General features: G+C 37.8%; 1 protein-coding gene across 2 annotated transcripts; it reads right to left on the bottom strand.

The window, feature by feature from the left end:
• Window positions 1–22,470: 22,470 nt before the first annotated feature.
• Window positions 22,471–151,021, bottom strand: CBLB (Cbl proto-oncogene B). Of its 2 annotated transcripts, XM_071433501.1 has the most exons (19): window positions 150,863–151,021; window positions 149,783–149,941; window positions 139,898–140,148; window positions 82,618–82,764; window positions 71,438–71,594; window positions 67,606–67,727; window positions 65,336–65,473; window positions 63,698–63,785; window positions 61,272–61,403; window positions 57,387–57,590; window positions 49,525–49,710; window positions 45,925–46,290; window positions 44,030–44,124; window positions 40,331–40,471; window positions 36,308–36,387; window positions 36,075–36,206; window positions 34,674–34,811; window positions 32,150–32,269; window positions 22,471–26,262 (listed from the first exon to the last, which is right to left on the bottom strand). In XM_071433501.1, exons 1-19 carry the CDS (start codon window positions 151,019–151,021, stop codon window positions 26,000–26,002), a joined length of 3,078 nt encoding a protein of 1,025 aa, XP_071289602.1. In that variant the 3' UTR covers window positions 22,471–25,999. The 2 variants fall into 2 exon arrangements, with proteins under 2 accessions (XP_071289602.1, XP_071289603.1); XM_071433502.1 differs by lacking the exon at window positions 36,075–36,206 and having other exon boundaries at window positions 150,863–150,996.
• Window positions 151,022–225,634: the final 74,613 nt, after the last annotated feature.

The raw sequence follows: 225,634 nt of genomic DNA, 5'->3' as shown, positions 1-225,634 counted from the left end.
AATGGTTTAAAGCATGACAGGAGGCAATAGAGGAGAGCCCATCCTCTTGCTTTACAGTCAGGAAATAATGTAATTAGTGGTGTCTGTTCATGGCTGTGCAGGAAACTGCCACTGAGCTTGGAACAACCAGGGGGTTTCACTGCATGCTGCAAAGGCACTATCCTGCCAAAATATGGGCTTCCCAAGCAACTCCGGGAGTCCTCTGAAGCAATAATGTCAAAGCTATAGCTGTGCTGCAGTGGATATGAGCTACAGAAACGTGATAATGGTGTGGCCACAAGATGAGATTTTCTGGAAAGAAAGAAAAAAAAATAATTGGGGTCAGCACTATAAAAGGAAAAGCATCAGGGACATTTTGTACTGGTTCTGAGTACTACAGACCACCCTCTGCTGGAGGGCTTTACTGCACCTCCTGCTGCTGTGCTGCTGGGGCTGGCTCAGAGCCCAAGCAAGGGACAGCACTGACCCAGCTGCTGGCCAGGGGAACAAACCATCCACACCTCATTGTCTGGGTGTTTTCCAGGATTTGCCAGCATCAACCCAGACGGTTTAGGCAATATGTTACAACTTTTTCTGGACACAGGGTTTTCATCCTGTCATGCCTTGGAAAAAATACACAAATAAGTAACTCTAAATTCTATATTGTTCATTATTTGAACATTACGAGAGACTAGTGTGAGTTTTATCTATACTGGTACCAGGCCACAAAGACATACAAAGAATCAATAAATCTAAATTTGTTGTCCTTTTTTTAGTGATAAATTTTGCCAGGGAATATCCGATATTCACCTAATAGCCTCAGCTGCTGGCTGTTGCAGTTAAATCTGATTTACTCCTAGTACCACATGTAGCTGGATATCTTCCTGTTGACTTCATATTTAGACAGCCATATGTCTGTAATTATCTCAGCTAAGATTAAGCAGTGACATATGAAATGAGATCATGACCTCCTGTGTCAACCACATCTGTGCAAATGTTTCCTGGGTTTCCTTTTGACAAGAACGCATCTGCGTTCAGGTGTTTGTTTCCAAGAATCATCCAATACAGCATTTTCAGGCAGGTTTCTCCTCCAGGCAGAAGGAGCCAGGGGAGCACAGGAGGTACAGAACTTCCAGTTATGTGCTTCTAACCCCTGAAGGGCTCCCAAGATCTTCTGGAAAAGGATAACATCCTCAAGCTGGCATAACTCAGTGCAGAGCAAGGCTCACTTCAGCCCTTTCTCCCAGTGGTCTGCCAGGGAGGGAGAGCATTGTAGGAAGGGAGGCAGCCAGGCTGCAAACAAACCAAGCAGCCAACCCCCCACATACACCCCTTGCCTTGCATTCATGTGTAATGCAGCTCACACATTCAGCAAAGATTTGCTGCTTTTCAAGTTATTAGAGAATCAAAAACTAAGCCTATTATTATTATCAAATTATATCAAAGCCAATTTCTAAAATAAGACTAACTCCATCCACCCAGCCTCTCACAAGTCTTAAAATGTCCTGTAATTCATACATTTTTCTCATTTACATTCTAAATAGAGACATTTATTCTGTTAGTAGCGAGGCATTCACTTTGATGTAGTAATGAATTTCAGCTTGGAAAGGTAGAGCCTGACAAATTGTTAGGAAATTTTGTTTCTTAGTGAGAAAACAGTGATGTGCCTCTGTCATCACTCACCCACCCCCTGTTTACCCCCAGATGTTTTGCCTCTTCTCATGCTCCACCAGGTGTTACGGCCAAGGCCTCTGTCAGAGTCTGTTCCCTGTGCTCATTGCCACATCTCCAGTACAGATTGATTCTCTGCTGCCCTCACCATCAGTTCTTCATTTGCAGGACACCCAGTAAATATCAGCAATTTAACACAACTAGAGACATGAAATAGACTGTGAAACAGGAAAAAAGGCAGAAACATACCAAGCTTCCTCTGCTTGGGCTTCTATGTGGTTACATCCATAGTTCTGGAGTCCCCTGGAGCTTCCCTGTTTTGGGAAAAATGCACAAAAATCTAACCCACGCTCCAAAGGCTCAACTGTAATTCCATAACATATATCCAGGCACACCACTGTGCCCTTTTTTCTCGTCTAACCCTTTTCCTGTCACTCATAGCATTAAAAATAATGTTAAATAAATATCATTAGGTACTGGAATGCCAGCACAAGTCTTTGGTTTAAGAATGTGATCTTTTTTCCTATATTCAATACATGGAGTTATGATAAAAGCATTTATTTCATGAGACCCAGCCCTTAACTTGAGAGAGTGGAGGGAAGGAAGGAACATCCTATTGCTCTAAAAAGTATCATATTTAAATATAGTGATTTCTACTCATTTAGTTTTTCTAGTAAAAAGGAATCCCTCTTTCAATACAAACCTATGTTCAGTTTCACTCAGATATATTCTACAATATAATAGAATAATTATAGAGTGATATAGAATATAGTAACAGAGCAATAATTATATAATAAGCTATATAATAAAGCTTTTGTTAAAAGAGACCAACTACAAACCTGGAACAATGCTTCCCTCAAATCAAACTCGCTTCATCCTAATCCATTCTCCCCCCTGCCTCTTGAGATTCTCAACAGAGGAGTTAAGTGACTGAATGGGCACATCTCTGATGTCAGTTTGATTTCTCCAGGGCTAGTAAGCAACTACAAATTCAGGTTGTGTTGTAAGTGTTCAATAAGCTCTACACACCAGATCAAGAGTTTTCATTAATATCTGCATCTGTCACAGGAAGAGCTATTCTAGCCTGGACAGGAGAATACATTTAAAAGGAAGAACATATAATTGAATCTAAATTCAGGAAATTAAATGAATTAAAGGCTCAAATAAAGCCCTCATAATAGACAAAATATCTTCACAAATTTGGTTTTATTCATGTTGATATAAAAGCTTTATCTGGTATTATTACTCCAAATAAAGAAAGATAACACTCATTTCCATGAATTTAGGGAAGTAAACACACACAGCAAACACAACCGGCCAAAGTGTTACTAACTAAACAGAAACAACACTTACTAAACAGAAAGAAACAGGATATGGAAATCAGCTCAGACAGACTTTCTGATAAAAACTAAAGCTAGCAAGATTAGCAGTGTGTGGAATACTCAGGCTTTTTTGTCAAGTGTAGTATCTATTCTAAGTGCAATGTCTTTCTTCCTCCACTCACTGTACTTGAAATAATCCACTGTGCAGTGCAGTCCAGGTTTACTGTTTCTCTTCTGCACAGCATTGCATCCCAGATTTTGCCAATCCAAACCACATCAGGAACAACAGTTGAAAAGCAGAGTTTTTCACTGAAATTTTTACATGTATTCAATGCAGGGATAAGAAATACAAGTTTGGCAACAAAAGTCATCAGTAGTCAGAAACTTTTAAGAATGTCATATTTGTGGACCAACTCCTCTCACTCTGCCTCTGACTGAAAAGTCAATTGTTTGGTCCTTCAAAAAGGGGTGTGGGAGAAAAGGGAAGAGTGAAACTGCCAGCAAATAGGAGCATAACTCACTAAAAGTTACCTTAAATGAAAGCTAAATACTTTTCCAAGTGCAAATCTTCAAAAATAAAAAGGGCAAAAAAGAATCTGAGGTAGGAATGTTGCTGTGGTCAGCAGCATCCTCCAAGGATGCAGCCCTTGGACAAGAGCACTGCTCATCCTAATTCTTTCTCAAGTGCTGTCCCTAGAGCACTTATTCAAACATCTGCTCTCTCCTCATCATGTTTATGCTTCTCTGCACTAACATGAGCTAAAAGGTGCTAACAGCTATCAACAAGAAGGGATCTGGGGCTCACAGCAGTCAGAGCAATCCTTTACAAAGCTGCTACCCTTAGTGGTCATCTTTAGCTCTAACAGAGGAAGCCACCAAAACTCTCCATGTAGCTCCAGAGAGGGAACAGCCTACAATAGAGGTAAACTCAACAATTAATAAATCCATCTAATTCCAGTTGCAGCAGGATGGAAATGCCGAAAGGAACTGCAACCATTGCAGAAGGTGTGCAGAGAGTTGGCATTAAGCAGGTTGCATTTGCTCACTGAGTTTTAAGGAAGGTCAAATGGCTGAACAGCAGTAGCTGCTGGAGCAGGACTGGCTGAAGCACTAGTCCAGTTTTAACATAGCAGCAGGTACCAAGAGAACCTTTTAAACATCTGCATTTCTTCAATCAGTACAATTCAGCTCAGAGAGGAACTGAGAGGAAAGAAAAACAAAAACTTCTGTGGAAATAATTAGACTGGACAGATGAGTGTCTTCAACTCTAAGAGATGGGGTAACTAAACCCAAATAGCTCAGCTTCCTCAATATACATAGTACTGCCTTTATTATAATAATTCCACCTTCAGTGGAAAAACATTTGCATAAATTTACACGAGGAAAAACATTCAACTGCATTTCAAGGTATTATTAACCAATAATCCTTTCAAATGGTGTTTCAATGCACTCACTTCTTTCATCCAACTAGATCCTGGCACAAAACACAAATGTAATAAGTAATCCAGCGTAAAATGCATTACTCAGCATTCCTAGTAAACCCACTTGAAATATGAGGCAGGGCCATTTGTTGCTGGCTGGGCACAGGGCAGAGACATGGCCAAAGAAACAGTGATCATGGCTGTGGTTAACAGCAAAGGTGACAGAATTTCTAAGGGGTAAAACAGCTTCTGCTTCCACCATCCTTAAAAGAACTTTGGTGTGAAGGTATCACAAATAGTACCCAATTGTGTATTACTGATGCTCATCTACATGGGGAAAACTTTAAATTCTGGCTAATTCAGAAACTTGCACATCAGGACAGAGGTAGTGAGAGAGGAGCTGTCAGGAACCCAGGAAACAAGATGGAACAAATAATGAAATTATTCATAAGGCATTAAAGCTGACCCAAAATCATTAGAAAACCATCAAATGAATTTAAAACAGGAATGAGAATTTTACCCAAAGGAGACTAAATAATGTTTCACAGGAAGAAGAAATAAAAGGCTACTCAGAAAAAAATGAAACAAACCATCCCATCTGCAATGACAGAGAGATTTGAAAAAATGATTATAGAGTTCCAAACAAAAATTTGCCAACCCCCCTGTTCCAAAAGAGGAGCCATAAGCTGAAAGTAGCGGAACCAAAATATTTACGTGGGCATTTGAGAGATTGGAACGATTTTGACCATGTAGGAACTAATGAGCTAAAAATGGGAATGAAAGAACTTTTACAATAAATACCTCACCTCGAGGATTGTAGATTACTGTGGAAGACAGTCTAAGTGGAAGAGTAACCAGACTGGTGTTTAAATGTTTACAATACTTTCTTATCCCTTTGGGTTCCACAGAGACGCAGCCATCCAAGGTCCAGTTTCAGAAGAATCACATGCTGGATTGTTGCCTCAGGGTCTGGCTTTCCTCCTTTATATTGCAGGCTGGAGATAGAACTGATAGGGACTGTAATTCTTACTGATTAACCAACCTATTACTAATGAATAATAAAACAGTTTAATTAACTAATAAACAGACAACTGTTTCCAATTTACATTATTTTGCTTGCAATTACACACAGCTACAAAGCTATCATTTATCAATGCTAAATCCTATTAATTACACATAACTACTACTGAAATCAACATCACCTTCCCTACGCACAGCATTGAACATTAAGGTGCAATTTAACCCTCTTGGCTCTGACCCCCTACACCAGTCCTTTCCAAAGGAGGCCTGGCTGGCAGGAGAGTGAGTTGTCCCAAGGGTTCCCTCTGGCATCCTGGTGGCCAGTTAGGCCAGTAGGACAGCAACACTAACATCTGTAAAATCTCGTACTATTACTGCTGGAAAATCTGTCCTTCTCTGTTTTTTACTTGATTTTTATCTTACTTTCCATTTCTCCACTTCTGAACCTTTTTTGTTCCCCTTGCACCTCCTTTCCTTTAGCCATTCCCCTCCCAAATTAACGTTTCTGATTACTGCTTCTCCCCTGGTGCCAGTGCTGCTACATTTGTACCCAAATTCAGTGGGTTCAATGATAGTAATGAAGCAATCTCAGCTTTATTAATACAGTTCCCTAACTGAGGGGGACCTGGCAAGACAAACTCCCCTACAGCTGCCGGGTTATTTTTAGCTTATCTGGCCTCTAAGACAAATCACTCCATATGGGAGCCTTGATACCACTACCTGGATCCAGTTAAGTACAAGCACTTCCCTGTCATCTGCATGAGCAGTGTGCATGTGACAGCAACTTGTCACTGTGTTTCTGTTCACATCATCACCATCCTGCTCTCTCTTAGCTGATGGATCACAGTGCATTGCCCTTAGTGTGTCCTTCAGACACTACAGCTTTCCTGCAGACACATCAGAATCCAAGACCTGGCATTCCAGCAGGACATCTGCTCCCCCTCCCCATAGGTTAACTCAAAGTGATCTGAGGAAGGACAAAATCCATAGAGGTTATACTGAAATGAATCATTTCTGTAGTCGACAAATGTAGCCTGGTTATAACATAGAACAGAAGATGTCTTTATTGAAATCCACTGTGCTGAAGTTCAAAGATGTAGAAGAAACATTGCTTTGTTCCCATCCCCTTGCTCCCCAGTTAAAGTTGAAGAGCATCATTAATGCTGGTGGTGATGATGGCAGCATCCAAAAGTGTCCCCAGTGTCTGAAGTAACAAGCAGAAGCAAAGCTTGCTGCTCTGGGCTGAGAGCAATGTGCACCCCCTCACACTGCTGGTGTCTGAGGCAGGGAGAGCAAGCATCCTCCAAGGGAGCAGCTGTCCTGCTCCTACATATCTGGGACAGGGGAGCATTTTAGGCACAACATAAAACACCACACAAAACTTTAATGGGGGTCTGACTGTGGACAGTTAACTTCATTAGCCACAAAGATCAAGCAATCACCACAGATACCCTCAGATACCATTCTGATCTCTAATCATTCTTGACAGCAGGTGGAATTTTGTGTGTGGAATTAGGAGTCTGTCTTCCCTCACATCAGAGATCATTTCCTCCCAGCACAGCCTCAGTGCCTGGAGAACACGGCAGCATTAATAGGTTTCATTTCCCCCTACTGATGCTGAACAGCCCATGATTAATCACACTGTCACTGGATCATATCCTGATGAGGAAAGTAGGCTAAGCATTATTTATATTTCTAAATGTTAGGCATTTACAATATGGTTTTAACAGTCGGTTCCCTGATTTTCTGTGACACCAGTTTGTATGACAAAACAGCAATGCTTTAGTATGTGATGATCTGCTGGCCATTTCTCAGAGCTGCCTGAAAGTAGCCAGGCACAATAAAAAATATACAAGCATTATTTATTTTCTCCTTCTAAAATCTGTTCTCAGTTAGAACCCAAATGCCATTACCATTCCAGGTCACACCATGTTGGCAGTTTCTCCTTGCATGCCATGAGCCCACTCCCAAACTGTGGGTGACCTCAATGATCTCAATGCTTTCCAGTAAAAAGGGTCAATTGTCAGAAGTGTTCAGAACTTTTTGAACAGGGCTATTCTGCAAATAAGGCCTTGTACAACAGTGAGTTCAGGGCCCCTCAGCAGGACATCTGCCTTTCCAACTGGTCACCTCAGGCAAATGACAGCAACCTACTGGTATTTTCCCAACATGCAAGTTTCACCTTATTCATTAAAGTCAGAGATTTCCCTACTCCCTTATCATTGTTTATTGTAACTGCATGATTTGGTAGCCTTCTGTCTGGCTGTTTACAAAGTCCCAGTGCATATCCTGTGATACTTAGCAACTGCCCAAAGCCCTGTATCCTGGTCAGAACCTCATGAGGAAGTCAGACACTAACTATTATTCTATTAACAGTTCCTTATTGAAAGCAGAGCACCAGACTCAAGCTAATCTGTTCTGTTGACACAACAAGCTTCAAACTTCTGGCTTACTCTTTCCTAATCAGAAGCCTAATTAAATTTTACTTGTTAATATGACCTGATTATTAGCTGGCTCAGAAAGGAAACATTTTTCTCCCCTAGTTAGTCAAGCCAGGACCCCCCTGGGCTCCCTGCCTAAATCCAGACCCTGGCAGGTGGTGGTACAGACCTGCTGTCTTGTTTCGCTGGGCTGGGGTTTTGTCACCTCTGAAAGAAAGGGTAAAACCAGCCATGAATGAGGGAAAAGCCCAGCAAACACCATGTTTGTGGAAAGGCAAGAGGACCTCCATAGATGGCACTCTGAGCTACACTGAGCATCTCCCACATCAGTCCCAATGTCTGATGGAGCTGCAGGCTTCCCTCACCGGTGCCCGTCAGAAAGAGGCATGTGCTGGATCACAGCCTGATCCCCCAACCCCCCTCTGCCATGGGACAAGGCTGCTGCTGCTTCCCCTGCGGCTGGCAGCTGCTCCCAGATGTGCTTCCCCTGCTCCCCTGCCTCTCCCTGCACTGAGGGGCACTGCAGGGCAGGCTTTGCACGGCAGCACGGGGGGAGCATCCTCCCTTCGGCACTGCTCTGGCTGCCAGGAGATGGCCGGGGGCAGGGACAAGGAGCAAACCTTGCTCAGAGAGGCTCTGATGGGAAGATGGGAGGGAACGCCTCATCAGACACATCAGCGAGCCAAGGAATGCAGGTGGCAAAGAGCGAAGGAGGGGGAAATGCACTTCGGAAAATAAAGGAATTATCTGAAACCACCAAAGCAGGAAATGAGAGGAGAGAGATCTTCGAAAGCAAAAAACAGACTAAACATGCAAATTCTGACTAGATATAAAGTAGAGGCTGGTGGAAGAGAAAACAGCACAGGACAGCACAAGCAGCTGAGCAAACAGCAGCAAACCATCAGCAACGCTGTGAAACACGACTGAGAAAGGATATGCTGCTCTGCTAAGGTCAGACAAGGAATCATGACTCAGGAAGAGAGAAAAACCTTGCTTGGAGTCTGGGGTAGGTGACAGGAGGTTAACATCCCAACACTTTGTCTTGTTTTGTACAACCACTAAATAAATAAATATTCTGCACTGAAAATATACACTAGATTTGTGTATGCAAGCATTATATATTATATCACAAACATTGTAAGGTGAAACATTACAATAAAAAGAAAATGGAGAGGGAAGCGTGAAACAGAGGAAAACAAAAGCCTGGTGAATTCTACCTTATGCTTGAGTTTCCACTGGCAAGCACTCAGAATGGATGAAGTGACTTTCTGGCTCTCTTGTTGGGACAATGCTACTACTTGGAGACTGGGATGGGAGGGGAAGGACTTCCAACATTTCTGAAAAATGTGCACCTCTTCAGAGCACAATCACTCAAACAGGGAGCAGTGACTAAAAAGAGATAAATGAAAACATGCTCCCTCCACCATGTAGTAGCAAAACTAAGCCCTCAATACAAATTACTTGATTTTTTTCGTTTTTTTTTTCAAGGAGAATGAGTAATGACATGAGAAATCTATGTGACAATAGATGGATGTCACCATGGATAGTTCAGGAAACAAAGTATTTTTAAAAATTCTAACTACTGCAAATCTTAGTGGATTTAAAGCATTTGGGGGTCATCCATCAAAATTAAAGCATACTGTGATTAGAGAACTGTACCAGGATGGGATACATCTTGCATTATGGGGAGCTTTCCAAATTAAAGCCAACATGCAGGGAAAACTGATTCCTTTGAGCTTTTGCTAAAATTTTGACAAGCTGTAATTAATATGCATACTCGTAACTTGGTGGGTCATGTGTCTTTTTAAAACTTGATAATTTTAATGCCATTTTTATTAAAATGATTAATGCAAGCCAGTTTGTCTGATGAGAAGGAACAGAAGCAAATCAAAGTTAGCTGTCTGCTTCATTTAAACTCAGATTAATAGGAATATACACTGTTCCCTGGCCTGAGATATCAAATAGAGGACGAGAAAAAAAACCTTACAGAAATGGAACCATTATTTACTGAAGAGGATTGGAAGCTGTCATCCATTGAACAAGGCTTGGTCAACCAAACTTTGGAACATAATTGTACCTTCTACAAGATGCCAAGATAATGGATAAGGATTTCAAAGGACTTTTAATAAAAGACAGTATTTTCCAGGCTGTGAAAGGGCTTTAGATTGACAAACATCCTCTGAAAGTGAGCTAGGAAATCAGAGGGACAGTTTAATCCACACTGCCTTGATTTAGGCTCACTACACTCAGAAAATATCTGCTGAGACACAGGGCTGCCATTTATGATGAATCAAACTTTCTCCTGTAATGTGACACCCGTTTATAAATGAGCCTGTGATGCAGCAACTCAGGCTCAGGAGGAGACAGGAGAGGTTGGCAACTCTGGAAGCCAAGCCTGCAGTGTCTCAGACTAAAACCTTGTCTAGCATTGTTTGGCATTGTTTCCACCCCTCCAGGGTCCTGTTGAACATCACTAGAGCACGGGTGATGTGAGTATGAGCCACAAGCCCACAGATAACATCCACCCTGCAGCACTGCTCCCCCTCCTGTGCCTGTGCTGTCCCTGTTCCCACAGCTCCCCTCCCTGCCCTCTGCTGCAGCCATGGCAGAGGCATGGAGGGGCTGCCTTGGGCATGCAAGCAACCCTGCAGAAAGTCCATTTCTCCTGTGTTTGCTGCACAAGATTGCATGCACAGCAGCTGTACTACTTCAGGCTTTACCACCCTGACATCACATCTTCCTCACATCAGGAGGATGTGTCTGTCCTTTGTGTTCTCCTGGTCCCAGGCACAGAGGGATGGACTGAATGTGCAGGGAAGTGGGAGTTTCAGAAAAACCCTGGGCAGGGCTGAGTACACACAGAGCTGTGCAGGTCTGATGAACTCAGCCTAGGCAGCAAGCTCCTACAGCAGACAACACAGCTAGGCCCCTTGTTTTATAGGGCACAGGCTTTCAACTAAGACTTTGGTCAAACAGCTCTGAAGTGGAGAAATCACTATCCATATACTGAACTAATTTTAAACTCTAATGAGAAAGTCTTCACAGAGAGAAAGCTGAAAAAATGGAATGAAGGCAGTGCTGAAGCAAGAGCCCACATGTTTGCAGACAAGCATTGTAGATGCTTCATCAGTATTGAGTCAGCAACTAAGGCAGGCAGTAAAAGTTTGGAAGGAGCATGCCTCTGCATAGGTTAAGTTCACTAGACAGTCCATACTCCATCACCAAAACTGTTTTCAGAAGAGCTGTGCTACCCTGTCAAGTAGTTCCTGGACTCCTCTTGTTTCTTCTTTTACTACCAAACCCAACCACAGGCAGGAAGATTCTTTCTACTCCCCCCCTTCCTCTGCCTTCCACCTGTTTATCTTTTGTCTCATCTCTATCCTGGAAAGCTCCCTGCAGCTCATTTTTCACCTGATAGAAAGTGAAGCAAAAATCCCAAAATCAGTCTTCCTGCAAAAGTCTTTTTTTCCTGTCATTAAATTCCTTCAAACATCTAAATTGCTATCAATCTATCCCAATGCCTTCATATATGTACCATCATTTTATCCTCTGTCTTCACTGTACTGCAATTCTACCTCCTTTCCACCTTACTTGGTCACTGGTCTCCAATTTGGTTTTGATCTCATGGTCATGGATTGATAGACATGTAACTTCCAGTCTTCCTTCAGCATGTGATTGGCACAGGTAATTAGACAAAAGGAGGAGGAAAGTATCCAAGTTTTTTTTTGCTTGGCCCACAGACTCTCTAAGAAGATGGCAGCAAATGAATGTGCAGATACATGAGCAGTGTGTTGTCAGGTCTGACAGCCCCCGGGGTGCACACAGCACTTTCTGCACCAGAGAAACCACAGCAGCTGCAGAACTTCAATCAAAGCACATTTACAGTAAATTCTTAGTTTCCAGGGCAGAGTCAAGACACCCCCTACAGCCAAATAATAAATAAAAATCTTAAAAAACCCCTAAAATACTGCAGATATCCCATGAAAGAGGTGGCACATCATTAAACAATGTTTTCAAACAGCCTTGAGCAGCTTAAATATTCCCCTGTGGAGTTACAAACCAGCAGAAGGCAGAAACTGGATCATTTCAAAGCCCACAAAAATGCCCCATTTCATTATAAAACTTAAGATTTGCTAAAAAGTGGATAAAAAATTGTAGGGGGAAAAAAAAGTCAGAAAACCTATTATTTTCCCAGTCTATAAAATTAATCCAGTTCCCTTTAACATCATTTCTCTGCACTGCTGCAATCTGCAAGCTCTTACACATTTGAAATGGATATTATATGCCCAATTCAGTGGGCTCCTGTTTGAAAGTGAAGGTATATGTTGTTAACAGAGATTGCAGAGAAATGTAGATGAGTTTCTTTCATTAGCATCTTCTGACTCACCTCAGGAAGACAGCTACCACCACAGCTTCCCTGGCTAGCACACTTCATACAACCCACAGGACATGCTAATATCAGCATTTTCACAAAAAAAAAAAAAAAAAAGAAAAAAAAAAAAAAAAAGAAAAAAAAGTTTTACAGGGAACCAGGGCACGTTGGGCTGACAGCAGCAATCACGTCAGCACTGTTTCAAACAGCAGCCATCATCTGGAGGCAGCACAGAGCAGCAATGGCCTGATACACTGATTGTAGAGCCCAAGCCCTCAGCAGCTGTACCACTGCCCCCACTGTGTGCCTTCCTCCCCCACAAGAGTTTGCCTTAAGAGAGCCCACATGTTCACAGCCCCAGAGCATCCACAGACTCACAGAATGACAAGGTTGGAAGAGACCTTCAAGATCAAGTCCAACCCATGCCCCAACACCTCAACTAAACCATGGCACTGAGTGCCACATCCAGTCTTTTTTAAACACATCCAGGGATGGTGACTCCACCACCTCCCTGGGCAGGCCATTCCAGTACTTTATCACTCTTTCTGTAAAAAACTTTCTCCTACTATCCAACCTGGATTTCCCTTGACGTAGCTTGAGACTGGCTCCTCTGGTTCTGTCCATTGCTGACAGGAGAGAGAGAGCAATCCCCACCTGGCTACAGCCACCTTTCAGGAAGTTGTTGAGAGTGATAAGGTCACCTCTGAGTCTCCTTTTCTCCACGCTAAACAACCCCAGCTCCCTCAGTCATTTCTCACAGGGCTTTGTTCCAAGCCCCTTTTTCCTATGGATTAGGATTAGGAGTTACCATTCAGGATCACGCTGCAAAGGCAACAGAACTATGGAAACACAGACAAGTATGATTCCAGCCAAGAAAAAAGACAAACCACTGACACAGTTAAAAGCTTAATGGTCTCAACTCAGCATCCATGCTTTGTGCAGACAAGGGCTGACTGCATTTAAAGCCACTTAGAGAGCTGGCCAGGTACTTCAGGCTGGCACAAACAGCCAGGGAACAGCTAATGAACAGCTGCTAATGAGACATTTGCTCACTGTGGAAGACAGAAGGGACAAGAAAGAAGCAGAGTGTTTCTGTCACTGAATGTCCCTGGGCAACAAAAATTGTAAAGGAGGAGAGAGTTCACAGTGTGACATGTCAGCATCTTGAAGAGATGGGCACAGGCTCTTGGCAGATGTGGTACTAAGGCTGCAATAGCCAGCAAGGGTGGGAAGACAGGATTTCAAAATTTCTGAGGAAAATCTTAATAATAGAGGAATTGTATCATAATAAGCAAATAGAATGAATGAGGGAAGTTTATGAGATGAATCAAGAGAAAATATAATGCCTGAGACTGAATAAGTTGAGGTGAGAGTACCAGCCAAACACTATAAGAGAGTTGTAAGAGCAAAATTCAAAAATGGGCATGTGCTTTTATTGAATGGGATGGGAAGAGAAAATGATTTCAGGTGTTTGCAAATTAAATCTAATTGCATTTTACAAATATCTACAAGGATATCTCAACACTATACATAATTTTGCTTGGTAAAGTTCCTATGCTACCTTTCATAATTGCCAGTATAAAAGAAATGGTACCTGTCAAAATAGTTGTTTGCTTGTACTCCCCTATATGGCTATTTCCTCAATTTTCCCTTGTCTTATTCCTATTTACATTTCAATAGGAAATTAGGAAATTTATATATATATATATGTATATTATGTTTTTGCTTCACATTAGGGGCAAAATTATTGGTAGAAGACTGCTTTTCTATTCTGTGTTTTCCACTTTTCCAGCATCTAATTCACTCTAACAACATTTTTGTCCAGGATCAGATAAATAGCAAGAATGACAGCAATATGTCTTTAATGTCCATGTTTTTTCTTATCTCCCAAATATGAAAAAAAAGTCATGCCAAAATCACTGCATTTAATGTCAACATCCTGATAGTTTCTTCTTCATGGAGCTCCATGTGTTCTGAGGTGGACAGGAAGAAAAAACCACTCAGCAGTTAGACTCCTGACTTTGAGGCAGTGGAAATTTGGTTGAGGAAAGGTCAGAGCGGAATAACAAAGTTGGTTTTATTATATCAGGAAGAAGCTTAATAGAAACAAGATATGTAGATTAATTAGAACATAAATCTCTTCTAATGACTTCAGCCCAGATCATCATCTTTTAATTGCCTTTCATTTCAAATCATGAAGGGTTTTGGCATATGTACTACATTTCTATTGATTTAATTTTTAAATCAATAGAAGTGAGTCACATAGAATTCAACCTTTACTGACTTCAGTATTTTGATAGAAGCCTAAGAAACAGAAATGCACACCAAGAGCTGGAGTCCAAACTGCTTGAACAGGGCTCCTTAACCCTAATACAGACTTCTTTGGATCTGCTTCTACATGAAACTTTCCTCCCTTATATGGCCTTAATCACAGAATCATAGAATGGGTTGGAAGGGGCCTTTAAATGCCACCTAGTCCAATCCCTCCTGCAATAAGCAGGGGCACCTTCCACCAGAGCAGGATGTTCAGAGCCCCATCCAAACTGGCCCTCAATGTTTCCAGGGTTGGGGCATTCACCACCTCTCACAGCAACCTGTTCCAGTGTCTCACCACCCTCACTGTAAATAACCTCTTCCTTCAATCTAATCTAAATCAATCCTTCAGTTTCAAACATTACCTTGCCCAATCTCAACAGACCTACTTGCATCACACACAGAAATTCTGGATAAACAGAAGAGAGCTTATTCAAGAAAAAGAGAAAGAATAGTTAAGGGAGAAAGGAAACAAATTGCAGACACTCACATGATGAGAAGTTCTGTCCCTTGTCAGAGGGACACAATGGCAAAAAAATAATTGTAAATTGCAAATGCCATTATTTTCACCTACTCCCTGAACTTTTCATGACATCTGCTGAACCAATAATGGTTTGACTCTCCCTTTAAACTGAACCGATCAAGTTCTTGTATTTGCAAAATGACAAAAAATCACCACATAATAGATCTTGGGAACACAACAAAACTGAGCCTGCACTGCTTTGTTCCATCAGACTGGCCTATCTGCCAATGCTCACAATCCAGCTGTAGAAAGGGGAAATTTCTTACTCTCTAGAGATGAGAAGGAGTAGGTGTTTTGCAGCTTCCAGTTTGCCATCTCCAGCATTGTACCAACTATCAAGAGCACAAATAAATGAGCTACACTTATGATGTGTATTTAAATTCCAATTATCATACAATTAAGCTACAACTATGCTTCTCGAGAAACAATACGCTCTTACAGCATAAACAAAACATCAGCAAAATTACTGAGATTGTTTCTTAGAGACATAAACCATTTTCATTTCTTACTGCTTGCCACAGGATATTGCTTTACATCCAAAGGATGCCTCTCTCTATGTATGTGAGTTCTGGCATCACCATTCCTAAAATAGCTTTCAAAGCATTTTTAAAACTATTCTTGTGGCACCTCTTGCCCCCTTCTTCCCCCTGAATTAATCTGATAGGGCTTTCATAAATAAACACAGTCTCCCCTTCACAATGGGGAAGGGAAGAGAAACCATGGATTTTAGTCAACAGAATTTAAAGGAATTAAATCTTATCTTAAAATATTTGAAAATAATTGTCAGACCCCTCCCCCTCAAACCCAGACAACCAAATATCCTGTCATTGTCTTTATCTGGTATTTTTAGGTTCAGTCTCAAAGTCCAGCTCCTCTCTAAACTCAAAGGCCAGTCCTAGCAACATTTCCTCTTGTCAGGATATGGCTTTGTAAAACTGATCCCCTGGTTTGAATAAGGCTCAATTCATTGATGTAAATGTAGAATGCAAAAAAGTGCCAAAGTCTTAAGAACTTTCCCCTTCTTATTCTCCAGCCCAAGAAAGCCCACTGCCACTGCAGCTTCAAAGTAGCTGACATGCAGCCCAGAGATCAGGCAAGCATTTCCTAGCTTATTATAGGCTGGTTCTCTGGGAGTGTCTCTCCCACTACATGTTATTCAGTAGACATGCAAATGAAGTATTGTCCAATTTGTTCCCAAGTTTCTTACAGAAATGCAGAAGCAGTGCTCTCCTTTGTACTCCCCTAAACTGCCCTACTGGCCTGGCTCACAAATGTCTGCAGTCTCTAGATGTGTTTCTGTATTTAAACAGAGTAATATACACACAAACTGTATTTCTTGAGTGACAGAACTCACACAAGTTTTACTAGTATTAAATAAAATAAAAACCTTGCAAAGAGTTCTCACTAAACCTCTGCAGTTTAGAGAGATAAATTATAGAAACATAGAAGTAGAAAGAGGGCACCTCCCTCCATTCCTATTTCCTTCTGCCTTCTACATATTAGAACACTTACCAAGGCCAGAATTTCTCTGGATAAATAGGTTTAAAAAGCAGCAATGGATCTTGGGTGCACAGGTAGTTTTAAGTGCACTGAGAAATCTTAAAATATGTTGGATGACAAGGAAGTCACTTTTGAAACTGGACCACCTGAAACTGAGGTATCACAATTGCCCCCCAGATAATTTCATTATATCTGGGCAATAACAATTTTCAGCATGCTTGATGGCTGTATGATTTATTGCCAGTCATGAGCATAAAGCATAGTCACAGCATGACTGCTCTGTAGCTGGAAAATTATTTCCACAAACTGCACTGAAAAGTGAAACACAGATTTCAATTCTGAGGAAAAAACCCCACAATCTCTCATTTCAAAGTAACCTGTAAGGTCTCAACACTTTCCAGATTTAACAGATTAACAAATTGGGCTCGGATACAAAACTGCCAAATGACAAAGTTTTCTTTGCTTAATCATTCATTTGTAAGACTTGGCGACTTTCTCACTATCAATTTCAAACCGCCTAATTCTGTGAATCTTTTCTAAACTTAGACATCAACTAAACATATTTTCATTAGAATATAAAGACAAAAGAAAGGTCCATTCTTTCTGAGACTTGTTAATTTAAAGCAGCATTAAATGGAATTATTAAGATGTATTACCTGCCACCATTTGTATTTTAGCTGATGATGGTATTTACACTTCCTATTTAGTTATGGAGAAAGTTGAACCCTCTTCTGTCTTCCTTCTGTTTATTTTATCCTGCAATTTTTTCCCCATAAGGGGATTTTCTTCTTTTTTTTTTCTTATTTTCTTCCTTTGCAGATACCTTTGTCACATCATTCCTTCCCATTTCCTCTGAGAAACCTTTTTATCCTATTGTCACTGACGTGACAATTAAAGATTAACAACAAGCTCTTGTTCAAACGGTGCTGAATAAGCACCAGTAAGTTGGCATAATTTCAGAAAGTATAGGGAGCAGAAGTTTTCCTACTTGTTTATTAACCAAGAAACAAATAAACAAAAGAAAATCGTTGGAGGATATGCAGCTCCCTCAAAGACACTGCTGAGTCCTAGCACCTTTCTGTTTATAAAGGCAAATGCAATAGCTTCCAGAAACTGAAAATAAAAACTTCTCCACCATAAAACCTATTCTCTAAATAAATAAATAGATTAAAAAATGCTTCTCCTGAAATTCCTTTTCTCCCACAAACATGCTACTAACAAGTCAGGCAACTAGACTCACTCCATACATCTCACACAGCTCTCCTGACAGACTTTGCTACTGTCTTGAAAGGGAGACCAGGAAGCCCCAAGAGGCATAATACTGCTGTAACAGAGAAAACTCAAATACAACAATGATAAAGTATCAATAATACAAGGTCCCATAGGGCAGATCACCGAAAAATAAATTTCAGCTCAACCAACCAAGGGAAATCAATCCACACTGCTAAGGTAGTTGGTACATCAACAGGAGTCTGCATATGAGCTGTTATTCCACACTGCTGTGCTCATCACCAGCAAGGAATGAGCCTTTGTCTTGTGCACCCCATCAGAGAAATGAGTGCACTTCATGAGGCAGAGTACAGCAAGCACTGAACAGGCATAGGAATGGCAAGGGGTTCAGGATAGGTGGAGTTTTACAGCATTATGCTTGTGACACCACACAGGAATACAGCAAGTTACACAGCTACAAAAAGTGTAAAGCATATCTACAATATCATGGCATGAAGCCACAGTCAGTTTTAATTTTGTCCCGGACCTTTACAAATTGTTATGGAATGTGGATAAAAAGGTAAAAAGGCAACCAAGAGCCAGTGTGATGGCAGGTTCACAGCCTGCAGCAATGCCCTGGTCAGCCAGTATCCTAAAAACAGAGCACAGATACAATCAAGGCTCTGTAATCTTGGAGTGATCTTGGAGACTGTTTACTCAGCAACACTAACACATCAAAGGAAAGGATGCCAATGCATGAAGACAAGTCTGTGTAACTCCAAACAAGGTTTGTTGATTGCTAATAGTTTTCTTGCTTAAGCTAAATCTCAAAACACAAAGCCTTGAAGGGCCTGGAAACCTCACTTCAAATCACAGGTAAAAAATGTCTCTATGAGAACTGACTGAGCAGATTGCCACAAAGAATTTCAGAGCTGTGCCACAGACCACTGCAAGGGTGGGGGTGATGTGGTGTGTGAGGAGTAGTGGTGTGAGGGCAAACACTAAAATAAGGGCAATAACTATGGCACAGATCACTCTGGAATGATACATGCAGGAGCATAAAGCCCTTTTCATGTAACTGTGTTCTGCCCCAAGAGTGGCAAGTAAGATTTCCCCCACTAAAGCACACCCTTGTACACTACAACTCAAAATTCCCCCCTCCACTCTGAAACACTTAATTGCACCAAATGTCAGATCTTTTCTCATCTGATTCCCTTGACTCCTGCTTCCACTACACAATATTCCTGCTCCCCCAGGATAATCACAGTTCTAGCACCTCCTTGCTCAGCCAGGCTGAACATTCTCAACACTTCCCTCACCATCCAGCTGTCCTGTCTCTGGAGGATCTCAACCAGGCAGGCAATCTACACTTCTTTGAGACCCAGTTGTTAGAATTTGGGAAAACTATAATGTGTATTCTTCCCAGGCAGCAGCATGCAAACCCACAAACCTTCTACCTCTGGTTCACCTAAAAAGCTACAAAATTGTCATCAACACAGGCAACTTATGGGCAAGGTTACCTGACAAATGAGGAAGTCTTTTGGAGGCCATTGGTGGAATAATTCAGATATAGTGCTTTTACTTTCTCTGTGTGAGAACTTTCAAGCTGTATAATATTCTTTGATTTCAAAGATCAATCTTTTATCCCAATCATTAATGGCAATCAATTACCTTTATCTGCAAGTAAGTTTCCAATTTCACTGACACATCTTATAAAATTATAAAATTCATCCCTTCTACCTGCTCCTCAATAAGTACTAAAAGTAAGTAAATGTCTTTGTGAGTTTTCAAGATACAAACCAAATTCATTGGACAAACTACTTAACTCCTTATATATTTAGACACAATTAATCTCAAATAGAAGGACTGCTACTAGCAGATGTCATCTGCTAATTTCTTTTCACATATCAGAAGCAAAATTGGGATCTGCTGAAGTAAGAAGTAGATTTCATCTTCATCCCTGAAAGTAAATCATAAAACACAAGAGTGGTCTTCCAGGTCAAGAAAGGAACAGGAAAAAAAAAAACCCAGTGATAATAAAGAAAATAGGCTGTCTCACAGAATTCTCAATCCATTTTGGATGACCATGCTCATGGGCCATTCAGATACAGAGCAGGGGATCTGTATAATCACTGAGACAGACAAGGCCAGCAAAACACTTTATGAGGGACCTCAGAAAAAAATACTGATGTGGTTGCAAGCTGAGATAGGAAACTGTAGTGTCTGTCATTATGGAGAGGAAGGATGTGCTGGTGATTGATGTCACTGAAGAGATTTGGGGTGGGAGAAGAAGATAAGAACAGTCTTAGGGGGAGCAGATGAGGATGCACAGTAACGCATCTGTTGTAGGACAAAGGTCAGGCTGAACATGGCTCAAGCTGGGATGTAGGAGAGCAGGATAATTTAAATTTTAGTGCATGAGCCTAGGTAATAAAGGTACTACTGACAACAGCCATAGTGAAAAGAGAATAAAAGCTTTTAAATTAAAGCTCAAGAATTTCATATGGATCACAATAAATTGGTAACAAAAATTTAAACAAGAGGAAACACTTGAATCACATGTTCAAGCAAATTAATAGCTTCAAAAAAACTACCAGCCACTACCTTCACGTATTTCTGAAAGGCTAGTAATGTAAATTTACTAATGTTTGTAAAGAATTTGAAATTCAATGACACTCCATTAGCAAATTAAAGTGTTCTCCAAGGGCACTTTCTGCATTGTGGTCTAATGAGAACTAGGGAGCAGATATTACTTTCAGTGCCCTGATCACTACACAGATGCACAGAAGCCAAGCTCTCTGTTTTGGAGTAAATGTATGCACCCCCCAGCTACACAGGGACAAAAAAACTTGCCTTGTAGGACATGGCTGACTGTAGTAGCTTGACTACTGTGCAGATTCAGCTACCCAAAAGAGCAGGTATTTTGTAACATGATTACCACATGGTCGGAACTCCCCAGGCTGGCATCACCTGGTGTTCTTCTCTCCTCCACGCTCCACCAGACCAGCACGCACATCTCAGCGTACAAACACACATCCTTCAAAAGCCAAGATAATGAGCTTGAAAACAGAGGTGTCTCCACTGGAATCCTTATAAAGCTTTTGGTTGTTTTGCTAGCATGCAAACACTGTGTGAGCAGAATGCTATTTCACACTTCCCTCTGCTGCTAAAACCCTGGCATCCTGCTCCTAAACACTGTGCCTTCTAAATAAGACACACTGTCCTCAAAGGACACTCCCCTGGAGAAGAACACAGTAACCGAGAACTGGAAAAATCATAAACAAACACTCCTTTCTGTGCCCTAGATCTCCAGGCAATTCACACTAACTAAATTTACATGGCAACAGCAGAGAGGGGCTTGGATCATTATTACAAAATTATCTCCTTCTGCCTAGTTACCTGCTCATCTCCCATCCTGCTGGCTACTGTGGCACTTACTGCAATAAAAGATGCTGTTTTCCAAGAAGTACTGTTGTAGTTGGACTGGCTGATTCCTGCACAGATCCAGACAGATGCAAGTAGCTTCACAGTGAGAAGATCACTACTCAATGGGTTTATGGTTTTACTTCTGGCAGGTCTATGAAGCAAGAATCTCGTCACAGTTCACGTCATTCTGAATCATCTAAGTTCCTTACAATGTTGAGGATGTTTATGCAATTAAGTTTCACAAATTTAAGATTTATTTTTTGATTTAAGAGTAAGAATTGGGAATTAGCATTCATTCTGAATAAGAATTTCCACTGCTAGACATGAGATCATCTAAGGCCAAATGGAATGTTTATATGCCACAGTAACACAGAGTGTTTTAAAATCTAAATTTCCTGATGGAAACTTACTGAAACTGGTAAATGGAGGCAGGTATCTCACACAGAATAATGGCGGGGTGTATCAAACAAAAATTCCTGAAACATTCCTAGAGCACCCAGCTGCTAAAATTTGATTGTAACACAATAAAATAACACCTAACTTTCACATAAGAGTAAAAATGACAGAAATGGGCACCTGTAGTACTAAAGACAAGCATTCCAAACAGGTAAATTCCCTAATTAGCAATGTGATTAGTGACATACACAGTGGACAAGGATTTAACACACTGAAGGAAGTACCATGAAAATCTCAGCACTGAAGGTCTAATCCAAGTGCTGGGAACAGTGCTGAGGTTTAAACAGCAACACTTGCGTTGTCATGCATAGTAGAGGGGTTCGATTTTCTAAACTTTTTCCAGAATGCTGGGATACAGTAATAGAGAAAAAAATGTTTTACACAGCTAAAATATTTTTGACATTAAGAGTACAATGCTTGAGAATGTAAATGCACAGGATATTAAAAAAGTATCAGTGTCAGTTACAGTAATTTTCTTCAGGAAAAAAAATCCTGCAAATTAATATACAGTCGGACTATGTGTTCACCACTTTGGATTCTAAATATTTAATGGTTACCATCTTTCTGCTATACAACTATTACATGCACATTCCAAAATTACTGCCAATTTATTAACTTTTACTACTGAAATTTAGAAATGAGGTAATGTATGGGGATGAAAAGTACATGGCTCAAAGCAATGATTCACCTTATTTTAGAGCAAGGCCTCATTTTTGTGGCTTACAAAACAATGTTTTTTAAGGCCCCGACACAGGACAGGTTATGTTGCTAAAGCATCATATGAAAAGTGGTAATATTCAGTAACAGAGACAGAGTCTTGAAAAATCATGGACCAACCCAACATTCTCTTAACATTAATTTTATAAAATACCTTACATGAACAGATAAAGAACTTGAGCATACATAATAACCAAAATTTAAAAAGAATGTTGAATAAAATATAAATTAATTGAACACATCACTAAATGTGCCACATTAGACAAGTTTATAAAAGGCATTTTCAGATAAAATAGTTATTTGAAAGAAAATCCTTCAAAATGGAAACTGCTGAAGTCCTTTTTCAAGAAGTCACTCCTAAAAGCGCTATATTCCAGGTCATCAGGTAGCACCTGAATGTGCTTTGAATATGGTGTTCATTTGCTTCAAAATTTGTCAATATTTAAGACACAAATTTCAGGTCAGAGTTGTCAGTGCAAAGTAAAGCTTCAAGCTGAAAATGAGAGAAGTACAACAGAAGAAATGATCCTGGTACAAAATTTCCTAAATTCACATTGTAAAAAAACTGTGCCAGATGCACTCTTGAGATACTGGACATTAACAAATTTTACCAGTGGCCATTTTAGGGTTCCAGACAAGCCATTAACATGGCTAATTATATTAGTTTCCTTTATCACAATTTAAATTTTTCCTACGCATAGCCTTTGGCAAAGATCTGTGCTGCTGATGTCCACTTGCTCTGCCCAACTTCTGATTCAGCCAATTTGCTTAAAATGCAGTAACTTACCTAAAAGGAGAGAAAAGGTGAGGCCAACAGACAACACAAGGATGGTCTAAAGACTTCAAATGTTTCTGAGTTTAACCAACTTTGTTCACCCAAGCACTCTCATTCAAATCAGTCTTCCTTGAAGTTATGTAAGTGCATAACACACTGCCAGGCTCAAACCCTTAAGTCTTTCAAAGGTTAAAAATATGTTTAGAGAACTATGTCTTCAGAGAACTAGACTGCAGCCAGATTAATTTATTTTAAGCCTATTAATTCCTGCAGAGTAAACATCAACACTCTAGCAAAGCAATTTTGCTGTTTGACTTTAACCAGAACAGGTTTGAAACAGTCTGCACTTTCCACTATTTAGAAGTGCTATTAGCACACTCATTTAAAGATTAATGGAAATCTTTTCAAGTTACCACTCAAAATACTGCTAATCAAGTTTGGTTTTTTAACACATAATAAAGAAAAAGTGTCACTGGTGGTCACAACCAGAAAGAAGGAAAACTTTAAAAACCTTAATCTATCAGGCAGCAGTTCCAGCCTCTAACTGAAATATAAGGATGTAATTTATACTAAGCTGCTGCATAAAAAGGAGAAAATAAGTTCTTCATTACAATTCAAAATTTCAAAACTCAATCTGCAGATTGTTTGTTCGTCCTTGTAAAGTGCTCTTTTTTTCATCATTGCAATGCTGGCAGTTATGCTAGAACCTCATTTCAGTAATTCCAGTACAACCAGAGTGTATAATTTAATAGCCTGAATCATTTTCAATTTACAGCTAGCTAAAATGCTACAGTGATGTTGCAAACAAACCAAATGAGCAAGAGGGTTGCATACTTTACAAAACTTTCTCCCAAAACAGAGGAAAGAGATTAACTTGAGCCAAAAGCCCAGAATATAACTTACACCAAAACTTTTCCTAAGCTGTACTTGAGGAATGAACAATTACAGGAAGATGTACAAACTCAGTAGCATTTGCTCATATCCAAATGCTGCAGCAGCTCTTCCCTGTATTCTCCTGATCATCCTTTTATCACTGACACAGATTGACAATATCCATATTATACTTTGTGATGCTACAAAATAATAAGTTTTAAGAACAAATTTTTTCATGAAACAAAGGGACTTTAAAATAGCAGAGTAATTTCCAACGGGTGTTCTCAGTTACTTCAAATCCTGCAGTTCAGCCATGTGCTGTCTTCGAAACATCTTTACAACAAACACAGTGGCTGATGAGATCTGATCCTGTAAGTGATATAAATTCTAGCACTTGTTCAGAGTGAAAGAGAACACTAACAGCTGAAAGGGATTAATTAATATATACCTCACACCCAGCCTGGCACACTGAAAATTTTCATATACTCATCACATATCAAAATGAGAAAAATATTCTAAATACCACGTGTTTTTTTTTTTTTTTTTTTTTTTGTTCAATACTATTAGAAGAAAAATTTCAAAGTTTCCTAAAAAAAACCAAGAAAGCAGCAGTCTTAAGAATTTTTCTGGAAATATTTGGACTCAACTTGAACATACTCAGAATAGAATTGTCTTCTCTCTCTTTTTTTAAAATCAGGAAGATTTAAAAATTGGCTTACATCAATTTGGGGTCAAAAATAAAATGTCAAAGTTTGGAGTATCACTAATCAAGTAAAGCAAAAATATATTTCCAACTAAGCAGCTGGAAAGTGACTGAATGAATTTGGGTGTTCAACACATCCTTGAGGATTATGAAGTGTACAGGGGAGGGAGGAGGTTATTAAAAAACTTTGCAAAAAATATTGCTACAGTAGCATTAGGAATTAACAGTGCAGCAAAGATTTAAAGTTTCCAAGTTAATACAAACTGATCCAAGCCACAATGAACCACAGGATAATCATTCAAACAAAACATTAAATGCATTCTACTTTACTGAATCTAGAACTGGAATTCATCTGAATACCTTTAATATAATTGAAAAAGATTCCTTTTAGTCTTGCCATGAAGAATTGGTGCCATTAGTGTGTAATCAAAACACAGTATTATCATGTGCATTTGGATTTTTTTAAACATCTGCAATCAAATACTCAATTTTGAAAGAGATTTTACACGTGAGAACTCAGTATCACTGCTGCATGAAGTGTTTTATTTGTTGGTTGGGATTTTTTTGTGGAAACTGTATATAAAGACCTTGAGACTTCAGGTCATGGAATTCTTGTTAAACAGAAAGCTGCCCAACATTACTGTCAAAATACCTTTAAAAAGGCAGTTCACAGAATAATGTATTTTACATTCAGATATCTCCTCTCTCAAAAGCAAAGGAATCTCAGAAGAAAAAAAAAAATCAGTAGTGAAGGCCACATACTTTTTTGCATTTGATGAGCTGAAATGCAAAAAACAATTAAAGCATCTTGTTAAAGAAAAAAAAAGACCAAAAGAAAAACAGAACTCCTGGAAAGTGATGATTTAGTTGATGGAGTGGTCAGCATGGAAACTGTTGGGAATGCTACAGCAGAACTGACCACAAGTACAAGGGAATATGAACAGGACATAGTACAGGCACAAACTAGAAAACTGTAACTTGCCAACTTGTAAACAAGAAAAAGCATTTCACAGATTAAAAGTTCTAGGGAAGTAAACTTTTTTTAAATTATTTTGTAAGTTCAACCCTGATTTAAAAAAGTATGGCTAGCAAAAATACATAAGCCTCAGCATATTTATAAGTCTTGATCAGAGCAGCCAGGAGCCTTTGATAAACGGCTGGAAACAAACACCCTTCTGCTAAGGATGAATAAAAATATTTCATTCTGTTCTTCCTCTCATTCCCCAATCCACATGTGTATCTGCAGAATTCATATGCTCCAAGAAAATCTTGATGCTGCTATAGATTGAGACGCGGGGAGACTGGTGGAGGAAAACAGACAAACTCTCTTAAAATACTGCGGGCCACATCAACATTATTCTGGGCAATTTCAAGTGCCCTCTTGACTTCTTCAAAGGAATAGCCCTCTCCCATAAGTTTTGCAATTTTTGCATCCACATTTTCCATGGAACTGTCAGAGCTGTATGCTTTCCTGTGATGCATTTCTGGTGCAGTTCTCCGAGGAAGTGGTTTAGGGGGCCTGGCTGGTGCTTGTGAACCATCTGTTTCAAATAAAAGAGATAAAAATCATTATAAATTGGCCTAAGACTGTGTTATAATTGGGGCTGGTGAAACCCCATGAAGCTGTTTTAAGAGTAAAATTCGAAAGGAAATTGAAGAAATATTTTAGTTTACCAATATAGCTCATTTTAAAATTTTGACAGAAGCTGATGTTCTCAAGAATGTCCAAAATGGAAATAACGTAGCAATATACTATTTTAATAATAATAATATAGGAACATGCAATTTACAATTTGGATTATTGAAAGTTGGAACAAAAAGAAAGTATGATGGAACAGGAGAAAGAGTGAATACAGCCACTCAAACTCTTAAAGGCTTTCCACTCTCAACCCACAATTTGAGAATATCTGAGTTAAAAAACAAAGCAACAAAACAAACTAATAAAAAACCCACAAACAAATAAAAAGCCCAAGGCAAAAAACCCTACAAAAACAAACAAATGAGCAAAACCCAAACACAAACTGGATTACAATTTTATTGAAGACCCTAAGTTGTGTCGAAGAGGAATTCAGACAAATACACCTAAAGGAGAAAAATCCTTATTGGTCCACTTTCTAAATTCTGTTCATTCAATTGCTACTCATGTCATGCACAGCAGCTAAACATAAGTACATAAGTACGTGGTTTCTCCAAAAGACCTCCAGCCCTATTAGTCCCCATGATGAGAACAGAACACGTTCCTTTCTCTCCAGTGCCCCTATGGGAGTATCTCCTGGTTTCTTATCTTCTATGGAAAGGTTACCTTCACAGTTAATGCTGGTGACTAAGAATCATGATGTGCTGGTGAAAAAAAAGCTAATATTCAAACTTGCTAATCTTCTCAGAGTCAAGAGTTCTGTGCTCAAGTAAACTTGGTACTTTACTGAAACGCCTTTATCCTCACTGATTCCACAATAAGAAGCTTAAATACAAGCAGGCACAGTACAGAAAACACTTTCAAGAGCAAAGCATCTAAAAAAATTAGAACGTCTTTAATCCTTCAAAAATGGTTTTAACAAGTCCTATCAACAGTGACTTTGATAGATAAATTAGAGGAATTTCTGGGTGTGATACTTCCTGTTTACTTACACTGAGAGCAGTGGCATTTTCCAGTGTTAAGTACTTCAGAGACTGTTCTTTAGGCATGGAAGAAATGTTATATATCCAGTATTCTTGTTGTAACCTTATCATAACACTGGACAGAGAGAACTATAATTCAACCAAGTGCATTAAACACTTCAGATAAATAAAAGCAGTTCACACAAGAGCATGTTTAATGCAGGTGTATTTTCCTTTCAAGTTAGTTTTTCCATCAATTTGGATGCATGTTGCTATAAAATTTAATTTCACTTCTTAACTCAGAGAGTTAATATTTTAGAAAGATGGTGATATTCCACAGACAAACGGATGAAAGAAATTTGATTAAACATTTACAGTAAGGGGCTGAGACCTACAGCTACTAAGGGCTACTTTATATGTGTTTTGATTTTTTTCTCTCTGAAGATAAAAAGAATTATGTAAATTATAAACATTCTGAAGCAGATCCAAACCTGCTATGAAGGTGTGGAAGATCCATGAAACACTTGTCTGAGAAATTAACTATAGCTTAGGAAATGTGGTTAATCACTATAAAACTGAATCAGAAACAAGTACAAATTTCTCACTTCACTTATTTTAGTAAACTCAAGACTGCAAAAGAATAATATTCTTTATCTTTAGAATAATGGCACATTATTTAAAACCAGTAATTTTTCTTTCACAAACCTTCAAGCTGTTTTAATATGTATATTCCATTATGAACTTCATTTCTATACAGTATGAAACAAAATTAAATTTACAAACTTTGCATTTTCCCCTGGGCTTGAAGTACAGAAGAAATTCCTTATGCATAAATCAGATCCTTCCCTGTGCTTGTGTTACATGAGAATATTTTTGCTTGACTCAGCCTAATAAAGGCTTAAAACTGAAGTTATTTCGTGTTTAAAATCTTCACTTCACTAAGGCTTTCTAACAAACCTTATTAAGCAGTCACATCATTTAGAAAGGTCATTTTTAATTCTGTCAGCAGATTTGAAGCACAGGCATTTTATTCTCACTACAGCAACATCTCTCTATAGCACAGATACTCTGAGATCTTCAGCGCTCTCAATTCCCATTATTATTTTTTTAAATGCTGACATCTCTTTCAATATCTTCACATCCATATAAAATTTCAGCTAAAGCTGGGTATCATATTGGATCCTGAGCTTAAAGATCCTAAGCCTAAGCTGCATGTCCATCTGGACACTGAGATAGAGGTATTAAGCAGAACTTTGCTTCCCTACCTCCCATCCTCCGATGTTTCAGCCACCACAGATGTCTAAGAATCCCAATAGATTTTCTAACTGTGCAATTCAATTAGCAGTTTCTACCACGAGCAGCTTCTTCCACCGCTCCCAGTTCTGTAATTCAGCACTAGATTGAACCCTTAGGTAAGGGGTTAGTACAAAAGCAGACACAGGCTCATTTAGTAGGTATTTAAAAAGCACAGGGAAGTGGTGAGAGCTCTATGGCACAGTGGGAGAAGGCTGTTTGTAACAATGCCAACTGTCTGTTCCTCTCTGCTGGGAAATGCCCTTCTTTTCTTCCCTCACTGCTTCTCCTGGATTGCTCAGTCTTTCACCAACAGCCTGAGGAGCATCAGAGGAGCAGGTGACCAAGGCTTGCTGTGAAGGCCCTCTGTGGAACAGTAGCAAGCAGCTACACCTCACCTAAGTGGGGTACAGGAACAAAGCACACCCAGGGGACATGTACTCTAAGGAACTCAGAGAACAGGGAGAAGGTGAGGGAAGGACCCACTGCACATGCTGCTCCATCAAGCTGTTAGGCATGATCTTTGTACTTTGCAATACTGTGGATTACATTATTTCCTCTAGTGTTAACTGAAATAAACCCTGGAACAATATTCTTCTAAGAGGAATCCAAATTTGCAAGCATCTTCATAAGGCCAACTGAGAGAATGAATAGGCAGCAGGCAAATATATTAACCAATCATTTGAATCTGTATCTTACAGAATAGCTAAGTTAGCAAAATAGAGCAGACATCAATTAGAGGCTTAATTTTCTTCTTCCTTTCCCTCTTATTATTGGCTGTGTTTAGGTAAAATACTCTAATTATTAGCAATATCATAGAATAATAGAATGGGTTGGGTTGGAAAGGACCTTAAAGATATTTTAATCCTGCACCCCCTGCCATGGGCAGGGACACCTTCCACTAGACCAGACTGCTCAGAGCTACATCCAATCTGGCCTGAACACTTCCAGGGATGAGGCTTCTCTGGACAACCTGAGCCAGGGCCTCAGCATCCTCACAGTAAAGGACTTCTTCCTGATACCTCATCCAATCTCCTTCAGTTCTCCCTTGTCCTCTCACTGCCTGATCTTGTAAAAAGTCTCCTGCTTGTTCTACACTCCCCCTCATGTACTGGAATGCCACAATTAGGTCACCCCAAAGCCTTCCCTTCTCCAGACTGACCAATTCAAATTGTCGCAGGCTTTCCTCACAGGAGAGGTGCTCCATCCCTCTTATCACCTTGGTGCTCTTCTCTGGACTCACTCCAGCAGGTCCATGTCTTTCTTATGCTGGATGCATTTCTCCAGGTAGGTCTCACGACAGCAGAGGTGCCAAATTCCCTCCTTTGCCTTGCTAGCCATACTGCTTTGGATGCAGGACAGCAGGATGCAATCCTTTTGGCTTTCTGGGCTCTGAGCACACGTTGCCAGCTCATGTCCAGCCTCTCATCCACAGCACCCCCAAGTCCTATTTCCTTTTCTCGCTCTTTTTGTACTAATTTTAAACAGTTGTATATAAGAAGTTGGAGAAACCATGCCTTTGGGGGAGTGGGTTGTATGGCTGGGTACTATTTCTGAAGTGTTCAATACTGGGTATCTGAATTAGAATAAATTACTCGGTAGACTTTAAGGATTCAGTTAAACATCACTACAGCAATCTTAAAAACAGTGAAAGTGAAGCAGGGAAGTTAAAGCACTGCCCATGCTACTCTAGGAACCCAGTAGCTAAATAATAATTAGATTTTAGAGTGAACTCCATTTCTTTTTCAGCTAGTTCAGAGAATTACCTTACAAAAGCACTGAAATGAATAATTTCTTAAGTGAGCTGATTAGTTCAGAATAAATGCAAAAGCAAAGTTCTGAATACAGTTACACTCTCTACATTGTCTTTTTAAATCATAGATGAAGGTGAACCTGCTCATCCTGCAGCTCATCAGTTCTGTCCTTTGGAATTACTGACACTGTAAAAACAACTTTCCAATTAAGAGAATGACATGATCTATCACATAGTTTTCATCTAATTGAAATTAAATGGAATATCTTGCTGCATATCATGCTGATTTAGAATGATATTTATAGCAAAAGCTGATACGTGAGCGTTTTAGAAGATAGCCGTGGGAAACAGATCGAAAAGTATTAAGTAGCACCAGAAAGCTCCAAGTTCTTAACTAGCAAGTATCTCGCAGTAATTCAGGAAAATTAAAAATGGTTCTACCACAGAAGTGCAAGAATTGCAGGAAAACTCCATAGCTTTAAAAGTAGTTACATCATTGTCATAATTTGCATTATAAGAGAACTCAAAACACCCTGAATAGATTGACTGAGCGTTTAAAGACAAATCCCTCACAATGCCACTTATAAAGCATTATAACTCTTTTCTTCCAACAACTGGAAACAAAAAGAGAAACAGCTATACTTGTAAAGATACCCTCCCAAAAGAGATAGTATTTATCAAAGGCATCACACTAATTCACAATTATGCTATTCATTAAAAAAATAATAGCCTGAAGAGAGCTACAGAAATTTCCCACCATTTCAGCTGGAAAAATGTACTCTTTTTCCCCGCTATACCTCAGCAGTATGAAAATCTGTATTTCTGAGAAGGAGACTGCAACTACTATTAAAAAATATATCTTTTTTTTTTCCACTTGGGAATGCTTTATTTGAACAATGGTGATTATTTCAACTGAAAGATTAGAGAAAAGTCCTTTTCTTTATGCATAAAAAGTCTCTACACAAAATTTTATCTATCTGGAGAATGATTAATGGTACAAAACATGCCTTGGTTTTTTCTTTGTGTGGTTTCTTCATACAGGAAAAGATTGCAGTTGGGCCAATCCTCCCCCTTCCCCAAGTACCATACACATCCTAAAGAAAAAAAAAATTGTCTAAAAATTGGTGAAGGTACTTTGAAGTACAGGTAATACTGTTGTTGTTTTTATCCACTTAGTAGATTTCCTTTAAATTTACTGTTTTTGTTAACTGTAAACCATAACCAAAATTTCTTTGGCAGAGGAATTGTTTCTACTGTACCTGTTCCATTGAAAAGGAAGACTGAATTTTAAGTGGTTTTGATTCTTGCTCTTTTATTAAGAAACATCTTAAAAGCTTCTTAGAAATTCAGACAAACATATTAACAAAAAAGACAGAAAATGATAATACTTTAGAAAGTTAAGCTACTAGTTTTTTGTTTAGGAGAAATAAAACAGATGGAAATCAGATGCTTGTGCTCCTTTCAGTACTTCTGATCCCTTATGAGATTGAAAGGTGTCAGGAAAATCTCTGCCTTTCTCAAAAAATAAGGAACACTATAACTGACATAAGCATTCAGTTTGGCAGCTAGTAAAATGGATGCTATAGTACACACAACAAGTAGCCACTTCTACCTCTATTGCAGAACTTAAGTCTGTTACCCTTTGATGATTTCATTCTTTTGTAAAGCAACATTACCATTGCAATTTGTTGAGCAGAACGACAAAAAACTCATTGGACTTTATCGATGAAAGTTATATTCTTCACAGAATTGCATTTTTCTACAAGAACAGTTTTCTGCCTTACCTGAAGATGGAGGAAGTTGATCATAGTCTTGAGATGTCCTATTTGTTTTGACATTTTCTCCAGGTGCTCTCCGAGCAGGTGGCAAAGGAACATGACCAGTTATTGAGTCAAAATGGGGATCTGTGATAAAAGAATTTAAAAAGTGTCTTAGAATAATCAGAATTACTATTTGAGGGAAGGCTCAAGCATAGATGGAAGGATTAGAGTAGCCTCCCATCATGCAGAGAAACCATGAATCCAGAGATGTCCTCTGACAGCACATGCACATAAAACTCCAAATTCAGCATTCACAGTACACGTGTAAATATGATCTGAAGTGACAAACACAGGAGCACAGCTCAAAGGTGGTCTGTCCTGCACTGACTGTGGTCTCTTCTCCTCACATCCATGAAGCACACCACCCAACCCTGACGCTGCTGGGATTGTGCCTGGCAAAGCATCGAAGAGGTTGCAGTGCCTGAAGCAGCACAATTAGAAACATCCCAGCTATTCAGTTTGCTTAGAGCTTCATTACACTTCTATGCTTTGCAGTTCACAAAGACTGCAGGGCTGATTTCCTATTCATACAGTCCCAGCTGTGGGTAAATATTACAGGGACAGAATTTGAAAAATTAGGTAAGTAAGAATTTTGATATATTGTCCAGTTCTTTTCTTTCTTCTTTGGCTACCAAAGATGCTGCTGAGCAACTGGAGATCCATCCTAGATCTGGCTTCTGCTCTGGACTCAGTGCTTGCAGAGTATTTGTTTTGTATGTGAGAACAACTTTTCACTGGTGTTGATGATGAGATTATTATTCTAATCTGACAGGCTCTGATGGATAGCTGAGAAATCACCCTCAAGACTTGTATGGAAACCAATCATCAAAAACTCATCATAAATCTTCTAGAACAGATTATGTGACAAGATGCAAAGTGAGTAATATGGCTTTAGAAGTACCATATGAATAAAAAAAGACCAATTCACACAACTATGCATGCCTAACTAGATGCAATACATTGCTAAGATTAATGAGAACTGCTGCTACACGATTGTATTCCTTATGCAAATGTGAAGAACAATATATGGCTTTAGATACATATTCCAGGTATTTATTTTAAAGCTATTAAATGTTTTTTAACACTATCAGTGACGTTCTTAGATTATTTGGAAGTTACACTTAAACATGTAAAACTCTGCATGTTTCTGGACACTGGGCACAGGCAGATGGAGCTTGTGTGCATCTGTGTGTGAGGGGTCCTATTTTTCCTCTCCATTCCCATCAGAACTGAATGGTGCAGTGTGTATTTCTGCATCAGATGATACAATTGAGGCACCCATTCTGACTAGACTGCTGAAGTTGTTTTTCTTTTGAAGTATACAAGATAAAACAATGCTGTACTTATGAACATCAACCTTTAATTCTGTAGCATGCTAAGTCTTTTCACCTGGATGCATTCAGCAACTTAGATGAGAAAGTAACACACTGAGTTGAATTTGCATTACAAAATACACAAAGCTTTGGCAAATTACTCAGTGTCAGGCCTTGACTGACAGGAAAACATACATAATAAAAACATTCCATAAAAGGTCACTGCACTTCAACCTAAAGTAGCTCGCTTTCCCTCCACAGGGAGTTCCACTCACACAGGTCAGCCAAACACCAGAGAACCTGTCAGGCCATCATGCAGCTGCACATGACTGCTTGTCATTCACATTCTGTGAAACCATCACCTATGAAACCATCACCAAAACATTTCATTTTATCCCTCTCCACAGAGCTTCTAAGAAAAACAGAGAGGGGGAATACAACATCTAACCCCAGCACAAAGCAGATCATCCCTGAAAATATTCACAGAAAAGGTAAACTTAAAGACACCAACATCCTTTGAAAGCTTCCACAGAGGAAAAAAAAAATTAAAAATCACTTCACAGACATGTGCTATAACCCACAAAAATCCTACTGTAATCTGTATCATAATCAGCAAATCTATTCAACTTCATTAACCTAAAAATAAGACTCTTTTCAACTCAAACACAAAAATCATGAATTGTAAACACAGTTTTCATACCTTTTATAAGCAAAATACCAGACTGATTGTATCACAGTCATTTACAGGGAAAGATAGGTGAAAACCTAACTTAGCAAAAAGGTTATGAACCCTAGGACTTAGCAACTGTATTCACAATATAGTTAAGTAGCAAACTTTTACAACAGTTCTAACAAAGCAGAATATTCTTTTCTCTTATTTTATAACTTCTTTCAAAGTTTCAACTTGAAAATATCCCTCATGAATTATGTTTTACTATTTAAAACAAACTACAATTTACAAAATTTCTACCCTGATATAGACATATTGACCTCATTTTATGATTTTGTGATAATGAAAAGTGAAGTCTTTATATTTTCTGAGTAGCTTCACCTCCCCCATTTAAAATTTTGATTTTTTTAATATTTTGTATAATGACTTCTGAGGCCTGGTGACAACTTTAACACTGAACAGATAAACTTCTGAAGTAAATACACTGTTTCCCCTGTATTCCTACCAGAATGAAGGAACAGTTCATGTCCTGATGAGGGTCGGCTCCCTGAGCCAGCAGGTTTTGTGTGCTCAATCATGCTGTGCCGAGCAGGTGGTGGTGGTGGTGGGAGTGAGGGGGGTGAGTTATCAAATGCATCTTCACCTGCAGAATAGAAATGAATTATTAGATAAGCAAAACTTCATTAAGAACTGCAGAATAAAGAATAAAGCTTAAACTTTATTTTTCTCTGGCTGCTGAGGCCTTTACCCCTACAATTCATCTAAGCAGTTCAGTGACTCCAGTAATGAAATTGTAAACCTGACTGTTAATACTCACAGTCTTCTTCTAAAACATGCTCTGAATGACCTTTTGCAGTGCTCAGTTTCTTTGCTGGGATGGAAGGAGAGATTGCTTTTAGTAGCTCAATTGCCAAGAGTGTACTACAATGAAGGCTTCACAGAGTATCAGGGTAGAATAACAGCTGTATTTCAGTGGCTAAGCAAGTGTATTTATATACAAACACCAAAGCTGACTGCACTCAACCTGCTACATTTATACTGCGTATTATCTCTATCTACTGTTCAGAAGCTCTGACTCCAGATATAAACGGAATTTTCCAGAGCTTGGCAAAAGAATGCACCTCTTATAAAGGTGCTGCAAGCAGGAGTTATCAAGCACCGTGATTTTTATGTGTTATTTTGCCTTCATTTCTCCTGCATCTCAGGAACACTTCAGGGACCAGAGAGAGCATAAAATGTTCAAAAGGTTTTTATGGAACCAGAAATTTGGATGCTGACACATAGAGACACAACCATACAGCCGAGTTTGTCAATGATAGCGTGGGTGGTCCCCAAGCATAGCACCAATATATATGCAGAGATCGCTGAATTTTGTGTAGGAGAAGAGAAATCGGGGTTGGAAAAAAGAGCTTTTGGTGCCTGTAGACTGCAGTGAGTTTTGAACTGTCCCCTGATGGGGGAAAAAAATCCCAGAAATTAACTTATTGATTTAATTTAGTGGTTACGGTTTTTTACTCAAATACCATCTTTTTGGCATTCTTCTTTGTATTTGATAAAATAAATGGAATTATTTGAGCTACAGTAGGAAAAATGCTCCACTACTGCATTAAATTGCAATGCTCAAACTTCTTAGTAAGAGACAATTAAAATTTATTTTAGGGAAAATGGTTTTTACTTTTCTGTATAGCTGGAATACAAACGTAGTATATCTTTTTGTCTGTCTCAAGTGAGGCCTTACAAACAGACTCCAAATGACACAAAATATTGACTGACAGCTGTAATATTTAGCTCATAGCCTGTTTGGTACTCCTAACCTACTCAACAATGGCTGTTTTTCAGTAAACATGGCATTTAGTTCATCTGGGCAGTGTTAACCATTACATGTAATCAGCAAAAAGTCTGCAACCTAAAGGGGGCACCAGAAGATCATAATCGGAGGGTGTCCTGTTGAGCAAAGAGCTGTGTTTGGGGTTGTCTCTGGCAGGAGGCCGTGCAGGAGGCAAAGGTACCGGAACAGTAGGTGCATCATAGACATCTCCTGAATGACACAACCACAAGAAGTGAATGTTTTCCTGCTGCACCCCTAGGGCAGCACAGAGTAAATCTTGTCAGCAAGCAACAAAAAAACAAGAACTGTACCTGACTCTGGATGTTTTGATTTCTTTATCTCGGAAGTAGCACCGTGGGTTCCATTCGCACATTGGCCATTCTCACACACCCTGAAGACAGACATTAAGCAGGAAGCAATCAACCATTTAGCCAAACATTAATTAATTCCCTGAATGAGCAGTACCTGGCAGTTCACCATATGGAAACAAATCAGCAACAATAAGCTGCATCAATTTTAAAATTTACATTTTTAGATGTTAAGAGCAGATACTGGTTAACCCTCTTTAATACTTCTCTGAAGGATTATACTGTTTTCTTGGTGATGTACTGACATGGCTTAAAGTAACACAGGCTGCAATACAAGCTAGGGGAAGAACTAACATTAAACACAGTCCTCACTTCAGAGCTCAGTTCATTACTTTATTCACACAGTTACATCACAGGCTCAATATTAGTTCACCTTCACAGATGCTGAATTTTCCCTAGCAGAATTATGAGAAAAGGGAAATGTGGATTTTATAATGTAATTATCCACACCAAAGCACACTAGAAAAACCATTAAACAAAACGCAAGAAACACAAAAAATCCAAATAGAACACTACAATACACATTAATAATAAATTTTGACTCAACTTTGCCAAACATTAAAAAACCCCAGTAAAAACCCCCAAAACTGAACTAGCCAAAGCAGTTTTACAGGAACCTATTCATTTCTCTATCAAAAATTGAGCCTTGTTGATACTTCTACCACAGTTTACTTATTTTTTTTAATGGATGCATATTTTGCCCTCAAAACTTAGCAACAGTATCAAATTAAAATGAAAATTATCCAACCAAACATTAAAGAGTGCCTACAATCTTGTTGAAAATATTGGAGATTATTTTTGTAAAAGGATTTTGTTCAAATATGGCAGGGAAAAACATTGAACAAACCTTATCATAATCTTAAATATTGTTTAAAAATACAAAAGAGCCAGGAAATTGCTCCTGTCACTGTAACTCTGGGCCCTGCATATTCAGAAAGAACCAGAGATTTTCCTTGGAAAAAGGCCACCATGCTAAGTAACTCCAGCTTAAAGATAAAAATCCCATCCCACCATGCACTATTATTATTAAACACTGGGAAATCTACTAGAGTGATATACAGCAAAAATTTCAGATTTGGGGTTTCTACTAACAGTACTAATAAACCTATCAGCTTTGGCCAAATGGAAAGGAAGAATTATTAAGGGTTTGGAATCTTTTAAAAGATTCCTTATAAACAGGAAAGAGGAAGTGAATTGCATTTGTGGTCCCAAGAGTTACAACTAGGACTAATGAAATAAATATAAAAAATAATTGCAAGATTTAAAAACAAACAAAAGCCCCTAATGGTAAGAGATCTTTTGCTACAAATTAATTCCCCCAGAGAAGTGGCAGAGGAAGTGTTGTTTCTTTCTTTGAAATTAGATTGGTTCAATCTTTCAAATGCAGTAGGTGCAACACTTCCTTTGACTCCTCACAATATACACTAAGTAATTAAGAATATCTTCTACTCTAGTTTTAATGAATTATGCATTTTCAATAATGTAACTAGCCACAGGCAGCAAGGTAACTTAACATGGCACCACTTCAGAAGTAATCAGTCCACGATGAGCCCAACCAAGTGATCAGTTTACAAACAATGCTGAAATGCGTGTTTACATTAACAGAAAACACCAGAAAAAAGGACATCAAATGAGTACTAATAAGCAAGCATTCTGTCCTTTCCCTTTTTGGAAAAAAGACTTTATTAAGAAAAGACAGCAAATGTAATAATGTAACATTCTTCTAATAATAGCCTAATTAGTAATGCTGAAATTCTTTGTTTTTATTTCTTATTCCTGAACTGACGTTCAGCAGTAACAAACCAGACAATTCAATGATCTGCCAGAGAGTAAGACTGTGAATCATTTTTTGTATTATTCTTGAGATATTTTTAGCACTGTCATATCTACAGGTAAAAGAGAGAAAAGGTAACACCAGTTTGGGAGTAGGATGGAACAGTTACATAATTCTAATCTACGAAACATTCTGACAAAATTTTTAAGCTCTTTAGCTTACTGAAAACTCCGAGTACTATCCAAGAAGTTAAGTTGGAAAGAGATAAGAGAAAGTGACACTAGGGGAAAAAATGAAATGTACTAAAAATTTATAACATTAAAAAAGTTGATAACAGTTTTGATGAACAATAAAGAGAAGCTAAGTTTCATTGAAACAAAACATCCCTCCCATGTTACTTAATGAAACGCATTAAAAGAACACAACATCAACCAGGAAACAGATTTCTTCTTGAAAACTTTATCTCAGCTCTCACATCTAAGCAGTGACATTAGCTAAAAGAAGCTATTTTAAGCATGTGGAACACCAGACTATTTCTTTAATGCCTAAGAGAATGGTTTAAGTTAAATTTTTTATCAGAATGTATAATAAGAGGAGTTGGTGGTTTTAATCATGGAGCAACTTGAATAGCAAACCAAGGCATTTTATCTGTGGCAAGTCCTTAATTCATGTAAAAAACCCCACCACACACATAGTAAAATTGGAGAAAACCTGGAAATGATCTTTCTATCTATATCCTCAATTAATAATTCCAAGGGTCTGGTAAAATTCTGTACCAGCCAACAGAAGTCACTCAATTATTTTTTTCTGTAAAATAAAAATTGTAAGATTCCATTCCTCCAGCTGCTTATTTTCTCAAGAACCTTTCAGTTTGAATCTATTTGCATCATTCTCACACAAAAGCACAACATGATCCCATTAAAATGGCATAGGAAAAAATGGAATTTTTTTCTTCTTGCTTGGAATTTTTCTTCTTGTTTCCCATTTTTTTGCTCAGCCAACATAGTTTTATTTATAATTGGTTTTTTTGTGTGTTTGTTTTAAGTCTCATACAGAGACTTTAAGTCCTGAAGTTCATTAGGCTTTGGCAACTGCATAATATTCATGTCTATGCAGTGAAGCCTGGATCAGGATTTCTAATAGAGAATATTTAACCTGCATGCAAAGAATGATCATATTATAAGCTTTTCTCCAGCTGCTTTAAGTTATGACTTAAAAGGTCTAAAATTCATTATTGGCTAATTTTGAGGTGAGGGACATGTTGAGCTTTATTCATAGTGGGTCCTCAACATATTCTGACAGTGAGCGGGGAAAAAAATGGCAATATGTCACAGAATTTTTTAATCACAGGAAGGTCTAAATTTTTTAGACCAATACTTGATTTTAATACCATACTTGTGACCTACAAGACCAGTAAAACATTCACCCTTTTCCCCCCCAGTGACTCCAGACTTATTGTTTTAATTCCAGCCATTCATATCTTTTTAAGGAGCAAAGTTCAGCAGGAACGTCACAGTCTTCAGCTGCCACGTCCCTTGCTCCAAGTTTCCATGTCATAATCCATTAGTAATTCTGAACGGTGAAAGTTTGGAGGGATTGTTTCAGAATATATTTAAAGCTAAGGAGACATACTCCACCTGTATTTAAAAAGGTTCTATTTCTGAGAAGCATAAAAAAATATACTGCCAAATGGGCTCAAAAAGCTAAAAAGACACATTATACATTGGGAAAAAAAAAGAATCAAAGTATGTACATACAGCTGCCAGTTCACATACTTTTCAGTACTGCATTACTTTTAAATTGAATTCTATAAAATGTGAAAGGCTAAGAATTTCAAAGCTGACTGGAAATTTCAGTCACACAATTCTCCTTAAAATTAAATTGGAAAGAGATTTTTTAGGGCTTGTATCTCCTGGTCAGTTTTGAAAACCTCAATGTAAGGGGAAAAAAAAGGACCCCAACTGCAGAAATGGTATCCAAAGGCAAAAAATACCCAGTTCTGACACAAGAGAGATTCAATGATGTGAATTTCATAGGTTTGTATCTGTGGCAGTGGCCAAATGAAACAGAAGCATGGGTAATCCCAGCTTAGGAGGAAAGCAGTCTTAACCATCATTACAGAATCCACTTAATTTTGGAAAAAGCAGAGTTTTTGTAAATAAATTTTTTTCAAGGCTGCTAAATCACCTTACCGAGCAAGAGGTTTTATATTATGACCATGAGGTGGTTGTGAGCTCAGCATTACAGGATGTGAAGAAGGAATTTTGTATTCATCATCATCTGGGTGTTCCCTTGATTTATCAGACAGAGAATTTGCTGAAGGACCAGGGCACCTAAGGAGATTAGAAAAATAATGGTTTATCTTCAGCTGTTAGGTACTTGACCTCAGATAATACTGAAAATACTTTTCTTTAGCCCAAACATCCTTATATGTCTACTACATATAAGGCAACAAGAGCACCATGACAAACATACTTGCAAGGGTACTGACTTTTTGCCACTGAGAATACATAGAGCAAAGGACAGCTGCCCTTCTAAGAGTTAAACAACTACTTGAAGCAAGCACAACATAGCAGAGTATTGTAAAGAATTAGAGTACCAAATAGGCAGTCGCAAGACTCAGCCTGTTTGCACTTATCAAAAGCACTGAATAAAAGTTAATTCACGACAAAAGGTGTTTAGCAGGGCTTAGTGATGCAGAGGACAATCATGCTTTCACTGGCCTGTCAAGCTGTGAGTAAGGACACGTCGTGTCCTCTCACATGTCTGGAACGTGCCCCTAAGCCCTGCTCCTTCTGTCACTGGGAAGCGCCATGCCAAAGGCTGATCTCAAGGGAGACATGAATTCCAAGCCACACTCAGCCTTAATGGGACTATGACTTCACCTTCAGAATTTTGTTAGCAAGATGGGACAGACAGCAAGAGGAGAAACACCGTTCGGTGCTACTTTTCCCTCAACTACCTCAAGGCAACTAAATATTCCTAATATATTCACAGACTACAAAAGGGGCTTGGAATTGGATGCATCATTACATACTCAAAAAATGGATGCTTCCTCACGCAAAATATCACTGTGGTTTATGGTACTTTGGAGACAAAGAGTCTGCTACTGATGTAGCAAAATGGGAGCTACTCACTGGAATGAAACAAACACTACTTGAAAATTTTGAAGTTTTGGGGAAGAATCACTCTGTATCTTTGACACAAGAGTTATAGATGTCGTTTCAGGAATAAAATAGCATCTTGATCAAAACTGCTAAAAAAGTCTGACATAATTACAGAAGTCCAATTAAAAATAACTATTTTCACATGTTTAGTCAAAAACATAGGGGCTGAGTGGAAAATTAAAATCAGATGTTCAGTTAGCAAGAGTCCAATATTTCATTACTGAGGCACAGTTTATAATAACTACTTTAGTAAAACAAAAAAAATTAGCACTGTTTCCAGGAAAAATAAAAAACCCCAACAAAAACCTCCAGTGCTTTTCTATAAAGGTAGCTTTTTAAGAAAAAAAAGGTCATATTTGTAACATTATATTCAGTAAAAGCTGATTAAACAATTAAAGTAGGGACATTATAGAATTGTGAAATTTCAAATAAGAGTAATTTTGCCTCCTTGTTATTTAGAATAAGACATTTCATACATTATCAATGTATCCTTCAGTCAAATGTTTGGAATTACAGATGGATAATAACAAGTAGAAAGAACAGAATGCCTTGGAGCTACATGAAGCAAACCAGCTCTCAATCCACCACACTGCACAGATTGGAGAGCATGAAAAAAATGAGCAACTTGCTCAGATTAATTGGAGTAGCACAGTTGTGAAAAGCAGAGAATTTTGAATCAAGTACAGTTCAACATTTATGAGTGCTGAGTGCAGTCACTTCAACAGGAGGAGAAATAGACTGTAAAAATATTCTCTCTGACGTTTCCAAATAAATCATGCTAGATATTATTTCAGTTACATTTTTTGAAAGCAATTGTGGTTGGTGGAAATTGCTGTTTTTAAAGATTTTTTTCCCCCCTCCTCCCCAGTTTTTCCATCTACATACTGTCACACAATATTATAGATTACCGGCATATTTCCGAGTGGTGACAAAAACTTAATTTTAAATAAATTGAAAATAGATATATTAGTGTTTAAAGAAAGAACGTTATGACCAATTTTTAACAGCCATTCCATGTGGTATTTTAGTAGTTAGATAATTTGAACTTCTTACTCCTAATGTTGTGTCTCGATAATTTTATGCTTAAAAAAAAAATCAAAATCTAAAACTGCCCATGCAATTTTTAAAATGTGTAAGGACAAAACAGAAACAAAAGTTAATTTTTTCCTCAAAAATCAATGGAGTTTGGTTTTCACAAATGAAGATTTTTTTTCTTCTTCCTGGAATTCATCAGTTTTGTACTCAGAAATCTTTGGTTAATAAAAGAATTGCTTTTGACCAAGCAGAAGTCACACATTCTAGCTTTGGATTGGCCTGACATGGATTTTGTGGCTGTACATATTGTGACAATATTGTGTGGACTTTCCAATGCTCTGTGTGTACACTGTACTTTGGTTCTCAGCTACATCTGCAAGTATCTGAGTGAAAAAATGGGATTCTCATGAAGTAGGATGCTTTTCCATGCCATGACACACAGAAATATTTCCCTCTTCAGATTTTCATTGTGTTACGAAATAAGCAGACTAGAAGGCAACTGATTACATGAGGCATCATGGTGGTACATACCTCATGGGTGGTACTCCTCTGAGACCCTACCTCAATCAGGTTACATCCCAACTTTTAATTACAGGTATGTCTGGATAACAGGCTAAAATTTTCTTCTGAACTGAAAACAGGCACGGAGAACCTCAGCAATTGCTCCACCTGAAAATAGGCTTCTAAATAAAAAAGTCAATGCTCCACTGCACCTTTATTGTAGTGCTTGGTGAGAAAAAACCCAGCATATTAATAAAATGCTGAAATGTATTTGTCTTCTGTATTAAAGCTAACTGAACACAAAAATGGAATAAGAAAGTTCTCAGGACTAATATGAACTGACTGTTCAATTATATTATTTAACAGCAAGAATCACAAGCAGAACATTGGAAAGAAGTAGAATAGCATTATTGTGATATGATCCAATTTCCTTACGAAAACACAAAATAAGGACAGACCACATTACAAGACTTCCAAGCTTTCAACTTTAAATATATCTTGTTCTGTACAAAATCCTGTGTCATTCAGAGTCTGAAGATACTTGTTATGACGGCAACATCTTTATCTAAAAAATGAACAGTCATTTTACTGGAAGACTAATAGTAGTCTGCAGTTGGAATGACAAATCTTCCCATGTTCTGGAACTCAGAAACGTTGATCATATTTAAAATTATATAAAATGGTTCGGTTTTGGTTGCTTGTTTTTTAGCCACAACAAATAGGAGATGATAGTGTGAACCTTGGATAAAGCTCCATGTACTGAAAGCCCAGAAAGCCTGACTAGATTAGGAGCAGAACAGTGACAGAACACATTTTTTAGCCCTAGCACTTTCCCTAGAATCTGTCATCTCCTGTGATAAATAGCTCTGACCACACTTCTCCTGTAGTAATAGAAGCCAAACTAGACAGTATCTGCTCTCAGTGCCAAATTCCTGAGAGCAAGATCTGCCACAATTTACCCTCTCTCCCTATACAAACATGCTGTGCCCAATTAACATTAGGACTGTTCCCACTTAATCAATACCATTTATGCTTCCTTTGTCAAAGCACATTAAAATTCATGGAACGCATATAAAGTTGTATTAGTTAGTTTCTTTCTTTTCCCCATTTTTTCTTTTAGCACCAGAGAGTCAGTGCTATTACCTAACATTAGCTAGCACTTTTCTTTTATAGATGAAGTTAACTTACTTTATACTAGGGATGACAGAGCCAGCTGGAAGAGGGGGTGAAAGCCGTGGAGGGACATCATATTCTTCATTTATCAGATGACCATTTGAAAAAACCTAAAAGTCACACAAATATTACAATGAGTATCTCCTATCACCATGGATATTCATCAACTAGGTATTATACAATAGACCTTGAGAAGCCTGTGGGTAAAGGCTTTCCCAGGAGTTCACACCACAGAGCTGTCTCTGAAGTGACTCTGAGGCCTGTTTCACCCCATTTTGGAGCTATAGAACATATTAGTTTAAAACCTCACCAAAAGAAGTTTCATGCGACAGTTACTAGACAGACACTCAGTTACAGCTGAACTGCTTGGGGGAAAATTAAGATTTCAAGATTGCAAAGTGAGAGAGATGAAGTGTAATGGCAAAGCAACGGGCACATTATGCTGAACATATTAATTATTAAAATGGTGATACAGCGCCTGCCAGAATCCATCCTCTACCCACAGGATTGTCTTTCCAATTCTTGGCTTCTACCAATAGCAAAACGTTTATATTACAATTGATATATGAATCAGGGAAGAAAATTCATTCCATGTTTGCCTCATGAATGTAAATATAGCCTGAGATGGTAATTCAGGGTCGCTTCCTCTAATTGAACGGTTCAGATCTACAACCTGAAGATGACAGTTCAAGCAGTACTTGGTTAAAGATCTACATATGTATCTCCTCCAGACTACACTTCCACACTGACTTGGTATTCTAATTTGAGTATTCATTCCATCAGCTTCAGTATTGTGCTAGACCACAACAAGAATGCTACATGAAGGTACAGTTGAAGATACAAATCCAGTATCCTTTTAAAATCAACAGAAAACCTGCAGCATTTAAACAACAGCCTAGTTCTAAGTAAAATTTTGGTGCTTTGTCTCAATGCTGAGAAAAGCACTATATAATAATAATTTAATTATATATAACATCATACATGACTTGAGTACCTTTCATCACATATGTCAACCCCTCTTATCTATAGTAATTCAATTTCAGAAATGTACTTTCAAAATAACCAAAACCTCCATCTATATATATATATACATGGGAAGATACTTGCCATATACATGCACATACCAGAAAAAAAAAATTTAACTGGAGATAGAAAGGTTAAATAGCTTGTGGTCTTGGAAAAAGAAAATAGATGCAAAAATAAAGATTTCTAACTACCATGGCTTAACCACAAATCCATCAGTCTAAGCAAGAGCTATGTAGTCTTGCACAAGCTGTGTAGTCTTCAAAAAAACAAAAAGAGGAGCTTTGAGTTAATAATCTCTATGAATAAATTACTGAGCTGCTTTGATAAAAATGATTAGAGCTGAACTAGGAATTTTTTCTTAGGACATCACCATTTGATCTCTTTTCAAAGCTAAGTCTGACCAGCTGTAAATGGCTTTGCAAGTAAATGGCTTTGCATTTAGCAGCTTCATGGCCTGAAGCTGCTAAATGCCAGAATTCACCTCATCTACAACAGAGATAAGTGGATCATCTACTATTCCATCAGAAAATGCACACACAGTTTTGGCATATGACAGGTCCAAAGTGGACTTGAGATGCTGTATTATTACAGCATACAGGGATACATTGTTATAACGATAATTTGCTAGAAGAATATAGCAAATCTAGAATATTCTCTCAAAGATATTTTTTGACGGTGTTATGTGAAAATTGTAACTCAGACCCTCATGTACTGTTGCTTTATAAATTACAGCACTTAACAAATAATTTATGAGCAGCTTATTCTTAAGCATCAACAGAAAAGATTCAGAAACCACAAACCAGCACTGGCCAATATAAACGGTGTGTTTGCCAGTGCAAGACAATGCTGCGGCAGGGTGTGAATTTAGGATTCACTGGAAATACCTTGGCGCTTTCTGCGGGCAGCTCGTGACGCCTGTGCTTCCTGATGAATCCCTGCTCCGAGCTGACGCGGCCATGCCTCCCGTTCACGTTTGCGATGGCGGTCAGGCCTGCCTTGGGGGAGGCGTCGCCCCCGCCTCGGCAGCCCGCCAGCTGGCTGGTGCCAAACACATCCCTGGGGCACCAGCCCTCGAGGGGCACGGGCTGCTCCCTGGCGGGCAGGCCCTCGGCCTGGTGCAGGTGCCGGGCGGCCCGGCTCTCCGGCAGCAGCGGCGGAGGCCGCTCCGGCGGCGGCGGAGGAGGGTCTCGCAGGGGAGGTGGCGGCGCTGGCAAAGGCTTGTCCTGCTTCCTCACCATGCAGGGAGAAGACTGAAAGACACAGGAAGTTACAAAAAAAGGAAAGTTACGTGGAGGCATGAATGTTGCTCGTGACTGTTATGAGTAGAACAGCTGCCCATTTTTTTAAAAGGTTGCAGAGTTCACAGGTTGGGCCAGTTGCTGCCAGTGTGGAGTTCTAACTGCTTGTTATTGTAATCACCTGTGGTTTTTGTTAACCACCTGTCCTTCATGGTTAAGAATTCCCCCTTAGCCCGGACGTCGCCCTGCTGCTTCCTGGAGAATGGCACCCAGACGGTGAAGAGGAGGAGACCTTGGAGTTAGCATGCAAATGACCTCGGAACCAGCATGCAATGGGAGAAACCCTGCACCAAACCTAACCAAAACCCCCTAAAAACAATGAACCAACACAAAATTGACAAATCAAAGTGATGTCTAGATGTGAGGAACAGAATCTAGTATCCGCTAAGACCCTTTTTACCACTCACCCTAACCTAAGTATGTCGGCTAGACAGAGGCGCTCGAATGTTGACCCAAAAAGTAGGTAATGTCTCGATTCATTTTGAGGACGGAACCCCCAGCTCTGCCCACAGACCAGTGAACAAAGCTGCACTCTTTCTCCTCCTCTGAGTCACTCCTGGGAGCAGTGGTGGTGTCACTGCAGACCCATCGGTTCTCCCCACCTGAACTGATGACTTTTAAAAAAGGCTTTAAAAAGGAGAAAGGTCTCCTGCCCGTGTTTGATTCAGTGACCAAGTGTAGATTCATAATTTCTGAGATAATTTCTTGGCCTCACAGCAGTACTTGGCAGGAGGTTAAATGCAGGCCTTGCCGGCATTCTGCAGCCAACCTGGTCCTTCAGAGAGCATGCCCCCATTTCTGATGTTGCATGAGTAACTCAAGCAAGGAGTGGAAAGCAGAAATGACAGCTAACTCAGGCAGATTTATTTGACCCATAGTTTTTTCCAGTATCCTTTGCTTTGATCATGTGAATCATTTACTCATCTGCTGAAATGAATTCTGTGGAGTGTTTGGAAAAAACAGGCTTCCTGATGTGGAAGAGAAACCCAAAACCCCATCAAAATAAAATCCCAGAGGAATAACTCGCTGACAGCAAATGAGCACAAAAAGCAATGATTAGAGAGCAAGGGGAAGAAGAATTATTTCATTTTTATTTATATACCTAGGGATGACTCCAATCTTTACATGATATGCACTGTGTCTGAGTGCTGAATCTGTTTGAATTGCAGTTCAGTTTTTCAGGTAGCAGCTTAATTAGTTAGTAGTTTTACTTGCAATTAGCTTATCTGCAAGCAACATTTGTCAGAATACTTGGTTTCTAAGAATTGAATTATATCATAAATGGTTAAATGTGGTCTAAAATTATGTATGCTAATACTAAAAAGCTGAAACTCAGGTTATCAGGAATAAAACCTCATAGCTGCACAAATCCGAGCACAAATATGACAAAACCAAAACATTGTCATTATGACTGAATTACAAATGGCAATTTACAAAGTAATAGTTGGGCCAGGTCTTTACAAATGTTTTATCTATAGCTACCATAAGAAATACAGGGAAGATTATTTTCCTGGGAATGTATAATTTTCTTGGACTTTGGTAAGCCTGCATATTATTACCACTTAAAGAAATGGAGGTCACTGAACTTTTTAGTAAGAACAGCATTTGCTATCACTTCATTGGCTAGCCCAGCACTATTCTTCAAGCCGTTCCTCAACACGTGACTTGAATTGAAAATAAAGTTATTCTACCTACAGGCTTATGTATATTAAAAGGACGTAAACTAAATAAAGAACTGTTTAACTCACTTGCTAGTCAAGTAAAATAGTTATTTTCACTGTTAACACAGGAAAAAATTGCCCTGATCTAGATTTTTTGTTATACCTTATAGTTATAAATGATAGTTTTTAACTTGAACAAAATAGAAAAGTTGTGGGTGTTTTTTTCCTGAAGGTGTAGTTTTGGCAGGACTAAATGATCTTTTTTCTCTTAAATATAAAATCTTTTAATGTATGAGATTATTCTTTGTTGCCCCCATCCTGTTTCCCTTGCACCCCACAATTTTTTTTCCAGGAAAAGTTTCACGTTGAAATTTGAAAAAGCATTGAAAATGCTTTTTCAAATTTCAAAGCATTTTCAAATTTCAAAGCAGCATGAATGCTATTCCTGGTTTAATTTCTTTTTTAAGCCAAGAACCCTGCAAAAAACCCCTATTATAGAACTAGTTTTTAATGGATGTAGGATATGTTTGGTGTATGTCCTCAATGTGTTATAATTCCTTTGCATAATATAAGTTAAGAGAGAAGATTAAAGAAACTATTCAAACTTCTATTTTTTCTTCTAAATTGTAAGCCACTAAAATACTAAAAATATATTGATTTTCAACCTTAAAGTAAAAACCTGACAAAAAAAGCAAGCTACTTCAAACTGGATTATTATGAGTACATATGTTTCAAGTCATGTCCTGAACTTGAATTTGAATTAATCATATAAAAATGAAAAATTTTAATCTAATTCACTCTCTCTATACAGCAGTTATTATAAGACAATCAACTTGTTACAGAGAGTAGCAAACAGTATTTGTTCTTGTTCATGCTTATCTATTCAAAAAATTATTGAATCTTTAGTATCGCTAGTTTTACAAAACACGGCATACAAGCTTATTGGCTATAGAGCCATTATTATTTCCCTTGAAATTTGAGTCCTATTATATGCCATTTAAGGATTTGAAAGCAGTGTATCTGCACATATTTTTCTTGTAAGGACACTGTGGAAATTGAACATAAATCATCATGAAAGGAAAACGTATAATTTTAATGAGATAATGACCTTTAAATCTATTTTCAGGAAACTTTAGCTTCTATTTATTTTCATTAATCAGAGTTTGTTACAGAACTGATCCATTACTGCAACATCTTTCAAATTCTGACCATAACCAAGTAAAATATAATCATCAGACAAATTGAAGTCATTTTTGACTAATACATGCAGCCAGAAATATTTAACTATATAAGGTACTATGGAAAAAGAAGAGACTTCATTAATATGGGTCTAATCTAAAATTTGTTTAAACTAGAAGGAATTAAAGTTCTTTTGGGCAGAGAAAAATCCTGAAAAAGCAATATCCATGGAAAGGTTTGAAACAGTCCACTTTACAAAAAAACCAAGAAGCTCACCTTGGAAAAAAAAGCAAATGCAATTTTTCGGAATTCTTATATCCAGAAATAATGGCTCAGTAACACTTACTTTTGGTGACCCAGTTGGGCTGGCACACGGTGACCGTGCTACTCCCTTCTGAATCAGATCCAGACGGGGAGGGACAGGAGGAAGACTAAGATGAGGGATTTGCAGGGGGTCTGGAAGTGGTTTTCTTCTTTGTGCAAGAGGGGAAGATCCTGGGGAAGTCACTGGTGAATTCTGCCTGTCATTGCACTTCCGGAGAGAAAAAATAAAATTATCTTTTACCTGATGATCAAGTATACAACTTCCATTCCCCAACTAAAACACTTGATACTTATCAGATACTTACTAAGAGTCAATTATAATAGTCATTTTTCATAATGGACATCTGGACAGTAGAGCTCATCTTATAGTTACTGAAAAAGAAGTCTACAAGTCATTCTGTCTCAAAATTAAGACTCGTGTTAACTTGTGAGGAAAATAAAAGAATATATATTCCAGTAATTTATATAAAAACCTAACGATCACTGCCAAACACAAGGGAAAAAAAATCATAAATTCTATCATAGCACTGCTACCCTTGTTGACTTTTTTATCAATAGAGAGTACTCAATCTAAAGTTCTACAAATTACTTTGAAACGCTGAACATCCATGATATTGCCTGTTACTGCCTACTGCCCATTTTCAAATCATACTTCCATACAAAACAGAATGTATGTCTTCTGAAAATTTACCAATCAAAGTCACCAGCAAGATATTAAGGAAAGAAGCAAAATCAAGAAAAAAATGAAGGGATTATAAAATTAATTTTAGAACAATTTAATCATTTAAGCAAATACTGAACTAACAACACAAACATTTAACTTCCCTCTCCAGGGACAAATTATGATTTCTTTTTTCCTTGACCTGTCCTTTCAAATTCTCAGAACTTGATTTCAACTCTCAATATAGGACTCCACCCAATTTTGCAACTCGTCCCTATCCCTCATCTGGCTCAGTTCTAACAAACACAGCTCAGGTGTTTGTTCAAGTTATTTCTATGAACTCACTGTATGAGTATCAGTGCACTGTAATAAACCTGAATGTCTGTGCTGTTCTGTGCTTTCCCCAAGAGTAGACACAAGTAGCTGGAGGACATTCCCACCAATGATCAGCTTTGGGCCACTAGTACACTGAGGCATCCCACTGTTCTCATATCACAGCTTGCCTACAAAGGCAAAAAAAACACCCATCTTTGGCCTAAACCCCTTGGATAAACTTCCCCCTCTCTTCACGAGCTTTTTCTCATGAATGCTAAACATCCCACAGTGATAACTGGGAGGAGAGTAGAAAGTTCTTTAACAGAAAACAAATAAGCAACACTACCTTTCTTTGCACACAATCATTATGTTAAGAAACTGGAAACTTCATAAATTCAAAAGCAGAGTGAGGAAAAGGATCTAGAGCATGGATCCTTATCAATGCTCTGTACTACAGCTTAGTTTAATATCCCATTCTATACAACAGGGATTGCTACCACATTTCCTTCAAAAATAGAAGCCACCACAGTATTACTGTCAACAGTGCACAAAAAAGCAGGAGGGGAGTGAGAAGATGTTGAAAGCTAGAAGGGTGATGTGCAACTCCATCATCAGGATGATTTTTTTTGTTGCTATTTAGAGTCTTCCCCACTTCATTGACACGTGCAAGCTCAATGTCACAACTAAACATTCAAATTCAAGAGACAGAGCAGTTTAAGATTTGTGGTCTTCATGGCTACCAGAAGTTTCTCAGTTTCTCCCTTCAATGAAGAGGTTGTCTCAATATTCATATTAAATGCTTTGAATAGTCTTTAAATTTTCTTTGTTTCCTTTAACTGGTGAATGACCCTGTCCTTGACTGGAAGACCATAAAGATAAGCACATAAATTACCAAAGCATTTAGCCTCTCAACATTAGGGAATGTTGAATAACTAAGCAAGATATGTATCTTGTAAGCATGCCTGAGCAACTGTAATTATAGAATTACTATAAACTGAATGTCAATTCATTTTCCTTATCAGAAGGCATCTATCAGTTAAACAGCATAATAAACATTGTATCATTTTATAGCATTAGTTTTCAAAGTTTAGTTACAACTCCATAAAGCATTCCTGAAAGCCAAGAACTATGCAATACAATATACTCAAAGGATTGACTTCAGCAGACACAAAATGAATTTGCTTCCCAAATTATCTGAAATAGAACCAAATAAGCAGGTCACGCCTCCAAAAAGATTCAATTATTTAAAATAAATGAAAGTGATATAGTTAAGTCTCAGCATTTTATGGTATTGCACAACATAATGCATTTCAGCCAGCAGGGAATTGTTCCAGAACAGCAATCATATATGTGATAGGAGTAGGAAACGAAGAGCAAGAAATATAGGAAATACTAAAAACCAATTATTGGACAGGAAACATTTGTTCAGAATTTAGGATGTTCTAATTGTCGCATCATCAAACTAATTAACACAATTTCCTGAGAGAGCAACCTGAGAGTCTCAAATGGGAGACTGCCTGGAATTGTACAAATCCCAGCTAAGTGAACAGCACTGTTGTGATATCATTTTAAGAACATCCCTGTTTCTATCTGGCAAACTTCTCTTACACAGTTCTGCTCTAAAAAAATCACTCGGCTAAATGATGCCCTCTTCCCTCAGTGTGCTCACTGGTTCCATCCATGTCAGACTTCTTTTCTCCTGCTGCAACAACAGTCTAGCTTTTGCAGAGACAAAAATCATAGAATATTCACATTTAAAACTCATTAATTTAAAAGTTCAAGATACTTAAACCCTGACATGCTTTTAAACCCAATGAAGCAAGCAATTTAATTCATGTGATAAACTTCTAGTTCCATATATTAGCTTGGTATTTGGCTATCTATCTATGACATTCCACAGACAGTAAACCACAACTAACAAAACTACATGGAAAATTTTCGAAGTAGTAAGTGTGTGAGAGGACTTGAATTTAGGCTTATATCCATGCCTTATGTCTTATTTCAAAATAGCTAAGTTATTTTTTGGTCCCCTGGACTACTACGCTATAGTACAGCCACAATGCCAACAGAACATGCTGTGACCCCCACAGATTTCAAAAAGGGAATTGATTACGGCCAACAAGTTAAAGAGTAACTTATCAGGCACAATTAAAAAAAAAGTTAAATAGCTGCAAGCAAAAGTAGCTTTTTTTCCCCCTACAATGAAGCTTAATCTGTATCACCACTTGTTGCTGAAGTAAGAGCAAAAGCTTTGCTGGGACAAATAATTCTTTGTTGGATCCACCGATACTAAAAATAAAACAAAACCAAATATTCCACATCAGCAAACAGGTTTTCCTTGGCATTCAGTATCAGATTTCCATCATATTCCCAATATTAAAATCCCGTATTTTTCAGTCAACCCCCATCCAACCTGTCCAGCTGCATCATTTGATGAGTGACAGCTAGGCCAACAAGATGGCTGCATCTCACGTGGATACCAAAGCATTAACAGACATACTAATATCTACTCTTTTTGGCACTCTACTCTCCTAAAATTCCTGTTTGTCACCTACTGGAGGTTTTTGTATGTTATCTATATGCTGGGAAAAAATCTGCAATGAGAGAGAGCAGTGACAAAAAGCTAAAACAAGCAAGTGATTAAGACACAAACTAGCTCAAATGAACTGGCAGTGACAGAAGACAGACCTTCAGTGTACAGAGGGGCTCTGCTGCACCACACAGAGACCTGTGCAATAAAGATGTAATTAAGGAGAAGAACACAGACTCCTTTGTAACAACATGGACTTCATCTGGTTGGCGTGACTGCTGCCAAGGGAAAAGCAGCTGTGACTTACTTTGCAGTTGTACTGCAGAAGGGACCACACTTGTGTTTTTCCATCAGACGTATTTGGTACTGGGATACACTGGTATCAGTTTGCCCCTAGCAGTTGTGAATTCAAGAAAAAGCCTGCTTCCAACACTGATTACAATTTCCAGTCAATTTTTTTTTCTGATGGAGATATTAACAGACAAGCTATTCGATCAAGAGTTTTCAAATACCTTTATGCCAGATAGGTGAATATGAAAAGCATTCTCAACATAAATCCTAACGATTGATTCATTGAGGAATACTACCCTGCCTGTTAATGTCTTTGGAGCAAACTCAAACTGCATGAGACATCTAAGAGGATCCCAGCAGACCTACACCAGAGAAGTAGTTCTCTGAAGTTTCTTTATTTATAATCAGGTGAGAGTAACTCACATATTTGTTATTTCTTGTTAAGATAAGCTGTGACCTAGGAAGAGCTGTATTATCTTAGCTTAAAACCTTAAATGAGGATATAAATTTACATCACTTAACACTGATGACGGTAAACATGTTTTTAAATCAACAGATTTGTTCCCTTCATCTTTGTTGGCCCAAGAAAATGCATGTGAAGGAGGGAGAGGCAGCGAGGTCTCTGAGAGTCAGCAGCACACTGCCAAGGGAATCCGTAATTAGGGGAGGCACACTGCCTCCCAGAATTTATACCCTGCAAATACTAGTAAGTAATCAGTTAAGTAAGTCACTCCTGTTGAGTGACATGATCTTAATAAATTCAACCAAACAGGTGGACCATTATGTAGGAAGTGATATGTATATATCAGTCCAGGTACTGCTGAAGGAATATATGGATAAGTATTTCAAGACTTATTTTACATATTTTTATATTTTATACAATGAAATTAAAAACGTTATTACTATGTAATACACGCCTTCTTCCATTACCAGAAAAAAGTCGACTTAATAATATGGAAATGAGTGGAAACAGTCTCTTCCCATATATTGAGAGCCTAGGTCTTTTGTCACAATTTACCAAATTTGACCTAACTCACCTGCTGGAAAAAGCCTAGTCATGGCAAACTGTCTTTCAGCCTTGACAATTTCCTATCATTATTTTAAAGTACTGTGTGAATCAGTCAAACAATCAGGGTTTTGCACATTCAGATATCTAGGAAATTCTTTTCAGAGAAGACAGTAACACCCCAGATGGGGTAACTTCATCTACTTTTAGACTGAAGTGTTTATAAACAATGTTAATTCACTTTAAGGTACTGAAAACCTCATAGTCTCCTATACTGGTAGAGCCCTCCTCTGTGTTTTCATGGGATATTATTTGGATCAAAAAATTACCTTAAACACTTATGAATTCAAAATTATTTGCTCTTAGCAAGAACTCCTGCACTATCCATTTTCCTTATTTTCTTTCTTTGTTTTTAAAAGAAATCAAATTATGCCTTGTACTAATAAAAGTGACAGAACTCTTCATTTATTAGGACAATTAAACATTAAACATTATAGAATAACTAACATGCCCTACTAGACACTCAAATGCCCTCTTTAAAAATTAAAAATAAAAAAAAAGCTATTTTCAATATTTACCTGAGCCTGTAATCTCCATTTTTATTAATGTGCATTTCATAATGTTGTGCTTTACTAGAACAAAAGCTGAGAAGAGGAACATTTTGGGCAATAACTGCATTAGCTAATCTGATACTACAGGGCTGAAATTTCTGAAGTTTCGCTGAGGAAACAATTAACAGAGGCTTTTGGCACCACTCCTCCTCTTTCTTTCATTAAGAAATATCTGAAGACAATTTGGAAATAAAAAAAAACAAGCTGATTGATGAGGCAGATAAACAGCCTAACTGCAGTAGATTTCTCCAAAGCCTCTGTTGATCTGCTGCTACTGCTGACTCATACACAACACCTAGCAAGAACTATTCATTTTTCTTAATGTGTATCCACTTACTAATTCCTTTAAGGAATTCCTTTAAGGAGCTTCATGATTATTTTTTTTCTTAAAGCAGTTTCAAGTCTGAGATCTTTCAGAGACTTCAGACACCTCTTAGAAGTTTTAGAGTACAGTTCAGGGATAGGAGTGATAAACTGCAGAAATGGTATTTTTCTGGTATCTGATTGAGTATTTCCACAATGCTTTGTGAAGCCCAACAGTCACTTTCATCAGAGCTTCATGTCCCTGAAACTCTTCTCTTCTAATCAGTTTCACAGCCCAGCTCACTACTAGTCAGATTTTTCTTAGAATGGTCAGCCAGGTGATTTGACACAAATATAGCCCATTTGATTTTCAAGGATTAACAGATTTATGTTGAGAAATCTTACCACAGTCCATGCAATAAAGTAAGAATTGAAAAATTTGTTCACTGAGACTACAAAGCTACAACAGTGCCAGCAGGTTGGCTGCAAGAGCTAAAGTATTATCTTTGCCACCTAATTTCCAAAATTTAAAAAACTTCGTTACTACAATACCATCATTATGCAGCATCCTGTTCATATGAACAGCGTTGATGACAAACAAAAGAAAATTTCACAAAGAGTAAAGTTCTACATAATGTCACTGAGAAAAATATAATTTCTTTAAGCAGGTTCCAAAGATACACTGATTAGCAGGAAAAATAAAGAATGGTTAAAGAAATAGGCAAGTCTAATGAAGACATTGCTAACAAAAAGTATATATAAACAATGCCATATTACACACAGGTGGTATGGTTAAGACCATCACTGCAAAATCAATGGTAACAATTTTAAGAAAACAGCAGCTAAAAATCACCAAATGACACAATAATTCAACAATTTCAAATAGACTTCAAGAGGGTGGCACAGTGAAGATTTCTTTCATTGAACAATGAAATCAATGAAGAAAAATAGCAAGGCCCAAAAGCACTCAAGCACTTGGTGGATACCTAAAAGAAGATGTCTTATAGTAAACCTATTGTTCCTTCTTTTGATAAAGGCATAATGCGTTTTTGCCTTATCATGGAAGTGATAGCGTTATAAAAGCCCATCAATTCAAGGCTATCTCACAGAGGTCATGCTGCAGACTGCAATTTAAATCCAGGCAGGAAGGATAAACTGTTCCCAAGGGTAGAGCATGTTGTATTACATACACAACACAAGAATGATTCATAAGCCTTAAGAGGTTAGGAAGGATATCAGAAGCATGTATATTAACTGACAGATATTCTCAGACATGAGGGTAAAGAACACTTTTTTTTTTTAAACAAACACAATGATAAGGAAATGGAAAAGTAAAATGTTACAAAATTAATTCCAAGACAACAATTCAATCTAGATGACCTTAGTATAAGGAAAAATCTAGTAAATGCTCTATCAAAATCAGTGTTGCATAGCCTCTGACAATATCTATTCCAGGCTAAAATAGAGTAGTAAAAACTATCACCATAAAATAAACTTCTGTCAATGATAGTGCTTATTTATCTGTAATAAAATCTCTTGCAACAAAGATCTCAGAATTTAACACAGAGCCCTTTCAGGACAAAAAACATTCCAAAACACACAGTCACTACGGATAATCTCAAAAATACTTTTCCCAGTAAGAGTACCTAATACTAAAAATTACAGAAAAAAAAAATCATAGACAACTCACATGAAACTTAACTAAAAGCTACTTGTGTGCAGTATGAATTAGATGTCGAGTTCACTTTTATAAAGTAATAATATTGAAAATTGTTTAGAAACTCAACTTTAATCCTAAAACATGTGTACACACATGTGCAGAAAACAAATGCATATAGGAAATTTTTTGTTCTTTACAAATAAAAGCTCAGGGAATTGTCCATACAGCATAGTTTGGATGAGAGTTTCAGCTGGTGCAAACTCACGCTTTGCCCATTATAAATGATCTTAGTTCACATCAGCCGAGAATCTGGAATATTTTCTCTCTCCAATTCAACTTCAGTTTTAATGCATTTGTATTGACACATTTTGTTTTTTCAACTCAACAACTGTTCAATGAGATGCTGTGAGCTAAAGCATGAAGTGCAACCTCTCCCTGTTTAAAGTTACAGGCAGCTTTGTTTACAAACGTCTGGGTTTAGCTGTTGTGCAGAGTTTGAGAAGTTACCTTTCGGACTGAAGCCAAACGATTCATCATTAGAGACTCCTCTCTATCATCATCATCATCCAAGTCCAACATAGGCATACTAAAGCTATCCATAATACTGCAGCACCTGGAATTCTCATCCCTGGGATCAAAAGGATCCACAATGATTGGCTCAGTCCCTTTGATTTCACAGCGGCAGAAAGGGCAGCCTTGGCCATCTGATTCCTACAATAAGACAAAAACGTAGATAAATTAAAAAAAAAAAATAAACAAAACCAGCAATAATTTTAAAAGTAGGACTTATACCTTGTACACAGTAACATCCTCAACCAGTCTTTAAAAGCTTGTAAAGAAGGACTGGAGTAAACAGGAAACAGATTAACAAATATTTAACAATAGTAAATCTTAAAATGACTGCACATTTAAAGCTTTCTCTCTTCAATAGACTAAGCTTCACTTAAAAATGACTAATCAAAATGTAGCTATTATCTCTACAAAGCACTAAATCAGTCTTAATATTACAGGTCAGGAAGTAACATGTTTCCTTTCAGGCATACATTTTGCTATTTCTTCAAGAGAAAGAAGGTGAGGTGTGTAGACAGAGATAATGCATTTTATTATATACCTTTTATATTAACCATAAAGTATGTCTTTTTCATTTGATATTAGAAAATGCAGGCAAGCTTTATGGCATGCAGCTCTTCTTGGAAAAAACATATTCAGTCCATCACAGCTGCAGCATTGCCAGTATTCAGAGCACCTAAAGCTACAAACAGTTTTCTTCACATTTACATAAAAAATCAGGACTTAACTACATTTTCAATAAATTATATAAAATATGAAATTATATTCACATATTGCCAGAAAAAAAGAACTACTTGAATTTTAATTTTAAAGTGGTATGTGTTCAATAATTTTCAAGCAGCCATATTCAATCCCTTTAACTTATTTCAGAACTGTATTTTTTCTCATAAGAAATAAAAAAAAAGGCTTGAGATTCAGACTACTAATGAACAAAAACTAGAGAGGTCTTTCAAGGACTTATAGAAATATTTCCATCAAGAAGCACAACACAGATTTGAATTATAAAAAAAAAATAAAAACCCACCACCAAACAAATAAAACCAAAACCAAACCCACACCAGAAGAACCATGAAGCTTTGAAAGCTCAAGATAATTCAAAGTGAAATCAGAAATCACATGGTGTAGTATTTGCAGTCAGGTACACAGACAGCTAAAGAAATATGAACACCAAAATTAATTCTAAAAAACCTACTTACTACTTATACTGAAATATAACCAAGCAAGCACTGGTTTTTGATTTCTCAGATGCAAAAACAACATTAACTTTTTTCTAGAATTATTTTTATCTTGACAGTTGCCAGTCTTACTAAACTGACAGATGATTTTACAGTTTTTGGATGAGCTGTATCACAAGGTCACATAAGCATAAATTATTGTCTCCTGACGTCACTTGCAGGATTAGTACTGGATTTTCATTTTGTATGGAAAGACACATCTACTCTACTTTCAGCACCATAAGTACACTAACTAGTCAACTTCAGTACCTCAAAAAACATCTTCATATAGTCCTACTCAAGTAGCCACAGTCAAGTGAACAAAAGTCCTCCCTCACTCTATACAACTCCTTTGAGCTTCATTTTCTTAAAAAAACCCCTTATCAATGAGGCACAGAGCTTTTAGTTTTCAAGGCTTCCTTGTACCTGTGTTCTGCACTAGCAGTTTCCATCCTTTCTTCGGAAAAGCCTTAGTAACCAAACACATCATCAGACTCATATTCAGCAGTATGATTATATACATGAGATGTCTATATTAATACACACACCTGTCCATGGCCTCAGAAAGGTTATTTAGAACATTATTAACCTTACAATACAGCCTATATGCCCATATGCTTTTAGAAAACATATACTTTTCAGACAATAGATTTCTGTAGTATAAAATGACATTTTATTCCTGTTGTGTAATACAAAAAAGGAAACAAGTAAACCAAGTCTTATTTGAGAGACTGAGCCCCATAAAGGTGAACAGCTCAATCATCCTTAGTATTCTATGCAGATCAGATGCTGCTTACTCAGTTTTTTTCTGCTCAGTGAAAACATCTGTATTGCATCTCCTGAGGCATGCTTAACGAGCCATTATGCTGCCAATTAAACAACCCACCAGAAGCTCACAACAGCTGATGCTGTTACAGTGTAATACCTCTTCATTGCCTCACTAATTATACAAAAGTTAAATTTGTAATGAAGTCTGAAATGTACCTGACCAATTACAGCTGGTAGCTATGTTCTGATGAAACCTGGTGCATTCAAACATGTCAGTCTTCTGAGCCTAAAATGCTTTGTGATTTTCTTCCTGAATTCCTGTTCCACAGCCAAGTACTGGGGACCTCAGCTTCTCAAGCCTCCAGAATCAGAGCACATCACTGGCCTAAGACTGCTCCTATCACACCACCCAACAATCAGAAGCACAAAGATTTCAGTCCTTCTGCTTAGCCCTGTCAGCTCAGCCAAAAAACAAATGAACAAGCAAACAAAACTACACACCTCGGAATTTTTCAGAGTTTTTTAAGTCAATGATTTATGTGGTCAGACCTCTAAGTCTGTCATTCAGAATGAAACTTGAAAGAATAGAGAAAGGATACTCCTGAAATGAGAAACATTGTTCCAGCTCAGCAGCTGCTTAGTAGTGAAATAAATATCCTTTTGTGGTTATGCCTCAAATGGAATTTCCTACGAATTTCTGACCTATGGCCAATTTGAAAGATTTGTGTTTGGAACATCAAACTCAAATTTCACAAAGAACACAAAATTGGAAACTGAGAGTACTTCATTTTCAAGAAACCTTTATTGCTAATGGAAGAAAAACTCAAATTATACTTCTGATATATTGTGTTGGTTCACCACTGAGGTTTTCTTAATTAGGTAGAAAATGTCCTAATTAGAAAAGGAAAATTATAGTACTTGAAAACATGCCACAAATGTAAGAGTGAAAACACATTGATGGAGGATGAACTAATTTAAAAACCGGTCCAAAATGGACTAGACTCAAGGATTCTTTTTACTCTTCTCGCTACATTTGTAAGCAAAGACTGATTATTAAGAGTGGAACAAAGTCCTCTCTGAGAAGTGGATGAACCTTACTTCTCCCCATAAAATATAGATACGAAAGAAGGGGCAGGGATGATGCACATTGTAAAGAGGAATGACCTCAGCTTTAGACATCGCTTTTTAGGTCAACTACCCTGAACTAAGGGTGCCCATTCTCCCTTTTCCCAAAAACTGGTGAATCCATGAACAAGATGGACAAAACACACCAATCTGGGTCACCAGGAAATCTCAGAGTTTTTTTTGGATGTTCTATAAATGACTTTGAGAGAAGGGAGTTTCCCCTCCATTCAATCTCTTAGTCCAACAACCATCTAAAGTTATCTAGGTGTTCCAGTGCTTTGCATGCTATTAATATGAAACACAGGCATCCTAAAAGCTTAATTTTCCACAGGTCAATTCATGACCTCCACTACTGAGTGGATCCTTCTCTCATCAAAGACATCCCTTCTCCTTATAAAATGCTGTCTAGTCAGTTATCCATTCCCAGACTGAATTGGCACCAAATACCCAGCTTCTACTGTCTGAGTAGGTGCTGGACTCAGGAAATAGTTTCCACTCAGCAGCAGTCAGCAAATGGCCTTGGCAAGACTATGAGTCCAGACTGCAAAGACTCCTGGAGCTTTATTTTTCACAGAGTTCTGGTTTGAAAAATGAGGACATTTATAATTTTAAATATATACATCCTTGCACCTGGAAAAGTAAACATATACCCACATTGTAAACACAAAGGTAACAGAAATCCATCCCCTCCCCACCAACTAAACTATGACAGTACCTGCCAGGCTGTAAGACAAGAAGTGCACATAAGGTGTCCACAAGGCTCTATCTTCACGTCCTTGTCATTCTCTGCACAGATTTTACACAGTTGAAAAGTGGAACCCATTTCACAGTACAATTCATACTGCTCCTGTAACAAAAGAAAGTCAAACAATTATTTCTTTCCAATGATTTGTTCACAAAGAATGCCCTGTTTTCAAGTCTGCTTTACTTATTAATCAAGGAAGCTCTTGCTACTGATCTGTCTAAAAGCCACACTAAGGTTACTGAAACAGCTTACATTTTTGCTTCTTCCAAACTGTGATATACTACAATACATACCAAAATGTGTTAAAAATATCTGTGCCTATTAGATTTCGTACAGACTTGTTATATGTAACTGCTATGCAAGGCACAAATCCTCCTTTTCTTTGGTTGCAAATGGAACCAAAGGAAGGAAATGAACATATTAAGTGAAACATTAAGTGAAGAAAGGGAACAAAACTGGGATTTTAATTTCTAGATATGAATTTAGGAGTATGAAGATCATTGGATTGGAAATGGACAAGCAAGAGGGCTTTTTTTACCTACAGAAAGGATGTTGTATAGCAGTATATTAAAGTACACAATCCCTGTAAAGGAAGTATGGCAAGAACACCCTGCAGGATAACTTGGCAACAGTCATGCACAGATTATTCAGTACTTTGCATACTTACAAGACTGACAGGTAGGTAGAACACCACCATTAGAAGAAATAAATAATAGACAAAGCTCAAGTCCAGAACAGTTTTCTAGAAATAGTTATTGTTGGGTAACTGACAGTTAAATGCATTTGGATTGAAATAAGCTTTTTTAACCTTGAAAAACCAAATTTTGAAAGCCTAAAGTAAGTACCATCCAGATCATGGGAAAATAAGCAGCTACTGCTAAGTGAAGTGAGGGGACATGAGGCTAAGAAAAAGAGAAAACAAAAGAGAGAGCTTGTATCTGCAGCTGTAGTCAGTATACTAAAGATGCTTATGGTGGAGCTCTAGCAAGGAATCCATCTGCAGCAATCTAGCCCTGCAGCCACTTTCATACCATCTCTTCATCATTCAGGGAGGTATACTGACAACTTTAAACCTCTTCAGTTATATATTATTTAAGGCAGACTCACATAATTCAGACTCTTTGGAATTATCATCAGAATTAGCTAATAATGTCCTCATAAATACATGTGCAGAAATAACTTGATTCATTCAGTAGATTCAAAATAAAACATGATTGGCTTGTGAAGAACAAGGTATTAATTGACTATGTGCTGCTTCTTATTTCTTTGAGAAAAAGTGAAGATATGGGCTGAAGCATTACTCTGCACTACACAAATACCTGATAAATCTCCATTACTCTTTCATTATTATCTTAAGACTGGAGGGAAAAGATGGATGTCAGAGAAGTGGAAGTATTCAGGTTGTCTTCAGGTAACTGTTTTTAGGAATTCTCTTACTTACAAAACAGATGTATTTGTACTGGTATTTCTGATAATATCATAGATAGTAAAGAATACTTATTTTCTAAAATACTTCTGGAGTGGAATGCACATAGAGCACCCAGAAATACAGAAGATTCAGCAGGTCATCCAGTTTGATTTGAAGAAACAGAAGACCATCTGGAACAGCAGTACTTGTATCAAGTCTTTCTTTGAACATATCCTCAAGTCTTCCAGATGTTTTCATCAGGAAAAATGTTCTACACAGTATTCTTTAACCTTCTAGTGTTAATTTCAGCACCATTTTTAATCAAGTATTTGTCTTGGGGTGGTTATTTCCTACTACTTGACTATCAAATATTTGCAGAATTAATCACATCATCACTTAACAAGACTACAAACACAACTATATATTCTAATTTTCTCTGCAATTCTCTGCAAAGTGACTCTGTTTAGGCATTTACTTACTTCTGCTGTTTTCCCTGATCTCTTTCAATTTGCACCATAGACAAAGAAGAAAGGAGAATACTGGATACCCTGGAACAGGTATTTTTGTGATGTATGAACTTTTCCTCCTGGACTTGCCAACCAACTATACCATTCCTATTCAGGCTTCAAAACTACCATTTGATCCTGATTTTGTTTCTGTATTCCCCTTTGTTATTAGCGCATAAAAAACGAGCTACATAAATCTGTTACATAAATATCAGAAAAATCTTAAGTAGCTGTTTGAAACACTTCTCACTTGGAAAAGGCTCACAATAAAGAAAACATTTCAAGACATGCCATCTGCATCACCATCCACTCTACAGTTTAAAGGATTATTATCCTTTTCCTCCCCAAAGCCCTTCTATCAACAGCATATTTTCTCTCTTATGAACTTATTACTCACATTTTAATAAAAGCTTATTATTACTGTAGATGAGATACTAAGGGAAGTGACGATTACAAAGTAACTCAAAACTCTGTCAACATACCTGTGTGACTTTTATGTGATCATGTGGTGTGGGCTCACATAATCCTGTCAAATCAGGATTATAACTTCGTCCATCAGGGAACAGATAGCTGCATCACAAGAAGACTGTTATAAATATGCACATTTCTTTAGCTTTATTGGCTAAATCATACTTAAAAAATTTCAAGGGGGCAGAATAAGTTACAGTAGACATTAACTAAAATAAATCATCTTTCCTCAGCCATCTATTTTATCTTTTGAGTGCAACTGAACTGCTACATATTCATTTTGACACATGCTCGAGTGTATTTATAAAAGCAGAGGAAAGATTTTGACATCACTTGGATAGCTACCACTAGCATGCATCTGAGCTTTGATTAGCAGATAACCTTCTAGGGGTAGCCCAAAAGAGTATTATTTCAGATCCTTGTTTCACAGTGAACTCATACTTCCTAATGGTTTCCCACTGGGAGCATCATGCTCAGGACTCTTTAGACTATTTCAAGTAAAGCTGCAGAAAAGAAGGTAACACACTGTGTGTATCTGTATTATGTTTTATATATATATATAATATTATATATGTCACAATAATATATATGTGCATATCTCTGTATATTATGACAAGAATGTACACTGAGAACTTCTGATGCACACTGGACATTAGGCAAGAACCAATGGGAGCATTTCAATTGTGTGGGAAATTAACAATAGGTTAAATGATATTACAGCAACCCTAAGATTTCTGTATTCAGGTTTATGTTACCTGTAACTCAGAAACAGTTCTTTGAAGGTCATATATTTTTAAGTCACATTCTGAAAAAGTTATAAGGTACAAAAATATCACTCAGCATAAAATATTCTCAGCTCCAGCTTTTGTTTGCTTAGTTTTTGTCAGAGAGAAACACTACCAATATAAGTGTGTTTTTATTACAGGTATGAAATCATCACACCTGAAAAAAAAAATACTAGACTGTGTAGGACTGAGAAAAATTACAAGACTGCAAAAGATTTATCAATCTTTTTTTTTCTTTTGGGGATTGATCAATTGCCTTTCCTTTTTCTTTCACATTATATATATTTACATTGGCTATACCAAAACGTATTCCAGTGAAAAGATTCTGACACCAAATATTTTTCTGTTACTTCAGCCAACCTAGCAAAAATGTACTACGTCTCCCTATAAACTTACATTCTCTAATAGTTATAAATCTTTTCAGTAAACTATTAAAATGTGGAAAATGTTCTGGCTGCACAATATATAAAAAAGCAATTACATAGCTTTCAAATCATTGTCCACATTTGGACACATGAGTAACTGGAAGTAGTAACTGTTCAATAAGCTTAAGTGCATTTGGGACTCTTGGGGGGCTGTGGGGGGAAGGAGGGATCAATGCAACAGCTGTCACATTTTAATTTCTCAAGGAATTTATTTGCTACGAGATATGACTTTGGTTAACTTTCAGTAACCCTGGTTAATGGAATTAACTAGAAACAAGTGTTTTTTAAATGAATTAAATAAATGGTCCTTAAACTCTGAAAGAATGCTAACCACCATATGCAGTTTCTCGGTTTTAAACATCTTTAACTACCCATATAAGCATATAGGGAACAAGCAGATGAGGATTTCATAGCCATGGTAGCTGTAAGAATTGGTACTTACAATCCTTCCCGGCTGCCATCAATCAAAGCTTGAAACAGAGGCTTATTGTGAGGTATGGTCTGCAGTATGTTCCCATCTCCAGTCACATAGCCAATGGCCCACTGGCCTAGGCGAGTGCAACTCAGTCTGAAAATGTAGCTTGATAAAAACAGGATGAATGAAAAGTCAGTGTAATTCAGAGTTCAGCAAAAGAAGTGAAGATAGCAATTATGGCCTCTGGTTCAGACACTGAATTAGGTCCCTGAACATTTAGGTAAGATTCCCAATTCTACCATGTTCTTTCTAGAATTTTAAATCTCTTCTACAAATTTAAGTCTCTTCTACACTGTCAGTTTCTCATGGGCAGAAATAAAATAAGAGTAGCTGCCTACCCTCTGCTTTTCATCTGCTTCTCTTTTAGCTCTCAGAGTGAAAGCTGCACATTCACCCTGAGCAGTTTCACTCAGACATGTCCATAAACCTCTTCCATAGGACTATATGATATGATCCAGTCTCCATAACTACAACAGACACCTATTGTGCATGTGCAGGCCAATCACCTGAACAAGTGGATGGAAAAATATAAAGCCTCTTTAAGTGCAACAGAAACAGGAAAGATGAATGATAAAACCTGCTCTACTAGAAAATGGTAATTTCTTGTGAGCCTGTGGAGGTGAACAAAAGAAATACCACTTCTGTTTCAGAAAAATCAAATATTAACTACACAATTGGACTTAGATTTAAATACTTCTCTGTGTTACAGGTGATAGGTGAGAGTATACATAATGTAGACAGAGAGCACAATCAGAAAACAAGGAAGATTACAAGCAACAGGATTGGGCATGTATAGAGCTTCATACTAAAAATTCTCCTCCCTTTCATGTCAGACACCATTTCACATGCAAAACCTCACTGAGAAAAGCATCTCACAGTGAAAGACCACAAATTCAATTCTGTATTTTAGAGCAGCTTTTCTTAATTACACATCAATATTTTATTTCATTCCAAACTAATATGAGACATCTAAGCCTCTCTGAAGATTGACAGAGCTCTTACAACCTTCAGTAGGGCCCACATTACACTGAAGTACTAACTATTCATCTGAACAGAATCTTGCAATTTGCAGGACGTTTTAGTCAGATTAAAGAAGAAATTTCACTTCATAGCCCCTGTTTCCCATTCCAGCATTTCACCTAAGCAACTCAGAAAGTAATTTGCTGATATGCAATAGAAAGCAACCTTAAAACTGGCTATTTACAAGGAACATAAAAGCTACATGGGGTAATTTTTCTATCACAGCATCAAGATCAATAACAGAGAAAATACTAAATGTATCAAATGCTCTCAAAATCAACCTATTTATTTGACTTATGTAGTAGTGTCCATGAGTATCAAGCTAAAAATCAGCAGTTTTCTGTTGGAACCACAAGATTTTTGTATGTATGAACTTGACTACTAGGGTAACTTAAGATACAGTATACTATTTGCTGAAAATTGAAAGGAACAAAGTACAGAATGTGGGTATAACTGTTGGTAGACTTCATTAACAAGTTTAAAAGCAATGCACTTTAACTATGTGCTTCTGCAGAAGCTTCAACAAGGAGAATTAGGGAAAAAGCTTCATAATTGTAAGATAAAACTAGCAAAATAAATGGTAAGTAATATAGGATTAAATCCATTATTGATTTTCTTTTTCTCCCAAGTGAAGAAAAAACCCAGGACAACAGTGACATAGTGGTAAAAGCTCAGTTTAACTAATTTACTATGCACAGCACCACATCAAAAGTATTTAAAAACTCTACATGTCATGATCTTTAATCTGACTGATTGCTTTTCTAGGTGAAGAGTTTATGACATAGAATGATACAGGCAAAGGAAAAAGAAAGATATGAAACACAAAAGGAACACAAAAGCACAGATTAAATTTATAGCTTGAATGTTACCATGAAAGATGTTAAGATGATTCTTGCTTTACTATTAAGCAAAAATTCAATGTCAATTTTGAACACCAAATTATATTTTGAAATATGCTTTTCAAGAATGTATTGCTGGTTTTACCTGATTCAGAAGAAGAAAGAAAAAGCAATTTATTTTCAATTTCTTTCTGTTTATTTTTACATATTTAGACTTTGGTGTGCTAATATGATATTTTTTTGCTTCCCTTCTTCAGTGCATCAGTGGGTTAAATAAAATGCAAAAATATGCAAAATACAAGTATGAAGCCAGCATAATTATGTAGGTTCTGAGACAGCAAGTTTATTTGGAAAGCAATACGCAGTGAAACCTCTCACCTCCCAGGTTTAGTGCTGTATTTCTGCAGCCTTGCTTTCACTTCATCATACGTCAGGAATGCCATATATCCAGGATGTGTCACAGCTAAGAAGTTCCAATTCCTTAAGATTGAGCCCCATGGCTACAAAGAGAAGACAAACAAGTAAAGGGACTAAGCCAGGTAATTCTGTATTTCTAATAAAACTCAAGTTTGTGAGTCAGAAACACCTGAAGTGTTTTAGCTTCAGCTGAAAAACACATACTTTTGCTTTATGTTTGAATGGTACAAAGGACTGTCCTATATATCCAAAGAACACCAAGCACAACTTTTTGGATAGAGATTTTGAAGACCCTGGATTTAGGAGACTTTCTATTCATAGCTACATAAAATATTAAACATCATATTTAGTTAGAACCTGAAAAGTATGACTCCATGATGGTTTAATAAAAAACACAATTAAGCCTGAGACGACTTGATAGTTAATGATAAGTAACATTAACAAATGAATCATAATAAAGCTGCTAATTTGAGCTGTCATTCCTTTTTTTATCCTCTACTTCTTGATTTCTTCAGTCACCATAATGGCATTAAAGCCAGAAAACAAAACAAATACTGATACTTCACCTGAATATTTGCTATCCTGAATGCAAAAGCTTCAGAAAACTCAGTGAAACATGCCTGATATGCTATCACTTAAAAGAATATGGAATAGTCCATTACTGTAAGTGAAGAATGATTTTTTAAAGTAGTGGATTAATACAGATATATAAATGTCCATTGCCAGCATTTGGGAAGTCAATAAACTGACTCTGATTGGTTTGCAGATTTTTAATCTATTTCTCAGAAGATCAAGGCAGGTGAAGTTAAGTGACACAAGACAAGAGTCTTGTGTTATTATGTGTGCTGCAAATTCCCTTTAAAAGAACTTCTAAGGGCTAATCAGGCAGAGATGAAATGCTAGTGTGACATGCTTGAGCAGATTATCCTAACAGTTCTGCTTAAGAGTATTACATTTCCCAGGCAAACCCTAGCCACTACCTAAACACAGATGAATGCCTGTTCATTTTAAAATTAATACCTCATCAAGTTGTACTTGTGGAATAGAAGACAGGTTTCAGCACAAAGGCCATAAGAAACCTTAAATTCTCCAAAAGCAAGGAGGAAAAAAAAAATAATTCCAGTCCTAGATTCAACACTGCATCCTGTCAGCTCCTTCAACAAATTCAACAAGGCCAAGTGCAAGGTCCTGCATAGGGATTGAGCAATCCCAAGCACAAGTACAGGCTGAGTGGAGAATGGATTGAGAGCAGCCCTGATGAGCAGGACTTGGGCGTGCTACTGGAGACAACCCAGCAAGGTGCACTCTCAGCTCAGAAAACCAGATGTGTCCTGGGCTGCACCCAGAGCAGTATGGCCAGCAGGGCAAGGGAGAGGATTCTCCATCTTACCAACTCTCATGAGACCCCCCCCCAAACAGCTTCATCCAGCTCTTCAGCCCTCAGCACAGGAAGGACATGGACCTGCTGGAGCAAGTCCAGAGGAGGGACAGCAGGATGATCAGGTGGATGGAGCACCTCTCCTATAAAGACAGGCTGTGAGAGTTGGGATTATTCAGACTGGAGAAGAGAAGGCTCTGGGGAACCCTGGAGCAGCATCCCAGTACCTAAAGGGGTCTACAGGAGAGCTGGAGAGGGACCTTACAAGGCTTGGAGTGATAAGACGAGAAGGAATGGTTTTGAACTGAAAGCCTACAGGTTTAGACTGGATATTTGGAAGAAATTCTTCAGTCGAAGTGTAATGAAGGCACTGCAACAGGTTGCCCAGGGAAGCTGATCCACAACATTGCAGCTAGAGGAGCTCTGAGCAACGTGGTCTAGAGGAAGTGTGTCCTTACCATGGCAGGGGGGTTGGAACAAGATAATCTTTAGGGTCTCTTCCAACCCAAATCATTCAAAGGCAAGAATCCATAGCTTGCCTTGTGAGCAGAGTCGTACCAGAGCAGAAGTGCTAAATGGGACAAGATTTGTTCCCTTTCTCTTCAGTGGAAGTATTTTCACACCAAAGGACATGTTAAAGTAACAGATTGAAGTTCCTGCAGAGCATCCAGATATTCTGCTGTGCTAAGCTTCTCTCTGGTCAGGGAACACAGCATTTAAAGCTGTGCATACATACAATGGGGAGGCAGGGGGAGCAACTTCACTTTCACAGGATCTCCATAAAGCTGAGTCGTGCTTTCTTTTGTGAATAAACACCATTACAAATGCAGCTTTTCTGTAACATAACCCACAGTTGGCAAAACAGTATTTTGATTACTTAATTGGGATTTTCTCTCAGTGGGTGTATGCACACATAGTTACAGAAGCTGTTTAAAAACTAGAGAAGTAAAATGTAACCTCCTGGGAGAAGTTCTCAGACCAAGTTCAGTGCAAGTTCAGTTCAACAGTTAGGAAGCTTTTGCACCTAATCTGTTTGGCAAGACATATCTCTCTGCTTCTTTGCTGAATTAAAAGTTAACCCTTACAAGTCATCTCTCTTCACATGTATCAATACTGCTGATCCCCTTCTTCTAGCATAAGGCACAGAAATGAATCAAACCAGCAGTGGCCTCACAAAGAAAATAAGTGACCAATATTTGTGGTTCAGTTAAAAAGAGATTACTGACACCATTAACATTTGCAACTGTGACAATGTTTTGACTCAGAATGGAGAAGAGATAATCAAAATCAAAACTCTATATACTAAAATCATCAATCCCCTCCTGCCAGATTTTACTATTAACTTCATAATGGCACCCTTTCCCGTAACAGCAAAATGAGGACATCTAAGCAACAATTAGCACAGGGCAATGTGGAAAACAGAACAAACATCAACCCAGGGTTTGAAGTAAAGTTGATAATTTGAACATATCTCCATCTGCCTAAAGAATAATGATAATATAGGTTGGAAAAAGACCTTAAAAATCATTGAGTCCAACTGTTAACCCAGCACTGCCAAGTCCCCCCCTAAATCATGTCCCCAAATGCTTGATTATCCTTTCAGTGAAGACACTTTTCCTAATGTCCAGCCTAAACCTTTGCTAGTGCAACATGTTAATATAGAAGACTGAACTGGTTTACCACTGTACATGGTAAAGAAAATAAATTATCAAATAAATCTTTGTGTATCTCAATGGTTTCTATATACAAAAGAAATATTCAAAGTGATAAATTTCAGAAACAGTACATCTAATATGTACGCAAACCAGTACAGTCTTCTATATTAACTAAAATACCTGAAGTATGTTCTGTAGAAGAGACATGAGGTTAAAATAGACACATAACATACATTAAAAGCTTATTTCAGATAAATAGTAATACAATTAATGCTATTCCCAAATATAGTTCCTTGTTGCAAATAAGCATTAATAGTAAAAATATGTTAATAAAGAAAAGAGTTAGGCCTATATTTAGCCTAAAAGAAAGTAGTGTGTAACTGTCCTCATGAGTTTGCAGAAACACCTCATATATATAGAAACAAATGCACAAAAAAAAACACAACTAAAACTCTGATTATCAGGAGGTCTACATTTCTAGGAATGTATTTAAAAATAGTGAAAAATAAGTAAGTAGTAAACAGCTATTGTAATAACACTAGATGCATGCAGAAATGAAGCAGGTGTTGCTGGATGCTTTCAGTTTTTCAGATGTGTGTGTTGCTGCCTCTAACACCACTGAAGGACTAGAAGAAATGCACAATTTATTTCTAAACCGCAATGTTTTAGTTCTTTCAGTTTTTTTAAAAAATCTGCTTCCTTGCCTCAGGACACTAAGCATCTCAAATTCACACAATTATCTATAATTTTCAAATCTTACCTGAAATAATCTAGTGAAGATATCAAATTCAAAAATTGAAATGTAGTCATTGCAGGTCAAGTCAATAGTAGATTTAAGAGCCATTGCTTCCAAACCAGAGCTAATCTGATGAACTTCATGAAGGCACTGCCTGAACACCTTCCATGGCACTATAGTTCTGTTAAATAGGTAGAAAGAATAAATTCAATGAAATAACATATTTAAGACTTGATACCTCATTTAGACATCAAAACTGAACTTTTAAAGGAGTGAACTGTAACATTAATTTGGTTTCTGTATGGAGGAAAAATACCCCTTCAAATTAAGTTTTCTGAAAGCAGCCTAAGCAAATACAAGAATGGCTTACCTTCCTTTAAACACAGCTGAATGTCATTTATTTCAAATGATAAATATTCAAGTTTCTTTAGGAGTACCACAAAAAGAAGGGTGCAGAAACCAAAATACCCTACTAAGCAAGTGTTGCAAACAATCTCACATCCTTTCAGAGATAATGTAAAGGACCTATTCTATGCTTGTAAAAGAAATCCTTCCTTCACAGCCTCCCTTCCCAGAATGATAAGCATCAATTTAATATCTACAATTATGTGATTTTTGCTATAGCTAAAGCTCTTGAACAGTGGTCAAGTAACATGACAGCAATCAACCAGATACCACTAGGAGTGGTCCAAGCCCTGTCATAAGCCACGACAGTTACATTAACTTTAATAGACAGGAAATTAGAATTATCCTTCCTAACACAGAAAGCCATGTTCTGTCAGATTCAGTTTTTATTTGCACAGTTGAAGATAATGCATGTTAGTTATTTTGCCAGCCAAGTACGTGTATTTGGAAACTGGCATGAGGTTGATCACTTTAATGTGCTCTATCTTAGCACTCTCAATAACAGCAATTCTTCTTGTGTCATTAGGGTAAAATCAAAATTTTGCCAAGCCTTAACAACTCTTAAAAATGTTCTGCCACACATTGAGATCATATTATATGATATTTTAAAAACATTTTAATTAACCAAAATATAATCAATGCATAATTATTCAGGATAAGATCTCACACGTTCACAGTAATATTTTGTTAAGAACTGCTAAGTCAACAAAAGACACAGGCCTCACAAATTCAGTAATATTTCCTGTAAATTTTATTTGTTCAAACTGCCTTAGTTTTTCTAAGTATTTTCTCATGCAGAAATATAAATTACTTAGTATGATGGGGGGAAACCAACTGCATTACGTTTGTCGTGTGTAACAAATACTATGCAGTTATCCTAAATTAAAAGAAGCAGTAATTTTAAGTTTAACTAAAGATACAGTCCTGTATTTCTATTGCATAAGATATTCACTGCATTTTTAAGTGCAAAGAAATGCATTTGTTACATGCAGGCTTGTATTGAGAAAGTCATAAATGACAAAATGAGAAGTTTAATAGATCTCAGCAGATACTTTCATCTGTATATGAAAAACAGGAAACCACAAAGAGCTGAAGAGAGATACCACATCAGATGCCATTTATGAAAGAATGCTGATCAAATTTTCATTAGGGTAAAGAGAGAATAAAACATTGCATTAAATTCAGACCAAAAAAATAGAAAAGTTGGTGCTTTTGTGGCGTTAAAGTTGTCTTAGATCAAGCACCTACTGCTTATTTAGCTCCTGTAACCATGGCTCCAAAATGTTTTCTGATTCTCTTTATAAGCCACCCTAAATGGTTACAGCACTGGGATCATGCTGAAATGGGGTTAGAAAATTTCAGGGTTGGCTGTGGGTTTTGTGAGCTTTTTGTTTGATTGTAATTTGTTAGGGTTTTCTTTGCAGGAAGGTATTAATTTTATTGCTTTGAGTTTTTTTTTTAAAGGTTAAGACAATAACCCTAAAACAAAAAAACAATAGAGCATTTATCAGATATGATCACAGCCATACTACACCTTAACAACTGGTTATTCATGCCTTGCACAAGACAGTTTCCTAGATGCAATTAATAAGTAGGATCTTTGGCTATCTATTCACTAACACCTTGCACCCCCAAAACTCCACCAGCAACACAGAAAACAAAGGGCTTCAGAAGAGTATCTTTTTAGGGCTCTGTTGGCTAGTACTTTGACTAAGACAGAAACCAGATGCTGGAAAATGAGTGATTAGCTAATGAAATAACATGTGAAGTTTTTTTTTGGGATTTCTCCAAGAACAAGTGCTTGGAATAGTGGTGGCCCAAATTTAAAATACACTAAATTCAGCAAGCCTTTTTTCTCTGCAGTTTTGTGGGATAGGTCTTTTATCTTCTGCTTTCTTTAAATAAAGGTGTGAATTGGTTGTTGAAACCTGTTAACTCCTTTTTCTCAGCAGCTATTTTATAGAGTTATCATTCCTAAATACTTTGAAACAGCACCAGGGATTAATTATTTCACCCCCAGTGTCTCTCTCCAGTTTGCCCACACATATGCTGAGCTCTTTGAGACCTTGCAGACAGCACGCACCCACTAAATGCAGGTGTTACTGAGTCTTCTCAAGGGGAAGGTTTGTGCAGTGTCCTCCCCACCTGCTCCTACACCACTGAAACCCAGTGACCTTTCAGGCACCCTGAGAAACACATCCTCTGGTACAAATCTGGGAGGGGTCACAAGCATGAAAGAAGCTTTCAGAGATGGCTGGCAAGTTGAGTTTCTGTCTGAATTAACATTTCACTGCTCCTGCTTTCTTGTGTTTTAGGGGATATACAGCCTTTGAAGGCACCTGTTCATGACTGAGTCTAAAGAGTTATTTTAATTTGGGGTTTGGTTGGTGGCAGAGGCAGTGGAAGGGGAAAGAGAACAGGATCAAGGTTGAGATTGGGACTGTCCTAGTTAATAGCATGTTTAGATTGTTATTTAAATATATGCATATGTTTACATGTATAAAACACCTGTCCTTATAGAAAGAAAAAAATAAAATCCTGTTTGCAATGAAACCACTGCCTGCCACATTCAGCTCCTGAACCACAGAAGGAATCTCCTATAAATATTTTCAGGGATCTTTGTAATATTTGTTGCATCATGTCCTAATGATACCTTGTGCTAGAGGCTGGCAGATATTCTCCACATGCCTCATGCTATTAGGCTGAACCTGTGGACACTTGTCTAGGAGATGAGTCAGTCAGCTCTGCCTCAGCCCATCAGAAAGATGTGATTTGACATCCTGGTAACATTACTTGTCTACAGAATTAGGCTGAGGAAGTGCAGGTCTCAGAATTTCAGGTATTTAATTGTAGTTACATAAGCTATCCCTTGTAGAAGAAGTGCCCATGACTGACTCCAGCTGAGACAATGTTCTGGGGAGTCTCTCACAGGAGAGGATGGCACTAAACAGTGACTGCACTTCCCTCAAATGTTTGATGCCCAAATTTTACAGTACTACTGCATATGCACACATTACAAACAGATATACCCAGAACTTTGGTAACAATTTCTCTTTTTATAATACAATTTGAGGAAAAGAAAAATCAGACTAAATTACACGTACATACTGTTACTGTGTTCCATGTTAATTTATTGCAACCCTCTATCAGCTCAAAAATCTTCAGAGAGATAATTTTAGACGGAAACAAAAATATGAAGAAAGCCACAGTGTACATGATGTACAGCAGTAAAAGAATAGAAGGACCTTTTCCAAGGAAATCCAAATCTCTACCTGCCAATCTTTTAGGAAAGGATTTATACACAACATGTCCTTGTACCACCTTTCCTCATCATTAGAGTAGAAGCAAGCCCATGACAATTCAAGGAAAGAAAACAAAATAAAACAAATTATCCTGAAAAATATTTCCTTAAGAGGCTTTCTGTGCATCTCTTAAACCAACTAAACTATCTGGATCTTGGTATTTACCCTGGGATTGTTTTTTAAAGAGTCCTGTCAAAAACCATAAAATAAGCCATTTCTCCTTTCAAAAATACTAAAAAAAGCCATTTCTCCACAGGCCTCTCTAAATGACACTATTTCTCTCCCTTTCTTCTGCAATAGTACATCATATTTGAAAAAACAATGAATTTTAAAGTGTTCTAACTGAAACATAAGATTTTAAAAACACTGCTATATAGGATGGTATCTATTTACTATTGTTGGCACACATCAAAGCAAAGTATGACTCTATAATCTCAAATACAGTGTTTTAAACACCACCCACACAACTTCCATATGCTTAAAGGAAAAGGATTAGTGTCTATCATGTGATTTGCAAGCAATTTAGCAGAGGAATTTAGGTCCTCTCTTCACTCCTGTCCTGATCATGTGTACATGGGATTTTCTTAAACTCCCCAAATGTTACATTATTAAAAAGAAAGTACATTAAAATAAACCTGGAGATGAAGCATATATTTCCCGAGCATGAAGAGTACAGTGCTTGTGTAAAACTGCAGAGATCCAGCTATCCTGGAATGTCAAGTGACACTGCTTCCATTTGAACCAGAGCAGACCACAAGAATGTCTAGGGAGGTAAACACGTACCTGTATAACTTACACTTACAGTGAACATTTTTGTCTGCAAGCAACTCTCTCAAATGCTGCCAAAAAATGCACCATGAAAAGGCCATTACTGTTTCCAGAGCAATCTCAAAAATATTCAAGCAAATACCGACCCAGATAAAAACAACATTCTTTGTAAATCTGCAGTGAGCAATGTGGATTTTGACTTATCACCACTGAAAACAGCATTTTCTTAAGACTGCTGCTTCAGTTTTAAGCGAAAGGCCACGTTTCCACTGCTTCTGAACTGCAAAGCAAATAATTGACACACAGAAGGCTTGAGAAGTTGAGTCCTAAGGGTAAAAAGGAATTCTGCCATATTGTGCCAGTACAATTGCTAAATAGTGACATCATTCCAACAAATACAGATGAATCTAATGAGAACAGAGAAGGTAAAAGAGAGAAAATCAGCCTTATGAAATTGAGAAAATATACCACCTAAAAATGGCCACTTCCAAAGCTGTGCAACTGGACATTGCTAGAGAGACAGCAAGTTCCTTAAGACATACAGGAACTCTGTATTCCCCAAGTGTCCCCAAAGGGATACACTTCTCTGTATTTTCAATTCTGATTTCTAACCACAAACCCAAAGCACACTCATGCTTTTGCACATCCTTTTATAATTAAAACGTTGCCTCTTCTGCCTATCCAAGGAGAATGTGTTCTGTCTCACAATCTCGTGTGCCAAGGATCAGAACTTTCTTTTATCTTTTCTACATGTCATTTTACCTTATTCTTAGTTACCCAGGACAGCTGTGAAGACTGCTCTTTTCCATTTTCTAATCCTGTCTTGCAACTTTCTACTGACTTGCTCTTCTTTATAACATTACCTGTTGCCTTATTCAAACTTTTTCATCTTGGCATTTGTAAGAAAGAGGTCTAGAAAGATTCCTGTCTCCAGAGCACCCAGAGAAGAGTGCCTTTTGTTTCTAGCTCAAGTTTAAACAAGTTTATCAATAAGGTTGTGCTACTGCTCAGCTGAAGAAGGAAGCACACTCCAAAAGCCCCATTTCTGTTCCTCTCCTCCTCTTTAAAAGTTGCTAGAACACCTGTCTTGACAGTGATGAAGGTGATGGCATTTGTATCACTGCCCCTTCTGCTTTCATCTCTGTCTTTGGCTTCCCTTTACACTTCAGTTCATACTCAGATTTGAAGCTCTTTGGGCCAGGACCAACTCTTCAGTCTGTTTAGGCAGTAATGGGGCTCTTGGGCACTATCAGCAGCAAGATCAAAAAATCAAGTGATAAATTGAGGGGGTTAACAAGGTGTGAAAACTTAGCTTATCTGAGGTCTCTTGAACTTGAAAACTGAACTAAAAAAATTTAACTGTCAGATAAGTTGTGCATTGTGGTCTGCCTGTTTTACTGCTTCTTCTGTGAACCCAAACCACTGAGGCTGTGTCTGCTCGATCCTGAGCCAAAAAGCACTGACCACAGCAGAACCACAGCTACTCAAAGTTTAGAATATCAATTTGAAATGCACTATTTAACTGCTGTAGAGAAATCAATAGCCACATTTTTCATAAATTCAAAAAAAAAAAATACATGTCAGGCCTCATCTGGAAATAAGTACAGGAATATTAAAATAGTAATGTCTTTGATACCAACAGTGAAAGAATTTCTATTTCCTCAGCAACTAAAAGGTGGGAAATCAATTTACCTGAAAATGATAATAAAAATGCTTTAACATTTTAAAAGTTCCACAATAAAGAACAAAAAGCTTAAAAGTTAAATGAATGGCAGAACTATGGAAAAAATTAAAATCTAAGAATATTGACATTTTGCTGCTGATTCATTCTGCAACATGAAGACAGCCACAAATCACAAATTTGCGTAACAAATTTTAATAGTTACCAAGCCCTGCATGACTTCTGTAGTTTTCAAATTCAGAAGCTGAAAGATCTGTTAGGTCATCTTGCCTACTCTCCTTCTCAGCTCAGGCTTGCTCCCTGTAGCATTTTGTACATTTCTACTCAGAAAAAAAAACCAAACAACTGTAGAAGATGTAAGGTGCTATTAAAACGAGTGAGAAATCAAGAGAAATTCTCATCAAGCATTATGTAGTAATAAAATGTTGGTAATGAAGATGCTATCAGATTTTGTTTTATATGCATATTTACAACCCATTGGGGGGGTTACTAAAGTATCTGTAAACAAATATAACTGCTGATTACATGCCTTACAATTTCACAGTTGCACTGAACATTACTGCTTAGCCATACATGTAACTAGCACTTGCTTCAGCACAACTATAATGGTGAACCAGGGGTGAAGATTCACTCCACTGAAACCACTTGCTCCAATCATTGTACTCCAGCAATCACTACACATTCAAAAAAATCACATCTGCTCAACTTCACCACTTTCCTGCTTTGACACTTCAAGTTCTTTCTGCTATGGATAAAGCTTGTGCCAATTTATTTCTTAGTTCTCTTTCAGTCAGCTCCTTCTTATTCTTTAAGAGGCTCTCTTTTTCCACATAGCCTGTGAAAATGCCAGAGACAACCTATTCCAGGTATTCAGCCTTTGGAATGTTCTCACTCATTCCTGATTTTTGTTTTCAGAAAGCAAATCCAAACAGTCTATTCCCCATCTCCCTGATATCTTTTCTCTGTCAGCTTCCTTGACAAAATCCAAGCACCAAAATAATCTGGGGCCTTCTATTGAATACTGCTGACCCCCACACCTACCCCCTAATTTGGATACATGTTTTACTTCGTCCTTGCAGAGAAATCAATACTTTCACTTTATCCTTCTTCATTAGCTTCTCCTTCCACCTAGACAATCAAAATCTCATTATCTCCCACCTTGATTTATCAATCCTCCCTATACGCTCCTAAACCCCACATTGTGTCGCCAGATCCCTTCCAAACATCCTATAACTTCCAAGGTCTCCCATTCTCCTCTGAAATGTACAATAGTGGAAAAACCCCACAATTTTAAAGGCCCTGACTGTGTGCTCCTTTTACACTTTCTGCCTGTGTGAGGGCTGATGATTTACATTATTGATATATCTGCTGCTCTCACAAAGCATTCTCTCCCAGATGAGCTTCTCCAACTGCTGGCACTGTCTAGAAGTTTTTTAGGGGTGTACCATAAAAGTGAAAGCTGAGAACGTATTTGAAGGCCAAGAATATGTGGTTATCTCAGCACTTTGCTCTGAGGGAGCCATTCAAATTGCTTGCTGAGTTCTACACTCAGTGTACACACAGTGTACACACTGTACACTCAGTTCTACACACAGTGTTTTCAACAGAAATCCAAAGAGCAGCTAGATGTATGATCCAAAGAGCCCAACCATTTATTCTGCTCATGAGTTTGAAGCCACACGAATTTACACTTGACCAGCTCTAAACGCAAAAAGAAAGATTGCAGACTGTGACACTTACTAGTAACAGGATAAATAAATTTAGTTGCAGCTGCACAATTTTGCAGCAAGTGCTCAGATAGACAAACATAACCAACAAAATTAAAAGTTCCCCATTCGCTGGAAAAGAGCAGTAAAAAAAGCAATTGTTTTTTTTTTTTTTTTAAAGTACAAACTGGACTCATGAAAACTGTATGTATTGGATTTCACTCTTCAGCAAACTAGCGAAATGCAACATGTTTCTTTCTGTAAAAGGAAGTGTAGGTCACATTTACAAAACCTGAAAGCCAAACAGTCAGCTTAAAAATATAAATTACTATTGGTGACCTTCTTGCTATTTAAAATATTTCAAATTAAAAATTAAAAAATTTCAGAAAGAAATGAGTGCAAAAAGCTGACTTGATAAAAAAGCATTCAATTCATTATGTTTAGAAACAGGAAAGTTTTTATGATAATACTATGTTGAAAAAAATCATGACTGAATCTAATACTTCCAACTCCCTCCTTCCAATCAGATCAAACTGCAATAGAAATATTTTTTGTTTACAGTTTACCATCAGAAGCCAAGATCCAGCACAATTTTTAATTTGTGCTCTAATCTTGAGCAGCGTTAGTCAGTAACCCAAAGTAAGGGCTGCTGTTCAGCAACAAGTGAGGGGTCCAGGCTTGCCCTGTAAACAGAGCTACAGCCAGGGAACACACAATCAAGTTCCTCCCTGCACTGCCTAAGTAGACTTGGGGGTCAGAAAGACCCAGGGGCCTACCTTTAGGTTAGAGAAAAGTATTATGAGTCATTTGCAAAACCTTTATGCAGGCTTTGCGTTTAGGGAAGTGATACCAGCATATTTGCAAACTAAATTGTCACAACAGGTCCTTTGTAAAGGATGTGGCTTGCAGATATAGCTGCCATATATTTCTAAAAGGATTAGAAAATAATTAATGTTTAAAAAGCTTCAGGCATTCTGTTTAACAGAGATTAAGCATAATGCCAAATAAACTTTTTTCTCGTCTGTTTGTTTGACATATATGCTGTTACATGTTTTATAGTTACTTAAGCCCAGTTAACTAAACCTGAGGTAATGGCAAGGCTGCCAAGCACAGATCTACTGCTCCTTGCTTAGAACACGAGCATCAAAACCAGCTTCCCTTTATTGGTGAGGAGCTGGGAACACCAGTAAATGTGCTTATTTACTTGGTCTGAAAGTAAAGCATCTGACCAGAAATAACTCAAAAAAAACTTCAGGCTATACTACAAAACCAAAGATACATATGTGTTTAACTGCAGGTCACCAAACTGCCTTGATTCTTAGACATTTTGGATGAATTGATGTGTGACGTAAAAAGCCAACAAAACCCATACATTCAGTCACTCTACCTAAAAAAAACCAACCAAACAAAAAAAAACCAAAACAAAAAAACCCCTATCAAAGTACACAGGGGAGAGCAGAGATGGTCAGAGGGTTTGTAATATGAACCTTGTACTGCAGGTTCATATTTAAAGTTGCATTCTATACAGAAATTTAAATAAGCAGGAAAAAAACCAAAACCTAGAAAAGGCATGGCAAGAGCTCTGGGCCATGTAAGGTTTTAGAAATAAGAGGTCCAGGAGATGAGTGAGAAGAGATTAAGTATGTGCAAGAAAAAGACAAGGGCAGAGCTGAGTTGTTCAGATGAAGCCATGCAGTTGAAAGATTCTCCTTACCAGCCTTGTTCTGATAAAAACTTACTAATGTGCTATAGTATCCCACTGTCTGACACCTCAAACACCTACCTATTGTGTCATTTCCCAATGGAAATTGGCAGGACTGGACCATTGGAAGGAAACTTGAAGGAAATCTCTTGAAGCTCCCACAGACAGCAGAAGTCAGTGGAGAATCCCAAAGAGACAGCACAGAGAATAGGGGAGCTGAGGAAACTGGCTCAGATGAAATGATAAAAAGAAACAGCAGCTTGCAGAGGAGGAGAGCTGTAAATCCCAATGACAGAAATGCAATTTGCAATCAAGACATCTGCTAAAGGTCATTCAAGGACAGAGCCCAACAGGAAAAGAGAAGTACCACAAGGAAATTTAAATTCTGAGAGTTCCTAAGCAAAGGGGGAAAAAGAGGAAGAAAAAATAGCTGTACTGAACATGATCATTAGTCATTTTATCAAAGAATCCTGTTTTTCTTTTCTTGACTGACATGTTTTTGAAAAGCCTTGTCTGATAGAGAGCCCTTCATGTCACTTAAGTTAAACCTTCAGAAAAATTTAGCTGAACTTTTGAAGTTATTTTGAAAATTATATTCACACTAAAATGGGTAACACGGAACATGGTTAAATTCCTTTTCTATAACAAAACAGAGGACTGATACAGCAACTTCATCACACTCTGACATTACTTACATGGGAAAGAAATCACCAGAAAACACCACCATGAACCCAGAAAGAGGAAAGCTGACAGTGAGTGTGTTTAGACTAACAAAAAAAACCCCATGGAAGTGAAACTTGCAAATTCACACTGAACAGAATTGATTTGTGGAAGTGCCAACTTACTATGCTGGTATTCTAAATAAAAAATTACTTACTTTATAGAGCTGTTTATGCTCAGAAGATGCAACAGATTGTTGCAGAAATTATTCTGCCTACATTGTGCAAGATACCAGAGCTGATACCATAATGACTGCTCTGTTATAATGAAAAATACACCAACCTATGCCTCTTATGTCACTGTTACATTTAAAAACATTACACATGAGAAAGTGAACAAGCTGCACATCTTCTACTAGCTTACATGTTTATTCTAAATGAATTTTTTTTTTCCCAGAAACAAACCAAAAATCCCACATATGCCTACTTTTACATTTTCACTGCTGCATTTCCTGTATGGATTAAATCACATATCTACATTTCACACACTTCATTCCACCACATACTGTTCTAGTTACAAAGGTAAAGAAACATACTGTCCATGAAACTAAGATCAAGTTTCTAATTCAGACTTTAGAGTTTTCATTTGTAGAATATATATATATATATTTAATATGAAAGGACATTATTTGCCATATACTTCATGAAAGCAATATACTATCTTCACCCTATAATGGAACAAATAAACTTCTTGCAGTAAGACTGAACTTAAGCACCCTTGACAAAACTACCTTTGAGCAAATTACAGCATTGGAAAAAGAAAAACCCACTAACGATGAACTCAGCAATTTCAGCCAATTTAAAGACCTAGATAAAAATTATCTTCAAAACACCCACCAATCCTTATTTGGATTTGTGAAAAGTTCATTCATTTAATGCTTATGTTTAGAAATAATTGAGGAGTTTACAAAAGTCACTTACTTATCTCCAAAGAATTTTCTCCAGAAATCTGCAGCATCGGCTTTGGTGATGCGGAAGTTATCACCCTGGAATTGTCCATTTGGAAAAATAGCCTTGATTTCTGCTAACATGTGGCTGAAGATGAGAGACAGCTTTGTAAGGTTTCTCCTGCAGATATAATAGGGAAAAAATCACATGAAATCCTTTGAATTTAATAAATTTAATCAATCTTTCAGTATTTCAAAAATCCCATGTATTTGTATAACAATCACTGTGTGACACAAGAAAAAACACTGAGCTTTCAACTGAAAACACAAAGAAAGACAAATCAGTGGTTTGTGTTTCCATGGACTTCTGAGGACATATTTATCACAAGTCTCCATGAATATAAAACCATAATATAAAAAAAAACTGTTTCTTTTTGGAAACAGAACAAATTTGAGTTCTCAACTGCATATTCAGATACACTTCTTGTGCATTATGTTTGTGTGTTTCATTAACCCATTGCAGAACCAAGAATTGATACTAATTAGACAGCTTATACATTTTAAAAAAAACCCAACCAACAAAGAAAACAAAAAACTACCCCACACTCAAAAGTATAAAATTAGAGTTTTGTATGTGACAACAAACCTGTTTCATTCCAGGTTTCTAGAAATATAAACATGGCATAGAAATAGATTTACTCCTTTTTCCTATGATAGTTATATTATTTTTATTTTTTTCAGTTTTCTCTTAGTGTATCTACTTCTTGCTCTCCTTTCAAATGCTTTCTAGTTAAAAACTTGCTTTCACTAGCATATTATAAATGATAAAAAATATATATTATAAACCATATATATGATAAACTATATAAAATTATATATCACTTGTTGTAAACAAAACAAAAAAAAAATCAAGCTTTTTTGCTATTGTCTCATTTCCATACATTTTCCAGGCTTGTATCAGTTAATCAAAAATTACTTGGCTTTTGACACAGAAATCCCATCTAGTATAGTGCAAAGAACAAAAAATCCTTAGATGCAAATAATCCTTTTGTACAGAAAAATCTGTGGGAAATGGTCAGAAAAGGAGAAAAGAAAGAAGAAGGAAACTTTATGAGAGTTTCTGCCTGGAGATTCCTTGATGCTCCTTGCAGGAAAAAAAGGGCCATTTCCCAAGCCAATATACAAAATAGAGGAGACCGAGCAGTTTGTGATGAAGGATTTGTATTCTTGTGGATTCTACTGGACTATTTTAGTGTGTTAGAAGAGTCCTATGTATGTCAAGCCAGTTCAGCTTTAACCATCTCAGGTATGATTTAAAAATAAGTCAAGCAATTTAATGAAAACCACACATGCTTAAAATGCTTATCAATCATGTAATTTACAGTCTGTTTAAAGACAGTATTTTAAATAAATTCAAACTTATTCTTAAGTTCCTTGACACATGGAAATATTAAGATTTGACACTCATTGTAGTTGAACATATTTCCTGCGGTCTTCCTAAAAGAATGCTCAATTTAGCAGTGAGGTGGTAATTATTTCAACTACATTTGTGAACTTTATAATAGAGATTTCTGTGGAAGCTGTGTTGCAGATTTTCTATAGGTTTTACTACCAAGAAAATGATGATAAAGTTGTTGTGAAAACATAAGTAATTTAAAACAAACAAAGCAATCCCCATGAATACACTCTCCCTTCCCTCAAGATTGAGAATGACTATAGGGCTAAGTCATTCAGAGTCCTCTAATTCCTTCAGTAAAATCAGATGTCTATAATTATGATGCTCAATAGTTCCTTGCTATCCCCCCTTCCTATTTCCTTTGTATTTTAATTACACCCATGTATTCTTTATTATTTTACTCCTCAGAACTCAAGCCTGATGCAGAGGAGCAAGCAACAGCTTTTTTCATGTGGCTTCCTCGGTCTGCCCTAGACCAAAATTTAACAAGAAGCTTTCTGTACTTGGGACAGATAGGAACACGACTCAGTGCAAGTTTGAGCAGAGCTCTGCCTTGCCTGGCACAATCAGCGTCCCACATTAATGTGCTGTGCTGCAGGGGCTCTTTTCAGGTACAAATTCACCTAGTGAGCTTGCTGGATCCCTGAGGCTTGAGCCCTGCGGTGAGTTAAGGGATGAAATCACACAGAGGTGCCATCTGGGGCACTCCCTTGCCCGGAGGGCAGCGTGTGTCTGTCCCTGCAGAGGCACTGCCTGCTGGGCACAGCTGCACAGGACATGGCCAGAACATGGCCAGCAGCTGCTAGGATGTGGGCAGCAAATGCACAGGAGAGTCGCGCTCCCAAATGGCTCCATCTAAATCACAAAGCCTCTTCCTTCCCTCTTAGAACAGCATCAGTCACTACGTGCATCAGGACACTTCTGTTCCAGTATACAAAATCATAAGGAAAGTAAAAAAGTAAAACTATTTTTTGTTTGCATTTGTATAAACAAGAAAAAAAATATTTTAACATCTGAGACAGCTTCTTTTTATCTGATGGCAAAGGTGAAATTTGAAACCAACTAGAAGCTTGTCTGTGCTTGAACATATATCACAGGATGTACAAACAGCAAGAGATGACAAACTCCTGGTAATTTATATGCAGGACATCTGGTTTTCTCTCTTTAATTTTGATTCTTGCTCTATGAGATCATTATCTCAAGTCCTTCTTCCGTATCAAAAAGTCATAATAAATCATGCCTCATTTTTTCACTTACATATTTTTTTCTTTAGAACCACAAAGCACATATTGCACCATTTTTGCTCAGATATGCTTATGTGATACCAGATCTCAATCCCTTCTTGAGGCAAAGTTACAAAGCTCACTGATTTCAGAAACGGTTTTCAACAATTATGGTGCAGAGATGATGGCACTGGGGTGGGCCAGTGACTCCCCCTCTCTGGGCATTTCACTTGCCTGAAGATGTCTATCCATTTCAGCAATGTACTTTTCCTGTCTTGGGGAGGGCTTTCCCAGGACACCTCAGGAAGCATGTACTCCACTTTATCAGACCTGGCAGTCTGTGTAGATGCATTTTTCAACTTAGGATGGCTCCCTTCCTTCTCCCATATGAAGGATGAACCAGTGTCAAAAATTTTCCATCTTACTCTCCATTTATAATTTTTTCCATCTTGCTTTCCATTCATAAGTTTAAGACAAGGTATTAATTTGAAAAAACAACAACTAAAACCATCAAGGTTTGGCAATTTAGTGAATAATTCTAATGGAAGCCAAAGAACCATTCGATCTGAGCACCTATTTTAGGTCTCATTGCCACCATGAGATTGTAAAGAATCCAGTCTGCATCTCTTGCAGTAAAAAAGGCTTTCTTCTCCAGGTCACAGCAAAGACTGATGCAGTGGCGAGGGGACAATTGCACTGGCAGCCTGGTGGAGCAGAAGAGCTGAGCAGATAGAGATATGCTCCAGAGACTCTTTGACTCACTGGATTCCAGCAGGAGAGATATCCTAAGGGATCACATTGGAGCTACAGCTCAAAATAACACCATCCAAATTATACACAAATAGTGGTTTTAATGCCTCAGCAGCCAGCCTTGAGGGTTTAAAATTATAATATACTTTTGCTGGCAACCTTGGGCTGGTTAGAGGTGGAACTTCTTTCCTCAGCTGTGGAACAGAGCACAGACATTTTATCTCTGCAGAGAAGGGATTTCATGCTGATGAGAAAAACCTTAATTTTGTGAAATTAAAAATCAAACAACACTGCTTTATACTAAAGTGAACCAAGATGATAATTTGCCAGTATATAATAGCTACTGTGGTAAAATATAACAATATTTTAACACTAAATGATGTTATGTCAACAGCATTTTATGTAACACACAGTGTAGGTCTCATCCATATTACTTGCGACATACTCAACACCTCCTAGCTGATGATTTCCTATAATTCAAGCTTAGATTTTTGCTACCTTCCTTTCACTGAGTCAAACTAATGCCATACAGGTCAAATCCCTTGTAGAACTTGATTTCTGAAGTACTATTTTGTCAGTCATAGTCTATGGTTTGTTGCCAGCCATCTTTGCCCATGACAGATTTACTGAAGAACCAACACGGTCAGACCCCAGAACACCTAAGATACAAAGATTAAATACTGAATTTTTATTTCACATAAACTTGTAAAGATCTACTGAATCAGTAAGCATCTTTTGGTTAATGAGAAAGATGCATTTTTTAAATTTCAAAATGAATGTCTTTTGAAGTTATACCTCATCAGCAAGATTTCTAAATAGAGATCAAAGCCTCAAGACAAGAATTTTGGATTTCTTCACTTCTCAGCAAATTACTATATTCTGAATCAATTTTCTCTTCAACTGTCAGGAGTGAGGTCAGGCTAGAGAATACTGCAAAGATTTGATTTGAAAATTGAAGGACTTTTTAAATATCAGTCATATGCAATGTTAAAACAGGGCTTGATAATGGAGATACTACTACATCCCAGCCAAACCAAAACAGCAGCAGCTGAGTAGTAGGAAGTCTGAAAGCAGTCCTGCCCTTCTGGATCTACTGAAAAATTAAGTAAAGCCTGATCAACATGCAATAGCATAGACAGGTTTTGGCTGTGTCAACTTTGTAATCACTGCATGAAGTTCATTTTACTTGCTGGAAGGCAGTATAGTCCAGCAAACAGGACTTCCTTTCTGCCACTGGCTTTAATTTTGAGATGGAAGGAACACCTGAGCCCTGCATTTACTGCAGGACATGGATGAACAGAACAAAATGCTCAGAGAGCTCCAAACTTGGAGAGCTCTGAACAAAACACACAGCAGATACAGCCTGTGCATAAATACACAAAGCAAAGCATCCATCTGTGCCCTGGTCCTTCAGAATTATTGGGTGTTACAGACAATAACCAAGACAAAGTCATTTTATCAATAAATAGTTGTTACTCCTGCAAAAGCTTGAAAATGTTTATATCTACCTACATACTACATGTCCATATAATGTCTGCTTTCATGCCCATGTATTACTATGCCCATGAAAAAAAAAAAAACAAACTACCTTTTACAACTACAAATATTTCTGAAAAAAACCCTCCAGTCTGGAAAAGAAGTATGAATGAATATCTCTGCAGTTATTTATGTCATTCCAAAAATTAGGTTATTGCTGGATTTCCTTCTTCATTGCAGCTAGTAAGTGCTTCATCTTTCTGCATCCACATTGATACACTTTCCTAAACCATCACCTGCTGTAATAAGCAATACACCAACTTTCCAACTCATAATATATAACTCAATACCTGACAAGGAAAAACAGTCTTTAGAGTTAGAATAAAATCTATTTGGCAGCTAAGAATATTTTCCAGATAGAACTTTCACAAAAGTTCACCAAACTACTCCTAAATAACAGATAATTCCTCTATAATCATTTTATAGAATAATCATACAAAGACAGCTCTCTTAGCTGGCAAAACTGCAAATCATAACTGCATAGGAACTAAGATGAAAGTAAGTTTGAAATATGAATTTCATAAGGTGAATTGTTTATTTTGACTTCTAAAAATCCATCCCCCCCAAATATTAAAGGCTCAAAATCCAAAGCATATGTACAGAGCTCATTTCACTTAATTAGTTCTATTCAAAACAGATCTCTGATCCATATGCTTGATTGTGGTAAAACACAAGGATTCTACAAAATACATGTTACTAATCCAAAGGAACAGAATACAGTCTTGTGATTCAGGTACAAAAGAGGGAAATGAAGACCTATGTTCTGAGCTCTGTTACTCCACTCTCACAGAGTTCAGAATTTATGTTTTGTGACTCAGATTTCCATTGTGTAAAAAAAGCTCTTTGCAAATTATTCCCATTTTTATTTTGCCACCATGAGAACAATCATAGCTGCTCATAAAACCCCTTGACAGATGATACTTCTGCCATTAGCTACTGGTAAGTGATTCAAATAGGAATGCACTAAGTCCAGGACAAAATACAGAAGAGAAAAAAATCTGAAGAAATATGTGAATTTTTTAGGATCTCCAGAAGACATAAGGAAAAGACTAAAAATTATACATGCTGACAGTGGTTCACTCTTGATAATCCAGTACAACCCTGACTCATTCATCCCCCTTCCTCTTATAGAACTTCCCTTCTCAGAGACAGGAAACATAGGAAAAAGAATTAGTAAAACAACCTGCTTTAAAAAAAAAACAAAAAACAAAAAACAAAAACAATCCCACAACAAAAAAAAATTCCCCCCCCCCAAAAAATACAATAACATTTCCACAAGAAAAAAAGGCAACAAAACAAAAACCCCAACACTTCTTTTTTAGAAATCTACAGGTGCAGAATGCAGTCAAAAAATCTGAACAATGGAGTATTCCTTAACACTTTAGAGGAAGCAAAGGAAACACAAAAGTTCCTGTCAACAAGCTTGAAGAGATAAAAAATGCCTACCATTATATTTGGAAATCAGATCAACTCTGCTTCTGTGCAATGATTATTTTTAAAAGCTATATAAGGACAGGATATTGTTCAGGGACCAAAGTATATGAGCCTATTCTTGGGATGAAATGTCCCTGGGACTAAGAATAATCATGAGCTCTATTTCCTACTTGTGCCACTGACTCATGGAAGGAACACATATAACTAAACTTTGATCTGTAAGCTGCTCCACAAACAAAACCTAAAAATCTGCCTTAAACATGGCAAGATTCAGCCAATAACTGAATTTATAATATATTAAGCAAAAAAAACCAAACAAAAAAAAAACCAAAAACTAGTAAAAATTGTAAGAAACTAACTGGAGGCAACTATTATATTTCTTTGAGTCCTGGAGGAGCTGGTTTTATTATGGGAAGGAAAGCAGCATCCTTCCTTGAATGGCTCTTCATCAGCTTCTTTGTGACAGATACAAGGAATATGGTACAAGTCTGTACTATTCACAATGGATACCAAAAAGGAATAAATGGCAGACTTTGGGTAAAGACTGGGCAAGGATGATCTGGAAAACAAAAAGTTGATTCCAATGTCACTTTGAATTTTTCTCCATCTTTTCCTTTGCTTAGAAATCATTTTACATTGATACACTAACTTTCACCAGCAGCCTGGTTCCTTTTGCTCTCATATTTTAAAAAAGATATTAAAATGGAAGAAGGCCATTTCATCTTGTGAAACTGCTTATCAGCTGTCATTGCTTTTTTAGCAAGTATTTATTGCCCAATTTATACAAAAACCAAGAATTAACTTATATACAACATCTTAGTAAAGAAAGTGAAATATAAACACAGAGGAAGGAAGAAGGCCAGGGTTTTTGCCAATCTGTAACACTCCACAAACTGATGAGTCTGTCTACTCACCGCTCTTTCATTTGAGAACTGGCATGCCACTGTGCCACCAACATCTCTTCAGCAAAGTTCTATCCAAGGATTATGTTTGCTTTTTGTTAAACAGATGCTCCATACAGCAGCAACCATGAACAGCTCTTGTAAGCTGGGCTTTAGGCTTTACAATCCAAGTTTTGAAATTTTCATTACTTCCAGTTCTGTCCAAGGAGCATTTAGCCACACAGATAAATGTCTCAAGGTACTCCTAAACCATTTTAATTTCTTTCCTCACTAGCCCTCTGGAATATGAGGTAACAAATAAAACCATGAAATGAAAACCTAAGGAGTGCTGGCAGGAGTAACAAGTAACAAAGGAAACACAGTCTGGGTAAAGCAAATTGTGAGTCATCAAAAATAAAGAGGTATGTTGACAAGCTAAAGATTTAATAATTTTGCTCATAATTATTATCTCTAATTAGTTATGCAGAAGGATAGAGGTTACAAAAAAAATCCCTCTAGAGAATGCTACTCTGAAAGCAATTTGCATAATACTGATCTGAATATTTACAAGTACAAATACTTTGTGAAGGATAGTCAATCCTATGACATTTTAAGTAGCAACATAAACTTAGAGCTAACAGACTTATTGATTTTACTACCAAGACTTTCAATGGACCTACTAGATCATCCATACAAAATACATGATTTAACGTCCCTAATCGAACACGTACACAGATTTAAAAACCCAGCTGGGCACTGGCTGTTTAGTTTTATTCTCTACTTTTTAACAGTCCATTGCTTTTGCACTATGGCTCCACTCCTCAGTAACAACATGTTGTTCAAGCACTGTTTCCTTTCACCAACCTCCTCCCATAGACATCTTTGTGTATAATGGTCCAATATTATTTAACTGAACACTGACTTAAGTCTAAAGTCTCATATCTGTATGTATAAATGAAACTGAAGTTATCACAGAATTCTCCAGGAACAACAGTAAACTAAGTCTTTGAAAAGCTGAAATAATTCACTGAATGCAGAAATACAGAAAACTTGTTAAAAACATGAATGAATTAATGTGAAACATAGAAGACTGAATTAGCATCCTTTCACCATCTTCCAAAGCCTTTAAGTGGAAGGGACATTCACAACAACACTTGTCTAAAATAAGCAGCCTTAAAGACAGAGGTGTGGTTGGTATAATTTTTTGGTACCCGATTAGGCCAGTAAACACCTTGAATTGCAAGGCAAAGTGAGGTCACTACTATTATTCATACTACCCATGTACTTACTGGAAGTATAACTGATACTATGAAAAGGTGTTAATACTTTCCCATATAACCATCTTCCTCATAATTCTTGTAAGGACCACTTGGTTTGAAGATTATTTGTGCCATGGATAGAGCACATCTGTGCCAGCCAAGCAAAGCTGTGTGCAAAAAGGGACCCTGCTGCATGGACCAACTCAAGTGCCTCCAGAAGGGGTAAGAGGCTGAATTTCTACAAATCCTGCCATAGCCAACACAGCAGCCAAAGGCCAGGGCTGGCCCAAGGAGGTACTGATGTGGCTAAATGCTTATCCCCCGACAGTAATCGAGCATGAGCAAAGGAAAGTGGTTTAGTTCTGTGTCATGCTTCATCTAGTTTGCTATCATGCAAAAGCTCGGGAAACTCGGTGGGTTCTTGGTTCTGAGGTGCTAATACCAACAAAGCACGTGTGCCATGCAGCACCTGGAGCAATCCTCTTCCTCTGCAGGTCTGCCTCCCATCTGAGCAGCAAACAACGGATGATGCTTCACTTCACTGGTCTGCAGTGTGCTCATTTCCTACACAGAAATAGTCCAGAACATGGACTCAGGCTTCTCCTTCCAAGGCTTTTTATTCAGACTATGATCTCACCTTAAAACATGCTGTTATGATGTTTTCTAAGTAAAATAAACTAAAAAGAGATTCATGAACATTTTTAGCAACAGGCAAAAAGTACTTTACATTCAAAACCTACTAAATTTTGCAACAGTATATCTTTTTGAGAAGACAAATATTTATGACTGTTAGAGAGTGAATCTGAAATTTTTCAGGCCTACTGCTCATGACACTAAATGAGTGTGGAAATCTGCAACACAATTTAGCCATATTTCAAAGCAGGACTAGTAAATATTTCTTTCTGACTTTAAGGACTTTTGGCAAACTAATATCCATATGCATTTTTTCCCACTTATATAATTCTCAAGTACCTAAATCCATTTTTGATATTTAAGAGGAAATGGCCCTTGGATCCTATGTGCCTCCCAGTATTCTTGGTGAGACTGACACAAGTTTGGCTAAATGGTGGAACTGAGGGAAATCTTATTTATCCAAGAGGGCCCAAAATTCAAAATTCTGAGCTCTGAATTTTGAGCCCATGTTACTCGACTAAACATATGAAACACTTGCAGGACAAAACCTAAGTTTGAGCTAGCCTGCAGCTGTGAGACACAGATCTAATTCTTACATAGGGGGCTTTTAACACAAAAGAAGATAGATAGAATAAAAATATTATTCTCCATTTCTCTTAGCAAAGCATATAATGAACTCAGTAAGAAAGATATGATGTTTGATTCAAGAGCAAAGACAAAAGATAGACAAAGGAGATGGAAAGAAATAGATGGCAACATTGTACTCAGAGAAATTTTATTTTACAAGGTATGATAATGCAGAGCAGCATAGGAAAGCCCACAAGAAAAAGCCAACACTTTTACAGAAAAGTTTGAACATCATGAAGAAATTAAACTATAAGGAGATGTATTAAACACCAGGAACAAATGCACTTGGTGTTTAATAAATCTCCTTAAACAAATAATTTTGCCGTTGGTATCTAAGTGAACATCTCCTCTATGCATTCAGGTCTAGCCAGGCAACAGAGCCATGGAATAAAAAAATCTCACACTGATTTAGAGACAGTCAAAATGTACAAACCCAAAGGGGATCAAGCATGGTCACACACAGAATCTTATTCCTGGCAATTCTTTTGAGACCTTACCTTTTAGTTATGATTTTGTTTTTGTTTATATGAGTGGTAAGAAGTACAGCAGTATTTTTACTGATCAGATCTTCTAATGCAGATAAGGGATCTAAAGAGAAGTTTTAAAATAACATCCACTTTATTGCATTAGGAGCATATAGAAGCATCAAAACTGCTGTATTTTTAAAAGTGCTGTAACCTGCAGAGGAGTACCTGCTGTGTCACACATGGTTTCCACTGAGTGCAGGACAACAAGCTGTCCCAGCATTCCAAAGAGCCTGGCCAAAAAGGAATTTTCCTAGCTGAGCTGCTTCTGAGACTTGATCAAGAGAAAATACTGAGCTGCACATTTTGCCCTAGAATTCAACTTCAGAAAAAGTCCTTGGATTTTACTTTTTGAGCCTCTTGTGCATCATCACTTCTATTTATTTGCTCTGTGACAGTGATAGAAGCCTCTCATCAAAAGCAGAATTGTTTTACAAAAACTAACCCTCTTTATCCCATGTAGCTTTAAGTCAAAAGTGTCGTCATTAAATGAGTAGAGAAACTCTCCAATTCTACACTTTAAAAAAAATACATTTTTTATAAACCTACAAATATATAGGAATTTTGACCCTAAGCCCTGAAATCACATTCCACATAGGCAGACACTCTCATTAGAGCATTCTAAGTGTTGTCATCAAAGCATTCTAAGAGTATTTTAGACCACATTATATTTATTCAAAATGGAAATTCAAGTGAAAGCTACATAACACATCAAAATATAATAATCAGCCTTCAAACCACGTCTCAAATTATTGAATTCCTATCAAACATATAATAAAAATTTCCATTAGATGCACTCTAATCAAATCCACCTGAAATCATTCACTGAAAATAATTTAAACATTACTTAGAACTGAGATGCTGCTAGTTTGCAACATTCAGGTAACAGAAATCTGTGTCCCATAGCTAAACAGTGTCACACAAATGCATATGGCACAAAAATACACAAAATAAGATATATGAAGTCCTGAAACTGTATGTGGGTCTCAGAATAATCACTGGGGTTTTATTGACTGACTGAGAAATTGTAAAGTGACTTGCATTGAGAGAAGAAAACTACCATCTCTGGCCAAAACAGTAAACAACCTATTCCCCTTCACATACACCCTGAGGCACTCAATCACCTGTCCTCCTGCATAGGAGGAGCACATCTAAACCATTTAAATCCAGATACATTGCTGCCACATTGTGTTAGGAACTTTATCTGTACAGAATAGCAGAGAGAGAAATATCAAATCCTTGGTTCCAAAATGCCACTTGAAATGATGCTATACACACTTATTGGCCCTTGAGGATCAGGTCAGTGTGTATCCAACAGGACAGTTAGGAATAATCTGGCATCAACGGAATACAGCACAGACCTTGGTCAAAGTCTAACAGATTTTATAAGATGGGTGATTTCACACTAACTAGAAAAAAAGTAAAGCTGGCTGAAATATTTTCATCAGTAATCTGGACAGTAAAAGCAAGCACTAAAACCCACAAGGATATAGCTAGACAGACAGGTGTGTTTTTCAAGTAAACAGAGACAGAATCCTTGCCTTCAGGAAGTACTGATGTCAAATCTCCAAACAGAAGCTGTCCATACAAATCAAAATAAACCATTTTGCCTCTTCACTCCTTATCTCCCATGAAAAGCAAAGGAAGAGAACAGAATGAAAAAGATTGAGATGTTATTTGCGAAAAATTACTTTCCTTTTTTTGGTCTAAAGTACAATAACCATGAAGAAATTTATACCCTGATCTGCTTATTATTTTTTTTTTACATGAAGCTATTCAAAGGCTATAAGGCTGACAGATAACTGCAAATAGCTGCAAAGTGACTGCACAACAAAAACAGCAGATGTAGTTCAATATATGTGAAGGCATAATGTATTTGAACAAAAAATCTTGACCTGATGTAGAAAATGGCAGGCTCTGAGCTGTCCATTGTCAATCAGAAGCAAAATTTTCAATTATGATAGGTAATTCCATAAAAAGATCTGCTCAGTGCTCATCAGCAATAAAAACCCACATCAAATATCATGAACTATTAGCAAAATAAGAGAGGAAAAAAACCCAGAAAACATAATTATGCCACCATGCAGTTGCCTGCTATCAAACCAGACATATAAGAAACAGAGATAAAAGAGATACACTGAAAGCCAAGTGAGGTTACCAAAGGTAAGAAGTGGATACAAACTGAGGAGGAATGAAGTGTGGTGGGACTCTTCACACTGGATGAGTAACCACAAAGGAACTCAGATAAGAGATCTACAAATTGAAAATGACATAAGGAAGATGGATGAGGACTGACAGTAACTAGAACATTTAGTGAAGGTGACAGGAAGCAAGATCAAAAAATCCCTAATGCACAGAAGCTGCTGCCTAAGGATACTGAGGAGCCAAGTTTAAATAGGTTTGAGGGGAAGCTGGGAAAACACCAGGAAGAGCTGCTTCACTGAAGGTTACTAGAGTAACAATGCACAACAGGCTCAGGAAATCCCTTGGCTAAAAACGGCCAAAGGCTGAGGGAGTACTAGGGAAACATACTAAATTATACTTGTTTGGCCCATTTATTCTTTCTTAGCTATCTCCTTATGCTCACCACTGAAAGTAAGAATGACTATAATGATTCATATTATCCTCTGTCTTAAAAGCAAGACACAGAACTTAAGAACTAAAGCACATGGTTCATAGGTTACCCCCAAAGATCTTAAGTTCACTCATTTCACTCATACAATTTGATTGCACAGAACTTCTAATACCTGATCATTCATAAATTAATTTTGGATGCCATGGTGAATGAAAGCATTCTACTGTTGACAATCATCCTTTTTCACCCCCATAACTGAGATTAGAAAGTTGAAGTTGCACAAATCACAGCCTCTAGCATGAGCATGGCTACATGCTTCACCAGGAGGGTGGCCTGGCATCATCTGGCAGCAGAAAGGGCAGGTGGTGGAGCAGCACTGCTTGAGGCAAAGATTGAGAGAAGTACCAGGCTTGGTCAGGAGCAGAGCCCTGTTCTGTGCTTTACAATGATAGCTGCAACAAGAACCTACAAGGGTACTTGCCAACACTGGAGACGTGAGTAGTGTTAAGAGGGCTGGTGGTGAAATTGAAACACAGATGTCTTCCAAGATAATCAGTTTCAACAGTGAAAGCCAAGTAAGACAGCATTCCTAAAATTAGATGAAGAGGCTCATAGAGGGCAAGTGTCCAAAGAGAAAAGGTTACTACACCACAGCTGCAGTGGAAACTTCCAAATTCTGAGCACCAATGTGAAAATCTGTTATGTTTTACTTACTGCTACATTCTATTAAAACAATACACATAAATAGAATCACAACTAAACACAAAATACACTAAAATTCCTTCTGGTAAAAATAGTTTTTAAGGCATGAAGGTTCCAGGAGTCACACCTTAAGAGTTTACTCCCCTGAGACAACACTTGTGCAGTTTTGCCTAGCAAGACAGCTCACTTTGCTACTTGCAAAAGTAAACACTTTATGCAATTATGGATTCCTGGAACAATCCATCAGTCTTTGAAAACAAATTGCTTTGAAACAGGAATGTAAACCTAAAGACAATACTGGTCTTCCCTCAAAGACTGGAATGTAAACCTAAAGACAATACTGGTCCTTCCCTCAAACACTGAAGCATTCCAGTTCTTGCTACCAAAGCAAGTAAGAACAGGAGATGGAAATTGAAACATACAAAAATCTCTGGATATTAAGACATTCAGCTACAAATTTCTAATCACCCTTTTTTTTCATGAGTCGTCCTTAAAATCACTGCACTAAATATCATCACCACCTGAAAATACTTATATTAAGATTGTATGAAATTATACTATCTTTAGTGTTGTTTACGTTACCAACACTTCAATTTCTCTAATTACTTGAATGCTGCAGCTAAATTAAATATATAAATATACTCTTAAGAGCCATTGGACTAAAATATTCACAGTCAAAAACATATTCTCACTTCTGTTTTTTCAGATCAGCCATCCTGGGATAGGAAAGGAGCATTAACTACCAAAGTACACCATGTATTTAATCACCCTTTGATACTATGAATAATGAGAGACAACTGTTTAGATCTGAAGGGAAACAGAACTGGAAAAATAAAACTGCATTCCTTTCACCTCTGGGAAGCTCAGAGCACCAGGTACCACAGCAGGTAGCCTGCTGATGTTTGGCACAATTTGAAATATCCTTGACAAAGAGCTTCACTCAGTGTGGCGTACTTGGTGTTGGAGGACCTTTCACCCATATTAGCAGTTTTCATCCCACATAAAAGACATCTGATATGAAGTGGATGACAAATACTATTGCTGTAATAAGCCATATCTGAGTTACTATAAGAAATACTTGTGATCAATAGCTATTGTTGGCTCTTACAGTCAAACAAACTACAACGCCTCTATCCTCTAGTGACTGAAAAAGGATCATTACCAAAAAAAGAACAATTACACCTAACTACAAGAGATATAATGCTGGAAAAGCTTGTGCAGCCAACTTGAAAAACATCTCAATCTGTATCAGCAAAAAGACAGAGTCCTTGGAAGTTTTTGTGCCCTAAATCCCCACACAGCCTGCCCTGTCCCTGGACAGCTTCCCAGAAAAAGCAACGTCCTGTACACCAGTTTCCACCAGAAGTCCCACAGTACTCCTTCACTCCTCCTATTCCCTAATGGCTAAAAGCAAATTTTTCATCTGGCTCCCAGAGAAGAGAAAGGGAAGACTGTGAGAGACAGACAGGAAAGGGGAAACAGAGAAGGCAAAGGCCGAATAGCTATCCTGGAGCTTCTTGTTTCCCACCCACCAAGCCACATTCCACAACCCCACAGGGAGAGACCCCCCTTTAGTACAGAAGATAAAGTAGTATCTGCCATGGAGCATTCTCTTACAGAATGTGCATCCATGGAAAAGACTGACGCAAAATATGAAATATCCAGTTTGTTGCATTCATGCGCTCATACCAGTCTAAGCCCACTGGTAAGCATTTAGAAAGAGAAAGAACCTTACCCTATGTTAATATTCTGACACAAAAATTCCCAAAGACTTCTCTTGAGAGCTTGAGGATTAAAAGGCCTGGCTAGTATGTCATAGTGACTCATTGCTTAAATCCAGAATATTAAAAGATAAGCTAGCCAGAAGAAACTTTACTTTTGCCATAAGTGATGTTAATTAAAAGGTCAAGAGATCTAGAGGAGGTATTGAGAGAAAAACCTCAAAAGGAGAAAATGAGAAGGACATTAGAAAAATATATATTTTTAAAAAGTGGGGATTAAAGGAGGATAAAATAAAACCCTTTGAAAGCTGAAAATGAGAAAAGGATGAAAAGGTAGAAATGAAAAGCACAAAATTTATGTCTCTAATTCTTCCTTCAGAACTTTATAGTTCACATTTTCCTCCAGGTTTAGTCACCTTAATTGCACATATGATTCACAGCAGGCTCCCTTGCTAGTAACAGAAGATTCATGATTAAGAAGGCATAGCAAGTTTCAATTTCAATAGCTAAGACCTCAGTATATCTGAAAAAATTATTTCAGTCAAAATGCACAAATATGTGAAGAATAACTCTCAATTTGATTTCTCCACTTCTTGCTTTTTCTACAGTCCGGCTGCAGAGTCTAGTAATAACAGCAACAATGTACTAACACTGAGCAGTTCATCAACATCTCACACTAGTTGTACATAACTCTCTTAGGAGAATATGAAAGCTATTTCTTTCCAAAAGCAAGCCCTTAGTATGTGTTAGGAATAATTTGGATAATTTTGGATTCAGACTGTGCTAGGCAGCAGTTTCAATTTGTAACATTACCCAAAGAATCACAACTGTGGAAATAAGAAAATGTTTTTAAATTATTTAATTCTGAAGAGCCTACTTTAGTTTCCCTTAAATGTTTTTAACAGTATGTTTAAGGAAAATGCCTTAAAGGGACAACAAGCTTCTTTTGGAAGAATGGGCAATACTAAATAAATAATTTCTTACCTAAACTGTCAGCTCACTTAATGGTAAATTTGAATGACAATTAAGTGATAGGAATGTGTTCAAGAGGGGGGACTGTTTTTCCTGCAGACCAAAGCTGAGCCCTCAACTACAAAGTTTAATCAGTCAAAATGGAGAACATTAACACTGCAGAGAATCTCTGAAACAGGCATGACCCTCTGGGCAGGTGCTGGGAGGTCACAGACGTTTTGCTGCAGGCTGGGGATTTGAGCCTGTCATGTGCTGTTTTAGCTTTCCACACTTGTGTCTGTGCAAATTAACCACCAACAAGTGTAAAACATCAACTCCAACTCTGTACAGCTGCAAGTAAGTACATAGGTTCTGCTTACCTGTGGCTCAGGGCCAACACATTCAATGCCATGATCCTATTCCACCATTTCATCCTCATACAACTCACAGTCAAGCCCTCAACAATGGGTATTTAAACACAGCATTATTTTTATCATCAAAGCTGTGGGTGGAGAGAGGGAGCCAGAGCAGGAGATCCTGGAAGCATTCAATAAAAACATCCACCCCACTGGTACAAGGGAAACCTGAGCTTTCAAGCTGTACTGAAGTAATTTCACAGTCAATCCACAGAACTCAGTGGATCCTGCTGTAAACAAGCCTTGGCTGAAAACAATGTTCATCCCACTATAACTCTGGTGCTATATTCAGAATAGATGGCCTAAATTCTACCTAGCTTTCTGAGTGCTTATTTTTGAAAATTCCTGAAAGGAAAGCTCACTGAGAAGCTACAACAACATTTGGGGGGAAAAGGAAAAAAAAAGAAAGAAGAAAAGAAAAAAAAAAAAAAAAAAAAAGAGGAAGAAACAGCACTAAATGCCTTTGATCTAAAATTATGCTTTTTCCCCAGACTGTCATAGAAAAAGACTGCCCTTGCTTTAAAAAATAATACAACCATATGCATTTATGCTTAGATGTACACTATCTCACAAACCTACAGAACTGCAAATATGTCCACTTATGATAAACCAGAAATTTCCCTCTGCTTGATCAACAACTTTCTCTGTCAAAACAAACCCAGACATATTTTTTTTTTGTCTAAAAATTAAAGATTTGAAAAGGCTTTGGATCAGATATTTGTCAGGTAAACACTAGAAAGAAGCTTTTATAAAACTTGACTTACAGCTGACAGCATTCTGTGACACCATAAAGTTGAGACCCTTTCAACCTGCAAATTTAGGAGATAATGGGAAGACACCAAAGATAAATCACCATATGAGTTGCTGTTATAGGACTTACAAACACCAATATGTGTCACTGAAGCATTAGTCCAAAGGCAATCACTCAGCATTTCTCAGACTACAAGGACTTACTCCCAGCTCCAGAACATAAAGTTGTGAAAAATGCATGTATTTTATGATTGGCTTTTCGCAAATATTAAAATGAATATTATATGTGTTGTGTTAAAAAGTAATGCTGTATTAATTCTCTTAAGTACTGTGTTAAATGTAGTTTTAGGTTATAAAAATTCTTAAAATAGAAACGATGCTATGTAGGATACTTTTTTTAAAAGAAAGGACTCGCACTGAGATAGCAGCCACAAGACACCTAAATCTTTCAGAGAAGAAGAATTTATGGCCCTCTTATCAGAAGAAAGGAACTTCTTCCCGCCTCGAAGGCGCGCTGTTAGGATTGGAGGAAGAAGTTGACAATGACCCGACAGAATCCTGTGTTTGAATGGAATTTATGCATCATCTATGAAGTGTATGAATATGCAACAGGCTATTGCTTTTAAGGGTTAGTCCTTTGTTAATGTGTGTCCTTTTTCGGGCTCTGATGCCCTGAAAGAGGTACCCGGACATCCCTAACTCTTTGTATTTATTGTCTCATATTGTCCTAATTCAATTTGTCCAAATTATTATTACTCTAATTGTATTACTATTTTTATAACCATTTTATTATTATTAAACTTTTAAAAATTTTAAAAACAAGTGATTGGCGTTTTTAACAAAGTGACGCTATTTTAATAGCAGCCACAAGAGCTCTAAGTCAATCAGGTTAAGTGATAAAGGACAAACACTTCATCTCTAGTATTAAGAATGTGTCTTGTATCTATGAGTTAATCTGCATTAGTTACTGTATTATAAATTCCTAATCCAAACAGAGATCTCTAATTTTAATGAGCTGAACTATGAGGCAACCTCAGGCAAGGGTTATACTGTTTTTGTTTGACAAAGAACTTTGTTGCAGATACCCTGCCTCTGCCAGAGTTTTATGTGAAGCAAATATCTCACAGCTTTCCATCAGCTCATTAGCTCATCCCCCACCACTCTCTCAACAGCAAAGCCATCTATGTAGATTCAAACAAAAGCCAGAAACCCTCTTTTCATAGACGACTACAGCCTGCAGCAGCCAGCACTATCAACTGAAATCTTGCCCAGTGTATAACAAGGATTAAAAAGAGAGGTTACAAGAAGAATTACTCCACAATTTATTATCTGTCTTCTGACAACAAGTAATAAATCCTTTTCCTAATTATTAATTCTTAACTACTGACTTTTATAATGATTAGCTTCTATTATAATATACTGAAAGAGTAACAAGGTCCCTCTAAAGATAATGACAAGAAAGCTGAAAACCAAGACAAAAAATCTTTCCTCAATTTAAGAATTCCTCATCCAAACTTCACTATTCATACAGGTTTCCTGGGATTCTTTTTCTCCATATCCGAAAAAGTTTCAGCTTGTGGAGAGGGGAGGGATTTTGCTTCCTGAAAGCCCTTCAGAATAAGTGTGTTTGTTCTGGAATACCCTTGGGGCACTCACTGCCCCTTGCACACCATAATTTGCCCTCTGGATACAGTGCAGCTTGGCAAAACATCTCTTCAGCAGAGAACAAAAGACATAATATTAGTTCAGAACAAAAATGATATTAGTTCTCCTTCATTACACTGGATAAGGTGATCCTTTTATTACAAAATTCATACAAATCATAATACCAAGAATATATGCAATATATGGTGGGATTTACCTGAAACCCATGTCATAAAAACAGTGTGCTGTTTCTGTGTGGTAAATGTCACATTAGCACATTACATAATAAAAATAACATTCTCTTCTATTCCTAACTTTATATTATCTGCCTAGTCTACCACATTCACCTTTGCCCTTTGGTATTTTCTTTAGATTACTTGCATTATTTTTAACATTTATTCAGCTGACTTGAAAGGTATTTTTCAGCTACAAGTAGGAGTGAGGCAAGTATCAGCTATCTATATAACTAATAAACTAGTTCTGTCCTATATGCCTTTTGGTACCACAGGGCATTGAGATACACACACGTGTGAAAAAAAAAAAAAAAATATATATATATATAAGTACTTGGCAATTGGCAGTTAGCTTAAAAGGTGGTGCTGGGTTAAACGTTGAACTGGATGACCTTAGAGGTGTTTTGCAACCTAAAGCATTCTGTGTATCTATGATATAACAACAGCAGGCCACTTCCTCTACAACACTGCAAACAAACTGAAGTGGACATTTGTTCGTTAAGATGCTCAGACTCCAGACACATTTTGAGTGTTGCCCCCAGGCCCATACTTCCTTTCATGATCTCAGTTGCAATTAAGACTTCTTAGGTGCATGACATATTACAATCAGACACCAATAGTACATTTACATGCCTTGATTGAAATTACATATTTTGTCACCTCAGGAATGAAAAGCTTTCCCTTGCAGTAACCATAAATTATTCTCATGCTCTGTGCAGCCAAAGCAACTCAAAGAAAAGGCAGGATCAGGCAGCAGATCCATTGTTGCTACTGCTTGCCTCAAGAAGGGACCCAGCTTGGGCAGTGCTCCTCACACAGGGAGGACAACCGGTTCCAGGTGAGCCCTCAACTCCACACAGTCTTTGCTGCTTCTTTCACAAAAGACCATTATTATGTAAATAACTTAACTACTGGGCTCATGAACCTCTGCTCGATTACATGCTGCAAGACAGTAAGAATTTGTTTTAACTAGGGTGTTAAAATGAGCAGTTCGAACAGTCTTTGCTATATTCTACAGCAGATGCATGGCCAATGTTTGCTTCCCCTATTGTAGGAGGAAAGTAAAGGCAAAGATACATTTTTAACAAGAGTTCAACCCCCCCCCCCCCCCCCTCCCCGACTACACTGGCTAGTGTGTATTTCCTTGTAATAGGAAATAAAGCAGGGTCAGGGCAGGAGCACTCCTAGCTGCAGGCAGGTCCCAGCCTTGTGCCACGCAGCTCAGATACCATTCGGGCAACAGCTGCCGTGGGAGACCATTCCCAGCAGGCCCAGTGGATCAGCTCTCCCTGTCTCTAGAGAAAGGCATGTCTTTCTAGACACCCATGTCATACCATACCATGAGTCCTGGGGATCACACAATGAGCAGGGGCCCATTTTATTAATGAACACAAAAATGGCCATCAGTGTTAGAGTGGAAATCTAGGGTAAAGTAGTCACCAGGGATCCAGCTCTTAAGGAACATTCTTAAGGCTCACAGACAACAGTGAAACTCAGCAACTGTAAAAGTGCCTGATCAATTAAAAAGGAAGCCGAAAAATACCAGAGTTAACCTGCAGGAAAAGGTTAATAGTAATTCAACTCAAACTTCTGTAATGTTCATTTCTGTTGAAGAAAATATGTCAGTTGTGAATACCAGCATATGTACTCAAGAGAAAAAGAGCAAAGGAAGAACAGACCGAGTTTTTAAATAGAAGGCAAGAAACAATACAGCATACATGTTTGCTAATGAAAATGTACCAGAAATTTTACAGTGCAAAAACCTGAATATTCACTCTCAAAAGCAAAAGCCATTTCAGCAGCTGTTGAAAACACTTTTTTATCCCAGAACATAACTATGACACAAATATACAGAACTATAAATACAATTACATCTATAGATTTTATCTAAAGCAAAGTATCTAAAGATGTTATGCATGAGAATATCAAATCCAGAAAGCAAACATCAGATTTTGATAAAGGTTGAGATATTCTAGAGTTTATATGGCATTAAATTTTGCTTTAAAAAGAGACAGGCCCTTAAAACGGAGAAACATAAAACGTCATGAAGTCCACCAGAACTTTCAGCACTCCCCTTCTTTTTACATAAAAGTAGTCAAATATAAAATCATGAGAGTTTGTATGAAAGAATTTCCCCTTTCCATATAGATAAGAAGTTGCATATTTTGTTTAAAGTTGACCATAGTATGTTTAAAACAAAACACAGCCCAAATGCTAAAGAATTAAAGAACAATGCTACATACTCTAAGATTACCTGTAAGATGAAAGTAACCTTATGAAGAACTGATACTTGTTGAGACCACTTGAAGCTTCTTTTCCTATTTTCAAGTATGGAATTTTTGTATCTACTTTGTTCAGCTGAACTCTCCCATTAAAAATATTACACTTTCGCTCAAATGAAACTTATAGGGGAAAATCTGTCCTCTAGCAGGGGCAAAACCATAGAACTTCCTAAATGTAAGACTGGTGTCGAATCTCTTGTGAGAAATCTGTTCCAATTTCTACCCAATTAGATAGAGTCAGAATTCAAGCAGGTAGGATGCAATACATCCTCTACACAGCTACCAGACTCTTTTCTGCATGGAGAAACTTCACAAAGCCACCAGAAAAAAATGCATCAAAACTCTATGTGATGATTCTTCCACACATGATTTTTCAGGCGGTATTAAAGTTTCAAAACAATATTTGGGTCTGGCTGCAATTTTTTTTTTTTTGCTCATGCCACACAGGAAATCATTTAATGCCGTTATACTTCAGGGTGCAGTTTTGCAATTGAGCTTCTCGGCTGATGTAAAAGGGGTTTTGTCCCTGTGTAACAGCCCAATTACAGATCTTACTGGGAATAAAGGTCTGGATTTTAAGTTGTTTGGTTTGAGGTTTTTTTACTGTTGAGGAGCAGGGGTTGGTTTGAGTGCCTGGTATTGGGTCTTGTATTTTCCAGCATAATACTAAGAACACCAAATTAGTTTTTCATTTTTACATGTTTTTTCAGCAAAAAATATGAGCTAATTATTTTCCCCTATAATTTAAGTAGCAAGTGGCAAAATCCCTCAAAACAGAGGTATCTAATGGAAATTTTGACACATGCTTAGAGCCATTCTGGTCTATATCGGTTTGTGCATTCAGTTTAAAAGCATTTTACTTATTCATATATGATTTTCCTGTAAAATTCTATATTTGGGATGGCTTTTGGTCTCTATTTAAAATCTTTGAGTTGCTCTTGCCTTACAGAGGTTGTTGTCTTTTTTCTCTCTTTTGGAGGGAGAAAAATTAATACATTCTCCAATGGCTAAGAGAAGTCATATGTCTAGCACTTCTTACTTTGCATCCAGCAGATGTGAAACATTGCCAAGTCAAGGTGGGAAGTGAAAATAGAAAGCAGGAGCAACTTTGTATACATGAGTTGAAGTAATGGAGAAAAAAGGCTTGCTGGGTTAATTGACCAGCCTAAAGCCATATGATATATAGACCTATGTAGATACTTTGGTGCCAAAAGTAGTATTTTAAATGTTTTTGGAGAGTTAGCAAGTCTTTTCACTTATATTCCAATGGAAAAAAAAGAGGTTACTTTCCTGACTTCCCACTGACTCTTGCACTAACACTATAATATTTGACTATAATTTACTTTTGTAATCATCAAATATAGATAAAAACTGTAATTTTACCTTTTTATCCCTTCTCTGGATGATTAACATTGAAGCAAAGAATGCCTAGCTACCTTTTCAAATTTCACAAATCAAGACTGTTGTTCCTCTAGTGCTACACACATATTCTTGTGCATCTTAAGGTGGATCACTTACAATCTGGGTAAGGAAAGGGTTAGCATGTGTCTTACACAAATGACCAGAGTAAACAGAGTAAATGCAGTAAACAGAAAAGCTCCAGAGTTCACCTTTACCAAGCAGCAAAATAAGATAAGAATCATGAGGGGTTTTATTATTGTTTTTACTTTTTATAAAGAGCAGAAAGTGGAGACAAAGTGAGTAAGAACATCAATCAAAATGCAATTCTGATAATACAAACACACAGCAAATGGAAGACTGCTTGGAAGCTTTATCTCACCACTGGAACAAGAGGTACTGAAAAGACACATTCCCCACCCAAATATAATTTCCCATTCTCTTCCCTTCCTGTCTGGAAAAAAACCCCCAAAAACAACAGTACAGCAAAACCAAAATGTCCAACACTCCCTTCACTTATCTTGTGCACTAGTTTACAAATCTCTTTCTGATTTCCTCATCCATGAACAGGAATGAAATTATCATCATCAGGAGCAGAATCATTTTGCAAAAGCAGGAAAAGGGTATCCCACACCACATGCTACAGAAAGCAGCTTATTCATGTTTATTTTACTAAGCAGACATTTCACCTCTAGAGCTGATAAATAATTCTGAATACATTTTCAGTTTCCAACAGGAGATGAAACACTTAGAGAAATATATATTTTGTAGGTCCTCATTCATTAATAAAAACACAGTAGCAAACTATTACTGAATATGATCTGTACAAGCAAGCCCGTGAAGGCCTTTTAAGTTCCATCCAGCCCTAAAAAGATGCATCGCATTTAAGTGCTTTAAAAATAAGTCACTATTGTGAATTACATACAGCAAATTAAGCCAATGGAAACCACATTCTCTAGATAAAAATCAATTAGCATGATGCATGCTCTGTTATACTGTTATCTATAACATATTAATACTCAACAAATGAAAATTCTTAGGATGCAAAACCAGTTCTTTCTATCAGTACCCTCTATAGAATTAAGAAGTGTTGCCCTGCCCTGCCCTGCCAAGGATCCTAGTTTGAGCCAGACCACACCGCTGGTATTTGAAACAGCAGTTTAAGAACTAAAGTTCTGATACTCTGAAAAAGCTTTTTTGCCACCTCCTAATCCGTAACTTCATCTGAACTATTTTTGCCATGGGAAAAATAAACCCTCACCTATTTGCCAAAGACCCTGCAGTAAATGAAGCAACTACTCTTGATCTGACACTAGCACAGTATATTATTCACATAACTTAGATCCTTCCCCACCTATTTGCTTAAACAGCTTAAAGTTCTTAATAACAGCTGAGCCCAGTCTTGATATCTTCACCTGTCATTTTAGATAAAGTTTTAATTTCTGATTTCAAGTATTTCAAACATGTTTCATATATTTTCATTTTCCCATTCTACTTATAAAGAGCAATCTGTTTGGCATCTACAAAATTTTCTTTAAATTTAACATTATTAAGGTAAAGCCTGGAATGGGCAGAGAGCCCAAGCATGGTTTTGTGGCTTGGCTTGAGTTCAGACAGAAAGCAGTAAGAAAATTTGAAGGCAAGGAAACCTACCTTTTCAATTCAGGACCATTACAAAAACATCTCTCAAGCTGCTCTATGCACCCAGTTTCTCTATAGATACCCCAAAAATAAGGCCCAGTGTCCTCCCCAGTGTGTACCACCATAAAATTGAAAGATAGGTATGACAGACCATAAGATCCTCATGCTGCTCTTTTCTGTCTCCTACAGTGGCCTTAGTAAAAAAATAACCACTACAACAGGTGTGGTGTATCCGTGCCCAGACTCTCCTAAGCAAGGCAGGTTAGTCACTGCATCTGCAAATACACTGCCAGATTTTTTCTCATTTGATGATAATGACCACAGGTCTTATGTAAAAAAAGTTCAATCAAAACACCATAGAGGTCCCCTTCAAAAGCATAATTATCCTTCCACTTGGCTGAAGTGCAAACTAGCAGATTAAGAGGCAATTAATTAAAAAGCCACATAAATTTCATGGGGTTTTTTTGCTACCCTGCTTGCAGCTTGACAGTCACTGAGTAAGGGGAAAGAGAAAATCAGGGAAAATATTTGTAAGTGATAAATTAAGGACTGTATTCTGCAACCAAGAAGGAGTTAATGATGGAATTATTTTATAGATGTCTCAGGAATGAGGGTTTGTAAACTGGCATGTGGAAGGATTACACAATCTGGCAGAGTAGGCTGGGCAAACAGATGAGGAGATAACACACACCAGGAAGGGCACTGAGAGAAGTTACACACTCATGAAACAAAAAAAAACAGCAGATCAGTTTAAATAAAACTTTTTTCTTCAAACACTTTTGTAAGGAGACATTCTCTATATGTGCCAATGCTTTGACACTTTTCTTAAGTAACATTTTCCAATTATTTTATTATTTATTCTTTTCCAGCATCTCTGCCATCAAAAGGATAAAATTTAAAATTTCTCTCAGTCTATCTTCTTTCTCTCTGTACCTCTATTGTTAACTAGTTATAATTTTTTCTCAAATTGTTTTGCCCTAAGTTTATTTTTTCATTCCAGTGCAATGACCAAGAAGTCAGACTACACTGTCAGAAATGTCAACAAGTTCAACCACACAACAGCTAAGTCTCTCTTAACACATGAATGAGCACCACTTAGTTTTGCTTTCAAAACACTGATCATTTAGCTTTATTGTGAAACAGTAGACAGCACGTAATCAGAAAGAGTGCACTATTCACCGAGTGAGCAAATATAATCATGGACAAAATATACACATTTTTCAAAAGAGCCCTTCAGATCCCTGAAGATGACCATTCATTCAAACCAAAAAAAGGAAAAAAGAAAAGTGGAGGGAATATTTAGCCATATTCGAAGTATTAGAATGCCTATGAAAAGTCTTCCACAGAATTTGCACTATATTAGACATGCTTACAACTGTACATTACAGCATTTCCTTTGAGCAGAATACATATTAACAAAGTATCAAAGATGACCTTCTGAATTAGTCCACAGCTGATTCACATCCAGAGCTCACAGCTCTTACCCAGAACATCTAAAGGAGCCCCAGCGATTTTTGCCTAAACAATTTTCAAGCATGTTTTTCTTTGTTTTCTATTCATAAAGTACATATTTAAAAACAATACTACAAAGCAGTACTACTTTTCTTAATGAAAATTTATCAATGTTACGACCTTAAATTCTAGCTATGTCTATCTCTATAAATACAGTTTTCTTCCAAGGAAAGATTAAATGGTTAATAATACTTTAAAATTTCTACATATTTTTTTCTATGCAAAATATTTCACATTGAAGATATTTGCTTTCATTTTAGCCAAATTAAATTGAAAATTTATAAATAAAGACTGTACAGAGCATATAACAACACAGCATACTCATCTCATTAAATTTGTTAAACAATTAATCCAAGTTAGATTACTCACTTTTAAAACTCAAGCAAAGCTACCAAAGGGCTACTGCAACTGCTTAAAAACAGTTTAAAACTACTATAGCAAAAACCTGCCAAATAATATCAAACACTGGAACTTGACTCTTTTTGCTGAGACATAACATCAGCTCACGGTTCAGGTATTTTTATGACTTCAGGAGGAAAGGGAAGGCAGAAGAAAAGTCAACACAGTCATGGCTGGTTTAAACACACTCCTGAAAATGCTTAATTGATTTCTACTATCACTGCTTTTCAGAAATGGTATCTTGGCACAACTTGTTCCTTGCAAACATCTGTTTTGGCACATTTTGGTGTTGGCAAATAAACTATTTCATAAAACACACTCCAAACAGAGAATTAATTTTTACCTAGAGCACTAAACTTTCTATTAGCATTAGAAAGCTTCCTGTATGTGTGAGACCTTAGAGGTTTGGGTTTTTTGTTCATTTTTTTTAACTAGGTAGCCAAAATTTGGTTAAAATGAATGAATTATTGTTTCAGTTAATAAGGAAGCTTTTCAGGACAAGGGGATTCCTAAAAATACTTTGTAAAGTTTCTGTTTGTTTTTTTTTTTCTTCCAAATGATAAATAGAAGCATGAGACTATAGGAAGACAAGACTGAATTCAAAATTGGATTTTCAACTGTACTATCACATTTCCTGAAGCAATATTCTGAGGGTCAGAAAACTCACCATTTGTTTGACACAATTTTTAAGAACTAATATTTGCCACCTTTTAAGCATGGAAGATAAGAAAAGAAATACAATTGTACCATCACTCCTAAAATGTTTTATTATGCATTTACTGTAACACTTTCTTTCAGTAAGTTTCTTCACATCATAGTACTTTTACAAATAAGATGAGACAGTAAAAACATCAGGCTACCGGCGACAGTTCCAAGAATAACAATCTACGAACCGAGAAATAATGAAAACCCCTTACTTCAGTGCTTAGCAGTAAGTATGTGAAAACTACCAACATCAAAAGTATAAAATAATCATGTATTTGTTTGCATTGAAAACTACTACAGGTTGATTACATTTGATTAATATGCAAACATTCAAGAAAGTCCTGACAAACATTTATCAGAGTAATAAGGTAACATCAAGTAAAGGAACAATTTTCAGCACTTTCACACTTTTCTGTTAGTAGTTTCTATCAGTAATCCTTTTATTTCTTTTGCTACTGAACATCTCCACTGCCACTAGGTTTTGGAACTTTTCACTACATAGGACATAGCATGGATGCTCCTTGGATCTGAACTGAGTCTCTCAAATGATAACAAGTACTGCAAGCTGGCCGCAGGAATGTCACAGCAGCAGCTTTTGCCATGATGTGGAAACACTGAAAAATCCAAAACCATTTTTGTAACTGTTAAGATATTTCACAATATGTTAAGATCATTATGACATTTTTTGGGTTCTTCACGTGGTTACTTTAATAGATAAAATTTTCTTTCCCACAAATACCCTGCCACTCCTCTCCTGCCTTTTTTTTTCTACCTGATTAAACATCTCAGAAGTTCACAGTGCTGCTCTACCCATCTTTTACTGGGAGTCCCTCAGAAACATCACTCACCAGTTCATTCATTCATTAATTAATTTGCTGCATGCAAAGAAAAAGAAATAGTTTTTTTCTGAATACTTACTTTCCCTAAAATTATCAAGTCCATTATTTATGGCACTAGTAGCAAGCATTTTCTCTAAGGAACAAATACAAGGTGTGGAATTTTATTTTGCCTGCTTCTAATACAGTGTTTGACATTTTCATACCTTGAGATGGGGCTTAGTTTTCATTCCAAATTACATCTCTAGACACAGAAAGTTGTCAGCTTCGTCTCAATTTTGGCTGCAATTCATTTTTAAGAAATGATTAAATATCATGGGATTTTAACTGTGATTAAAAAAACACCTATCAGTAATCCAAAATTTCATTCATTTTTATAATAAAGTAGTTCAGAATTCTTGCAAGACAGAAAACAGAGAAGGCAAAGGCTGTCTAACAAATAGGTTAATATTTTGTTTATGATGGTGATGATTAATATAATTAATGCAGCCTATTTCAGAATTAATCTGGTAGAAAGATGGAAGGTAGTTTTTTTTATTTTTTATTCATGACAATCTGTCTTTTTTACGCTATTCTGTCTAGCAGTTAGATTAATTTTTATATTAACCCAAATGAGACATCTTTTCCTCCTCATTCTAATATTTTTCACAAATTATTAGGCTTTTACCTGCTCCTCCAAAAGCTTAAAATCCTTTGCATTGTGACCAGCGAGCACATAGAGAAGATGTAACTGATGATAGCATTACCTAGAAAATTAAAAACCCAGAGCATACAAAAATAGCTCCTCCTACACAAACATACTATAAATGCATTTCTTTAGAAGATAGTAAGTAATATTTTAGTGAATGGTCATTGTATATGTGAGAAGATGCACTTCTATGAAACACTGAAAGCTTTTGCTCTCTCTGCATGTACCACATTTGTCGGTAATATCAGAAAAGGGTTTTTTGCCCATATTTAGGCACACTATTTTAGACTGATTTTGCGGATTTATCTTGCCCTTTTGTGTTAAAAAGATTAAATACTTCATGATAAAGCTCCCAGTAGTATGAGTAGAAATGATATGTACCAGTTGTCCATGACTGTATAAACACAGAGAGTAGTTACCACGAAGTTCAACTGCTCAGGCAGCTTGAGCTTTCCCTTCCTGAAGCAAAAAATCACTGCTGGAAAAAAAATCAGTTGGAAAACTGAATTTAAAGGCACTGCCTGAAAGGGGAGAGAAATTAAAGAGGACACTCCTCAACAGCCAGCAGCAGCAAAGTTGTCTGTGAGCTGCGATATGGAAACTGGACTCCAGCAGAGACAGCTTTTATAAAACCAGCATTGCATCTCCCCACAGTCAATCAGCAAAGGTAAAGATACAGTCCTGCACTCAGGCATCATAACAATTGCATTTCAGAACATATTGTACAAATTCACATGAATGTAGTAAAAAAATGCACCTCCTAGCAGTTGGAGCACCTTCTGTTTCTCCTACTTCCTTACTTGGAACTCCTGAGGGATCTCCATATTAAAGACATACACGTTTTTCTGCCATTTGGCTAAGCAATTAATGAGACAAAAATGTTCTTTGCACTATAACTCAGAGGTCTATAAACAATTTCACTATTTCAAATGCAAGATGAACATTAAAGATGCTCCCAGAAGCACCTCCCGAGCTCTATTTAGGTTACAACAGTGCTCTACTTAAACAAGAGTTAAACAAGACTTTTGTAGAAGCTTTGTCTAAGTTCAGGCCATTTTTCCCTTTCTCACATGCTTACATCAGAAAACAAAAAGTCACCCTAAATTAAAGCAGGGCTAAACAAAGGACACAATTTTTGAGCCACTTCTGAAGTTACTAATCTAAAATTAAGAAAAAGGAAAGTTGTTTCAATTGTGCAACAGCATAGCAGGGCAGAACTGACCAGATTCCTGCTCTTTCAGGACACAAAACCTGAAACTTTGAAACTCACCCAGTATTCATGAAGCACTCTGTGATTATCAAACTCCTGACTGACCTGACATAGATGTGGAAACCTTGAGAGATATTTCAATCAGACTAACAAAATTAATGGCTGCTTAACTTCACCATTACTCTTTCAATTTTCCCACTAAGAGCTATCCACCAGCAAATACCTTGAATAAAATTATTACTGCAAAGCACTTGGACACTACTGTGATCGGTTTTACCAGTGCCATAGTAGAAATTAAGAATTTAATATTCAGTCATGAATAAGGCAAGTAGGCAGAAAGAAGTTTCAGATTACACAACGTATAAGTAAAATTAAAAACACCAAAATAATTCTGAATTTATTGAAACATTGAGGTTATGGAAATAGTGTGCATTGACATATAATCCTGAATACGATATAAATGAAAACCATATCCATATGCATGTATACAAAAGTGGTCCTGAGGAATTTTATCATGCAGATCATCAGAATAAAAATCTCGTCTCCTGAAAGAAGTGGGACATATTTCCAATCTTTTGTACCAAATTCATAAGGACAACTAAAGTAGTTATGCTTGCTTTTCTTAAAGTTTAAATACTTGGTATCATACCTTCAGTGGTTTTATACTTTTCAAAGTTCTCATTGTTTTAGCACAGAGTCTATAAAAGCAACGAGCAATAACAGACTTTACTGGACTGTATTTGTGGAATCAGAACATAAATAGATAGAGAAGTATTGCAAATACATTACTGGTTATACAATAATAATCAAAACCATAAAATATTGCACTAAAAAATGAAAAAAAATACTGCCATTGCTTCAAATGTCACTTCAGTATGTTGAGCTCAGGTCTACCTCTTTACTTAAAACTCAGTCATCAGGTTATATAAATACTGATCCTGAAATTGTGTCCTTCCTATAGAGACCAAAATAATGTAATTTTTCTCCTTTTTCCACAATACTAGTAATTTGAAATATTAGTATAATATTGAAGAAAGCCTAATGAGGCAGACCACTGTACTTAAGAGATCCAACTTGGCTCTCCCATTTAGTGCATGTGCTTCAAGTCATGGATGTAACTCATATTCCTCACATAACAGTACAATTTTGGTTTATCACACAGAACCATAGAATCATAGGAAATACTGAGTTGGGAGGGACCCATCAGAGTCATCGAGGCCAACTCCTGGTCCTGTGCAGGACACTCCAAGAGTCACACCCTCTGCCTGAGAGCATTATCCAAATGCTTCCTGAACTCTGTCAGGCTGGTGCTGTGAAATTCCCCAGGGAGCCTGTTCCCCAGCCACCCTCTGGGTGAAAAATTCCTTCCTGATTATTTAAAAACAATTCTCAGTTTAACTGACTGATGTTTTTGTTTGACTAGCCAGAAATATTTACAGAAACTGCAAGTAGCTGTAATTTTCTATTACAAACACAAATGTTTCTTAAAAGATTTATTAGACAACAATATAATTCAGAAAGCTAAATCAAAATCAAATGCTTTAAAAAAATTTCACCCACCATAAAATAACTCAGCAGGGACAGAGTTGCAAAAAGAGTGCTCCCAAAGAACCCCAACACAAAAAAATACTTTATCTAGTGGCCAAAAGTTTCCCTGAATAAACTGGAAATACTTTGGTAAATATCTCAGACTATCTTGCAAATCAACTTCTGCTTCTATATCAGCACAAGTTTTACTTCATTCTCCTGTTTCAGCAAAAAGAGTTTCTTCTGCTGTCCAGTTCCTGTCACTAGCGCAATCACTAGAGGAAGATTGCACTGAACATCAATTTGTGTGCTTATCATCGCTTCTGTTTTATGAAGACATTATTATTTCTGTTAATTTAGCACAGAGAGGCCCCAGTCAAAACTGAGGTCTTTGTTTGTCAGGCTCTGTACAAACCAGAACAGGAAGATCTAAAGGCTTTCAAATAAGGACACAAGACTGCAGACAAGACAAAAACTGGCACAAGTGGCTGATACACCAGAGGGTTGTGCTTCCATGAAGAGGACCTGGGCTCCATGGGCTTCCATGGGCTTTCAGGAACCTCAGGCAGTTTAGCAGGAGAAATGCCAAGCTCTGCACCTGAGGAGACACTACCCCATGCAGCAGTCAGTACATGCTGGGGGCCGTGCAGCTGGAAGGCAGCTTTCAGAAAAGGATGTGATGTCCTGCTGGACACCAGGCTGAACACAAGCCAGGAACAGGCCCTTGCAGCCAAGAAGGCCAATGCCACGCTGTCTTGCATTAGGAGGAGTGCTACCATCCAGTGATCCTCTCTGCTCAGCATCCAGCCCTGGGCTCCCCACTACAAGAGAGACAGAACAACTGCAAGAAGTTCAGCAAGGGGCCATGAAGATTGAGGGACTGGAGCATTTCACATGAGACAGCCAAGATTATTTAGAGTGGAGAAGACAAGGCTCAGGTGAAATCCCATCAATGTGTAAAAATCCCTAAATGAAGGATGCAAGGAGGAGAGATATGAGCTCAAAGCAATCGATACAGACTGAAACACAGGAGGTTCTCTCGCAACATCAGGAAACACTTTTTTCCTGTGAGGGTAAGCAATGAGGCACTGCCACAGGTTGCTAGGGAGGTGGTAGGGTCTCCATCCCTGGAGACAGACAAAAGCCACCTGGACATAGTTGTGGGCAACTGGCTCTAAGTGGCCCTTCCTGAGCAGGGTGTTGAACAGATGAGCTCCAGAGGTCCCTTACAACATCAACCATTCTGCAATCCTTTTTTTATTTTATAGATTCAATTCAACATAAATAATTATGTAAGGAATCACATGACTCATTAATCCCAGGACTAAATGCATGATCACTAGTATTACACTGTGACAGTGATCTAAGAACAAAGCTGATGCAATACCAAGAAGATTATGCCTCATTTAATTTAATAAGGTGCAAATATCTATTGGTATTTTAGTTTATCCTGATCCCAGGTCAGTCTGTGAAAGACCTGGAAGTTTCAAAATATACATTTTCATTTACATTAAAAATCTGAGAACAGGGTAACAGTATAGAAGAATACCAGAGCAAAGTAAGACCATGTAGGAAACTTTAAACAATGTTTATATATGGAAAATTAATTATATCAAATAGCCTCATTTCACTTTGATTGTCATTCACTATTACAAACAAACTCATGCCTGAGTACTCTCAAATTAATTGCTCAATCTTCATCAGTACATGTCATATGATTGGTATCTCAATTTTCAGAAAATGTTCCTTGCTTTAAACACCAGATTTAGCAAAGCACATCCTTAACTTTGAAGCAAAATAGAAGCATCCCTTTTGGAAGCAACTAACTGTGTTTATAAAGACTCAGCTGGTTATTTGCATGCCTGATGCTCAAAACAATATGCTAGTCAAGCAAGGACACAGCAAACATCCTGACAGAATTGTACTCAGGATACAGTCACAGAGTTCCAGTAACATTTCCTTATAAACACAAAGAAAAACTAATCAGCTTAACAGACATAAGAAAGCTCGTCTAGAAGTGAAACAGGGATCAAAAGGTTAAATTTCTACAGCTTACAAAGTTTCATCCTACATTTGGTATGGGTAAAAGAAACCAAAAGCCTTAGAAAGTTTCACTAATTTAAGCTTAAATATCTCTCTTAAGCAGTTAGAAACCTACAAAATTCCTCCGTATGTAAGACTTCTATAACGCAATAGCCCCTGAATACCTTCCTGTACACTGCAGTCCATTGACTTTTGTCTTGCAGGGGACAGGAAGTTTGGAACTATGGAGAGGCTCCTGCTCAGCACACAGTCAGTAACAGCTCAATAAGGGGCTGCCCCTGTCAAGGCAAGATTTAATCAACAGTATTTGAAATGTAGTTCAGACTGCTGTGCTAGCAGAATTCATCCAAACATCTCACAGGGAGGAAGCAGACCATGACAAATATTTCTTTTTACTGGCACTATACATAGAGATGAACAGCTGTTACAGTGAGGTATAAACCTGCCTACTATTTTCAGCAGAAGCAGGAGGACAGTCATTCTTTGAGCTCTCTGGCAGTAGATGTTGTTGAACTGACGTGCTCTGTGCTGCTGCTTGGCACAACTTTGGCGTCCACAGAGCAGACTTCCCAGTTTCATGAAAGCTGGCCTTCACTCTGCACTGAAGGGCATAACTGTTAGGGATTCTATACACTGACTATGTGCCTTTCACAGCCCAAAACATGAATGGCAGACTGCAAAAGCCAAAGTGTAATAAACAGTGAAAATGCAAAAAATGTGAATTAAGGTAAGCAGTTATGGAAAAGATGCTGTAGACAGTGTTAGGATGACACAGAAAACCACCTGGAGGAGGCACAGCTTTCCTGCAGCTGGGGGTGCTGGAGCAGGGGCTGCACCCCAGCTTCCACAGCCTCTTACCCCACAGTGGGGATGGCACTGACACACACAGATCAATCCTCACTGGTTTAATTTACCTTATGTTTTAAGGCATGGATTCCCTCACAGCCTGCTTACAAGACTGCTCTGCTTACTGTAGCCCACAGGAAAAGCACTTTCAGAAGCCTGCTGTACCAGCAAACATGGTGGCTAGGGGTATGGCTCCAACAGCAAGCAAATTCAGTGAAGGACCCACTGAATTCTTAAAGAAGTGTTCCTGGGAGCTGCAGTGTCAATAAAATCCTATATTGAGTGAACCATAAGAAACTTCAAAAAAAATACCTGTATTAAAGGAGTCATGAAAAGTTTCAATATATTAAAGTTTCATATGTTGAAGTCGCCAAGTTTAAGAAGCATAAAACTAGAACTGCACACTATTGCTAGAAGAGTTATGTTTCATCATAGGGCATTTAAAATTATTTCACCCTACAGAACAGCTTACTTTGAATGCCATAGACATAACATTTACAGTAAAAACACAAAATATAACACTATGACAAGAAGGAACATAGATATAAATATTTTTAAACATTAGACTATAAAATTTAATTCAACAGCAGCATCAGATTGAGAGTAATGATTATTCAAAACAATAGAGCTTTTCATTGGCAAAAGTTATACAATGTGACTGAAATATTTTATGGAAAAAAATAAACAGAACATTTACATTTGAAATTTTAACTATCTTCAAAAGCTAATGTTTTGCACACTTTTTTTTAACAGAAGGCAATCTCATATTTTATTCTTATATGGTTCTAGAAAAACTTCACACATGGTATCTACAAGTAATTTTTAAGGTGATCTGGAAGCATTATATTCATTTTTACAAGACCCAAACCCAAAATATATAAAGAGGAACCTTATGTAACATTATACATTCTTCTTCATAAAAAACTTAGTTCCCTCTACACACATATTACTTATCCAAAGACTAGTTTATGTCTTTGCTTTCAAATTCTAAATGTGGTAAATTAGAAAGACAACTAAACACACAAGGCAGGGCATGATAATAATGTTCATGTAGAGAACTGAACCATACACACATCTGGCAATTGTGTGGCCTAAGCACAAATAGCAGTATTTCCAAATGTTGGCCAGAAATTATGACACCTTTTATCAAATACAAAGAAGTTACTCAGCAGAGGACTAAAACCCCAAGGAGTTACAATACTTGCTGTATTAAAAAGAGACACAATATGCAGAGTGGAAGAGAAGCATCTCAAATTTAAATCTCTTTGTGCCTGTCAAAATTTAAAGCCAGCTTTCTGTGTTTTACTGAGGAATACACATTTTGCTAACAAACTTGTGCATGTAAATTGTGTTACTGAGGCTACAATTTCACTGTTTGTAATCTAGCGGACTCTCCTTATGTCAGCAGGCATAAAGGAGCAGCTCAGGTAGCTAGTCTTTAGTTACCTTTCCTTGATGACTTGTTTGTATTATAAACTTCCCTTCAGAACACAGTATGATAAACTAAACCTTTGGGAGCCAAAATAAGGGACTGATGAAGAATATCTTTGGAGTTATTTCCAATCAGTAGAAGTACATGTGAATTGGAGACCTGAGTTCATTAGCAGCTCTTCAAAGAAATAAGCATGTCTTACACATCAGAATACATCCTGAGCCTTAAAATGTCAGTCCCTCACTGTGTTATATTTATAGCCTAGCAAATTAATATTCTGATTTTCTAAGCATAACTAAATGCTGCAGCTTAAGAATCTGCATGGTTGATGAGTTTTGAGGTACAACTTTAGAAGGGCCACATTCACCTTCAACATGAACAGGCCACTTACAATGAAAAACTTCCAGGCACTAGTCTCCCATCCTCAGACGTACCTTTCCATGAAATGCCATAGGATTTCCCCAGACTTTCTGTAACTCTACCTTTTCTTACTTATACCTAAACATTACTAACAGTGGTCTCTCTTGAAACATACCTAGACCACAGGTTGCTTCCATGGTTCTTCCCTATTCAGCTTAGGGGTGGGAAAGCCATGTGGCTCTGTCTCAAAGACCTTGCTCTGTGTTCTTTTATTTTGAAAGTCACATGCTGTTTTTAGCATTAACAGGTGTAATAGTCTATGCTTACTGCATGGCTGAAAAAGAAAAATAAGAGAATTCTATTGAGTTTTTACCTATTTACATAATTTTGGTAAGGCTTTGGTCCTCCATCTACAATCTGCTTCTTTGCAGCTCAACTGTACATGTCCTTCTGTATAAAACATACACATAAATTAGCAGACAAAATCAATTACCCTTGCATCATGTTAGCTGCTTTCTTCCCTCCAAAATGGAATTGTGTTAGCTCAACAATTTTTGTAGCTTAAAGACTGAATAGAACTCAAGATGCCTTAGCCACTTCCTCATCACCAGGGAACACCTTTTTCAGTGAACCTTCTCTCACACTACATTCCTCCTCTGTGCCAACATTACCCCATTCTCATAGGTCACCTTACCCAAACTCAAGTGTGCAGGGAGGTCTCCTCCAGTCATTTACAACCAAATTTGTCTGTGTGGCTCTGTGTGCTTTACCCAGTCTGTTTGCAGTTCTACTGTCATCCAGCTGGTATCTATTAAACACATGCAGTGGATCATAGTTCAGCAAAGGCAGCATCAGATGTATCCATATCCCAAAGCTCCCCACAGCTTTCCTCCTCCAAAGAAGGAAAGAAAAAAAAGGTGGCGGGGGAGAAAGGGACTGGAAATCTCTGTTGTCAATAGACTACATCCTGTTAACTTCACTCACATGAGTCTATGTGATACATACTCAGTAAGTATTAAACTGAAACCAGAGTCTATTACAGAAAAAAAAAAAAAAAGAAAAAAAAAAGAAAAAAATCTATCTGATGTCAGCTGCTACAACATTAAAACAGATTATATTTTAGGACAATTATTTATACATAGCTATGACTGCTCTCTGCAAGAACCAAAATAAAGGACACAGACCTTCCCACGAACTTGTGAAAAAATTAATTATTTCTCTCCCCTTGTCTCTGAACAACTGGCTTCAGGTGGCCTTGCTTGAGCAGAGCAAGTCCATCTCTTGAACCATATGATCTCCAGAGGTCCCTTCCAACTTCAGTTATGCAAATCCTAAGATCAGCATGCCCACTTGGAAATCCAAGTCTAACAAGAAATAAAACTGAGGAGGTGACTGTTCAATGCCAACATCATTTTTCAGAAAAAGACTGAATTTCCATTATAGAAAACTAACTAAACAAATATCAACTCAAAAAGGAGTAAGAGATAAGATTCCCACAAAGCCCAACTCCCAAGCTGTGTGAACTGAAGTTTAAAACTAGTTTCTGTGTGTTGTCAACTGCGTCCTAGAAGACTACCTCTGCTCAAGAGTTCCAGCTTGAGAACATTTCTGTACTGAAAATGGAGACACTGGACATGAGACGCTGCAGCATTCCCTGCACTCAGGCAGGCACAGCAACAACAGCCAGCTCCAGGAGAACCACTTCTGTTCTAAGGGCAAGATCTCTTTGAGAACAGCATTTCTTCATTCAGTATAGCTGAAGACAAAATTCAGTGACCTTTGGAAATAAAAACCATTCGATTTAGCTTTAAAACCTCCACTTTCTCATCACAGACTTCTGAATACTTAGATACAAGAGTGGTAATATTAATGTAGGTCTAAAAATGAGTGAGTCATTGATGCCTACTGCACAACTTGGCATCTTTTTCACATGCTGTTGCAAATCATTGCATTGCATCTTACCTGTACTACATTTAACTAACTCAAAAATGCTCTATTTCCTGTTACTGTAGCAGAAACTAAGTCCACTCTCCCATTTTCAAGCAGTTAAAAAGAAACAGTTACAACTGATTAAGTTAACTTACTCCAGCTTTGCTCAATAAACATAATCAGAAAAATCTAACATTTCATGGAAATTTAGTTATGTAATGTGGTTCTGCTATTATTCATTATATCCACTGTGTATATGCTTGATGCCAGGCAATGTCTAAAGAGTTTTTAATCCAGCTTGGTAGCTATCTGCATAAAAAGCAAATTTGTCCTAGTAACTCTACATCGAATGTGCTAGTTTTTCCAGGAAAGATCGTCCTGGTCTTACAGCAAATCCCTAGATCAGAAAGGAGTTTAACAAAAGCAAATATCTTCTTAAGTATCCTCCCCTTTTTAATAAAAATATGGAACAGAAAAATCTTTAGCATGATATAATAAAGAAATCAAAGGAAGAGCCTGAAGAGCTGGAGACACTCTTCCTGGCACTGCTCTGAACAAGCTACATAATCCTAGGAAAATTGGTTTCACACCTCTCTGTATCTCAATTTCCACAATTTCTAGTAGAAGAAAAATCTAAAAGCACTTTTGTATTAAGAACTAAATACCATATAAAATTCAGGAATATGGCCAAAATCCCACTTGTACCTATTTCCCACATAACACTAACAGGTTGGTCTTTGTGTAAAATATATAAACTACTGGCATGTGAGGGTGGGAATCAAATGCTTCCAAGTCTTTATCTACACATTAGAACATTACTAGATATTATTCTGTATCAACTTTCAGAAACACAATACAACAATCATTTTAAAATAATGCTTTAAAAAATGTCTTAAAGTGCATTCATCTTTTGTCAAGTTTTAGACAGAATGAAAACATATATTAACTTTGATATCAACTGTCTTATCATAGAAATTTATTAAAATAATGATGCAGAAATTAAACAGGAGGGGTTTCTTTGACAAAAAAACCTTAGTATTATAAAACTATTTTGATAAGTCAGATATTAAAATTTAGAGCAGTTGCAACTCCAACAGTGAGAAAAGTAATATAATAAAAACCATAGAATGCAACTCTCTGTTTTGATATATTTTGAGTCAGCTGGAGTTACTTCTCCATGCACTCCAATTCGAAACACTTCCATATGACAGAAGCAAAAGCTTGACTTCTTTCATCCTTAATTTGATCCCTACATCAGTATTACACAAAGAGGATAACTTCACTAACTCAAATACATTTGGATTATACCACCTTTCACAGAAACAAAACTGAGTGTTGACAAATTGTGATGCATTGTATTCTTCAGATATATTACTGAGGCAGCCTTTGCCCTGAAAATGAGCACATTTTATCCTGTAAATCAGAAGATGTACTGACATCCAAAAGCACACAACACTAACAACAAACTGGTTTTGGAAGAAGTGGTGGCAGGAGCAGAAGAATCAGCAGTTTTGGGTCTCACAATTCAGATTTCTGGACAGCAGCCATTGTTCAGCATTTCCTTTAAAACTTACAGAAAGGGACAGAAAAAATGAAACCAAAGCACTTTAATTAAATCACTTTAAGTTGAAATGAACACACAACAAATTAGAACTCACTGGTGGGTAAATCAGATTTGAATAGACATTCAGCTGTCTAATAAATCTTGCTTCATTCTTCACTGCAAAGAACACTTCAACCCTCCAACTAGCTTTGATTTAAAAGAGGTACATAAACTAAGTTCAGTCTTCAATTTGGCCACAAATTCCAGATTAAGTAGGTACCATAAACCAAATGGAATCAAATTAAATTACACACTTGAAGCACTCCTTGGAGAGAGATATTGACTAAATGTTGATTTTTCAGGAACAAAACTCTGAGGTCACATATAGCCAGGGGAAATTAAGGCATGTGCATTTTGTGTGTTTTTCTCATGAACTCCTAATAAATTTGACTAACTACTCTAGTTAGCCTACACCTCTATCCATAAAAAGAGATTCAAAGAGAGAGAAATCTGAGGGGTCATTTGCTTTTACACAAACTAAACCAACCATGTGCTACTAAATGTTATAACAAAAAACAGAAGAGTGTTATTCATGTCATGCTTACTGATTTGCCAAAAAGTCACAGGACACAAAGATACCAGGTTCAAGTGTGGGTCAGTCAGGATTTCATGTATCTTGCCTCTCCTTAACTCTTCCTCTGCAAGCTTTTATCCTCTCTGGCCATACCTAACACTTTTTAAGACTGTTACAAGAGCAACACAAAGCCCAGTGTAATATATCCTAACTGTGACTGCACCAAATTCAGTCCACTTACTTAATGAGAAGAAGTAAATTGGTCTTCTTTTAACACTCATCTCTGTTCCATTGCTTTGCCCCACAATTTGCAAACCAAATTTCAAATTAATTTGCAGCTAAAATCTTATTAATAGTTTGTTGTGAACAGAATGGGAACAGAACAGTGAGGAAAGGTTTCCACTATTTAACTTGGAAAGCACAAGTTCAGGCAGTACTTATCCTCTAATGGTTCATGGGCAGATTTCTTCAAACAAATTATACTAGACAGGGTACACTGAATTGTGAAGCAAAGCAAAGCTCTCAGTGTAATCAAGTATCTAAGCTAAAAAGCTAAAGTATGGTTGTTTGAAAATAAATCTCTCTGAACATAAAAATCTAACTAGCCTTTGTAAGACCACTTTGAAGAGTTAAAATACTGTACAAATAAAACTGCCATTCAAACATTAACAACATCAAAAAGAATAAAGTAAGCTTTTTGTGAAGGTCTGGTGAACATTTGCTGGACTGGCAAAATAGAAATGTTCTCTAATTATTCAAAGATGAAAGAGTATCTATTTAAGTGCATGTGATTGTTTGAATGGTCCTTGATGGGACAGCATTATTACTGCTTAGTTCTTGACATTATAAGGTAAAGAGTATATAAAAACTCAGCTGTCAGTGTAAAACTATGTTATAACACTGCAGTCATGGACAGCTCTATCTGCTGACTATATTATTTTTTTCTCCCCAGAGGGCCATACATTCATCCTAAATTCACTGGGGAATCAAGCCTTGTGGAAGAAGGAACCCTAGGGACATTTTAGCAACACTGCAGTGGGAAGGGAATGCTAATTATGAAAATGAGGCAGAACCATTACAGTGGGAGCTCCAGGGTATGTAGGACTTACACAGAAATGAAAGTAGTTGCAAAATAAGAAATATGACTAATCCAAGGCAATTCAAACACCTTTTTCTGTTATCATGATTGGTGTGCATTTTATCGTCCATCTATTTACTCTTGAAAGGAGCATGCTGTTGCAAATGAAAATTAATTTTGTAATATTAAACCCAGAAAGTGTACGGTCTTTATGAAAAACTCCAAAAGGATACATAAAACTAGAATGTTATCAAGTACACTTTATTAAGCAGAATCAAATCTATATGAAACTTAAATTACTCTCAAACTTCCAGAATATCATCAAACACTCAGACTTGCATATGCTCCCATCACTGTTTCAAGTATTATTAGATGGTATCTTAAAAAGTAAATGCCTAAAGAAATTTTGATTTTGTCTGACGCTTGTGTAAGTTCCCTCTATCTCTGATGTGGATCATTCAGAGGAAACATGCAAATATGAGCTTAGGCATCAGCCATAGGAATTTAATCCGACATCAGTGCAGCCAGATGCTAAAAAGACAGAAGCACTTACAAGCATGAATAAATTAAGTAAACAATCACATTTTGCAGATGGAGAAAATAGGACACAGACCTTCTAATCACAAATTACGGCCATCATCCTGCAAAGCTATTTACTGCAGGACACAGTAGTGGCTGGCCATCTATGCACATCTATTGCACTCTAAATTAGATCTTTACACAAGATTTAATGCCTTAGTGACCTGTAGACTTCATTCTAGTCATGCAATTCTCTTGGACTAACGTTAAAAGGAACTCAGACTACAGTGATTCATCTAACAGAAGGGCAGTTGGATTGCATACCCAACACATAAATGTGTTATGAACCCTGCTGGTTACCTGATTACATCAAAGACCAGGTCATCACCTGGGTCATTATTTCCCCTGCAAACTCCACCCACTCCCAGAAAGGTTCAAAAGGTTACACTAGTGCTTGCTTCAGGGTTTAACCTCTCCAGCTTACAGAGGATCAGTTCTTGCAACATCTGGGCTCATTGTCCTTTGCAGTCAAAGTTTCAGGTTCCAGAAGATACTTCGAAGTTTGGGGAGGGGTTATGGTTAGTTGGTGGGAGTATACAGACAGGGTTTCAGAACAGAAAGTCTCAGGTTTCTGTCAATACAATATTCCTTTATCAATATTAACAGGTGTTTCCTAAGGGAGGCACAAAAAATTAAGGTCAGCAATTTGCATACTTGCTGTCACTATGCATATTACCTGATGTATTGCACATCTATCTCCTCTCAAGAGGTTCAAGTAAGTCACAAACAGGATTCATTCCATATGAAACAATAATTAGAATAATCTACCACTGCAGAAATGTGGGACCACTGGATGTGCAGAGCTGCACAAGAGCAGTGTTTTTACAGATATGTCCCACCCACCAATCTTTCCTATCAGGGATGCAGAGAGCAGCTCTTTCCAAGGGTGTTGGTTCTCAACTCGGATTTCAAAATGTGGAAGAACATTGCTTTGCTTATCTTCAAACTGCAGGCTTGTCTTGTTGAACCCTTGTCTTGTTGCTCAGATGAAACCATTTGACATTTATATGGAGGGTTGTAGATGGCATTCAGCTAAAGAGGGCTGAAAACACATTCATTTAAAATATAACTTCGGTCCAGCAAATACAATCACACATAAGTAAATCCCAAGCTATAACATAACAATTTTCTACAGCATGTAGCTTTTGAAACTATAGGAGAAAGTTATTGTTCCTGCACACAAACTGAAATGTTTGAAGTCTGCCTGTTTCAACATCCAATGTGAACTCTGCTCCTACACAGCCACCCACATGCTATAGAATCAGCATGTCCTGTCCCATGGCTTGCCCTGCTGAGTGTATGAAACAAGATGGTTTCTTAATTAGGCAAAGGCTTCCAGCAAGAAAAGATTGTAACTTGGGGGAACACAGTTTAAATACTGTCACAGTTTAAACATGCTACAGACTTACCCCATTTCTCAGTATATTAAAAAAAGTCTCATTTGACAAATAAGGGAGGCACCAATTAATTATAGACTATTACAGTGATAGAACCTCAATCAGCTGAAAGAAATTCAGTGAAACTGGAGGTTGCCCATACTCAAACACGATTACTAGAAAAACATAACTGCTGTACAGCTTAGACAACAGTCACAAGCCCAAACCCAAGGCCATCTTTTTTTACCACAAATCCCTTACGATTCCTCAAAAATAGTGGCATCCACTATAGCTTCAGGACACTTAATGATAAGGTACTGCTTCAGAGTTAAGAGTCTATCATGACAATAGACCTCTAGATGTATTCCATTCAATTTGCATACAGTAATTTAATTCAGCTTATATTCACCTGGCAAAAAGTCATACTTGAAAACTACAATGGCTGACACTTTGTGTAAAGTTCCATCACAGACAACTTTCACATGCAGGCTAAAACAAGGCTCTCAAAATAGAGAACTATTCTGGAAATGCTGACACATCTTTAACACTGTGAGTGGGCGCCAATATAATACACACATTGTGTACACATATGTTGCTGACTTCCTGGGAAGCTTAGCTGAAAGCCCACATGGTTGATGTGGGACAGCAGGAATGCCTCTTTGAAAGCACTCACACTGCTTATTCATAGTATCTCAAACAAAACCCAAGGCATATGGTAAAATTATGCCATTTCATAAAACAGCACTCACAGCAGTGAACAATCCTTTTGAATCAAAATTGCCCTAGACACTTCAACAAAGAAAACACCACCTTGATGACAGAATTTACACACAATAGCAAGCATTCAAATAAAAATAAATCTTAAGAGCTAGTATTGCAAAGGTCATCAACAGTTTAATAGTGAGTTATATCCATCACAAAAAACCCTACTTCACTTGTTCTTTTTCCACTAAAGCACACACCCACTATGGAGGGTCAGACTCCCCAAAGAACAATGAAACAATAGATGGACCATCTGCTGTTACACAAAGCAAATTGAAAATCCAGGAATAGAATATATGGGAGCTATACTAAAATGAGCACTACCTTTCCATTTACCTTCACTTCAAATTCTTAGCTAAGCTTTCAGAAACAAAAACAAGAAAGGCTACCACACAGCAAAGCTATAAGAGAGAGACACAAGTATAAATAAAGGTAAAAAAGAACATGAAACATCGTTGAGACTTTTTTTTTCCTTTTCTTGGCAATTCTAACCCATACACCAATTTTCCAGTGACAAATACTCTTCCTGCTGTTAATACAGCAAATGGCTGGCATGCACGGAACTGATGTTCCACAAGGATATAGAAGGATGTGACAGGTATCTTAAATTGCATATCCATGAATATCTACAACTTAAACATCTTCACAGCCGTCAACTGATTTTACTCTAAGGTTTACTTGTCATTGCCCCCTCCTAGCTTATTTAGATACATCAAGTACATGGCAAACAGAACTCTTTAACAGGCTTAAAACAAGTGTGAACAAATAATTGCACAAGGAAAAGACTGCCCTGGAAAGACTTTCTGCACACTACAACATCACTTGAAAACAAAGCACAAATAAACAAAGCAACAGCACATTTACATGGCTCTTTTTCCCAACAGGTGCCTCAAACTGGTGTAACAGATATGACTCTTCTGTTCCATTATGTTTGAAGTATTTAGCCCCTAGACACTTTTACCATGTTAAAACAGAATCTAAGAGATGGGTTTTCCTCTTTTTTGTTGCTTTGTTTACTCTGAGTAAACATAAGCTAGTTTATTTCACTAATATTACCCTTTCCAGTAGACTGGGTGCACTGGGCTTATAAGTTTTGAGAAGATATGTCAAAAGTCCTTTCAGTAATTCACTCCAATAGTAAACTGCATTCTCAGAAATCATTAAACAAAGAACTGATTTTTAGAACAACATCCAAAAATCTGTCCTCCAAATTCATTTAAAGATATATTGGAGGATTATAAAACTACATTTATCTTTTAGGTTGTTCATGACAGTTTAGCATCAATAACACTAAATTCATGCAGCACAAACAAATGAAAACCCTGAAAAAACCTTTTGCACTTTCAGAAAAGCATTTTGTATTCATATTCCTCTTGAGCCACTAAAAAACTGGTATGTGGTATTCAAACACTTCTCTTCCTGGCATTGAGGTTCATTAAAGATTATTCCAAAGTGACTGCGAAGATCCATGATCCTCACAGAACAGCTTCGCACCCCCATTCTTCTTTCTTCCTCCCAATGGAAGTGGAAAAATGAGAGAAAGCAAGTCTTCCTCAGTGGCACTTCATAAGGCAGGATTCCTTTCAGACAATCATTCCAAGCCTGTCAGTCATTCATGGGTGTAGTTAATGCACCCACATAAGCACAGACTGGAGGACAGCTGGGCACTGACTGGGTCACCCTGCTCCATCCTGCTGAACACCCCCCAGAGGAGCACTGCCTTCTTGCATGGCTGTGCTCTGTAAGTGATTAGAGCCCCATTCCTCATAGGGCATTAATTATAGGGATTAACAGTAAAAGGAAACACATGAACAGGATGCTACATACTTTTGGGTTTGTGTGGCTCTTTTTTCTTTTTTTCCTTTTAATCTTTGTATATTTGTTACAGCTATGAATTAAAGAGTAAAAAGGATGTGCAGAGATCTGAACAAAATAGTACAATACAATCTTCCAGTCTGCCATATTAAAGAAGCACATTTAAAAAAAATACTGGAGGAGAGGATTTCAGCCTGCTGACATATGAGTTTCTAAGCAAGACAAAAAAAAATTGGCTATATGTGCCACATCTTCTGTATCTTCCCAATTTCAGCACAGAATATGTATCATTAAGCTGTAAAACCACTGGAGCATTGGCCACTGGGAATGAGCTGTCAGTAAGATGCACTTATGAAGTGGATTAAAAATTCTTATGAAGCTAGAACACACACAAGCCTTTATCAGCACTCCTATCTCCCACCATTAATCTGCTGCTATAACCAAAAAGCATGCAACTGTAAATGCTACTCTTAATTCTAGAAAAACCTGGAACTGCTGTACTGTAAATTAAATGGCATAATACTTACATCTAAGTGACCTACTATGACTCAGGCAACCAGTAAAAAATAACCTAACTAGACATAAAGCATAGCTGTTCAAACTCAGAACAAAAAATACAGAGACAGCCTATTCATTATGACCAACTCAGCATTATTGAGTTGATCTAGCAACTGAATATGTGCTTTTCCTATTATAGGGTTTCAGAGCTGAGGGCTAGAACAATATTTCATTTCAAAAAGATTAGGTTTTTTTTCCAGTATTTTAAAAGCAAATACTTAGAAATGAAGAGACAAGAACAAGCTAAGTTAACATAACATAGACATCTCCTTTATTGCTGGCACATTAGGCAAGCAGATGTTCTTAACAGAGACTGTCATCATTTTTAATGACAAACAACAGTTGGAACACAGGTTCTCCACTTCAGGATTTTCACAACAGGCTGTATATTTGAACAAACAGAAATATTTTCAGGCTCTATTTGTGGCATTATATCTTCTTTTAACATGCCTGACATTTATAGAGTATTAAATACAACTTACATGGCTCTACCCTAAGTGTGCTGATGGAAGGCTTACACACCATATTTGCTGAAACTTTTAACTTTGACTTTAAAGAAATCATTTTTCTTCTCTCAAAACTAAGTGTTCTCCAAAAATAAGAATGGTGCTCAGGGATTTTAGTACTAAACCTTCAACTAATCTGGTAACATGATAATTTAATTTTTTACAAGTTACACAATGACTTATTCTCTATAGCCCCATAAACTTTTCAAAATGCTGACATGAAAAACATCTGAAGGTGTTTGTCTTTTCACATTCTCCCACTGGAGAGCAGTTAGAACTAAAGGCCTACTCTAGGATATGCACCTGTCAGGTCTCACCAATTAATGACTGCTTTAAAAAAAAATTGAGCATTGTTCTAATAAATCTTCTTGGGTACAAAACGTTTTATTACTGATCCTGCATTTCACACTTCCCATGACAGACATTCATGACTCAGAATCAACTCCAAAATGAGTTCACAAAATATTCTGTTGGCTAAGGACCATTTTCCATTGGAACAATTTGAAAACAGACGCTAATACATTTGTCTGTCTTACATTAATGCCCTTAAACTTGTAACAGGAGGCAAATTTTTTCTCATGCAGTCATTTCTTAAACAGTACTCTATTACCCAAAATGTACTATTTTAAGCAGGATAACTAACAAATGAACTTATCACCTCTTTAAAAGTAGCAAGATTTCTGATATAGAGGCAATTAAGGTGTTTGAGTTTTTTTCAGGAAAAAGACTTTAGTAAAAGCCTTCAGAACATTACTGAGGCCTAGCACACACACACACACACACACGAACACACACGCAGACACGAAACAACTAAGATGATTAAAATGTTTCTTTGTTTTTACTGTAACCAAGACTAGAATTTGTCACAGAATAATCCTCTACACAAGCTAGGGAATGATCACAGATTCTCCACTAAGTATGTAGGTTTCACTTCTTTGAATGTGTGTCCTGGTTGTGGACAGGGTTCATTCTTACAGTAGCTGGGATGGGGGGCATGGCCAGCTGGGATGGATGAGCTCCACACTCTTCCTTTTGTAAGCTTTTGTTATTAACATGATTACTGCTCCTGCTCATTTTCTTATCTCATTGCAGCTTCCAGTAAATTGTTCTATCTGTGCCTTTTGTGCCTCCAGTTCTCCTCTCCAACCTGCTGCAGCAGGGAGGGACAGGGGAAAATGACGGGAGCAAGTGGTAGCATGTGGTTTGTGGAAACACTTAACTAAGGAATATCTTTCTTAAACCAAGAACATAAGTTAGTCAACAGACATTAAGAAAAAAGGTGAACACTGTGCCCCAGATATAATTATTCAGCATTTTCAAGAGACCCTTATTTTACTTGCTCATAAACAAGCCTATGGATCCTTCTCTTTCTGCCATCAGTACCCCTTGTCTGATCCAATCCTGCAATATGTCAAGTACTTTCTCAAGAGTCTTGATATTCTCCGCTGTTGGTCATATCAAGATAAACAGACACAGTGCAATATAGTGTATTGGAGCTCAGGAGACTGAGAGAGCAGCTAATCAGGAGCTGATAAGACTTCCACACCTTATTATTCAGTATTCCTGCCCACCAGGAGATATTTGCATTGGGCAAGGTAGATGCAAAACTGGGGCTAATATTTAAAATGAGGTATGGTTGTGGATTTTATTTCTAAAAACACATTTATTCAGTACCACAGACAAAACAAAGTAAGGCTCAAATTACTATTAGTGATAACTTTGAGTAAAATAAAGTAATCTTGGAATTAATAAGGTAATCTTGACACATTTTTGCTACAGATTGTAAGAAAATTTCCTTTTTTATTGTTGCTTCAAATTTCAACTGTTTCACTGTTTTATCTTACAGGAAAGCAAGGATATGTTTTGTGAACTCTCCCACAAGTGGTATCAAATAGAAGAAAAAAATTAAATTTCATTATTTTTCCCCAAATTTTTTCTCCCAGTGTAGAGTCAGAGCTTGCCAAAAATCAGCTGAAGACTAGCTCATCAGGAGGGCTGTCCAGGTCCCCAGTGGAGTCCTGATCTATACAATGCATCAGATACCATATTGAAATTTCATCTCCACTGTTTGACCATTTAAGAATCATAAAGTCCTCTTACAGAAACATCACAACAACCTCATTCATACAGAAATTAAATTTAGCTCAATCCATATGCTAGCATGTACTATAATCTTTCATTGTATACCCCAGAAATGTGTTTCTTAGGCATCTGCTACTTCTATGTTTCCCCTTTAGTTTATTGTCTTATATAGTAGGAAGAAATACAGTTAAATCTACCTCTACATTGGATACACCAGAAGAAGTAAAGTAATAATTATTGTGACCAAATATACTAAAATAAAGAACCAATTACTTCCTCACCAATTTTCTGATCTGCCAAGATATTTGCAAGATATAAATACAATAAAGTTAATGCAATGTTCAATATGTATTTCACTTCACACAATGTTAAACATTACATAATGAAAGAGAATATGGGGAAAATTTTCCATTATGAGACAAGATTGCTCCTTAATTCCCATATGAAATCTGAGCAAATGATGCTGAAAGTATTCACTGTTTCATCATATCCTAGAGACAAATATAAAAACATTTCAATAATGAATACCTTGGTTGCACTCAAGCAGAAAGATTAAAAATGTTTTTAGTCATCTACATTATTAACTAGAAACTGATGACAGTCACCTGGTTGCTTGCTCAGAAAGTTTTATCCCTCACGTAAATTCACTTACTGACTTCTTTTTCCATCTGCACTATGGGTTAAGATGTACTTCTTTTCAGAGTTTACTCTTCGTCCTTTGTATGGATTACTCATCCTGCTTATTTGGTTTTTTTTTACAGTTTTGTTCATCGCAGTCTTTTTTTTTGTGTAAATATCACATTTTCTTTCAAATCAAGCAAATTATATTCCTAAACTCAAGAGAATATGCTTTAAAATTATTTGGAATTGCTCAGTATAAAAGAATGAAACATGCCAACATATTCATCATGCAAGCAACAAAACTGTTTTGTGCATACAACAGCAAACCTACATTTTTAACAACAAATCCTTGTTCCTCCAATACAAATTAAGCATATTAAAGCTTTGTCTCATTCTAGAGCATGCACAGTATTATTGCACAATCTGTAAAGACAAAGTTAGCTTGCAAATGTGCAGCCACTGATAAAAAGACTTGCTAAATAGTTATATTAACTCTGTTATTTTTAGTATGATTCAAGTAAATTAACTTTATTAATATTGAAGCAAAGAACAGAATAGGAAGAAAAAAATTTAAGTCAAATGATCACAAAGTATTTTTTAAATTCCATGACATTATCAAAATGTCAAAATATCACCTAGCATGCCAGATTTCAATGAATGGAATACAGTAGTTCCATCCATCAGCTTTTCCATCAATATCCTACTCTGTCATTTTTGTTTTGAACTAAAACTTCAACTGTGTTAATCAAAACATATACTGCTACTTTTTCAGATGAAGGTTATTTCTTAATCTTTACAGGTTAATGAAAATGTCTTTACTATAGGTTTGATACATAGCAAGTATGTCTTCTAGGCTGGTTTTTTGATCAAGCATTCCTTGGACAAAGGATTACCACTACAGCACGTTGGATTTTACAAACTGGCTTTACTTAACTTTCAAAGAGCTTTTGTTTTTCTAAACAGCAAGTGTAGCACTTGAAAGTGATTATTCCCAATCTTTTCTTCATCTTTTATAGAATAAAAGCAGACTTTTATTCTTTCATGTTTCTAATTTTTGATGGAAAACAATGCCACAGAAAATTAAGAAAAGGAAACCATTTCTTTTTATAGCCTAAAAATAAAATTATGTGCTTACAAGTTTAGGCATACAATTCATAAAAATGGATCCTTTCTCCTATAATCTTCCTTGTGTTCCTGCTTGCATGGCAAGTAGCTTCCATCATGCAGGCTAGTGTTGAAGGCATCCTAAAACAAATACCTTATCACTAAATATAGAATACTTCTGGAGATAGAGAAGCAGAGACCACATTTTCTAAAAATCAAATGCACATAGAAAAGTGATTGATGAAAGATGCATTCAGGTCCATTACAGGAGACTTTGTCACTACATGCTAAATTCAGGAGTCAGCGCTGCCTGCTCCTCAGAAAGTTCCCAAAGTTGCTAACTTGGGCTGTATCGTACCTAAGAACACAGCTCTATTTATAGTTGGTGACCATGGTCTGCCTCCACAAGCACAGCTGCTCCCTATACAGACCCTGCAGGCAAGTATGGAGAAGAGATGTGAGACACAGAACTGTTGCAGACCAGAAATGGGTTCTGGTATCCTCACTGCAATGAAGTATTTTCAGACATCTCTGACCAAAAGAACTGTATGTTCAGAAAACCACCTACTTCCCCCAGTTCATTGTGCCATCCCATATTATGCTCTAAAGAGAAATTGAAATCATACAGAAAATTATGTCAGTCATTTTGCAACAGTCATTTTGTATAATCTTAGCAGCAGAACTATCATTAGCTTTATCATAAAGGAAACTAATATATGGAAAGCCGACAGGACTGATTCCCCTAACTGTGCTTTTTGAGAGCTTTCACACCTGCCCAAAATGGGTATAAATGGTATGGCACCTTAAAATTTGGCAAGAGCATCATGCACGTTTTCATAAGGCATAAATAATAATAAAAAATGCTGTTTGATTTTATAAGAGTAAAAAGTAAAAAAAATGTGCACATATCTCTCCTCTACACAACTAGATATGAATCAAGGATCTAAATCAATTATAAGAATTTACAAGCCATTATTTTTTCATTAGGATCTTTTGTGGTTTTAGAAATCCTTGTCTTGCTCTGCAATCTGAATAAATAGTTGCCTCTAAGTAACTCTGGTACTAATACTTCCTTTGTTCTCATTTGACAATACCCACCCCCAAGCACTAAAGATGATAAAAAAAAAATCTAAAATTCAAATACGGCCTTACAACAACTGCAGTCACACAGCCTGTTTGCATTTATGCTGAGAACAAGTTGTCATAATACTGCTCTACCATTTGTAACCTCCACGCGTTCTCACCTGCCCTCTGCAACAAGAGCCTCTTTGTCTGAAAAGTGTGTTTGTGTAACATTCCTTTTTTAATTTAAACTATAACCAAAAATAGCAAACAGCTTGTGCTCCACCAAAACTGCACTGAAGCTCAACTACTCATGTGAGTCAGGTACACCAAAGAGTTTATTAAAGCTGTTTGGTTTTACATCACATCTAAGGAACAGGAGGGGAGAAGAAGGTGGAAATTATCACCATAACATAAAAGCTTAAAAATAAAAAATTCATTGCATTTCCTCCTCCTATGCAGCCCCATCTAATCAGTCATGCACTCACTTTTCCTCAGAAGAAGCCTCTTTGTTAGAGGCTATTTATTGTAGCCAAGTTCCATTCCCAATTACCTTATTATACATTATACATTTAAAGAAAAGGTGCCCTCCTTTTTCTAGGGACACACAGGAGCAATGGGCCAACACTCCAGAAGACTTTCAAGCAGAGTAAGGCAACTTCTTCTACTAAAAATCTAGTGAAGGAATGATCTAAAAATACAGGTAAATAAATACAAGAGGGAAAAAAACCAAATACTAGATTTCTTTCTCTCAGCTTCAGCAAGACTAGAGTAGAATGGTCAATATATTACATCTCTAAAATGTATTGACAGTTTAAGTTTAGGGATTTTTATATCATATTAAGCAACAGACTGATGGTATACTTGGCTTAGAGGAATTTACTGGAGACCAAAAACTACATAATATGCTTGGAAAACAGAACAAATCACAGGATACCAAAGAGCCCATAACTTTTATTCAACAATTACCAAGTTATCTATATGATGTCCACCAAAAGCCAAAACTGGCTCTATGAAAAGAACCACTAACAACATCCTTTTCTGAATCTGTACATTCTATTTGTCAAACAAAAAAACATCAGCCAAAACAATCTTAACTTCTCCAAACAAAATCATCCTGAATTAAAACATTACTCTTCCTGATCCTTCCCACAATCAACAAAACCTGCTCTGCCTGGAGACACAAACAAGTTATGAAGCTAGCTAAGTTATAAACTTCCTAAATTCCTATAAATAAAACAGCAAGGTTGTGATATAAGCGGAGGTAATTCAAGGAAGCAGAGTAAGTTACCTCACACCACAGGACAGAAGTACACAAAGGGCTACTGCATTACAGCTGGCACATCTGACACCCATCCTGATACTATTTTAACCTCTTATCAAGTCTGTACTATCAAATTAAGGAGAAATAGGTGAGAAATTTCTGCAGCAGAAAGAACATTGTGTACTTTAATGCACCAGTTCAAGGACTTGATCCAAGAACCATAACTGATCACAGCAGTCAACACAGACTTAAGGATGAGGAATGGAATACTCCATAAACTCAGTAACACCCATGAACAGTAACAAAGGAGAACTTGATCTATCATTTGAATTGCAGGTACAAGACCTCCTTAGGAGACTTGAGAGACTATAAGAATTCTGCACCAACATTTAAACAAGCTGTACAATATAGAAACACATAATTTGAATCAAGACACCAAATGCCCAGATGCACAAGAGAATTTAATAAGACTTTCTAGACAGAAACAGAAGTGGTATTATGATCATCTTGAAGGACTTCTTTGACTCTGACATTTCCTTCACACACATCTTCCTACACTGACCACAAAATCACCACAGGTCTTCTCCTCTTGACATCTTCATCTGTACCATCCACTACTTTAGAAATATCTAATCTTCCTCTTCTGGAATACCACTTTAAAACAAACAGCCAACCAACTCTGGCTGAACCAAGGAGCATTTTAAGAGATTATTAAAAACAAGTATACACGCTGGTTTTATACTTTTCTGCCTCTCCTCATATAAAGGGCCTATAGCAGAAGGTGAGCAATATTAAAAGTCAGAAAATAAGTTCCATTTAAAGACATTCTTCTAAGGAAATGATTTACAGGAAATCCCACTTGTCTCCATTAGTAAGAAGTGAGGACTATGTCCAGCACCTTGAATGAATCCAAATGTAATCTCCCCAGTGCCACCTTATTCCTCCTATACTCTTATTATTATAACTTCTGTGCTTGATTTCTACACCTGGATAACACATTTGTCTCAAAAACTGCCATTCAACAGAGTTTTTATTTTTTCTGAATGCCTAATTCTGGAATACAGCAAAAGGGAAGGAAGTTTGGATTTCACTGAAATGATGCTTTCCAGCTTTAGTTTACTTCCCAATAAACAAAGGGCAAAAAGAAAAGCAATGCAAAGAAGAAAAGACAACCCCAAAACCTTCAAAGACACAGAAAGCCTTTTAAGAGTAGATGAGTCTGAACCAGTAATTCTAATAAGCTTGTGTTAATAACCTTTCAAAAAGTAAAATCTGTGACAAAAAGGAAAATTACTTCATTCACAGAAAGACTTCTGTGCGATCTAGATCTAGTACAGTTTACAGAACTTACTGGACATTATATCTTATTTCATTAAGAAGAAGACTAAAAGGACATAATTTTGTAGAAGACACCATACTCAGAAAATGAAGCAGTTAAACACAAGAAACAAACTTGCAAACCCTATTTTCCCTTAGCAAGACTCATCCAACAGAGTACAGAATGGCAGTACCAACTACTCTTAAATGGCTATCATATGTGTTTGATATGGAAACAAGATACTGTGGCAGTCAGATTATGTACAAATGGCTGACACAAAAGCTTACACTGCATTAGTGCTGCTTCTCTAACTTGTTTCATCCAAAGGATCTTGAAAACTAAAATTTATGATAAATTATTCACAATAGAGTAATTTTTGTGTCATCACACAAATAAAATCACATGCATATTGGCACTGGTTCCGAAATGTACCATCACTATCGAAAGGAAGATTAGTCAATAATGCTAATAGGCTAAAATGATACCAATCAGATTTATGAAGAATGAAGCTTTTCTCTTTTCCATGATGCCCTTTTATCCAGAAACCAAAACAGAGTAAGAATGAAAACCACAGGAACTGTCCAGGTGCCAACATTTGCCTTACCCTTTTTTTAAAACTGACTATTTCCCAATAATTCTACTACAACTTGACTACAATTTGACAGTCATTTTGGAAGCATCTTCAAAAACACAATCTTAAAATGATCACTGCTACAATTACACTATAATGCTAACAAATAAGGTCAATGCAAGCATATTTGGAAGCAAAGAAAACACAATAAAAACTTCTTTTGCTAAGTTACGAAGAATTAGCAGGATCAAGTATATTGAAGCACTGCTTAGCAGGGCTCAGATACTGCATCATATGGCTCAGCAAGCAAGGACACCTTAATTCAACTTAAAACTAGGACATACATACAGATAAAGCATCACCAGTAGATGAAAGAAGATGCACTGAAATCATAAAGAAATAGACTTACTTGGAATGACATGGGTCATGATCTAATGAAGTGATGCTTACAATTTTTTTGTTTTAAGTCAGATTGCAATCTGTACAGGAAACACTGCTAACAATTTGAACATAAGAAAAACATTTCTATTATGCTCCAGAACTCCATCAGTTAGGCAAAATAAGATAGCTGTCACCTTCTGAAATACTGATTTTAAAAGCCTGAAATAATAATTATGATTCAGTGCACTTCGTTAGTATGATTTGTTTTAAAATCCTTCCTCTCCAACCATCTCACAAGAATGACCCAAATAGACAACTACACCTTCTTCAAAGAAAGCACACCTGTGCTTCACAAAAAATGTCCTTCTATCATCACTGTTACCCTAACACAGGAAAAGAAATGGGTAACTGGAAAAAAGCAACTCTAGCAACTAGAGTTACTAACATACTGCCTGAATGACTGTACAGAGCTCACAGCAAGTAGTTTTAAAAAGCGACACTCAAATTTGCTTTAATTTTTGCTAACTTTAAGCAAACCTGTAACTAGATTAAGGTTTCATACAACACAGGTAAGTCAATAAAACCCGCTTATATAATCAAACTACTTCTGTCAAATTTCCCTTGTCATAACAAGTTCATATTTCCTTTGAAGCACAATGACTTCTGTCATTCTTCATACACCAAATGGGATACCTAAAATAGGCAGCAATAGGCTCAGTGATAAACAAATCTTTCAAGAGTTCTGGTAAGAATGCATCTACAGTGAAAACATGGCTTTACACACCTACAAATTCAAACACAAAAAACATTCAATCATCAAAATCTTTACTGATCACTAAAATACCTTAAATAGTGTATTTTGCTCCTCTTAGAGCATTTTTGCTAAGTATATTCACACCTGGACAGTTCTGATGTTACAAAAAAAGTCCTTAGGTGTCAAGCAAATTTCAGACACCCTACCAAGCCCAAAAGACTACCACAGTAGACTGAGTAGCTATAATCATTGCCAAAGATCTGGAAGGAACATATGGACAATTCAAACATAACAGCAGTGACATTTACAAGAATGTAGACATTTCACTACTTCTACCAACAATTTCACCAGCTGTAAAACTACACTGTCACCATGCCTGCCTCAGAGCTCAAGTGCAGACAGACAGAAGAGCAGGAATTCAATCCTCCATTCACTTGTAATCTCATTCCCCACGATCTCCTTTAAAAAGAGGAGACTTCAGAAAGAGCAATGTCTCCTTCATTTGCATAGATTTACAGTAATACCACACAAGGTAAAGACTAATGGCCACAACAGCTTTGTATCCCTCTCTTGCCAAAACAAGATTGCAGATCTTGCACGGAATTTCCTGAGATACTATTTTTTAAAATATTAGGCAATCAAATCAAATATTAAAAACTTCTTCAGTTACCACCACGAGTGCAGATAAAGTGGACATAAATTCCTTTTATTAAAACTGAACCATTGCAAATCAAGAATCCATTAGATTTCTGAAAAGGTTTCACAGCATGAAACTAACATTATCATTACCTCACCATAAAATCACATAATATCTGAAAAAAGTGAATATTGTTTTGCTTCATTCCATCACTTGTGAAAACTCTAAGTCAATATTCATCATGGCTCCCAAAGTTTAAGGATCTAGGGTAGGGAGGGACGTCATGCTCAATCCAAGTGAACAGTCACTCTCTCTACCACAGGAAAAACTACATACTGTAAGCCCTGTGAATAAGTAATTACAATGAAATGAATGTTTTATGAAGGAAATGCACTTGGTTTTAAAGGTCACAAAGCAACAGATTAGAGCATACAGTGAAACAAATCCAGCAAATTACTGATTGAACTGCAGGGTCAATGAATCCAAGCAATAAATATTTCTGCTCTTTGAATAATTAAAAATGTCAAAACACAATGACTGCAGACAACAGTGTTAAGAATGCACACAGACCAAATGATCTACTTCACATTTAAGTATTTAACTTACCTGTCCTGTGACTGCTCTTCATACATTCTTTCCTTTCCTTCTTTAAAGAGTCTTATGGCCCGTTTGGATTTTTTCATAAGGCTGTCAATGTAGATTTTAAAATACTCATTCTCGCTGAGTTGTGCAAGTTTCTGGTTGTCATCATATTTGCTCAGTATAAGTCGCAAATGTTGGTAAGTATCAGGTAGAATGTCAAGTATGTAAGGTGGGCTGTTTTTGAGTTGAAGCTTTGGGTTTTGGCACAATCTTACCTATAAGCAAAAAAAAAGAGGATGTAAAAGACAAGAAAACCATTGAGACAAAAACTGATCTGATATTTTCCAATTTATCAGGTATAACATACTTCTCTAGCCTCCAGTCCCAAAGAATTAAATCCTACTTCATTTATATTCTGTGAAATTCCAACATAGTCTCTGTCATGGTTTGAAATTTTGCCTCTCTAATGTCAAAAGAGGCAAAATTTTACTTAATCTTGTCACATCTATAAAAAGCAAACAAGCTTACCTACATGTTTTGTGAGTTTGCCCTGAAAGTATGTCTTTTCCTGTCTAATATATGCTAAGGAGCATATCAAAACACAGCATGCAAAAATGCCAAGAGCAGTACTTTCAAACAGATCTGTTTTCTGCAGGTTAACTTAGCTACAGGTGTTTAAGTATCTACTAAGAACTGACATAAATTACTTTGTCATCTACTGGCTCTCTTTATCCAACAATATAGCCTCTGAGACCCTAGGGAAATTTAATTTTGAAAGCTCTGCACATAAGAAAATGGTCTGAACTGTGATAGTGCTTCAAAAGTTATTACCTACAACAGACAGACTTTGGGTCACTCAAAAACAGATATTGTAAACCAGGAAACAAAAATATTATAAAGTCATTGTTTTCCAGCTCCTGGCTGGAACAGAAGTTCAGCGCTTGGCTTTTGGCTGGGTGAGGAGGCGCCCACCACAGCTTCTTTCTCATTCCCCTACCCACAACGAAAGACTCGTATGTCAAGACAAGCAGAGGGAGAGATCATTCATCAAACACTGTCACAGGTACTTAATATTAAGATACTTAGCCTTGACTAAGGGAACTTAATTCATTTGATTAATAAAACCAAACCTTAAAAACACATTCCACCCACCACTCCCTCCTTCTGGGACCTAATTTTATGTTCCACTCTACCTCCTCCCCCACAGTAGCAGAGTGAACAGGGGCTGTGGTCAGTTCATCACTCCTTCTCTCTGCCACTCCTCCCTCCTCAGTGGGGGAACTCCTCACACTCTTCCCTTGCTCCAGACAGGGGTCCCTCCCACAGGAGACAGTCATCTTTGAACTTCACCAGCATGAGTCCTCCTCACAGACCAGTTCTTCACAAACTCCTCTAGAACATATCCAGTTCTTCACAAACTCCTCTAGAACATATCCCCTCCATAGGGTGTAGTCCTTCAGGAACAGACTGCTCCAGCATGGGTCCTCTGCAGGGACACAAATTCTGCCAGGAAACCTGCTCCAATGTGGGCTCTCCTCTCCATGGGACCACAGGTCCTGCCAGGAGCCTGTTCTAGCACAGGTTCCTTAGGGTATCACAGCCCACATCAGCCTGCTGTGTCATGGGGTCCTCCATGGCTTACAGTGAATGTTGGCTCCACTGTGGACCTGCACAGCCACCACCATGGGCTGAGGGGGAATCTCTGCTCCAGCACCCAAAACACCTCCCCCCCTCCTTCACTGAGCTGCATGGCTGCAGAGGTGTTTCTCGCACATATTCTCACTCCCCTCTTCCCCGGTTGCAATTTCCTTCTGCACAGAAGCTTTTCTCCCCCTTCTTTAAGACATTACCCCAGAAGCACCACTGTTGCCAATGGCCATCAGCAGATCCATCTTGGAGCTGGCTGCTCTACTGGACAGCAGGGAATCTTCTGGCAGTGCCTCAGCAAAACTATCCCTGTAGTGCCTTCACTACTAAAACTTTGCCACTTAAACCAAATAGAAGAAAACATCTCAATGGACTTGGAATCATTGTGATCCCAAATGGCACAAATAGTAATAAAATATATATTACTCAAAGAATAAGTTTAGGCTAATAGAATACCTTTATTTGAATCTAGTTCCACTGGAAATGTTACTGGAAGAGAAAGGTACTCTTTGTTTCCTACACATCCTTAACATAACAAGATTAGAATTGTTTCTGAGCTATCTACATTTTCTGATAGTTTGTTCTGTAATGCTCTGTTCTAGAAGAAAAAGAGACTAAAACTAACAGGTAGTTTTTGACTGCTGATGCACTGAGCTACTCAAGCTCAGCTAAAGCATTGCATAGGGACACAATCTAGATGTGTGTGCAGCTGTACATATGCAAATACTTATGAAGAAATTAAGACCATGTGGTATAAAAGTTTTATAGGGATCATTTGGAGATTGCCACATTATATATTACTGACTTTGACATTCTTTTGAGGTAACTAATGAGGCAATAAAAACATCTTAATACTGCTGAAAGGAGATTCCTATTCCTACTAATCTATCAACTTGGAAAAAATGCATCCTTGAGCTTTTCTGGGAGACAGGGGAACAAACCTGTATCCTGTAACACTCAACCTCTCTACTCAGAGCCCTATCACTATTGCTGACCTCTCCTGTAATTTCTACATCTACACCATTAAGAAATTCACTGCATTAAGACTGCTGCCACTAACAGACCTTCATGCACCCCAAACAGCAAAGCAAACAGGTAATAGTTAGAGTCTGAAACATACAGTGCAAGAACACAACCAGGCAATTAGACTGAGGTAACAGGCAGTCAGTTAGAAAAGTAGAGATAGAGTGGACAAAAGACAAGCACTTAGAAGTTTTTAAAAAGTTTAGTACCCTTTGAAACAGTATTTAAAACATAACATTTGCAATAGCTCTCCTAATTTCACTGATTGTTATTTTAGTAATTTCTATTATTCTTTCAACTTTTAGACCAAGAAATACATGAGAAAGCCTTCTGACATGTTGTAGAACATCCTCATCCCAGAGAAATTTACATCTCAGTAGGGGAAGAAAAAAAGGAAGCAGGCAAATATGAATACATGAGCTGTTCAACATGCTGAAGAATGGTTCAGAGACTGAACACCAGCAGTTTGGTATTTCTAGACATAAACTGCAAAGTTCCACAGCAAGCTCTCAAATAATTTAATGGCTTACAAAGGAACTCCTTAAAGTTGAGAATGCACTGGAAGGAAACAGAAAAAAACCTAAAGCATATTTGATCATCTCTTGACCAGTAATGAAGTCTGAAACTGCAATCCACAACTGCAAGAGCTTTGAAACTGAAAATAACTTGTTTCTATTTTATGTGATATAGATAAGGTCATCAGGATTTAAAAAAGGGACAACAGGGCCCCAGTTGTGGGTTAGAAGATGTCTAAAGCAGTATTTTCAAAGAATAAAGATTGGCTATGATAGCATTCTTGCAAGATCAGAAAAGGACTGAAGTTAGGCTGACAGGTAGAATTCTCTACGGAGATGTCAGAAACATGGGCAAAGAATCTTACATGTGTAGCTAGACCTGAAAATCATCCATGCAGAGACATCCAGGAATTTCTTTTAGCAGAAGCGTAAGAAGAACTGGAATCCCAAATGCAGAAGTGAAAATCTTTATGAAAACCAGATTCTTTTTTCCTCTGAACTTTGAGTTCATTGTGATTTCTGGTTTAGTGAAAACTTGAAACTAGACTGACATTCTTCACAAGACCAACTACAGGTGACACAAATCTGTCACTGATCAAGCCTTACAACTCTCTGAAGTAACAAGCACAAGGGAAAAAAACATCTGAAAGATCAAAATGTTTATTCAGAGAAAAAAGTCAGCAATGAGAGCAGACCACAAGCAGAGAAGGCTGCAATCATTCTGAATTACGTATTTACCCTAACTTAAATCTCATGAACAAAGAATTAATTACCTTTCTGAAGCCTATCTTTTTGATCAGATGTGCCAACAAGCAGAATATAAGTGATTTCATATATATTAGAAACACCATTAAAATATTAAAACAAGAAAAAGCAATTTGCTTATGCTGGTTGCTGTATTTTCAACAGTCAGCCCATTCAGCTATACAAAAAGAATATCCAGTTATAAGGAAGAACTATATTATCTTCCAGAACTTCTTGAAAGTTTTCTTCAGTCTCACATCATTACATACAAGATAGTTTACAAGGCTACACTTTCTGCTGAATTTGGAGAGATAAATACAGCACAGTACCAGAACCTTCCATTTTAGAACAAGCTTTTAAGTAAAGCACACAAAAATTCTTCAACACCATTAGCTTTATGCATTATAATTGAAAAAAAATACTAATAGTAATGTTCAAATTAGAGATCCACTGAAGTGGTATAAGGTTTCCTTCACTTTACAGAGCATACAAGGCTTCAAAGGAAGTAAGTCTGTAAGGAGATGGTTGGTAAACCATATGGTTTCCAGTCAGGATGTCCTGACACATACCACAGCAGTTCACAATTAAAAGTAAGCAGTAAGAAAAGACACCTGCTGACGCAAAGGATTTGCCAAGAGCTTTCTTCAAAAGAAAACAGAACTCAAAACAAACAAACACAAAAAAAACCCAACACCGCTAAAATAAAGAAATCTACATTGCACTCTACAAGGCAACTCTCACCAACACATTAGGAGCGGACATGAATCATATCACTGTGTGATTTTTGTATTGTTATGACTGGAAGTAAGCATGTATATATTTAGCAAGCACTCAGTGGTAAAAAATGAAAGGCAGTAAGCAAGTTAGTAAAAAATATCTCTCATTGAAGCAAACTGAGACAAAATTAAGCTCCTTTCAGTAGCTCACACTCAGGGAAAATCCAAGTACTTAATCCAGAACCACAGAAACAATAAGATTGCAACTCTGTGAAAACTGAGGCATTACCTTAATCTACCAGAAACTGATTTTGAAACAGTTAACTCTGGAACTTCCAGACAATTTACCTCTAGTTCCCTTACAGAAAAATATTAACCCCCTCTCCCCTTCTCGCCCACCCCTAACCAAAATAAACGCCACTACTCAAAACTTGAAGATATTTGTCTTACATTATAAGGCATTTTTTCATAGCATCATCGGAGATGAGAGTAATGGAGGCCCATTGTACACAGACAATAATTTCTTGCTAAAAACTATGTTCTATTTGATCAGAATTTATTTAAAGCAAAGTTGAAAGCCCCTGACTCGTTTGACAAAAGGACCCTTGTTCAAGCAAAGGACAGCAGCCTTAACACAATCTGTTTAAACACCTAAGGCTAGTCAAAGACAATACAAGGAAAGTAACTCAGCTAAAACAGAGTAAGTATCTAATGACTAGGACATCCGCTAAACACTGTTTTCAGCTGCAATGAATGGGTCAGAACAATTGGAGCATCAATGCTCACACACTTCCAAAACTACACTTCCAAACTGGCCAACTGAACAAGCTCTTCTGCCATGCTGCACAAAACAGTCAAAGAATTAGAAAACGCCTTGACACACCACAGACAGCATAAAGGTAGCTCTGCAGTTAAGATACCATAACAATTCTCCAGCAATCCACAACATCCAATGCAACAACAATGAATTCTGAAAAACTTAATCAGGAGGGGCTAATAATGAAAATGGCCCAAGTTTGAACATTATGCTTCTTTGACACAGATTTCTTCCTGCCTGAAGTTACCATAACCGCAATGCATTTCATTTTCCATAGGAAAAAAAACTCTCGTCAGAATATATGTAGAGGTGACCCAAACACCAATCCTTTTTCCTGAGAATACAGTAAGTGCTTGTTTAACAGCTACCACACTGCAACTGACCCATATGTTTCCATAGTGGAAGAATAAACAATAAGAATGCTGATGCCACAGGCACACAAGGAGAGTTGACTTTGGAGGGTAATTTTACTTCTTTCCAATTAGAAAGAGAGAAGCTTCTATTTCTGTTTCTCTGTTTAATTTTGTATTCCTTTTCCATAAGCAGCATACACAGGACATAAGATTTCCTACCAACTTTGACCATAGAATCAATTACATGAAGTTTTGCAAAGGATAACCAATACACTCAGTTTCAACTACCGTGCTCTGTATACTCAGATGCTGACAGATGTTAATTTAAAGAAAACCACAATACTAAGCTGCAGAGGTAACACAGCTTTTACTCACTAAGTCAATAGTATAAGCTTTGGAGAAGCACTCTAGTTTGCTCTTAAATAATTACTAAATAGCAAATCAATGCCATCTGCATTTATACAGTCAGAGTCAAGCAACTGGTGGGCCGTGACAGTGCACCCAAATAGTTTAGTCAATATTGTTAATCTTCATAGTAGAAAATTTAATTATTTTCAGGCCCAATGCATAGGAGGAATGAAAAGTGATTAAAAGTTGATGAAATACACCTGTTTTTTAAAAAAAATCCTGTTCAGAATTTATCATGATTTTACCAGCTTTAATCCCACAGGAATGAAGTGTGAAAAAAAATAGTACTGACTACTCTAAATAGACCAAGCAGTAAACAGACCTAACTACTCCAATGCTTACATAGTAGTAATTCTCTCCCAAAGCTGGTCTCAACATACCATTATTCTCTAATAGTAATACATGGCTAGGGTCTAGGTTTTAAAAGCCATCAGGTTTACAAACTCAGAAAAACAAAAGCTCATGTAATTTATGCACAGTTTAAAGGAAAACCTGAGTTATTTGTTAACAATATTCATTTTTTATTTATTTACAGGATAAAACATACATGGTGTTTTAAAAACAGTAATTTGCTTCCTGCAAGTCCAGAGATATATGGTCAACTTTCTTATTGAAAGCAAGGCTAGCCTTCTAAACCCTAAAAGAAATATTATCTTTAGCACTGCACAGAAATTGAAGTATTCTTGGTTCTTAATGATAAAGCTATTGTTTACCTATGAAAAAAGCAGTAGAGAAACTTGACATTGATGCTTAATATTGTTTTCCTTTCAATAATGCAGGTAATACTGTAAATTTACATAAGACATACCAATAAACCACAAAAAGTATAGATCCCGGTGTATGAAGTATAAAAAGGAAAGATATATGGACAGATAGCAATTTACATTCATTGATTATCAACATGCAGATTATGTTTTTCATTCCCTGCAAGAATGTTGCTTATAGTAACTTTTACAAACAAGGCTCTAAGCAGGAGCATTATTCAAACATTCTGTCCTGCTAAAGAACTCTTTTTCAAAATCCATTATTATCTTCACACTGATAATAAAAGTTTAAAGAGAAAGCACACAAACAGAACTGCAATATTCTGCCTATTCCAACCTAAAGTATCAGCCCATGGAAAGTTGACATTATCATGAAATCTGAACAATTTGAAAGCAGGACACATAACCAATTCTACACAAAGAAGTTTGCATGGTGTCTAGGTAGCCAGAATTTTTGCATATACCACAAAACTACTCTCACTGTACAGTTCTCATAGGGTAGGAATGTTTTGTTAATCCCTTATTGTTGAAAACAAGTAATTAATACAGAAAACCTCATCTGCCAGACATCAAAATTACAGAAAGAAATGAAGAAAAGGTAGAATATAGCAATTTTAAAAAAGAAAAAAATGCAAACCAGAAATTATTGACCTCTACCACTAGTTTTTAAGGCTGCTCTTTTTTCAGTGTTTGGTCAAGATAAAAGCTTTGCTTTGTTTCCATTATTCATTTTCTTAACATCATTAGGTTGGGGGAAAACTTCAGCTACCTTACTACAGCCATAAGATGATTATCATAGCTACTATAGTTAAAGAATAAACAAGCACAATAACTGTTATTACAACAAGTAAAATAGGCCTCCAAGCCACAACCTTACTATGGATAGCACCCTACTGACTTGGCAGAACTTCTGCCTTTGCTAGGTATTAATTTGATCAGTCACCCACCACAGAAATCAGTCATAGGACACACACTCCAGAAATTGGATTTAAAACAACAGTTGACTGAGCAGGTTTCTATTTCTGATTTTAATCCCTTGGTTTGATCTAGATGGAGGAAAAAATGATCTTCCTGTGCCTGCTGCCACACAAGGCTATGAGATTTAAATCTGTTTGCCAGCATATTAAATTTGCTCAAACACATCCTTTCAGTACAAGTACCAAATGCTAAAATCACAACCAACAAGCTTGAGCATTCTCACACTATGACATCATCCTGTCTGGTATACTTTAATACAATTTGGAAATAAAATTTGATTAACTGAGAGCAGCTTAAAGAGGATACATTAAAGATCCAAATTGAGGACACTTATACAGTAAAATGAAAAAGGAAGCACAGTGCCCAGCCCTTCCAGTGTCTTCTACCAAACAGGCCTTCCTGGCTATTCTGATGGGCTGTGACAAATACAGTTATCATGTATTGGATGAGTGAAAGCAATCCAGAAGTCCAAGCAATGGAATAAAGACTTTCTGGTAACTGTGATTTTACAAATAAATTAGGGTATAACCTTACTATATCTGTAAAGATCTGTAAATGGTCTGACACAGAGAAATCAGAGCTCTGCATTCCCCACGTGGTTTGAACAACAAACCAGATTCCTAGTTCCCAAGCTGAAAACTTCCTCCTACTGAAAAGAGTACCTACTTTCGAGTATTTATACTTGCAGTCCTTAACACAAGAGAACTCACTGTTAACAGCATCCTGACCATTGACAGGAAAATTACAACAAAGTCTTTGTGATAATAACCATTTTTATTAAACCTGGGGTTTCAGTTTATAATCGCTGCCCACAAACACCGTGGAAATACAGATACTATTCTTGTAGCATCAATAAAGAGCCTACAAGAACTTTAAAAAATACTTAAACACTTGTAAAGGCATACTACATTAGTCTCCACCCTGCCAGTATAACTAATTATAAATGTCAAGAAATGTTGAACATCTTATTTCACAAGAGCCACAGGGAAAGCAAAGAGTTGCACAAATCACAGAGAATCAGAGTTAAAAAGTGGTAACTGTATCACCATACAGACCCAAGGCCAACAGGTAGCAATCCTCACTGCTCAGCAGTTCCAAGAGGAAGCTTTCAAGTATCACCCAGCGTGCAAAGCAGAGTGCCTGCGTCTCCTGAACAGCCAGCCATGTTACAATCAAACTCTTCCTACCACTGGTAAAGCACTCTCGTAGATAATCTATTATGATATAAGCTGTCATTTCAAAGAATACTAAACAAAATGTATCAGGTTAGTGAGGAGAAACATAAGAGCTAAAGTCTATCCCCCCACTTCCTGAAAAATGAGTTTCAGAACAGTATATTTCTAGTTTCAAAATTAATAGTAGATGTACTTATAAGTCATTAAAATGCACAACACATACTTAAAAAGTTAGGCATGCCATACTAATCTGTTTACTAAACTGACAAGAGTGACATCCCCCAGTCCCCACGCACATTCCTAAAAGCACAAACACATCTATGTTGCCATCACCAACATATCTCACAGGACAATTAGCTTAACTGAAGTTTAATATTTCAGAGGTCTTGTTTGCAGACTAACAGTGTGACACAACATGAAACGCACAGAATATGTGATTACAAGTCTAAGTTAAGCAGCTTTTGGTTAGGACAGCTCTTCAACTTTGAGTCATTTTAAAGGATCTGAAAATAACAATAGCCTAAGGCAAACACACACATTTGTTTTCCTTCCACAAACCAAGATTTAAAAAAACATAGCCAGAGGCCACTGGAAAAAAACAAAAAAAAAAAAAAAGACAAATGATACTTAAATAACCTAAAACATAAGTCCCCTTACTCCCCGAGGCACAGCACTCAAAGCTGCAGGAAGAAGCTGTTTGCCCCTGTGTACCTATTTAAATAGCCCCACTCTTCATTCTGTGTATACACGGACGCACAGAGACACCCACCACTTTGTCCATAAGTTTCCAGGTCTTCTCCACAGTCCTGCGGTCAGCAGCTGCCTGTTTGGGGGGGCCCACAGCATCCTGAATGGCATCGATGAAGCCCAGGATCCGTCCCTTGCGCGGGTTCCGGCCGTTGAGGGAATTGGCCATCTGGGAGCCAAGCTGGCCGCAACGACAGAGAAACACAGGCTCACAAGGTGCTCCGAAAACATCTTGTCATAGAGCCCGCCGCAGCCTGCGAGGCAACGCTTCCTTCTTCACGGGCAGGAAAGGGCAAGATCAGGGCATGTTTAGGAACAAGCTTAACTTTTCATGACAAACAGCGTAAACCCACCTGGCCCGGGTTTACGTTGGCAGAAGCGATCCCGGATTTATTGTCAACACCGACAGTCGGGAGGGGGGGAACACACCCGCGCCCGGCTCCGCGCCGCGCCCCTGCCCGTCCCTGCGCCCCGGCCGCGGGCACATGCCCGGCACGGCACAACAAAAGAGGCCGCGGCGGAGCGGGGGCAGGAGCGGGAGGAGGGAGCAGAGGAAGGCAGCGCGGGCAGCAGGCAGGCACCGCAGGGCAGGCGGGGGCAGCGGCGCGCACACGGACCCGGCTCCCGGCACACGCAGGGACCGGCACCGCACGGCCGGGGGCCAAGGGCGAGAGCGGCCGCCGGCAGAGCTGGGAGCGGGCGGCGGCAGGGAGGTGGTTCCTCGACCCCCGCGGCGGAGCGGAGCGCAGGAGAAGCGTCTCTCCGGACGAGACTCTCCTCCCTCCGGCCGCGGCAGCTTCAGTGCCGCGGGAGGCAGGCGGAGCGCATCCCGCCCCGCCGCCCGCGCCCGTCCCGCTCCGCTCCGCGCCGGCCGCCCCGCAGGACTCTGCCCCGTGCGGCTGCTGCTGGCGGCGGGCGACTGAGCGCTACCTCAGGGGGAAGCGTGGAGAACTCCTGCCCTGCCGCCCGCATCGCCCTCCCGTACCCCAGCCCAGCCCGCCCGGCGGGTGGGTGGGAATGTGCGCGCGTGTGTGGAGAGTCCTACAGGCACATGCAAAAGAGACAGAGAGAGAGAGAGAAAGAGAGAGAGATGCACACGCACAGGTCTGTCTGCGGCACCGCTCGCAGCCCCCGGCAGGCTGTGGTCTCCCCGCACTCCTAGGAAGTGAGGCTGGCTCCCCGGCGGCGGCGGCCCCGCTCCTTCAGCCGCGCCCGCCCCCTCCCCGCGGCGCGCTGGCGGCCGCTCCTCTCCTCGGAACATGCCCACCCCCGGGACAACACTGCGTGCGCGCCTGCGCGCCGCGCCGCCAGCGCGGCCCTCTGCCCGGGGGTGGGACCGCTGCTACACGACAGCCAATCGCAAGGGCAGATCTTCTTGATTGACTCTGCATCTAGCAAATGGGCGTGGGTGCAGGCACGGGGCGGGGCAGCGGCCGGGAGCGGGCTCGGGATGGGGAGGGGGCGGGAAGCAGCGACCGGCAGGGGAGGGAGCGGTAGCGGAGCTGGCCGGGATCGGGCTGAGCGAGGGGGCCTCTGGTGCCACCTGGTCCCGCCGGCTGACGGGCAGCCTGAGGCCTCTGGGGTGGTGGCGGCCGGGTGGGGATTGCCTTCGTGGGGACGCAGACATTGTCCCTGGCTGTGCGGTCTCCATGGGCAGCGTGTCCCTCCCTCCCTCCCCGGTGAGGCCGTGGGACCCCGACGTGCTGAGCGTGCTGACAACTGCTAGATCTCCGCTTTTTGGAGCGCGCTGCCTTGGCGTTTCCCCTTCGCGCTTTTGGGAGTTCGCTGGGGTTTTTTTTGTGGCCACAGAGAACAAGAAATTTTTTTCCTTCTGTCTGGTTTCTTTTCTTGTTTTGTTGCTTTTTTTTTTTTTTTTTTTTTTTTTTTGAGAGTGAGGGAGTTTTGCTGTTAAGCAAGTGCTGAGATTTCCATATTTCCATGCCTGGGAATGGGCTGGAGAGTTCCAACCAAAAGGTGGTGAGGGAAAAATGTAAGCACTTTCTGGTTTAAAAAGCCCTTTTAGATGCCATTATTTTGATAAGAGCACTTCAGCACTTCCCCTGAGGATATGGTAAATAAAAGTCAACTGATAGAATGCTGCAAAGAGTGAGGCTTACCTGCATAGGATGCAAGACACTTGACTCACTTGACTTCAGATCCTTTTGAAGGTAGTACAGAGAACAATTATACTTTGCAAGGGTTAATCTTCTAATGAGCTGAAGTAAAAGGAAACAAAAATGTAACACTTAGCAAATTGTATTAGAGGGGTTAAGTTTTGGTTTTCAAAGTATCTTCAAATTGAGTAGTTTTCTTTCCAAAGATTTTCTTTTTAATGGTTTGCTCTTTTTTTGGTTCTTTCCCTACTTTTTCTTGGATTTGACTTTTTTATTAAAGTAGGAGTCAGGAAAAACAGAAAAACTCGTAGAGTATTTCAGTGTCGCTTTTATTCATATTTTAATTTATAGGTATTTTTAGCGCAGGTATCTTCCTGTTGATTTAAAATGTGTCATGTTATTCTTTTGAACACATAAAACAATAAAATCCTATCAATAATATCTTCCTCAAAGGTTGTTCCTCTATAGCTTTTAAATATGAATTGGCAGTTACTTGCCTTAAGTGGGTTGGAAGCTTCTCATTTTATTGTAGTCTCTGTAAATTACCCTCTTCCCTGTGTTGGTTTAAAACCTCTCTGGCTGATGTCCCTATCCCTTTTTTCTTTGGAGCTCAGCTTTCATAAGATTAAGTTGACAGTGACTGCTTACTCTGTTGCTATCTCTCATTTGGTTGTGAAAAGAGCAGAGGAGCTGACGCTTTTTCAGAACCTGTAAAGTCCCTGGTTCCTGTTCTCGATTGCTTTGTTGTCATTGTTGTTATGTCATTCCCTTCATATCCCACACTCTGCCAAGAGCTGTGATCTGTGAGCTCTTGGTAGCTGTCTGGGGCTGAGTCATGGTATCTTGCAGTTCATCCGAGTGCAGGGCCAGCAGGAGCGAGCAGCTTGGTTCCCTGCAGCCCTCTGCAGCCCTGCTGCATTGCTAAGGGAGTAGCCAGCTCCATGGGGAAAGTGAGTGGCTTTCAAGCAGTGTTGTCTCATTGCCTGTGCTGTACAGTAAGTACAGATGTTCTGGGAATTGCAGTCCTCGGAGGGTCATGTGAGTACATTGGAAGCAAGCCAGCTGGGAGAGCAGGTGGAAGGGATACCTATGGCTGCAGCTTCAAGGCTGTTAAAGATGGATCAGGATTCTGTGGGCTGTGCTGTGGAGGGACGAGAGGACACAGCACTGCTGATGTGGCTTCAAGCATACAGAGTGACAAGGCTGTTTGACAGAATACAGCTGAGAGGTGAGGCTGGGAGGAGTGAAGCAAACAGCTGCTGTGTTTGAAGTTCAGGGCATGTCTTGTTAGCAGTTAGCACATAAAGACTGAGCTTGCCCACGGGGTCTTTGGGGTCTGTAAGGATTAAGGGTGGTGGCTGAAGGCACTGGCCACCTGGAATATTTTAATACAGGCCAGCAGCACTGTGTTAATGTCCAGGTATTCCTACTCCCCAGCTTCAGGCTCTCTGATAGGCTAAAATAGGAAGCTAACCTGCTATGTATAGATCCACTGAGAGACCACAGGGTGTTTCAATGCAGAAACCTTGGTCAGGTACTTTAAATCTCCAGGAAAGAGCATCTTTCTGTTTGGGCTACATGTAAGGTACGTGTGTAAGTTTGGTGTCTAAGGTCCAAAACTTTTGTATATACAGTTAAAATGACTCCACAGATCTCTTTTATTTACAAGTTCTCCAACTGAATGTTGATTCTACTTGTTATTATACTGAAGAATGTTACAGTTTGGATCTGTGATTTAATCTCTCTATGAAAACACTACAGAATAAAGCACAGTAAGTCTGAGGTGTCAGATTTTGAGATTCATATATTACATGAGACTGATCCTCAGCCTAATCAAGGTACTAATGAGTCATGTAATGATGACAACATTAGAATGTCATCCAGGATTTGGTAAAATTTTGTAGTGAAAATTGTGGAGTAAAGGTGATTGGGAGTCAGGATATGATGAAGGAATCGAGACAATGTAAAAGAAGCCTTGAATTGAACTTTCTTAAGTCCTTCTTTGTAAAGTGGGGATTTTAGGTCCAAGCATTTTACTGAAAAGCAAAATCATGTGACTTCTTGAAAAACCCAGCTGCTTGGTAGAGAGAAAAAAAGATATAAAAGATTAAGCTAACATTTGCATTTGTTCATTGTAGTATTTTCCTATCTGTTAACTGTTTTGGGTTTTGTTGGGTTTTTGTTTTTGTGGAAGTTTTTTTGGTTGTTTTTTTACTTTCTTGGTGTCTCTCATTTTTCTGGAGTTAGTAGACTGTCTTATGAATGAAACTTTATCTTGGTGCTCTTGAATGAACTCCATTCCATCAAAGAGCAATTGACAGACATTGGAAGCAAGAGAGATGTTTTGGTTTGGTTTTCTTTGTTCACCAGCTATTAAAATATTACTGATTTTCTGCAGTCAGTCAATGCATGTGGTTTGGGACCTTTTGTCATTTGTGTGTTTGTTGCTGTGGTACAAGTGGTTTTGTACCCAAATATACTGAAACATAAAAGCAATGAGGAGACAGATGGAGGTTCTATTTATAGCAACATCAATAAGGTTCATACAGTACATGATATGCTGAGTTAAGGGATAGGGTAGCAATGCTTGTAAAGCTTAAGCCCTCCATTAAAAAAAACTGAATGTGAAGTGACTTCTTGCTAATTGTAACACAATATCCTGGCTATCCCAGCATTCTTAAACTTCCAAATTTATCTCTTGGTGTTTACACTGAATATGTACGATGTGATGAAAAGGCAGCTGTTCATGGGGGTGTAGTGTCCTGTGGTGCAGGGTCAGGCAGTGGTTTAATGGCTAGGCTCTGACAAGGTCATCCTCTTCCCAGGATGTGCAGTGCCCCAGCAAAATGCACCTGGTCCCTATGCAGCTTTCCCTATGCAAGGAAACTGAAGCTTCAAGGGCCACTGGAACATACTGGTATTTTGGTGCCTTACCTTTATCTGTTCTTAAAAACATCAAACAAACAAAACCAGCAAACAAGAAACCCTTGCACCACAACCCAAACAAACAAAACAACCAAAAAAGAGAAAATACAATTATTGTAACAACAGATAAGTTCCAGGACTATTTGCTTAAACACATTTTGGCTAGCCCATTCTAGATACATACAATATCTTATGCTACCCTTCTCTCCTGTATTCTGCATAATCACCTGTAACAGTTATTAAGAATATTAAAGTGGAGTAAATGCAAAATCGTTCCATGTTATTATTTTGCAGTGCCTTCAAGAATGCTAGGATATTTAGATCTAAAACAAATCCAAAAAAGGGTTTATAAGCTGTAAACCAGCATCATGGATAATTTTTAAAATAGAATGCAATGTACTTACCTGGGATTTATTGTAACAAACGGAGAGACAGAAAGCAAAATGAATCACCTGTGACCCTCAGTATTCTCTTACTGATAATATAAGTTGGTATAATAATAATAGATGTTTTTCCTGCCTTAGCAGGTAAATACTTGGAGAAAGTTAGTGACGAGAGTGGCAGTTTGTTGACAGATTATAATTAGTTAATTTGGCTACTATTATTTTTTGGCTATTTACTTATGTTTTTCATAGTCATCAAGTACTCAAGCTTGCTTTTTAAAAATATTTGTTACTAGTTTCTAGAAGTGAAAATATGTTCTTTTCACACATGAAATGTGAATAGTGTAATAGTTTAACCCACTTTGTTGTTGAACTACTGCAAGAAAGAAAAAAAAAAGGCTGCCTTTCCAAGTTCTGTACGCTGTAAAGTTCCATCATTACTCTGGCAGGCCATTGCAGTACAACTGATGATAATACAGTGTTGCTGTATTAGTTCCCCCTGCTGAGTAATTAAATCTTCTTTTTTTTATCCTTGATGTGGCAAGACCAGCTAAATTTAGCTCTGCCTATACCTGTATATAAAAAGGGCCAGGCATTATTCTTGGGCCCTGAGGCCAGGTAGGCTGGCACAGGGGTGGTCGCCACCATCCTTCCTGAAATTACACCAGCCTCACCACCCCCTCACACCCCCACATCCAAGGAGTGATCCTTCACCTGTGCTAACCCTGAACCTCCCTGCGATTTGTTTGGGAAAACAAATGCTGACATGGGCCAGAACTACCCAGCAGTATCTTAATAACTACTGCCACACTTCATGGTGTGCCTAGATCATTGTGGCTGCAGTAACTAGACAGATATTGTTGGAGTTTGTATGCATATAAATATACACACATGCATATGCACAGTGTAACAGGAGATGTTTCATCTTTGTTCATTTTGGTTGGGCTGCAAATAATGAACTTGTTTTCAACTGTCTTCTCGAGGAGTGAAGTCTTTAAAGGGGAAGAATTTAACTGACTGAGGCTCTTGTGCTCATGTTTTCAAATCTTTCCTTTACCCTAGGAGCAAATCTACTTAAGTACAATATTGTTTCCCTTGCAAAATACAGCCCATCTATTTGCCTGACTACGAGTAATTAAAAATGTGTTCTCTGTTTGCAGAATGAGTATGAAAACTAATTGTGGGGCCAGGCCTGTGTTTGTTTGCACACCTCACTAATGAGTTCGTTTGCTGTAAACTAGACAGCCCACTTCAAAACACATCTCCGCCTTAATATATTGTATTAAAAAAGTGTGTCAGCTTAATTTTAAAACAACCTACCCCTCAGGGAGTGTTCTTCTGTTTCTTTTCTGTTATTAATTGCATCCATCTGCCAGAGCAGGTGCGAAGGCTTTAACTAAGTCCTGTCATTTTAGTACTACTTCTTGAATTTGCTCCATCTGTGCAATAGCATAAAAAACAATGGCTATATCTATTTTTTCTTTTTTTTTTTCTTTTTTTTTTTTAATTATCCCCCTGTTCCTTCTGAGTGCCATGATCTTAGTTCTTCCCAATCTTGGTCTGATAAAACAATCTTTAACTCCAACATCCTTTTTGATGCCTTGCCAAAGTACAACTGGGTTTTCTTGCTTGACTTGATAATTAGGAGGTTTTCCATTCAAATAGCTCTTTTTTTGCCAAAATTTTTAAGATTTTCAGCTTGTGGTAAGAGGTTGTAAAATACTCCCACGAACTTTTCATTGCCATCTTTCTCTGGAGTAGGAGTTGCGCTTTGACAGGAAACAAGCCTGTGTCTATTCTGTGCTTCTGCAAGTCAGAATAAGCTCAGTTAGTGGAGATTTGAACTACATTGCTAGTGGCTTTAATTGAAATAGTCAGGTGAGACACTGTCATAGAGGTTTTTCCTTCAGAAAACCATGTTTTCAGTTGAGTAAGATAGCATCTTAAATATGGGAGTTATTCAGTGCTAGCAAATCATAGCTTAAGTGCGATGATTTATTTGCTTAAATTTCTTTTTCTACATTGTCACTTCCAGTATTTTTGTTCATCCTTCTAAAACAAGACAACTTTTTGTACTATAATCTGTTTGACTCCTTGCCTGTGAATTTGTGGTGTATCTTGTGTTTCCTGTGTGCCTCAAGTTCTGCTGATATTTTGTTTGTGAGCAATGGCAGGAAACTTTTGTCTTTAGTAGAATAAACAAGTTGGGGTTTTTTTCCCTCTTCTTACTTACCTTAATTTAAAATAATTTTTTCCACACTGAAAAGTAAATCATGTATTTTGTAAGGCAAGTCACTGTTTTAATAGAACTGAGTAATTTTTGACCTTTTGTATGGGCTGTTTTGTAACACAAACTGCATTTGGTACTTCTGATAATTTGCTGCATACTTCAGAGCATTTGGTTATTCTCAGAGTGAGCTGATAAGATTTTTGCATCAATTGCTCACTCTTCAGAGTGCAAGTGGTGACTATTTTTCTACTTCGTCACAAGACTTTTTCAAGACTTTTTTTTTTCCCTAAGAGGAAAAGGAAAACCAGTGAATCAGACTTCTGGGGAGAGCAATAAGTGATTTTTTTTCCTTTTGAAAATATTTTATTGCATCAAGAAGTCATATTGTGAACAACAGTGAAAACTACATTGAAATGTGCTTTTGCATTATTCTATTAATTCTGTTATGTGGGAGAGTATAACATTTGTTTCCATTAAGATTCAGATTAAGTCATGTTGTGTCCATGGAAATATAAAAAGGTCAAAGTAAAACTAATAATGAAGTGAAGCTTGAATTAACCTATTTGGTTGAATTTCTTTAATTTTCCTGTCAAGTTTCCAATGTATCCACTTCTACATGGATGCCCACATTGTTTAGATAGTCAGGAGTTGTCCAGCAGAACATTGTGACCCTTGTACCAAGCTGCACAAAAGTAGTTTTAATTACTAGGAATGTGATTTTATTTCAGTCTGGGTTTTGGTTTTTTTGCTCTGCAGATTTATTTCCCTGTGTTTTTATTTTGTTCAGTTACCACTCACTTTCTGGTAAATGCAAAACCAGCTATACTGGCTTACAAGCCTGTTGTGCCAGTATTTTCCTCTTTCCTTTCTATTATTCTTGGCTTTTAAAAAGGGTCTGATATTTTACAGCTTTTCTTGAAATAGTGTAGTACTACAGGGGATAACAAAAAATGTCTTCTTATGTAGTTCAGTTCTTCTCAAACTCTTACTTCATCAGAACTGGTGATGAACACTCCAATACAATTTTTCTACATACCCACCAGTAATCCATGCTGCCATAGGTTTTATCATGCTTTTCTGTGAATTAGCCAGACCATGTCACAGTGCTCACTTTTTAAGGAATGAAATATTTATGATTAAAGCCTTGTATCTCTCAACAGCTGTATAATTTTGGCACAGGTACAGTACATGGTTGGTACTCAGTCTGCAATATTAAGTGAAAATTTCTCTTCAGTTTTTCTATGTAGATATGACTAAAAGGCAATAATATTACCTATATTGTCCCTAGTTTTCAAGTTTGCCTTTTTTGGTGCCTTTCTCTTTATGAAAAGAGAATATGAATGCTATTTTTCACAATAAATATTGTTAATATTCTTATATGCCAGCAGTGTGGACAGTGTGTAATGTTTTATTCAGTCCTGGTTTGAAGGAATATCAGAAACTGAATTTTTAATATTTGGTGGTTTTGTCCAAAACTTGAAAAGAAAGTTTGGAGGAGGTAGGAAAGCCCTGTGTCTTGGAAATATTTTGCATGGGTTTTCTTTTTCCCTATAGGCAATGCACCCAGAATTTTTAGAGGAAAGTAGTGATCTGATTAAGTGTCTATTCAGGAATCCTTGAAAAGGCAGGCTGATCTCATAAAAGTAGATATTTGATAATGGAAAATTTACTGAATGTGAAGGTTTCTCTTTTTGAAGGTGCATTGAGGTGCAGAGTTGCCTGCTAATTCTAAAACCCTTGAATACTTTCCTCTGCTTGTGCCTGTTTTTCTGAAGTTGGTTTTAACCAAATACTTCACTTTTTCCATAGGTATATGCCTTGGGCTGTTTATTTTTCATGTGTAGCATATTTAAATATTGTCAAATTGAAGGAGAATAATATGGATTCATTAACTCCTCAGTTCTTTGATGCTATATAAATTGGACTTCTTCTGTCAGAGCCTCAGCAAGACTGTGCCCACAGTTTGTGAGGATATGACATAATTGCCACTTTGCTGTCTGGCTTCACTGTCTAACACGACTGAAGAGAGTGTACAACTTCCAGGGAAAAAGGTCCATATGCTAGAAAGATTGGTTGAAGCTTAGCTCAGCACATCCAAAGACTCATCTTTTCATTCATCTTAAAAGTCGTCTTCTGAAGGAGATGAGTGCTGTAAAGCAGACAACCTAATGTATTCAGAGAGCTTTTTCCTTTTGGTGACAAACAGAAGTAATTTTGTGCCCTTTTTTGTACAATCTCAAAGCAACTTCTAGGGATGCGTGGGAATTCTTACTGCCTTTCTTCTTCATAACTCTGTGTCAACTAGAGCAGTGTAATGGCAGGAGTAATTCACTTTGCAGACCCCGAATAAAGGTACATTCTGCCACTCATAAGCTCAAAGAGATCTCACTTGCAAGGCTTTTCAACCCAATTTCATAATCTTGCACAGCCCCATGACATAATAAAGTCTACAGTTCTGTGGAGTGTCTGTTCCTGTACTAGTGCAGTATCTCCTACCCATGTGGAATATCTACTTTACCTTACAGGCAATGAAATGATAGGTGGTTGTGACTTTTATAGAAACAGGCAGATGTGCACTTTTAAAAAGCAGAACATGGTAGGTACTGTGGTGTGTGTGACAGAGTGCATGCCAGTTCAAATATTTTAAAAATGTGGAACACTTTGTAAAAGGAAAAAATCATAATGTGCATCTCTCTCCTTTTTTTTTCCTTTGGTCAAAGCTGAAAATATTTTCTCATGGACTTACTTCCTTTTACTCATTGGGCTTCTGTATTTTTTTTTTCTTTCCATTTGGCTAAATCATGCCAATTGCATTTTTTAACTCTATTTAACCTGATTACTGAGCCACAAAGCCTGTGAATAGTATAGTTGGCGGAGCCAAAAAGCAGAGATACAGCAGGTAACCTACTCAGAAATAAAATAATTTTGGCAGTAAATAAAACCTTTTAAATATCTTCAAAGAATGTAATGATTATATAAATGGAAAATGTGTTCAGTTGCAGGTCCTCTTGTGTTACTGTGTAAGGGCAGAACTAGCAGAAGGCTGTTATCTTCATGTGCAGTTCTATCAATGACCTCTGAAGGAGGAGGAAAGGAAACAAAGATGAGGTAAAATAATCAGAAAGCAATCAGAGAAAATATGCTGTAAGCAATAAGTTGAGATTGAAATCTGTTTAAAAATACAGGCTTGTGGCTGTAGTTAAATGCCTTGGTTTCACTGACATTATGCAAACATCACCCTGGGATTTTATATAAAGGCCTCTCGTGTGTTCATGATTTTGGAAGAGTTGAGAGTTCAGACTTGATGTTTAAATGAAATGCATTTGTTTATCATGCTTTCCAGAGTTTCTGAAACTTTCCTGGTAGGTACCACAGCTAAAACCAAGTGGTATTTACTAAGTGTTACTTTACAAAGATATTTATTTTTGTAAGAAAGAAACGTGTTCTTCACTGCCTGTGCAAGTAGCACTTGATCTATTCTCAATTACTTGCATAGCTTATCTGTCAGTCAGTTCAGCTTCTCTTACAAGATACTATACGTTGATGCCTATTCAAGCTTTCTGCATTTTTAATTTGAGTGGCTGCTCTGCTTGGCATTGCAGAAGTTGCAGCTTCCTTTGAAAGAATGCTCCTTTGCTGAAATAGTGAAACTTGACTGAATACTGGAAGGAGTGCCTGGGAAGAGAGTTTTGAGCTCAAAAACTTTGATATTCTTTGTGAATAATTGACTGTAATTCCTTCTTTCGCTGAGTGGAACACAAAAATGTCATGAGACTTGGTTTTGTTTTTTTTTTAATTGGGCCTGCCAGCCAAAATTTAAAATATTAAAATACTCTCTATAAGCTGCTTATGAATAAAAAGTAGGATAAGAATTAGTCATAATTTTGGCATTGATGTAGAATCTAATCAATTAGCTGCAGCTACAGCTCTTCTATGAAGTGGTGTATCCACAAACAGTTATATGAAACCTTGTTTGGATCTCGCTTGTGCAATTTTATTGTATTTTAGTGGGATTTTAATATAATCTTGGAAATAATAATGTCTGATTAGCCCAAAAAACAGTAGGAAAATGCAGTAGTGTTCTTTTAGGAGATGTTAGTACAGGCTTGTAGAAGGACATTAGGTAGATTTGGTTTTCACTCAGCTGATGATATTTTTCAGAATAACAAGCTTGTAGAGTCAACAGGAAAACCATTGGCACTAATTTTGACTAATGTGCCACTGTTTTGCATGAAGCATATAAACACCACGAGTCTGAGATATTTAATTTTACGTGTTCTCAATGCCTTTTTTTTAAATAGTAGTCTTATTTTTAAAGTATATTGAGCCTTTTTCAGGAGAAGTTTAGAGTAAAGTGACATCAGTGGGACTGTCTTGGTTTAAACCAAAATGTAAAATTTGGCTCTCCAGATTGTCTTCTAAATTGTCAAGTTTCCTTGGTTTTTTGGATTTATATCTTCAGTTGTACTTAATCACTTTCTCTGTTTAGTGCCATATTCATTCTCTCATATTTAATGTACTTATGTAGGCTTAAGCTTCATCTTTGTCCAAGTGCTAAAATAAGGGTCATTTTTCAAGAGTGGTTAGCAGCATAAATGTAAGAATGGATACTTGCAAAATGTACATGACTTTGCGGGAAATTGTTTGGGGCTCTCTGTCTGCGTGTGTATATATGTCTGTGTGTGAAAACCAGAAAAGTAAACTTGGGCAACTTCTCACATCTTAATCATACAGGCAGAACTTTGTCCTGTTAAAGAAGATATGTTTGGTTTCACAGTTTTTTCCATAGATGAGCTTGCTTAAATGCAACTTGGTTATAGTTCTCAATGGATTTTGTTTTTAAAGTGGACAGTGGGGACTGCCTAAAAATACAACTGGTCAAATTTCTCTGAGTTTTTTCTCTTTTTGGCATGAAGTTTACCCATCCAAAAAATGAGTCAGTTTCATTTTTTCCATGTACCTCTGATGTAACAGAAAAAAAATTGTCTTTTTAAATAGTCATGGCAGTCATAGCTATTACAAAAGGGTGAGTGGGGGAGGAAAATAAAACGAAGTGGGAACAAGTCTAGACCAACAGTGACTATTAGTGTCATAAACCCTTAAATGAAATTGATAGTGTGTCCTTGCTCTACATTACACTGGCATGAGAACTCGACTATATTCATCATTAAAATGAAATTCTGAAAAACTCTCTTACAGACTTCAAACCATTGATGTAAATCAATGTTTGAAATCAGGACCTTTACTCATCAAAAGGTGAGTAAACCTTTTTTCACAAATATACAAATCATGTAAGGATGGAAATCATCATTACGCAGAGTTTTACTTTGTTAAAGTTAGGAGGCTTCTATCCTGAGGGTGGTGTATTCCTGTATTTGCCCAGTCTTCTCTACAATGACTTCAGATAGTCACGTGATCATGCCTAATTTTTACACTGATCAGAAAATATCATGTTTAAAGTGCATCTCATTTTCTTATATGCGAAGAAACTTTTTTTTTCTTGTAAACTCCACAGTTAACTAAGATCTTGAGTCTTAAGTTTCTCTTAAGACTTCTCTTTCTTAAGTTTCTCTTATTCATTATTTTAGTAAAACCTATTTTACATGACTATGCAAGGGACAAGAGGGAAATAATTGCCCATCAAAGAAAACTTTTTCAAAGAAATGGATGATGGACAAAGCAATAAGAATTAAACAATTTGGAGGAAAACTTAAAAGAAAATCTAAATCTACTTTGAAATATTGAAAAAGGCATAGAAATAAGGTCTGCCCTTTGTTTCTGCCACTGTTGTTTTTTTCTTCTATGCCCTTTTCTTCTCGGCTCCCCAGAGGCCTCCGCTTACAGTGCGATAGTGACATTGGGTGTATCACAGAAAAGCAAATACAGTGGTTCACTTGTAATCTTAGCTCCTACTGCCCACACAGATTCATGAGCTCTCTTCCTTTAACCTTGCATATCGGTAACTGGAAAGCTTGGAAGGACAAATAAGATAGAAAAGGGAATTAGTTATGCACTGTATTTGGCTTCTGTTTATCCATCTTCTTCAAAGGTGACAAAAAATAATTACCCCACAAAAAACAGAGTTTGAATGGTCCCTACCTGGTTCCAGCTGTGGTTTTCTGAAGAAGTGTTCTGGGGAGGATATTACTTCTACTTTGTCTGTTGTCTTCCTGTCTAGCCTCCCATGTCATAGCACAGAAGTGCTGAGCTCTCTGTTCCCTGAACTAGATTATATATACAGGCAGATGGTGGGGAATCAGAGAGGTGCTCGGTTTTGTAGTTTAGCAGCATAGTGTCTGCTAGTTGGTGCAGGAATAGAACAAAAGATGGTCCTGAGAGTGCTGCTTTTTCTTGCTGTTTACATACCAAACTAAACTGCTATCTCTGATTTCAATTATCTTTTTTGTTTTAAATGACACCTACAGATAAAGGATAAAGCACATTTCCATATTAGAGGAAATTCTGCAGTATATGTTTCAGAGCTGTAAACTTCCTTAAAAGCTTTGGGACACCTGCTTTATGAAATCTGAACTTCAGTAAAAGTTGAATGCAGGAACTAGCCAGCATTCACTTTTTCAGTTGTTTTTGCTCTGTTTATTTTTTCAAATGTTGCATTTTGGATGTTGTTTAACTTTTAACCTCCATGGGGTATGCTGGTGTTTAAATTGTCTAGCTTGCTTAATAGGAGGGCAAAAGAAGAAAGAGGAGAATGAGCTTGAGCAGCAGAGCAGGCATGAAGACAATAAATTTAGCTGACTTCTGGAATTGCAGCTGTAATGTTGTGGAATTTGATACAGATGGAAAACAGGAGTTGAAAAGCGCAAAATTTCCAGTGTGGGTGCCATGTTGAGTAGGCTGTGTGGGTGGAGAATGGTGCTAAATGCCAAGCAGGGAAGTAGAAGGGAGAGTCTCTTTCCAACTAGTAACAGACAGCTAGAAGTGGAGGGGAGGGGGTTGGGGAAGTGGTTTAAATGTCCCAATGCAGCTATTTTGTAATAAGTCACTAGTACTTGTGGGTAAAGCTCAGCTCATCAGTGTTTGCTACTTCTTTGTCCAGAGAATTCTTTTCCACAGTAGTTTCAGTATTATTTTTATGGTGTCTCTGTTTAATGTCCTACTGTATGTAATCAGATTGTTCATGAGACTCTGAAATCTTTTTTTGGTTGGACTTCATGACATATAGCAGGGCAAAATTTTGATTAACTGTCATTCTTCAGTATGCAAGTAGCGTTACTTTTAAGAGTGAAGTGCTGTTCCTTACAGGACATGCAATACCAGTGTTAGTGGGCATCTCTGCTTCTGCTTCAGTTTCAGATTCTCAGTCCAAGTTCTGATGCTTTGTTTTGGCATCACGCCCAGGTCCAGGAGCGGATATTTTCATTTGGTGCAGATGTATTTCCTGTGTGTTCGTATGACTCTCCTAAAAAAAAAAAATATGCAGCAAACAATTCCTAATTTGAAAAAAAGGCTTTTCCTCCAGTAACATTTAAGAGGCAGTTCCCTGCCTTGAGAGAGAGCATGACAATACTTATGCTGTCTGGTACATTAACATACAGAGGAAAAGGGGAAGGACAAATTTATTATGCTTGATTGTCACTAAGTATTTGAGAGTGTTCTTGTCTACCTGTCAGTTAAAGGTGGATTTGTTGTTCAAGATGGACTCCTGCCCCTTTGATGACAGAAGTCCTTTGTAATGAATGGCCCAACATTTTTCTTCTCTCATGTTAGGTTTTAGATGAAGCCATAAAGGGTTTCGAATATTTATATGTGTAATAGTTCTGGTTCAGTTTTGAACTAAATGGAGGTCCATGGAAAAAAAGAAAAAGTATCCCTTAATGTTTCAGAAGGATCCTAAAGGTTGAAATGCAGAGCCTTTCTTTTGTAATGTGAACAATTTAACTCTGTCTTATGTGTAGGAAATGGAGTATAATGGTTGTAATCATTTGGCTTTTATTGTTCTAGGAGAACCCTTTTGTTAGTTTGCAGCTTCTAAGAGGAAGGTTGTAGTTCTCGAAATCCTGCCCTTTAGGAAAGATTACAAGAATCCCACACAGTAATATTTAAAAATCTGCTTTCAGCTACAGCCAGAAAATAAGGCTGTGCTATATGTAGTGCACAGCAAAAGTGGAAATGACTCAGTTCAACAAGTTCCCAAGTGTATTGATGGTTCACTTCAGAGGGAATGACACTGCAATGCATGTGGTAATTATCTCCATGAAAGAAGCACATGGTCTTGTGAATGAAATTTAGTATTGAAGAGCAATGTTAGGTGTGAAGTAATAGTTGGGAAGTCATTTGGAATGCAAAATCAGTGAAAATAGGATGGGTCTTTATACAACTGGAAAGTATAACCATGGGTTGTTCACAAATGCTATTAACATCAAGTATTTCTTTCACTGAATTTTAAATTATAACGCTCAGGCTTGGAGGAGAGACGGGTTTTTTTCCCTGTTATCCAATACACTTTTTAAGGGTTTAAAATGCAGTTCTGGTGCTTGCAAATTGTCCTGCTGCAGCTGGAAGAGAGACGTCATAATGATGCTGATGTCCACAACTGGTTGTGTTCTGAAATCATAGCCCAAACAAAGGGAAATGCATAGTTTAACCACCTCTCCCAGCTGCTGTCACAAGAAACACTGAGTCAGACACACCTATGAGTCAGAATTCCTGTAGCTTCCTTCCTGCAGCCTGGTGACTTGCCTCTTACTTCACCTGTAACCTTTACTGCTGTTCTCAACCTCTGCATTGTCTCTCTTAATGTCAGCAGAAAGCAGAAGTGAAACTAAGCTGTCTCTTACTGTCTTCTTCCAACCCATCTATTCTGAAAAAAGGGCAACCAGTCAGAAAAATACTCTGTTCCTCTGTGCTTGAGGACAACACTTGGTTAGACAAATTATAAAAGGACCCTCTTTTTCTCCGAACTGATAAGTAACCAGGTCATAAGCTACATAAACAGGAACTGGACTGAAGAAAATCAAAGGTCATGATGTTTATTAAATGCAATGGAGATTCTTACACAAGCTGCTTTGCTAAAGGATAGTAATGTGGTTTATTTAAATTAGGTTTCTTTCCTCTGGTTTCACAGACAGTTGTGTTCTTCATGGAGCCTCTGTTGTTACATTACAGTTTTATTTTTCAGAACGTAATTCGGTCTTGATTTTTAATGTCCTCTTAAAAGAACTGACTCTCAGCTTATTATTTTCAAATGAGCCAATGATTTTGATTCTTTTCTTTTTGGTTGTCTTTTTTAGATCCTCTGAAGGGTCCAAAACAAGTGCTGAATTACCTATTTTGCAGAGATATTTCAGGTTGCATAACTGACATAAGAGATAATTGCAGAAGAAAAATTACATCTTTGCATTGATTATCTTAGTGGTAGAATACCTAATTAGACATGCAGACAATAATCTCTAATAAGCGAAAAAAAAAGTCCACCCTACAATATATTTAGACATCAGTAAGAAATGCAATGAGTTGACAGCAAGAGAAACAAATGGTCTGTGGTTAATTTGATCACTTCCTTTGCTGCAAAAAGGCAAACATCAAGTTTTAGAGGGCTTATTCAGATGTGACGGGGACAACCCCTAAGCAACAGCAGCAGGAACATCCACCACTAATCATTCTCCTTTGCCAGTTTTTATTCCAGTCCTGCAATTGCTCTGCTCACAAAAAGAAAATATGAAGGACTGTTCTGCTTGAGCAAGGACAGTCAGACTAAATGTTCAAAAGTACAGCCCCCGAAACTTCTTACAGATTTAAATTTTCATTTAAAATATTCTGTAATAAAATACAGCATATGTAACATAACTAGCAAACCTTGTGCAGAAGTTGTCTTTTGCTTTCTTATTATTAAGCACAACCTGCATCAGTCTGGGGAATACTGGAACAAGAAATAACTGTTAAAATGCTAAGCACCTTTTGCTTTATGAGAATAGTGGGACAGAATCAGAGAATTTTAGGCAAGTTTTGGTTCCCTAGAATTCAACATGGTTTGGAGTCCAAGCTATACACAGACAGTTAAATTTGAGGCGAAACCAGAGTAGAAGAGGAATATCTTATTGATCTGATTTTGAGTCAGATGAAGAGAGCAGAAAGCTTATAAAAACAAAAAATCATTAATTTTATCATTTGACCCAAAATCTAAAAATGACAGTCTAAGAGCTTGGCCCCAGCAGATCTGAAACACCTCTGATCCTGTTTCAGGTCTGAGTTTGGCTGCTGTTGAAAATACAGATTAAGAGAGTGCATATGTGGCGTATTTTTCTTATTAGGTGGTTTATTCATAATTTGATAAGCAGAATCATTATTTCCTCTTTACCCCACGTGCCAGGGCTTTAACACCATGTGGGCATTTCATTGCACATTAACTTTTGCACACAAAAATGTCCTGTTTAAATTTGGGAATTCACTACATAGAATTTTGAATTCACTATATAGAACCCCTCTTTATCTTTCTAAGCAGTTGGAGCGTCTCTGCAAGCATGTAGCAAAAGAACCTGCAATTTTGGTTTTTTAACTCCAAGTAGTGTGTTGAAATCTTTGCATTGCTCAGCAAACAGTCCTTTGGGGTGTTCTGTTTAGGTGGAGAGACAGTCTGCCTGGATTAGGTCCCTATTCAAGACTCCTCACCTCCAAAAACCTGCCTTCCTGAGCAGTTGATGGAGTCTTTGCTTGCTTGGCATCATCATCAGCATGCAAGAAATTTTGCAGCAGTTAATTGCAGCGCATTCACCAATGACCCATTCTGGAGATCTCAAGAGAAACAGAGCAAAGCTACCAAGTTTTCAAGGCAGAAGGACCAAAAGATTTAGGAATTCTGGAGCAAAAGTAGCTTCTGTAATACAACACAAGATCTACTTGTGAAGTGCTCTATCAGTGAATACAAGTCACAGCTGTATGACATTTAATGAAAGCTTTCAAAAAAGCCTCTTAATCTGATTACTAACAAAAGATCAGCATTTTTCCTAATGTTAAGAGGCTTTCAGTGTAGTATTTAGGCACTACAGTAAGAAAAATGCATTAGTCAGTAGCCTCTGTTATGTGTAGTTTGCTGTATTTCCATCTTGGGGCAGAATTTTAATCTTTACTCTGTTTAAGTCCTCTACCAGATATTTGTCTACTTTCCTCTTTTAGGATGTGAGACTCACTTTTGTATTTATTTTGTGCATGTGTGTGCATTTTTTGTGAATTTACTTTGGATGATGCTGGCTGTCTCCAGTTACATCAAAATGGGCATTTCTGAGAGACTACTGGCATTTGCAGAAAAACTTTTCTTAAGCACCTAGTCTTACCTACAGTTAAAAGTGCTTTGGTTTGTTTTGTTTTTTCTTGGTTTTTTTTTTGTTTTTGTTTTTTTTGTTTGTTTTTGTTTTTTTGTTGTTTGTTTGTTTTTTGTTTGTTTTCCATAAGGCATAAAAATCTGCCAGGACAACAACTGAAAAAATGTAAAATAGAACCAGACTTGGAGGAAGAAACAGAATGGTCATTATATTAGTTTTATCTTGGGGTTTTTTGGGTTTTGTTTTGGAGGTATTTTTTCACCTTGCATTTAATTTGAAAGCTAACATACAGACTCTCCAAGTGTAGGTGGAAATACTGAGGGCAATTGACATGAAGTTCGTTTGCACTCTTTTGGGTTTGCATGGCTTGGTTTTTGGTTCTAGGGATGGCCACAGAGGTGGCTTCTGTGAGAAGTTTCTGGAAGCTTCCACCATGTCTGGTAGAGCCAATCCTTGATGGCTCTGAAGATGGACATGCTGCTGAGCAAGGCTGGGCCAATTAGAGATTATGGTAATGCCTCTGTGAGAACAGATTTAAGAAGAAATCAAAATAAAGTTTGGGATGCAGTTTTAATTCCAGTCAGAGAAGAGCAGTTGAGAATATGCGAGACAAAGAACTGTGCAGACACCAAGGTCAGTGAAGGAGGAGGGGCAGGAGATGCTCCAGGTGCTGGAGCCGAGATTCCCCTGCAGGCCACGGTGAAGCAGCTGTGCCCCTCCAGGCTGTGGGGATCCACAGGGCATGCAGAGATCCACCCACAGCCTGTGGAGGAGCCTCATGCCAGACCATCACAGGAGGAGACCCCTGGAGAGAGAAGCCCTGGCTCCCAGGCTGGAGCAGCCTGTCCTTGAGGGACTGCACCCCATGGAAGAGTGACCCACACCACAGCAGTTCTGGGAGGGCTGTTGCTTGTGAGATTGAGCCAGGTCAGAGAAGTTCATGGAGAACCGTCTCCCATGGGAGGGATCCCATGAACCAGCAGAGGAACAACTCCTCTCCCTGAGAAGCAGGAGAAGCTTCAGGTGATGAACTGACCATAACCCCCATTCCCTGTCTTCTGCTAGGGCAGGAGGTAGAGCTGGGAAGGAGGGAGGGGTGGAGGGAAGGCATTTTTAAGAGATTGTTTTACTTCTTATTATCCTGCTTTGATTTTGTGAGTAATAAATTCACTTTACATATCTAAGCTGAGCCTGTTTTGTATTTTATGAGTGATGTAGGATGGTATTTAATGAGTGATGCCTCTTGGTCCTTATCTCAACCTGTGGACCTTTTGTTAAATTTTCCCTCCTCTGCCCAGCTGCAGAGGAGATGAGTGAGCAGCTTTCATGGATACCTGGCATCTAGCCTAGGTCAACCCCAGCAAGTATCAAATCATTCTCATCTATACACTCTCCCAAAAAACCTTTTCTGTCAAGTGAGTAATGGTTTGCAAGAGATGTGCTAAGTGCAGCATAACCCATGAACATGGTTCAGTTAAAAGGAGGTATATTGTATTAAAGCATACATTTTACTTGGGTATTCATAAATATATTAATTTAGGACATTATTTTCCTTTAGTGACCTATTTGTAAAAGTTTGTCTTCTATGCTATTGCTGTTTGTATTGTTAATAGACTGTCTCTACACCTGAGTTCTTAGCCCCTGTTGCACTGAGTGAGAGTCTGCATCAACCAGCAGCAGGAATGGGATTAATAACCCCTTCTCTCTTTTCTCCTTTTTGGACAATTAGCACTATAAATTTTAAGTTTGGTAAGCATCTCAGATAAAAGTTTTGGACTGCCTTCTGGCCAGTCTACTTTCAAATAAGCCTCCCAGGATCTGTAATCCACATTACAAAGACCATTAATGAATAGAGGATTTCTTTTCAGAAGCAGGAAATGGTAGCAGCTGCATAGGAACATATTTTTACTCTACTAGAGATTCAAAGCATGCTTTCAATGCCCAAGTATGTCCTCCTGTTTGTATTTTGATTTCTGTAATTTATTTATGTGCTTTTGAAATGTGCCTGGTTTTCTCCATGAATTGAGCCACCAAGTACTTGGGTCAAACTGCTACCTGCTGGAAGCTATTTCATCATGGATTCATAATTTTCAGGATAGGTATTTACAGTTTTGCAAGCAAATATTTAAAATATTTAAAAACTCTTAATTGCTTTTGGAAATCTAATCTCTGCAAATGTGAGTTATGATCTTGAATGATAGAAATTGGTAACAGTAATCTACTGAAAATAAGTGTAACTCATATTATAAAACATTTACAAATAATATACATGTGGTTATTTGGAAACTGAAAACCTTAAAATATCTGACAGCTGTGGAAATCTTACGGTTTCTTTGACCACATATGTTGGTCAGTATTGCTTGTAAAGATTATAGTCATTGTATACTCATGTTCTAAAAAAATTCATCCGTCTGGCAATGTGGCTTCATGAGAGTCTTGACTTATTTTGAAATATGCCTTTGGTAAGCTTTAAGAGGGCCTCAGGATCCCTGGACAAGTAGGAGTTAGAAGCCCCTATTGCATCCTTTCTGTTAGGTTGTTTATAGAAAGTCATGGATGTGTTATGGGTGGAAAGTCATGGGTGTTACAAGCTAAAAACTTATATAACAATTTTATGTTATATACTCCAACCATGTACATAAGCTTAGACTGGGCAACTTTGACACAGGAAATCACTGATGTGTTTGCAGGATTGACATCCAGAGGAAACAAGAAAATTAGGAACATGTGGTGAACATAGCTCTAGCATTTTGCTAGATTGTTCATGTTGAAGATTAATATGTCAATGTGATTTACAGTGAATTGAGTGTTGCCAATCTCTCCTGGTCATCCAGTAAAAGAAGTGTGTGTCTGTATGACAGGAGTGAGTGAAAGAACTTGGCATCCCATACCACCAAACCCAAAACTACAACATGGAAAATAATTTCCAATGCTAAAGTCTTTGCTTCTTTCAAGGACATGCTGCCCCAGTGTCATCTTAAGCATAATAGGGCCTAGAAACTATAATGGATCCTTTTCCATTATAAAAATGTCTCTTTGTCTCTTTTTTGGGAATGTTGTAAGGAAGTATGCTGTGTATAAAAGGACTTCCATATTTAAGCAGGAAGAGAAGTACAAGTTTGTATATAAGGATGGAATTAACTGCAAACCTTCCTTTCCCCTCTTCCCTCCCTTAGTTTTTTTAACTCTGTAGCTGGCATTAAAATGACAGCAGGAACAAACTCATATTTCTATGTACTCACAAAAAGAGAATGGGAATTTAAGGCATTGGTGCATGTCCTTTGTATGTTAACAAGAAAAATATCAGGACGATTTAGAATCTTTGTGCAGTCTTTAGTACTCTTTGTGAAGCTGCTAACAAAGGGCTTCTTTTTGTTTTGCTGCAGTTTAATTTTAATGCTGCTGACAGACCTAGTTGCTGAAATTCAACCTCTGGTTATTCACAGAGCAGATATAACAGCTGCAGTTGCATTTTCTTGAGAGTGTTCCAGAAGCTATACTTCTCCCTTTGGGGACAACTTACTGAGGAATGTGGAGAACTTGGTGTCAGTATTGACACAATCCTTGGACTATTTTCTAAGGTTATGCAAAATATTCTGGCTGCATTGTCATAGCAGCCGCCACTCACTTGAAACTGAACACTGACCACCAATTTTATATACAGCAGCTTTTTCTTTCAGATTGGAACTAGTGACCCGTGTGTAGGAATGCTTAGTATGCAAGTGTTGATGTGCTTATCTAAAAGCTAATTTTATTAGAATATAATTGTTGGTGGCAGTCCTGGGAAGTAATGTCATACTTAATTTTGACAGTGAAGTTAGGTGCCTATTTATCCCAAGTAATGGTGGGAGTTGGGCTCATTAATTTAGTTTTTTGAATTGTAACAAACAAGTCAAAAATATATTAATCCTCTTAAATATGTCATGACACTGTACAAGTCTCTAGTGCTTGTGAATGAAGCTACAGCATAAACAAGTCACCAAGTACCTGTCTATACCTACATACCTGTCAGCACTTCAACTCCTTTGCAATAAGTAAATGTGCAGTCACTTTGACTGTAAGCTGCTGAGGACTGGGAGACATTTAAATATTGGTATAGATATTAGCATATTTTTATACACGTTAGACCTAATTATTTCACTTTTATTTAAGTGCAGGTTCTTCAATTTTGGACTTAGATAGTGAACAGATAGTACCATATTTATGCTTATGGTGCTATGCAAATATTTCATTTATTTAATAAAAAATGCAGTTGAACCCATTTTACCAATATTTATGAGTTTAAGAGCTCCTGGGGAATGATAGGTAAAGAAAGGAGAAATTGAGGTTTTACAGTAATCCTGTTCCTTCTTGAGGTCTTTCATTATTATCTATATTAGTCTATCGGAAGTATCCTTGTATGTATTCCAGCTCTTAATGACTCATTCTGAGCATAAAAAAATAAAACTTCCATTTGTGTAGAAAACTGAGTAATTTCTGAAACTCTTAAGGGTTTGGAATTGTCCAGTAGTGTGGTTAATTTCCATGTGGTGTATATTTCTATTCCCTTTTTTTGGTCAATGAGTATGCTTTGGTTCCTCTGTGACATTTACAGGAACAGGAAGCAATAATGCTATTAGTACTCTGAGCCTGGACTTTTTTTTTGTTCCAGACAGAGCTCCTAGCCTTGAGAGCAAGTATGTCATTTGCCAGTTTGAAAAGCTTTACCTCCTTGAAAAAGTAGTTACTTGCAGAACCCTATAAGGAAATTAGTTCTTTCTTGTTGAGCAACAAGTTTTTGCTAGTAGGGACTGTTACTCCTATTTCCTGGAACATTCAAGTTTAAGAGCTTTATATGTTTTTCATGGCACTTCTGTGTATCTAGAGATGTTAGGCTGCTCCTAATCTGAAAATTTATGGATCAAGCTGCATCAGTAACAGAATAGAAAGCAAATCAAACAGAAGGAATATTTTATCATTGTCTCTATAAAACAAAACATTCAAGCCAAGATGGAGTTTCAAAGGCTCATTTCTAAGCTATGTTAGGTTTTAATTAGTGAAAGAACGTAGTGACTTATATTGCCACTTATTTATCAGTAGTTATTTACAAAACCTGCATAGATACATTTTTTATTAGACTGCCACTTCAATTCTAATTCAGTGTTTACTGTTTTTCAAGTTTGACTTTGTTTTTAAAATGTATATCAAGCAGTATTGATTAAAAAAAGCCTTGAAAATTAAAGTTTTCTGTCGGAATCCATTCCATCAATGTAATTAAAAGAATATATTGAAGATTTAATTTACTGAAATGCCATGCCGTTCTTTAGTACAGCAGGTTTTGAGCAACATCCCTGCAACTATATTTCATTCTGGGTAGGTTCTGAAATCCTTTTTCTCTCTCAACCCTTTTAATATCTCTTCTTTGCCCTAAACTCAAAGGATTTTTAAAAATAGATTTAAAATATTTAAAAAAATCCCCCTGAATCATCTTTTGTCAGACAGTGACTCCATGGTTTTGGTATTCCCCGTTTAAAAATTACTAAGGACCATATCATTCTGTCCACTACAAAGGACACTACTGCACTTTCAGTAGTAAGTGGCTAATTTGTGGGGCAAGAGGAAGGAAATAGCAACCTATGAACCATTCTCTCTTACTTAGGAGTCATACGACATCTCCTCAGAGTACAGAACCTTGTGCGACTTGGGAAAAAAAAAAAGTAGATTCTTGCCTATTTGTACAAGGAGCAGCATTTTCTCTCCTGATTTTATTACATGTTTTTTTACTGCCTGATGTAGTCATCTGTGCTCTGAGAAGCCAGTTCATTCTTGAAACTGATTATTTAAAATGGCAGCTTCAACCAAAACTCTGTGGTAGCTGAGTTGCCTAGTGCTGCCTAGGAATGTCTGTTCTGAAACAAAGAAATTTGACCCAGCAGAGAGGTTGAGAGTCAGGTGGGTAAATAGCCCATATTTCCTAAGCCATGTACCTTACAGGGCAGAAATTTTGTGATGCTCATCATATCTTAAGTCTCAAACTCTGCTCTCAGCATGGCTGGCTCACTCCACTAGAAGCCTGCAGAAGCATGCTAAATGTCAACTCTGCACGTCTAGTTTGTGGTGGCTCCAAACAGTTTGCTGTGACAAGAATACCCTATATAAAGTAGTTCTGTAGCAATTCAATCAATTTTTGGAAGTTATCTTGCCCTTGTATCTGCAGCCTCATGCACTCTCTCACTCCCTTTCTCCATTAAAAGGAGATATTATGAAGTTTATAGGTTTTTATTTACTCATTTTTTACATCCTTTTAATTTTGATATGAACAATGTTTTTTCCTCATGGAATGTGATTCAGCAGAACAGCCAAAGATTTCTTTAGCTTTAAAGTTGTTTAAATGGACTCTGGGTTAAAAAGAACTCGTTCCCAGCCTGTCTCTATAAACAATTGCTTCAGGCCAAAACCTGACTTTCCTTTCTTGAAAGAGCCCAGGGGAGGGATCCTTGTTTAGCCAGATGTGATACACAATTATCCAAGGATGCTCATTCTTCTCCCTCCTCAGCTGAATTCAGTGCTACCTGATCAGAAGAATTTCAGTATTCAGTACTGTACCACAGGCTATTGTGTTTTGAGTGTGGCTGTGTTCCCCATAAATAGTATGGGAATCCCATTTTATTGCCACAAAATGAGGTGAGTAGTGCCAAGCATTTAAATTGTTGCAGAATGTGGGTCCTCAATCGTCCCCTTGATAATATAAATAAGATGAAAGCCATGCTAATGTCATGAGCCATTTTGTCTTGCCTTTCTTTTGCAGTCTGGTTGCTACTAAATCTTACTTATTTGATGAAATGTCCAAATAGAACACACTGCTTTTTAATTTAAACTTATTTTTTGTAAATCCACCAGCAGTCCTTTTTATGTTGATATGCACATTGGATCAAGCAAATGGATGCTTAAAATGGTTGTTAAAGTCTCTATGATATCAGCAAATGACCTAAGTGTAACTTTGGGAAGTTTTTTGCATGACTTACAGGAGCTGGAGGGCAACTGAAGTAATAAGTGATTATGACTCATAAAGAATAAAAGGAGCTGTAGTGGGAAATTACGGGAAAGAACTTAAGCTCTGGCTTTTCCCTGCTGTGATTTAGGGCTATTTTTGTTAGAGACAAGGGAACTTTTCCGTGCCTACAGAGGAGGCAAAATAAACAGGGACATAGATGTCCTTAGAGAAAGAAGTAGGTGAATGAATTAAGGCAGTAAGGCACTAATAATCTCCAAATTCTGGTGCAGGAAGAACCAGGAACTTGCTTTTATTTTTTTTTTCCCCCTTCTCTTTTCCATTGACCCCCCCTCCATCCCCTTAGTAAACAAATGCACTAAGGTTAGGGTGCATCCATACAGTTTTCAGGGTCTCAAAAGTTGAAATGACTGTTAGTTTGCAACCAAACTCTTCAAACTAGAACTAGTGAAAGAGTTCAAGCTGTCCTCAGTAGGACTGGACTGTGAAAACTCCTATTTTACTGTAACTGGGATGAAAGATGCAAAATGTTATGAGCGATGTCTTCCTGAGCCCTGTGTTACTTATAGAGAAATGCCTGCATATGCAAAAGCTGTCCTTGAAATTAGGATAAAAAAAGACACTACTATTCTCAACAAAACAAGCGTGGTAATAACAAAAGCAAGCTAGATGTAATTTCTCATTAATATGACGTGCCTTTTCTTCCAGTGTCTGCCAGATTTTCAGAAAGCTCTTTTTTGAGATGGGCAGAACTTGTAGCTGCTGAATTCAAGGTGGATGTTTGTGCTTGTGTATCTGTGGAGGCCTAACAGACAAGAAAGGTTTGATCATTTGAAAGGCCAAAACATAAAAATATTTTTTAAGGAAACTCATAAGATAAATTATTGTGTTACAAAAGCTCTCTTCCTACCCCTTGCTGTGAATGCAGCAAAAAAGCCTATACCTAGGGCTGCCCTGTATAGTGTTAGCATAGTTGTGTTAGCATAACTCCTCCACACCCACAAAGGCACACAAAGCTATTTTGCCTTGTGCTGGAATAGTGCCATCCAGGAGTAACAGCCAAAAGGAAAAAATTCCTTTCAGCAACATTCATTGCCCTAAGCCAAAAACAAAGCAGAAGGATGTGCTTCTCTCTTTCACGCTTGTGGAGCTGGAGACAGTGCCAACAAAAACCGTGACTGATGCCCTGAAATGGCGCCAGTCCATGTCACTGTCACTGATTCAGTGATGCAACCTGAGTTTACACAAACTAACTTTCTTGTAAGTTAAAGCTTTTTAAAGTAGTTTAAAGTTTTTGGGCAATGGAGCTGGTGAAGGGTCAGGAGCACAAATCCTGAGGGAGCTGGGGGTGTTTAGCCTGGAGAAAAGCAGGCTCACAGGGGACCTTAACACTCTCTACAACTTCCTGGAATGTTGTTGCCAGGTGAGGGTTGGCCTCTTCTCCCAGGCAACTAGTAACAGGACAACTGGAAATGTACTTAAACTGCACCAAGGGAGGTTCAGTTTAGACATCAGGGAGAATTTCTTCCCTGAAAGGCATTGGAAAGAGTTGCCCAGGACAGGGGGGAATCACCATTCCTGGAAGTGTTTGAGAAACAACCAGACATGACACTTAGTGCCATGGTTTTGTTGACAAGGTGGTGTTCAGTCAAAGATTGGACTTGATGATCTTGAAGATCTTTTCCAACCTTACTGATTCTGATTTCCCATTATGTTATTATATTTGTACTAAATCATAACTTCGTAACTATGGTATGCTCCAGGCTCAAAGCAGCTGATACCTCAGGTACCTTTTTTGATTACTTCCTTGTAGAGCTTTAAAAGGGAAATGAGATTGTACTGTACAAAGGAAAACTGCTTACCTCAAGTTATTAGGGTCTGTACTTTTCACTCAAATCAAAGGTAGGATACTCACAGATTTGAGGAAAGGGGCTTTAATTTATCCTCATGGTTTATGAATGAAGAAACATGATAGAGATGTATCTGAAGAGATGGCAAAAGAGCAGCTAATTTCAGGAAAATGTAAATGAGTAGGGACAGAAAATTTTAAACTATATCTGTACTTGGATACTGACCACCTCAGGTTCTAAACCCAGATGAACCACAAGGATTTCAGCTGCAGTCTAAGAGTGAGGTGCTCCCAAGCCAGCCAAACTTCACATGGCCTGACAAAAATACAAGCACATAAGCAAATAAAAGCCATAACTTTGATCCAGGTTGTTGGCCTGAATAATGGGTGGTTCAGCACCTGGGAGTTTACAAGTTTATAAATGTATAATTGATATGCAACCTAAATAAATACCGTGGCTGGAGGTCATGGAGTCAGCTTTTAAAAGGTCTCTGTTACCATGTCAGCTCTGTTTAATCATCTAATTTGGAAAGTAATGCACAGATACCACTGAGATTCTGAACATCACCTTTAAACACCAGTGAACAAAGATTTAGGGTAGCATAAAGTAGGGAAGTTTGATTTGGATTGCTGATGTAGGGCCAACAGCTGTGTATTGGGAAATGTAGCATTGGTGGTCAATAGATAAAATAGCAACAAAATATGTAAGCTGATTTCAGAAAAGAATTAGAAAATATTTGGATTGATGCATTTAGAAATGTAAAGTAGAATACTTCATGATGAGAACTGTTAAATGTACCAAACCAGAGCTAGTATGTCTGTGATTTATGTAAGGCTCACAAAAAAAAAATTCTCTCCCTTGACAAAATCAAAGCTACCTGCTTTTTGTTTGCAGAGCTGTTAATTTTTAGGCTAGCTGCATTAAAGACAAAAGCCAAGAAAGTTAAAACTTATATTTTTTCTCAAAGTAGTTGCTATGTCACTGAGAAGAATGAAACTGCAGATGCCTTTGTTCATTATTATGCAAAAGATTTCCAAATTTGGTTCAGCTTTAGACCTTTGTGCCATTTCTAACTTCCTTGATATTCTTCTCTGAAACAAAATAAGATTACATATATAGAGTTTTTGTATTACAGAAATCATCCCTCTTGGTTTGATTTATTGGATAATACTGATACTGCATTTTCCCATGTCCTACATCTTGTTTAAAAATTTGTAAAACCATCCAAAATCCAACACCAATGAATGCAGCCTGTACAATCAATGTGTAAGCTGAGGACCTGACCTCTCCTTTTCAAACCAGACACTATGTCCTATATTACAGCCCATTTTTGTACATACTCTGCCAGCTTGTTACAGGCACCAGAGCTTTTCTAGCACTGAGAGTTGCCCAGAGGCCATAAAACAACAGAGGCCACAAAACAACAGAGGCCACCACTGTAGCTTAAATGATGACTTCCATCTGGGGCCACTGCAGAAAGCAGGGAGTCTGACTGCAGTCTTATTCCTTTTTTGCTCTGCTGTGGAAGGTACATTCTAGGTGAGATTCACAGGCAAACTAATCACTCTCTGAGCTGTTTTAGATACTGTAATAGACCAACAAAGAAGTTATTGTGTAGGTTCTAGCAGGAAGGTAGAGAGGAAGACTTTCAGAGAGAGCAGACCAAAAGAATTTCTTCAAGTCCCTCCTCCTAGCTATACATTCTTATTGTTTCTTATATTGAAATAGTCCAGAAGTAGTATGAGTGCTTGTCAAACTCATGCAAATATTAATCATTCTCTTGGGAGAAAATCCAAACAAAAGTTTGATTGGAGAGCAGGCAAGCACGTTTTGTTTTAGAGGTGCTTTAGATCACCCTGCAGTTCCACCTCTTGCTGATGTTATTCTAACGAAGGCATATTCAAACTACTGTCTTTTATGCACTTCAGCAGCTAAGTGAATTTTAGTATGTTTTGTGATATACTCCCCGCATCAGAAGAACTGTAAAACACTTAAACGGGGCACTATATTTAGGTGAGAGTCAGTTTTTAAATTTTTTTTTTCACAATTGGCCTAGAATGTACCATGTTTGCAGTAATCTGCCACCTGCTCCTGTTTTCCTCAGCTGAATCTACCCCAAGATCAGCTTTAGAAATTTATATAAATAGATCGGTATCCTATTTCTACAGACTGGCTATTTGATTTTGCAAATTTTTTTTCTTGTTTCTAACTTTAGTGAAATATTTTTCCTACTAACTTCATGTTTTTCCTTGCTGTTTCTTTTATTTTTCTCTAAGTAGATCTCTAGTTCTGCAGTATATGAATGCCAAGAGTATTCCCAGTCCCAGAGCATTGATCTCAGAAAAGCAAATCTAAATGAGAGAAATGTCAGAAAAAATAATTCTTATTGGTGTTTTCTTTTTCTGTTATTACTAGACAAAGAAAAATCCATGACTATAATTTTGCTTTTAAGGGCTCTTATTTACCAGAGACTGAGTTTAGGATCAAGGCAAATTTTCATTATGAAATTGACTAGCAGAGATATGACTTCTGGCTTCCTTTTTGTGCTAGTTATTCATGTCAGCTTTAACCACTAAGACCCTTTTCAGGGTTACTTATTTTGGTGGCAAGAGTTGATTGGTCAAGCTTGATTGCACTGAAGCCAAGTAGAAGAGCCTATTCCACAAGGCGTCCTGGCCCCACCCTTGTTCAGTGGAGTCCACTGGGGCTGAGCTGTCTGAGCTTTGACACCTAGGAAGGGTCTTAGGAAATGTGAAAGTGGGGATTGTTAACTCCACTGGAATTTGAGGCTTAAGGTGGTTGTATTGTGGGTTTCCTTCCATGGTGAAATGGACTCAGGGTGGTTTATTCTTTCCCCATACTAAAGTGAGTGGGGGAAAATGTAGAGCAAATTCAAGTTTACAAAATGCTGAATTTTTGTCATGTTCTTTGCAATTTCTTTTCTGAACTAAGTGGTTAAGGTACTTTATTATGTCATTGAACTACTCTCCCTGTAGTGTGAAAATTCTTGCGTATAATTTTGGTTTGCCTTTCTCTTATTATATATCTAATATTTCAGACCTATGAAGCACTGATTTTTTTTTTTAACAATGCCAAGGAGGATTATCACATTTTCTTTTTGGTTTTATCAATTATAAATGATTCTTCTTTGACATGGTAAAGGAAGTTTAGAACATATAGTCAAAACCAAAAGTGACTAGTTGAAGTTGCACCTTGAAAAATATGTGAGACCTTGAAAAATACATGAGATGTGTAATTTATAAGAATTTTATTTTGAAACACCTTCATTCCTAAGGTATCTAGGATTAAAGTATTGTTCTATCAGATTCCTTGTATCTTGCTAATTTTGGAATATGCCGATTGGAAGTGATAAATCTTGATATTTTCAAAAGCTTTTTTAAAATTTGAACAAGAATTATTTTGTTTTGGAAAGAAAAAAGTCATGATCACTGTTGTTGATGCTTTTAACATTTAAAAAAAATTTTAATAGAATATGGAAAAGCGAGCATGCTAGAATTTACCTTTTCAAAGTATCAGATAATTGTATCTTTATACATAAACGTGAACAGCAGTTATTTCATTAGTAGACAAACTGGTTTCATTGTCTTTATATAAGCTGTTTTCAAAGATTTGGGGTTATGGGGGATACAACATGCTTAAATAACTTAAATGCAAGCAAAAACCTCACCAACTGAGTTGTGAGCTGTGAGTGGCAATGCTTCTGGAGCAATCGGTGACTTTCACATAGCTGCTTAGTTCTTATAGAGGATCCAGCTTTTATTTACTTTGCTTTCAGTTTGTATAACATTTAAAAAAAAAAGTTGCCATTTAAAAAAAAAAAGCTGCCATTAAAAAATTAAGGGAAGGATAGTAACTTCAGTAGCCTAAAAATGACTGATTTCCAAGGGTTCCAGTGACAAATCCTTTCTTCCATTTGTATGAATGAGTAGAGACTTGAGAAAAAGGATTGTGGTTTTATCAGACTGTAACAATGAGCATTGGTTAGAGGGAGTATTGTTTGATTAACATAATTTAAAGGGTAATAATATATGTCTTTTATGTTTAGCTTGATCTATTGTGTCAGTGTGTATTCAAGACATTGAAGTGCTTCTTTTTTAAATCCCTTCATTTTGTAGAGTACTCAATCTCAGGGAGTGCTGATGCATAAAGAATTTGTGGTTAATTTCTAAAGTAGTCCTTAGGAATCAATGTGTACATGCAAATCTTTGCAAGTAAAAATGAATTTTTTCTTGTAGTTTGTTTAATTTTCCTTTCTCTGGGATAAACTTCAGTAACAAGTTTCTGTGCAGCTGTGTGTGTGTGCCCTTAACAAAGATTTTCAGTTCTTGCCTTGCCCTAAGAGTCATGTCAGACAGAAGGAGAGGCAGGAGTCTTGGAAGAAAGGTGCCATTTTGCAGAAAAATAAAATGACCTGGTTGTATCAGTACAAATAAATGCTTTATAAATTACTTGCTAGCAACGTGTGCACAAAGGAAACTCTACTCAGGAGCTTGTCTTGGTTGCCCAAGGCTAATGCTGCTATAGCAATACAAGTTCATGCACTGGGATAACAAGGGAAGATTCTGGAACTGTGTGGATGTTGCCATCTACATAAAGTGGTGAGCGTGGAGTCTCGTTTCCATATCTATAATATGGGAATAATCATCCTCCCCACTGGTAATGCATATCTTATGATAAGTAGCTGCTTGATATGCTGAACATCAGCTGCAACCTATTTTGATTTGTTGGTTTTGCTGTGATTGATCACAGCAGAAGCAGATGTTAGGTCCTAAGGAGAGGGAATAATTTAGGATGTGCACCCTTTAAAACACTTTTTGTTAAGCCTGGGAGAACTGACAATTGTAAATTCAAGCAGGGTTGCAGACCAGTAGCACATACTGGGATACACTATTCTGTACTTAGAGCAAATAGGTGCATTAGTCCCAGGATACCATGTTTCAAACCATTAAATAGACATAATGAGGTGATGCATTGGTATGATTACAGCTAGTGGCAGGAAGAGAATTTGGAATCTGTGCCTGGACACTTACAAGGGCTGTGTCTGAGGCAGCTGAATAGAACCAGCTTCTTAAGACTGCAATAGGTACATCGACTATCCCTTATAAACACCTTCAGTAGCTTCTGCTTCCTACCATTGCTGTTCTGTCAAGAAATGCTACTCTGGTTGAGTAGTAGTTCCATATTATCTTGTTCCAACCTGTTAAAATTCAGGTTTAGCAGTCTTTGCTTTTGCCACTGATAGTGATTGTAGTCTGTAGAGTTAAATTTTTGATCAAAAAACATGTTTTCAGTGTTTTAAATACCAGTCAATGAGATGTCTCTCTAGTAAGCCTTTTTTTTTTTTAATTAAGAAAAGGAAATAAATCCCAAAAAAAAAAACAAAAAACCACACCTGAATACAGAACTTAGCAGCACAGCTTTCCCATTAAATTATAATAATGGATGTCAAAAATGCAGTTGCATACTTGCTCCTGACATGGTACTTTCCCACTCCCAGGCCTGTTCACTGCATTTTGTCTTTGGTGCTGAGCACGTACTTTCAGGCTCAGTCATGAACTATATATTGACAAGAGGGCTTGGAGTGTGCAGATCTGATGGTAAAATACCAGGTGGAACCATAATTTCTAGACTAATTAGATGTCATTTCCAATCATTGTCTTTTGGTTTCTCATTCCCATATCAATTTTAAACCTGGAAGGTGAACTTTCTTTAGTGCTAATGACTGATTTTGTGAATGACTATCTGGAGATTATTCTCCCATAGGAAATTCCCTCATCCTCTTTAAAACTGAACTGTTACCTAGCACTAGATACATGTCTGTGGGTTTGGCATAAAACTCAAGGGGACATTATTTTTGGATGTTCACATATATATGTGTGTGTATTCATGTTGCAGAAGGACTGGGAGGGCTGTTATTCACACTACCATTGTTTCTGCTGGCTTTGACAAAAGAGCAGCTGGTTCTACTAATGAATGTTTAAGGTGCCCATTTTTTCTCTCCAGTCTCATCTGTGCTGCAGGGTAATATATTCTGATGGGAATATTTCATGGCACAATTATTCATTAAATGACAATGTAGTTCCCAAGGTATAGTAACTGTTTTATTTCCTTTAGAGAGGTCTTCCCACTGTTTCCCTGTGTAGTCAGCCTCATGAATTGTAGGGATGAACAATGATAGGAATCAAAACACCTCGAACTTTGGACAGATTAATGTCTGAGTAGGAATAGTGTAGTGTTCTGAATGCAGAGGTGGGGTTGCAAAGATCACTTGGAATTCCTCTTAACTTGCCACTAGGAAAGTCAGTGGTAAAACTCCTAGGCTTCCTAGACATTAAGGAAAACCTGGCTATGCCAATTTTAACCTTAGTCATCCAGGTTTGAAATGACTTGTACAAGCAAATACATCTCCATCCATATTAGCCACTTTTCTTGCTCAGTGTATGCTGTTGAAATGAAACTGTTTCTAAATGCTGCTGACTGGCTGATGCATTAAAAACTGAAACTATTTCTTTAAAGTCATCTTCTTGAAACTGTAACTTCTAGTAATTTAGAGGATTTTGATTTATATCCTATGAAAGGAACAGTTACTTAAAAATGGCACATCACAAATGGTACACTTACACAAAATTTAACTTATTTTAATAAACAACAACAAAAGCTCCACTGCAATAACTATAAAGGATAGATCACAGCTTTAAACTCTGCTGTAATTAAAACTTCACAAGTTCACGAAATCTAGATTAAGAAATAAAGAGTCCAATCTATGTCCAGATTGGAAAAACTATCTGTTTTTACTATGTTTTTTCTTTATTGCATTCATACTTTCAAGCTTTTCTCCAGAGACCCTCTAATTTCTTCTACTTTATAGGTATACAAAAATATTTAGTTAGGTGAATTTTTGCTGAATACTGTGTTACTTCCAATAAAGGTTAGAAAATCCAGTGTGTCCTGATACTTATTCCTTCAATTAAAAATAGTATCTTTTGAACTTTTATCCTGCTTGCTCTTATGAGTCATGTTGTGGTAGCACCTGTAGGAAGTCAAGTGCAGTATTAGGACTTTGCACTCTAGGAGAACACCCGCTCTAAAGCTGCCTGCCAATTGCAGTGTAGATTTACCTGCTGCAGGGAAGGTTAGCCATTACTTTCTTCTCCTCTCTCTCCCAGCTGCCACCAAAAGAAAATGATTTAGTTATTGTTTGCTTATCTCTGGTGTTAAAAGACACCCCCCAAAACAAACTACTCCCCCCCCCCCCCCCAAAAAAAAAAAATTATCATGAGGGATAGTATGGGCAGTGTACAGGGTCAGTGAATCAGACACAGATGTACCTGTAAGGAGGTACTGGCATTTTGTGCTGTGGCATGAATCCCACAACAAATCATTGGTGAGAGCAATGGCACCCTAGCCATCCCTTTCTTGGGTATGTCTGATGCTGATGTAAAGTTTGAAACAGCCATTACTGAGCTGATAAACTCCTGAGAAATGCCCCTGAACAACTGGAGATGGCACAAATAATTCTTTTTGTTTGAATGAATGCCCATGTGCTTTTCAGGTATTTTTGGATCATCTTTAATTCTTTAATTTCCTGCAGCCCTTTTCCATTTTTCCCAGCCTTTTCCCAGCCTTTTTTGACAGCCTTGGTGAAACCAAGAGAGCTAGAGGATCTAGTTTCAAGGTCTGGAGTCTCTGTGCACCAACAAGAGACACTAGGTGTTGAAGCTACTTAGCACTGTCCATGTCTTTACATTTGGAAACAACTTTCATCTTTTTAAAGAATAAATTTTCAAAACAGACACCCTTTTAAGATAATAAAACTGATGGGATAGAACAATACACATATTTTTCATGACCCCTTCTTTCTGCCTGAGATATGTAAGAGGAGACCACGGGCTTCTATTACCTGTAATAAATCTACAGGATCCGTAGGTATCTGTACTGCTTTTATGAACACATGTGCAATCACAAACTGAAATTAGAGAGAGTTAGTAACACTGTGCTGTACAAACACCACTCTCCTTTATCATTTTCAGAGCACTGTAAAAAACTCCATGTAGCTGTAATGATCAGTGGTAATTTTACCTAGGCCTTTATTTTGCAGTTCGAACATGCATGAAATCAGTAAATACCTATTTTATTGATCCATAAACTGAAGCTAAAAGAGGGAAAAAGCCCAAACTAGCTCTACTAAAGCAAATGGGAAGGTTCTGTACTGCTTTTAGAACAAATTGGATATTGTGAGCATCTAGCCTGAGGCCATGTAATAAATAGCTTATACAGGTAGGAGTGGAACAAAGGCACCATACTATTCTATAATAATGTTCTAACTGCTGAAAATCAAAAGCATAGCATTAAATGTATCATTTGTTAAGGTCATTTTAGCAACACTACCAACTGTGCATTTTTTCATGAAGCAAACTGTATTTTAATTTTTTTTATTTTAGCTTTCTAATATCTCAGAGATTCTTAAAGATTTATGGTCAAATTTCATCCTTTGTACAACTGGAAATTAGGTGTATCTATGGATGGAGTAATGTATAACACATTTTCACTGGTGCGTATCAGAGAGCAGAATTTGGCCCTATTGATTTCAAAACCCTCTTAACTTCTCTTAACTGGATAAAATTTAATGACCATCTCTTTATTAGTGGTATTAATGCTGAGCTATAGCTATGGATAAAAGAGTAAATTACTCCTGATTTCCATAGTGCCATAAAGTAGATATTTAATTTTAAAAATAAACAAAAACCAAAAACCAACATACCCCAATTTTTTTGTTGTTTTAATTTGTATCTTTTCTCAGCTGTCTGCCATTTTTAAAGGAAAGGACTTTAGGTGGTGAGGAGGATTATTGTGTATGTTTTTGACAGCCAAAGTGGGTCGAGCTTTCTGTTCCATCTTTAGACTCCAGTGAGGTGCCTGAGGCAGCATGAGTAGAAGATGGAAAAAGAATCTTTTCAAAAAGATTCAGAAATCATTTTGATAAGTCTGTATTTCCTCGCTTGACTTGACAGTTTTATTTCTTTGTAGAGCCACTGGCTATTGCTGTCTTTGATTCTTCTAACTCAACATACTGCAGTCAAGCATTTAATACCTTACAGAATCTGAAATTGTTTTTACTAAGGCAAAGCAGGGGGGTGGGGGAGTGGGCAGCAAGGAGCAGCAAATATGGTGGATTTAGTAACAGCTGCAAGTAGCTCATTATAGGGCTTTGAGTTTGGTTCCTGTTGAATCTCTGTGGTAATTCAGCTTTAGGCAACACAAGTCTAGAGAGGCAGTGACATGAAAGCCTCAAGGAGGAACAGGGGAACAAACTGAAGCAGGTTGAGCAGGAAGGTATACATGAAGCAAAAAAAATGGAGTGTGATAAGCCTTGTCTACATCAATATAGTGGCAAAGTGTTTTGGTTTTTAAATTTTTTTTCCAAAGACATGTATAATTATTTCAGATACATTTTCTGGCTTTTGACACCATGTGTCCTATTGGAGCTGCTCTTTTTCTGGTTGTACATTAGTGTGGGAAGTGTTTCAGAGCTGCCAGACTATCTCCCTTTCTTTAAAAGTGGGTGGAAGTACGTGGATAGTCCTGGTTTGTGCAGAGGAGACAGAATGAAAGAAAAAAACAAAACCAACAAACACTTGCATCATTAGCTTCAGGATCCCTACCTTCTGAAATGCTTCTTGTATGACAAACTAACAGTCATACCCCCCTCCAAAAAGAAAAAGCCCAAACTAAGAAACAGCCACATATTAAAAAAAAGCAAGCAAAAAAACCAAAGGCTATAATCCCCCCAAAAGAAACACTTGGAAGTCTTAGGCCACATGGAGGTATAGTAGCCATGAATTTAATCATAAGCAAAAATAGTGCTGGTTCTCTCACATAGTAACTGTTTGTGCCTGCCATTGCTGTTCTCCATATTAATAGAGGGTTGGCCTCATAAGTGGAGGTAATGAAAGTAAATTTTTTGTTGTTTTCTGGACTCTCATTGGAATTTATGTACAGGAAAATTGGATGGAAGAGAAATGTGCCCACTAGACTTTGGGATCTTGAATAATCAAGAGAGAAATTTTATTTTATTCTTCCATCAGCACTGTATTCTTCAAGAGATCAGGAAAATGAGGAGGTGCACCAAGCTGGCTCTGGGCAGAACAGTGGCACTACTGGCTCTATGGGTATTGCTCATGTGCAGCTTAAATTTGGACATCAGTTGTTTTGACAATGAAAACTGGAATGGGGAAGGCCCTTGTGCAGCACTGTGTTGGTGGAATGGGGTCACTGACACAGCTGACAAAGGGTTGCAATACCAAACCATTCTTATTTTCTTATTCTGTATGTTGAGGAGAGAAATAATGGATATGTCCAAAGCTTTCTGAGGACTTGCTCCTGTTTCTGACCCTGCTGTCTTATTTGCATAGTGCTTTAAGAGCCCTGGAAGAGCTCTTAACAAGGCTTATGACAGGATGGGAGAGGAAAGGAGATGAAATTCTTGCAACAGCAGAAGAAGCAGAGGGAGAAAGTTTGGGGGGAAGAAGGAGGACAAATATGCCAGTCGAAGATTTTGGAGAAAAATTGCCCTCCAAGGGAGGTGGTACTCAACACATGCTTTGCTCAGCTACACAAAAGTGAGAGCTATTTTGGAACTGCAAGCCTAAGTCATGTGCCTGTGCATATACCATGCCTGCCCTGCTGCACTTGCATCTACTTAGGAGATCACTGCCACTACATCATCTAATCAAAACATAAAAATAATGCAATGAGTCACCACTGCCAAATAACTGTAAGTTTTGAAATCAGCTCATATCTGCTCAATAGGTCATTCTGTTTTGACCTAATGCACCACACTAAGACATGGCAACACTTTTCTTGGCTTAAAGGCAGTTGTCCATTTGGTAGATCGAGCTATGGATTTAAATCCAACCCAACCATACTGGGACAATAAATAGCTCTGGATTTCTCTATGTCTTGGTAAATCTTTAATTTGTTTGTTTGTTTGTTTGTTTTTCCCCTCTGTAATATAAGAGTTTGAACTTGTAAGTATGCTAGAAATCAAGATGACACAAATTTGTGTTTGATTCCTGATATGTGGCCTCTCACCAGTTCTCTTGGTACTATCCATAAACTCTTCTGTCAAGATTCTGACAATTACAAGCTGCTGAGACTATAGGAAAAAGAATCCCCAAAGTTAGTCCCCAAGTCAGGCACCCTAAATGCATGCAATAGCCAAACTTTAGGCATCAGGGCATTAAAATTCTTGCTATTATTTATTGCTGTCTCTGTGTACATATGTGACACAGGGTATGACAGAAGAGCTAGCACAAGATAATGAATTCTGACAAGTGCTAGAATAAAACTATGGGTGCCTCCCTGGTATCTTAGAGCAAACATAACTTTGGAGAAGGAAGTACATTTTTATTTTAAAATAGACCTTTGCTCTCAGCAGTAAGAGAGAATATATAAACCATATAACAGCCCAGGGGCTTAATAATCAGTTTTGGTACATCAGATTTTAAGTGGTGGGGAGTGGTTGGGGGGAACATTCTGCTCCCTTTGTTTCTTTCCTTTTTTAGAGTTATAACCTTGGAAAATGAAAAAATTTTTCTCTTTGCTGTAACACTTTTGATATTGGTACTGTTTGGCAAGAGTAATCTTCACTTGCCTGCTTCATGCACCAGTGAAGTTCTTCATGGTACTGCATGTGTGCAATAAGATAATACTTCTGAAATCTTCACTGTCCATTACTGGGACACAGAGGAGAACTTGTGAGCTTAAGAAGTGCAACAAAGGGTGCAACCCTACTACATTATTCAGATCAAAGATAGAAAGCAGGCAGCAGAAGTGTGAAAAGCTTTTTCTCTGAGACAACAAAGTGAATGAAACTTAATTTTAATCTCTTGATTGAAGTAATGATTTTCAGATTATATTCAGACTTCTGTGCTGTGCAAGGCTTGATATCCCATCTTACCATGTTTGGTTCTGAAGAGGCCTTAAATGAAGGGTCCTGCCCACAGAAAACTGTCTGAACAAGAAGGCTTCAACGTACTCAAAGGTGATGATTGTCCTGCAGTCTGCCCTGGCAAAAAAGGACCAAAGTAGAGACAGAAAGTGAATGCTTTGTAGCTTAGAGCAGGGTGAAGTAGAAAGACAAGTGATAGAAAGAAATTAATACAGAAGTTTGGGGAGGTGTTGATGCAACCTCTGTTACAGGTACTTGTTTCTAATACTAAAGCCTTGGAAGGCTAGGGGGAACTAAGAAAGGGTGGGTGGAGGAAGGAGGACTTGCTGGATTTTTTGGACAATGGGTCAGTCTTATACCTCATGACCTTCACACTTCCTCGTCCTGTCATATCTTTTTAGACAAAATTATTAAATGACAGTTACCCAACTGCTTTGGGAGTGAAATACTGCTAAGGCAGGGGAAGCCTTAGCACTAGTGATACACTCACATCTATTCATCTGGCAGGAGAGTGTGACAGCCAGTCTTCCATCTGCTCCAAAGCAATGGGTGTCTTTGGGTGCTCATGAAGGCTGACTAGAAAAACTTTCCAAACAACCTATGAGTATGTCTGTGCCCATAACTCAAGTTAAAGATTCATTATGAGAGATCTGGTATATTCTTTATTCAGTTATTTTCCCCACCCACACTGCTACAGCCTCTACTGCTTAGAAAATGAAAGTGAGAGTGGCAAGTGAAATGGAAGAGGCATTTGATATGCCTGACACCTAGTTCATTTTTCACATCTGAAAGTCACATACATTTTTTGAGTAGTGTGCTCTTTGAAAGGTAATTCCTCAGCTAGGCTATTTTAATAATTGCTTCCCACTAAGTACCCACCACGCTCACCTCCATGTTTTGTGCAATACTTGGAGGTAACACGTTACACTCTGTGCTCCGTCTGAAGTGTGAGTAGAAATACTTGGAAATGTCTGTTTCCATAGACATGCCTTAAGGCATGGAGAGTGTTGTGTGAACCACAGATAAAAGGTGCTGAAGATGTAAAGCAAAAAACCTTTTCAATACTGAATAAATACCCTGTTTGCCTGTCAATGAAAATGTTTGCATTTTTTATCTGGACAAGCAGTCTAAAAGTAGGAAGTAACCACTGAAATAAGCCTCATGTTCCAGGCCTTGATCTTCATGGGAACTTTAACCAGCCTGGAATCTGCTGAGAGGTGAATGAAGAAGGGCACAAGCAGAGAAGGTTTCTGGAGTGCGTTCATGGTAACTTCCTGCTGCAGCTGCTGAGACAAAGGGTCGCTCTTTTCTTGGCCTGACACAAGTGAGAAAGAACTTGCAAAAACTATGAAGGTAGGGGCAACCTTGGGCACACTGAGCACAGGATGCTGGAATTCAAGCTCCTGAGAAAATAGAACAAGGCATATAGTAGGATTACAATCCCTGGACTTTAGAAGAACAGATTTTGTCCCCTTTAGGAGTCTCCTGGAAGAATACTGTGGGGTACAAGTCCAAGACCACTGCTTGGGTGGTTTGTTTTTGTTTTCCTCTTAAGGGTTGCGTCCTCCAAGTTCAAGAGTAGTTCAACCCAACATGCAGGAAATTGAAGCAAAGGTGGTAGGAGACTTGTGTGGATGAACAATGATATTCTGATGAAATTAGATACAAAAAAGAAGCATACACAGGATTCAAAAGGTCAAGTGACCCAGGAGGAGTATAACCAAATATACAGGGACAGGGTTAGGAATGCCAGAACCAATGTAGCATTCTATCTAGTAAGGGACTTAAAAGTAAAAAGAGCTTCCTACAGGTCTATCAGCAGCACAGGAAAGACCAAGAAAAACATGGGCTCAGCACTGAATGGGGAAGGAGACTTGATGACAAATGGCATGGAAAAGACTGACATGCTCAATGCCTTATTTGCTTTGATCTCTACTAGTAAGACCTGTCTTCACAAAGGCTCTTGAGATGGGTTGGAAAGTCTAGAAGAAGGAAGACTTAGCTTAGGGGATGAGAATCAGGTTAGGGAATTTTAAAGTACCCTTGTCAGGCACAAATCCAGGTGTCTGGATGGGATACACCCCTGTATGCTGAGGAAATTGGCTGATATCATTGTACAGCCACTTTGCATCTTGGAAGGCTGTGCTGGTAGGGGAAGGTTCCTGAGGACTGGAAACGAGTACAAGATGCACCTGTCTTTAAGAAGAGAATGAAGGAAAAGCTGGGAAGCTAAAGGCTGGTCAAGTTTACCTTGATCCCTGGGAAGGTATGGAGCAAATAATTCTGGAAACCATTTCCAAACACAGCAAGAATAAGTAGAGGATTGGATTAGTCAACATGGATTTATGAAGGGAAGATTTTTCCTGAATTGTATTACAGCCTTCTGCATGAAATGAGTGGTTGTGGTTGGTGAGGGTGTGATGCAAGCAGATGATCAGTGGATGCTTATCTTCACTTTAGTAATGCTTTCAACACTGTCTTACAAAACATCTTCATACACAAACTGATGAAGTATGAACCAGATAAGAAAGTGAATTGGGAGATAAATTGAAATCTGCTTGAATCGTAAGGCTCAAAGACTTGTGGTCAAAGGCATAAGGTTGCAGCTGGAGATCAGTCACTAGTGGTGTACCCTAAAGGTCAATACTGTTTAATATCTTGATGGAGCAGAGTGTACACTCAGGAAGTCACAGATCATACAAAACTGGGAGGAATTGTTGATAGACAAAATAATTGTGTTTCTTTTCAGAGAAATATTGACAGGCTGAGCAAGGCAAACAGCATTGTGGGTTGCATTAGGAGGAGTGTCACAAGCAGGTTAAAGGAGGTGATGCTTTCCCTCTACCCAGCCCTTGTGAGACCACCTGGAGTGCTGTGTCTGTTTCTGTGCTCCCCAGTAAAAGAGAGACAAGGACATACAGCAGTGAGTCTCCTAAAGGTCCCCAATGCTGATTAAGGGACAAGGGCATCAGTCATTTAAGGAGAAGATGCAAAATTTGGGATTATTTAACCTTGTTTGTATCTTATCATTGTGCATTAATAATAGCTCTTGGAGGGAGAAAGAAGATGGAGGCAGATTCTTCACAGTGGTGTCCTGTGAAAGGCCAAGAGGGTGTGAACTGTAATACAGGCAATTCCATTTGAGCCCAGTAGAAATAACCCAGCTTGTTTTCTGACAGAGTGGCTTTCCACTGGTTTAGTTCCCAGCAGTGTGTTGAATCTGCATCCTTGGAGATGTCCCATGTCCAGTTAGACTTCATCTTATCAAACTTAACTGAGTTTACTCTGCTTTGGTCAAGGAGGTTGGACTAAAAAATTTCTTGATGAACTTCTACAATTTTTAAAAATTTAAAAAAATGTTAAATTTATTTTTTCTTCTTTTTTTTTTTTTTGTGGAAGTCTATGAAATTGAAATATGACCACTGTAGGAACCAGAATCCCATTGAAAGTCTCATGGAAATTATGCTAAATTATAGCATTTGAGGATAAAATTATAAATACAACAAAGAAATGTGTTTTCCTTACTTTTAATAATGAACAGGTGTCCTCATTTTTCTTTCAATTGCTGAGTCCCAGTGTGTGCCTGTGAGTGGACTGAATAGTTTACAGAGTTGGCAGCACTGCAAATTCTTAGAGGCCAAGAGATAAGAAATCCCACCCCATCAGAGTCATCCTACCTACATCAGGGATTTTTCTTCTGATCTAGCTTGTAGCTACTAGATAGAAATTCTTATTATGGGCTCATTCGAGATAGTAAGAGAGGTTTTAAAAAAAGGTTAAAACAATGTATAGCATAGCAGGCTAACTTATAAAATGTTGATTTTTTTTTTTTAATGTGCATGTCATAAATGTAGAACAGTTTGAAATGGACATGACATTCTGATATCAACTGACATGCTAACATTTCAGTTTACATGGTCAAACTGGTGATGCCTGTTTGGGGTCTAGTCTTTGGGACTCTTTATTGTGTGTAGAGTTTCCCATATAGGAGATAGGAAATGGTTACTTGGGCAGCTAGCCCATACTGCTGGGTTTTAGATGCACAGCCACATGTAGAAAGAGATATTTCTGCATCTATGGGGGCTGAGATGGGGAAAAGAAGTGGTGTTGTAGCCAAACCTCTTCTGTATGATTCCATGAAAACATTGACTGCAAAGAGAAGAATCAAAATGTGACTCTTTTATTGTCTGGTTCCTTTTAATGTAAGATACTTCTGTGTATCCAGGCAGGGCTCACTGGGCTTTTCTTTTATTTTTAAACATCTGGAAATAGTAATGGTAATATCTGTGTTTTGGAATAGGCTTTAGATAGGTGAGAGTATGCACTAATAAATTTAGGGCACTCATATTTGGATTCTTCTTCTGCTGCAGACTTTCAGCTTTGCCTTTTCCACCTCTCACAAATAGGATCTCTTCTTACATTCCCTTCCTGTACATTGTCCTAATTTGAAACCTTCTATAGGTGTAAGGTAAAAAGGGGAAATAAATAGTGGACACCTTATGTCATGGGAAAAGTTCTTGTCTCCACCACTGTCCCCAGTGCTTTGGCTCTAAGAAATTTCATCAAACTTAAATATTAATGCAAAGTTAGTTTTGCTTGTTACCAGCTCATCTGGCTATTTGATTCTTGCTATTTTTTTGTTCTGGCAAGTCTGATTGGCTGGAACAATAAAACACCTCTTCAAGTCTGGAGGGAGCACCTATTCTTTCGACATCCAGTTTTAGAGAACTGCTGCACAAGAGTGAATGTAGATATTTAGTAACACTGAGTGACTAATGCATGGTTACATATAGGAAATTCCCAGTTATCCAAAACTCCATTTATAAACAATGTCTGTAATTCCATCTTCCCTTGACTGCTGATCATTTGACCTCAGTTTTATCCAAATACCCTGGATAAACCAAATGTGGTTTGGCAGCCAGGCTTCTGTTATATTTAAGCTTGATTCATAACGTGGCAATAGTCTGGTAATGACACATATCCACTTTTCCATAACGTTCTCAAAAACCCATGGACAGAACATGAGTGCATAAATGCTAGGACTGTTTTCTTCAAATTATAGTGGTAGGAGAAAAGAAAGTATTTTTAAGACCACACAAAAACACATTTGCAAATTACTCCGTTAGAAAGGGCTGCAAGGAAGGGAGATATCTCCTTCCCTAGAGTTCAGTAAGACTCCTTGGCACAGAAATGCCCCTTTCAGGCATGAGAAGAAAACCAAGGAAGGAAAGATGTTCCTGTGTCATGCAAAGACGTCGTACCCAGATCAGAGCAGGTGTCAGGAGCAGGGAGGCTGGTGGAAGAAAAGCAAGGGGGGCAAAAACCAAGCCTCGGAGATGAGAAAAAAATCTATTTCAGAGTCCCCAAGAGAACTTTACAGTACAAAACTCCCAATGAACTGATGGCTTGAAAGGGAATACTCCTGAAAACAAGGGATCCTTCCTACTAGAAGACAGGCATATCTGGTTAGATTATGTCTATATTGAGATTTTTTTACATATATCTATTTCATGTTTTGAGTGTATTGTTCTATTAAAGCCCAATCTCCATGTTTCAAAACACTTGTGGTCTATTTTGATAAGTTGAACTTGAAGGAGAGATTCAGCAAGATTCACTAGAGTTCTCAGTAATGATAGCAATTTTGAAGTAAATTTGCAAAAATTCCTTTCCAAGGAAAATTTTGAAATAGGTTTTCCAGAATACCTTTCCAAAGAATATATAATTTTTAAAGTTTGTGGGGATTTTTGTTTGATTTAGAAATTATTTTTCTCTTATCTGAAGCAGAGATACAAAATTCTGGGAGTATTTGAAATTTGAATACTTTCAGACTAAAACCCTTGTGGAAACTCTTCTGTAGCCTAGATTAAATTTCCACTAACAAGTAAATGACTGAGAACTTACGGGAAGTGCCATTTTTCCATGGAATGTCACCATTGTGTCAGTTAATTAGAAAATCCTGCCTTTCTAAAAGTTTTATTGGCTTTTTGGATTTTTTCTTCCTGACTGTTAAAGAAATTCCTGGTGATGACAAATTGTCTTTGTATGAAGTGTGAACCAGAATCCCTCTGACCAGTTGTGGTTAGCAAAATTCCCACACTATTTTTGCAATAACAATGTTTGCCAGAAAATTCAGTCCAAAATTCTATTAACATTAGTATGCTTTGCCTAATGAACTTACTCTCCTAGTTCCCCCATATTCTCAGTTCAATTTTTAATAGAATATAATAGAATTCCTCTTATATTGTCTAAAAACTTTGAGCTTTTTGATTTTATTTTTTTAAAGTAAAACACAGATTAAGAAAGCTCAGATTCAGACTGCCTCTTCATGACTTCACAGCTGTGACAGTTCACATCATTTAATGCTGTAGGGCCTCAAGTGTTTCTTTATTTGGTGACATCAATTGTATCGTTTGGGTAGTTGGAATAGGTAGACCCAAGCCTTTTTCGCGCCCTGCAGTTGAGAATGAGCACTTTGGAGGGGTTTAATGTCAATATTTCTGATGAATTACAGAGCAAATGGATTAATACCTAAAATTGGCTGTTGGATCTTTGGTCTGTTGAAGCTGTGGTTGGAGAAGTCTCTCATTGTCTTGCTCAGTTAGTGTGTGACCTTCAATAAGTCCTTCCACTTTTCTCCACTTACAGTCTGTAAAGGATGATAATGGATCTCTTACGTTTATTGTGAAAATTAATGGGCTAATAATTTTAAAGCCCTCTGGCTCATCAAAAGATACTTCAGATTATTTTTTCCCCCTTTTATTAACGATCTAAGAGAAGTTTGAACTAATGAATAAGAAGTGAAAATACATCTCCCATTATTAGTTCCAAGAAACATCTACCACTTCTAAATCATAAAAAAGAAGCACAGATTGTTTGACAAGGTTTCCAACACTGGCTGTGAATGATTCTTACTGAAATTGCTGAATCATTCTGCACAATGTTCTATGTTCTTTAAAAACCCACATGTTCAGTAAATCACCCTGAAACTCCAATCTTTCTTGCATTAACAAATGAGGTTTATCAGACCATTAATTTAGGCTTTTAAAAATTTTATACAGCCTCTTAAGACTTGTGTGAAGAATTCAATATGCTTGGTCATCTGGCATTGATTTTAAAATTCAAAATATCAGCCTGAGCTTTAACTGCTCCTCATTGGTTTGAACCTTCTTTAGCTTAAAGGCCTTAATTTGCTTTAACTGATACATGTTTAGTAAGGAAAATTTACAGTCTCTAGGAAAAGTGAAATTGTACAATCGCTTTAGGAAACAAAGGATGTGGATAAAGGAAGATAAAGTGGATTTTGACACAGTTCAGTTAGAAGAGAAACAGATCAAAAGAAACAAGTATATATGATGCTCCCAATAGCCAAACAAGTATATATGAGGCTCCCAAAAGCCACAGGTGGTATGATTATCTTTCTGTCATTTGTCTAAAGCTTTGGTTCTTCTCTTGAATTCAACAGCAAATCTCTTGATTAATTTGTTGGAAAAAAATCAAGCTTTAATCATTCCAGGTCCTATGGTATCTTGGTCAGAAAAACCATCCTTCACAGTGGTGGGCTGATGCATTACAGATTTATATTTTTAATGTTCTTAGAGTTGATTGCTTGTGTCTTTTTAGGGGTAGATATCTGTAGTGTTTTCTCTTAGGGAACTGCTGGTTTTGGAGATTAAGTGGTCTTTTTTTCTGGCCCAAAAAACAAGACTTGTTTCAGACTAAGTTTCAGACCAGTACAAGTTAAAACTTGCAGCTTCTTTCAGATATTTCACAATCTTTTTAAAGTATACCTCCTTAGCAAATTTGTATAATTTTCTCTTTAAATCCCTCTGGAATTTACATGTTCCAGGACTAACCTGTGCTTTCCACTATCTAATTTTACCTTTGTGGAAGCATTAACATAGGGTATATTTACAGGAACCTGGTTTGTCACTCTACTGCTGGAGAATAGCATAGCTACACTAATGGTACAGTATGATTGAATCCTGAAACAAGGCCTCTCATTGAATTTTGTTGTTCATATAAAATCACTATTATCTTTTGTTGGTTGAAAACAGAGTGATCTCTTCCTAGCTGGAAACTCTGTTACATACAATGAAATGCTGTACAAAGAGCTCTGGAGGAATTAACTCTCATTGCTGTCTTATTTTCTGTGCATACAATGCTGAATTGCTGCACAAACATTTGCCTAGAATCTATTTCTTACTTTGTTAGCGTCTTGCTCTGACCAAGGAAATTCGATGTTTGTGAAACCTGATGCATTTCATACTCCTCTGGTCCTAAATCATCATCGACATAATGGTGGGTCTTTAGAAGCTGCATTCTAAGAGCAGGTGGCCTAATTGGCTCTTTCACAGTGCTGATACACAGCACTTTCACAGTGCTGATACAGTGGTTGCTGCCATTGTCATCTTTCACTTTTAAGGAAAATTCTGGGATCATACTAATATTGCTAATGTCTCACCCTTATTCTCTGGGAAATCAGATGCAATTTCTAATTCTTTTTTCTGCTTTATGGTGTCATTTTAGTGAACAATTTGATAAATACACTTAATTATGTTTTGGGATTTTTAATACAAAATGTGTTCAGGCCAGCACTTGAAACATCTGAAACCCCTCTTCTTACTTAGTCTGCAACTGGACATCATGGAATCATAGAATCAACTAGGATGGAAAAGACCTTTGAGAGCATCAAGTCCAGCCCATGACCAAACACCACCTTGTTAACTACATCATGGCACTGAGTGCCACATCCAGATTTTTCTTAAACAACTCCAGGGATGGTGACTCCACCCCATCCCTGGGTAGCCCAGATTAAAATGTCTTCTTATAGACAATCCAGACTGAAATGTCCCGGTCTGAATTTTCACATTATATATTCCCTCTGTTTTATTTTTTTACTTCACACTTCCCCAAGCAAATTTCCAACCTTTCAAGACCTTCACACTTTTGACATTTGTTCTCCTTACTTTGAGAGAGACTATCATTTAGGGTGGTTCTGGCTACAATAACTGGCATGTATAATCAAATTTCAGACTAATAATAGTAAAATATCACTTTGTTTCAGACTTTTCATCTGTCAATATTTGTAGACTTTTTCATAAATGTGAAAATCATTCCTGTGCAGGTAAACTATGCAGTCCTCTGGTGAACCATTGTGTTTCATTAATTTGGGGGGGCAGGGGGAGTTTACGAAAGGCAGTAGCTGTATGATGGCTCTAAGGGGAAAAGAATTTTTTTTTTTTTAAGTGAATGTTCCTCTTGAGCTTTCTACACTTACCACTCTAAAAAACACTCTGATTGGTGGTAGGTGCTGAGTAAATTTTGGCTTACAGATATACCATGGACCAGTTTTGAATGGCACTTGCAGGAAACACCATGGCAATGGACATAGAAGTCGTGCTTTTCACTTCTGAGATCTGTTGACCTGTGGCCTTTAGGTCAAGGTCTCCTGCAAACAGACTACACTACAAATGTTGAATTTGTGGGCAGCTTCTCAGGCAACCTGTGCTAGGCTGCTGTTTCCTGCATGTTGGACAGCAACAGTGAGAGCTACTTTGTGTGGAGGTCTGCGATGCTGGAAATTCAGTAAATTCAACTTGCTTCCCAAGAGGGCTTTGGGAGGGTCATAGACCATCTTCAGTACTTTGTCCTATTCAAATGTCTCTGTACAGAAAATCATTATAGATCAATCTTCCTAAGGTCTCAGAATCCTGACTCCTCTTATCAGCAGAGTGTGAACAAAAACTTCAAAGTGTTGAAGATAGAAGGAAATTGGATTTGTGCCTGGATAGGACTAGACTAGCTTACAAGATGCAATGGAAATATACCTGCCAGGAGGAAAAAGGTCATTTGTTCAGACTTAGAATTCCTGTGATGTACTTAACTGGGTGAAAGTTTTTTTCTTTGAATTGTCTTTTGTATTCAAGGTAATGCAGACTGCTGTGAATTAATGAATTAGAACTGCAGCACCTATGTAAGCAAATGTAGCTCCAGTTATACATTTGGCAAAAACTTGCATCCTACAGCAAGTACAACTTGTCTACAGCAAGTTGAAACTGTTATGAAACACAGAGATGTTTGATTTTGGACTAGAATGTATTGCCCTCCAAAACTGTCATGTAGACTTCAATATCTATCAAGAACCAGTGGCAAGCATCACATTCTCCTAATGTTTCCTGAATATACACCTTTATTAGATAAAAGTTTATTATATAATGCCAAATATATTGTAATAAAATATTCTAGCTAAATCTGAACCCACAGCAGCCCACCATTTTACATTTCTTATGTATTTTCCAAAACTATTAATAATTGAATATGTACTCTTATGTAAGCTTTACAAACTTATCCAAAATTACCAAGAGAATATTGCTTACATTGGATTATAAGTAAATAGGTGTTGTAGGAAAAAGCAAAAGTTTAGTCAATTAACTATTCACATACTAATGAGGATTTCCCTCAAATTTGTCAGCCAGAGTTTTTTTAAAATAAAAATCTTCCAACCCATTGCTTGTAGGGTAACCAGGCCTATTATTTTTCACACCAGCATAGACAGATACTAGATATTTCCTGTGGCTCTGTCCTTCCTGTGTCTCCACACTGTACCCTCTTAATGACTCCACTGAAATGAGTTAATGATGTTGGTCAGGAAAGAAATCTGAGGGAAAGTATGACTGCTTTTTATCCACTGGTTATGACCCCCCTCACTTCCAGCTGGCAGAGCCAAATGCAGAGTGGGGCCATGGTTTTGCTTATCTCTGAGAAGTAAAATACAGTTTTGTCTATAATGTGGTCAAAAGCTTGCACTAGTCCTTACCTTAACTATTAGCCTGGAAAAGGCTTCTTCCCAAGCCATTGTAATAACAGCAGAAACTGCATGCAGAACCTCAACTCTTACTCTTGAGCACTTCAGAGAAATGCATTAGTTGATTACTAACTATTACTGCCAGCTGGTACATGGTTAAGTTTATTTTACTACAGCCTGCTGTGGAATAATTCTGTTCCATGGTATGCAGATGTTTTCCTTAAATCTGAGAAACTCTGTATAGAGGCAAACACACTGGCTGTTTTTAAAGGGAGGTTCTTTTGTGAATCCTTATTTCTCAGCTATATTTCTCATCTTTCCTGTTACCTACCCATTCTCCCACTGTCTGTGAACTTAGTGCTCCATTCTGTGTCTGCCTTCCAGTACCTACAGACTGCATAACACAGGCAACAGGAGTTGCTTCATGCTCTTGCAGAGGTGGCCCTTATAGGAACATCTCCATTTTACGGTCTCCAACACACTCATTGCAGCACTAAATGCTGAAAAGGCAAAACCTGGTTCTTAGCTTTACCTCTATCACATAGGAGACCTGATTTACCTATTTCAATAACCATAACAGCATCTGTGCCTTTCATCTGAATGATATCAGTGTGATAAAAAGCTGGTATGAGTAATAAGTTATCCAGTTTAATGGTCAAGTCGGGTTGGAAAAAAATAATTTCAAAGGATGCCAAAGCATACCATTTACCTCAAGCTAAAATGTTTTATTGTTTCTTCTAGATTCATAAGATCAGTTTCTTTTTAATTACAAATTTTATTTGTGTTTTTTAAACACAATGTTTTGATTTATATAAATATTTTTTCTGATGGAATTCTCTGTGGGAATTACTATGATAAACTTCAAGTAGACATCTTCAAATGACACGTTTACTTATTTCCATAATATACAATAAAAGCATTTGCTTGGTTTTATTATCCTGTCTTATTGTAAATATTTCTACAATCATCATCCCAGTATTTATGAACTAGCCAGTATTTATGAACTAGTTAGAAATTACTTGGACTCAATAGCAGCTGCATTCTACTAAATGGATGCAATTTAAGTGAGACCCCTTAAATTTAAGAACTGCTTTTCACCTTTCTGCTGAGAATCTCACAGAAGTAAAGTTTGTCATACCGCATCCTCTTTTAACCTGAGAGAAATTTATGCCCCTTATATTTAATTTGTATGAAATGAAATATTTTGGAATGCAGTAGTTGCTAAATAAATTCTTTTAATGATGTAACACATTCATAATGATAAATTTAAAAAATGTAAATATATTTCATACAAAAGTTCAGAGAAAGGTGTGGGACAATGGTAAAGAAAATCCACAAGTGTGTTTAGAATGAGGTAGCAGAGATTTTTACTTCCAGTTTTGTGTGATTGTATAAAAAAGCAGAAAAAACAACTTTTCTCAGTATTTCCCTCCTTTCTCTGCCTCGCCCTACTTTACAAACCTCAAAACCTTAAATTGATTTCTAGTTGTAAATAAACGAAATCCTGATGGATTACACAGTGGCAATTAGAACAGGGAATGCAGTGAAGTTTTAGCTTTAAAAAACTACCCAACCAAGTAAATTTTGTCTCTATGGCTTTAAAGTTTTGAGAGTGCGTGTGTGTGCCTATGTGTGTGTTAAGGAATTCTGTATTGGTATTGGGTTGCTAAATTGTTCATAATTGAGCATTTATGAACACTTGGTATATATGGAGTTTTTGACTTATGAAATGGGCCCAGTGGTCAAAAGATATATGATTCGTTTCAGTAATATATTTGTCTGGTGGCACCTGATCTATGAATCAAGAGAGTGATTTTCCAGTCAGGCAAGTGCTTTGAGAGTAAGACTGATTTATAAGTGTAGAAAATAATGGATTGTTCATGTGCCTGATTTATAAGTAGCATTACTGTCATACAGATGGTTTGAAACTCAATACTTTATGTGTTGGATGTAAATATCTATTTTATTAATAAAAGCGGACTGATTTATGTGACTGATTTGTAAATCTTTATTCCAGATTTTAGCAGAAGTCATGCTCTGATATACATTATTTCTCAAACAGGCTATTTTCCAAGGTCCAAATTTTATAATCACAGTTTAGCTTATTGATATTTACTTTGCATTCTTCTCGCTTCATGTTCTTACCAAGATGAATTACTTTCTTTGTACTTTTTAGGGTACTGCTTTGATGAATGTTGTAAATGGGTGGTTTTCTATCACTTCACACCTTCTCTCCTAGTGATGCTTTCTGCACAGCCTTCATATTTACCAATTATTTCTGACCTCTGTTTATGTCTGAATGCCACTTCAAGAGCATCTAGTGCTTTTTCTTAGTAGCTGCATACAAATTACCACAGCAAACTAATGAATGGATAGAAACTGTAGCCAAGGCTTGATAATACTTCACAAATCTGTTAATGGCTTGGGAATTTGGGCTATAAACCAAGTACTTTGAGATAGTATGCTTTTGGTTGCATAATTAAATGGAATAAATTTGTTCCATCTGAGATCAAAATGAAAAGGTGCCCATAAGGTAGATCTTTCTGCAGTTTTTAATCAGTGTTGGATTATATCTAAAATGTATTTGTAGTATTTAATCTTTTTTTCCCTCTTCATACTATTCCTCCATTGAGGACCTTCACAAATTTTTTACTGAAGTCTGTAATTCACAACATATCCTTTTCATCAATGGAATTCTTGAATAAAGAGCAAAAATTTTTTTTATATTAAAAAAAGGAGAAGCTTTTAACTGAAAATGATACAGCAGATTTGAGTCCATTTTTGGGATAGCTTCAAAAATATTAGTAATTTGGAAGCCTACAAGCAGTACTTTACACAAACAGTGCCTGATTGAGCTATTCATAGTGGGAATTCAGATCCTTATTGAAATGCTTACTATTGGTCATCTGGCTTTGTTTGCTGTTTAATTGTTTAATCTTCACAGAGTCTCAACAAACAGCTTACTTTAATGAGTTGTGATTACAGTCTTGACAAACATGTGCAGGAATCAAAACTCAAGCTTACTAATTTGTGGGGGAATACTGTCAGAAAGAGGGGGGGAGAGTTTGAATCAGCATTGGATCGCTGGATATGGAGCATTGCAGCAGTGCATTGAGGCCCTGACTTAGCCTGTCCATTACTTTGCAAGGCAACTGTCAATGAGAAAAAGGAACAGTTCAAGGACATGAATAACCCAGATCACTTTCACTTTAAAGTTAGGGACAGATCTCAATGTACTCTACATGGGATGCAGCAGGCCATGAGAGAGAAAATTGGAGCTCTGCCCCTTCAGTCACTGGTTAAATTCTTGACTGTTTGAAGAGATACCCCAGTTAGTACACAGCTTATTCGGAATTTAAAGCACAATGAAGGTGGGAAAAGAGCAAGCAAGATTGTCATGGAGTAAAGCCAAATGGAAAGACTCAGGAATGCACAACCTTGCAGGGGCTGTCATACAATCATATCATGACTATTGGTCATATCCTTGACCTGTAGAATTTCAATGGATAAGATAAATGCATGTAGATAGAGAAGAATTCCGGAAGTCCACAGCAATGCAGTGTCTAGGCCAAGGCACACAAATATCTCAGTTCTGTGATAAAAGGATGTTCAAAGATTTGTGATTAAAACTTTATTCATGTTCTCCTTTTCTAGTCTTCAGTCACTGCATTTCAAACAACATGAACCACAATAAACTGTAAAGGGTTTTGTGTGGCAGAAGCTTTAAGCAGATCTTATGTTAATTAGAATAAGCTAGAGTAGCTTCAGATCTTGTAAAGACCATCATTTTTATGATCAAATTCATGTTGAAGAGATTCACTAACAGCACATTAACTCATTGTAAAAGATCTGATAAAGTTTAGATGAGCTACACAATTGACTATATTTCTTGGAACATTAATTATAATTTAAACTTTAATATGCTTACAACTGTTACTTTGAGAATAAAAGGACAATTTAAAATGACAAAACATTAGGTTTTTATGGATTGTGCTTCATTTACACTACCATATTTTTAAGTTATAGTGGGATTAGATACTGTAACTTCAATTTATAGCTGGCTGGAAAATTTCTGAGGGTTTTTGCATACTGAAAATTTGAAGCTGGAGAAAATATTTAGCAATAATTTTCTCAAATCCTGCATTTAAGAAACTCACTCTGTGCTGTGAAAGCTGGAGGGAAATATTTTGGTCTGACTGAAATCTGAACATGTGGTTTCACAAATCACAGAAAACTGGAGTTTGGTACCAAACTGGTCTCCAGCATTAGCACATAGAAAGAGTTCTGTTATCTTGAAAGTCCTGGTAAGCTTGGTTTGGGCTTTCTCTCTGAACTGCAGTAGGCATGACACTTTGTTTCTACCTCAGCCTTGCCCTCATCTGTCCTTCCATGTATATGCAGAAGCCCTATCCAATGACTCAGGCAGAAGAAATGGGCAAATATCATCAAACTATAATTTCAGACCTAGTGCAGTAGATTTGGTGAAGGGGATTTGTGTTCAGTTATCTGAGATCATATATTTTCTGTTTGATTTAAAAAAACTGGTTTAGTCAATTTTGAAATGCTAGAATATTTTTATTTGTGTGTTTCCAGACATATTCTGTATTTTCACCTTTTCTCTTTCAAGTTTCTGCTCTAATCCATCAAAAAACCCCTCAGAATTTCTTATAGGACAAGAGCAATGACTGACTACAAGTTTTACCTCCAGCTGTTTCACAAGTGTTTGAGTAGGCAAAAGGCTTTGAATTCACACATTGAGTTACAGCTCTGGTGTCTATACAGTTACCCTTAAGTACCTGTAGTAGATTTTGTTGGATTCTGAATCTTAAAGGACATTTTGGATTCTCAGCTAGCATAAACCATTGATGACTAGAGCCTCCCAGCATTTACACCAGTTCTTTGTTAATTTCACTGATGTTGCCTTCTCATTTCACCCTTTACACACACAACCACTTTAATGGTATTATGTAATTGCCTGAGCACTTCTGTCAATTTCTCACTTTTTATTTTTAACATTTCAAGAAATAAATATGCACACAGTATGTGACTGTTTTGTCTTCCTTCCCTTTCCTTAAAAACTTTTGTTTACTGCCCATTGTCTTGTTGTGAATATAGTGTATGAATTTATCAGAATTACCAGAATGTTCCTCACAGCTGTAACTCTTACATTCTGCTCCAGTACCATTTGTCATGAGCCTTTTTAAAGATGAAATTAATGAAAAACATCACTGGACGAATTACTCAGTTCTGAGTGTGTGTGTCTGTGTGCATCTAGGACTTGGGAGGAGAGACCTTTTGGAAATATCTACTGTTGGCAAGCCACAAAATTTCCTACTAACACAAGGAATCTTACAAATGTGACTAACAAGTGAGCATAATGTTGTTTGTACAGTGTGTCACATTCATTTTATGGGAGCTTGCTTCCTCTGTCGTAGAAACATAGTCCCTACACTATTAACTCTTTTTCTGATGACTAGATCTTTGTGTTTAGGCCCTCTCTTTAAACTAAAGTATGGCAGTAAAAGTCTTAGTTGTGATCTCTTGGAATATTAAGATAGATATTGCAGCTCTGTGGTAACAAACATCCTGGCTTTGGTAAAGAGCATGGAACCACTGTAAAGAAACAAAGCTGGCAGAGTGGTAACCATGATATAATTCTGTCTGTGTCCTCTCATTTGAAGGCCTCATTTCCTTTCTGCAATTGAATCAGCAGGGATAGAGATCCATGAAAGTAAACCATGAATACTGGGACAGAAATGAGCAACAAAATTGCAGTTGAAGCTCTAAGGTTTGGCTCCTATCTAAGGCCAAACACAGAACCCTGCCTTGTTTCTCTATTTTACCTAAGTGGTTTTTGCCCATTTTTCCTTTACACATTTGCTTGTATTTTGAACATCAAGCTGAGCGCATTAGCAACAGGATACTTTGCATTGTTAAACTGCATCACAGTTACTGGGATCCAAGCCCCAGGCTCTGCAGTGGCCACCTAGGAATTGCATATTGCTAAAAGAGCATAATGACCAATGGAGTTTAAATAACACGGCTATTGGACTACAGCATATGCAATTCCAAATTAATTTCTGACAAAACTGAACCCCAAACAGTGTTGAAATACTGAATTCTTATACTCCACTGTGTTGAGCTGCAACGGAAGTCACAAATTTAAATATTCAGAGAAATATTAAGAGCTTTCTTGGAAAGTTCATTGACTACAGTAGTTAAACCCTGCTGTGAAACACAAAATATGTAACATGTTAAAGCAATGCTTGCCCTTTGAAGGGTTGTGATGTACAAAATTGTGAACTGTTACTCTAAAGCAGCTGAAGTTGCTTTAGAGCTTTAATGCAGGTTTTGGTGTAGGGCTCTGGAAGAGGTTACTGGGAGGTTTTAGCTTCAGGTGCTTACACTAGCCCTCTGTGGGAGACTGCCAACCCCACAGTGTGGTCAGCACAATGTTGTCATGCATAACTCAGACAACTTAAAAATGAGGTGCTCAACCTTGGATCCCAAAGCATGAGATGACACCATTGAGATATATTCATGTATTTTTTCCTGCTGTTCTCCAAGGATGACTGCTCAGTAAAATAATGTTATAAATTGCAACAGCATTATTTCCTACAGCTCAGCTCCTAAATCCATCCTTAGTTTCATTTTAGTTACAACTCCCTGGCTTTCTTTATAACACAGTCTGAAGAACTGAGATGCTGAGCCTGTGAGATGACAAACTGGGGAAGTGCTTGAATAAGACGGTTTCTTTAAGTATGCTAGGTTATATTTGTAGATGCACTCTTGTTTCTATAAAAAAGGCTGAGGTTTTGTTTTGGTTGCTTGTTATAAAATATAAAAAGGATGGTTGACTTGTCAGCCTAACATTGGGAAAGTGTTTAGGTCTTTTATGATCTCAGTTCCACGTTTGCATGACTAAGTGCCACATTGCTATGAATTTACTGTAGATGCACATTTCTTGACTGGAGTAAACTACCAGAATATATCAGATTAGAGGCAAATGTTAACATTTTTGGAGAGCTGAAAGTTTTATTTGCATGTGCCAGTCAGCGGAATAAGGAGAGTGTCCATTTCCCCAAAGATCTACTTGGGTCCAAATGTTGTGCCTGCTGCATCCTTTGTTAAAATTGTGCTGGGGAATTGAAAGGGAGGACAGGCCTAGGACCATTACTTAAAGAATTTCTAGTGATGCCTGTTATGTCATTAAGAACCAGTGTTTTGGAGAAATCAGGTTTTCCCCCTTCACTTTGTAAGATTAGAATTGGTAGAAGTCAAATAGCTGGCTTGCATCATACCTTTTACTATTTGACTAGACTCCTGTCTGTAATAAAATTCAGCTTCAAGCATTACTCATGGTTTGTAGAAGAATGATGAACTTTAGTAACCACTGTAATAAGCCTCGCACTTTTTGTGCCCCCAGGTGAACATATATAGGTTAGACTTCCTGCCCCTTAGCCAGGAACCTGAGCTTGGATCAATATTGTATGGATGATGTGGCCCTGAAAAGATTTATGTCTTTGCTCACTTTTACTTTTATGATTTTGCTGAATATATTTAGAAAGATGTGCTCTTCATTTAAGGAAATGAAGAAGCAGCTGTTGCTTGGAATGAAAATTTTGTTCAACTGAGGCCAAAGCAACGTCCTAAAATAGTGTAACTCCTTCAACTGTTAATACAATAGTAACCTTTCAAAGCTGACAACACAGTTTTGTGATTTCCGGCGAATTTTAGTGTTACACATATTTTTGCTTTGCCAAAACCTGAGAGCAGACACTCTGGATCAGTGAAGCTGGCAGAAAATGGTGAGTGGTTGACTGGTGCCAAGATAAAACAACTGTAGGATAAAAACCCACCACTGAAATCTGTGCTTTTGGGGAGTAATTTGCTTAAACAGCTCATATTTCTGTCAGCAAAACCCTCAAGAGTGTTTATCCTTAATTGCATCAACATAAATGTTGATAATCAAGGACTTCAGGAAAAATTTACAGAAATGACAGTGTTCTCTAACTAAATTTTTTAAACATCATATTACTTTCACGTATGAATCCCAACAAGCTTCTGTCCTTATGTGCCCAGGAATTACTTGGCATTGATTTCAGGAAAAAGAATTCTTTGTGAGAAGATGACAAGTGTGATTTTCCAGACTTCTGAAAAATTAGTGACTTTATTTCCTGTCATTTGATTAAGGGGAAAAATAGTGTTACTGAGGATATTTTACATTAGAATGAACTGAAAGTAAAGAGAGCAGGATAGCACTACAGCACTAATGGGGGAGGAGGGCGGGTCTGGGCCTGAGGTGGGGGCATCTTATCCATACTTCATTACATGAGCCAGATAGTGCTCTGCTGGAGGGGTGTGCCATAGAGTCTCCTTATAAATCCCTGGCAGCTGTAAATAAAAGGAGAGAGAGAATTAAAATGTCTAATGGTTAATGCTTAATATTTTCCCAGCTCATTTTTCCAAGAACAAGATTTAGGACATGCATGTGGAATGAGCTACTTTTCTGGGAGCAAGGGGGGAGAGGATTAAGTTACTCCTTTGTGTGTTATGTGGTGCTGAGGTATGGGAGTAGGGAAGAGAAATGACATCTGGTGCTGATCTCAAACACCCACGCAATGAGAGGAATAGATCATCACTCTATCCTTAATTCCTGTTTACTAGGAATCCCAGTTCTTTTCTGGAATTGTGTCACCATGCAGAATAAATCAGTATGCAAGCCAGGTTGCTTTACTTATGGTACTCTTTTTTAATACAAGAAGGGAAAAAGCTAAAATCATAGTGGTTTTAATATAATTTAAACATAATTGGAAGAAAATAAAAATTGAAACCCCTGTCCTTGAGTGACACCTCATCTTTTTATCACATGCTTAGCTCTCTTCGTATACTAAGATCCAGAAGAGAATTTGTCTATGCTGGCCATTGTTTCTTTATTCCTGCTACATAACTTAGAATTTTCTCTGTGGGAGATCTGTGGGGATTAGCTATTAAGTGCTCTTTGAAGTCTTGGTCTCTGGGTGAATGTTTTTGAAAATGGCAGGCTTTCCAATATACTTCTAAGGAAAATGAGAACAACTGTATTTTAACCTCTGAATCTTTCACAACCAAAGACTGTAACTTGAGGCGTTTCCCTTGCCTGATCTTGTTGACAACCTAGTGTTTTCAAGTGTAATTGAGCAGGTAAGAATGACTGCTGATCTACCTTGCATTACTTGAGGTTTAGTTTGCTTCTGCCTTTTTAGGGCAATGAGGGAGGGTGTTAGGTGTTCTGAGCCATCTGGAGTGGGAGATCCTTTTGCTCAGAAACTTAGACCAGTGCCCTTTTACCCCATTTCTTCTCACTGGGCATTTGTCTAGTTGTTTTTCTTTGCCTCAGCATGCTAACCTGCATTTTTTCAGTTGAATTTAATTCTCCTTTTTTTCAGACTTCTCTTTCACTTTTTTTCCAGGATCATTTTGAATTCTATTTGTATCCTCCAGCACACTGGCAATCACTCCCAGCTTGATGTACCTGCAAAATTAATAATCTTACTGTCTTTTCATCAGCCAGTTTATTAAGGAAAGCATCAAGTAGTCCTGTACTTAGGATAGGCCCCTGTGGAATCTTGTGGCGGGTATGCCAAAGATGGTTTCAGAATCAGTTCCCATAATGAACTATACATATTGGCTAATAAACCTTTTAAAATTACTTTTTATATTGCTTTGGGAGCTCTAATGTGTGGTTTCCTCATAAATTTTGTGGCACAGTGTATTACCTTAACAATTAGTTCTTGAGTTTGCTTGACTGAAGAAGTTTACTTGGGTTTTTATTTCTTCTAAGAACACAACCAGCTGTAAGAGTGATTGAAAGGCCCTTTTTGGTCATAGGGCACTGTAAGCGAACGGAAGGCTTGAAGAAACATGCTGCTAGATGCAAGAGTGATAATGAAATCAGAAAGTCCCCTAATATCTGCAGTTATACATTCTGCAATCCAGAGAGTAAGAAGATTAAGCTGATTTATGCATCTGGTTCCATAGGCTGATCATGATAAAAATCTTCCTGACCCTTCTTGGATAGCTTATATGTGGTCTGAACTTGGAATAGCTGATAAACAGAGGGATCTTCCTCTTACCTTAGCAGGGGCTTAATGCTAATGTGTCTTCTTCAGTAAGTTCCAGTAGTTGTTATGGCTAAAAATAGATGCTATTTTCTATTTATTTAATTGCTGTGTGTAGAGAAACTCAAGGGAATGTGTTGTCAGGGCCTCAGAGATATGAAAATAGTGGCCTTGCAGAACTCATGCAAGGGCCACGTTATTGATCACCAGAAGTTGTGCAGATGCTGTAAGAGGAGGCAGACCATATTCTTAAAGATAGAGGATATCTGATACAGTAAGTTCACCCAGTACTGTGCCATATGGGGTCACTGGTTGGGGCCTGAAAGGAGCACTGAAAATTTTATCTGTTAAGCTGGGCTTGGTGCCACGTGACTGTCAATAACACCTGGACTTAGGCTGGTTGTTTCCAACCACTCTGGGTGTGTACACGGTACTTTATTCATTTTTCCATTTTCTGCGTTTCAAGAGTAGTACATTCTGCTCTGGTTTGTCTATAATCAGTAGCATATCCTTTCTCATACCTGCTGACACTGTTCCATCAGTTCAGGCAAAGGCAGGCTTCAAAGTTTACCTTTACTTGCTGCTAACACCTCACTTCTTAACTGAAAGCTGATATTTTGGCACACTTATTTGCTACCCTGGGTGTTGTCTTAAGCACAAATCTGAAGAGATGCTGGAAAAGCAAAGATTTTGTTTTGTCTTTATTTTTGAGTATGGCATCAGGGTGCAGGACGAGCTCTGTGTGTGGATTCAGCCTCAAAACATACAAAAGGGTGCTAATTCTGCATTTTATTAGAAGTTCTGCATCCCCTGTTAATGAGAGTTGGTATCTGCTGTCTATCTGCAAGTGGTGTCCTTAAGAAGAAGTGAGGTTCTATTAACCTCATCCAAGCTGGTAGGACTTTGCAAGAAGCCCTGCATAGGTTTGGATGGATTGAGAGAAAGAATTGTGATGTGCTTGAAAGAAAGAGCAAACCTTCTGAGCATGTGAAGTCATGCAGCCCACAACAGCTGTGCTCACAAGCTCAAGTATTTTGCACTTCATGGATCATTGTCCTTAGTGGGCCCTAAGTCCTGCTAAGCCAGACTCAGTTGACTTTGCAGCCCTCCTCTTGATGATGAAATTCCCTGTTGCCACTAGACTCTAAAGATGATTTAGCTGCCAAAATTGTTACAGGATATCAAACAAGCAACAGCCTCTTATGATTGCATGCATTTTTTTTAATTGACCTGTTTTTCTATCACATTTATATTTAATAAGTGCCTTAATAAATAAGTATTTGATATGAAGATCTTTCTAACAAGAAGTAACTCTGGCACCAACAGTGGAAAAGCACAAGTAGAGGCATGATGATACATTCCTTCATTTAAAAAATGTCCTCCTGTGTGCAGTTTAAGACTGGCACTTAGTGAAGGCAGTTTTCATAGCTGTGGACCACCATGGCTATAAGGGAAATTTAGTACCTCTAATTAGAGAAAATACTGCCTTTCTCTGCAAGCCTGTCCTTAGTAATTGAAGAATAATGTGCTAAACCATTATGGTCATTAAATATATGAAGAGGAGGGTACGCTTATTTCAGTTTGCCTTTTAAAAAATGGCTCGTTAATAATTTAAAACCCTTTGCTTCAGGGTTTTTTAAACACCTAACTAAAAATTAGACTCCTAATTACATGTTAATAGTACAGTGGCAAAATGGGAGGGAAGAAGAGAATCATAATTACTCATTCTCTCTGGCCTTATTTCAGCAAGTCATTTAAACACGTGGTTTTAAGCCTTCAGTAGTCAGAGAAGAAAAGGACTGCAGGCACTCGGTAGCATAAAGACGGCAGGCACAGGAAAAATGAAACTGCAGTGTGCAAATGCTGTTCTATAGTGCTTGCTGTCAGAAATGTCTGAAGGGTTGAGGTTCTGTTTCAAGAGAGACTTTGAATTTGGAATGAAACCAAAATTAGAGAGAATTGTCTTTTCCAAAGCAAAATAGAAATAAGCGTTCTATTCTGTATGAGTACAGAGATTCCTTGTCAACAGAGTTACAATAGTTCATTTTGAAAGGTGGCAGGAGAAGGCTGTCTGGTGCAGTGGCCTACTTCCATCATAGATAACCATATGTGCTTTTTGGAAAAGCTTTTGTTCCTGAGATTTGGTCCTGGATAAATGTACTGAATTGCTTCAGATCTATACATCTTAGATTGACAGATACTCGTGGAAAGGATTCATGCTTTTAAAGTAGGTTTCCTAATGTAGTATTCTTTTCTTTGAAAGAGTGGCAGCTTTTTCTGTTATGTTTCTAATGAATGATGTATGTACTGAGTACTGGTGGAGCACTTTACTGCTTTGACTCACTCCTGGTGGCAAAAATATAGCATTTTAACAGCTTGTAAAGAGCTAGAGAAACTTTTAAATGGGCTTAGACTAACTGGCATCACCAACATTTCTTCTGTCATTAATGTTTGTATTTCTGCTCAGTTTTCTTTCTTGTGTCCAGTTGCCAAAAGGACAAAGAAAGTATTCTAATATCAAATATAGTAGAAAATAAGAGCACACCCTTTTCAACTCCTCCTTTTACATGTTGTTTTTCTGTTTGTATAAGTACCAGATCATGTTAATGATGCCTTAGCATAGAGTGAACAACAATACAGACCTGTGATGTGTCTGAATATTGTTAGTTGCTTGATGACTGTCAACTGACAGCTCACCTTATAGCTGCTGAAAAATATTGCAGTTTTTATAGACTTTAGAATTTGAATGGATGCATCTGTGATTGAATCAGGGTTACCACTCTGTCATTTGTCTCAGAAACCAGCAAGTCTCAGCTCCCTACTTTAAGAGAAATATTTTCTACTATTGTTCATGAACCCTAGTTGGATTGATTGAATTCTTTGGCTAGTTTCAGAAATCCAAATCTTTAGCTTTTTCACTCTACAAGCAAAATGACAATATGTTCTATATTTTCCTATAGCAACAAAATGTTTGTAGGCTTTTACTCTTTTTCATGTGAAAAAGAGAACCTATCATCAGATTCTCCATTTGCTTGATTAGTTTTGTAAGGTTACCCATTTTGGTCTCCAAAGAGTTGAAAATTTTCCCTGGCTTGTGCAGTTTGTGACTACCTTGTTCAACCTTTATGGCATGTTCTGCTTTCAACAACATTAAAAGCAGAATACCATCATTTTCTGTAATTCATAAAGGTATTGGCAGATTAAAGCTTTCAGCCATACGGGCAATGTCTCATTTTACTGCCACAAGGATAAAGAACCTCTTGCAATAGAGGATATCACAAGAAATAAATAGAAGAGGTGAAGGAGAGAGCAAGAGTTGCTTCTCTTCCCTTGAGGGTGGCATGGTGAAGCTGTTAAAATGGCGGTGAAGGGAGAAAAAACTCATTACCCCAGCAGTTTACATTGCCTCATGCACACACTTTTCTTGGTGGCACAGCACCCACAAGTTTGGTGTTTTATATAAGCAAAGGCCATGGAAGCATGACCATGTCTCAGTCCACAACTGAGGTTCATAAACCTGGACCACAGTCTATTTCATCAGTTCGAGGTCTGATCTTACTTGTAAATTAGGTGAACGCCTATATCATTAGGAATGTTGGGACCAAGGCTGTAATTGAAATCAAGAGCCTTTTTCTTTGTCTACGTGTGTTGGGTTTGATTTTGGTAGGGGCTTTTGTTTTGGGTTTGTTGTTTGGATTGGCTTGCTTTGGTTTTTCCCTTGTCTTCCAAAAGATACTGTTGTTATTTAAGCTCAGTCCGCTCTCTTAAAGTGAAAATTGCTGAGGTCTTGTGTTACAACTGAACAGAGAGACCAGCCTCTCTTTTGCCTCAGGCAGTAGGTAGTAAGTCTGTGCAGGAAAGAAAGTATAATCTATTTTTCTGATATTTAGTGGTGATAATGGCCAGGGATAAGGGCTTTACTGTGCTAGGGTCTGTTAAGTTAATCTCTGCCCTGCACAGCCCCTGTTCATAAAGACACAACAGGTGTTAGTACAGAGCTATAAGTATGGGAAAGCTGGGTTCATCTTTGCATAAATTAATATCACAGTGATCTTAATTGGCGCAAGGGAGACACCAATCTAACCAGTGCCAACTGACAATAATCCATCAGGCAGCTGTAGAGGTGTGTGACTCTGGTTCAGCTGTGGTAGGGTGCACATTCATCAGCGTTACATTCTGCCAGAACCACAGAAGAATAGTAGTTTTGCTGTCCCAGACTCTCTTTTCTCCTCCCTTCCTGCCCTCTTCCTCTCTTTCTCTCTTCTTTGTCTTGCAGATGGAGTCTTCTTCCACTTTTAATAGAAAGGCTTTTTTGGACAGAAAGGCTTGAAGCTCTTAGAGATGGAAAATTCCTGTTGGCATATGGCTGAGGGAGGGGTCACGACCAGCTGGTTCACTTTTAATCTTTCCTACCTGTTTCTTCAGGTGGAACAACACCCTGCACAGGCAGCTTCCTGAAGGCATCAGACCCCATCAGGACACTTACTCTAATGATCTAAATTAGCCTTGCCCTTTAAGTTCACTAAATTGTAGAAAGAGCAGGCAAACTAACCAGCTCCTTATGTCTTCTCAGCTTGCCCAGATTTCAGAGGGACTTTGGTGTGGCTGAGAATTTTCCACTTCTCTAGACATTTCACTGTTTTCTTCCATTGCTCTGCTATGCTTTATTCTGCCTCACTGCAATCCATGTTTCTGAGTTTTCAGGGAGAGGGTTTTCAGATGGGTTGCTTGTATCCTTTTGCTGAGTTGGAGAGGGGCCTGAGCAGCAAGTTTGACAGCCTGAACTCCAGTTTCTGGTTGAACTCTCAAGCTGTGCCAACTTTCTGTGGACTGGCTCTCCTGAGCAACTCTGGGCAAATGTTTCTTTGCCCAGCACTTAAAATAACAGATACTAATTCCAATACCAAGGCATTGACATAGTAATGCAGAGGGAAAAATTATTTTCTTTTTAAAGGGAGGGTGGAGAAAAAGAATGAGAGCCAGATAGATGCTGAGGCATGTAGCCAGGCAGAAAAGTAAAGGTAATGGCTTGTGAGGAAGGGATTTTGAAAAAAAAAAAGAGTGTTGATCAAAACCAGTTTCACTTAAAAATGTTCACAGCAGAACTGCCTTCTGGTACAATGTAGTGTCAGGCATTTTTGCATCCAGGAGAAAGCTGAAGTCACCGTGGAGTGTTGGTGTTTCACTAGCCCATTCTTGAGAGGAAGACCAGGGCTGGGTATTGTTCTGATGAGTTTAATGCCTGCTTGTTCTAAGAAACTTTAAACATCTAAGGCAACAAAACACCTCTTTTGTCCCTTCAACAAGGACAGCCTTTTTTTTTTTGCAAGTTGTGAAACCATTTCCTCCCTCTTACTGGTTTCATGGCCTCCATTCCCTCCTCTCCTTCAAACACTCGTGAAAACTGTTGATAGGAAAGGTAAGAATTGATTTGAGCCCACTTGTGTAGAAAGTCAAATTTATCCATCTCGATTTTTCTCCCTCCTTGGCCAGCTGGTGGAAAATTGCTTTTTGCTCCTAGCAAAGACTAAGAACTACACCATCTGGAAAAAAAAATAGTATGAGTTCATGCTTATTGGAGACACCATAGAGCTGTTAGCTATTTGGTTGCTGTAACTTTTTTTTGTAGGTTTTACTTCAAAGCTTTATACATGTGGGCTTGAAGGATTCCTCCACTCAGAAGCATTTTAATTGAATTGATTCATAGACTTGATTGCTAATGTAATTTTTTTGCATGTGTCCTGTGGGTAGGAATTTTCCACGCCCTATTACAGAAATCTTTTGTGATCTTCCTGGGCACAACTTGTGCAAGGCCTATTTTTAGTCCTAATATCGCTGCACTGGGCAGAAGCAAGAGGGATTATCCAAATGTGAGGTGAAACATTTTGGCAATTTTCTCCATATTTTTTGCAGGGAATTTTAATCTTAAACTGTTACCAATTGCAATAATTTCCTCATCATGAAGTAGCGGCCAAACCTAGTGACTTAACCTGGTGTGTGCATGAGTCTTGCTGACTGCAAGCCGTCTTGTAAAAAACCATCTCCTAAGGCCACCTCATTCCAAGGTACTGCTTCTCATCATCTTCTCTACTGTGTTTCTTTGAGGCATTCAATACCTACTGCTTCCCAGAACAGGGCTGAGTTTCACCAGTGCCTTGACAATGTAGCCACAGGGCACAGGAGAAGATGAGAATATTTGATTGGTTTGTGTCAGTGGGTTTAGTGTGAGATGTTGGCCTTCAAAGAAAGCCCTGTGATAGGACTAGAGAGGTTGAAGAGCCACGATATAGAGAACACAGGACAAAATTAAATTAGGTGCTGTGATGAAGGTGCAAATATAAAATGCAAGTGAATCAGAGACTTCTCTGTGGACTAGCCTGAAAGAAATGAAAGGGGACAACTACTGTTTAAACTGAATGAATTTTCAGTTCAATTATATTGAATACAGACTGTATTGTAGAGTAGAGATAAAAAGCAAGTTCTTCCAGGGAAAAGAGGTTAATTTTTCCACTTTTCACTGTACTGAATGGACCATATCAAGTTTTGTATGTTCATTTTTGGTCTCCATTTTCTGAAAAGAAGTTTCAAATGACATGGAGCTTGGGCTAAAAGGAGAGTTCTAGTTCAGCTAGAAGAGTATGTTCCAAGAGTATGACCCAGAAAAGGCTTCATCCCCACTGTTTCTAAGGTTTAATGAGATAAAAAATGATTGACATTTCAAAAAAAAAAAGAGGGAAACAGTATAAGTTACTAATTGACACCTATGGTGGCAACTTGTGTATAGAGATAATGGGAAGAATTAATAGAGCTTTTCCAGAGTTAAAATGAGATGTATTTCAAAGTAGTAGTGTTTCGTTTGCCATATGTATGAAGAGATGTTATACCTGTCATCAAGAAAATGAAAATACACTTTCTTCTGTGCATCGGCTAGACACTTTTAGAAAATAAAGCATGCATTTTGACTCTAATCCCTTTAAACTTAGCTACCTCTCTAAAAGCTTAGAAACAGAGAGAAGCAGCACATTTGAAAAAGTCTCCATAATAATTTTTAAGAAAGGTTTCATAAATAAACAAGAATTGGAGCTGACATCTATCTATATTCAGAGGAAGCTGAACCGTATTTATTTTCAGCTTTGCATAAACTACCCCACCAGCCAAAAGTTATTAGAAGATGCAGACATATTCTTCTGGGGCTCTGTCAGCTATCTTGAGAGAAAAAAAAGAAAGCATATGAATTTATAATCCTTTGTTTTCTGGCTTTTCTGTGAAATCAAAATACAGCTGTATGTTTATATATGCATACTAAAGATGAGTAGGTGTATGATGCAGATTCGTGGATTTTTTTCTTCTGCCCAGATGCAAGCATGAGAAGAGGAATAGTGCTATGGGCAGACTTTGCATGCAAATCTCAGTTCCAGAACTCAGTCATCACATCTGTTCTACAGCTGTCTACTTTTTAAGAAGCTCTCACTTGGTTTGAGAAACCAGATATGGAGATGAACTGAACATTCACATTTGAGAGCGTGACTGGAAGTGTTCTGGAGTGTGACTCTTCATTTGTGAGTTCTCACATAGGTAATATGGCCATCCTCAAACTCCTGAGTGATTTTACAGTACCATCCTTTGTGTCCCCTCAGAGCTGCGGTAAAGCAGTGGTGTCACCTGGACTTATGTACTGCACTCTGATGTAAGTGAGGCCCTAGAGGTGCATTTTCAAGTCTGTTTTAAAGTTTTCTAAATCAGTTGGTCTTGGTTTATGTCTTCTAAACACAGTATCTGCAGATAATTGACTCGTTGCAGGACAGTTGTTATGAAAAGTCTAGAAGGCACATTCCTCCCTCAGGCTGGGTCTGATATGAGGTCTGCTGAAGTCACATCAGGCCATCACGTAATTTATTTTTAATTTACTGAATATGTTGCCTTGGGGTCACATAATTGCTAGAAAATCTGAAGTGATTTATGTCATGTCTGTACAATTTCCACACACAAGCTTACTGCAGACACACTGCAAAGTCAGGATCATCAGTAGGGAAAGGGGAGACCCCTCAGAAGACAGCGTGTCTCTCGGGCTTCCTCTGCTGACTGATGAATCACAGGGACACAGAAGAACTGAGGATTCTCTTACAGCAATTTGTAGAGGTTTGCCCTTCAAAGCTGTCTCCTGAAGTGTCAGGCAGTAAAATTTACCTTCCAGGAGTGCTGGCAATTTTCCTCAAGCCTAGGGGTCTCAGCCTGTGGGGGTGAAGGTGTTCACTTTAAACAAGGGGTATGGATGACAAAGCCAAGGAGGCTGAACCCCCACAGTGGAGCTCTGCTGATGGAAGCCAGAAAGCAGCACAGCTCAGAGCAAGGCTCATGAGTCAATGACTCATGTCTCACCTATGGGATACCCTGTGATTCCAGAGCACCAAATGTTGCTGGTTGGGCTGGCCTGGAGTGACGGCCCCTTCTTTATTTCAGCTTTAGGCTTTAAAGAGAATCAAAATCAAAAGAAACAAACAAACAAAAAGCCCTCATCCTTACCAAAATAAAAGGAAACATTCTTAAAAATGGCTTGTGTGTGTTTAAGTAGAAAGAAGTGTCTTGGGAATTACAAATTTGCAGAAGATGAGTACAGGTGTAGGGCAGCCCAGCAGGTATGAAGAAGATCCTATTGGATCAGAAAAGCCAGGGACCAAATAAGCCTGTGTCCATCAAAGACCATACTGTAGTGAGATGAGTTTGGGTGAACTGGGAGAAACAGAACTTGTTTGCATCAGAAAGGCATTTGTGCATAGAAATGAGGACAAATGCGAAGCTGAGCTTCCTTAATTGCAGATTCAGTGACTGAATTTATCAGAAACATTCTTCCTCTTCCCTCTTTCACTGGTTAATCTATTTTGTACCTTTTGACCAAAGCAAAAAGGTCCTCAATGGTAGCAGTCAGCCAGCTACCCTGTATCGTTTTTTATTCATTTGCCAGATTTAGAAAGAAATAAACAGACCATAAATAATGATAATCTCTTCCTGGAACATCCTGAGGGGTTAACAAACAAATACTGTAAAGTGCTAGGGGGGGTTCCTAATGAATGCAAGGACTTCCTTGGAAAGGAGAACATGATAAAGAAAGTGGCTTGTGTATGGTTCTAATTGCACTAAAGGCCTTTGGAAAATGTCTTGAAGTAGCCTCTTTTGAGTTTTCATCTCCCTCATCTGTAGCAAAACTCATTCAGTCAGGCAGTTATGACGGGAAGAAGTGCCTAATGTTCACATCTGTATTTTCTCAGCATCACTCCGATACTTAGCCTGTAAAAAAATAATACTGGCTTTACAAGGATCTAGAGGCATAATTCCCTGAGAATTTAGTTTTTCAGTTTCAAAAAATACACACACAGAATTCAAAAGCCAAAATGTTTATATTTCAAAGGTTTTTGCTTGTAAGGAGGACAAGAAAATAGCCAGAAAATAATTTTAGTATTGACAAAACCCAGCAGATGGGTATATTATTCCTATTATGTTCTTCTGTCAGACTTTCATGGTAATAGTTCTCAGTGTACAGATAATAGCAGGGTCATTGCATGACTCTGTTTTTGTGAACTAATGGCACCTGTGATGTATTTGTTTTAAACCTGCTTTATTAAGTTTATTCTGCTGAGTCAGGTCTTCAGATGCTGAAAATAATTGTATCCTTTGCAGAGCATCTAACCCTTGTTATAAACTTTTCAAGTCAGAAAAAAACCTCAAAACTAGTTGCACTGTCACCTGTGTATTCCTTGATCTAAATTACGAGTTTGTGTACTCTTTCACTTTGCCCCTTTGGACAACTGATATTACAATTTCCAAGCATGCTTGGCTAGACAACAATCAAGTATGGCCCATTCTGGGTAGAAAACCAGATATAAAAAGGATTGGTGCTGCCTTATCTAACAATCTAAGCATCACCAAGGAAGCAATGAAAGTTGATAATACTGTAGCTAGCTAACAGTGCAAAAATAAATTATTTTAGCAAGTTATCACTCTATTATAGTCTACCTGGCTGGGAATTTATAAAATTGTTGTCACAGAAATTCAAAGTAAAAAGCACACAGCTGTGAAAAAAGACTAGGCTATTGCTAAGGGTTCTAAGTGGGAGCTGTGTCAGGGAAATGGGCTTATGCCACCCATGTTGATATAGATTATTGTCTTTTCTACCTACCTGAAACAATTCCATTTGTTTGTGCCAAGTTATTAGTAGTTGGCACTCCGTGCTCCAGTTTGAAGTGGTGACCAAGGTGACCAAAAGTACCAATGCCTGCGTGTGACAGATGAAGAACCCACAGAAGGCCCTTCTGTGAGTTTTGAAGGGTGCTGGCAGTGACAGGATGTTAAATGAATCAGTGAGCACCAGGCTGAGAAGTTTGGACTGGAGCCTAGGTTGCTTCACTCCCCCTCCCTGGGGCTTCCTGTTTGGAGAGTTTGCTTCTTACCAAGGTCTCAGATCCCAGATGCCTCAGCTGAAGGGTGCGTTGTAGCAGGCACGTTTTCAAGTGGGCCAAGCACCATGACCTAGACTATTGTTTATCTGTGCTTCAGAGTGATCAAAAAGATGAGTAGGAGGGGATGCAGAAAATGTGCTGGGTGACCTTCACTGAGGGGCTTAACGTCATTGCATCTCTATTTCCAGTAATGGGAAATGAAGATTGCTACACAGATCACTAAAACTGCTGTTTAAGTTTCTGGATATGATCCATTATTTCAATGTTGATGATAACTCTAAATGCTTCTGATGTTTTGAGATGATCTGTCAGATTTACACTGCACATCTAGTTTCGGGAAAGGGAGTCAAAGCATGCTTAGTAAAATGACCTCATCTGATGCTAAGTAAGAAATTTCATTCAAAATTGATAGAACTTTTAAATGCCCTAGAACTGATTTAACACTTCTTTGCAATTCCATACTTTAAACAGCAAAATTGAGTTGTGCAGTTTTGTGTGTAATGACCTACAATGAGTTTATTCACAGTACTGAGAGTGGAAAATATATATATGATGTATCTCAGCTTCTTCTTCTGCATTGTATGAGATTCAAAATGACAGGACCTAGAATGTTTAAATATTTCTCAGACTTCAACTGCCTTCCTCAAGCATGTTTTGGTTAAAGAGTTGACTTTATGCTTTTAATGAGATGAAGCATGTCCTAAAGGTGTAGTGCTATAGGAAGAGAAAATAGTTTGTTCAATGATCCAGTACAGGTGCAGACTCCAAAATCTACCATCTCTTGGTTTGTTTTGCTTTTGAAATTCAATTTACCACTTGAGAAGCAGATGGTGGATTGTAAGCCAACAACAAAACAGTCAGGATCATGGAAAAAAAAAATCTGTAAAATGAACCTCAGAATTATGGAAGCTCAGTTGTCTGGAAATTGGTGTCTTTGACAATTGGTGGTTTTTAAGTGCCTATCTTAATAGAACAGGATATATTTGGTTATACTGCAGCACTTCCATGTTGGGATATTGCTTATTAGGAAGATGAAATGTTGCCTGCTCCTTTTCCTCTTCACAGCTTTTGTTTAATTCTGCATGAAGTTTCATTTACACTTGCGGGAGCTCTATGTCTGGATTTGAATCCTGTTGAGCTGAGTGCTGCACTTTGTACAAAAGCTGTGCTATCTCTGAGAGAGCTTGTGATCTAAATGATCAGTAGGAGGTAGGAGTATCTTCATTTTCTGCAGCCGTGTATAGTTGTTGATGTTTACACAGAGAAGATAGAAAATGCTAACAGATTTCAATTAATTAGAAATTCTGATATTTTAGTGAGATTTTGTCCCCAATTTTGTGGAAATAAGAAGGACATGCAGGACAGTGGGAGCAATGTTTCATATTTGAAGTGTAGGGTGAGATTTTAGTTTTGCAGCACAGGAAAAACAAGAAATGTGAGGATGTGACCATATCATGTTAGCCTGCTATTCAGTTCCTTAGTGTCATTGCAGCCTTACTACTGCAGGCTGTGATTTTCGTCAGCTGTTAAACTGAATTTAAATTCATCTGTTTTGGATGAGGGGTCACCCAGGGAAACTCACAGTGAAGACAGTTATGAGCCACTGGTGGGAAACGTTCATCTCTTTCAGAACTGACAGCTTGGTGACATTAGTGACAAAGGCTGCTTAACACAAATCATGGACCTGGCACAGCAGGTGAGCTGTGTGTGAACTCTAACCGCAGAGGTGGGCATCTGTGTAGATGAAGAGAGCAGCCAGGACTCTCAGCTCTGCTGCTTGTATTCCCAATAGCCTGCAGGGTGTTCTGGAGGAAGGCAAATCCCTTCTCATACCATATGTTACACCCAGGACCATTATAGTAGAGACAGGGCTGTCTGCTACAACTTTCACCTAATTCACTGTTGTCCTTCCTCCCACCCCTATAAAGGAATTTTCCATCTACTGCTTATGCCAGTTGGCCAGATGCTTCTCCAGTAAACATTCACCTCCAGCACAACCACGGGTGATGAAAGTAGTTCTGCACATTGGATTTCCCACTAGGTAAACCTCCCTCATCACTAGCCAAAAGCTTTGCCCTAATAGAGTGGCATTTACTGCCCCTGGAGAAACCACTGAGGCCTGAGGCTCAATGGAAATGAAGAAGAGGCAAAAGACAGAAGCTGTGGTTTTTGGTTTTTTTTTGCTTTTCAAATAATTAGAGAGGTAGGCTCTTTACTAACTGTTTTTCATTGAAAGTCTTTGTGTGCAGCTGTGTTCTATTCTGATTTTCAGGGTAAATATAAAATGGGAGACATTTTTCAGGAGCTGACCCTGTGTAAGTGGCCAGCATGTGATGGAGTGATCCCTTAGGTAGTATTAGTTTGCATGCTCTTGCTTTTCCAGTGTGTACTCAGATTGTGCCAAGGCAAAGTCATTGCTTGTACTTGGGTTATCAGGTGTCCTATTTTTCTTCATACAGCTTTGTCTCAGGCCATTTTTTCAGAGCATACAGAAAAGTTGTCAAGGTTCATTTTCATCAGTGTTAAACTCATTTATGTGAAGGTTTAAGCTGTGGGGCACTTATTCATTATACAAAATTCTCACACTGTCCTAATAAATTTGGCCCTAACAGTGAGCATAGTTAAAAAGAATCTGAACATATGCTGAAAAAAAATTGAACTTCGGCCATTCTTTCCTAATGGACTGTGAACAGTTATTGCTATGGGTTGTGTTTGTGGTTCATGCTCTGGTAAAAGTGTCCATTAAATGTAAGACCTGCAAGCTCATTTTTTAGGAATTAATAGCTTTGTCTTGTGCAGTCTGTAGCAGCATTTTACTTAACGGCAGATGTTTCCTTGGGCTACAGGGGATTGTCTACCAGCCTGTGTATTTCTCCCCTATTCATAGCCTGTTCATATAGAAATAGATGTCTAAAGCAATAGGAGTGAAAAGGCCAAGGCAGACTTTGGGCATGGCCTATGTTGCAGACATGCACTTGCTTATGCATAGACTTTTTGAAAGTATATTTGAGAGACATTACCTTTTGAGAAGAAAAACAATGCAGTGTCTGTTATCTACATTCTGTACTACCACACTAAATCAGAGTGACAAAACTATGCACCCAATTTCTAATGCAGCCTCAAAGTTTGCCTGGTGGCTGGAGGTCAGCTGCTGGGTTATAGGGTTGGTAGCTTAGATGACAGATAAAATCCATATGCCTACTGAAGGGGGCAAGAGGGGAAAGCACAACTATTTAGCTCCCTAAGCAGTGAGTATCCAGAAATTTCTTTCCCACTCTGTCAGTGGCTCAGCACATGTTCTTAGTGCAGTCACAAGGTGAACACTTCAAAGTATGTCCATTTCTTTTGAAGGTCTCAACATCTGAAAAATCTTTTTCTTTTTTCTTGGAAGTGCTGTGAACTTTTAAAAATGCTATTGGAACAAAAGGTATCAAAGCAGATTGTACTTTACTTATGAAGAGATTTTCAGTTAGAATACTCCAAATCCCCATGATTTCCAAAATTAGTAGCCATTTTTGAGAATGTTGCCTTTATCTTCTGTGGGGCTGGTTCATCCTGTACAATGAACATAGTCATGCCTTATACTTTGCACAGCTATTGCAGTGTGTGATTAGTGTACTGGAATGCTTCACAATCCTTGAATGATGAAATTCCCAGATGAAATTCAAGGTTTTTGCACTCTCAATAGCTTTGATGCATTTGTTCTTCAGAGATTGCTCCAGTCTCCATTCTCTAGAATAATGATGCAGCAGACTTTTCTGAGGAAAGGTGTATGTATTAGTGGTGCTTAGACCAGGACAGTATCCCTGGCTCATACTGATTGCCATGTAGGGATGCAGTGGAAGCTGGGGGATCACAGGGTCACATTGTGAACAGTAGTTCTTGCTCTGCCCTGACACCAAGTGTAGCTTTATGTCCCCCTAATGCTGGGTCAATGCCATGAGCTCCTGTTTCCTGTGTGCATCGAGGGAGGTGTTTGCTTCTGGTGGGTGAAGGTATTTGCTCTTGGATCATAATCTGCTCCTACTGCAATGTCACACATGTTGGTATTCCAACTCCAGAGTTAAAAAGGAGAAGAATAATTATCTTATCATTGTTTTTCAGTCTGTTTCAATGGATTTTCTCCAACTTGACCTATCAATGGTGAATGTATTGTACAGAAATATATTAATAAAAAAAACTTACTATATTTGTTTAGATTCTGTAAAAAAACAAAATTTAAAAATATTTTTCCTTTGCTTGTAACTTTAGGCATAGTCTTGAGTACCTGGCTAGCTGTTCATTTTTCAAATTAGAAAAATTCTAATTATAGCAGAGGACTTAGGAGCCAGAGTCTGACTGGACATCTTTCTCTTCTTTTGCAGTGGAGCTACATCACTGCACTTGATTATTCTCTTACACCAGTATTCATAAGATTAAAATCAAGCTTACCGTGAAGTTTATCCTCCCCAGTATAATGCATGTGACTAGAATCTGACTTGTGCAAAAGGAGGATATTTGTGTGAGCAGAAATCCAAATACAACTGGAAACACTTCAGTGGAAACTGAAGGAACAGAAAGACCAGTGTTACATTTAGCAAGTGCTTGTGTCTGCTGAGGTGTTAGTTTTCTTACAAGTTGAAACTATTTTCTGCTGCTATTTTTTTTTTAAGCTGTTGTGGAAAAAAGAGGTGTCTTGAGTCATTCTACTGTTTATCACCATCCAAATCAAAGGGCACAGAATTAGGTTTGTGTTTTCACAGAGAAGATTGATGCTGACACACAGCTGTCCCT

Source organism: Agelaius tricolor, unplaced genomic scaffold, assembly GCF_023055355.1.
Source record: "Agelaius tricolor isolate 1412-34295 unplaced genomic scaffold, bAgeTri1.0.p SCAF_9, whole genome shotgun sequence".
Lineage (NCBI taxonomy): Eukaryota > Metazoa > Chordata > Aves > Passeriformes > Icteridae > Agelaius > Agelaius tricolor.
The sequence above is the reverse complement of the archived record's forward strand: the minus strand, read 5'-3'. Positions and strand labels throughout refer to the sequence as shown.

Bases quoted from the DNA above. Each gene is read 5' to 3' on its own strand.
- CBLB (XM_071433501.1), bottom strand. From the start codon at position 151,021: ATGTTCCGAGGAGAGGAGCGGCCGCCAGCGCGCCGCGGGGAGGGGGCG. The intron at 149,942-150,862 runs GTGCGTGTGCAT...CGTTGCGGCCAG, and splicing joins GCGGTGCCGCAGACAGACCT to CTTGGCTCCCAGATGGCCAA. The intron at 61,404-63,697 runs GTATGTTGACAG...CTTTTGTTACAG, and splicing joins ATCACATAAAAGTCACACAG to GAGCAGTATGAATTGTACTG.